This window comes from Pseudopipra pipra, chromosome 1 (assembly GCF_036250125.1).
Source record: "Pseudopipra pipra isolate bDixPip1 chromosome 1, bDixPip1.hap1, whole genome shotgun sequence".
Taxonomy (NCBI): Eukaryota; Metazoa; Chordata; class Aves; order Passeriformes; family Pipridae; genus Pseudopipra; species Pseudopipra pipra.
The window spans coordinates 34,173,742-34,415,151 of record NC_087549.1 but is presented as its reverse complement, the minus strand read 5'-3'; the positions used below and the strand labels follow the sequence as shown (position 1 = coordinate 34,415,151).

At 37.1% G+C, this 241,410-nt stretch overlaps 1 protein-coding gene and 1 long non-coding RNA gene across 3 annotated transcripts; both read left to right on the top strand.

The window, feature by feature from the left end:
* Positions 1-10,484: 10,484 nt before the first annotated feature.
* C1H8orf34 (chromosome 1 C8orf34 homolog) lies at positions 10,485-145,082 on the top strand. Of its 2 annotated transcripts, XM_064651314.1 has the most exons (12): positions 10,485-11,028; positions 35,188-35,335; positions 36,316-36,447; positions 44,524-44,652; positions 57,533-57,561; positions 63,276-63,445; positions 67,627-67,793; positions 108,410-108,545; positions 127,094-127,179; positions 132,193-132,266; positions 139,028-139,148; positions 144,251-145,082. In XM_064651314.1, the coding sequence occupies exons 1-12, from the start codon at positions 10,960-10,962 to the stop codon at positions 144,760-144,762; spliced, it is 1,773 nt and encodes a 590-aa protein (XP_064507384.1). In that variant the 5' UTR covers positions 10,485-10,959; the 3' UTR covers positions 144,763-145,082. The 2 variants fall into 2 exon arrangements, with proteins under 2 accessions (XP_064507384.1, XP_064507394.1); XM_064651324.1 differs by lacking the exon at positions 44,524-44,652.
* A 9-nt stretch (positions 145,083-145,091) lies between these two features.
* On the top strand, positions 145,092-161,529 carry LOC135412590 (uncharacterized). Its single transcript, XR_010429756.1, has 2 exons — positions 145,092-150,027; positions 160,503-161,529. It is a non-coding gene; the product is annotated as an uncharacterized LOC135412590 (long non-coding RNA).
* The last annotated feature ends 79,881 nt before the right edge of the window (positions 161,530-241,410 follow it).

The following is a 241,410-nucleotide window of genomic DNA, read 5'->3' as shown; positions in this document are numbered from 1 at the left end:
AGTTTCTCTCCTGCTCTCCTTAGATATTATACTCACAGGAGATAGAAATGATTTCAATCTCATTCAGAAATTGGAACCAAATAATTTTGAAATACTATGCTGTGGTTTGTTTTGTTTTAGTTTTGTTTGTTTGTTTGTTTGTTTTTTAATATATTGAAAGGAAATCTGAAGAAGACATCCATATGCTATCCATCTTTTGACTGGAATGGACTGGCTTAAGGTGCAGGTTATACTAGAAAGGGGATTCATATTTGAAGCAGCAGTTTATTCAGATGGCAAGAAACACTAACTAGAAGGTTAATATTTCTTATTACTAACCTATTTTTAAACTGAGAAGAAAAAAAAGAAACATCTGGACCCCCATTTGTAAACTAAAAACCAGTAAAAATGTCATTGTGTTGCTAGAAAACAAATTGTTTGGAGAAGTATTCCAAATATTATTATTCAAAAAAATGAGGCAGAACTTTTCATCATTGCAGACTAGGGAATGAGTAAAGAGGGCATAAGTGCAGTGGCTGAGGTTGAAAAATTCTTGTCAAGGATGGTGGAGAAAAGGGCAATGGATGGATTTGGAAAATCAGTGCAACTTCAATAGTAGTTCAGAAGTGAATGGATCTTCATGATGGAAGAAGACACCTGCAATAAAGTAATTCTTTTATGGAGCTGCTGTTGGAAAAATAATTATTAAACATTATTACATTATTATTAAATTATTAAACAGAAGAATCTTTGCTAGAAATGTTTCAGTATAAGGCAGATGAGAAGAACATAACAAAGCCCAAAATAACAAAAACTGAGATTCCTATCCTTGGGCCCTACATCAGCATCTGAATTCAGAGTAGTTAGGGTAGATCCTGGGATATGGAATTTTTTCAGTGGCAGCAACACTTCATATATGCCAAAGAATGGAGTCAAAGGGATAGCAGCTATGTAAAGAGGTCTTTACTGACTAGACAGAGAAAACTCAGTGGAAAGGAGATAAAAAGAGAGATGCTGATTTTGTGGTAGGAAAATACATTGCCAGTGAACATCAGGATTGTTCTTTGTGATGTGCTTAGCTACCAGAGACCAAAACAGAGTCATCTTTGTTTCTTTTTTCCCCCACATTCACACAGAATTTGCAGAGCATCCTTGCTAATAAACAGTAAAGACGTAGATAATGCACTTACCTACTTTGATAGAAAATGTACTCATCTATTCTGAGTACTTCTTCACAGAAATCATAAATTATAAATAGGAAGTGAATAGAGGGAAAAAAATGGGAAAAGCATTTGAGTAAGAGGGATACTGCATTTCTGAATGGGCTTGTGGATAAATTGTTTAGGAGGATGTTCACTACCAACTCAATCTCTGATAACTATCTGAAGTGATTCTCCTAACCTTTTGAAATGTTCCCAATACCAGTGTACTTTTGCAAAGCTCAGTAATAGCAACCTGTGCACATGCTCACAATCTGTTGGTGATACCAACAATGCTGTTATTTTTCTTACAGCTTCTCTGTTCTGAACAGACCGTTCATTCATGCTTTTTTTATTTTTTTCCTCAAGTGCAGCATATTGCTATTTAAGAAAAAGGCTGCACTAACAAACCTGGCAGATCAATGTATTTCTGTTTTCTGAAATACACCTTTTAAAAATTCCTTTGAAAGCTTCAGACTTTCTGTTCATTTTATGGTTTATCCTTACTGTGGACATGATACTGATCCCACTAGATTTATATGCATAGAATTTTTGTTGCAGGTGTGAATCCAAACCTTTCGGAACCTTTTTTTCTCCTCTTAGGTGGAAATAAATGTATTGTTTATTTTGTCATTTTGACTAAACTGTCATCATAGCATAGTGTAGTGACCTTGATAGATACTATTTTCTAATGAACCATCATACCCGGTTTACAACCCTTTCCACATTCTCCAAAGAATTAATGTGGTACAATGCATGATTCTACTACTTTGCTCTCACACTGTTTATGGTAGTTATGTAGATACTCACAGAGCTTTCTCACTTAATGGTTTTCCAGTGAGTTAGTACTTGTGCTTCTCTTCATGCTTTTTCAGCTTCCATGCCATCGTTTAGGTATCATCAAAAAGTCATTATGTAAATTCACAACTGTGAGTATCCCCATTTATTTTAAAAATCTCCCCTCTACAGAATTTGCCAGAAAGCCTTGAAAGCCAGACAAATTGTAAAAAATTTCTTATGCTTATCTTTGATAAAGTATTGAAGTCCCTAAATTACTGTTTTGTAAGTCATGTACTAATGCTTAGCTAATAATTAGAAAATAGTTCTTGTTGTAAACAAAGCCACTATGCTAAATTTCTATAGCATATTATGAAAAAAATACTATCATTCTACATGGGTCAAATGGCACAAATATTTCCCACAGAACAAAACATTCACGAGTGAGTCCACAAATCCAGCCAAAATAGAAATGTGGTCCAATTCATGTATACACACTAGTAAGAAGATTTAAAGCAGGTCAGCCAATGATTAACAAAAAATTAATATCCTGACTCCTAGGACACTTAAAAATACAATTAATAGTAAATTTTAATATGGTTTATAAGCATTGAATTAGTATCTCTATATGTGGCTTATATTTGCATGCTTTTTTCTTTTGAGGGGAAAGTTGGTACCAACATGAATATTATTTTTTATACCTATAGTCTGGAATTTAAATTTCCTGATAACATGACTAAACCTATAATATTTCTGTGAAATAGACAATACAATCCTCTATTTGCATGAAAAAAGTTTCCAGCAGAATAACTGTCTACATCTTTTCATAAAAGAGCTTAGTCACATAGGCAACCTAGTCTCCAAATGAGCCTTTCAATTTTACTACAAAAGATAATCCTTTATTTCAAAATTGTTTAGGACAATGAAGCTTATGAAATTTAAATTTCTTTATCAATTGCTGGAAAATTAATTCTACATTAAAAATAAATTTTAAAATGTTATTAGGGATGTCATGTTACTAATAACAAGCCAACCTTTTCTCTATATTTTGGGACAGGAGACAAATTCAATTACCTTTTTGCTAATTGTCTGATGAATGTTCCTATTGTAATGCATATTATTTAAAATGTTTCAAATTAGTAATTCCAACTTAGGAGACAGCTGTATGTCTAATATTTGGTGTTTCAGGTGGAAAATACAACCCATTATCATGGCATCAGCCTATGAAGACTTGTGCATACACTGCTTTAGGACAATCAGTTGAAACTTTATGAAAGCCGGCATATGCAAAAATGTTAAACATCAATCACTTTCATAGCAGAAATATCAATCTCTCTTTCCAATTAAGCAATGATGAAATAACTCTGTGTCCAGTATTTTCCATGAGAAACAACCCAAGGGGATGGATCCCAAGCCAAGAATTTTTCCCCTTTAGAAAGAATCAGATGTGTGTGTGATGTCTGAAACGCTGCCAAAGGCAAGCATTCAATGGCACATTCAGTCCAAGGTCCTTGTCCTCCTCTTCAAGGACTGTAATGGGCATTGGCATTAATATTTAAAGGACTTCCTCTAATTTCACATCCCTCCAAGTATAAGCAGTAATCACCTAAGGAGATATTATTACTGAATAGTTGCTAAGCTTCCTACTACAGGAAATTAAATGGGATCATTGCTAGCCTCCCCCTGTCTAAAAAAGCAATATACACTTCTCTGCCTGGATTTTTGTGTGAAGATAACAATCTTTAGGATAGTAAATTTTGAATTTTTAAGCTCTTGTCCCTGGCTATTGTCTTCAAATCCACCTCTACTAAGCCTGGAAAAGAAGATACAGTGGCATTGCCAAGTCATGTATTTTGTACCATTACTCCTTTTATGTTTAGTGTTGGGGTTTTTTCTGCCTCTAGTTCCTGCAGTCAAATGGCTACAACAGAATTTTTGCCTTCACTATAGAAAAATGTTACTAGAGATCACAGCTTTGTGTCAGGGGACTGGACGGGGGAAGAAGAGGTCTCAGAAGCCTTGAAACCATGAAATTTAAAGATTTAAAATCTATTTTAAGGTCTCTCTTGATGATTTTGGATTAGAACTGCTTTTTTGTTGATGTTTTGTTTTTAAATGTTGGAAGTTGGCATTACTGTTATGCTCATTTGAAATAATCCTGTTCATTCTTAGGTATATTCTGGTAATAAAAAGCAATCTGGAAAACATCCTTTAGTGCATTTTGGGAATTCCTGATGAGTACGGAGAATCTTTGACCAGTATTGAGTTGTTAAGAGCAGAGAAGTCCAGGCTGTATACACAATAGCTAACTCAAGTGTCTGAAAACCAATTGTCTAAACTTCCACTGTCTAGATTAGCTTCTGCACTGGTTCACTCACTCTTCAGAAGCTTTAGTACTGTGAACTGCTTACAGTAGCATCACAAATGAGTGTCTTACAGGCAACTAAGCCCTTCTAGGCTAGTTATCTGTCTCTGAAATCCTCTCATGGCTGTATCTCCCTGGCCTTCGAAACATCATCATCTAGCAAAACACTTTGAGTATGTTTATCTTTAACACCTGAAAACCTAATGTGCATGTATGTTTTTAGCTAAAAAACATGCTGAAATGCTTGGTGGTTCAGAGCCTATGTAACTTTAACCCTGTAGGTAACTAGGATACAGTAAGAAGTACAAGCATTTATACTAATTATGCAGTGAGTATACAAACATATTAAAGGTTTACAGACCCTTAAGTAAACCTTGCTGTCTAATTTCAACCGTAATGGGACTACAGCATGAAGCAGTTGCCAGGTGAGTCAGGTACAGCACTTGTTCATGGCCATGTCTGAGATGGCCCTGTAAAGCAGTTTGCAATGCAGTAACCTGTGTTAGTACAGTATGATTCTTTATTCCCCTCTAGTGGCTGGTCTGCATAGTATTAGTTACTAGTCATGTGCTAGAAGAGCAAGACCAGACTCTTGGAACAGTGGTACATGCCAAAGGGTCTTGGTTCACTCCTTGCTGCAATCCACACTACCAGAATGCCAACAGTGCACAGACAAATGATCTGTGCAGTGCTGCAGAAGGAGGGGAAGGAGTAGTTGTCGAAGGCTTGTATTTTTATGCTCTTAGAAACTACCAAGTAATTAAATTAATATTTGTATCCCTCAGAAAGGAAGAAGAATGTAACTGTCAGTGTTGCAAGTGTTTCATGTAATTACTTGAGTCCCTGAGTGTTAGTGTAGCCAAATACGAATCTTCAGGAGGGTACTAAGAGCTCTGCTCCACAGGCTGCATTGTAGTCTTAGCTGGTTTCTGAATAATGCCTGTCTGCAGTCTTCCGTACTGCACTTAAACAGTGAAATCTCAGAGCAGATTTGTCCTTGAAATGCATTTAACATATACAGTCAGCCCTATTATCAATGTCCTCATAAGTACTGCTACTTTTACTTATGTATTATGTTTATGTGCAGCCAGACAGAAAGAAAGCAACTAAAACCAAATATAAGCTGCAATGAAGTCTTGAAAGAGTAGTGATTTCTATTAATGGTTGGATTGGTAATATGATACGAACAAAATTTTTAATTTTAATTTTTTTTTTTAAGTTTAGATGGATTTTTCTCTGAATAGGATAAGGGAATTCTGGAAGCAGGAAAGTGAACAGGATAAATGAAAACAAATTACAGAATACATCTGAGAATAAGAGGAGTGAAAGAGGTAGAAACTCACCCTCCTTAAGCACAGTGTGGGTTTATGCATCTTGGATTTTCTAGTGATTTGTGCTTGTCCTTATTGAGAGCCTGAGGATAACAAAGCTTTTAAGTTCCCAGGGGCTCCTGCCCTGCAGAAAATATGAAATGTTTTACCAGAGAGGCTAAGTGTTTGTGGCTAAGATCACAATGTATAAAAGACAAAACATCCAAAACACAGGTTGAATTCTCTAGGAGAATGAAGATGCAAAGGAATCCTTGCTCTTTACAAGCCTGGGTCTAGTCCAGATTTTGAAGCTGTATGGCTCTTATCTTGGTACAAATATAAAACCATAGAAAGGATATTTGAGATTGCTTAAACTCAAGCTTGTGGGCATATTATCCTTTACAGAGTGCATTTAAAAAACCCACCAAAAAAATTAGGTATACCAAATCATTAGCATCAGCCCTCCAGTGATATTTTCAGTTCTGTCAGTTAACCTGATAGGGGATAAAACACAAATTGGATGTTTCAGTATAATATACTAAGATGCTTCAATTTCTTTTGAAAACATGCCATCTGAGCAGGTACATTTTTAGAGGAATACTAAATAAAAAGCCAGATGACAGCTTTCTAGATCAGGAACTGCTAGACCTTCATTATTTTAAAGAGCTCGAAGCACTGCAATATTTAGCCAGTATGTGTGTGTGTGTGTGTGTGCATGCTGTTTTAGAAAATTTTACAACAGGGGTTTGTAATGTTCCAAGGCTACGCTTTAGCAATAAAAATAATGCCTCATTTATAAAGTGCAAGAACTCAGGGAATTTATTTTCCTGAAGGTAACTTCAGTTGCATTTTCTTTGAAGTACAAGCATACTTTAATAACTACATTTAGTCAGCTGTTGACTAATGACTCTACCTCTTTGTGAAGCAGATAATGACTTTGCATAGAATATAAAACTCAATAGAAATGACCACAGTAATGGAAGAATTCTTTGTTATAAAGTTATGACATGAAAGGAAACATTGACAAAACTGAAAGCATTATAAAGACAACATCACTAGTTTCTGATGAATACTACCTCTTTTAATGTGCCTGCTATTTGTTCATTTTTTCTCTAATTGTTTTTGAAAGGTTCATTAAGGAATTTCTGATGATTTTTGACAGCTGAAACATAAAGCACTTAACAGGAGCTAGAAAACCATTTAAAGGTCTGTAATAAATTCATACATTGCCACTATATTTCGCTTAGATCTTAATGTCTCTATTGCATTCCAGATGCCATCCCAAAAAAATAAACTTCCTACAGACCATATGGACCAAATTTTGACCAGAATAGAAAGAATTGTTGACTTGGCACTGGGTATATATGACCCATGGAGTACCTTTACAGACAGCCAAGTCATCAGTTTCCTTTTCTTTTAGGCAATGGCAGCTCTGACTTCTGAAGAACACCTTCTTTGCATGTAAAGCTTGGGTAACGTAACTCCGGTAATGACGAATGTGTACTGCAAGTGATTATAACTTCAAAAATTCAGTGCTCAGCATTGGAACTGCAGCAATCTGATTCCTGAAAAACGGATGATAGGACTGAAATTATAGAATATTATGGAATTATTTCATGGCTCCCTACTTTTGTGAAGTCCTTGAACTAAGTCACACCAGAAACAACCTACCAAAACCTGCATACTCTTTTCTTGATGAGAAGAGTGGAGGATGAGAAACCCACCAACATATGATGGTAAGAAGCACAGAGCTCAGATATTACAGGTACAGACATGGGATAAGAAGAGAATGGTCACAAGCATCTTAAAATTAGCTCTATTCTTTTTTTCCTCTTTCTCCTTGCTTTTTGGGAATCTCATGCTTTTTACTTTACGTGGTGAATATATTTTTAAGTTGGGACACTTTTCAGTTTTTGATTCATGTGTGCAAATTCTTGCAGTCATTTCTGTTCTTGTAGTTCAGTGCTGAGTGTTATGTAGATGTGAATGCTGTATACTGTTCTTTAAAGAAAAATATCTATGAAATGAAACAAGGTACATAGCCAAGCACAATAAAGAGACTATATTTTATTACTTAGGTTGTAAAGTAATTTAGTGTTCAGTTTCTCATACAAAAAGACTGCTGCAAGTAATACAAATTCAGTCATGTCCAAACCAGTAATTTTAACCCAAGAGATTTTTTGCTTTGATATTAAGATGGAAGTCAATTTTAAAATATTGTATTAACACCAATTTTAAAAACTCAGAATACCTTAATTAAATTTTTAAAATGTTTTTCTCCTAACAACTGAGAGGACAGAAGGGACATACCCAGCTCTCTGTGCTTATTTGCAAATCACAGGCATTTATTGAGTGCTATCTTAGTGTGGCTTGTCTTAAATCTAGCAACAGTTGTTGTGCTTTCTTGAGAAAAAGAGAAAAATGCTAACAGTGAAGTTCCTTTTCCTATTACATCATGTCATTCAGCCTACGTGCTCTGCAGGAGACACTTGTACTCCCATACTTCAGCACCCGGAGAGCTTTACTCTCAGGGAGCTGCTGGAGACCTTCAACTAGGAAACAGTAGCATGAAGGTCTAGGTAAGGAACTGTCTGTGTTGATGTCTCCCTACGGTGCCTAATCCATATCAAAGTATAACCTGTCAGTTAAGAGTTACAGGAACTCTGGAGATTACAAGATGTGTCTGTTAAAAAAGCTAATTCAGCATTTGGCCTTGGAAGCTTTCCCAGCCACACTAGGACTGACAGTGTGTCTCCCAAGCCCCTTGGAAAGTCTAGATTATATGTCTGGATGAGAATTAAGTGATGGAAAAGATGATCTACGGAAACAGTAAGCAAAACCAACTACAGGTACCAGAAAAATCCAGCATCCTTGGTAGATACTCAAAAGCCATCTGGAAACAGTGCTTGGCAACCAAGCTCTAGGTGACCTTGCTGTAAAAGGGGGCTGGGACCAATCCCTTCCAACCTCAACCATTCTACGATTCAGTGGGAGAATAAAAAAAAATACACACCCACAACAAAACCCCAGACTCTGAGGTTTTAACAGTGAGAGATTAGGATCTAGTTAAGTGTACGATATGAAATCATAGACAGTTATGCTACCTTTAAAACCTCCTTTAATAAGTTCTCTTTTCTATTCATATTGCTGATAGTGGGGTTTCTTTTCTCTGGTCCTCTTCCTGGTCTACACAGAGCAGTGACAGTTTGCAGGACCTGGTGTGGTCAGGTCCTAGCAAGTCTTCATGTGATGCTGCTTTCAGAAGTCAGGCTGTGTAGGTCTATAGAAATATATATTCTCAGTTTTGGATCATAGGAGGGAAGCATAATTTTGCAAAGTGGGAGACTTTTATCTATCAGAGCAGTTGAGATTCTGGTGAGATTTGTGAAATTTTACAAACATCCTCATCTGATGGGAATCATTGGAGCCACTACAGAGAATCTACATCACTGGCAATTACACTTATGATTGTATGATCCTCATTAGGCTGATTAAACTAGCTTAGCACCATATTATTTAAGTGGCAAGAGGCAAAGCAGAAGTACTTTGCTGAAGATGATATCCTAAAACTCTGAGCTAATAGGAATTTAAGAAGACTACCAGCATATAACGAATCCAAATTTAAAGAAAAAAAAAGTACCATTTTTAAGTGACTACTATGGAAACAAACATTTTGCCTCACCAAGACTGGGATGAGCAAGTTCTAGCAAAACTATTAAAGAATTCTACAAGCTACTGCTTACTCTACAGGGTGTGCTGCAAACTATCTTTATAAAACACATCTGACCTCCTTCTAGGTAGAGGCATGAGGTTTAGGTCAGCAAGGAGGACTTTGAAGTCAAACAACAGTCAATGGCAGTGGAACTCATGATCTTTTAACTTCTGATGAAATTCACCCTTTTCTTTAGCAGTTTCTGAATCAGGAGAGGCTTGTACTCTTGCATTTGCAGAGCATCGCTTGACTGGGAGCAGGCAGCCTGAATCAGCAGATGAGTTGAACGTTCCCAATATTCTTCAAAGCTGTTTTGTGTCTTTAAAAAAATCCTTATGAAAAAATAAGGTGTATCTTTTTTCACAAAATAGGTGAATGCTGGTACAGCAGAATTAGTTATTGAAGACGAACGGAAGTGTCAAATCCCAAGAAACATGATTAGTTTGTTCTTCTCTAAATAGAGAGAGAAAGAAAAAAAAAAAAGCTGGTTAGGACCCTGCTTCTAGAAATGGTGGGATACTACTTATTTGAAGCGGAGAAAGAATAAATACTGCTTCTCTGATGTACTCATTAACTCACTACTCCCTGAAGCCAGCTGAAAATTTCTCATTTGCTCCATTGGGTTTTGGCCGAGACCTCTTGGATGCCTGCGGGAACTCAACACAACCTGAGACCAGGATACACCTGCATAGCTACTCCAATTATTGCATTGAGATACCCATTGTCGCTAACCGGGAATTTCATTGGCATCACAAGAACGGTAGCATTTTAAGATTTAAAAATAATCTAAACAAAAATTAAGGAAAAGTGCTGGCTGTAGTCCCTGCAACCCCATTCCCTGTTGTCAGCTGTTTCACTTCTCCGCGACCAGCTGAAGTTTTCATGTGCCGCTCAGGTCGCTCACGCCGGGCGGCCCGCGGCGCTCACGCCCGACCGCGGATCGGAGCCAGGTGGGGTCCCCGCAAAACGCCGGCGCGCAGGCAGCGCCCGCGGAGCGGGGGAACGCGACCCCGCCGGGAGGTAAGCCCATCCCCGGGAGGACAGGGGAGCGGCGGCGGAGAGGAGGCAGAGCAGCTCCCGCCTCCCGCCCGCTCTCCTCCCACTTCCCTCGCTCCCGCCTTTTGTGCGCCGAGCCCGGGCGTCAACGGGCGCCGGCGGCCGCGGAGCTGACGGGAGCCCCCGGCTCTTGGCTCCGGGAGCGGCGCTGTGGCGAGGGCAGCAGCGCCAGCCGCGGCCGCTCCCGTAACCAAGGCGCTGCCTTGCAAAGACACACAGACAGAGACGGGCTGACAGACACACGCAGCGCGGAGCGGCGCGGGCTTGGGGGCCGCCTTTGCAGCGCTTCTCCTCCCTGCACCATGCTCTGCTCCAGGCAGCGCCCGCCCGCCGCTCCTTGAGAGCAGCTAGCTCCGCGCCTAGCTAAGCGGGCGACTGGCACCCGGCTCCCCCCCGCACCCGGTTACCTGAGTTAGCTCCGTCCCGGGGACTTTCGCAGCGCCTCCGCCCGCTCCCGCTGTGGCAGCCCTTGGGCGGCGGGGAAGCGAGCCGCCAGCAGCCGGAGGGACTGCAGCCGCCGCCGGGGAAGAGGAGCTCGAGCCCCCGCCTCCGGAGCTCTTCATGGCGTCTCACCAGCAGACCAGGATCCAAGCCTACCTGGAGAAGAATAAGATCGGTCCCCTCTTCGAGGTAAGGTGCGCTCTTACCGGCCGGCTCCTCCCCGGCGGGCAGCGGTGCGGGCGGGGGAGTCCCCGCAGTGGCCGCGGCTCCCCGCGCAGCCCAGGTGAACGCAGGGGCGAGGATGAGTTTGAGGCGCTGTTTCAGCAGTGCCGGCACCCCTTGCCGTGCACTGCCGCCCCGCACCACGCGTTTGCCCTCGTGTCCCTCTTCCACGCCCCTCCGAATGCCGGAGTATCGCGCAGCCCTCCTTTCCCGGCTATCCCGCGGATGTGCCCCGCTTCTTCGCCCCGCCACGGACGCGCCGCCCTCTGCTCCACACGATCCCGCGCGGATCCTGAAACAGGTGCCCCTTCGCCCTCCCACCCGCGGCCCCAGTCCCCAGGGACGCCCCATCGGCGCTGTCCGCCTGGCCTCGCCTCGGCGGCCGCGGAGCCCCGCGGTGCGGGACAGCGGCCAGGCCCCGCCGTCCGGCCGCGGGGAGCGGCGCATCCCGCACCCGCCCCGCGCGGCCGGGGGGAGGAGGCACTTCCAAACCCCCCGTCTCCAGGGCGGCAGCGCTGAGCAGCGGGGACTGGGCGAGCCCCGAGGCGCTGCCCCTCCCTGACCGGCTAGCAATGACGGAGGGATGGATGCCTCCCCACCGGGAAACCCACTCAGGAAGAACTCTGTCCTGCGAAAAGTCCATGTCGATGGTGTTTTTTGAAATTTTTATCTGCAGTCATACACTTGGGAACCGTATTTTTGCTATAGATTTTCTGTTTTCTTACAACTATGCACTTGCTTGGATTTGTAGATGCACAGATGTGCATATTTTACTATTTCAGTGCATAAGCTGTGAATACTTAGAATTTGAAAGGGTACTAGAGCAATAGCAGTTATTACCATTTTATCATCCTGTTTCTCATGCAGTTTTCACATCTAAATGCACATATATTATACTCTGGCAGTGTTATCCCAAGGCACAAGTCTCCCTTTTTCAGTATTTAACTTGTTCTCAATCAAGCTTACTATATATGAAATCTCTTTTATTCTGGTGTGGTGGATGCCTCGTCTTCAGTGTATATTTTGGGTAACGTTTGCCAACGCCCATAAAAAAGGTTCAAATTTTGTTAGAAAACTGTTCATTAATGTTTTTGTATTTTTTGTGCACTGAGGCTGTTGAAACAGACTATGTTAGCTCAGTGTCAGAGGTGTTAGGTATTTTTATTTTGCAATAAATAAAGCTCCATTTGATGGAACAGTAACTGAGTACTAGGGAACAGCAGATGATTTTTCTAGTTAAGGAATTAATAAAAAATGAAATATTTGCGTGGTTCAGTTTCTGAATAAAAGACTGTTCAATCAGCAGAATTGCTAGGTGCTTGGCTGCCAGCTGGGGTGAAACCACGACAATATGTAACTGACTCTTGTATATCTCAATGGGAATTAAATGCTTTGGGGTTATTGAGGGGTTAGGCCCTTGACAGCTGTCATTTTCTTCAAAATTTCCTTAACCTGTTGGTTTGCACATTAAAATTCAAACAAAATACTTGACATCACTGTTCTGAGTCCTGGTGTTTTAACCTAGTTTCTCAGTAGTGTAAGATGCTCATATCTGCTGTTTAGATTCTTGTGGGATGCTTTAGTTATCAATGATGGAGGGAAAGATGAAGAAGTTGTATTTGTTACAGCCTTTCATGTATCACTACATATTTCACTAATCACTGGAATTTCATTTTGATAGAAAGAATCTGTGAAAGGCTCTTTGCATAACCTTGCAGACTGTCTACAGCTTGTTAGTGTACTCCTGTATACCAGGAAGATTTTCTTTTTGTGAGAAATCCACTTACACCTGAATACTAGTGAGTGGTTTCAAGATTCCTGTAGCTGTTTACAGTTATTTTAATCCATAACAGTGGGAGGAAGAGGATCGTAATTGTTATCTCCTCCACTTGCTGATTAGCTGTTCAAAATCTACTTACATATTTCATTTTGGTGATGTACTTTTTGATCTCAACAGTTTATTGTAGATATACAACCTGTGCTTGATCTTAGTAAGAGGAAGGCATGTATTTGAACTTGATGGGAATTGATCAAAGACTGTGCATAGGATGAAGCTTGTACTCTATACTAGTATTCCTATTATATATTCATTGTGGTGTTTCAAGAATACCATGTGTTCGCAGTCAGATATATTCACTAACACATCAGTTTTTCATGTGTCTAAAAGTTCTGACACATTGAGAAAAGAGACCTGTGCTTTGTCTTTCATTCAGGAACAGCTAGCATTTTCTTATACCACTTCTAGTTTTAATGCTAATTAATCATCACTTGTAATGGATGACAGTTATCTTTTTTTCAGTGAGTACTAATTTTCTTATACCAAGTCAGAACACAACAAACTTGGATTCAATTTTCTGCAGTGTTATTTGCTGAGCAGGTTGTGACTGTAATTGCTCAATATATGCCTCAAGTCAACATTTTAAGGAGTGCAGAAAATAATACTGGATAATTGGAGACAGTCACAGGAAAGAAGAATGTGGATAGTGAACCTGCAGGCTTTCTGAGATGAAGACAGAGATGGTGATGCATAAATAGATTGTATTTCATACTTGCATAATGAAGGGTCAGTGATCAGGAGGACTTTACACCATGGATTTAAGACAATTGCACAGGCGCAGTTAACTGACAGATGGAACAGGTGGCGGTTTATTGAAGATAAAGTACAATTTCCCTGCATTACAGTCAGTAACAGTAGTTGCTGCTCGTTGCTAGTTGGTCATTCTGTTCCAGTTGCTTGCAGTTATCCTGGTGGTGTCTGTTTTCTCCTTTCTGTCCTGTATTTGTGGCCCTCTGTTACTGTGCCTAGGGCTTTTTGTACTTCACTAACCAGCAGTATCTACTTAAGAATGTCTTTGCTTAAGTTTTGTATGGTGTGGCACTTGAATTATGCTTCTAATTTGTGTGAAAGAGCTCAAGAGAAGTGCTGACACATGAGATGCAGAAAGACCTTAGGCTCTCCCTTGCTTAAAAAGTTGTTTCCATCTCTATAAGGAAAAGCGAGGAATAACCTCCTGGAGAAAGAATTAATGAGCTTCAGCTGACTCAGCAGGCATTGGTCTTCTACTGACTACCAGTACCTGTTAGCAGATAGTAGGAAGTCTTATCCACTTAGCTATGAACGGTAACACACAGATTCACTTGATTCCAAATATTTTTACTAGTTAAATTCTAGTTTATGGGTTAGAGGTGGGAAGGAAGGTGGGTGGGAATTAGTGTGTATATCTAAGACTGTCAATTTTGAGATTTAAAACAGATTACAAGCATCTTTGATACTTCAGCCTCATTTTCCCCTGGTGAATGTAGGTCTCTAAGTCATGGCTTTTCAAAACTGTCTCTCCCATTTAATCTTTCAGGTGTCTAAGGTTTTTGCAGGTGAAATTCCTGTGTGATCCTATAAGTCAACTCCTAAATGCTCCAGGGCATACAGGTGTTGTTAGTGCTGACAGTAAGGTCTGAAGTTAACTCCTTAAATTCTGTCAGGTTTCATGAGCTGCCTTATTCTGTTCTGTGTAGATTTTGTGTGTTGTGGGGGAGGATTTTTTTCCGTTTGCTTTTGCAATCTTAGACATCTTTCTGTAAGAGATTATTGGCATCTGAGAATACTGTGGTTAGACAATTTTGGATTTGAGGAATGCCCTTTAGAAATGCCTCTTTCTGGGATTTTTGTGGTAACACATAGCATAGCACTACCTTATTTTTTTAAGGGTTTTTTTCACATTAACTTGGAAGGTAACATGAATTCTAAACATGAATTATTTCTGTGATGAAGCTTCACTGTTGGTTTTTTTTTTTTTCATCTTTCTAAAATGTGAACAGGAGGTGTATGCCTAAAATTGGCTGGGACAGAATATTCAGAATCAGCACCCACTCATTTCTGTCTGAGTGAAGTATTGACCCACTTTGTGTTTCAGGCATCCAATCCAATAAATTCTTTTTGTGTGTTAATAATCTCAATGAATAATCCTGCTGCCTGTATCATATATCTAGTTTTCTGTATGCCTGTATCTCTTTAGCATCCAGTTGTGTTCTTATTTGGGCAACCTGACAGTTTCTGTGAATTTGAAAGCTGGATCAGCACTCTTAAGAACAGATTGCAATAAATCTTCAAGAGCTGTGAGATAAAATTAGTGTTTCAGAATTTTTTTATTTCTAGAACTGCAGCTAAAAAGCATCCAGCAGGTACACTGTTGTTATGCAAACCAGAGAACTGTGGTTTCTTTCAGTTATAAAAAGCCAAAATAACTCTTCTCAAAATAAACATACCATTTTTGTTACCTTTGAGATTTTTTTCTCCAAGTAATATGGGGTTAGAACTGTAATTTATATTTCAAACAACATAAAGGCTATGTTCATAATATCACCCTTAGCTTTTCTCATTTAGCAGAAACAGAAGCAAATATAATAAACTTTTTTTTAATTTGTGATTTTTTTTTCCCCCTAAATGACATAACATTATTGGTGTATATGATGCACTGTCTTCCATTATTTAAATAAAATAACTATGCTTCTGACTTAAACCTTAACCTATTTGGTGATGAACAGTATAGTGCATCTTGTGACTGACTTAGTCAAAGTTCGGGAATGAATTTTGGAGTTTGGACTGTCTTCTGAAGCGATGTTTACCCTTGGTTCTTAAATATACAAATGTAGACATAGTCAACTTGAATGTCTTATTTACCGGTTTAAGATTTCTCACAGAATCAAATTAAATTTTAAGCTGCAATATCTGCAATATGAATGATAGAGATGCACTCAAAGAATTCTTTTCTGTTGATCTTGCTTAGATAATATTTTATTTTCGTTTGGTGTTATACTTAAGTGGTTAGATTCTGTTGCTAGCGTGAAAGAGTCTGTATTCTGGATGATACAAATTTATTTACAGAAGCATTTAATTTCAAGCAGCTAGATGGAGTCTTTGGAAGGCCAAGTTTTTCAGTACTTAGACATCATAAGCATCATTTTAGGTACGAACTGATTACCCGGTGACATTGTTTCAGCCTCGCAGTCCCTGTTTCAGGGGAGCTAATGTTAGCTGTTTTTCAAGGGATGTGTGGAAACCAGTAGTGATCTAGAAATGCTGTAGTGTTACACAGTGTGGGGTAGGGAATCACATTTAAGTTCTAATTTTTATTTTTGTTGTTTCCTGCTACAGTAGGGCATTGTGGTAGCCTTGATGTGTGCTTAAGTAGAAGACCTACTTAAGGGGAATGAAAGTCAAATGGAAAAATTGGTGTAGACATGTCCTTTGCTTTTTGGAGAATTCACTGTACATTCTGATAGTTGCCTTGTTAAAGTTGCCTTCAAGGGAAAAGAAGTGAAAAACCCTAATTAAAACTATGGACACACCCTTCTCCATTAACAGTTTCATGAGCAGTGGCTTTATGATTTTTACTTGGCTTTTGTGGTGCCCAACAAGATGCAAAAGTCATCAGAAATTTCCTTGTGGTTGATGTATTCAATTCTACTCTCCTCTGGAATCTGGGTTTAAGAAAAGAATGTTGTTCCTGAATAAGGAAGCATGTTTTACTGTTCTGCAGCAAGTGGGCTTCTTAGTTAGCTTCTTTATTTTAACAAACACACCTAGAAAGACAACTATTATTAATGTTAGCTTCTTTTAGAAGTGTTACTTTGTAAATGGAAGTGTTAAAAAATTGAGTTAGAAACATAATTTTTAAGAGCATATCACCAGCATGTTCTTTTACAGTTTGCCTTACATTTTGAAGGTCTAATCACTACTCTTTCTTTTTTTTTCCCAATGTTTTTTCTTCCCACTTGGTACTTTCCATTTTGTCTCTTGTTCATGCAAATGAAGAAGTGGGGACCAATAATTTCTCATTCTCAATTTTCTAGTGATTGTTTGGTTGGTTTTGTTTGTTTGTTTGTTTTTTGTAGTGATTTCTATTTATTATTTTTTTAAATCTTGGAATGTTTAATTTTTTTGGGAAATGTGCTTTTGTATGAGTGGCAGGTGATGGAGATACTTTGTTACCTCTGGACTAGAAAGGTAGCTTCAGGTATTTTTATGTTCACCAACTTTTGGAACAAAGATTACCCAAACACTTTAATGTCTGTAATAATTCAGATAGAAATTAGATGTTGTTTCCTGTATTCTGTATTATCTCTCTTGCATGGATGCACACTTTCTTATACTCCTAAGAAATGTCGTACTAGCTCTGAAGTATGACAGAAGGGTATCTTCTGTTTTAAGAGGCTTCTCTGCCTGAAACCATGAGGAATGGTTAAAAAACAGCTGAAAGCAACATCATTTTCAAATAGATTTGTTGGCAAACAATTGTTGGCCTCCTGACTAAGGCAGTGTGCTGTTTCAAACTTTCCTGAAGGTGATGAAAAGCAGTACTCATTTCATAGGAGAAACAAGGATTCATGAGTTTAATCCTAGGACATAGGTAAAGAGCGTGATCACTTGAAATGCACACCTTTGCCTTTACCAAGACAATCCAACATCTATATATCCTCTCAGTATAGATGGTAGATGGTAATATTCTTTCAACAAGCTTGTAACAGACACATTTTTGATAGCCTTAACTTTAATGTCAGGTGATGCCCCTTTGGTTACAGTTATGAGAAATGCCCATACAAAATGAGGAGTGCATGTGAACTTGCTTACCCTTGATAAAAAGAAGGCTATTTTACATTAGCCACCTCTTGTAAAATTTCTGTCCATACAGAGAGTGGAAACTCTTAGCTTCTTATTGTGTATTGGGTATTTACATGAAGCATCCTTTCTCTTTCCTCATTTCCCAGCTCCCCGCAATATTCAATGAATGAAATCAATGTATTCATGCCCCAGATTTCTCTATAGTGGCTGGTACAATGTACTTATCAAGCTCTTTTGTTGGCTTCTGGAGGAGCTGTTTTCTGGGGCAGGAATGATGAGGTCTTTCAGCTGTGTTGGAGCCTTTTTAAATGGATTTTTCCACCTTTCATAGTCTGTTTTATTTCAGACACTCTGATAGTTTAGTACTCAGAACAGCAGGCTGTGAGGCTGATTTAATAACCAGTTGCTGCAGGTCCTGTTCGTCTTCATTGCTGGCTGCCCATTCCTGGTGTCCTTATTCCAGAACTGGTAGTTGTGTCATACTACGGTTACCCAGTTTGGGAATATGAAATACAAGAAAAGAAGTCTGCAAAGAAGTGAAAAATGTTCAGTTGGCTGAGCTCAGTGGGTCACTATGTGGTCTGATGAGGACCATGGCAGTGACTTGGGACAGAAAATGTACATGGCCAGAGAGTGAGGGGAAGGAGGTAAGCACAACTGTGTTTTTCTCCAGTAGCAAGCTGCTAAATGGGCATAAGTGATCTGCAAAGCTTATGTGCTGAAGTTAGCTTCATATGGATCTTGCCTTTTAAAGGTGCAGTTCTCCACAGGTTGGGAGAATGTCATGGAGCCCAGCCCAGTCGATTCTGTGAAGGAGCAGAAGAGGGAATTGAATAACTGGGGAGGATGGCTGAATGAATTAGGAAGAAGCAGACCATGTGAATACACTGAGCCTGAAAGTGAGAAGGAATAGGAATGGGAAGAGGGTGGGATGACAAAGATTAATGCTACATTGCCGACACGTTCTTTTTTATTTCTATTTTTCTTCTTATAATATTCAGTGAAATGGTTACCTGGCATCTGTACTTTCTTTTTCTAAGGAAAGGTTCAAGTGCTTGTAGTTGCTAAGAATATAACTGAAGGGTGAGAATCACAGGGCAAATATGAGAAAATATAACTTCTTATCATCTAAAGAATATTCATGTTTTGCAGTGTCTGACTCATACTTCTGGTACTTGTTCTTGTCTATACTGCTTGGACTACATTTGCTGGGGTGTTAAAGTACTTATCACTACTATTAACACTGGTTGCTGTGCCATGAACTTCATGAAGAAGGAGTTACACTCCAATTTGACAGGCATTGAGCCTCTGCTAACATTTGTATGAGTGGATAAGTAAACTGATGATCATGAAATATTTCTCTGGTGAGGTATCTATCTCAAAAAAAAAGGAATTCTGAATGATAAGTTTGGTGCACTAGTGCAGAAAAGCTATTCTGTATTGTTGATAACAGAATTTGTCCTAGAAGCCTAAGTAAGTTGAAGCAGTTGCTTCTGGAGACATGGGAGATGGTTCACAGAACTGAACAGGAAGGGTGGTTTCAACTGTAGTTGTCCTTTGAAGAGAACCTGTGGAAGCAATTATGCACAGGGCATTTTGGAAGAAAAGAAGTTTACGAAACAGATTCTGTGATAGTTTTGTAGAGGTGGAATTGGGAGGCACTTGTGTAAATAAGGATACAGTCTCTTTTGAAGGAGAAGAAAAGAGAGAGATGACATAAGATTCCTGGATTTCTGACTGGGTGTACTGGGATTTTTCAGACTGAAATGTGTATGTGTGCATGTGCATGAGCTCTGAAACATTGGGACACACCTACTAATTCCATGTGTGCTGGACAGAGATCCTGTATAAATGTGGCCTGTGTTGTGTGTTCCTGTTCAGACACATTGTATTAACTGCACATGTCCGCTGCAGTTTGGTATGAAACGCTCAATACACTACACCCAACGTGACCTGGAAATTCATCTTCCTAAACAGTCCGAAGAATCTTGTCCTTCCTACCTAATGAGCACAAAGCAGAGATGTTCAGGAAAACAGAAGCTGAGGAGAAAACCAAGGTTTGCAGATGCGAGCGGGTGTGCCATTATGAACCACCACCCGTAACTGTGCTGAGGATGAACTCTTCACAGGATTAACCTCAGAAAAATGACAGGCTGCAACTCACTGAGTATCTTTCTAAGACACATACTTTTGCATGATGTAGAGCCTCCAGGAAAAAAATTAAAAGGTGTGTCAGAGCTCCTCGTAAGTGTGCCATGATTCAGAATAATGCCATTAGGTAGTAATACCTGTAGTCTAACACAAAGTGTGAGATAGTGAAGCTATTTGGAGATAAAGACTGGACAGAGACTTATCAGTATGGAACAAAGAGGAGATACACACAAATAGAAGACTAAGTTGCTGGAGTAACAGATTTAATCTTGATTTCTTACTCTGTGAAGGAGGAATACCTGAAAGAAAAAGCAGGGAAGAAGAAGGAGCAAAGGTAAATAAGAAACTCAAGAGAATTTATTTTATTCTATGTTTCCCTATGATTATAGAAAAAAAAGATTAGAAGAATGAAGTTAGCCAGAGTGAAGATCCAGTTAATATTTACTTAAACACTGAAGAAAAAGATAAGAGTTCAGGAGAGGAAATAAAATATACGGTAGTTGGGATACTGAAATGGTAGTCAGTTATCTGGCTGCTGCTCCTACTTCTGCTGCTGCTGTCCTGCTGCATTATCATGTATTATTCTGTGCTTGTGTTTCCCCTTTCTTTGTCTTGTTTTTCTGCACAGAGCCTGCAAACCACTCTGGGTCCTACAGTCTTCACATGGTTTAGGAGTTTTCACAGCAAGGCCCTTAGCTCATTATGGTCCTTCTGCTTCCTCTTCTTTCTTTGTGCTACGTCAGTGTCTGGTAGTGCTTTTAATCCCTTTAATTGGTGCCACACAATAAAAAAAAATTGATTTCTTCCCTGCTTAGTGTGGTGGTTCAGAGCACGGATAAGTCTCAAGGCTGCAGTGTGATCTGTGTGATCACATTGTGTTCCCATGGGGAGCCCTGCTGCAGTTGGTGAGACCCTGATTTACAAGAGGAAGGCCCTCACTCATAACCAGGCAGATTTAGTCTAATATTAAATAAATAGCAATCAAATCATCAGGAAGCTTTAATAGGGCAATCGCTGTCAGGGCTGGGAAGTTACTTTGCAGTGTCAGAAACAAACTAAAACATACACCAGTGACTCACAGGCATTGTTTTCTAAATAAAAAGCATAAGAAAATGAGACTAATAATGCTTTGGCTGTTATTAAAAATAGCTCTACAACCCAAAAACCTGTCACATCTTCTAAAAATTCCCAGGTCTCAGCTTCTAGAAATAAAGTGATTTTTAATTGCCTAAACCATTGCAGTCTTGATGGTAGAAGTGTCTGATAAGAAATGATGGGCCTAACTCCAGTTCTATGTACAATTCAATTATTTGTCCTTAAAAATTACTATTACTACCCGTAGAAAGTTTTAAATTGTTAGTACAGTAGTATTTCCTTAAATATCCAGTAGCTTTCTTGTAAAATATAGTCCTTCAGTCCTTTGTTTCGAAAACCTAAACCAGAGGATAGCTCATGGATGTTGCAGGTCATGTCTCTGGTAGGTCAGTGAGGGCATGGTGACTAAATCTGCAGTGACAATTTACATGAAGACAATCAAAGTGCAAATGACAGGTAAAACTGGTTTATTTCTAAAAACTATGTGTTGAAGTTACTTTGTTTGACCTAGAAAGTGATATTACTAAGTTAATTCATAGGATGTAATTATTAGAACTCATATTTTTTTATGAATTCTTTTTTCATGCTATTTTTTCTTTTGGGAAAATATATATTCATTAGCTTATATTTTTGGTACACAGAGACCAATAATATTTTTTTCTTATTTCATACTTATGCTTTGCATTATGTAAAAGTGGCATTAATATTGCCATCATATAGTGTCCAACATCCTCTCATTTCAGAGGCTTTTTTTGCAGCTTAGTATTGACATTTTCAACTGCAATTTAAAGCTAGCACGAGAGGGATTTTTCACATTACTTACTTAGGTGAGGATTTTTTAAGGACTTGGGCATGCAAGTAAGTTTTTAACGAAACAAATAAGCAGTAATCTATGTGACAAATCATGAAGGTAAACTATATACTTTGTTCATCTTTTTTCAGTAGCTTTACATATGAATCTGCATTTGAATGAATATAATTTTCAGCCATAAATTCTGTTATCATACTGAGAGGTAGAAAAGAAAAAGTTCAAAAATAGGATTAACAGCAGGTGGGTCACTTATACTTCAGCTTAAGTGTTCATATATCATATTTTGTGCTTGTCCTCAGGATGAATGCTGCCTTAAATTTCTTCATAATGACGCATTGATGAGCAGATATGAGTAGGTCTGAGAATGCAAAATTTATAGCAATCATTTTTGGATAGGGATTGTCAGCAATGTACGATTTAGGGCTGGGTGAAAATATATATTTTTTTTAATTCTTGTTGAGAAACACAGCTCCTTTAAACCTTTAGGTCTGATAATTTGATGTATTTTGTTAAAGCACCAGATTTTTGTGATGAGTTGATTAACTGAACTTGCTCATTCGGCTGAATTGCTTGATGGAAATTATAGTTTGGATGTCTTTTAAGCTCCTACAGACTCTCTCGGCTGTACTACAAAAATGCTTGAATGGTATTTTCCATGACTAGTTATGCAGTGGTTTTGTCTAATATTTGAGCATTTGAAAATTTACTCTAGTATTACACAAAATGGGATCTCGCCATTCTCATAAGTCCTTATAATAATAGGTACCACAATAATCAAGAGGTACCACAATAATCAAGAAGACTTTCTCGGAGCATCTCTTTGTCCTGCTTTCAGTGGAATATTGGGTGTATTTCTTCTGGATTTCTGTGATATCAAAAGACTCCATGAGCCTGATATATGTCAATAATATAATATATATGTATAAATATTGGTAGAAAAGCATAATGCTTTCTCTGCCTCCCACCAGCTAGATGATTTTTGTGTTCGATCCATTACTTAAGGATTATTTTCATATTTTATACAAAAACGGTTCAAATAATGACATTCAAGTTTAAAGTCAGGCTGAACAAATGTTACAGAATGTGTTTTTAAAGGTCTGTGTGATTACTGTGGTATGTATAAAAATGAACCACAGTAAGTTTGTATGAGCAATTATAAACCAAACTTTCAAGTGTTTGTGGTGTGTTTTTTTTTTTGCTTTAAAGCCTACTTTTTTATTAACATAGGAAATGAGATGTGAAAAACAAACATGAAATTTATCCAAATTAAAAATGCATAGGACAAAACCCAGTTATGTGTTCTTTTAGACCAGGGACAGTTACAGCCCCAACCTGAAACTGTCTGCAGTGTTGGTGCAGCTGTGTAGTGCTGAGTGTGTAGAACTGTGCATTTGGCATTAGACCATCTCTTCTGTTAAACATGTGCCTGGGTGTACTCTAATATCTATCATATATTCTCAAGAAAGTTTGGTGTTTTTCCTCATAGAGTTCAATAGACTCACTGGTTTTTTACTTCTGCTCATCAGTTGTCTTTTGCTGAAGTTATCTTTTCTGGGCATGACTATAGGACATCCAGCCTCTGAGAAGGAAGTGTCTTGTCTGAAGCAAGTCTCCCAGTGACTCTTTCTGTGCAGAAGTTGTATGGGAATCTGTTCTTCCTCATAGTTCTCCAGAGGAATGGACATGCTTTGCAATACACCGGTTCTGGGAGTATGGCAGTAGAGTGAGAGGCTTTTGTCTTTTCTGATAGTGATCTAATCTTTCTCTGTGGTTTGTAACATCACTTGCTTAATTGCAATTGTACACTGGTTAAAGGTATTTTTTGGCTCTGTGATTCTAGTAGCCAAACATGGGTGAAAAAAGTTACAGTTCTATACAGTATGTTGTAGTTGTGTTTCAACGTTGGGAATTGATGTTTGGATGTGGAAATAACTTAATGCAGGACCGTCTTGATACAAGTGTTTAGATTGAATTTTTGATATTACATAATGCAGGATTGAAATCAGTATTTCTTATATGAACAAAGCTAAATATTATTTAGATATCCATGCTATTCTTCATATAAGTACTGAATTATGTCTGTCATTTTTATCTCTTTCCATGCCTTCTAGGGAATATGGTTATGTCTTTTTCACATTTCAAGATGTGCAAAACGAACATAATAGGTTATCCTTCCTATATGTAGTTAGATCAATTATCTTCTAAAAACCCCTGCCATCTTTATATTGCATTTTCACCTGCTGGCTGCAACAAGAAAAAGGTACCCTACTGGTAGAAATTGTAGACATACTGCAAACAAGAACTTCTGCCTGAAGCGTTTTGGGTCTTATTTCAAGGCAGCACAAAACCAGTAAATGAGGTAAGCAAGTAAATCTGTGGAGGGGATCTTGGAGCGTGCATTTTCAGCAGGTAACCTCGGTGCCTCCTTTGCAAGAGTAGGTTTTGCTTTGTAGGAGCGCTCAACTGGGCCGCATGTTGTTCGCCTTCAGTAGGCTGTGTTGTCTCCTGGGCTCAGACCTCAGCCTTGCCAGATCATTGCGTGTTGAAACCTTGGCACGCGAAGGGCCTGCTTCTCAGGAGAATCCCAGATGGCAGCCGGGGGGTTGTTCTGCAAGTCTGAGCCACTTTTAGAGACAGTAACTATAACTTCTCAAGGCTCTGGCAGAGCACTGAACCTGGAAGTGCCACTGGGAAGCAGTGTGGGAATCCCAGAAGGTGGCTTCAGACATGTAGAACATGGGTATCTCTGCACTCAGTGTTAACATTTCCTTCCCCTAGCAATTTTGCTACTGTGTCTCTCATACCTGATCCTTCATGGTTCATGCTGCATTGTAAACTTGAATACTTCAAGCCTGTACTGTTAAGATCAAAATGGACACCTGCATGCCTTTTTCCCTATGTGTACCTAATCTTCAATTTTCTTCTTTTAGTCTGACTATGATGGGGTCATCATTCTCAGAAATTTCTTTGCCTTGAGCAGCAGAAGTATCTATTTTAATTTGACTTGAAATAAAGAGATTATCCATGAAGGCAGAGAATGTTAGAAATCTTTCAGAACTTTGAAAAAAGTATCATTAAAGTTTCTCTGTCATCTTGCTGGCTGATGAGGAAAATCATACAAGTGATTTTCGCTTAACTGATGGATGATAAAAAGTCCATATGGAACCAATCAGAGGTGGATTTTGTTTCCTATTGAACTGGAATTATTAAGATGTCTTCCCAGTTGGGGCTGAACATAAATACAGGTATGCTGATATCCATTATTAGAAATAAAATAGTTGCCAGTATCATATGGTAGAATTTAATAGATGGTAGTACACAAAATGCAGGAAGATCTATATTATAGAAACAAATTGGTGAATACTTCTTTTTTATTAGTTAACCTAGTTATTTAGATACCTATCAGAATATTATTAATTCATGCACTTATAATCAAATTTTCTTATATCTGGGGACTGATAGCAAAAGATTCCTGTATTCTTGCATTTAAAGAGACCAATTCTTTTCATTCCAATTTCATTGTGGGTTTTGCTTTTTTTTCCAAATGGCAAAGGTCAAATGTATGTGTAATTAGGAAAAAACCTCATCTACATTTAAATGAACACAGGTTAAAATAACTGCTAATAGAAAAGTGTTACTTGTAATAGTTAAAAGATTTTTATAGTTTCTACTTGCAGCAAGAAAAGCAGAGTGTGAGCAGTGTTGAACCAAACTGAACAAGACTGAGTGTTCTCAAAGGTGTTTGAGAGCTTGCAGATGGTCTGCAGTGGTGATTGTTCTGACAAGATACTGTGCATGGTATTTTACCTTTGACAAGCAAATCAGTGTGACATTTCCTGTGGGGGGAAAAAAGAATGCAAGTAGCTTTAGCTCAATCAAACAACTGCTTATTTGTGGAACAACTTCTTTGTCTTCTTAAAATGCTATATCAAAAACACTCCTTAGTCTTGTTTAAGGAATTTCAGCTACAATTGCAGAATATAAATTCTACAGATGTAAAATAACTCTTTATATTTTGCTGTGGTGAAAATTAATTTCCAGATTTTTCTATGGCAACAAATTCTGACCTTTCCAGTTCAGGAGCCTCTGTTGTATTGGTGCATATTAAATATTTAGATCTGTTTAAAAAGCTGATTACAACATTGATATGAAGTCTTAAGAGACCAAGTCAATCTCTCACAGGTAAATAAAAGGAAATTAAGATGCCTATCTGAATAGATATTAATCTATTCAAAGTGTATGAATAGAACTTGTAATTAGACTGCGTATTACCAACTGTTGTTTAGTTGCTGTACTAAAGGAACGTCTCCAAATGACATGATTTAAGTAAATTCTAACAATCAGGGCGCATCTCTTAATTTCTTTGGCATTTGCTTAGTGATCATTACCTGAGCAAACTTAGGGTAGCAGTTTAAGTCAAGATAATTAAATCTGTGTTAGAACTTCCCTGCCTTGGACTCTGGTAACTCACATTCTCTATTTTGTGTCACTGTAGTTGCTGGTTATTATTGAAGTTCCATGTGAATAGTTTAAAAATTCTTGGTCAAGATTAAAAAAATATGAAAACAATTTTTATAATAAATTTAATGCATAGAACTTACACTGAATATTTGTTAACTTTGGCTACACACATTGGGGAGTAGAAATTTTTAAAACATCATCTCCTATTTGTTCATATTTGTTTTTCTGTGTAACTTGAGTAAATATAATCCTGTAGGAATGCAAAGCTATTTGTCTCCTTTTTTCGTTGAGGATACGATCCAAGCCATTATGTGCATTTAGTTACAAGACAAATTGCTGAAATTTCCATAGAGTCTGGGATTTGTTAGTCACATTGTTAGGACTGAACACTGCATGGGTAGTACTATGTGTCTATCTAGAAACCCCACATACTATGAACTTATCCATAGTACTGAATACCAAAGTACAAAGCAATGTCTGAAATATTAGCTAGGTCTCAAGTGTCAAGCTAGAGTTAAAAGCAGGTGTTACTGTGCAGTTTTTCAGAGATAATAGCAATTTTAAAATAATCTTTACTTGCATTGTGAATTTATTTGGAGTATGGCTTAGTCCTAAGCTTTTTTGAAGTTGGCTTTTTTTTTTTCCAGTTGCTTGTGCTCTTAGCAGGGCTTTGGCAGATGCCACAACCTAGGAGTTCATGGGAGGCATGGAAGGCAATTACTCTCTAGTGCAAGTATAGTAGATTCATGCTGCCTCAAAGCACTTTGTGGTTCTCTACAAAAATGTAGTCTTTTTAGTCACTTGTATGTGTTTTGTGTGTACAATAGGCAGAAGAGTAGTAGTGAGCATGTAAAATGGAGAGAAAAGCACAGGGGCAGGCTATCAAACTTGTGGCTCTAAAGTTTGCTGTAAAACTTGATTTGACAGGACTTGCTTTGAAGCCATGCCACTGTTGGTGGAATAAGCCCCAGTGCACACCTTGTAGTTATCAGTACAGTGAAGCAAGCAGGGGGATTAGGGGGTATTTCAGGCAATGGCTGGGACAAGTGTCCACCTTGCTTATGACTTTAGATAGGACTAGGACTTTCACTAGCACTGCACTAAATAATTGCTTGCTGCATAACTCCAAATTTAGGTCATCTGTCTTCTGCTGGAAATATTAACAATTGAAATCTGGAATTTTAAGTAGTAAGAATGATAAATTTGGTCTAGGAATTAAAAGTGTCAATGTCATACTTCTGGTATTGTGCCCCATCCAGCTGTGGTGGGTGGGAATGAATAAGCGGCTGGTGGGTGCTTAGCTGCTATCTGGGGTCAACCAACCTGGGGTAGCCACAAAAATACCTGCTGCTTTAGTTTTTAGCATTACCCTCCCTAAGAAAAAAAAAATTGTGTCAGAAGGTTGAAGCTAAGTCGGTGAAGTTTAAACTGGAAATATGATGAGATTATTTTTTTTTTTTAACAGTTGCAGTAATGAATCAGTGAACATGGTGGAACAAGTGACTTCACCTTAGACCTTGAAATTGGAATAAGATTACTTCAGCTGATCAGAGAAAGATCAGCTCTAGCCTGTTGAGTTAGCTTTTAGGTAAGGCAGTGATGTGCAGTCAGTGTTGTTTTATGGCTGTAATTTTAGTCCAGGTTGTAATAGTCTTTCCTAGCCTTTATCTGTAAGTATTCCTTTTGATGTAAATCCTACAGAGCAGCAGTTTTCATTTTTTTTTGGCTGAACTGTGAAGTGCATAGCCTTCAGGGTAGATTTCCAGTGGTTGATAGAGTGGATTAAAACTGAGGAAGATTTCTGAATTACGCTTCTGGGAAACCTTACAGTGTTTCTGCAATAACCTGAACTACCTTCATTTGATAAATCCGTGCTGAGTTCAGATAATGGTATGGTAGGCATAATTTCACAAGCATGAGATTGTTATGCAGAGATACAGGCCTACAGAAAGAAGTGTAAGCTATCATAGAAAATCTTCATGATTTGAAAACTACGGAAGAAAACGTGATAGCAGTTGCCATGCTTGGCATATCCGAGAGCACGTCTTTAACCTTTTCTTCTTTTACTGAGAATTAGTTAATGTTTTAGAGTAACCTAGTAGCAGTGACTTCCCTTTTGACAGCATTCTTGTCTGGGATGCTTGAATGGGAGAAAGGAAATATTTCAGTAATAAAGCCAAAGATCAAAGGTGTTTGAAGCTATTTTGTGAACTCAGGAGCGGTGTAATATATTTGGGACAAATATATTTGAAATATTAAGAATAAGATAAGAGGAAAAAAACTCTCAAAGGATAAGTAAGTGAAAAGATATAGCAAGAGGTTCAGATAGGTATTACATGCTGTAATGTGTGTGCAGGAGTTGAATAAACTGTCATGAGCTTACTCAGTGAAACTTTGGAATTGTCCACCAGACCTCATCCATGCAAAAGATTTCTAATTAGGTTGCTAATTAAGATCAATGATGCATATTTTATAAACTGTCACATAAATGAGTTGGAATTATATCAAATAGGGCTAGTTCATCCAAGTCAAGGAACTGACTTGCAAAGGGTTTGTAGTGTAATGAGTATGCTGTTTCCATTCTGCTCTCCAGGCTCTCCCTGAAAATTGGTTACTAACATAGCCCCAAAAATTGGTCTTCTGTTATTGAATTGGTACAGATATTTAGTAGATGAACATTTAAGAAAGACTGTTAGCTATTCATTGTTTGTTTTTAGACTTCCTCCTATTAATGTCATTGTATGAACCAAAAGTTTACGTATCAGTAACATACAAAAGTTTGTATATCAGTTATTACTCTGATTTGAGACATTAGAAAAGCAGTTTGAGACTTCAAATGGTAGTAGTCTACTAGTCTCTACTGTAGATTTCCCTACCAGTGCCACCTTTAGGTGCATTTTGTTTGCACCTTAGAATTAGGGCTTTGTACTTTCATCATATTTTTTTGTACTTGTATCAGCTTTGTACTTTCTCTTTTCTTCTATGTCCGAAGTATTTTCTCTGTGGGTTGTGTTCCATGTTGTGTAGTGCAATTTTGTGATATTAAATTAGCTGCACAGCTGTCTGAAATGGCAGCAGTGAGTAGTGTTGAGGGTTTGAAAAAAAAAATAAAGAATCGGTTGAAAATTTTTCGGTCAATTCCAGGTAAAAGTGGGAATATTTTCACGAGAAAGCTGAATAGGGAGACTAATACTATAGAAGTTTGCTCTCAACTGTTATTCTACCATGGTTAGTTTGAAACAACTATTATGGTATAGGCATGTGAATTGTGTTTACGGGGAAATTTATTTAGGGTCGAGTACTTTATTTTATGGCAGATGTGGTAATCATTTTATGAACACTTGAAATATGTTGAAGTCCATTTTGTTTATAATCTATAATGTGATTTTACTACTTTTAGTTCTAAATTGCTTGAGAAGATTTGAAGCCTAGTTATTTTCAAAAAGAAAGGATGGTGGTATTTTTTCATTTATTTCCATAGAAAATAATCTTTTCTGGCAGAAGTAGTATTTACCTTGCTGCACTCATTTGAGAATTTCAGACTCTTAATTCAAGCAGTAAGAATAATGTTGAAATATACTTCTAAAACCTTTTGTTTCCTTGCTGTGTTACTGCAGAAATTAGAAAGGAATTCTGAAGGAAAAAGTGTCAATCACAAAAAATTTATTAAACCTACTTTCATTTCGCAAGTTTTCTCTCAATTTTATATCTTCCTTGTTTATTTACAGCCTGTAGGAAGTGATTAGGAAGCCTAAATGTAGATATCTTCTAAGTGTCCAAGCTCCACTGTAGAGTGTGAGTGTGTGTGTGTGTGTGTGTGTGTGTGTGTGTGTATATATATATATATATATATATATGTATATATGCAGTCAGTGGAGCCAGGAGAGCAATTCTTCTTATCCTTATCCTAAGTGGACATACACATTGACTAGTCAACTGGGAGCCCTCTAGCCTCTCTTGACTTCTTTATTAACAAGATCACCATTGACATCACTGGGAAGACTTGCTGTATTTAATTGACTTAATTTGGAAATGCGTGCCATCTAAACCTCAGCCACCTAGTCTGTTCGGTCAGGAGAGAGAGACAGACATCTTCTGAGGGCAGTTCACTCTTATCTACTTTAAGTGTCTAAACCGTGACCAAAGAGCATAATAGAGCCAAAATCTGTCCATGCTGTGCCATAGTCTGTAGAAGTCTCTGCAGTTAAAATGCATCATTGTTGTGTAGTTACTGCTACCAATTACAGGGCAAGATAGAATGTCTCTTAATTAACTTAATAACCTGATAGGTACGTTTAGACATAGCTAATTAGGACTTTCTTGTAATTGGGCCCATGATTAATAGACTGTGAAGACTGTTTCATTTGTATTAAATGCATGGACAGTCACAAGGAAATTAAAATTTGAACCTTCATTGAATAACTAATAGAGGACCTCAGGACAGTACAATAACAAAAGATTATTCTCTTTATAAAGAATTAATATATTAAGCTGCTACTGTAGACCTGTTTTTTTTTTTTTTTTTTCCAAGATCCTTTGCAGCCTCATCAATGGGTGTGCATGAATCTCTCTTGGAAACATCCACAAATCTACTTGTACAAGTTTTTGTTTTGGGTTTTTTTAATACAGTCTATGTAACATAGTTTAGTAAAACTAAATGTAAGAACATGTGAAGTTACCATTACAGAAGAAAGTAGAAATGATTTGCACAATGCAAGGTTAAATTCTTGAAGGAGTTAACTGGCAGAGCTTACATCATCTTGCCATTCTTTCTCATTCTGCCCTCAGTCAAGGCAGAACCAAATTTGGAGCAATATAATGGGGAAGCAGCAGAAACTGATGTATTCACCCTAGTCTGTAGTAACCATGGAAGTTCCCTTTCACTCCTTTTCTGTGCTCCAGTGTGTCTCATGGGTGCATGGGCATTTCATAATTACTGACATCTGAACAGGCTTCCTCACTTGTTACACAGTTGGAAGGAAGAGACTGAGAGGAGTCCTATTGATAGAAAAGACAAAAGGACATGGAGTGAAAGGAAGACATAGCAGTGGAAAGAAGATAGGAGGAGAGAGATTATGGGTAGTGAGCAGTTCATTTGTCAGCATGGAGACCCAATCTGCCCTGGCTTTTTATTTATTGTTAAAAGGCACACTGTGCACAGAAGAACATAGTTTTCTTATTTGAATTGTAGAACACTTAGAAATTTCAGCCAGAAATGCAAAAAGTATAATTAATGTTTCTAAGAGATATATGTGTCTTGCATTTCTGTTTTCATGCATAATTGAAACTTATCTGATGATTTTTTCATCAAGAAATGATTCTCAATTTCAATGATCTTGTGCCATTTTCATTCTGCTCTTAATGCAGAGGCGTCTTCACTGAGAATAGTTGGTTTTTTCCTTTTCTTTTTCTTGTGAAACCTTGCCTACTTAGCACATTGTGAGTCAGATCAGACTGCTGCTAACCAAAAAGGAATTTTATTTTTGTACCCTGTACACTTTAGTTTTTCTTATTTAATACATTCACTTTTGTCATCTTTTTTTGAAACATTTCAAATGTGTAAGAGTATATTTAGACTACCATGTAGTATGTTATTCCTGCTGTCTATTAAGATGTCATCCAAGCAACAGATGAGATAATCAAATAAACTTTGGGTAATTTAATCAGAAGTTTAAATTAGTTTTACTAGCAAATGGTGATAAAATGAGAATACCCCTTAATAGGCATTTATAATCTGTAATGTCTTTTCACCTTCACTGAAGTATATGTTTTTTACTTGAAAATGAGCTGAGTGCTCACTAAGTACAGTTACTGCCTGTCTGAAGCTTTTTTTTTTTTTTTTGGTGTGTGTGTTTTGGTTTTGTTTTTCTTTCTCTTGCCCCTTCCACCCCTCCTCCTCATGACATAGCCAAGCAACAGTCAGATAACATATTTCCATGTAATCGCCAATTCGACGGGGATTACAAAAGTCTCAAAGGAAGCATGAACTTGAAGAGCATATGTTGGGGGCTGTGCAGATGGAGTTAGGTCCCTTAATGAACTGGGTGGCAGAAATTGGTATAAGGGTGGTAGTGAGGGTCATGGAGTTATGATCTTACTTCTGGGATCTCTCACTGTGTGTGTGGGAGAAGAATATGGAAGAGAGATGACACCTCCTGTATGTGAATGTGGATTTACACAGCTATTCTGATGCTACCCTCACTGCTTTTGTTATTTGTTCTTTGCACGTTCTCCAGAGTTCAGGAACTCCATGGAAAGTGGTAAGTTGGAGACCACTTTCAAACCTTGCTTGGAGCAGCTTGAGAAGCAGATCCCTGAGAGCTTCTTTTCTCCCCTTTTGCAATGGAATACTTGCAGTAAAGAGCTTTGTCTTTCTTTAATGGCAGGCTTTGTAATCTGAGTCACATTTGGGTTCATTTTAAGTTTTATTAACTTTTAATGACAGCTCTGAAAGTGCTTGGGTCAAATCAGTTTGAGGCTTATTACACAGAAAAAGTAGTATTTTTTCGAACTGTCTACTCTTTTCAGTTTATGAGGATTCCAGCAATGTTACTTCCTTTTTTTTTTTTCCACTTTAGATGTAAAGGATTGGTACAACAATTTGTTACTCCAGATAGGTAAAAGTAGCCTATATCTAGAGTTTTTTAAACTTTTCTAACTGCTATCACAGAAAAGGACTGTTTATTCTCTGGGACAGTGCAGATCGTTATATCACTCAGGTCTTATCAATATGTTTACAGTAGATAAAAAAAGTGGTCCTTTTGTATAGGATCCAATTTCACATCACCTCAAATAGAACTTTTTGTGCTACTTTGTACGATTATGTTTTTTATTTTTATTACTAGGTCTCAGAATGAGGTAAAGAATCCTGTAAGCAGTTTTAATTTATTAGATCTCTTTATGTTAATTAAAGATTATTCCTTCCTGTTACAACCAAGTCAGTTACAAAGACAACAACCAAGTAGCTTTTGTCTTATATTGACATGTAGGCATTCTAAAATTTTTGTTTTTGTGTACTAACTTTTTTAGTGCTACATTAGTTTTGTAATGTATTATTAGTAAATTGTCACCCCTGCATGTCTTTAAAAATTTAATTGAATCAATGCATGTATCTCAGTTCTCATAATCTTGTTTTTATTAATCTAAGATAGAAAAATCATTTTCAAACCATGATTCTGAGAAATTATTTAAATTACAAGTCAGCTATTACAGATTGGCACTTTTCCGTTGGTAATAGGATCCTCAGTGGAATTCCTGCAGCTATGGTGGTCCATTACAAGGACTAGATTACATCTTTCCATTGTCTCTAGTTCTTTCCATAGTCACTAGTTCTGTTTGGCAGGGAAAGAAAGAAAGGGTTGCTGTTAGTGTTGCCAAGCAACCAAAATATGAATTACTCTGATTTCTGGATTTTTCTTGTATGATGTATATGAGAGAGTTTCTCCTACCTTGGTGAGAGACAGTCTAGATGAAGTTACTCTCCTTAGCTTTAAAAATTCTAAGATTAATAAGTAGCTTAATTTCTCCCTGTGGAGTTCCATTTTGAAACCAAAGACACCTGGGGATATTTTGTTCCCTGTAGATAGATACCAAAAATCACATCACATAAGATAACATGTTCACAAGACATGAGACTGGGCATATTTTCTCCTTTTTGTTTTCTGAAATTAAATTTCTCTTTCTGAAATTGAAAGCTTGTTTTTGCTTTGTTTTCACTTATATGTAATTGTTTATGCCACTACTTGTATAAAAAGAATGGAAAGTCTTGGAGTGGACAAAGATAACTTGCTGTGCCTTGGTAATCCTGCCTGCTGTTATTCGTGTTTACTGCTATTTGGAATACTTCTTTTGAAGTATCTTTTCCCAACACACTTAACTGATGGTAATACTAAGTAACTACTGGTATTTGAAAAATTATTTATTAAATTAAAATGTGTAGAAACGATGAAGTGAGGATAGACTTAAGTGTGTATAGTTATGGTAGGATTTATGCTTGGGGGTAGGTGAAGAGAATAAATGCTCTGAATAACTTAGCTAAGTTTTTTTGTTGTTTTTGGTTTGTGGTTTTGTTTGGTTTTGTTTTCTTTCTGATTTTGTGGTACATTCCTGTAATTTTTGCTTCTGTGCAGCTTTTTTGTTTTTCAGTGACGATCACAAATTTCCTGTAGAACTATGCGGGTTTTGGGGTCACCTCACCTGCCACATGAATAATTCATTTCCTCTCAGAGCACATGTGCAGCACAGAGCCACAGATTCTTTCTGGACTCCTAGTGTGTTTTATGTGTAGGAAGCCAGGAAGAACCCCAGCAGCAGTATGGAGAGTGCTGCTCTTTCTGCAGCCGTGCAAGGCCAAGGTGTAAAACAGCAGTTGGGTAGTATCAGTGCATGGCATAGAAAATGCTTTCCTCTTGACATTGGTTTTGTATCTATGTCTGCAACAGTGAAATAAAATATTTGCTCATGTCTATACAATTGTATTTTTGAGGACTCACTTTAAAAAATATCTGCCTATTTGATCAGACCTTGGAGTTCCCAGATATGAATCCATATTCTAACCAGGTAGTTGTTTCATGTCTGTGTGAAATGAAAAATATATGAACCTTCCTGATACACAAATTTCCAAGGAGAAGAAACTTGCATGTATGGGTCAGGCAAGAGCTACTTGCTGCTCTGAAGAGGTGCTTGTTGTGCATGGTTAAATGAACAGTATTCAGATTGTTTGGGGTAAATTTGAACAGGTAGCAGGGACTAGGTTTTTTTTTTACCAAAATTCCAGTGGATAAGAAACCATATAGGCTAATAACACTTCAGACATGAGTCTTTCATAGGGCAAAGCTAGCAGTAGTTTGAGGAGGTGGATGTTTCTAGCTGTTTTCTTCAAAGTTGAAAACAGTTTTCCTTCAAAAATGCTCATTTACTTTTGGTAAATACAAGATTAGTTTAGGTGCAATATCTCACTAATTTTTTGTTCTGTTTTAATTTTCTAAAGGAGTTGATGACCAAACTGATAACAGAGACACCTGACCAGCCAATCCCATTTCTAATTGATCATCTTCAGTCCAAACAGGGGAACCGCCATCAGCTTCAGAGAACGTTGTCTGGCTCTGCTGCCCTTTGGGCAGAGAGTGAAACATCAGGTATGTTCTGTGTGCTGGAAGGAGCTAGGCTCCTGTATAATTTTCCCACACTTTTGTCCATGATTTCCTGGGTGAACATATACCTACTGAACACGTACTACTCTATGGTTTTGAACATGCAGAATAAATCCGGTTTGTCCAGTAGATACGGAACTTAATACACGTTACTGGCTATCACCTCAGCCTGTGTACATATGATGTGAGTATGGGTCATAGTTACAGAGTGGAAACAGTCCAGTTCTCAATGAGAAAGTATGTCCATATAAAAGTTCCTGGGGTTTTTTGCTGTCCTCTTTGCTTTCACTTTCTCTTTTCTTTGTTTTCCTTTTCCCTCCCATGGTGTTTTTGTGCCAGAGATTAACCTCTACCGGGGCATTTTCTTTAGTAATACATGTTTTTAACAACCTATCATTCCAACCCTTAATGAGAAGATGCTATGCTACTTTATGAATTCTAGTGTAATTTTGGATTGCAGATCTTCAGAAGCATTTAAAAAATATTCTGAAATAATATCTGCTTTGATTGTAAAGTAGAAATCTTAGCTTTGATATTCTGGTAAAAGCTACTATTACAATGTAAGTTTTGTGTTTAAAAATTGACTGTTTCAGACTATAGTAGAGCTTAAATAGTTGCTGGCTGATAGTCAAAATGTTAGTTGACTGACAAATCAACTTTTTATTTATATCAAATATACGATTTTAAGCATAGGTGGTAAAACTTAAGAAAATAAATGGACATTAAGGACTTCTTCATAACAAAAAATAGACTTCTTTTTCATAAAAAACCTATTAATTAATTTCTAAATTTTGATATTTAGGAATAAGTATATTCAATTTAACAGAAATCAGAAAAAGAAGAAGAAAAAGAGCTGTCTTTGGTTTCAACTGATAGGCCTTGTTTTTTTTGGATTAATTGTTTATTAAGTCTTGGGAAAATGAGCCTACAAATTTTACAACTATCTGATTTGATTATTTTAACAGAAAATAAAGGAACAAGAAGAGATTTTAGAAGTTATGATAAGCCTTGGCAGGTAAATGCAAAAAAGCCCAAAAAGTCGAAGAGTGACCTTGCTGTGTCCAACATTTCTCCACCATCACCGGAGTCCAAGTCATGTAAGAAAGCTTCACTACATTAACAATTTGTGCATACTTTCAAAACCATAGTATGTTTTTCTGTTGAATTAGTATTAGAATGGAAAGCAAACTATGAGCAGTTGAGATGGCTGTATATGTGTTAGAAGAGTTTGATTCTTGCCTTATTCTCACTTGAATTCTGAATATTTTAAAATATCCTATGTTGTCATCTGTAGATACAATAGAATTCTACATAGATGGTTTAAAAAACAGACTAATCTCTGGGTGTCATGCACAATTTTATATTTGGATACTAGTTATGACTTGATGTTTTCATTTGCAATGCCATTTTGCATGTGTAAAATCTGTTCTGTTGATATTGGTCCTAATAACAGATTTTTTTCAGGGGATCAGACAATGCAAAACTATGAATTATGAACAGCTTCTGTTCAAGGTATAGGGGCAGTGTCAGCAGAACAGATGTCTGCTCTGAGAGTTGCTGGAGGAATCTAAATGTACACTGAAAGAAAAGGCAGATTAGAAATAGGGTGGCTGAAGAGAATATTGTCAATCACCTGTAAAATAGAAGTAGTAAAAATAGAGGCAACAAGCCTTAACAAAATATAATGCTTCCTGTGTACTAGCTATTGAAGAAATTTAACTTTTAAGCTTGATTCTTAATGTTCATTTTTTTCACAAATAAATATATCTACAATATGCATATGTAAATAAATATAGTTACACACATACAGAATAGTGTGTACAAGATTTGTTCTCCAAAATAAGTTGCAAAAGGTTTTCTTCTGTTGACTGTAGCTTTTTGAATTTTTGTAGTAGCCAAATCTTTTTAATAACTGTGAGTGTGATTAGGTGGACCAGATGTGAACAGATACATAGTATATGGCAGTAGAAAGCTTGCTTTCTTTCCTCTAAAAGCAAGATGGGGAAATCTAGACTTCAATGGAGTCTAAGGAAAATCACCCAGTGGCCTCACTAAGTCAAAATACAGCACAACAATGGGTAAAGTAAATCATTATAAATTTATGCAATAGAGATAGTGTGCTTTTGGGTAATTAACAGTCTTGTATGGTTATGAAACCTTTTTGATTGAGAATAAATAACTGTAACAAGTGAAAATGCCTGTTACAGGTAGCTGTGTCCCACAGTATAGCTTTTCTCAGTATTATTTTTTCTGGAAATGGAACGTTTGTCTTTGTTTCTTCTTCAAGAAATACATCCCCTGCTTCAAAAAGGCTCAAATTTCATCATTAGTTCTACTGTACCTCTCAATGGGCACATGAATTTTTGAGTCAGTTCAAAAGAAGCACATGGATTTTAATTCACTTTCGAGAGTAAATAGAGATATTCAAATAAGTGCTCATAGTCACTCATAATCTGTGTCTAATCTAACATATATGCTGGATAACAGCAGTTTATGGAGATCCACTGTTAGAAACAGTGGCCAAAGGTATTGTGAGTTGTTCCTGTCATCATACTGCATTCCTTTCCTTCCTCCCTGTGCTTGGTCTTCAGATTCATGCCCTGTCCTAAAGATCTGAAGTTCTCAGTCTTTATCCCAGATAGGGGTATGACATCATGTCTTTCCCTTTATTTGTGTGCCTACTATAAGTTTCGTGCTTGTTGAGTCCTTAGGTTGACCCAGGAGAGGGACAAAGAGGAAGCTGGACATTCTAAACTACCAGGTCTCATGTCAAAAAAGGAAATATTTTATACATTCTTAATAAGACTGGGCTCAAGGATCTGTCCCTTTGAACTGATGGACACTTTAAAATGTTCTTCAGTTGGTCAGGTTTGCTCTCGAGCTACCCGAGTCCCTAAGTCTAGAAGTAGTGTGTGGGAGTGCAGCTTTACCTGTAACAGGAGTAGAATTAGGGTGTGCTTAATGCAACTGGACATACATAAATACATGGCACTGCATGGGATAAATTCTGACCATGCTGAAAGAGGAGACTAATGTCATTGCAAGGCCTTTCGGTCATCAGTGAGATGTCATAATGATTGTGGGAGGCTCCTGATAACTAGAAAAATGCAAATATCACATGGATTTTGAGGAAGGGCAAGAAGGAAATGTTGGGGACTATAAGCTGGTCAGCCTAATCTCGTTCTCTGGGAAGGTTATTGAGCAAATTTATCTGGAAGGTGTTCCTAACCACAAGAAGGAGAAAAATGTGATTGGAAACAGTAAGCATGGATTTATGAGATCATAAATGTCTGAACAGATCGAAATGGTTGCCCTCTTTGGTGAAAAAACTGGCCCTGTAACCAAAGAAAGAGCAGTGGATACTTAATACCTTGACTTTATAGCAAAACCTTTGTCAGTTTCCCATAGTATCCTCAAAACTCAATTGGTAAGATATGGACTGGATGAGTGGACAACAAGATGTGTGGAAAGTTGATGCAAGCTGTTAGCTTCAAGGAACTGTGACTGGCAATGCAGATTCCAGTTGGAAAATCTATCATTACTGGCATGTTTGAGGGACTGGTACTGAGACCAATTTCGTTTAAAAGAATTTTTTAATGTCCTGGATGATGAGGTAGAATATTCTTTAGGTTTGCAGGTGAGTCCAAATTGTGGGAAGTGGCAAATTCAAAATCCTGCATCTTGGATGAAGTAGTAAAAAATGGGAAATGAATGAGCAATAGTAAAAAATGGGAAATGAATGACTAGAAAGTACCTTTGCAGAAAAAGATGTGGTGTGCTGGTGGGCAAGAACTTGAATACGAACCAGTCTGTGGCTGTGTGCTCATGCAGCGCTGAAGGTGAGCTGCATACTAGGCTGCAGTAGCAAGAGTGTAGCCAGCAGTGTTTGTTTTTCACTTTTGAGATGAAAGAAATAAAAGCTGAGGGGAGATTTCATTGTCACCATCAACTACTCTGCTGGAGGATGGTATTTTAGTTGCCATCACAGAGGCTGGTTTCAGCCATGTGCCTTTTTGCCATATCTGCTTCTTATTTTCTGCCAACTAGATTAATACTGATGTTCTTTTGATGTTTTTTTTCTGGGTTTATGGCAATATCAGTGGGTACTGTGTGCCCCTTCAACTATGCAGATCAGCAGAAAGCAAACATATTTAGAAGCCATTTATTGCTCTATCCAAATGTGCATAGCATATTCCATTTGTCTTGTGTCTTCTGCTTGTACCTCAAAACATTTTTGTGTGTCATTGTACATTTTTTTCCAAAGCCTCTCCAAAGAGCAAGTAGGGACTTATCTGAGAAACAGAATGTTTTCCGTCTGCTGAGACCTGAAGATTTACTCTCAGATTTGTGTTAAAGATAACAAACCCCCACTCCCAAGAACCTAAAAAGGCCCTCCCAAAACTGCCAAAACAAGCCCAAAATTTAATGGAGTCCATCAGGTGTATTATGTCTGTTGTAAAGTTTTTGTCTTATGACTGTCTTGTTAAAATGATCCTGAACTTGTAAGTTTATTCAGAACTAAGAACTGTAATTTCATAGGAATCTTTGGAAACATCCAGATATTTGATTTATTTAATTAGGAAATTTTTTTTCCTTCAACAGTGATGTTGACTGCAGTGTTCATGTTATTCCTCCAGAAATCTCACTTCCTCATTCATTCAACTTTTTTGCTGAAAAGATTCCCCCAGTCCCTCCTCCTGCCTGTTATGAGCTCAGCTGCACCTGAAACACACAAATAAGACGCCTTGATATCTACCTGAGACACACAAATAAGAAATCTTGATATCTAAGAGGTCTGACCTCTTACTTGGTGTGTGTGCAAAACCAGAATTAAGCAGAAGCTGCTGCTGTTGTCTGGCAAGGAAGAAGCTTGGAGCTATGGCTCTGTGTGTGTGTGTATAAATATACTTATTGAAATGTTTAGATAATCACATTCTGTATTTGAAGAAGAACAAATTCAGAAGTTTCAAAATAGTTTGTAGAACAGACTTCTTGCTTCCCAGTTAGACACTTTTAGGCAAAGTAGGTTGGTCTCTTCACCACCTCCATATTAAATCAGATCAGAGATCATTCACTCTGCTTCAGTTCATCATTCTCACCACATCCCATTTGTGTTTGTAGTGTTGTGTACTTCTAGTTGCTCTTGCTCAGTCTAGAACTGTAGGCCGTCATTCTCTTAGCCTCTTAACATCCAGATACTGTGAAAACCAGTTTGGCTATATTATCAAAGAACTCTAATCTGAATGCTATTATGAGATTTAAATACATGAATAATTTTATGCTCAATAATAACATACATAGTTTTGTTCTTTGAGCTGTAAGGTGATCATATAATGTATTAATGATATGTAGGATTTAATGAGTAACTAGTCTGATTCTGTCTGCAAATCATGTCTTGAAAAGACATATATGTGTAGATAAAACCAGTACTGATCTTGTACTATCATCCAGTATAAAATAAAGGTGTACTGATTTGTGACAGAATTCACAACACACCTGTGAATGAATCTGATGTGTGTTTGTTGGCAGGGCACACTAGCAGAACATCAGAAATACCGGCAAGTGTGTCTTTCCGGTCTCCTAAGATGAGATGGGGAAATCTCAGCTCCACAAAGGGAAACCTTACATACTTCTATACAAAGGGCTACAATGTAGGTGTAATAAATTTTCTGAATTGTAGGCAAATAATTTCACGAGAAAGTGTTCTATAATATATAAATCTCTCAAATAACAGAGATGAGGTTGAGGTGGGTACTGTAATGAGGGATTTAAAATTGCTGATATGACAACTTTGAGGAATGGGTGAGTATAATAAAAAAAATGAAGGTCAGAATATAATGAAAGGATTTTACTAAGTGTGTAGTGACATATGCACATAAATGATTTATGACGGGCTTTGTACATACCAAGGAGGATCATGTATTTGAAAAGATTTGAAAGAAGGGTCGTATGGGCTTTTTACAGTTCTGCATGCTTCACACAAAGCCATCCAATTGAAAATGACCAGTGCTTGTTGATCCTACAGTTGAGAAGATACAAGTGTATACTTCAGAAACATCTGTAAGCAAGCAGAAAATGAACTTGAAAGGACAAACACGTGCCACATGATATAATTAAATAATTTTTAGTATCCATTCATTATTTGGAAGAGTAGGTAAGTAAGAAGAGCTGTGTTGTCTCTAGAAGTAATAAAAATTTCAGTCAGTTCTAATTCTGTTTAACTTTTCCCTCAGTTCTGGTTCAGTTATAGAATGAACCAAACTCATTGTTGAAATAAATTCTATTGAAACTTAAAAATATTTCATGACAGCATATCTGTTTTGGTACATTTTCACTGAAGTGCAAAATGATTCACTGAAACACAGCTGATAGATAGTAAACCACCATGCAGAGCAAATTTCCACTGTGATTTTGACTGATTTCCTACCATCCATCTAGTGAGAAGTAATCTAAGCTTCCTGTGATTGTAGGACATTTCTCTGAAACTAGGGACCAAATCACTGTCTTGAGCAAGTGTCTGTACCTTTCAAGGATAGAGTCTTGATACTCTCATTTTCCTGATGTGAATTGGTCCATATACTTGGCAGTTGCTGATGCTGGAACTCCACAGCTGTAGAGCAGAACTTATGTCCTTATTTGTTTGTTTCATCCAGCTTCTGTGCCATGACAAATTTTGCTTTAAGATCATGTGGTTTCTCAAAAATTCTTTCCTTTTGTATTTTGAAAAATGTGTTTTGTTTCAAACTGACATGATATCAAATTCTAGCTTGTGGAAATTTTCTGCAATGCTCTTGGGTTTGGTCATCCTTGTACATGGTTTTACTATATTAAATTGTTGCCTATTTGTATTTTGGTGGTACTGTGAGATTTTTATGCTGTGGTGAGGTCAGTATAAAACATGGAAAGAAAAGTCTGTCATACTGCGAGTGATGATGTAGAATATAGTTTTGGCACACTGAAGGGAGATGGTAAGATGACTGAAAAAGCAGGCATTAAAGGAGCATATGACCTCAATATAAAACACAGGTGAGTGAGAATAGAGAGAATTTATAGAATTCCTTTTCTAGTTTACTAAATATTTATCTTTACAATTAGAAAAAGTTTAGAAAAAATATACTAAGTGGAACATTTTGTAAATAAGAAAAAGGATGAGAAATACTGAAGTTGGGCTGTTTAATTTATATATGCTAGGATCTGTGAATGGAGTAAATTTTTTCACACAAAAATTTACATAACTTTTAATTGACAGAGCAGTTCCTAAACCAGAGAATGATAAAGTAGTAGTAGTAGTTGGCATTTATAAATATCAACAAAAATTTCAAGCTGCCCATCTGACGAGAGACTATTCCTACTCTAATACCTGTATCTATTCACAAGAAACCACTATGCCTCATTATTTCCATTGTCCTCAGAAGGAAATATATTACTTGTCTTTTCTGAACACAGAGCAGAATCAGACTGTGACACGATAACTTGCCCTTCTCTTCCCTCCTCCTTATTGAGAGTTCGTATGTCCCTTTCCTCCTAGTCTTATCTCTGTAGGTCTTTTTTAATGTCTCCTTTGTCTTCTGTCTTTGAGAATGTCTGTAATTGCAGTCTAATATATTAACTAATAGTTAGTCAGGTTCCTGAATGGGTGTTACAGATCAGGATATACTGTGGTTTTCAGACTCTCATAGATGTCTGGTTTGAAGATTACTTGGTTTATGTGGAATCATGTTCATTCTGAAAGAAGGACTTTAACATTACATTGTCCTATTTCTTTACCAGGAAAATATGACTATTGGTTTAACTTCAACCTTCCCTATTGGAGTTGATTCAAAGTAGAGAAGAGTCTGTATTCACACAGAGGAAAGTCAACAATAAGGCAAATTTCATTAGCAATTTTTTAACACATTTTGTAATAACTAACAGTGATGTCTGAGGATAAATTCCCCATACCATGATAAAAGCACTCTGAAATTCCAAATTATCATATCACCTTTTTTTTGCACAATCTGTAGGAGTCCTTCTTAGTAAGTTTCCTTCTTAGCATGTAATGAAAATGAAGTTTGTAAGCACAAATTAGTTGACAGCTGTCAAAATAATAAACAAAAATTTCAAAGCTGTCCAGGATGTATTGGACATTATAGGCTTTTCTTTGAAGTTATTTTTAAGTGAGTAGTTAGCAACTACTGATAAATGCAACTGGTCCTTTCTAGTGGGAAGGTGGACTAGGCATCATCATCTTCACACCAGCATGTGCAGTTCTCAGCATGGGACTGCTATGTTTGGAGACTATCCAACAGTTGCATTTGGTGGCAAAGGCAGCAGATTGCTTACTTCTGAACACTGGCAAAAAGAACATGTTAAACTGCAGTTCCAGAAACAGCATAGTTTTTGTTTTTATTTCTACGAATTGTTCAAAATGTACACAATGTTCAATGCAGCTCTGTTCATTGTGCGTCCTACATATCTCAGACAATCCTTCTCTTTGTTGTAGGTAAAGTTAGCTCAGCAGTTGAGAAACTGTTATTTCAAAATTAAATCAAAGGCCTTGGTAATAGATAATGAGCAACTGACTGTAGGCTCAGGACTGTGCTTCCCAAGGATTGAGTTTGTTTAAGTAGAGAAATAAAGATTGCAGTCTGTACAGCATGAATGATAAGGACATATTTTGTTTCACTGTTTTTAATTAACTGTGTTATCTACACTTCATGATTTTTGGAATGAAAAAGAAAATGTTGTTTTAAAAGCTGTATCTAAAATATTTTTTTTTTCTTACTGATAAAATACCTAGCAAAACCAAAAGTACCAATATCTCATTTTTGTTTTGACATTCTTCCTTGTTGACCCCTAGGCCACACAGTTCTATTCACTTGTAAATGAAGTACATTCACATGCAGTAGTTTAAATACATTTTTATTGCATTAATTTTATTATTTTTGTTATTAATTATTCCTGTTTACCAATTAATTCAATGCCAAGAATCATCCCAAGAATGCATTTGTTCATAGATGTTTTCATTTTCACTTTACATTGACCAAAGAAAATATTTCCAACTGTTAAAATAGAAGATAATTAATTTCCACTTAAGGTACTTGAGTTTGTAAACTCATTGTGCAGCTTTTTTTCTACTGTAGGAGTCTGAACTACCAAATCTAAACTTCATCTATATATCTGTGTATATTTAGTGCCAAGGTCAATAGAGCATCCTAAATGGGATTGGAAGACAAAACCGGAGAACCATGATTTTGATGAACTAAATCATATTCTTCAAGAGAGCAAAAAACTTGGAAAAGCCCTTGAGAATCTGTCTCGCAGTAAGTTCATTGATTTTAGTTTTTTGATGTAACCATGCAGCCTGAATTGTCATTTGGAAGTATATACCAGGAAGGTGTCTTCTGTTCGGTGAAGACCAGGTTCATTGACATCAGCAGTTACATTCCTGTTGATAAGGTTTACAGAATGTCTGAGATAATTCAGTAGCCCTCCTGGAAACTGAAACTGCACTCCGTTATTTTAGTTTTCTGCTGGTTAGGTGAGCTGAATTAGCTCATAAAGAGATCAACAGAAGAGGCTGGTTTAATGGAAATGGTGGGAACATGCAGCAGGGAGACTGCTTCTTTGGGTGGTAGCAGTTGTATTAGATTAACCTTTGTAAAACTTTGACCTCATTGATGGAGTTCAGACCTATCATTGAAAAACAATTAGCTATCTTTCATCCTTGACTCCAGTCAGTTTCTTCCAGTTTTCAAAGCAATTAAAATATTTTAAAGCATCTCAAATAAATACTCAGAAACATGAAATCCAATTATTTCATAATAAAAGTCACATATTATCCCTTACATACTTTTTTTTTCTCTCTTTACTGTAGAAGAGAATTCTGAAGTACATTTGGGGGAACAAATACTACTAACAGTTATTAAAGTATGAAAAGTACTCCTTGCCTTAGTGCATAAAAACTAGGAATGGTGTGATTTGGGAGATACTTGAAAGAGAAATATTTTTTTCCATCTCATTAAATTTTACCCATGGCAATTCTTCATTCACTGGAGAATTTGCAGATGGTGAGATCAGAGACAGAGCTGAATGACAAATGGAAGATCTGTTTTGAGGAGAATTTTGAGAGCCAGCATTTTTCAAAATTGTGCCAAATACCCAAACTGGTTTGCCCAAATTCCCTCTCTCCCAAATGTTTTAGGTTGATCACAAGAATTATATTCTGAGAAATTTTCATATTTATATTAATGGTAGTAGGATAGTTATAGGGCTTTTTTCAAATACACTTCTAGTAAATCAGTCTATCTGCTTGCGAGAAGCTAAACCAATTCCAGTCAGGATCTTTGATTTGTAGCCTCACTGTTGCCTGACCGTTTTACTGTGATGCGTGTGAGTGTACTTTTCAAGCCTTTTTTCTTTAGAGCCTTGTAACCAAGCTTAACACAGATATAGAAAAAATTATTTTCAATTTCAGAAAGGATTATTTATTCACTGTCAGGAGATACAAACCAATCAGATATGGGAGTTCAGTAATTAATGGCTAAATCAGCTCTTCAATCTTCATCTTTCCTACTGAATATTCTGTAGAGTCCACACAATCTAGCTTCCTTATCCCTAAAATACAATTTGCAGCATTCTGTACCTCTCTTTGTCACAGAGTTTTCTGACCAGAGTGGAAAACACTTCAGCTCTTCTGGGTCTTACGCTTGAACCAGGTCAATGTACCTGGTCAGCGTTGTTACAGTCCAATTTTCACAGTGTTATTTCACAAATGAAATATTCTTCACTGTTTCTTGCTAGTACTTGATGTTTTCTGAGGGTTTATCAAGATAGTACGGAATTTGAATCCCAGCCCCCAGAGTGCTTTAAATCACTTGCAGCCTGATAATAAGTTCACTTTTATGAATGTGCTCTCTATTTCTTCATCCAGATCATTAATGGAAATATTCTCAGACCTCTTCATGATCCCATTTCAAATCTGACAACCAGCTCTTGAAAGCTACTCAGTAAGTGCATTTTTTCCCACCAGATGTTTATCTGCCTTGCAGTGATTTCACCCAGAGTGTAGTTTTCTAGTTTTTTTTTTTACTAGAGTATCATTCAGGACAGTAAACAAAGTCACATAGCTGAAGTATTTTGTATCTGCTTCCTCCTCTTATCCACTAGGCAAGTTTCCCAGTTGAGAATGCAATTAGACTGATGTGATGCATTTCATCTTGATAAATTCATGTTGCCTCGTTCTTATCGCCTTTCTATTCCATTAGATGTTGATACACTGTTTAACAGTTTTCTTTAAGATTTTTGCTATTTTAGTCTGATTTAGGCTTTCCCACATCTTCCATTTTTCCTTTTTCAAGAAAGATATGGTATTTGCCCTTTTCTGTCCTCTCTATTCCTGAAAGACTGTTGCTAATGGATAAGAGGCTTCTTCAGTTAGTTGAGTGCTCTAGAATGAATTTCACAAGATTCTGCCAACCTGAATGTATCTAAGTCACCAGAATATCTTTCAGCTTTCAGTAGTCTGGCTTGCAAATTTTCCTCTTAAAATCACTAGTGTTAAGCATCTGGCCACAATTAATTTTTTGTTAGACTGAAACAGTGAAAGTACTGAACACTGGGAATTCTTTGTGTCATCTCTTATTTGCTTTCCTTCTCTTTGATGTAACAGTTCTGCATTTTACTTTGTCCTCCTTTCCTAGTGTATTTATAGTATCTTTTCTTGTGACTTCTTTTGTTCTTTGATAGTTGTTAGTTACTCTGTGCTTTAACCTTTTTGTTTGTATCATTTAAACACTTGCATCAGATTAATTCTAAGATATATGTCCTTGTTTCTAGGTTTCATATTGCTGATTTTAAGTTCATTCCAGGAAATAAAATTTCTTTTCTGTGATTTCTTTCATGTCAGCACGATAAAAAACTCAAAATGAAAAATGTGAAATCTGTAAAAATAGAAGATATGCAATTTTGAAAATAAATGTGTTGTTATTGTTCTCCCAAATACAGAATACAGATTGCACATTGAAATTTCTTAAGGGGTTTCAATGAACAGGTATGTCTAGGACTTTAGAAGTATGAAACTTATGAAACACATGAAACTTATTCTGTGCTGTCCCCAAACAAATGTCCCATGTGATGAATTTTATGAAAGCCATCACAAGGTCCTGTATCTACTTTCTCCAGTGTTGATGCTTGTTTTGGGAAGGCTAGTCAGTGCTTTTGATTCTACAAGCATGTTATGAGTCTAATGCTGCATTTGATACTAATCTTGTTTGGAAGCAGTATGGGACAGGCACTGTGCTCAACAGATAGCTGAGTATGCAAATGATCACAATGTACTATCAGCAGCTTTGTACTACACCCTCTCATTTCATTCTTCAGTATTTTAACAGGGAAATGTGACACATAAAATGAGATGTTTGAAGTTAAGTGAATTTTTCATCACGTCCCAGAATTTGTTTACATTTTTAAAGATAAGCTTTGGATCTTGTAGTGAGTTTCCATGACTTTGTTGCCTGCTATGCAGCTGACACAGCCTGTGAGTTAAACTCTAGTTGCTTCATTTACTACGCAGTCTAGGTACCTGCTTTGAAACCAACTTGTGCACTTCACACAAAATTAGAACTGCCTGTAAGTGTTGGAAGGTGAGACTCAGGCACTTAGATGTCTGATCTCTTGTGTATTCAGTCCTAGTGATTAAAACTGAACTTGCTTATATTTGGACCCCTTCTCCCAAGCCCCATCAAAAAAATCTGTGAGTAATTCTGTGCTGTAGTAGATCTGAGAAACCAACAGTGACTTCACACTCAGAGTCAAAAGCATCTTAAATGTTTTGAGAGTCTGAAGAAGATTATTGTTGTAATTATGGTCTAAGCGTGATGGAACTTCATGATTTAAATACACCATTTTTCAGAGCCCTACCTACATGTGAAAGCTGGATTTTGTTTGCTTCTCCAGTCAACTGTATGTCATTGAAGTCGATTTGGAACTGGATTTAGGGGAGATTTTGGTTTATGAAGCAACATACAGGAATGTACTGCATTTCCCTTGTACACGTCTGATTTTCTTTTATTGCAAGGTCTCTTACCTTTACTGCTGTCATCTTTCTTCCTCTGCTGATCATAAGGAATAAAAGTTCCATGTATGCTCTTGTATTTCAACTTCTGGCCTTCAAAGAGAGTTAAAATCTCCCATATAGCTAAGGATCTTGCTAATGAATGTGCCTGTCTTCATCCTCCATTTTCTGAGGATGCAAAAATAGATAACAAGAGATGGAAACCGGTGAATTATGAGTGTTTTGAGTGGGGAAAAAATGAGGGCTAAATTACTGAGAGCTTGGTGCAATTAGATGTGAAGTCTGTATACTTTATGAACAACTTTGCATCTTTTAAACAAACAGATAAGGATTAAAGTGCATATTGAAAATGTATGCATATTGAAGATTCAGTTTACAGATGGTAACAGCATTTGATGACACAATGTCTTCTGCTGTGAGATAGATACTTTTTCATAATTATATGTAACCTTTTAATGAAGATAACTAACGTAACATTTGAATCCTTATTCAGGCTAGGTGTATACTACAAAACAGGCATTTTAAGGTCAGAAAATGGTAGTAAGTTAACATTAACCAAAAGTATTTGGTAATGAATCCAAATCAGTTAGTTGGAGGGAATCCCAGAAACAGTGGTAACAAACAGGAAAACAGTATTCTTTCATTTCTTAATTTCAAAGGGGATTAATTAATAATCAGTAAATAAGGAAACAATGTGCAGTCTAGTAGGAAATATTGCTTGAAACCATAATGAATTACAGAATCACAGAATGGCCGAGGTTGGAAGCGATGACTGGAAGTCAGCTGTTCCAAACCTGCTGCTCAAGCAGGCTCACCTAGGGCCAGGTGTCCAGGCTCTTCAATGCCTCTAAGAATGAAAAATCTCGAGTCCCTCCAGAGTATCTCAAACAGTTATTTATCATAATGTTAGAATCATGTGGTATTGTTTATGCATAGGTTAAGAAAGACAAACACGATCTTACCTCTTTAAGAAAAATATTAAATAGTGAAACTAAAAGCATGTGTTCTGTTTATCTTTTACAGGGAAGAAGATAACAAGAGTAAAAATCTCATAACAAGAAGGGTAGAACTAGTTCTAAAAAAGATCACAATATGTTAACAACCACTAAAATCATGTCCTTAGTTTTATGGGTGAACCTGCAAGTGTGTGGGATGTGAGAAGCTTAATATATACATCATGATCTACTTCAATACATTTAGTAGTCTCTGAAACATATTAGAATGGGGTTTCATTTAGAAGCTTCTACACTATAGGAAACTATTAATGATTTGCATTACGGTTATAGAAGATATACCTGAATGAAATGCCATTAACATTTACTGAAGCCAGACATTTCTGATGGTGATAATGATATAACTGCAAAAGTGAATCTGCATGACACTTAAGTAGACTTTTATCAATTACCTTATGAGGGGCATTGTTTTAAGATGTAATACTTTAGTAATCGTTTTCAATTGTACACAGTTGTTGATCTGAAATGGACTTGAGTCTGTAAAAATGACTTCTCCATTATCAGTTGATCATCTAGCCCTAAATGTGTTTGCTAATTGAACCACAAAACTAGTCTTGTCTAGAGGATTTTTCCTGCCCTCTCTTCAGTCTGAACTTTAAAATCATGTTATTCTTGTGTGAGATCAATGCTTGTGACTTATTTTGAGATCGACATTTTTAGATAAGCTCAATCAAACCTTTAAGGAAGATAATTTTATCTCAGTACTGCAGCTGTTATGTGATACTGCCTTTGCTCATAAAATCCATTTGCTTTTAGTATGAAGTATGAGTAATAATACAAAGTAATGATATTTTCTGAGATTGAAACAGGAAGAATATGAACATAATTATTGCTATTCAATTATATACTGGGGCTTGCATGGCCAGGAGATCACCGCTACTTCAGTTTTAAGTATCTTTTTCCTGCAGATATTAAGATTTTAATTACCTTTGTGAAGGTATTTGCCATTCAGCTCCAGCCTACTCTAAGTCTTTTATAGTTTCTGTGTCGTTTTCTGGAACAGTATTTGGCTTGCTAGAAGTTTCCCTAATGCAGAATTTAGGTTTGTGTGACTGTCATCTTGGATGTGGAACTTACTAGTTTTTAGTACAAGGGGGTTGGCATTCATGGGGTAATAGGACATAAGCTGTGACTCTGCCCTTGGCATCTGGATGCTGCAGGTTCTCCATCTTAACCCACTTACTAGAGTGTACACCTTTCCCTAAAATCAAGAGTTCTGAAAGGTTCTGCAGTGTTGATTATTCTCTTCTGAGATGACCTTGGCCTAGGAGATCTTCTAGGACATAATATTTAGTGGGTACTTTGCATTTTATTTCCCTGTCTTTGCATAATTCAGTGTGTTAGTCACCAAACCTAATCCTGAAACCTGTATTCTCCATTGGAGTCTCTCAGAAATTTGGATATATAAATGCTGCAAGTCCAAAGCAGAGATTATTTTGCTAGGGATTAGTTGTTTTTTTATGGGTTTTTTTTTAAGCCACTACAAAGAAAAGAGATTAAATTCATGTTTTCTAGATAGTGACTACAAGATGTATAGTGTGCTGATATGTTGATGTGTGGTGCCTTGTAGATGACAGTTTCCTTTGTTCTAATATGGCTAGGTGTTGGGAGGAATATTATGGATACCTCTATAGAAACTTGATGTGTAGTTGCTTAATAGTATAAGGGCACACGGCCCTCATTGGTAAAAACTCTGAGGTTTCAATTCAATATACCTTCGTAGAAAATCTAAGTTACTACTGGAGGAAATATGTCTAATTTTGAAAGTGGTAAAATGACTCAGTGTAGGCAAAGGAAACATCATAACAATGTCTCTTATGACAGTCAAGGACAAACATATTCCATAGTTCCTACACAGAAATGACTGAGCTGGTTTGTTTTTCATGTACTTTTTTTGGGGGGGGGGATGAATACTTTGTTTGGTAAATCAGAGCAACCATTTTATGTTCTTTATGATCCAGGAATGGTGTGAAAGAAATAATTTCAATTTACCTGATGTTCAATACGTAGTCCAAGCAGGCACAGGGACTAGAATATACTGTGCTGCCAGCTGCAGTATGGCAAAAGGTCTTGACATGGGATATGCAAGTACAGCTAAGGTGGCCTGTCCCACTAATGAAAGAACATATGCTTCCCTTGATTTACAAGGAGTAGGAGAATGCATTGGGAAAGTTAACTGCTGGGCAGTTGATACATGATACAGTATTTCTGTGTTTGTGCTCAAAGCTGCACTATTAATAATGGTAGAATAATAATGCTGTTTCTGTCCTGGAGTTTTTTACAGAACCTGTGATATGCGCTGTGAGGTTGACAGTCCAGCCATCCAGAAGTTCCCTGGCTTAGACTGATCCTGAGAATGAATTCTGTCAAGTTAGTCAGAGTTGCATTGGGGTTGCCTTAGTATGTCTAAAGTGTCTATGTCAAAACCTGTGTGTCAAGTAAATACAGAAGACTTCGTTTGGCAGGTAGGGAAATCTGGCTATTGGGAGCTTTGTGGCCATCTTCTGGATGTTTAGAAGAATGCATAAGTATTTCCTCCCATTCAGTTGAATAATGGTAGTCTGGCATATGTTAAAGTTGTAGCATTTTATTTTCTTACAGATATCTTTCTTATATATTGAATTTGTCAGATTACATCGTGCCATTAGAAAAATCTAAGTCTTAAAAAAAAACCAACAAATTTTTATTTCGTGTTATTTCTTCCTGTAATTATTGAAGGACTACAAATAAAAGCAAAAATGGTAGGTGTCTCTGAAGTTTCACAACTTTTGTTCTTATCAGATCACCAGTTCTATGATTTCAGGTGTTATATGAAATTCTATAATTTCATATAGCATATGAAAATATTGCAAGCTTTTAAGCTACTGTAAAGCTGATCAGGAATAATGCAGCAGTCAGGGATTTTATGACTTGCCATTTCATAGAATCACACAATGGTTTGGGTTGGAAGGGACCTTAAGGATCATCTAGTTCTACTGCACTTACCATGAAGGGGGACATGTTCCACTAGATGAAGTTGCTCCAGGCCCCATCTAGTCTGGGAACACTTCCAGGAATGGAGCATCCACAACTTCTCTGGGCAACCTGTTCCAGTGTTTCACCACCCTCACAATAAAGAATTTCTTCCTAATATCTCATCTAAATCTAACCTCTTTCAGTTTGAAGCCATTATTCCTTGTCCTATCACTACATGCCGTTGTAAAATGTCACTGTCCAGCTTTTTGTAGGCCCTTTTTTGGTACTGAAAAGCTGCTATAAGATCTCCCCGTAGCCTTCTGCGCTCCATGCTGAGCAACCTTACCTGTCTCCGCCTGTCTTCATAGGAGAGGTGCTCCAGTCCTCTGACCATGTTCATGGCCCTCCTCTGGACTTGCTCCAACAAGTCCCTGTCCTTCTTGTGTTGGGGGCCCCAGACCTGGACACAAGTACTCCAGACTGGGTCTCATGAGAGCGGAGTAGAGGGGGAGAATCACCTCCCTCGACCTACTGGCCACGCTGCTTTTGATGGAGCCCAGGACACAGTTGGCTTTCTGGGCTATGAGCACACTTTGCTGGGTCAGGTCCAGCTTCTCATCCACCAACACTCAGAAGTCCTTCTACCCAGGGCTGCTCTCAATCCATTCTCTGTCCAGCCCATACTTGTCCTTGGGAGTGCTCCGAACCAGCTGCAGAAACTTGCACTTGGCTTTGTTGAACTTCATGAGGTTCACACAGCCTCCCCCACCTCTCAAGCCTGTCGAAGTTCCTCTGGATGGCATCCCTTCCCTCCAGCGTGTCAATTGCACCACACAGCTTGGTGTTGTCAGCAAACTTGCTGAGGGTGCACTCGATCCCGTTGTCCATGTTACTAACAGAGATATTAAACAGCACCAGTCACAATACTGTCCCCTGAGGAATGCCACTCACCACTGATTTCCACTTGGCCATTGAGCCATTGAACACAGTTCTTTAAGTGTGACACATCCCTATCCACTGAATGATCCACCCATTAAATCCATGTCTCTCCAGATCAGAGACAAGAATGTTGTGTGGGATCATATCAAATGCCCTGCACAGGTCCTGGTAGGTGACATCAGTTGCTCTATTTCAAAAAGACCTGGTGTGGTGCTCTCTGTTCTGAAAATAAATGTTATACTGTTGGATTGAGAACATCAAAGTCTAAAAATTTCTTTTCAAAGAGGAATAATACCACTGAGTGGAGATGCTTTAAGAACTGGATTAATTGTATTTGTTGCAGGACAGCAATAACAAATAAAACTCTTCTGCTAAGAACTGCGTATGCAAGAGCTAGGCATCTTTAAGACTCATGGAATTGTTATTAACAATGTTAATTTTTCTTTAGAAAGAAAAGTTCTTTTGATAAACTAGAAATGAAGCAGAATATCCTAAGCAGAAGGTCTGTACTGTGGAAGATACTCGTTCTAGACTCAAAAGGGATTTTATTTTGTTAAAATATAGTGTAGGTATTTTGAGAGGTGGCTTTTACATCAAAGAAGACACTGTATATTTATTATATTTATTTCTTCATTCTTACCATTGTGCTGCTGCAGATTGCCATAGAGATGGAAGATGGGAACAGAAATCTAAGATAACTATGTAAAGAATGGTTTTAATAATCCATGCTAATTTAAAAAAAGCATAATAATACTATCTAAAATATAATAAGTATTAATAAATTACATTGTTATTACATTGTTAATCATGTTTCATTTAATCCTAGTGTGCCAGACCTTTCTTGCAGTCAGAGAGTACATTGTTTTTTCAGTTCCCTTCAAAAACCAAGCTAGTGACAGAATGATGTTCCATTTGAGAGAATCTGTGCTACCATCAACAGCCCCTCTCTAGATTTGTTGCTGATCAGAGATAGCAGTAGTTGTGGCTCTGGAGCATTTCTGAAGGATTGTGGAAGCACGTTCAGACCAATTATTTCATTGTTCCAGCACTCTTCCAGCACAGAGGGTCGTTACACTCAAAAGTAGAAACAAGTGCCCTGAATCTGTCTGTGTGATTCAGCAGACAGCTGAGTGGGCTGGATAGTTGTGATGCCTAATCAAATTTCAGCACCCTTAATTACTTTTAAAAGGAAGGATTTTTTAAAGACATAAAATTGGCAAGCACCCTTAATTACTTTTAAAAGGAAGGATTTTTTAAAGACATAAAATTGGCAACTGGCTACCTAACTAATTCCCACTGTAAACCTCATCCATGAGCCTTAGCTGATGGTGGGAAGCAAACTTCTCACCCCTTTATTTGGAATGGTTAGTAAGAGTGGTAGGAGTGTATAGTTGTCAGTCATAGTATGATATAAAACTACGGCAAATGTTGTCTGTGAGAAACAGCTGCTATAAGAGAAAGCGTGAAGCTCCTTTATTACTCCTTTATTTCTGGTGGATATCCCTTTGACATCAGAAGACCTTTCCCAACAAAGGAAGGAGAATATTTTTAACAGTCCCCTTCTTATCTGCTGCTCAGTGTCTTGAGGCAGAGCAATGATGACACACCCTTAAAACTTCCATTCTCTACATTCATCATTGTGCAGAGTCAGGCTTTAAATGCTCTAAACGGAGAAAAGTCAGAAATAGTTGTTCGTAGTAACATATATTCTGACAAAGCCATGGGATTTAAGGTTGAATAAATGTGTTGAAAGATGTGTCAGTTTTTCTGGTGTTAGAGTTTTTTTGGTGATTAGGATTAAGTTTTGATGGAAAAGAGTTACAGTTTGAAGAATTGACTAAATTGTCAGGTTAAAAGTTTTTAGTGTATAGACATTTTGGCTACACCTGTGAATGTTTTGTCTAAAACTGGACCATTGGTGTTTCCATTTAGAGTAGTTTCATGGAATGGGCTGTCCCTTTGTCTCTAGTATTCGGTGATTTTACAATGACATTTTCTTATTTAGAGTATATAAAAATAAAATTTCTATTTTCTCTATTATGTTGTATGAAAGCCACAGACAAAAAGCTGAAGATAACTATATGAAGTACAGAGAGCAAAATCAGATACTTGTCACAAATAAGTGACAAGAAGGTTTTCTTTTTGAAAAGTGCTGATGTCTGGATACTAGCAATTACATGAACCGGAGATAGCAACCATCACTACCATTACTTTTTAGAAATTGAACTATTTTAACACTTTATAGAAATTTAACTATTTTAAATTGTTGGTATATTAATTGAAAGTAAAGTAACCGACAGTAAACTATTTGACTACTGAAAAGTCAGGAGTCTGCGAAGGGCTAAGAAATTAACAGAAATCCTAAATACTCTTGTATAATGACGATGACAATATCTCTAGTTGCAATTTCAGCATTCTGGATTAAGGGTTTGGTGGTTGTGGGTTTTTTTGGTTTTGGTTTTTTTTTTAATGTTATTCTAAATACGCAAAGGTCTGAATTTTTTGAGGAGCTACTTTCTGAAAATTGGAGTCCATATTATTCCACCTGAGATCTGCAACCAAAAAAATTACCTCACTCTTGTGATTTTCTGTCTACTGTACACTGCAAATCCCCCCTCCTCTCAAGTTCAGCCATGATATCCTGTGAGTTTGGCAACTGCAAAAAAAATTGGTAAGAGATGGGCACACACTAACTGTGTGGTGCAGTAGAGTCTTGGAAGGAAATAAGAAGCATTTTTACACCCAACGTTTTATGGGTTATTTATCCTGGTCTCTGCTAATGGAGTTGTGTTATCAGTGACTAAAAGAGTACTGTTAATAATAATGAGGCTCAAGACATAACAGAAAGATCTGTGTGGCTGACAGTATGGTAAATACCACCTCCAGAAGACTCACCATGCCAAGATTGCTGTAATAAGCTCCTGATAAAATTCCTTCCCTAGAATCCTTTTTTTTTTCCTCTTGATGACCCATTAGAGAGAGAGTGCTAAAAATAGTTTGCAGGTTTAATTCCATGATTGCAAAAATAAAAGTTTTCTAAACGTGTAAAATTTTATTTTGGCAACATGTCTTCAGAAACTGCTAACTCTCTGCATGCTTGTCTAAGAAATACAATTAATTTTGGTGTCCTGCTACTGTTTCCTATTTAGTAAAGAAGAAATTTGAGGCATTCTGGTCAATTCAATTACTCAGCTTAGTCTTGTCTAAATTCAAAATAAGTTCTGGCAAGCAATGTGATTTACAACACATACAAACAAAAAGCATTTTACAAAAAGCACTCATTTAAAATATGGATGGTTTTCAGTTTTACGTGCTTATACGTAACGTTGAAGTGTGTGATCTTCCTATGCATGGATATGTCTCCACTTTAGTTTCACCACCAGGAGAAACTTGTCCTTGGTTTTTGAAGCTCTAACCTGGAAGTGTTTCTTATCAAACCTCGTAGGAATCTGGGAAATGCTTTGTTTTCAATGTATCTGAATTTTCAACATGATAGCATTAAATGTATAATTACTTGATAACTACTTGTGATATGATATGTGCAGGCCTATTAAAAATTCTGAGACCAGCTGTGTATATTTAATGTTCTACAGGATTATCATACTTAAAAGAGTTAGATGACATGATGGAAGAAAGTATAGGAAAGACATGGGCAGGTATCAGCAGAAAGGACAAGAGCAAATATACAAGTTCTTTTTCAGAGGATTTAGAAAAATTGGTTTGGATTCTGTTGGGAAATTTTACTTTATGTTCCAAAGTTCCACCTGTTTTTATAGAATCATTTCTACAATGTACTACGGAGAAAGATAAAAGAGTCATGTTCATATTGCCCTCTAATTGCAGCAAGATGTGTTATGCATGCTGGTCAGGGTGAGATTTGCGTAATAAGGTGTCCATTGGTAAATACAATGTTGCTGATTTTGTTTCAGAAAGCAGGTAGAATTGCACTTAACCTTCTTGTCACTTTACTGGCACGTCTGCTATTTTCATTTCCATAGTTTTTTGAAAACTCATTTTGGTAATATTGCAGCTGATATAAAAGTATATTGTTTCCAGGCAATTTCACTAGTGGAACTAAATATGACACATTGTATGGTACAGCAGCATGCAGAGAACAATATGTAAACTTTTCAGATTAAACCTTACTTTTACTTACTGTAGTTGAAGACATTATAGAAAGCATGTTTCTAAATTTTTTTTTCCAATCTGTTTCATTTTCAGGCATTGCTGTTTCTGATGAACTTGAGAAGGTAAGATTGATAAGGTATACCTAATGAACAGTACAAAGAGACAGATGATTGTGATAATTTTAGGCGATGAGAGATGCATCTCCCTGTCCTGGCATACAGACTTCAGTTCTGCTGGGTTCAGAGGAAGTTTAGGTATGGAAAGCTGTGTAAGTAGAGTATATGTGGATACATCAAGAGCTTGACTGGAAAGGGCTGTCAAGTATGGAAAAAAACTCTCACTGAGTTTGAGAGACTCTCAGTGAGGCCATGGAAATACTTTTTAATTATGACACCATCTTTGCTTAGTACAGTCTGTTGGGTTACTTTTTGGACTTTTGGAAACATTTAGCCTTAAATACCTTTTATTCATGAAGTCATGAATCCTGCATTCCCAGATATGATTTGTGAAAATATTTGGGAATTATTTTTGTTTCTAGATTTGATCAGGAATGCACAGGGCATAAAAATCAGTCTTTACCTCCTTGTTGAATGCAACAAACAATGATCTTCTCAGTCCCTTTTGATACATTACACAGTTAATATGAATTTTAGTTTTAACTGTAATAAACTACATTGAAAGAGTAATCAAACTAATTTTTCAAATTACCAAAGGAAACAGAGCACCTTTATCTTCTCTATTCTCACCTGTGAACAGCAGTATGCTTCAAGTGCCAAGAATCTTGGGTTGTGTTCTTGGTGTCGGAAACAATTGCTGTCAGGGAAATGAGATCAAAAGGTACATAAGACACAGGAATAATGCTTGATATAGAACACATTTTTTAAAAAAGTATTTTTCCTTTCTGCTGGTAAAATGAGGACACAAATCTTTCTGACACAAGTGCGTATAAAATACCTCCACTGCGTTCTCCAAGGAAGGCCAGTTAGACAAGACTGATCACTGTTACCATGTAGTCATGAGCATATGTGGCTGCCATTTCAAAACTATGGCTTAAGTCTTCTTTCCTACTATTTTCATAACTGTGTTCAGAAGTGATGATAAAAATGATTGGAAAGCCTTTCCATTAGAACCCTTACCTTTAAGAATACTTATGAAGAACTCCATTTCATTTTATTTGTTGAAAAAAACCTATAAAATACTGTTTGTGGGAGGAAAAGACATTTTGGGCTGTTATCAACACTTTTTACATCTATTTTTAGGATATAATTTCTGTTAATTTTTTTAACTATAATATTGCTCAAAAACATTAATTTTTTTATATTTAATTATTCAGTGTGAAAACTGAGATGGGGAACATAATTTGGGGCTTTCCTCAGGATCCACATTGAGCAAAGAAATAATTTTTTTTCGGTTACTGTTTGTTTACTTAATTGTTTATAGTTTAAAATTGAAAGGTATATCCATTTATTTATGCATCATTTAAAAAGCTTGGTATTCCTATTTTCTAATATGGATTTTGAGGGACCTTCCATCGTGAGAAGTACTTTTGGGTATTTCTGAATTTTTGAAACAAAACTTGGAATTACGGTATGTACATTCAATAGCATGCATTACCTGACACCTTTGGACTACTGCATCTGCTTTAATGTATGTTTCTGATGAGGACAGGTAAATAGAACGTTCTTGAAGTCAGAAGCTATTTGTAAAATAAATAAACCCCCAAACAATTAAGCTCTTGACATGTGTCATTTGTGCAGCATTGCTCAACAGGCTTTCAGCACAGACTTAGAGGAGTGATTTTTCATCTCCACGGGCTTTAGTGATCTTCATTTTTATTTCTTGTTTACACCCTTAGAGATTTTTAATGAACATAAAATCTAGTTCTGTCTTAAGAATATAAGCATAGCTAGGACCATTTTGTGGAGTCCTGCCTCCTGATTCCTAGGAATCTAATTCCTGAAATGTTCCTGTGACTTGTTTCTGCATGTATTACTTGGCTTGAACGAAAAGCAGCCAAAGACTACCTGATAATGGTTGTTTTAAAGTTAATGTGTTCTGAATGTGTTCACAGGTGATGTTTATTTTTCAGATATAAATGTAGCCAAGTTGTAATTCCTATCCCAGAAATAAATGCTGATACTAGAACTTCTTGTCTAGGCTGTGGCAGCATTGAATCATTTTTTGAAACCACGTTGATCTGTGGTTTGGATTAACCATTTAACCCATTGGGTGCATGTCATGGGTCTAGAATAGCATGACCAAACTTGGCATTGGATTCTGTTAAAACATTGAAATTGCCATAGGTGTTATGAGAGACATAAAACTAAACACAGTAATAAACTTCTATACACTCGCTTTATTTTCCTGATGATCTGGAATATCTGGGGACTAGGACAGAGCCCATTATTCTGATGCTTTGTCTATGGTTTAAATTATGAACCTGGAGAAAACAGAGAATACATGTGTATATTCCTCTATTTTTTTTCCTCATTGTGTATTTTTTTAAATTACTTCTTTCTGGCTTTAGTAACGCCTTCATCAGGGGAGTACTTAATCAGTATTGTTGGTTGATGTAAGTCCTCCTCCAAGTAATCCAGTTAGTTAGTTAGTTACTTAGTTACTCGAGCATTTGGATTTGGAAAAACAGTTTGCTCTGAATTACAATGACTTTTGTAGAAGGGTGTTTCATTTAAATGGACTTGTGTCAAATATCTGCTTTTATTAGCTTTGTATCAGTACTTAGGGCTTTAGTCTGAGAGAGAGAGAGAAAATACAGGCAGACAAGGTCAATCTTTCAGTCAAAATGGAATCTTTCAGTTTGACTTAGTCTCATAAAACTCATGAGTCCACTAGTAACCTTGCAAAAAAAAAGTCCTGTAATGACTGCATTTAAAACAGATTTATTGTATAGATTCCCTTCTTTTTCATCTCAGTTACTTCAGACTTGCAGTGTTTGTTCTCTCTCTCTTGACTCAGCCTGCATCTCTAGGCCATAGAAGCTATGTAAAATCAGAGACTGGCACTCAAGTATGCTGTGTAAGGAAAGGAAATAAGAAAGGATGCTTTGTGACTCACATATTTTAAAACTAAAGTGCAGAGTTAATATAATACAAATTTCTGAATTGACTCACCCTCCGTACCACTGAACAGAAACTGCTGAAGAGCTTTAGGAAACTACACACTTTCATGCATGATGTGAAGAGTTTAATGTAAACAAAGGAGAGCTAGGAAGTTAGCCTTTCTTTGAAATTTACAGAATTCTAGGGTGAAAAAAATTCTCACAAAAAACAGTGATGGGAGAGACCTGCCATAACGTTGTGAAATTTATCCCAAATACCCAATGATGTTTTTCAATCACTTTAAACGTTAATAATGGGAGACATCTAAGTGTTAGAGATCGACAAGCAAACTCAAGGGAAGATCAAAAAATTTATAGCAGATTTTGACCCTCAGTGTTAATATTAAAAAATATTCTGTGCTGTCTAGCGTATACTTTCTTCTCATATGTAATATTACTTCAGTGAACATAGATTAATAGAATAGATGAAACAACTGTTCTTATGTCATAAAACCAAAAACATTTCTTCTCACCTAAAAGTATTTCTAATGATGGAAATTCCCTTAAAATCCATATCAGAAAATAGGAATACCAGGCTTTTTAAATGATGCATAAATAAATGGATATAAAAATGTTTCGCTCTCTGGTAGAGGTTGCATTGAGCAACCACAACTCAGCCCAATGTGAAGATGAGATTCAGCTGTCTTGCAATCTTTCCCTTCTTTTCCTAGTCTCCACATAAAGGAAGGTTGAGTGTGTCAAACTGGTAGCCAGTGATGTAGATAAGAGGATAACACGTGGGCTGCTCCATGAAATAGTGCTCTCGGTTCATTTATTGCAGATTTAAATACCTACCTGTCCTGAAAATATTTCTGTGCCCACTAATGTCACTGTCAATCTCTTGTTATTTATGGGGGAATATAGATTGGAAATCAATTAAGATTGTAAGATTTATATGAAAAAAAAGAAACCAGCCAAAAAAACCCCAACCCAAAACTATAAAAACTTGTTAGAGAACAGAATACTTCATCTGAATTTATTGCAGCCTTTGAAATAGTGCCAAAGAAACATCCTCATATTCTGAATAGAGCTGTCTCTGATTCTCCATTTACTGTTTTCACTGTGGCTGCTTATATAGTTGAAAGGAGGACAATAAATTAGGTCACTGAAACTGTGGTGTACTAATCTAACATGATGCAAAAAGTAAAGCAAGGTGATAAAGTAAGGCAAAGCATTACTACGTAATGTAAATTACATTTCTATTAAGTAAAGTATGAGACTGCTACTTTAATCCCTAAAATGCCTAGGAAAGAAATTAGCATAACAAGGACAGTTGCAGCATTCATGGTTTACTTATTCATATGTTGATGGTGTAGTGTACAGTGTCAGAAAAAACTTAAGGTACTGACAAAATGATACATTTTTAGGTGCTTTTCATTTTCACTTAAGATGCTGAAAGCTTTTAGCAAGATGGACACTAAGATATTCTGACTTTCAGGAACCATTTTTTATTCCTTATTAGAAATTATCTTAGGGAGAAAGAGAAGGAAGCAAATAGCTAGAATAGAAGGAATAAACCTCAGAAAGGTTGTGGGCAATCTTAATGAAGGCATTGTGGGCAATCCTTTTCCTAAGCTCATAAGCACATGATGGTAGTCACACCAGTGACAGTTTATGCTTGTCAAGAGCCCAAAGGTGACTGTCATGTAGTCTACCTGACCTGACCATGACACAGCTCCAAATAAATGCACAAAATGTATATTTGTAAGTACATAAGAGCAGAACAGCACTGGCTAGATATCCTGATATCTCCAAAGCTGTGGTGTTTTCCTCAGATTTCTCTCTTCTGTATGGTCTGTATTCAATTTTCAGTGGTCCTTGCAGAAAACAGACATCATGTAAAAGTGAATTAGTCAAATGATGGACAACTCTGTAGAGAGGAATGTGGTAATGCACTCACAGGCACATTGCAGAAAGCAGAACAAAACAACAAGGTTGAGTGAATTGGATCCAGGACCTGGGTCGCATTTGGTTCTGTCAAAATAGAAGCTCTTGGAGTTCTGCTCAGAAAAATTGCAGCATCTAGCCAGAGCTAGATAAATATATTCATATTAAAAGTAGTTTGCAGCCTTTTTTGGTTTTTTGTTTCTTTCATTTCAGTAGAGGCCTCTACTTCAAACTGTGCTTTTACCGTATCTGTTTCAATTAGGAAGAGGCTTCGAAAGTGATTCTTTTTTAGGAAGGAGAGAAATTATGGTTTCTATGCTAAATAATTGCTGTACTGTACATTTTCCAGATGCTTTTTGTTTGGAAAGCATTGTTTCAAGGCAGAAATACTTATTGAGGCACTGAGGTCGATAAGAGCCACGGATTTTTTTCCCTAAAATTTTCTCTCATTAAATTATAGGAATAGAGTATGTCTCTTCTAATTAAGAACAGTGTGTTTGAAATGTCTTTGCTAACCTAGAAAAGAATTTAGTAAAATTAAAATAAATATTCCTATCCCATAATTTCATATCTTTTTCTTTGGTATACAGGTCTATTTTGTAGTTTGACTGTGCTTTTGTTATATCTCCTGGAATTTTTTTAATGGGAAACTTTCCATTAGTCTGTCATTGTTTCTGGGTATTTTGTAGCCCTCTGAAGTGATAATGTACTGTACTATTCTTGTACTTTTTTGGTGAAATTTTTTTCATCTTTTCTTTCTCTATTTACACCTATGGTTAAGAACAAACAGTGCATTGTTTTTTTTTTTATTTTCTTTTTTTTTCCCTTTAGGACACAACAGGATTTAACACCCCCCTTCTCAGACCTCGTGTGATTGGAGAATGGGTTGGCCGTGAAGAGAATGATGCAGACCCTCTGGCTGCTGAGATGCTACAGCCACCAATACCAAGAAATAAAAATGAGCAGTGGGACAGTGAGGATAGCAGCAGTCCTGGAGGAAGGTGGGATTTTGGTCCAGCCTAGAAAAATTATATTTTGTGAAACAGAGCTGTCTTTTTAACAAAAACTCCATTTCTGAGAGCAGAGTGCAGGGCTTTTCAATTCCCATGTCATACTGCAGCAGCATGCAGAATAAATGGAAGTCATTAATATGTGACTGATTTCTTCTCATGCTTTTATATATGATTAACTTCATACTCATTTGCAATCACATCAATTAATTCCCATGTATAAAGCTAAGGTTATATTGACATGACTGGGGGCCAGCGTGTAATAATTTTGCAAGGTATAGCTTTGTTCAGATACTTCAAACCCTTCCATCTTTCCACAATTGGTAGTTGGTATTTGTTACTCTTCTTGACACTTTAGTGATAAACCTGATTTTCTCATTTATAGAAAAGATGGACAAGGGAAACAGTATCTATGTTATTTTTATCAGGACTTCCTGAATTTATCTTCTTTTCATATACCTAGCATTTTGGTGTCAATAACAGGTCTTTCTCAAAGAGAAAATTGTGTTCTCTGCAGTAAATAACTTATGAAGATTTATTGTGCTTGTCTGAGAATGAAGGAGTATGTTTGTTAATGTGCTTCAGCTACATGAAAGAGATTATCATTTTTACAAGGAGTCCATTTTCCATGATTTAAAGATACCGGTTTATCACAGAAGTTAAATACTCACAGCTTTCCTTTAAAAGGAATTAATGCCCATCTTTTTTAAGTGTAAATCTTGTACACTGCCTCTGTTAATTGGCTTAAACACCTACTTTTCTCCCTCAGCCCTGTAGCATTTCTCCTTGGTTATAACTAGTATGCTGACTGCATCAGACACCTTTTTCTTCCTCTTTTAAGAAGGCAGAAACTGTCTGCTTTTATTTTGAAATATCTGAGGTATTCCTTCACTGTGTCCTCCATGTGCCTTCTCCATTGGAATTTACCTCCCTGTCAGAAGGAGACTAGTCTGTCACTAGGTTTACTCTTAAAGACTGCATTCATTAACTTTCCTCACATGTTTGTAATGTTTGTTATCCATGAGTACTTCATTTAATTAGACTATTGTGGGGAAAGCTGCAAGTACTGTTATTTCAAAGTAACAGCATGTAGTAATGATCCCTCAGCCAGACATTGGATGGGAACCAGCACAACTCAGACACCGGATCTCTCCAGTGCTATTCCTGGGAAAGTAATGGAGTCAGAAATGGGCGCTGCAGCTTGATTGTGCAGGCCTGTGTTTCTTTTTTCTTATTCAGCAGCCAATAAAGACACCGAATAAAGATCTGTTCCACATTGCAGAGAGAATTGAGGATATTGTATCCTTTCTGTCAATAGGAAGGAGCAGAAATAAGCATCTCTGTCTAATCTCCAGAAGGGAGCAAAGAGGTTAGTTCTGAGTAACAAAGATGATTCAAAGCAACGCATTTTTCTCTTTGTAGAGGGTGGTACAAGATGTGAGAAACCTCACAGCTAATGCTATAATTAAAAAATATGATTAATGGCTTTGAGAATAGCTTTTGAGAAGTCTTGTTGAGTATCATGGCAAAATCACATTGCCTGGTATATGAACAAGGAGAATATGGGGTACTTGATGCCAGGAAAAACTCATGGGGTACTGATATCTCTGCTAAAGACCTATTGAAAAATATGTATCGTGGGAGTACTGATTTTCAGTGGAAATGAATAACTACTAGATTACATACAGCATATGGATTTACATTTGGATGACTGATTTTATGTCTGGGATAATTCTTGGTTCGTTAGCATTTCATCAGCTTTTGTAAGGCATTTATAAAAAACATGTTTGCAGTCTTGCAAAAGAATAAATAAAGTTGCAGGACTTCAAGGTAGTGGTGCTACTAAGATTGATGCCAACTATATATGGAAGTTTAAAAGACCTGTGTTGATCAAGGTTAGTCTGAATATTTAATAATAGTTCATTAATAACTGGCAGTTGCTTCAAGGTCTAATGCAGTATTCTTGTGAATTAAAGTGCTGTTAGCAGAATTTGGAATTGAGTGTATACCAAATGTGTGAGACAAGTATTAGATAACAGTAACTTCATTTTAATGTAATATCCAAAAATAGTGGGAAGAGTATAAATTTTACAAGATTAAGTGAAACTCTCAAATGAGTGAAGTTGTCAGTTGTAAAGAATTTTTGGCTACCTCGTCTGTATTTCATTCACCACTTAGTAGTTAATGTAGCCTAAAATAATTCATTTATACTTTTACCTGGCAAATGAAAGCAGGAGCAATTGGAAATTCACATTAAATGTTTCCAATTATGTCTTGTTAAATTTTATGTAGCAACACTTTAAATAAGAAGTGATAGTTTAAGGATCACTATTTATCAAAATTTATGTGACAAGCCAGCAGATTCTTTAAACTAATCCTAATAATCAGTTAAAGTATAAGAACAAGAAAGTGAAAACTGAAATTGTCCCATTATTTCCAGATAATGTTTTCTTTACCTGTCAGTAAACATAAGGAAATGCTACAAAAATAAAACATTATGTAAATATCCAGAGGATTAGGCGTTGGCAGATCACTGGTCAAGTAACTGCCATCAGTATCATGTGACACATGTTGTTTTCACAGACCATAGAGTACAAGCTTTTTGGGGAAGCCCTGGGTCCTTACACATTCATTGCATTCTGTAAAGGATGGAATGGACTGCAGGAAGCAGCATATTCCTACGGGTCTGTTGATAACATGTTGATAACATGCTCATTTACAGTATTTGTCTTTTCAGCATAAAGCAGATCATAGCGAAAATATGTAGTATGTAATATTTGGGAATCTGTAAGTTGTCTGATTTTCTGTCTTTGCAACCATGATCCTCGTTTTTTGCTCTATTCAGTAGTGCACAGTGGGAAAGAACCACTATTTCCTCTGTAAAAACATACATTCCTGTGATGATGAGCAACAGAAGCAGACATGTTGTGTATTTGAAAGCCAGGTTCAGTTACTCAAGAAAAGAAATAAAAAAAAGGAGCAACTGAAAGGACAGATGTCACTAATGTTTTGCCCTGGAAAAGATGGTGTGGCCAGTCTGAGTTGCCATATTAGGATTGCTACAGAGGAAAGACTGTGTTTGTTACTGGTTTTGTACTGCTCTCTGTTGCTCCTGTAAGGAAGCAAGGCAAGGTATTAGTAAGTGATAAGAGACCATGGAAAAGTGCTGATGGCAATCCTGCTGGTACTGAGCTCATGTTTCAGAAATTCGAACACCGTGAAAATAGGATTAAACTCATTTTCAAGTCACAGTTGGTAGTTTTCTACATGAAAAATTTTTTGGAGGAATTCTGAGAAGATGCAAGGCTCTTGGGAATCTTCCTCAAGGGATAATGTATGTACACAGTGGGGAATTTGAGTGTTTTTTAATATGATACTCTTTTCTCTTAGAGCCTGAAATGAACTAGAGCTTGCAGAGGCCCCATTCATAACCTGATGTCCTAAACTCAAAGGCCATTCTTCATCTCCAAGGTCCACTTTGCCTTATTAGTGTTTATCTTTGCTGGGGAAATGAACTATTGTTGATTATACTAAGTTTCATATGTTGGCTACAGATGGGCCTTGCTGCAACAGACTATAAGAACAATCTGAGGTGGTGTTGATACTCTCATGTGGAGCACCAAATTTCTGTTTGTTGTTTTTATGTTGTAAGAAATCAGAAATGGGAAATGGTAGCAAGTCCTGCTTTAGGCTGTTCTGCTAACATCTGCGCATTTCCAGTTCTCTGTTATTTAGGTTAGGGATACAACTCAGCAAATTATGAGAATTGTTATAAATATATAGCCCTTAATTCTGTGGGGTCATGGTAACATAACCACTCAAGGGAGAAGTTCTTTGTTGTCAACTTTGTTGCTATGCGATCAGTGCCTTAGCAATACTGATTGATGTCATGTTGCTGTATATATGTAGCTTATTTAGACTTGATTAATGCCCATAAAGTCAATGGGAAGTCTACCAAATTCAATCAAGACTTTAAATAGGAACTGCAAACACAAACTGACTTAGAACATCCAATGATTGGGGAATGAGTGATAACCAGTTGGTTTATGTGTGATCTGATGGTGTTAACCTTCATATCTGGAAGACATCATGGACTACAGTAATTTGACAAGATTGTGACAAATTTTGAAGAGAGCACTAGTAAGAGAAAGTTGTGCTTTCCTCTCTCACAGCTTAAAAATGGAGCCAAAGACCAAAGGACTAAAACATCAACAGCAGCAACATAAGAAACTGCTGGCTGCCATGCTTTCTCAGGACTCCTTTGATTCTGCTCAAAGCACAGCTCCATCTGTAACCGAAGAAGATATTGACAATGAAGATGATGCAATGGAACTACTGGGTAACTGCAAAAAATTATGTGTATTTTCTGATTTTTTTATTGTAAGTGTAATACACAATCAAACATAGATTAGTGTCTCTATAATCTCTCTGTAGTCTTTCTATTGAAACTGCTCTCTATATTTGAAGCTGAAGTATCTAGCAGCTGTGTGAAGGTTCATAAGTTTTAGCTTAACTTTCAGGAGAAATGTAATGAAGACAATAAATATAGGTCAATGAACTGCCAACTGCATCAAAATCCCATGAAATGTCAAAAGCTTCAGGTGCTTAAAGTAATTAATTTGGTTTCCTACAATTGCAGGTTCTGCATGTATTTATGTAGAAAGAACAGAATCGGCTTCACTGTCTTTCATCTGGGTCTTCTTTTTCTTAGCTGTATCGAAGTTTTAACCTCAGTGGATTTTATTTGAGACTAATGAGCTACAAATAGCTTATGCAATGTGAATTTGTAACCTCTTCAGAGGATCTCATTGTAAATTTCCACTACACTGTATTGTATCTTAAATTGTACTGTAGAAGGCTTGATGCTCACTGCTTCGTCCCTTTCATGGAAGCACTAGTTCTGAAAGGAGGGACATTGTTGAAGAAAATGAATTAATAGTCTCTTTTCTACCATTTTTCAATCTTTCAGTGTAAGATGCTTAAAAAGTAGTCATGAATGTAAGTATTTTTTTCCCAACTTTTGCTATATGGAACTCTATATGGGATCACAGCATGGGAAATCTGTAACTTCTGAATAGGGCAGCATTCTTATGTTTACAAATTCTGGAAAAAATATTTTTTTTCAGGTTGGACTTTAATCTAAAAATCAAGAAAACACATGGTACTCTTTTTTTCTGTATATATTTCTGTAGCTTCCTTACTATAGTTTTCATAGGACCACAGAATAGTTGAGATTGGAGAGGAGTGCTGGAGATACCTAGCTCAACTCGTTACTCAAAGAAATCAGCTATAGCAGGTTGTTGTGAATGGATTTTGACCATATATAGAGGTGGAGATTCTACAACATTTCTTCCTGTTCCAGTGCTTGACTGTGCTCATTGTAAAAAAGTTTTTATTCTACTTAGTTAATTGTGAATTAATACATAAATTACATAAATTAATACCTTTTCTTTTTTAGTAGTTTAAAGTTTGATACATGCATTTGTTTTACAAGAAATAAGAAATAATGGGCTGGATCACTCAGATGTCACAGTGGGTCAATTAGTTCTTTGTGTTTGAAAAGTCACAGTGTTTGTGACTGTGGGCTTGCAGTGTTCATAGAATCTGTTGGTATTTCCAGAATTAATCCATGGATTTCAGTGAAGGCCATAATTAGTCTCTAGCTGCGTTACTTCCTTATTTCCTTCTTCAATTTACAGATCTTTCTGACTTTATCAATGTAACATAAAAAGAAAGTGAAAGGGTGTCTTGTGCTGGTGAAAACCACAGGACTCCTCTAGGATTCTGTGGCATCTGGAAGGTACAGTAGGTGAGTGTGTGTGTGTGTGTTCTGTTATTTGCCTCATTATTTGCCACATACAAGATAGAATCTTTTGTTAACTTTTGTGGAGATAGAGAGAAAAATGTATCCAATAGATAACATTATATAGGTATAGGTCTTTCCTTCCAGACACTTGAATCCCTGAAGGTATCAGGAACCAGAAGGGCAGTATAAAGGAATATGAGGAATAGGTGTGCTTATAGTGGTTATAGTATGGCCATATTATCGTAAATAGCACTGATAGAAAGTTCAATATACACATCTTGGTGTTGAAAATGCTGTGCCTCTGAAAAACTGGCTTGTATTTTAATTCTCATTTCACAATTTGTTGACACTATATGTGTTAGGTTTGATGTAATGGGTAGGCTACATCCTGCAGAACTGCTCAAAATTGAGGATATGACAGTGTTACATGGGAAAGGTATTTTATTTTCTTTTGAAGGTAACATGAAGAACTTCAGTTTCTATTAGCAAACAGGTATTTTTCATTGCCTTATTTTCCAGGTCAGTAACTGTTTGATACTGAAATTGATTTTTTTTTATAATGTACCACATTAATCTATTAACTGCTTGATGCTTTTTATACTGTTTATATGCAGTATAACTAATTTCAAATCATGGTGTTTTGCCATCACCGAATTGTTGCATATAGCTCTTTGATTTGTTCCCTTTAGAGTTCAGTATTTGTTTATTCAGCCTTTTCTTAAAAATTTACAAAATGTCGTGCTCCTAAGTCAAGATTCTGGGAAAAAAAATCTATTTACAGCAGATTATTTAAAGCGTACACTACCTATAATGCAGGTTTTTGCAGAACACAAACTTCCATCCTAATCTGTGTTCAAGAGAACCTTTTTCAGAGTTTGGTTGATTTATTTAGATATTAAAAGAATGAGGCTAACTGTTGGCAAAGTTTCTTTTAAAAAACCCATCTCCTAGGACTACCATCAGAATTGTTAATGAAGGTTTTAGCTACAGTGAGACATTCCAAATAGAAGAAACAATTACACTGTTAACCGCTTCAAAAGCAATATATGTGCAAAGATGAAAAAGAATGTTATGGGGCTACATTCTGATTTCAGTTATCACTCTTTATGTGTAAAATAAGATATATAGGAGGGCCATTCACATACTGGCATCTTTCTAAGTATGTTTAGTCAAGCAGGTGGCTGAAATAGATTACTGACAGATAACATCATAGTGGAAAGGATCTTCCTGACTTTAAAAAGCTGAGATCTGTAACTGTAAAATCACATGTGTTTGTAAATTTAAAAGGGTAATGCAATTGAGGTCTGTGACTGAAGATTATATCAAGGGGCTCATTTCATGCACATCATAATGCCAAGTATTGTGTTTTGGAAATCTAATCAGGAGCTGAAGCAATTCCTTATGAAACTCTGCGTCCCTTTTGAAATTGTATGACATTTGGGCTTAAGCTGTCTTTCACATTTGATGAAAGTCCACTGAGACTTTGAAATCATTTTATACCCTCAGTTATCTCACCGATGTCCACTGAACTTTTATTTTCCCTGATATTGCTGTGAATATTGATTGTACCAAAGCATGACTCATATGGTTTTAAAAAATCAGTTGGTTTTTTAAGTGTAAGTATATAATTATTTAAGTGTACTGCTATGCATAAACGTACACGTGGTAAAGTATAAGGTTTTTTGTAGCACACTTCGACTTAGATATACATTCTTGAGGTTTTTACAAGTAAGGAAGATGAAAAAGACATTCTGTATTGTTTAACACAATATTGATACAGGGAACAAATCCTGTGAGGAGCATCTGATGGAACTGGGGTTGTTTAGCCTGGAGAAAAGGAGGCTCAGAGGGAAACCTCTACAACTCCCAGAAAGGAAGCTGTAGCCAGGTGAAGGTTGGTCTGTTCTCCCAGGTAACAAGCAATAGGACAAGGCCTCAAGTCATGCCAGGGGAGGTTTAGATTAGATATTAGGAAAAATTGCTTCACAGAGAGGATTGTCAAATAGTAGAACAGTCTGCCCAGGGAAGTGGCTGAATCACCATCCTTGGAGGTATTTTGAGGATGTGAGGTGCGACAGAGGGATGTTCGCAATGTTCGTCATACCCGAGTGATGGCTAGTGCAGAATGCCAAACAGATCATCGCCTTGTGCGACGTAAACTTAACTTCCACCTTAAGTTCAAACCTATAAAAGGGGCAGTATTCCAAGGAGGAGGCTTCAAGTTAACAATCTTCAAACAGCTACAGTGAGAGACAGCTTCCAGGTAAATCTTCAAACTAGACTCGAAGATCATTCCATAGATCCCTCTCCCGAAGCGCTTTGGCAACATATTAAAAATAGCATTCTGCAGTCCTCTGAAGAATCCTTAGGGTTCTCTTTCAAGAAAAACAAGGACTGGTTTGATGAAAACAATGAAGAGATCCAGGAATTGTTGGTAAAGAAGAGAACTGCCTACCAGGCACATCTTGCTCAGCCATCCTGTTATGTAAGAAAAGCAACCTTTTGTCTTGCATGCAGTAAGCTCCAACAGAAACTTCGAGACATCCAGAACAAGTGGTGGATCAGTCTAGCAGAAAAGATTCAATTACGCGCAGATTCGGATGATTACAGAGGATTCTATGAAGCTTTGAAAGCAGTCTACAGACCTACACACCAGTTCAAAGCCCTTTACTCAGTGCAGATGGTCAAATGCTTTTCACAGATAAAATTTCCATTCTGAATCGATGGTCTGAACATTTTCAGACTCTTTTCAGTACCAACTGTGTAGTTCAAGGCTCACCAATTCAGTACATTACACAAGAACCGATGAAAAATGAATTGAATATTGCCCCTACTATGGGAGAAACTCTTAAGGCCATACAGCAGATGAAAACTGACAAGGCAGCTGGGGTTGATGGAATTCCACCTGAAGTCTGGAAGCATGGAGGCCAAGCACCCCATGCTAAATTTCACGAGTTCGTGGTGTGTTGTTGGGAACTAGGCGAACTACCATCAGATCTTCGTGATGCAGTCATCATCACTTTGTATAAGAAGAAAGGACATAAATCAGACTGTTCAAATTACCAACCTGCACCTCAGGAAGTCTTCCATCATCCTCACATCATCACTGGTGAATCAGAACTCAAATCAGTCCAACAGTTTAATTATCTCCTTGGACGGTAAGATTGACAAAGAGATAGACAACAGGTTAGCAAAGGCGTATAGAGCTTTTGGAAAACTCCATAAAAGAGTTTGGTGTAATAAACACCTGAAGAAAGCACAAAGATTAGTGTTTACAGAGCCATTGTACTGTCTACTCTTTGATATGGATCCAAATCATGGGTCATTTACTGCCACCACTTGGATCTCTTAAAACACTTCCATCAGTGCTGCCTCTGTACAATCCTAAACATCCACTGGACTGATTACGTGACTAACATGTCTGTTCTAGAACAGGCAGCAGTTACGAGTATTGAGGCCATGTTGCTGAGAACACAGCTGCATTGGGCAGGGCATGTCTCCAGGATGAAGGACCACCGCCTCCCTAAGATTGTGCTCTATGGCGAACTTGCCACTGGCTGCTGCAGGAGAGGAGCCCCGAAGAGGAGATACAAGGACTCCCTGAAACAACATCTCAGCATTGGCCATATTGATCGTCATCATTGGTCTACTCTGGCCTCCAGTCGGGAGACACAGAGACACACCATCTATAACGCTGCTGCTTCTTTTGAGAACACATGCAGAATCATTCTTGAGGAGAAAAGACAATGTAGAAAGAACCGTGTCTTGCCAATACCGCCTAAGGAAACTTTCCACTGTTCCTTTTGCAACCAGACTTGTCTATCTCATGTTGACCTTTTTAGCCATCAGCGTGCTTGTAGGAAGCGTGGATAGAATCCTTCTCAAATCTTCGTTCGCGAAGCATAGCCATGATGATGATAACAAGAGGAGATAAACAGAATTTAGTGGAGATTGCATTTTCCTGTAGAATGAGATTGTAGCTCAGTAGTCTACTCCTTAAATAATCTATACTGCTTTTCCAATCAATTTCTGAGCACTTTAATGAAAGGCTGTGCAATCTGCAATGCTTTCAGTAAATTTTCTCTGCCTTTACAGACATTCCTGATTTCTTTGGTTCCTAAAGGCCTTTGGCAACATGTAGAAAACTGACTTTAGACATGATAAATTATACTAATACTAGCAACAGGTTGTTCCTCTTTATTGTCTTTTCCAGCTGAACAAAATCTTCTCCATTATGTGACTAAAATACATCGTTTTCCAGAAAAGAGGCCAAAAGGCCCTGGGAAAGATGATATATGAGTTGTACTACCATCTTCAGAACAGTTTTCTGGCCCATAACCTGTTTTGTTGGGGTTTAAGTAGAATGATTGTGTGGGAGAAAGTCGTGTGATTTTCTCATCATGTTCCCTTTCGCTGAATATTCTTTTTTTGGAAGCTATTGGGAAATCTGCAAAACTACCAGTGGGCATCTGCTGTGTAGTGCATGCACATAAGCTGACACCACTGGGAGACATGCAGAGACTGCCTGTACTATATATTGCAAAGTTTTCAGTGGCAGATGTAATGCACTTGGTGCAAGTGTGTGTAGCAGATTTCCATTAGAAGAGCACTCAGAGTTCATCAGGTGTGGGTTTAAATACCATTTTGAGGGAAAAGTTTAACAAATACCGTATTTAGTATTTTTTTCTTTCTGCCAATATATAAACTCCCTGAGCAAGAGAGGTGTGCAAGTCTGTTTAATGTCATTCATGGAGTTCATTGATTTCAGTTCATCTTGTGGTCCTTTGCTAAGAGACAGCAACATCTGTGAGAATATTTTAATTGATCGAAATATAAGCAAAGCTCTAGTTTGTTATTCAAAGAGCAGGAATTTGGTGTTTAAAGTCCTAATGGAATCCTGCTCTTGAATTTTACTATCCTTAGTAATATAGATGTTTGATGTTTGCATGGAGTTTTTAGACTGATGATAAATTCCAGTAAGCTAAATAAGTTCTGTTGTTTGGCTAAGACTGTATTTGTAAGGTTAGAATAAATTATTAATTCAGTTAGTCACATATTACAATACTTTCTGTAATTTCTGTTTAGATAAGCATAAAATGTTTTGAAAGTGAAGTTCATTGTGCTTCATATTGCTGAAATGAAAATGGAGAGAGAAAACCAATTATAGTTAGAGATACTAGCTTTTCTTGACTTGAAATAAGTTACATCGGCTAATAAAAAGCTACAAAATAATGACTAATTTTCAAGAAATAGGTGTGTACTGAATATAATCATGTGCAGGAGCCTAAAATGTCATTTGTTTAGTCTGCTCAAGGAACCAAAATTTATTTTAAACCTGTACCTAAAGAACAGAATGGAGAAAGTGTAAGTCCACTACTAAACCATGTCCTTAAGCACCACATCTACGCATCTTTTAAATACCTCTGGGGATGGTCACTAAACTACTTCCCTGAGTAGCCTGTTCCAATGTTTGACAACCCTTTCCATGAAGAAATTTTTCCTAATATCTGATCTAAACCTCCCTTGGCATGACTTGAGGCCTTGTCCTATTGCTTGTTACCTGGGAGAACAGACCAACCTTCACCTGGCTACAGCTTCCTTTCAGGGAGTTGTAGAGAGCGATAAACAACCCAGTTCCATCAGCTGTTCCTCACAGGACTTGTGCTATGGACCCTTCCCCAGTTGCCCTTCTCTGGACATGCTCCAGCACCTCAGTGTCTTTCTTGTAGTGAAGAGCCCAAAAGTGGACACAGGATTCAAGGTATGGCCTCGCCAGTGCTGAGTACAGGGGTACGGTTACTGCCCTAGTCCTGCTGGCCAGACTATTTCTGATACAAGCCAAGATACTATTGGCCTTCTTGGCCACCTGGGCACACTGCTGGCTCATGTTCAGCTGGCTGTTAACCAGTACCCCCAGGTCCTTTTCCTCTAAGCAACTTTCCAGCCACTCTGCCCCAAGCCTGTATGGGGCATACATGGGGTTGTTGTGACCCAAGGGCAGGACCCAACACTTGGCCTTGTTGAACCTCATACCATTGACCTCCACCCATCAGTGGTGGTCCTTTAGCAAGTCAACACTCCTGTCCAATTTGGTGTCATCTGCAAACTGACTGAGTATGCCCTCAATCTGCTCATCAAGATCGTCAATAAACACATTAAACAGAGCTGTCCCCAATACTGAGCCCTTGTGACCAGCCACCAGATGGATGTAACTCCATTCACCACCACTCTCAGGGCTTGGGCATCCAACCAGTTTTTAATCTAGTGCACCCATCCAAGCCTTGAGCAACCAGTTTCACCAGGGGAATGCTGTGGGAAATGGTGTCAAAGGCTTTACTTAAGTCCAGGCAGACAGCATCCACAGCCTTTCCCTTGTTCAATAAGTCTTGTCATAGAAGGAGATCAGGTTGGTCAAGCAAGACCTGCCTTTCATAAACCCCTGCTGACTCGTCCTGATGCCCTGGTTGTCCTCTATGTGCTGCATGATGGCACTGAAGATGATCTGCTCCATGACCTTCACTGGCACTGAAGTCAGACTGGCAGATCTGTAGTTCACCAGCTCCTTCTTCTGGCTGTTCTTGTAGATGGGTGTTACATTTGCTAACCTTTCACATTTGCATAACAGTAAAGTATCCTTATATTCTTGCCCTGATCTTGTACTCATCCCTGGGAATGGGATATCCCTAAGGTCCTGGGTAAATGGATATCCAAACTACTTTGTACTTCTTCAGGACGCTCAGGTTAGTATAGATATACTGCTGGGAAATGATTCAGTGGCAATAAATGGATGTAGTTACTTTTGTGCCTGGCTCTGTTTTAGTGAGCGTGCTGACTCTCCAGTATTAGTAATCTGCAACAACCTCTGCATATACTTATTCTTGAGCTTACAGTGAAGCTCAGAATATGAATGTTGGATTTCAGAAGCTGACTGGGGAGATTTGGCGCACTTGATTGACTACTCTGTGTGCTAAATTGCTGCCAGTTCCAGAGCAATCACATTCTCTTTTTGGAGCGTGTAGGGAAAAGAAGCAAGAAAAAAGTCAGTTACAACCGTCAAGCTCATACTTTAGTAAGAAATGATAGGATTTCTTCACTTGGAGATGTGGAAGAGAGCAATAGAACTGCGTGAGGTCTGGTGAAGCTTCCTTACTACTCAGCTGTACACAGCTGAAATTACTGTCTTGTGCTGGGTGAATAGGATTGATCTAGAGCTATCAGAACAAATCGGGGAGGTGACAGCAGAGTGAGAGATACTATGATTACCGGATTTGGGGTATTGCAACCACTTACAGCTAGTCTTTGACCTGCTTCAGTGAATTCCTTGGCTTCGGGGCTCTTTCCAGCTACTGAGGAGAGATTGTTCATCAGAGTAAGTTGTTGATAGGTAGAGGGCTTAGTCAAAGAGAGATTTGTGATTTTTGTCCATGTTGGGAGGCAAGGATGTGAAGGCAAAAAATTATGTCCAAACACATCAGAGGTTAAAGTTATTTTTCTTGTTAACATATGGCTGATGTTTTTCTGAACTGCCAGAGTATCGATTCCTCTGAATAAATTGTCCTTTATTTTACATACAGATAAGTTGCTTACAAGAAGATAATTACTGCCAGTAAGAGCTCTCAAAGAAATGGGTTTTGATGGGTGGCCATAGAGATTTATTTTTATTTTATTATATTTTATTTATATATATAAAATCACACATATAATTATAAAAAATACATAAAATATATTTGTTTGAAAAGTATTTCTTACTTTTTTACTTAGTTTTACACCCTGAATCATAGTGATGTTTATAATATTGGACAGAATTTGGTGATATAACAATGCAAAGTAAGAATTGAAGCAAAATGAACCAAGTCAAGACTATGAATGAAATACTTTAAAATGTAATTTTCTATCCTTCTTCCTAAAGTAGAATTTGAGAGGAAGGTGTTGGAAATCCATGTAGAAAAACTGATTCCATTGCCATGCATTGCAGAACACCACAGTAGCTTTTTCAGAAATTCATGTTATGTTTTTCTGAGACCTTCATTACTTAGTGAAGCCTTTCCAATTGCTGAAAATCTAATTTAATGCTACTTACAGAAAATAAAGGTTTTATTTATGTTTCGTAATGAATATAGATGTTTTAGGTTCTGGTACAGTTATGGAAAGTATGAAATTTCTAAAGCAAAATATTTGTTTAACCTGATGCACCCAAAACTAAGGGAGTTCTCTTATGAATATTTTGTCTTCTTATGTAAGTATTATGATTCAAAACTTGTTATGGATTGTTTCCCAGTAGATTTTACTGTATTTGCTTCCTTTTTCTGTTTTATTTGGTTTTGATAGTTGAGTTTGGCACTCTAAATGAGTTTGGGGCATAGGTTATTTGCGGTTTATTCCTAACTAGTATATTAAAGTAGGTTTTAATTGCTGCTTTTTTTTATGATGTTCATTATATTCGTGACTTCTATTAAGAGTTGGATTTGAAAATATTTAGCCTGTTTTCCCCCAAAGACTGATGATGTATGCCATGTAAAATGATCATCAGAACACATTGATAATCAATATGTATAATTTTTGTTACATTCCTAATACTAGAAGCTTAATTTCACAGATTTAGTGAAATTGTGTTGCCACTTTTCAAGACATGAGTTTATATCCTTCTCATGTGGAGTGCAGTGACTCTTTCAGCAGGGTTTTGGGAGAAACAAATGACTTGTGTATTAAACTGAGTGCTAAAGCTACTTCTTCCTCTGCCATCAAAGAAAAGTAGAAACAGGGAGAAGAAGGTATATTGATGTTATATGTCATTGTAGATAGATACCACTTATATGAGAACTTCTGCTACCACATATGAATAGATTCTGGAAGGGAACAAAGAGTATTTTGATAAATTATATCCTCAAGTTGCTACAGAAATTGAGAATCACAGAACTGTGTCCTGGTCTCAAAGAAAGAGTCAATGTTTAGGTGACAAGCCATGAAAAGGCTCAGTCTACTTGAACCTCTTACTTAAAAGTCTTATGAAAGTGTGCTGGTTTAAAGGTAAACCAACAGGGGAAATGAACCCAACTCAAAAGAGAGATTATAAGTCAGAATAACAATTTTATAAAATAATACAATAAATACGATTATACAGACAAACAATTGGTTTTAACCCACAAAACCCAAATGTATAACCCAGCACCCTGGGGCATGAACAGAGTGGTGTTCGTTGGGCCCCCTGAGTCCAAAGGAAAAGGAGAGGGAAAAAACCTGTTGGTGAGAGTGCTGTTGCAGTCTGGTCGAGAGTGGTGGTTGCAGTCTGGTTGAAAAGTGGTGATTGCAGTCCGGTCGAGAGTGGTGGTGATCCAGTCTCTGGATCACACAAGTGGTTAAAAAAGTCCCAAGACTTCAAGATTATATATATCCTCAGGTTCAGTCAAGAATGCCCAGTACCTCCCTCAGGGCGGGGAGTTTCACAATGGGTGTGAGGACAGGAGCATCCTCTTAGAAGGCCTCTTAACACCCAGTTTATAGCCTGAGGAGTCAGGAGTGCACTGAGCAGATGGTGTAAATGGTCTATTGATAACAGTTTCTGGGAAATGGCATGGAAGGCTATAGAATACACAGTTTTGGGTTACACCGATACAGTGATGAACTGACCCCAGCTGTTCTAACTAGGACACAAAGCTAAATGCGTGGTTCGAATACATAGCTATACTCAAAATAGCGCAGAGCCTAAACAGGTCTGAAGACTCAATGGCAGTAGAAAAAGTCACTTTTTCTTACTTTTCTGCATCTTTCTGTGTCTCAGTAGGTCAGGTAGATTTGTTTCTATTTCAGGTGAAGTTTATGATGGAGCTGATCCCATGCCTGATAGTGGTAGAATGAGACTGTGGGCTAGGATTTTATGAATGCCATCATAGTAATGAGAAATCAGGTATCTAATACATTACTGTCATCTCACTCTGCTTCACACAACCAACTTGGGGTCTTGGGACTTCTGGGCCCCACTCGTTGGATCCAGAGGAGGACCAGAACTGTGACTGGACTGCGACCACCACTCTCAACCAGACTGCGACCACCACTCTCGACCAGGCTGCGATCACCATTCCCACCAGCAGGTTTTTCTCCCCTTTTACTTTGGTCTCAGGGGCACCACGTGGGGCTCAGCACGGGGGCCAACGAACACCATTCTAGTAACAGCCAGTTACTAGAAGTCAGCTTTTAATTTTGGCTTGTAAGGTTAGCTTGTGCTGAGACTTGATATCCAGTTTAGCAATTGCTATAATTCACAAATGTCACTACGGTTTATTGACGCAGAACTAATAGAAGGACTATTCAAAAGATATAGATAAACCCTGACAAGTTTCTGAATGGTAGGAGCTAAGTAGGGATACTAAATGTTTGTTACTTCAGAAATCAGATTTAAATCTCTATGTCACACTGGACCTACTAATGTTATTTACTCCAGAAGACTGATAACTTAGTTGTTAGTATGTAGTTAATTATTTGGGTTTAGATTCACAGATTTGCAATGTGGATTTGTAAGTATGGGAAAGGGACTTAGAATTAGGTGTGTAATTTTATTGAGAGGAAGTGACTGGATTGTAAGATCTTTTCTCAGACTCTAAAACTGCCATTTCTTAGTATGAGCCCTAGCACAATGAAATTGGAGTTGACAAGTACTGTAACAGAGTGGAGGAATAATATTACAGCTTCAGGAATGCATTTTTTTGCAGAACTGGGATATTTCAGAATAACTAGTATTCTCAGTAGAAACAACAATGAACTATTACATTCCATATCTCTCCTAAGTATAATATTGTCTACAAAGGCTAAAAAAAATGAAATTATGGGAAGTATCCATGATTCAGACAAGTGATAGTACAGTTAAGAGAATGAATAGAAAAACAGAGCCTTATGTTGCTTTTTCCTCTAGGCTATTTAAAAAAAGAAAAGGGCAAAACCTCATATACAGAAATGTGATCCAAATGGGAAGTTAGGTTTCCTGAAGCTTTAACTGCTGCAGCAGATCTATTTACTTTGGTGTGGTGGGATATAACAGTTTCAAGATAAGAGGATAGTAAAGAAGTAGAGGTGCTGCCTTTCCCATGAGAAGATTCAATCTGTATTTTCTTATAGCCCTTTTTTAAAAAAAAGAAAAACAAAAATTAAATGCATGGACTAGTGTACAGGGTGTAGGTTGTGATAATAAAAAGATTGCATAAGTTATGCTGCAGCAAGTTTAGCAGCTAAGAACAGATGATGTCCCTTTTAAAATTGTCCAGGATTCTTCACAGAATCACAGAATATGCTGAATTGGAAGGGACCCACAAGGATCATCAAGTCCAACCCCTAGCCCTGCACAGGACCATCCCCAAGAGTCACACCATGCACCTCTGGGTGAAAAGCCTTTTTCTAATATGTAAGCTAAACCTCCCCTGACACAACTTCAGGTCATTCCTTTGGGTCCTGTCACTGGTCACCACAGAGAAGAGATCAGTGCCTTGCGTGAAGTTTCACCCATTTACAAAAATGTTCTGAGGATCGGAACCTGCTCTGCAGAAGCACAGGGAGCTCACACCAACTACTGTGCAAAGCAATGTTTTACCAAACAAAACATATAGGCTGAGTCAAACAGATTAGATCTAGACTTCAGAAGGAAAGTGAAATAGGTAATGACATGGATACCTTCTGTGTGATTAAAAGACATGCAGAAGGGTTTAAAATATTAGATAGTTTAGATAACCTGGACAAGAATTATATCTGTCATGAAAACATGTGTGAACGATTGCTCTATTTCCTTATTCCTCTCAGATTTATATTACTTAACTTAAAAAGGCAGTTTCAAATATGGTAGTAAGTATTAGAGATACAAGCTGCACTTTTAACTACCCAGTTGCTGATTACAAGTTCAGTCATCCAGAAGGGAGGTTCATTTACTGATGAGAATTGTATTAGCCCTTTAGTAATGCAAAAATTCTGTCAAACCTCATGGTTATCTCCCAAATGTGGTGGGGAATAAAGAAACTGCAGGCTGATTAAAGACCAAAATGAATGATTTGATTTTGCTTAGGAAGAAAACCAGATGAAAAGAGAGGAGAAAAAACTTGAAGAGTAGTGTCCAGTTAAAAACTCAGAAGTAAATATATTTTTATGCCACATTTTAGAAGTTGATAAACTGAAGTAGTTAAAATTATAGAGGTAGAAAGTTAATATAAAATGACCTAGACAAGTTATTACAGCCTATTACAGTTGTTTACCTTTCCTGAGCCCTTACAGTGGACTGAAGTGCCTGAAATTATTTAGATAAGTGGCAGTGAATGGCTTCCAATTTTTGCTTTCTCTACAGAACAAGCAATTTAAAAAAAAAAAAGTAACAGGTTTTAAAGGCTGATTAGTAGCTTAGCAGCTGTGAGGGCAGTATCAGGAACTTAAAATGAGGAGATGAGTGCTTGAGTAAAAGTAGAACTAATAAGTTTGATACATTTAGCTCTGAAAACACATCTAACTAACAGTTTTGGGGGGAATTAGGAGAATGACATGATAGATGGAAAAGTCAGTCTATCTGACTTCCATCTGATCAGTCAGATCACAAAGTTGAAGGCGGGCCAGACAGTGTGATAGAAACCTATATTTAGCTAGAAGAAACAAACAGTTGCTTCAGGTTAGATGAAAGTGTAGTATTAACACCCAGGCTCCAGGTAGAACAATCCTAATGGAAAAATAATTAAAAAAAAATCAATGAATAGACAATAGACAATATGGATTTATATAGGCATAATTGGAAATTTTGGTAGAATATGAGGGACAAAATATGGGTGTATATAGTGCAAAGAAGCATCACAAAATTACACATGCAGGCAGATAGAATCTCTACATACAGTCAGCAACAACCTCATGTCTCCAAAATCCCTGAAGGAGACTATAGATAGTGCACTTACCTATGATAGAGGTGACAAGGCAGTGTTATTTAAAATGCAATGAATATAATATTTTTAAAAAGAGGTGTTGTGACCTATAAAGAGCAGGTGAGAGCTGATGTCTTACAGTAGTATCTTACAGACAGATGCACGCTGCTCACTGCTGCAGTCTGCAGAGAAAGTACAGCATTGACATCTGGGGAAGTGAGGAGAGGAAGCTACAGAACTAGGTAAGAGTAGTGCTAGGAAAAGTGTCTGGGCGCCTGAGAGGCAGAAACATCTAGTCACAGCTACTACACAGACTGCTCAGGATACTTTGGAGCCTCTGCTTCAGTTTACATTTTCTTCAAAATTCATTAAAGTTGTTGTAATATTGCTGAGGCTTATATTTGTTTATTTAGATTAAAAAGGAAATGGAAACAGGGTTTTGAAAACATTTAATTTTTTCTTAAAATTTTAGGAGACTAATATTGTTAAAGAAATTAAATAATTCAGAGGTAATATAAGCTTATGATGGATAAGTAATATTTTCCTTTAAATCAGTGATGAACAAACTACATGAATAGTAGATGATAATGGAATCTTCTTTTTCAATATTGACCAAATCTAAAGATTTTTGCTTGTTTTGTACTGATTTCTTATAGAAAGATTTTCTCCTTAATTTTATACAATACAGTGAGTTTAGTGGAACCTTATTTAAAGGTTTTTGTTTGGATGCAAAGTTATATCTTGTGTTAAGGTTATATCTTGTGTATCACCTTAACACAATTATTTGACATACACAAAATTCAATGCTTAGAAAGTCATGGTTTTCTCTGAAAATGATTGGTATAGGCATAATCTTCTGTAGTACTCTTCAGCACTGACTCAGTCTAATGCCAGTGCCACCTGTGACAACGTGGAAAAGTTTATTTCCAGTTCCAGAAGTGAACTTCTTGTAATATACAGGAAATAGTAAGTACAATGACTTGGCATATGCATCACTAAAAACCCTGAGATGTGAGCTCCACACTGAGATGAACACAATTCCAGAAGTGGACTGATAGGCTCCTGAGCTAGAGGTTACTGCTTTTGACATACTGGTTCTAGGTGCTGCTCTGCGTTTGCAACTCATTCTGTATCAAATTGGTGCTGCAATGATGTCTTTATCCTGTGCCAAATATTTATATGCTGAAGACTTTCTAATTGGGATGCTGTGATTGCTGTTTACCCTGAAATTTCAATGATATCAGTGGGAATTATGTTCAGGTGAGACTTGTCTGATAACCTTACTTTTTGTAGGAATCTGCAATGTTAAAGCCATGCAAAACTGTGAATGGCACTGGGAAAAAACTTAGACTTTCCTGTGCAAACAGCCTTACTAGAACTGTTCCTTAATGCATTAATACTCCTGGTACATTGTATGAATTATTGTGTCTATTTGCAATAGGATTGGACCACACAGATTTAGCCTGTCATTCTTGTGTTCTCTATTTATCTTGCATTTACAACAGTTTTCAGTTTATTTTACAATAACCAGCCAACATAATAAATGTGATTTACTGATTCTAATTAATTCATGAAGAGATTGTCTTTTAAACTGATTCTAATTAATTTATGAAGAGATTGTCTTTTAAACAAGCAGCTAAAATAGTTTAGTTGCAGGTTGTTCTTCATAAACCTGTCTCATGTATTCTATAGTAAAAATGGATACGAATGTAAATTTTTCAGGTAAACAAGAGAGTGCTTCTCCAGCTTACAGATCTAGTTCCCCAGCCTATTCGATGATTAGAAAATATGAATGTCTAGCAAGGGAATTGTCATTATTGATGAACTGAATTTTTGGAACGGCTGGTGAAGCCTGTATTGTCGAAAGGAAGTTGTGTCCACGAGGGGGCGCTGGCGTTTTTCCTTAGGGGTTGATTAACCTAAATGTAGGTTAGATTTAATCTGTTTAAAAGGCGAACAAAGTGCTTCACTTCGCAGGAGAGAAATAGTGTATGGGCAAGAAAACGTGAAAAAACCCAGTATACTGTAAACCTGTGCTAGTTTTCTTTTAAAAAGGTTATACAAATAAAATAGTGCTTTATTCTACTAAGAGGTGTATGCATATTCACACTGAAGACTGCATGTGACTGATAAGCAATTTTTAACTGATGTTCTGTAGTCCACCATAGTAAGCTCTGACAGAATCTTTTTTGTTAACTTTTTGCAAGGAACATGGATTTTCAAATGGTGATTAGAGAAACGTGTGCATCATTTAAAACAAACACACAGAAGAAATGAGAATCAGATTTAGTTTTTACTTCTTGAAATTAAAAAGTAAGAGAAAACAAACATCTTGTTCTTCTGTATAATCAAGAAATGATGAAATGTGCAGCAAAAATTAGGCTTTACAAACCTCCATTTAGCCTGCGTTATAGTGGCTATCTTTGAAACTACGCAAATTTGTCCATTTTAACAAAATGTGCTTCTTTTTGCCAAATTTTCGAAGTCTAAATCATTGATTCTGCAAGCCTGTCACATGATTCATCTAATTGTACAAATTGTGAATACCTGGTTTATGTCATCTTGATTGATGTAGAAGCAAATGAACTGAGAGAGGAACACTTGTCAAAATGTGGCAGAATCATATCAACAATTGTTGCTCATAAAGACTGCTGCTGCTCCCCTCTTGTATATGTAATTTTTCCCAATTTTTGTAAATCTACTGGAAAAGCAGTTATTTAAGTATGGCGGGGGAATGAATGTGTAGAACGGAGAAGAAGGGCTGATGTTCTGCTAAGGTTCCTGAGTTTAAATTTTTGCAAAAATGAATTTTGTCATCATTGTGATGCATTTGAACTTAATTTTATAGCATTTACAATTAACTTAGCATGTAGTTAATGCTAGACTTAACAATGGGGACATTTAAATAATGCTGGAAAATTATTTACAGACCAAGATTGTGACATAGTATATGAGATAATGTGCTTAATTGAATATATGTACAAAACTACAGTTAATTGTATCAGGCTAAATTAACTAATTAGTGTGGAACAAAAGATACAAGAAACCCAAAGTGGTCATCAAAATTATTTCTTCTACCACAAAATTAATTAATTGAATTATTTCCTGTTTTGCTGCAGTGATTATGATATCCTCTTCCTGGTTATGAAATTGATATTATTTCTATAAAATGTTTATCATAAGGTTTAAAAATAGCTTATGTGTACATACCAGAAAAATAAACTCTTTGAAAGAAAATTTAAATGTATTAGAAATTAAAAAATGGGCTCAGTATCTCCTGCTTCAGCTGTTTAGAATTTTAACCAATTTGATTCTTTAAAATAAAAGTGATTTTGTTGTTAACAGAATTTCTAGTCGGTGTCTTCAAAAGACACTGCATTGGAGTAACAGGAACAGTTTGGTTATTTTAAAAATTTTGGTTAAAAGTGACGTACATGCACTTTTTGCAATTAACTTATGAAGTGTGTGTTGATCGCTGTAGAAACTGAGTTAGTAGTGCAGCTGCTGTCAAACCTCTTCTACTGAATTTATTATGTAATGTGTTTTCTTCTGAGAAGCTGTAGGTCAAATGAGTTTAAAGGGCTTCCTTCTTTTTGGCAAAGCAAAATTTTCATTGTGTATGTATTGCTTTCTCTTTTCAGACTTTAATTCATACTTTTAGTTTGTAGCACACCTGGTCCTTTGTTAGAATCATGTGGGAAAATTGAATTTTAAATGGTTCTAATCCTGACGCTATTTTTCTGGCAAGTTGTTTAAGGTGTGACTTTTTTTTGATTATTTTATTTGTTTCTACAAAAGCCTATCTCAAATAATTGATGAGTTAGTTAAGTCTGTTGAAAGAAGGTAGTGTTCAGAGGAATTGTGGTTTAAATGAAAAAAAAAAAAACCCTAATGCTTCTCTTTATCTTGTAAGGGAAAAAGTTGTTTGTTTTGCAAATTCTTTTGTGAAAGGAAATAGAGCACAGAGGTATAATCACCTACTTTTTAAGGGGATCCTGCTATAAGATAGTAATACAAGCCTTTGACCTATGAATATGAAAGGCTCAAAAGTCTATAAGGTAAAAGCCAGTGCTGATAGATTTATTTTTTGTGTGTATGAGTAATCACTTCCACGTAGAAGATCAGGAGAAAAATCAAGCTAATACTATTCAAAATATGCTTTTAAATAATATCTATTTCTAGAGCACAGGCATTGCCCGTCTTCCCTTCAGTGAGATCATATCTAATAAACTATGATGATCATTACAAACACACGTAAGTTTGCATCAATAATGCTACTGAAAACCACTCGTACCTCAACTTAAACTTTACTCTAGACAATAAGGTATTTACCTGAATCTGTGATGCAATTCAGCTGTAATTCTTAGGAGATAAGAGTGCAGAATGGAGAATAGTGTGAATTATTTTGTCAGGACATGCCATATATTAACTGAAGTGAGTTGGAATGAGCAGGAAAAGAATGCAAGAAAAAAGGCATAACTGTAGCTTAACAGGCAAAAATAAAGTGCATTCATAGGGATTTCATTGGTGACAAAACTACACCCACAGAAGAGTTTCAAGGAGAAGTACCTTTGTGAGCTCTACCTCTAGTAAGTGGGTTATCAAACGTAGAACTAAAACTTTTTTTGAAGTGTGTATAGATGTAAAATGACAGAATATTTAATCAGAACTTCAGAAATACTAGACTTAGGGTTCTGTTGCATATGCCATTTGAACTCCTTGTATGTATGCATTAGAAGATATTTTTTTTAATATATGATTACATTTTCTCTTGTTCTGTGGGTCTGTTTTCAACCAAATCCATTCTTCACTTTCCTTTTCATTTGTGTTGCATTCCATCTTTTATTTTTGTACTGACTAGCAGGCATGGTCTCAGTTCTGGTGCTTGGTGAAACAATGCTGGCAAGCATCCAGCAGAAAAAAAAAAATCACTAGTTGTCCAATACTGGAGCCTTTGAGAAAAATGTATTATGTAAGTATGGAATATTCCGTATTCCCGTACTGTAGGCAGAGTAAGCTGCTAACCTTATGAGCTTTTACTAACTGTGGATAACTTTGAAGTTATGAGACTTTTACAAGGAGGCCACATTGACTGGGTTTTCCACGGAAGTCTCAATAAGATGTCTGATAGCAAAGAAGGTCTCATGACTTGCCGCAAAATTTTGGATTCATCACAGGATTGCCAGCTGGTTAAAGATGATTGTCCTGCTCTTCTCTGCACTGATGCGACCTCCCCTTGAGTACTGTGTGCAGTTTTGGGCACCACAATATAAAAAAGACATTAGGTAATTAGAGAGCATCCAAAAGAGGGCCATGAGGATGGGGAAGGGTCTGGAGGGGAAGCCTTATGAGGAGCAGCTGAGGTCACTTGATCTGTTCAGCCTGGAGAAGAGACTGAGGGGAGACCTCATTGCAGTCTACAACTTCCTCGTGAGGAGAAATGGAGAGGCAAGTGCCAATCTCTTCACTGTTGTGACCAGTAACAGGACTCAAGGATTAAGGGCATGAAGCTCAGTCAGGAGAGGTTTAAATTAGATATCGGGAAAAGATTTTTCACCCAGAGGATGGTTGAGTACTGGTACAAACTCCCCAGGGAAGAGGTCACAGCACCAAGCCTGACAGAGTTCAAGAACATGGTGTGATTCTTGCGGCTTTCCTGTCCAGGGAAAGGAGTTAGACTCGATGATGCTGGTGGATCCTTTCCAACTAAGCATATTCTATGATTCTATGATTTGGTGTCCGAAGTCTAAAAACCCCTTAGTAAAATAGATATTTTCTTAACATGGACAGATATACTTTAGTGTTCCTAACCCTTAGAAATGGATGCAACAATTTAACTCAATGATTATTTTTTTTTTTACTTTTTTGAGATGTGCAAGAAGTAAGGCAAAAAATAAGATGAAATTGCAAATATTTATAAGAAACTGAAAAGCAGTCATACTCTAGGAATTGTTCAACAGATGAAGGTTTACTTCTCATGAGTGTCTTTATCTTAAATTACTTTTTCAGGACGATGACTGAAATAAATCTGCAGAATCATGTTCTCTATTGTTCAGAAAATATATGCCACTTTTTCCATCTGAAGGTCAGTATATTTAATATGGATGACATCAAGTAATCTCCAGCAGAAGTCTGTGATGCACATATATATGTATGTAATCATAGAATGATTTGGATTGGAATGACCTTAAAGATCATCTAGTTCCAAGCCCCCTGCCATGGACTGGGACACCTTCCATCAGACTGAGTTGCTCAGAGCCCCACCCAACATGGCCTTGAACACTTACAGGGATGGGACATCCACAATTTCTCTGGGCAACCCGTTCCAGTGCCTTACCACCATCTCAGTAAAGAATTTCTTCCTAATGTCTAGTGTAAATCTACCCTCTTTCATTTTGAATCTGTTCCCCCCTGTCCTGTCACTACATGCTTTTGTAAATAGTCCCTCTCCATCTGTATTGTAGGCTTCCTTCAGGTACTGGAGCGATGCAATTAGGTCACCCTGAAACCTTCTCTTTTCCAGACTGAACAATCCCAGTTTTCTTAGCCTTATACATATGGGCATATCTTAGCTTAATATATTTTTTTCTGTAACTACAGGATTTTGTTCTTATTTGTTACAAGTAGTAGGGTATTATGACTGAGACATTGCCATGAAGTGGAATGTTGTTGTAATATTATAAATTTGAAGTCAAGAATTACAGTGTAAGAATGAATGTTGCAGCATTCTCACAGTTTGTTGCCAAGAAAAGGATAGGACATTTCCTGTGACAAGTAGTTACATCTGTCTTCTGTGTTTCCGTGTACCCTAGGGATTGCTGAAACTGGCAGATTATTTTTAAATTGCAATTTAGTTTTGAAATTGTGACAATTATAAATCACATGGCTATTTAGACATGCCTCAAAGAAAAAGTGTGAATATTAAAGTGAACTGAACAGCTGACATTTTTAATTATTTTCTTTAAATGTTTTCTTCCAAATAAGGAGTTTTTAAATTTGCTCTTTGTCTGAAGATGCCCAATTCCCCTGCTGCAGGCTGCTGAAATTGACATTCTTGACAATTTCACAGCTACTATTACCAGGGAAAATGACAAGAATGTCGATTTCACAGAGGAGCTGCTGGGACCGGCGAGATCTGTGGCTCAAGGGCAGCCCCTCTGTGGGTTGTGCAATGACACACCTGGGCCACCCAGCTCAGAATGGCTCAGAATACAAGCATGATGTATGTCCAAATCTGCAGTGAGGAGACAGGGTTATAATGGCACGTTGGCTTCAGTGTGCAGCATGCAAATCTGATCTTTGGCTAGAGATAAAGCCGCTTTAAACTGCAGGCTTCCAGCTGCCTGGAAACTTCCAGGCCCTGTGCTCTGAGAGCAGATGCTGACTGGTACCAACTAGGCTTTCTCAGGCTTGTGTGATAGCAACAGGTAGGTTCCAGCATCACCATCTCTACCAAAATCATTGCTTTTGGGTAGAAAAGCTGGAGTAAATCTGTGCTGGATTGGGTAAAAGTAGAGGAAACCTGGTATTTTTTGAATGAAATATGCCTAAACTTAATGATGCAGTACTTTTGAATATAGCTGTAACATGGGCATCTGAACATCAGTCATCCACTGTTAGTGTGAAGGCAATTATCACTGGAGTATTTTTGGTGACATTCAACTAGGATAGATACAATCATGAAACATGTTTGAAACATGTTTCAAAGTTATCTTTTCATTTTCAACTCAGAATTGCTTTTCCTAAAAGAAGGAATGAGCATTTGGAATGTTGTTGGTGATCATCAAAGTACATTTCTGTTTTCAATGCTCCAGAGCAGTTGTGCAATTCTGAAAAGCTTGAGCTCTTTTCACCTCTAGAGAGGCATTGCTTAACTAACAGTATGGCAAATATTTCTGTCTGTGGTTTTACATATTTTAACTGGATGGGCTGTGAGCTATTGTCCTTTTGCATGCTCTGTTAACAAAATTAGCTGAAATTCAGAGAATAAATAGTGCTTGTACCCCCTAGGCATTATATGGTTTCTTAAAGGCAGTCTGCCCAATATCAAATGAATGGCTCTTGGCTGTGAAATAGATAATGTTTTCTTGGTGTAATCAGGCTGCATGAAAGGAAAAGCTGCCAGGATTTACAAAACCATTTAATACATGGAATGGTTCTGACAAAATTGTGAAGGGAAGGCAAAACCACATTTCTTTACGATAGTATTTGCCACAGCATAAAATTTCTGAGAGTTTGAAAGTTACATTTTGACCCTTAGTGATGTAATGTTGCAGTATTTCAAGACACCTCTATATGAAGATTAGTTATGATCATGATGAGCAGTATTCAAGAGCATATAAGCATGTTTGGAGTTACACTGGGAATAGTTAAGTTCCATTTTGTTTCCTTATTAACTTCCTCAATTCAAAACTTTTGTCAACATATATCAGAACCCTTTCATTGCACCCTGCCATTCCAAGAATAGTCAAGAAAGTATTTTCTTGTCTGTTACTAGCATTGTTTTTGTGACACGTAAAATAACAGTTTTGTCAGCTGGTATGTAATGTCCCAGTGTTATTAACTCCCACTGAATATCTTGAACAAATATCTTTACTTGAAAAATTGCAAATCCCAGCACTTTTTTATTAACCAAAATCTTGTGTAATAAAAATAGAAAATACACTTTTTTTAAAGTAGATGCTTATTTTCATTAAAAATAAAACCAATTTAATTTATTAGAAAATTTGTTTCAAGGAGTATGATTCACTTCAAAAATACATTCATTTACCTATGCAGTTTGATTAATTTTTAGTAAGCTAGTTACTAGGTTCAGTTTTCAGAAGATATCAGAGAAGTTTCCATATAAATATTTCACAACTTCTGATAAGAAATAAATGGTTAAGATGTCAGCTATAACATTGCTTCTGAGGTTAATATTGATCTCAAACACTTAATCATTGCTTTATCTTTCTCTCAATATTTAATAAACCAGCTATTTTAGCAGGAACGATTTTTCTCCATTTTTGAAAGGTGAGTGTTTGTAGTAATGTCAAGTTTATTTTTCTCCCTGGAAAGCTATAAGGGGATTCTTGTAGTGGCTAGAGTTGAGTGCAACTGTCTTTTCATTTTTTTGTGTGTGTAATGGTAATTCTATGAAGGTGTTGGCAAAATATTGGCTAGTAGGTGCTAGTAGGGATAACTTACTTGGGCTTTCATAAAAAACCTGTGTCAAAACCTCTCACAAAAGGATACTAAAGAGATGAAGTAGTCATAAAGTGAAAAATAAAGTACTGTCATGGATTATAAGCTGCCCATGTGACAAAATAATAATAATTAAGAATCATGCTTTTTAATATTTATTATTTAGGCAATCCAGTAGCAGTGAGTACCTTTATTAGAATGCTGTAGTTTAATGGGCGGTAGGTGATAAGTGAAATGATATTTACAGCATTACACTAAAATATCCAAGGGGGTCAAGACTGAAAACAAGGGAAGAATTTCCTAAAAATTAACAGGATGACATTAAATGTCTTTTGGGGTTGAGAAATGTCTGTGAACAGATTAGAAAGAACGGTTTGACCTATGGCTACAATCTTCGGACTCCTGAATTAACATAAATGGTTGTGATGATATGTTTGCAGGCCCATAACAGCTGTGAACATAAAGGAGCCAGGTACCTTTGACCCATGCCAGTAGGTCAAAATGTAACATTGTCTGCTCTGCATATCCTGTTTGACTTCTTTCTAGTGTCTTTCGGTTGTCCCTGTGAGAATCCAGTGAGTTATCCCAGTTTGGTTTAAAGCCTTTCTGTTCTAAGCACCCTCATCCTGGAGCAGATACAGCAGAAGGGAAGGATGTTGGAAAATGTGAGAGGGAAATGACTGGAGAAAGATGGAAGTTCAAGAGTTTTATAGATTAAAAGTTTAGAGAAGGAATGAAAAAGGGCATGCAAAATTGTTAGTGAGGATGAATTGATTCTTGTTTGGCTTCTGACAGACTTGCAGCAGGAGATTGTTGGCTGAAGTTGTTGCCACCCTCAGCCATCTGCCTTATCCTGCACCTTAATAGATACGGAAGCCCTCAAGGCAAAGACATCTGGTCTGCTTGTAAATCAGCTTCTGAATCACTGTTGTTTTCAGCCCAGTGCATTAAAGAAGGCTGTTTCTGCCTAGAAGAGTGGCATTGTCTGTCAGGGGAGGGGAAGATGCTTTTGCCTGGTAGCAACTTCAAGCAGAGTGAGTCTGCTGGAGACCTCATATATTCGATTATTTCAAGGACTAGAGCTTACAAAGCTACTAACGACTGAAATCTGATAAAAAGGGAAATGTTTGTTTAATCCAGTGTTTATTTCAGTGGGGGAAATGTTCACAGTAACATAAGTTGCACAGCTGTGAGCTTAGTGTGATGTAACCCAGTCACGATAACCCATGCACGCTGTTTTTCATCCTATAAGTTTTCAGCCCCTGGTTTCCAGTGAGACTGGTTTTATGTGGACTTATATGATTTTGTAAGGTGTGCCCATCTGTCTTTGAGTTCTAGTCCCAGTAACTTTTAAATCTGCTAAAAAATTTCAACTGAATGTGGGAGTTCTCTAATAGATGAAATTTCCTCCAGTTCCCTGAAAATTGGTGTCTGGCTAGAAGACAATCTCATTAGTACCATCCTCAAGCTTCAGTACAGGGTAAAGAGTTACCATTGCAGATTGATCGCTGTTATGGCTCTGAATCAAACAAACCATCTGCTGACTTGCTGAAACATTTCTGGACAAGCTGTTTGAGTTAATGAAGGGAAGGAAAGGAAAGGAAAAGAAGGAAGATGGGCAGAATTACTAGAGAGAGGATACTGTAAGAAATATGGAGGGAAACAGCTGATATTAGGTTGAAGGAACTGTTGAGATGTAACACAAATCCAAGATTCATTACATTTGCTGCTTACAGAGTAACTACCTCTACCTTTTTTGTTTGTATTTCTTTCCCTATCAAGCAGAATTTTACTTTTATTGTGTGTTGCAAGGTGTGTGCTCTTACTGTTGAACATGATATTAAGTGTAACACTGAATTTAAAAATCAGAAGATAAATATAATTTTAAATTCTGCAAGCAGCAAATAATATGAAAAACAGTAAATAACATGGCAAAATCCAAACTTATTTGTTAAGTTACCTGCTCTTGCTTGAAAACAGAGAATTCAACTTATATTAAAAGACTGTTGCTTGACCAGCTGTTCTTTCTGTAGTGGATTGCATGTGGAGAGCTTCTGAGTGTGGAAGTGGAGTAGTGGTTGTAATTGCTAAAAGCAAAAAAGAGGATGGAGGAATAATAAACATGGAGAAGAAAGAATAGACTGAAGTAAGAGATAATTTATAGCTAAGTACAAAAGGACACATGTGATTTTTCAGAATGGCAACTCCTCTAATACTTGCAGAACTCAAAATTTTATTTGAAAAGCCTTCATAAAAACTAGAAGAGAGTGAGATTGAAAAAAAAAATAAAAACACTACAACACAGCTCTTCACCTACAATTTCAAGTATTCCACTTGTCTGTTTTGTTTGCTGCCTTAAGAAATTAAAGCACAGAACTGTGATCAGGTAAAATTATGAGTACTGCAGTAAATGCTGTGAATGCCCTGCAAACAAAAGATAGCTTCAAACAGTCCAAGTAAGTGTATATCTATCCCTTTTGAGCTGACCAAGAAGCTCATTCACCATTGCTGTGATTCACAGGGTTGCTGTGGCATGCAATACCTTGAGTTTGCAAGTTCAGTGCTAGCTTAGGCAGATCACTGGAGTGACTGCACTGCACCTGCTAACATCAAAAGTAGTGCTGCTACCACCCTCTGTTCTTGCATTTTCTTCAGTGATGCAGCATTCATGAAAACCTTGTTCTTTGTGTGTGAATATACTGGCAGTAAGTATTAGTCTATCTAGGACATTTTGACTATTAATGTATCAATTATGAGGAAAGGGCAAAATGTAGTGAAGGCTATACTTCAAGAGAGTGGAGTGGAAGAATGGTGGAGTGGGAGACTGTGGAGACTGAGAAGAATTCAGGATTTGAGAAATTCAAAACCAGAACAACGATTGAGAAGAGAAATCAGGGGTAATCATCAGTTTATAACATCACAAAATAGGAATGATGGAAAATAAATACAAAATAACCCAAAGGAGCATTTCAACTGACAGATGTCATCTGTTGTCATAAATAGCTACCAGATCCTGTGCATAATCAGTGAGGACTAGAAGGGTGAGTGAGAGACAAGTATAGTAAGAATACCTCCAAATACCAAATCCAGAAAAACAAAGAGTGTGACTATGGGCAAAGATAAGGCAAGAAAGAGGAAATATATGAGATTTAAATATAAGGATCCAAGTTATCTTTGATATTAAATCATTTGAAGTCTGTGGAGTTATAATAAGTATGAATAGACATTGGAAGCTGTTGTATGTAGTTCTGTATTTTGACTGCTTCCCTTATTACACGTTTGATTTTTTTTCCTGCGGTCAGGTGTGTTGGTTTAATCCAAACTATCATTTTTTGAAACAAATTTATCTTCTAACCTTTTTCTTTGGAGTTGTGAAAGTTTTGACAATTTCTGTGTGTTTCTCTGTACTTGCGTAGCACTGCGATGATCTCAAGATAATGCATACAATATTTTTGCATAAACTAAATCCAAAGTAAGCGGTATTAAAATAACTCCTAAAATGAATTTCTAATATCTACCAAATATTTCCTCAAATTGTAACAATACAGCTACAAGATTTCAGTTTTATATTCCAAGGAAAATAAAAATGGTATTTCAAGATGACTTACTATTGTTATTTTCTATGAAGACACTTTCTGATGATATCTTCCATTTTAATTTTAATAACAAGCCCTGACCTTGGGTAATTTAACTGGTTTTGTATCATCAGATGCTGAATGGAAAAAAAGATTAGGCTGTGTTTTAAAATCATCTCTTCTGATTGCCTGTTTAAAACACTCAATGTCTGAGCAAAAGACTTCAAAGAAGGTGTTGAGTGAGTCTGAGCTGAGCCAAAAATCAACCCAGCAAGAAAGATGGAACCTTCACTGTGGGCCACACAAGCACTACTGTTATTGTAAGGATTGGACGAGTTAGTCGGCTGACATGGGAGACAAGCAGGTCTGACCCTTCCAGTGGCAGCACAGACTTAGTTTAGCTTAAACTGACTGTGCTCCTTGAATTTTTGTGATCTTTGAACAATAAGCTGCACAGGGAGCACTCTTAAAAGAGTTAAGTCCTGGCTTCACTGCAGCAAAATATGAGTTTGGCCGCTAATGCGTATAAGGACAAGGTTTTGTAGTGAGGGAGTGTGATCCTGGGAAGAGATGTGGTGAGTCACCTTTGGAAGAATATGTAAAAATGAGGATGGAAATGGTTAGCTAAATATTGAGATATTGAGCAGCTGACAAAGAAATGGAAATTTGAAAGGTTTTGTGTGTGCGTATGTATGTGATGTTAAATGCCTAAAGTTTGTACATTCCTGGACTAAACAGTTGAGGTTACAATTTGCCTTTTTGACAGAAGGAGGAGTTTTGAACACGAAGGTTACATTTATTGGCTTACTTTTTTTCTGGGTAATAATGATGTAACCCAAATTTCTTCTCTGTAAAGAAATTATGTATCTTTGAAGTATCCAATAATGAAGGAATAAAATAGAAATCAAAAGAATTGCAGTCATTTCACTGTTTTTAATTCTCTCCAGAGAAAGTTTGCAGTCCTGGGAATAATTAAATATAAATAAATATGCAAATAATAGGATTTTTAAGTTTCGATTTTTAACCAGATGTAAAGAGAGACAAATCCAATTGTGTCTTCAAAAAGTTTTCTCTCTTTATTTTATTGAAACCAGAAGTTATAAAAAGGTTGTTTTCAATATGATGAGAATAAATACTTGAAAAGATGTTGTAAATGGAACTATAAAAATACAAACCTGTTCTTAATGGCATAGTTCATAATAAAAAAAGTGATAGTCACATATTTGTCCTTTCCAACAAAGGTAAAGAGCATACTTTCTTTTTGTCCAAAACATTCCTGCATTATTGCAGAGTTTTTAAATGTTATTGACTTTAAAATTTTCCTATTTTTGAAACTTTAAATGCTGACATTGAAGTCTGAAAGTAATGTTGCATATTATCCTTTTTAAGTCTTCCTTCAAGTTTCTGAAATGTAATTTCAGCTTTAAGATTGTTCAGGCAATTAAAGTACTGCCCAATAGGCTAGAAAAAGTAACATTTGTATTATATGAAATTTGCATTTATTGCTTATAAATCATTGTTAAAATAATTTTTATGGTATATGTGAAATGCAAATGAAGGATAACTAATTTTGTTCTCGTATGTAATCTTTTGCCTAACTCAACTGAAAACATAAAGCTTTGAGGTAGAGAAGATAAGCCATATTTGCCATGTCCATGTTTTACAGGTTTTATGTAGAAGCATTCCTCTTGTTGCAAGTAGGTTTCTGATCACCTGAAGGCAAATCAGCTGTTTTCATCCACAAAACACAAAGGAGATGGGTGCGTGTTCTGCATGTGCCTTACAGAGAACTTGCCATTCGCAGTGATAGTACAAAGAAGTAATTGAACATGTATTTCCTTCTTCAGACATTGAACAGTGGACCAAAGTCCTCATTTCTCTCCTACACATAGAGAATACAATCATTCCTAATTAATGCTTGCTTCAGTGGATTTGTTTCCTCTCACTCACCTGCATCTTTCTCTAAAATATTACCCTGGCACATCAAAAGCAAATGCTTTTTCTTGACATATGGATTACTCTAATTTTTTTTAGGATACTTGGAAGCTGAGCGACTCATTGTCATTTTTACATATACAAAGGAACTTTATGTACAATTTAATTTCTGTTTCTGACTCTCAGTTACTTAGCATATATATGACTAAAGGCAAATATGAGTTAATATCTGTGGAGAGACAATTCCTTAGCATGTCTTAGATTTAATTATTCAATCACTATCATCTAACTGCAGAAGTACTCTAAGCAGTGTTTGGGACAGAGGAGACTTGGCAAGGTGTCTGACAATAGTTTGCAGACCTGTTTCTCCATTTGGCTGTACGTAGAAATGTATCCATGCGGGGATTTTATTAAATGTTTTTCATGCTTACTTGGATGTCCTTAGAGGGAGAGAAAAATATTTTGACATATTTGAATATTTCTGAGAGGAACTAATTTTCCTGACATTTTTCAGGAAATTAGTAGCAACTGGGTTATGATCAGTCACAAACCATTAGGCTGAATTTATCTTTGTGGGATTTTAATGAATATTCACACAATGATCTGATAAAAATAATCTTTTTTTTTGGGTGAAATTTGTTTTAAATGTATGTCTAGTGACAGAGGCAAAATATTCACTGAGCAGTAATTATTTTTTCATCTTTGAATATTAATTTTCTATTTATGTATTTCAAAAACATTGGTGAAAAGGCTTGACTGATACATTTGCTTAATGAATCTAAACTCCTCTGTTCAAACTTCCAAATTCTATAAATATTGTAATTACACCACTAGTGCCTTAGGAATTCACTTTCTGATGCCCTATTCTTTAGAATTTATTTGATTATATGGGTTTGGTTTCTTTATATTAGACGTAATTTATAATTTGTAAATGAGAAACAGTTTGGCAATAATTCATGTTGTATTGAATCTTCACATAGAAAAAAGTTCCATAAGCAAAAGAACATTAATTAGATGGGAGATTTTCACTGGTGTGTTGGGAAGTTATGTTAGCTGCTATGGATGCTTAGTCTTGGTGCTTAGTGAAGTGGTTATGAGAAGGTCTACAAACCAAGCTGCTCAGGTGATAGGGAATAATAAAAGTTTTTGACAGCTGGGAGAGCTTCTTGCTTTGGATTGCTTTGAAGTGCTATCTGAAAAGGAATTTTGATTTTTCATAGATAATTGAAAAAGTCATTTGGGAGCTGAAAAAAGTGTTTCTCTGGGTATGCTGAAGCATTATCAGATGTCACAAACTGTTTTGTGTGTTTTGGGACACATAAGGGATGTTAAATTTTGAAGAATGCAGTTTAATTGATATGACATAATTTTATGAATATTCAAATGTATGTCTACATCAGTTTCAGTTCATTTTACATTTGTTCAATAATATTTGTATCTGTGATAAGGGAATTGATAAATTTTTAAGTTTTGAAAATTTCTTTGACCACATCTGTCACCTCTCTAAGTTGTGTTATCTTTCAAAATAGTAAGACTTACCAATTCAGTCTACATTCATGTGCAAAAAGTCTTTATACAGTTGTATCAGAATATCAGAATTAACTTGATTCATGTATGTTGCCATATTTCAGGAATTATAAAACAGGTGAGGAAAAGGTGATGAGAAGGTAAGACACTGTGTTGATAACAACATCTTAACCTGCCTCTCATGTTCAAACTTATGTATAAGTTCAGTTATATTAGATTTTATCAGCTTGGCATTGCTCAGTTAAATAAGAAAGAAACAAAGGCCGTGATTACTTGGCAAATGTAATACTTCAAAATTGAAAATTTTATCTTTAATATAGTAACACATAGTATTAAAGATCATATTTTGGTCATGTATTGGGAATGCTTTTCTGAATGCATACTTGAATATTCTGGTATAACCTCCATTTGAAAAATTTTTGTTCTGTGTCTTTAGAGAAGCAAAATTACACTAAATTTCAAGGTCCTTAAAAGGTCCTTAAAACTCATCTGGTGAGTTGCAGATGGGGTATCATTCCATTAATGTAAAATGATGTCTTGTTTACTTTTATTTCTAATACTTCAATTAGCTTTTTTTTTTTTTTTTTTTTTTTACTTCTGGTGCTTTAGTTCCATAGAACATGTCCATGTATTACTTGAATATCTAATGCTTTTACCCCTTAGGGTATGGCTCTGGGAGAAGGGCTGAGCCTAAATGAATATGATAGCTTGCTTTTTTTAAAGAAGGTGGTCCTCCTTCCTACTCTGTTCCTTCCTTTAAATGCTTGTATGATCCCTCAGTGTGCCAGTGCAGCTCACCAAGCCACGTGCAGAATAAATAAAATATGCAGCAATAATAAAATATTTTTCATATGCGCCTATACCAAAGTCAGATAAAAATCAAGCACTGGTATCACTGGGAATGGTAGGAAGGGGTAGGAGCGCACAAATAAGTGGGACTTTATTGGGAACAAGCTGCATCCTTGTGGGATTTCAGAGCTGCATCCTTAATGACTACTGGTTAGCACCTTGGAGTTCGACCTCATTCATCCACCATTTGAACTCATGGTATTTCAGGGCCAGTGAGCTTTGCTAGTGTGCCTGAAGACTGAAACCCACAAATTACTTGGCCTTTTTGTGTTGACCTAGCTGTCTTCTTGGAGCAATGCTACCTGTTTTCTTTTTGCTTGAAATAGATCTTCTCTGCTGTGTATTACTGAAGATAGTTTCAATTTAGGGGGTTTTTTTTGTTTTCATTTTCTCTGTTCTTCCTGTTGATATGGTTTGTACTATCACTTTGTCCTTATTTCATTTTTAGGTTTTCTATCAATCAAACTGCCTGCAATCTAAGAAATTAGTACAGATGGTTCTTTTTGAGAAGGAAAATATACTGAATTAGTAATTTATCTTCTGTGATACCATATAGTCTTTTCTGCTGACTCCATCCAGCATATGACGATTGTGCTTCCTAATGTTTTGTATTTCCTTCACCCTTGTTTTTTTCAAAGTCTTTGGGGAACATTTGCTATCTGATGTTGAATTGGCTTTCCATTCTAGGATCTCTGCCTCCCTCTTGGTGGATTGAACTGCTTTGAATGGTTAGCCTGCAGGTTTTATACTTTGCAAAGGATGGCATGCAGTGACTGCTAGGGATATGATTCACATTCTGTTCCACTGCTGTAGACTCCGAAGTTAAACACGTCTCATGATCTGTCTGAGTTTCATAGCTCTCATATTAGGGAGCTAAAACCCAAAAGAGAGAAATTTACAATACTTTAGATAAATTTTCAGTCTGTGGAACCATGGAAAATTGCACTTGAATTCAGTGGAGTCATGATTAACCTTACTATGTCTTAAAAAGCAGAATTTTTGGGTAACATTCTCTGATTTGTTTAAAAATGGTTTTATACTTCTGAAATCATGTCTTCCAGAGAAATGTGTGGTTCATATCCAGAAGATAAAGTACTGCTGGCTAAAAGCAAATGTATCTCTATGATGTTTAAGATAGTATGTGTGCGCTAACATTACATGAGGTAATGTGCTGTAATCTCTGATTTATTATTGAGGCAATAATCTTGTCCTGCAATATTCAGTGGAAGTGTAGCAACCAAATGTATTATATGTACTAGATTATTTTCCATTTCAGCCAGCTCTCTGTCTTGCATTGCAACAAACCCAAAAACCTAATTTTCTCTTGTTCAAACCAAAAGCATGAGCAAACGTAACTCAATAGTGCACTGAACTCACAGGTTATGCAAAACAATCTAACAGAATAAACAGCACCTATATATCCCCAACTGCTAATGTTTTCCAGTAATCTAAACTTCTCTTTAGTAAAAAAAAAAAAAAAATGGAAAACTGTGTGGTATATTTGAAACTTTATTACTTGACTATTCTACTGGATGTGGGGAATGGTTTTGACATACCATGGCTAGATTATCTGCTTAAACCAATTGGAGAGATAGAATTGTATTTAAAAATTTTGTTCTGCCCTCTTTGAAAAGATGTCAGTGGTATGAATTTAATCAATGAGTGAGGAAGAGCATGTACTGTCAGCTGTGATGCCATTGGTATGCTGATGGTATCCAGCTCAGTGTCTGCTTCTCAGAGTGCAGACAGTGCAGTCTTCCAGATGTCCCAGTGTCTGGCCAAAATAGGGATAGTGATACAAAACAGATGGTCTTGTCTCAGGGCAAAGTAGAGTTGATGCAAGCTGATAGAGGGATGGAACTGGAAGAAGTGGCAGAGCTTCAGTTGTTGGATGCCGTGTTGTACTCATCCTTGATACACAGTTAGAGGTAGCAAGGAGGGCAGTTGTCCCTTTACAAGTAGGTAGAAGTTTGAAGAGCAATAGCAAAGATCTACAGTATGATTCTTCTAGCTTTTTGTCTAAGAGTTTTGGTGATTATCGTAGAATTATTAATGTGTTACTATCTCAGTCAGGACTTTAATGCACCTAGAGCTCAGTACGGACTTTCACATACAACATATGAAGTATGTGGTGCTAAACGTTCCTGTGCACACAGAGAGCTTAGAGATTTTTTGCTTTCTCCCTGCTTGCCCAAATTGTCCAGTCTGAAATCACTCATATATGAGTCCCTAAATTAACTGGAACTTTTCTAGCACAACTTTTTGGTCTGTAGCCAGGTGTATTTGGGTAGAGTGCTTGACTGAAAAGCAATTTTTAAAATGGGAGATAGTCTAGTTTATCAGTAGAAAATTTAAGCTGTTTAAGCGTCTTGCTTCTTACTTAGTGTGTTTCTCTCTTCATGAAGAAAATTCTCTGAAGGACAAGTAAAGTGTTTGACTATATTTGGAATTCGATCTTTTTAATTAAAAGAAAAAAGAAGTTGGGTATAGAGATATTTGCACTGTAGGAATTCTTGATGTGATATATATTTTTAAAAGTAAACTGTTGGATTTTTCAGCATTACTGGAAGTGTTTGGCATAAAATTACTTGTAATTTTTATGCTTTGCCTCAACTTTCATTTTAGTATGAGGCGTATGAATTTCCGCTGGCCTCTTGACAAGCTAGCTAGGGTTAATCTAGCCAAGGGCTAGTAGGGTAAATTGAGTGAATGCAAAGAAATATGAATGTGCCTCTCAGTGCAAAAATTGTTTAATATCCTCTCTGACTGGCTGAAAGTGCACTGTAGTTGCTCTGTGTTTAGTGAAGTATACTGAATTAATGAATTATTATTCATCTTAGATAATTTTTGTAAAACTTCATATGAACAGAATGCAAATTATTGGTTTGATTAAAAATATATATAAATAAGAAAAATGTAAGCAATAATGTAATGTGAAATTCAATATTTAAGATATATATTGTAAGGAACATCTGTACTATGTTAACCAAAAACACTTGAAAAATATTACGCTATCTCCTCTTTGTTAAAAAAGAAAAAACCCACCAAACTGAAGCCTTTTAAATACACATTCTTTTTGAATGCTTTGATATTTTTGCTATGATTGAAAAAAGACTTACTGATTTAAATTCTATTGTTATGACAAAGATTTTTGGTGGTTTTCTTTAAGAATGCAGAATTGGACTGTGGTTTGAATTGCACATTCAAATAAATGTAGCGGTTGCATGAATGAATGACATTGGAATTGGAGCTGATTAGAAATACTGATCAAAATTTGCTTTTAATTCTAAAAGATGTTTTACTTAAAGCTAAAGTGCCAAAAAAAAAAAAAAAAGAGAAAGCTTGCTGAGGAAAAACATTAAAAGACATTCCTTTAGATGCCTTCTGAAGTCCAGATTTTGAGGTGGTTTTGTGTATTTTCTCGTGATCACCTTTTTGAGGTTCTGTATTATTACAATGAAAGTACTGTTGTGCAATTATGGCAGTTGCAGTAATGCATTATAGAATGTGATGCAACAAGTGAAATATTCTAAATTTCATTTTATTGGAAATGTAGACGTAATTAATGTGCTCCAATCAATACTAGATTTCTATTATTGTAAAAATAAAATTTCTGAATGAATTCTTTAACACTGAGTGAAACCACCTGGTTAATAGCTTAGATTGGTGAGTTTGAAACCGCTACTGTTATGAAGCAACAATACTTATATAGTCAGTTATTGTTGCTGAACTAGTCGATGAGCAGTAGTTATTTGGCGATTTTAGATTGTTTGTCCTACGATTACCAGTAGGGAATGATAAGAGGACATGATGCCAGTTCTTTCCAACTGTGGTTATGAACTTTCTCATTTAAATAAAATGAGACTGTAACGTTGCATTCAGTCAGTGGTTTGTCTGATTTGGAGCAAAACTCCGAAGCCCCCGCGCTGCATCTTAGAGATGCTCTCATCCCCTAAGTCAGTGTTTCATCAGTCTTGCTTGCTAGTTGTTTGTTTTCAGTCATAAACAATTATCACACCTAGTGGGAAAAGGGAGAGTAAGCAGGAGCACTGTGGGCTTAGTGTAGTTTTCTAAGATACTGAAGTGTGCTCTAATGAAACTAGAACATCTTCATCAGAAAAGACCTCCTATGTTAATTCCAGTCCCATCTTAAAAGAGGAAGAAGGAGAAACTGAAGGAAGATTCCTCTGACTCTTATTCCTCTCATGCTGATTAAAAGTGAGAACTCTAGTCAGGGATTCATGTTTCAGGGTCTGCAAACAGTGATGCTTTCCCTACTCCTATGTTGGTTTTGTGGGTTTTAGACTGTGGAGTGGGATTATCCTCTGACAAATGATACGGGTAAAGGTGGACATGCAAACTCAGGTACTTAGTGGCATCATATTTCAATTGGTTTTGCGTGACTCCATCAGTGAAAGCACACTTAGGGAATTTATTGTCAACTTGAGATGCTTCTCAAGTTAAATGGCTTCCAAACATTGTGTTCAGAAATCTAAAATACTTCTAAGGAGTGAAAGTCTCTGGATTTACTTAGAGTGATATTTGTATCAAAAATCTATGGCATAGGTCTAAACTGGTCCAAAGTCTGGTATTTGAAGATGTTAATAGGAAGACATATTAGAATATGTACCAGAACATGTAGCTTCCTGCAGAAGCTAGCTCCAGTTTTGCATCTGTTGAAGCAAATATTTAAAGTATCCTTTTCAGGAGTGTTTCATCAGGTGTTATAGGCTAATGGTTCTTCCTTGTCTGGAAGCCTAATTCCTGCTTGTCTCAACATTTCTTTTGTAATTAATGTGGTTTTTTTATTGGACTCTCTTGATATTGGCAATATAATTTATCTAAACCAGAAAGGATTGGTTAATATGTTAAGACGCATAAAAGTATGACATATAAAGCAGCTGAGATTCCTGGAACACAAGCAGAACTGCTATGAGCAGTAGGGTTTGTTGACTTGATTTTTTGGGGTTGAATCTATGTTTGTTTGGTTTGTAATTGGTTGGTTGGTTGGTGGTTTTTTTGTTTGGTTTTGGTTTGTGGTTTTTTTTCTTTTTAATGAGAGTAGTAGAGCATATTAAGAGTCTGTGTGTCAGTCAACAGGCCTTTACAAATCAATGCTATGTACACGGAGTATGGCAATGTCTACCATGATGTAAGAACACTACCTCGAGAAATTAATTGCTTCAAAGGAGGAGGCATTATTTTCCTGATGTATCAGAATTGCCTGGTGGCCTGCAAGAACACAAGTCAGAATTCATTATCTGAATTTTTGTTCTTACATGAAAACATCTAATGCTTTTCTTAGTGTTAGACAGAACAGACAAACTGAGTTGTCATAGACTTTTCCAGCTTTGCACCTTATGCATCTTGAAGTACTCCTGGGAAATTACTATGTTTTATAAAGGAGGAAGGAGACAAAGGTGACTGGATCATAGAAGAAAATGTAACACATGACCTAATTATGTGAGCCTTCTATACAACTAAACTTTCATTGTATTTTATAGGAGTTTTGCATAAGAAAAGCTGTATCCTTAAAGTGAATGGTGTGTGAGTCTTGTAAATGTTTGTAAGATGTTTCCACAGCCTGTCATCCCAAGACATTAAGCAATCTTACATTGTTTCTAGAATACTTGGTACTAGTGCCCCTTTCCCTCCCCCTCTCCCTTCCTTCCCGGATAGAAAGGAAGTAAATAGTTGTGAACAACATTCTATTTTAAAAACATTACCTTGTTATTGAGCTATATTCTTGTTTAGTTGAAATAAAATTTTTAATGACACTTGTCTATAAAAAAATCACAAAGAATTCAGCTTAGTGCAGCGTTATTATTGATATAGAAAACATCTGTTTCTGTGCTATGCTATATTATACTTGTGATCTTTATCTCACTTTAAAGTATTTTTGTCTATTGTTGTTATGGCAATGCATGAAGATTGCAGCTGTGTGAATTTATTTTGGAGAATTGCTGATTTGAGAAAAATGTAAGTTTTTTTCATTTGGTTTGTAGGTAGGGTTTTTTTAACCATAGAAACTGCTATAGGACCAAAGCTGAGTCTTCACATTCCCTATTCATTTAGAGAATAGCAGAGAATAAACATTAAATCAAAGAAATACAGTACACAGTCATGCATTAAAATAACAAACTTTTATTAGCACAAGTGAGATTGTTGCATTTATGTGAACTTCTAGCCTATTTCTGTACGAAGATAGGTAATAATTTTCTAAGGATTTGAGAAGTTTCACAGTATTCTTGTCTTTCATGACATAAGCAGTCATCAGCTTGGCTTTTTTCTTTCTCTCTTTTCTCAGTGAATTACCTCATTGCTGCTCAATAAAATCACTGAACCACTCAGCTCTATCCTCACTAGTTGGTCTAGCAGAGAATACAAAGAATGAGAAAAGATTCAGTGTCCAGAACCTGTAACTGAATTGACTTTTCAAAGAAACCCTTTTTTTTGCTAAGACTGGTTCTTTTCGATGTTACATGGAAACATCTGAACCTTTGGAAACCTTTTTTTTTTAATTCTTAGAATGCATTATTGCACTTGTTGCTTGTATTTATTTTAATAACATTCTTATTTATGTTCAAATATTATTCTACAAAGCACACATGAACTATTGAACAACACATGCACACAGAGTTTAGTACTAAAGTTACTGTATGGTTTATTGTTTTTTTGTTATTAATTTTTGGGTTTGTTTTGTTTTTTTTTAATTAAGGGGCATTTAATTAATGTGGTCAATCAGGAAGATTGCCAGATGGCATATAAACTTGCTTACCATTCAAAAATCCCCATCCAAATTTGTGGGTATTGCAAACCAGGCAGCTTCTCAAAGCCCAGTTGCTTTAGTGAGAAGAAAGTGGAATATCTGCACTCTAAATTTGAGGCATTGAGAAGAAACTGAAATCATTAAATACTGATGTGGAGGTGCAGTAATCCAAGTTAAATCAAATGCTGCAGTTATTCTTTGGATTTGGTAGATGAGGTTATACCTCTCTGTCTAGTTGTAATACTAGCAGCTTTTTGCCAATTTGACAAATTCCATCCAATGCTGAATTAGATCAATGAAAATTCCTTGAGAAAAATCATCAATTGTATATGATGTACCTTTTTGATATTTTAAATCTGCATTTTTGTATGCAAATACTGCTATTTGTCTAACAGCATGTGACAATAAATCAATACTGCGTACTGTTCTGCCTACTTACCTGTTAGCTACAACTGTAGGCAACTCTTGAATCCACATTTCTCGCACAAAGTTTCTTGACAGAAAAATGCTGGTAGTTGGCTAAAAATGAAAAAAAGGTATGGTTCTGATATACAAATTCAAATGTAAAAGGAATGATGGAGGGCAGCCTATATCCTTGCTCTGTTGAAACAGTCGTCAGAAAGCCAAAAGTTAATCAAGCAGAGAACAGTTGAAACCCTCATTTAAAGAAATCACATCTGTTTAGGGGGAGAAAAACCTCAGGCATATGCTTCAGTTTCTTTTAAACTGTAATCCATACAGTGGTTTACATCTGTTAAGAAATATGGAACTTTTCGCACCTCTTTAAAGCACAATTAAACTGTATTTATTTTAATACATAATGTGTTCCAAATATGTAATACCTTTTCTGAAATGACTCATAGATGATTGATTTCCTAGCTCTTTATCATATAACCTTCCAGGTCCTTTGAATTAGTTTGTGTATTAACCATATATGAAATTTAAAGGAAAAGCTGTTGAAACAGTGCAAAATGATGCCAGGAACTTCATTGCAGTGGTCAATTTATATCAAGGCAACAAATTACCTAGAGGAGGGAGAGGGGAGTGGAAAGACAGTTTTCTTAAGCAGTAAAATAAAACATTACAGAGAAGACAGTGTAGTTCAAGGACTTTAGTCACAAAACTTTCATTTACGTTTAGCCTAGCTGTTATTGAATGTTGCTTATTAAAATAGATGTCTCCCTAGAGTGTTGTTTAACATGGCAGAGTCCCGACAATCTGACCATACTGCCCTGAGTTCAAAGCACAGTGGTAAGAGTAGCTTTAGGAGCTACATAGGACAACCAAAAATATTTCAGGTAAAGATTCGGGGGGTTGTATCTCATTCTTTTGTGTATGAAAAGGAGCTTGGTACTCCACTGTGTGTCTATAATGATTACTTGTATATTTTAAATTCTAATTGAATGGTGCCTCTACTGATTTTAAATTCTCTATGACTTTTACGTATCTGATGTTGGTATTTAAAATCTGCCTTTTTGTATTTTCTGCTTCACTCAGATCCATTAACATCAGGTTTCTTTTGTAAAATGAAATATATGAAAATACATGTGTATGCATACATTATCTGAAAGACATTTTAATTAGATGGTCACATACTGTATTACTGTAAGCCACATGCATCAGTCAGTACATGGTCATTTAACAGCAGCTAGTCAGTGTTTTGCTTGATTACCCTTCAGCTAGACCCTAATCAAGTTATAAACAACTGAAAATTGGGCTTTATGAATACATTAGAAATAGAGAACTTGCCTATTTTGTGTTAGCAAAAGAGATACAGATTATCATTTACAGTCTAACTGACCTACACTATTTCGGTGTCATCTTGGGAAAAAAATTCTCTGAGAGCCTCAGCTCTCTTCCTGCAAAATGGGAATGATTTTACAGTAGTAGAAAATCCAGTTATTATTATGAGTTGCCAATATTACAGCGATATGGAGGATTTCAGTGTGAACATTTTGGTCTCTTTCAATGTGTGTCCATTTCACATTTTCTGGGTCTAGCAGAGCACTTTTATTTTAAGAATGTTTTTTCATTGCTAAGTGAATAGTTGATGAAAAAACAACAGAGGAGGAGCATACACTCAAAAAAATATTTTTTTCTTCAATATGTCCTTTGTCAAATGGAGCTATTTGACAGCATCTCTTCATGACAGATTTTTTAGAAATGAATCAGACAAATAAAGACTGAAAAACATATGCAGCACTGTTTGAAGTGAATATAATACTGAATATTTTTCAGGGAACTCCTTGTAACAGGGTGATAATATAAAAAATCCTCTCAAATGTCATATCCTATTAATATGCAAGTAATTGTGTGTATTTTCTTCCTGACGTTTTAGCAGTTCCATTTTTTAGTGATTCTACGGGTGAAGCTCCTTTATTTAAGCTACACAATTTATTCATGTGTTCATCCCATTGTTCTGTCTTGTTGCAGAGGATCTTGATGATCTCAGAATGGAAGGAGTAACAAGTGTGATGTCTTCTGGGAACAAATTCAATCAGACTCGAAGTGCTCATACGGCTGAGCCTCAAGCAAAGGTCACATTGAATATCTGTGCAAGATGTGCCAGGTAAAAAAAACAAAAAAAACCCCCAGATCATGCTAGTCAATACCTTCTTTTCCCCAGATTTTTGACTATGTGTTGTGCTTATGGGCCAGGTGATGACCTCTCCTGTGCTAAAGAAAAAATAATTGCTTAGCTACTGACTACACTATGACCTCTGGCATTTGAATTGTGTAACTTATGTTTATGCTTGATATGTCACATCAACAATGAATCAAAGAACATAGTTAGTCTTAGGCCTTACTTCACAGCTTGAAACCATTTTAAGCCTTTCTGTCTCTGAATTTCATTAGTTATTTGAGCTTCTGTGGTTTTTCAGTGGATGAATCAGGGAATTTAAAGGTTCAAATCCAATTTGAAAAGCACCTGTATAAATGGAGATTTAGTTGCACAGGTGCAGTCCAGGATTTCAAATAGTTGCTTCTTAGCACTTTATAATCTCATCCTGTTTCACCTCTGAGAAATAATTTAATCAAGTTGAACCCCTTTTGGTTTTGACAGCTGGAAATAATTCTTGTATTTACAGTATGAAGGCCAAATAAACAGGTTGGTATTCCTGTAGACTAGTCAACTTGAGAATGCAACACTAACAGAAACCCCTTAAATTTCCTGGATGAATTCTTCTATGTAGACAAAAGCTCATTTGGAGAAAGGATTTAAGCCTGTTTAAATGACAAAACTAGCCTTCTCACCCTTCTGTTAATGGTTCAGATTAGCAAGAACAATACAGAGGCATGCCAATTTTATCTGCCAGCCTTTGCCAATGGCTGCTCTATTGTGTAGTTTGAGAGGGGATTAGCTGCTTGTAAATAAAAAGCAACCTGTGGTGAAATTAAGTCAAAAGTTTGGCCATATGCCACCCTACGTTTCTACTTTTTTCCCCATTTTGCTCGTAAATTACTAGTTTTATAAAGCACTTATGCAGGCAGAGGAGCTTCAAAACATTTTCTGAGACTCTGGAAGCGTTAACTACAGGTATACTGAATCACCCATGAAATAGCATCTCTTTAGCAGGTTTGTAGAGCCTCAGGGAACTTCAGCTCACAGTACTGTCAGAGTACTGGATGGCCTTGCAATTCAAATAGTTTTGCTGTTAGCAGCAGCGTGGCCTTATGCTTTAAGGAAAGAGCAAACATGCTAGTCATGGGATTCTTCCCAATTCACCACAAACAAATTGCTTATGTTGTAAAACGTCTTCAAACAACTAACTACATGAAAATGTGGCACTTGTTTTTTTTACCTGGCATCCGTTGTCCAGGTATTAACAAGTAGAAAGGTAAGGAATATAGAAATGTGAAGTTTTCTACATGGTCTTTCTGAACTTACAATAACATATGGATTACTATGAAGGTTAATTAAATTTTGAATTCCCTAAAGTAGCCGCTAACAGCAGGTGCCAAGATTCTATATGTTCTCTCAATCCTGCACATCAGGGAGCAGACGGCTCAGATCTTGAGCCAAACCCAGCAACCTTGGCTATTGCTATTGTCCTTTAAATGCCTGTACTGTATGACTGCCATCTAAAATATGAGCTGTGAGAGAATGATCTCATAAAATCCCTTTTGCCACTTCACTTATATGAGAGAATGCAAAACAGTGCTTTATTTTGCCTATACACCTTCATTTTACTCCCTTCTATACCGTCTCATCAGGAGCAAGGGAAGTCAAAAGAGAGAAATGGGTGTTGCTGTTGTATTCACTAGTGAGGAAAGTAGCATTAATTCTTCGGGGTGGTAACCTTAGTCTATCTATTCTTTGGAGCATTCCTTCCTTCTTTCTGAGTCTTAAGACACCTTTCCTCTCTTACTTCAAGACAGAGTACAGTTAGCTCTCTCTCTGGTACCTTCACAGGGGTTTTGTCCAGAGCCTTCTTGCAGCTGAAGTAGTGGGTACAGAGAGTTGCATGAAGCAAATGGTTTCAAGGACATGAAGACAGAGTTTTTTTCCTATTTGGTTTCAAGAGCAATTAGATTTGGTTTTGAGAACAATTAGATTTTCTGTTACTCAGTGATATAGCCATTCAAAATACTGTACTATAAAATTACAATCTAAGTATTTTAGTAATCTCTCTGGAAGTTTCTCAGTGTTGGCATTTATTTCCATTGTAGTGACAAAGCCTAGTATTTAATGAAAGGTCAAAATATTAAAGTTATTAGTGTATTTATTTGTTTTAGAAATTATATTTCTATACTTTCATATTCTGTTTTATAAACACTCTTGTGTGCTGTACAGTGTGTATATTAGTACTATGAGATTTGATTGTAGGCCTGTTTGAATATAATTGAAAATTAAGTCAATATAGGCTGTTATGCATATTTTTTGTTACAATTAAACAGGTGTCTTTCTTAATTTTACACATTTTCCAGTTATACAAAGTGATTTCAAATGAATGGAGCTATTAATGGCAGTGGGTGTTCTGTAGATAATAGGGTTTGTCAAATCAGATTACCAGATTAGATTTGCTGAAGGTATTTTAGCTGTCTTTGGGAGAAATATGACTTTTTACCTGAAATCTAATTGGCAAAGTTCCAAATGTTGGAATATGTGCTTCTTGGCTCAGACAAAAACTTTAATTTTACACTTGCATTTGCATAATCTGTTTCTTTCACCTTGCTGTATTTTTTTAAATGCTTTGCTCTGATTAGTCTTCAGTCAGTTTACCTCCTATGACACCTTCATCAGAAGTTTCCTCGCTTCTTTGGGTATGTTGGAGCTTTTCTGAGAGAGATTTATTTAAGCAATTGAAGGAGTTCTTCAGTACTAGCTTTAATTAATTTGGCTTAATATTTTGTATCTCACTTTGAAAGGACAAATGTCTTATTGAAGTTTCACACTACTTCTTCATTAAAATAGTGTGTAAGTTTTAGACCCTTCTGCTACTAGGATTACATTTTCTTGCCGTAGATCATTAGAACTTATTAATTATTTGAGAATTAGAGTGAACAGGTCTATGACTATGTATAGGGTGCCTTAGCCTGAGAGGAGTGCTGGTTTCATTCTGAAACCACCTGCAGTATGGTACGGTGCAGCTATATGTGTCATATTTTCTGTGGCTTCTATAGCTTCCTACAGTGAGAGTACAGTGAGTTGTGAGAAGAATGCACTGAACCAACTGTTTACCCCATACTGAGATATTTGTGATCAGATTTCATTTAGCTCCAGTTTAGCTTCTTCTCTTTGTACCACTCAAATATGTGAGAAAATCAGGACCCAGATTCTAGAATGTAATAATAGGAGGACAATACTAGCAGCTTCTGGTTCCTTCTCTCTCTTTCAAAACAACCTTATTCCTTTGCTAGTAACTGGCATTTAGTTCAAGCTGGTACTAAATGTCCTGTGTAACTGGTTTTCTCTGGCTGTCACTAGGCTGTTAGTCTGCACAGTAATAGTTCTTCCCTTGGAATTCCCATATTCTATTTCTGAAGCAGTGTTTAACACAGTATCAGAGGGTCATTTTAAAAAAAAAAGAATGCCAAATGGAAGTGACTATAATTAGAGATAAAAATCTACTTTGTTACAATGCAAATTAAATCCAGTTTATATTGTGGGGGAAACCTGCAGTGGTGTTGTGGCACTGCATTTGGGAAAACATTCTCCCTTGCCTTAAGTCTCTTAGACTTGTTCACAAATTATAAGAAATGAGACTGGAGATAATTAGAACTAAAATAAACGCCCCAAACTTGTAATTATTTTTTTTTTTTTTTTAGAAACTGGTATATAACCTTCAGTGCTGATAATTTCACCAATCATCTTCAAATAATAAATAGATAGATAGTTGTGACTGATCAAGTCAGTAATTTTAAAAAAAGGTGTAGTTCTCCATCCAGACATCTAAGAGATAAAGATAGAGGATTCTTTCAAGCTATCACACCAAATTGGTTTTTACAGCTTGTGATTTAAAAAACTAAAAAAATCCCCCCCAAAACAACCAACCAAAAAAAAAATCCAACCCCACAAAAAATAAAACCAAACCAAACAAAAAACCTAAACAACAAACAGAGAGAAGGAGAAATAAAAGGAGGGGTTAATTCTGCTGGAGTATAAATTGGTTTGTAGTCTGGCATATAGCTGTAAGAAACAGAGAGCTTACTGTTTTCTGTATAGATGTTTCACACACGATGAGCGAAATGCAGATGGATAACAGCTTTAAGAGGTTTTTCAAATGGGGAAGTAGCTACAGAACAATGTTATTCCCATAGCTGTTCTTGGACTACAGGGCAAGTTAAGCAGCATATTAAGTCATCTAAATAAAGGGGTGACATCATTCACAAGGTGGAACAAAACAAGGTTTATAGATACAGAAAAAAGACTACTAAAGAAACTCCCTGGAAAGTTTGTGTCTTTCTGTTTAGCTGGAAAATTAGCCAAGACACTTTTAGTACAACTGATCTGGATTTAGATTATTTGAGGAAAATTATTATAATTATAATTCCTTCATCAAAGAACACAACTGGTTTGACTGACTTACAGAGTAGACTGACTCATTATAACATGTTTTTGTGAATCCCTTCTCACATACAGGCAAAACAAATTAATTTCAGGTTTGGCTGATGAATCAGAAGACACAATCACAGATTAGCAAAACTCATAGAGATTTAAATGACAATTTGTAAAAGCAAAATGACACTTCCATATTTTCTCATATGTATTTTGACTTGCACTTGAGTGATTTGTAAGAATTTAATTGACCACAAGGTAAAAGATAATATTAATGTACTCTTGAATGAATTATAGAGGTTTCTCTTTTCTTCTTTTTTTTTAAGGACCACCCATTAGCCTTGTATGCCCACTGCCATGCTCAAAAGTTAAATCTTGTTCTTGTGGAGTCTTGCCAATGCATTCCTGAAAGTAAGAAGCTTTTTGTTTTTAATAGTGCAAGGGCTGCATTCATTCTTTTTAACATCAATAGAATACAAAAAAGGGGTTGCATGTGATTAAAAAAGAAATGGGATTATAGAAAACATACTGTGCCACAAGCTTGAAGGCTTCTGAACAAGAATGTTGGGAAGGAGCGCTAGTCGCATACAAATGTAGGTTTGAGATGCAATGTTTTAGTTAATAATGTAAGATTAGCTAGAGCAAAAGCACAATGAAGTAAGGAACTAGAGGAATCAAATATATAGGTATAAACAAACAGAATGCACCTGTACATTAAAAAGTAAAAGTGGTTTTTCTTCCTGTCACCTCTGGGATGTGGAGTACAGTTCAAGTGTAGCAACTGGTATGCTTGAGCTGTTGCTGTAGAATAAATGAGATGCTCTGTGCATGCTGCCATTACAGATGTTTTTGGAAAACTTAATTTGGAAAAAGTACTCAAAAATTCTCATGTCAGTTTGCCTTGCTCATGAAATCTTCATTGTTACCCTGCTCATTATCTATGACTCTGACTCCTTAAAGGTATCTTGTCCTCCAAACAGTCTTCAAGTTAGCTTGTTTTATTTAAATAGACCAGTTAACTTTTCTTTTGCCATCTGGATTTTTGTAATATTTTAGTAAGTTTAGTTTTCTACGATGTAGTCTCCACTACGTCCATGCATACTTAGGACATAATCATATAAACTACGTGGTGCTATGTGAAATTTAAGAATAACATGTTGGTTTTGTGAAATACATCACTGGACTTCGAGCAGATCTTCATGACATAGAGCCATGGCAACCATGAATGTGTACAGGAGGAGACAAAAGAATTGAAGGATCCAGCTGTAATTTGTCATAAATTTCAGAATAATGGTGGAAAGAATAGAACAGTTGTCTGAATTGGCCATCACATGTCTCTAGAAAAGAACAGGAATTAATTGATTGATTGGAGAATTCTCCAGTGTTAGCCTAGTTTCAACCATTTTGTAGTACTAGAGTTTGTATGGAGGTGCTTTATCTGCGTATCACAAAGCTCTAACAATACTAATGAGACTTGAGGTCATAAAGAAGCATTTGGTGAAAAATATAACGAGCTATGCAGAAAATAGTCTGAACCTTGACAAGTGAATCTAGTTTAACTATCAAAAGCAGAAAAACTGATGTCTGTAAATAGAGAAAAAAGTGCAATTAACAAGCCACTTTACTCTATGAACTATCCACGGACAACACTCCCGAAACTTCAGGCGAAAAAGAAAAAAATTAATGAAATTTATTACTCCTATGAGGAAGATCATAAATACTGACTAAAAACTACATTTAAAAAGGAGATAAAGATCATGGGCTCCTGGAATATTTCTTCAAGTAAAGGGAGGAAGCCTACTGAGCTTCCTCATCTTCCACTGTGCACTAGATCCTTATTGTTTATAACTGTTTTGCTCTCATTGTCATTGTGTTCCCTGAACAGAGACCATTGGGATGGCTGACTTGTCTCTTGAAATGAAATGGAATCTCCTATCTTGTCCAGGCATATAATCCCAAAATAACTCCAGAACTGGGGATGGGAAGGTGTCAGGGAGTGGGTACTGCACCAGGCAACATTGGGATAGAGTCTGATCAGGTAGGATGAAAAAGAGGGGCAATGTCTGGCATTCCTCTATAGGTGCCCTAGATCTTGGAAGAAGGAAGGATGTAGAGTTTACTGCTGGTGCGGTTTTTGGCAGGTGGTCTAGGTTTATGTTCCACCAGATTAGACCACGCCATACTTTTGGTCTGTTTTCAGAAGACTGCTGCTGTTCAAGTCTGAGTGTAAAGTCTTCTTTCCCAGAGTGAGCCATTTTGGTGTGAGTCACCTTAAAGGGAGTAGTGCCTTGAAAATCCATGCAGAACTTAATGACATTGAAACTCCCTGAACTGTTTTCCCCTTATCCTGACCATGTGTAACAGTGTACGCTGTCTGAGTAAGATGATAAAAGGCATTGAAATCTAACAGGAAAATTTCTGCATGTGCAAATATTCCTTACATGCATTGTCAAAACTGCTCATTGATAGCATCTGCAGATGCCAGTTTAAAGGTGTTTCAGATATGTGTGCACATACTGTAATCATCACTTTAACTGCAGTTTTTAGAAGTGGTGGAATTAGATAGAAGAGAACCTGCTCACTGTGAATATAAAACAACTACCTGTTCTCCTTTATAGACTTTATTTCCCTTCCTAATTTAATGTTTTGTGGGGAGTAACCGACAAATGGTGGATCTTGGAATGCATATGACTAGGAATTGGGACTTGAGAAGAATAAATTGTAATTTCAAAATCATATAACATGATATGTTTATTTGGAAAACCTAGCATTACGTTTCCTCTTTAGACCTGACCCTTGGTTTTGATTCCTGTTTCTCCTCGCTTCTTTGCTACTCCCCAAAGGTCTTGTAAATGAATGCATTGTGAGTATTCTGTCAGAGCACCCCATTTTTCCTGATAGCTTTATTTTGCATGGTGAGTTTTAGGTAAAATTATCCTTTTTGTACATTTAAATGGGTTTTGATTTATCTGAAGTGCAGCCATTTACGAAGAAATGTAACAAAGAACCCCTTAGCATTTGTATTTTTCTTATTTGTGGGTTTAATAAAAGTTTTAATCTTCCTCCACATGTAAATACCTTTGAAATATGTAAGCTTTTAAAAGAAACAGCTAATTTTTGTCTAATCATGCAGCAGAAGGGTGGGAGATGATGTTGTGTCAATTTATATTTCTGCTTTATCAATAATATAGAGATGCATGAGAAGGAATAACCTCTCAAGTCCTCCATACAGGTTTGGCCCTGTACACTGTTTTATAATACTGGGGAATGGATATAGGTATATGTGTGGTTTGGTACATGTATTTGCATAAGGAATAGTCTTTGTATGTCTGCCCAGTCGTGGTAAGGCCAGCTTAGTGACTCAGTTTCTGGCAGAAACTTCTGGTTTGTTAATTTTCCTGAAATCTGGGGACAAATTACTTAAAAGTACCAGGGGAAAAAAGTGTTTCCAAAGTGAAGTGGTCAGTACAGAAGTAATGTTGGGGGAAAAATTCTGTGATTGAGGTTCATGTACAGACTCTGAGGAAGTTTATATCTTCAAATCTCGCCAAACATTTGGAATATATACTTATATATTTTTTTCTTTCCTCTTATGCATTTCATATTACATTTCTGTCTGTGTACTATTTCTAAATGACTATTCTTACAGAGGAGAAAATACTAAATATTCCAGATGACTTGTCTCACTATTTTACATTCTTTTTTCTTTTTTCTTTTTTTTTTTTTTTTTTGTGACCTTAGTTTTATTGGACCTCTTGTTGCAAAGAGCTGAAGTTTCTGCATGGTTGTTTGCTAGCTTCACAGACTCTGTCCTAAACCAAGTGTTTTATTTGCTTATTTTTTCCCTTTAAGAGTGTCAAACAAGTAAATTAGACTCCATATGGTAGTGCTTTATAACTTTTAAAAATCTCCTTTCACTTTGTAAAATTGTGAAGAAAACCCATATTTTTCCTTGGGATACTTAGAACTACTTATAAGGTGGAAAATCAAGAAGAATTACAGGAAAGGAAAAAGCTGTGGGAAAAAAAAAAACCACAGAAATTTTCATTTTGTTTTTTCAATTAGTTGAATTTGTACAGTGATTAATTTGCCACATTTGGTGCATAAATAACCACAATAATGTCTTAATATTCTTAATTGTGTGTTAAATACAGCTAAAATAAACCACTTAATCTTTCCTTTCCTGGAGTAGTGTACCACTTTGGTATCTTGTTCTTTTAAAGAGAGGGAAACACTGAAGAAGAAAATAATTAAGGAAATGTTTTTACTGGTCCTAGTGGTTATCAGAGATCATAAAACCATTTTTAAGATTTGATAGGCTGACTTGATGAGTTGTCAGAGTAATGCACTGGCTTGCCTTTACTTTCGGTGACTCGTGTTTCATTAGAACATCTCGCTATATGCAAAACAGAGAATATCTGTGTGATTTCAAATTATTTTTTGAGTTCATGGATCTAAGTTTGACCTCTGAAATGCACAACATGTTATCATTTTTAGTCCCAAACTGCAATTAGTTTTATGGCAAACTCACAATGAATATGTGTTTTGGAAGATTGGCCAAGGTCTTTTTATTTCCAAAATTTTTACTGTGTCTTGGTAGGGGAACAGTTTAAGACACAAGATCTTTATGAAATGCTTAGACAGGAATCCCAACAAGACCAGACTTCTTTCCTCCCTCTTTTTTACCTGAATTTCCCACTTGGTAAACCCCCCAGCAGTAATTTCCGACCTATCAGAAGTTCCACAAAATGCTGTAATAATAAAAATATCATCCATTATCAAAAATTTTGTAAGCTGTGAAGAAACCAGTATTTTCAGATGAAGCATTTCCCTCTGAGTTTCATTTAACATTTTATTTCCTTAAGGACTGCATGAGTGGAGTAGACTTCTTGCTTTTGACGTAACTGTCAATCACCATAAGAGAAATGGAAGACTTCCATTTGTTTGGAGAAAGATAAGTGTTGACATGTTAGTGAAAATAGAATTGAAACATATGCACCAGGTACATAGAATTTACAAGTGAATTGCATCTTATTCATACATCCTAATGTATTGTTCTCATGATAGGTCTGTTTTTGGAAACGTGGCACTTAGTGCGCCGAGTTAATCTGGAGATAGTCCTACTCTACTGCCAGGGAATTAGTAGCTAGTTTTGATTGAAGGAAGAATGCAGTATAAGATGCTGAATGCAGTATAAGATGCTGTGAATTTATGATGTGTTACTAGAACATCTTTTGTAAGAACTATTGGTCAACAGTACCTAATTTTTTTCATTTCATGCTGGTTATAAAAAGAGAGAACTGGTTTGAGGAGGTTGGTAAACTTGTGAACAGTTAAAAATGCTGTGGAGAAATCTTAAGAATAGTAGATGTAAAGGATTTTTTAGGTCTTTTGAATGTACCAGTCTTGATTTGTAAAAATGAAAGCACCAGGAGCATGTTTGAAAACAAAATTAGTATTATTTTGCTGGTCCTGAAGATTGTTCTACTGTCTCTCCATTTAATGGAGGATAACATCTACTTTATTCTGTCCTTCATTTGTAGATCTTGTCAAGACGTCTCTTTCTCTTTTCCCCTACAAAACCTATTTAACCTCCTCAATAACTTTAAAAGACAAGTGCTTTATCAAGCCTTTCTCCCTTCTTTTCCCTTGCTCTCTTTGATATGTGCTTTGCAAGCTAATTCTTTATTGCAGTGTTTATAGAATCTTTCTGTTTGGTGCAACACGGTTATGTATATTAGCCACAGCAGTTGCTTCTGGATAAAAAAGATATAGGGAAGAAGCCAGGAGATCATGAGCTTGGGGAAGCTTGTTGCTCATAATTTGAGGCTCTGGATAGCAGTTTAATATAGCTCTTAAAGACACAAATGCACACTCACACGCAAAATTCTTTCACAAGTCCTGCAAAAAATGGTTCACAGGAGAAGAAAGAGTGTTAAGTCTGAAAAGACTGACAAAGACTGTAATTTTTCTCCTGTGAGATAATGGTTTGAAGTGAGCAGTAGATAAAAGATTGCCATAAGAATGGCTTAATTCCCCACCTTGTAAAAGGATTAGATAATTCAGTCTCTTTATGGATTCCTTACTTGGGGAAATATATTTCCACTTTTGGTTCTCCTCAGAAATAGTTACAGATTGTACTTATTTAAATGCACAAAGACCTGCATTCAGACATTTTGAAAAAGCAAACAGCACACAGAAGTTTATTTTGCATGCTGTGTTCATGTGTAAGTTTTACTCAGCAAGTGGATATTCTAGTATTACCAGATGAAAACATTGGGGCCGTGCATTACCTATGGATGACATGGAAACTCTCCAGAAAAATCTTCAAAAGTGGCTGGAAAATAATGCTTTTAATTTGCAGAAAAAGAATGGACTTCAACCAAAATCCATTTTTTACTACTGTTTTTATGAATTTTCAAATACTTTGCTGTATTCTAGTGTGTAAGCACTGAGAAATAGTGTCCTTAAGTGAATACAAAAGCAAGAAACTGGCTGCAATTTGAATGGCATCAGTGAAAATGAAGTTATTTTAGATTAAGTGTATCTTAAATCAGGGTGAAACTCAAAGAATACAAATGCTGTATATCTCATAAATAGAATTGATGGTAGGAACAACATACTCCTGTCTGATAGCTTTACATCTTTTCTTTGAAGTGGATTAAAAGAAATTATAAATCTCTATTGGGAGGCATGCTAATTATGTAATTAAGCTTATATTCCTACCTTTTATTCAAAAATTGTCTTAAATATTTGTATTTATTCATGTAGTCTTATAGTTTAATTTTGGAAATGTCTGCCTTACTAGATAATGTTCTGCAGGATAATTCAATAGTTCTCATGCTTCGTTTCTCTTCAATGCAGATGCTTCCTGTATGTTAGTCTGTGGTGAAAACAGAAGTTATGACAGTGATTTCTTAATATAACAAGGCAACAATGCAGAGATTTCCCATTATTGCTTCAGACTTGAGAGGTGGCAGCCACTCTTATTGCTCACCAAATACATAATCCTCTGTTGGAGGATCCTCTTCCCATACATCTAAGACATTTTTCTTTTATAGTTCTAAAAATAGTTCTATGATCTAAAAATCATATATACTTATTTTAAAATCTAGTCATCATGAGGAAGGTAGAGTATGTAGCTAAAGCTGATGAAGAGTTTTACCAGATAAAGAGTACTTTTGCTTGTATATTGTTCAATAATATTTATTTAATATAATTTTACCATTATATTGACATCCTTTTGTCTCTGTACCTGTGAATACACTAAGAATTTTGCTGGCACAGTTTTAATATTTTTATATTTGTAAAAGACATTAGTAAAACAAATGGAATAGGTCAGAAATTCCTGGCTTTGTATTTGAGTGCTGAAAAAGCTTTGGATTTTACACCAGTATAAAAGTGCAGAACTTGTGGAGACAGTCAGTCAAGGTACATGAGATCAGAATTTGGATCAGTATGTTTGGGAACAATGAATTAAGTAAACTCACCATATTATAGGCAAGTCAGAACAAATGATTATGAAGTACTCTTACTGGTGTTGAGGTTGCTAGGGAAAGGTGCAAGAAAACATTCAATGTAACCTAAAAGCATGTGGGCCCTTTCAGAACTTTTGTTTTCTGATCTCTGTTGCTATAACTTCCCTGGAGTTATGTATTTGTCATAGTGAAATTATAATTCAGTATTACAGTGCTGTCAGAGAGAGATGTTAGATGTAGATGTAATGTTTTAAATTACAGAAAGGAAGCAGATGATTTGAAAGGAGAAAAAAAAAAGGAAAGTTCAATAAGTCAAATTTATTCTTCTCCTCATCTCTCAATGAAATTCTCTTTGGCTGCCAAAGAAACATCATCATGTTATGTGTATAATAAGTTTCTTTTGTTAATAAGTTCATGATGTTCCTTAAATCTTACAAAATATATATTACAGGTTTTGATCCAAATTAATAACTACTTCATAAAGAAACTAACTATAAATCACTGAAGTACTTGTTAGGATTTTTTCAAGAGCATAGTTAGCTTACTTTGAAATAATTTAAGCAAAACAAGTGATTCAACAAATCAAAATTTCCTTATTTAAGATTCTAGTACAAACATAACACTACTTCTGTTTTTCAGAGAACTTTTCTTGCTGTAGCCTTAAAAATATATGTCGATCTTGCCTGATCATGAAAACAACTTCTGTTTTTGCTGAAAGATTTAAGGATTCTTTACCAAACTTTCCCCTACTTCTCACCATACTTGGCTAAAAGAAGTCAACTGAGTCTTCAGCAATGCAGATCAGGAATTTTCCAATTAAATGCATGTTCTTCAGGAATAATGTTTCACAGAAACCAAAATGTTTTCAAGTGTTTATTGAGATTCAACAAGATTTAGCTGACACAGGGCAGAGCAGAGAGAATGGCTGGAGCTGCAGTGCTCAGACAGGTAATATCTCCCTTCCTTCTAGGAGAGTGCCCTTTACTGTCTTGGAGCCCCAGTGGAATTTTTCTTTATTACTGAAAAGTCAGCAGAAGCATTTTTATTGTCTTGAAATTGGGGGTTTTCAGGGTTTCTTCTTAAGTGGAATATCAAAGTTTCTATTTTTCACCTCTGGGGAATATCAGAATTTGAGCACATTTAGCCAGCTTTAGTTTGCTATTTCTAAAAATAAAAAGAAGTGCTTAGTCACGTACTGGAATTTGAAGGCCAGCCAAGTGCACAGTAATTATATAACTCTTGCCCGCAGTTGTTTATTTGGACTTAAAGGAGATTTTGTCTAAAAATGATAACCCTTCTGCTGGCTTGTTTTTGGAAGGAATAGAATAGAATTTTGGTTATTTAAGTGACATATTTCTGGAAAACTGAGTCAGAATAGCATTAACCTGAATATAATCTAAATTCCTCTGTCTGTAAGTGACAATCACTCTCTTCTGAATTTTGATATGACAAAGAAATTTCCTTAAGTACAACCTCTACTATACAGTAGCGGAAGACAATTAATAATGCACATACTTTAAAAGTCCATTTTGCTCAAGAGTAAATATTTCTACAAATTTCAAATCTGAAAATGCATGCCAACTTTAAATTGTGGAGAAAAAGCACACAATTCTAATTCAGCTTTCTAACCCATTCCCTGTTATTTTTCCCCCAAGATATAGTTTAATTCCAGTGTCATATTGTCTAGGAATTCCGCAGCTGTATGAGGGCTACTGCATTGTTTTAAGAATGGTACAAGTGGAGAAATCACACCTACTCATGCTTTCCTCTCTCCTTCCATCCCCACTATCCCCACACTTCATTAGGAACCCATTATAATTAGTTCGTTTAGGATGCTATTCGATGGATTTTGGATTCATGTAAGGAATTGTTTTGTATGATCATCTTACCTCTTTCTTTTTAGTTTCTAAGTGGAGTCATCAATTTGTCAACTTTCTAAAGCAGCAATTACCATAATATCAAGAAGCTGTCCTTTTAATAGCTCATTGGATATTGATAGGTATCAGAGAGCTTTGAAAAGAAGACCACTAGTTCTGTCGCACAAAAAGAATGGGGAAGTACAAAGACATACCATGTAGCTGATTACAGTATAGAAGAGCAGTGAATTCAACTGGATTGTGGATATTGATTGTCAACATTTATTTTCTTTTCAAATAGGTCAAGCATTTTTTCATCTGGCAAAATAGGTGACTCCTATTGAAATATCAAATTGCAATATACTCACCTTGATGTCCAACAGCTTGTGTTTTAAGAAACATAAACAACCTAAATGATTGAATTCAGCAATGTGCTTAACATGAAAAAAAATCTTATCATTTGAATCTTGAGTCTATTTTTTCTATTTGCTGTTGTCTTGCCCTTGTGAGACAGTATAGGATTTTATTATGCTGTGACTCATTCAAGGAATGTAGAAGTAGTATTGTCCACTTTTTGCATATTCTTATGGTATCATGGATGAAGCAGCAGAGTGCCTCCTCAGCAGGTTTGCTGATGACACAAAGCTGGGAGGAGTGGCCGATAGCCGAGAGGGATGTGCAGCCCTTCAGAAGGACCTTGACAGGGTGGAGAGGTGGGCAGAGAAGAACCATCTGAAATTCAACAAAGGAAGGAATAACCCCATGCAGCTCTACAGGTTGGTGGCTGACCTGCTGTAAAGCAGCTTTGCAGAGAAGGACCTGGGTCTCCTGGTGGACAACAAGCTGTCCATGAGCCAACAGTGTGCCCCTGTGGCCAAGAAGGCCAATGATATTCTGGGGTGTATTAGGAAGAGCATTGGCAGCAGGTCGAGGGAAGTGATCCTGCCCCTCTACTCAGCCCTGGTGAAGCGACGTCTGGAGTGCTGTGTTCAGTTCTGGGCTCCTCGGTACTAGAGAGTCTTGGAGCTCCCAGAGCAGATCCAGTGGAGGGCTACAAAGATGATTAAGGGACTGGAACATCTCTCTTATGAGGAAAGGCTGAGGGAGCTGGGCCTGTTCAGTCTCAAGAAGAGATGACTGAGAGGTGAATCTCATCAATGTAATACAAGTGTCTGAAGGGATGGTGTCAGGACGATGGAACCGGGGCTCTTCCTGGTGATGCCAAGCAATAGCACAAGAGGTGACAGGCAGAAACTGTGGCACAGGAAGTTCCACCTGAATATGAAGAACTTTTTTGCTGTGCACTGGAACAGTTTGCCCAGAGAGGTTTTGGACTCTCCCACACTGTAGATATTCAAGAACCATTTAGACACAATTCTGTGCAATGTGCTTTGGGATGACCCTGCTTGAGCAGAGAGGTTGGGGTCCCTTCCTACTTGACGCATTCTGTGAATCTGTGAATCATATTCTAAATCATACTGGGGGTGTGACTGTGATTCATGCACCCACAAGCTTGTTTGTAATGATAGACCTGGTATAATGCTGCCACACCAATCCTGTAGATTTTATTTAGAATGTCTTTGGTCCTGAAGTCCTTCACAGTTTTCTTGGAACAAGTCCTATAGAATGCTTTTTGCGGTCAAAGAAAATTGAAATATTTACCTGGAGGCTGTTTGCCTTTGTAGCTCTTAAACCTCCAACATGCAGCTGGTTAATGTAACTGAAACAGTGGCCTCTGAGCAGGAGATCACACTAGAAACAGAATGTGTATGGAAAAAATTGTTGGCTACCAGGTATCAAGTTTTGACTCCCATTAAAACAGTCAGTAGCTGAAATATGTTTTGGTTAATAGCTGAAGTAGTTCATGAAGTGTTAGTAAGATAGTAGTTTTTAGGTAACTCTTCTAGACCTATGCTTCTTTCTAATCTATGCTTCTCTCTCCTTGAGATTTTTTAAGTGCTTTTGTTTTACTGTGGCGGTATCTTATGAATAATATTACTATTGAAGAAGAAATTGGAATCATCCAAGTAACAGAATTCTTTTGGCAAGAAATAGTGTTTGTGACTTTTTTGTTGCTTGAGTCACATGAGAATCTGTTCTAATATGAATCTATATGTAAGAAATACATAAATAAGTTGAAAATTGAATGTGAAAATGTGATCCAGGTATGTCCCACATTTAATTCACCCATCCATTCAGTACCCCAGCCATTTCTTTCTGCAAAGGGAAATCATATGAAATAGATTTTCTGAAAACATTGAAAAGATTTTTTTTGCATGTTCTTCATGATACAGTGGACCACTTAAATTTATGTAAATTTTAAAATAAGATGAGGATAATTTCAGTTGTTCATGTGTGGTTTGGATTTATGGAAGCTCAGAATGGGAACATATTGTAAAATCTTGAAAATTCTGATGGGATAAAAGAAGCAGCTCCTACTTCTAGAGGTGGTTTTCGTATGAATGCAATATAAACAGAGAAGGTTGGAGTAATTTTCCTTTTCATTAAGCATAAGTAAACTACCAACATGGCTGCAGAGAAGAGTACCTCACTTCTGGTTCCCGCAATTCTGTGCATACCCTTATAAGCTTGAATATGTTCTTGTAGTAAACGTGTATGTATGTAATGAAGGAGGACAGGCAAATTTTATTGCAAAGGAAATTTATGTGATTTTTGAAATCATCCTTTTTTTGCATAGTTATTTCATTTGCAATTTGTTTTCTCACTATTTGAATATCTTTATTCTGTTTGACTGTCATCTTTAGAAGAGCCTGTTTGACAAGGTAGCCTTTTAAAGAATTGGCAACTATAGCATTAGAAGCCAGGTATACAACTATAAAGGATTCACAGAAGTAATTTTCAAAATTAGGTTTACAGCTTCTAAATTCTGTAGTTTGTTACCTTGAGGAGTTTTGTGTTCTATGGAACTACCTCCTTAGGTAAGAAACATTATGAATTTACATTGAGTTTTCCATCATAAATAAACCATTGTAGGGGTAATATAAGGATGTAAAGTAATTGAGGGTTGGGGGGAAATCATTTTGAGAAGTATGAACAAATGACTTAAGGTCCAAATATATTAGATAACTATGAGAGTCGTAAAATACGAAATTCAGATAAGGCGGATACGGGGGTTCTGCTTGGCTTCAAAGGTTAATTCAAAGCTTAGTGTAAAGCAGCTGCAGCGAGTAAGAATATAGAGTGAAAAGAACATTTTTTTTTCAAGCGATAAGTTATTTCTTTCTCCAAGGTTTTACTTCAATACATTTTTATGATTCCTGGGCTTTGCAAAATTGAATTGCATTTTTCATATTCTTTTCATGTCTAAATAAATCCAAGGTAAGATAACCTTTATGTAAATGGCGGTTATATTGTATTAAGAGCTACAAACCATTTCTTCAGAGCAGAATCTGTACTCAGGATTCATAAGAGCCTGTAGAAGGATGATGGGACTCTTGGGATGGTCCTTTAAAAGAACAGATACAAGCATTATTTTTGTAAATTGCTATCAAGGCATTACAGTTAGGTGGTGCAGGAGGAAAGCCTAAAGTTGAAGTCTGCCATAATTACTGTATTTTCTTTTTAAAAATTAAAAAAGGAAGAGGAAATATTCTTGCATGCATTTCCCTTTGGTGGGTTAACCTTGGCTAAGAACCAGCTCTCTACCTAGCCAGTAGGATGATAGGAGAAAATAAGAAGTAAAAGCTTGTGAGTTAAAATAAAGACAGGGAAATTGCCTACCGGTTACTGTCCTGGGTGAAACAGACATGACCTGGGTAAAATTAGTTTAATTTATTGGCAATTAAAATAGTTTGGAGTAGTAAAAAACTAAAAGACAGACTTTAAAACCACACCTTTCCTCCTCCTTTTCCTGGGCCCAACCTCACTCCTTCACTCCAGACTCCTCTCCCCACCCCCTGAGCAGTGCAGGGGAGATGGGAAATGTGAGGTTGCAGTCAGTCCATTTTGGATCCTCTCTGTCCTTTCTTCTTCATCACTCTTTTCACCTGCTCCAGCGTGGGCTCTTCCCACTGGCTGCAGTCCTTCAGTAAAAAAACCTACTGTATTGTGGGTTTTCATGGGCCGCAGTCCCTCCAGGGCATATTCCCCTGCCCTGGTGTGGGTCCTCCACAGGCTGCAGAGGATATTGGCTCTCACATGCATCTCACCATGGGCGGCAGGGGAGTATCTGCTCTGGAGTGTGGAGCACCTCCTCCTCTGACCTTTGTGTTCCCTCTGCTGCTCTTTTGCTGGTGTGGCATTGTTTGCTCTTTCTTAGCTCTGTTTTCTCCAATGTGCCACCATTTTGACTGAAGGACTCAGCCATGTCCTGCTGTGGTTCTTTTGGAGCCAGATGGAACCACCTGTGTCTGGTTCAGGACAACCCCGGCCTCTCCTTACCAAGGCCACTCCTGCAGCCCCCCTGCTGCCCACACCTTTACATGGACATCCAGTACAATCCTGTTCAATTAAAATATGTTTTAAGGTAGTGAAGGAAGCTTGCAGTTTCATATGCACACGATACCATCAAACCCCTACTTTCGTTAACAGACTTACAAAAATACATGAGCTAGGATTCAGTTGGCTATGAGTTTCTTGGAGGCTAGTTTTGGTTACTAGACAGTCTGGGATGTCGTGAATGAACCATGGGTGTGGATTTTTCAGCAAAGCTACCCTTTTAATTAGGACGATGTTGTGAGTACAATATGCAGTCGGGGATAATGGTCTGTCTTATCTAAGCAATATGATTGCAAATGTTTTCATTGCATTTTCCACCATTTAGATTGCAAGGGGATAATTTGGCAGAAGGGCCAGAAGATGTCTCCATGGTATCTCAGGCATCTGAGCCAGCAGTGTCAGACTCTGATGGTAAGTCATAAATATTTGCTGCTCATAAAAAAACCCTCAAACACCAACATCTTGAATTTACGAGTAGAGGTTATGCCTGTAAAAGTTTAAACACTTTCAGAGAGTGTTCCTGGTATTTGAACTCAGTCATTTACACTTGAAATCTGTTTGAAGAGCCACTAACGTGATTTTTGTCGTGGGCAATTAGCACTCCAGAATAATTCTTGGGCATATTTTGAGAGGTGCCCTGGGCCAGAATTTGTTCTTAGTAGGCAGTTCGTATGTTAGCATACTATTTTGGATGTAAAACAACTTAATAGCATAGACATGGGCTGTTCATTGCCAGTTGGCTTCTATGCCAAAGAATGGTCTTTGAAATATTTAGTATAATACCACACATGCACCCACATGACTCAATACACAGCAAAAATAAAACATTTATACAGTAGTTCTGAAGAACGTTTTTTCTCCTCATACAAACATCCTATGTTGCACTAATCTGCAGTCAGGACACTCAAGCATTTCAATTTCTGCTCAGGATTTGGAACAGAATAACACCTGAAATGCTGGAAAAGGCAATTCCTAAGGGAATTTCCAGAGAATGCCCAGCTTTCCTACAAAAGATAAAGTTAATGAAGGTTATCTTAGCTGTCACTGGAACAGAGAGAGAAAGGCATAGAGGTTTGGACAGAGAATCTGCAAAGATAAATCTTTCAGTCCATTCCCTTACTTTTGGGCGGAACCAACTGAGTCTATGAATTGTAGGGCTTGATTTCAGTATAGTCTCCAGCAGCCACAGTCAAGTCAGCTATGTTGATCAATTAATGCAAAAAAATGAAAATCAGAATTAACTTTTTATTTTAGTTATCCTACTGTCTGCTATTTAGTGCTACTATGTGTGCTATTAGGTATTAGGGCAACCTGAGCTTTCACTCATTTCTCTTGGCTTATTTGTAAACCAACCATTAGTCACTAGTATGTCTTTAGAGATAAATTTTTTAAACTGGTTTTGTGAGAATGCATGGTTTCATGCAGTCATGACATTGACTTTTCCTTTTATCTGCAGTTGATCACTTAATTAAAGAAAATAATAGGGGACTCAGAATCTCAAAATATGATGTCCTTAAAATCATCATGAAGATTGTCAGCTAGAGATACTTAGACCGGAGATTTTACTCGAGCCCTCTGAAAGGAAGGCAAAATTCTTCTGTTATGAGAATAATTCCCAGGAAGAGACGTGGTGGTGGCTTGTTAGGGATAGGTGAGGGAATACACAAGCATGAGATTATTGCAGTAAAATCAAACAGAGGGGTAAGACATATATGTAGGAAAAAGTTCTACAGTTCATGAAATAATTTGTTTTGAACAGATCTCATCCTTCCTTTTTCCTTCCTGTGTATCCTTGTTCTCGAAGTGAAAATATGTCCACTTTGCCATGACATCTCCGGAAATTGTAGGCTTCAATAAAATAGTTCAGTAAAATAGTTGGTTGCTAAGAGGCAAAGTCACCAGGATTAAAGAAGATGAAATTGTCAGAAGGTTCTGGATGCCATGTAATATTGAAGCTGAATCTTTCATGGTCACAGGGTTTGGAGCACAAAAATGCTCTACCTGTTATAACTTGGGCCACTTCATATGTTTCTGAATCCTCTGTAGTCAGTATGCCTACAGAGAAGGTGGAAAAGACTTTCACTAAAAAAAACCACCTTCAACAAAATACGGGGAGTAAAAGTATACTCCCTGTAGGAGTAGGGAGTAGAATAGGTAGGTGGGGCAATGACATTCATGTTGTTATAAACACATCTATCTGATGTCTGTGAATATACATGAACCTGTTAATCATATAGCTGGAAGACAGCAAAGCCTCTAAGGCAAAAAGACTGAGGTCAACAGTAAGGTAATGCCAAATTTCTGTCAAGAAGCACTCTCAGAAATGTTCAGCATTTCAAAATGTATGTTTTTGGGTTTTTTCCTAAAATGTTGGCTAGTAATACATTTTGATTTGAAAAAAGACACAGCTGGATTTTGTGAAATAGGCACAGACTAGAAACAGGCACAGAACTCGGGCAACTGCCCATTCTATCAATCTTCTCTATAAATGCAGCACATTACTTGCTCTCTGTGCGTCTGATTTTTATTTCCAATAAATATGTATGAGAAGATGATAAAAGAGACTCCTAAAGATACTATTAAAAAACCCTAAGTAACCAAGGCACTGAATTTTTAGTTATGTCCACTTACAGATGTATTATATGATGAAAAAATGAATAACAGGCTTCACTTACCAGGTTTATTTGAATTTATTTTACTTATCAGTACCAACGACTGTAGTGAGAGAAAACTATGCATTGGGAAGTGCTGATGCAAACCATTCGTTCAAGAATTCGCAGGCAAGGTGCTGATGCACAGCAAAATTGAGGGTAGCTTTCTTTAGATAATGATCTGTTTCTGGGTTAGTGGGAAATTGTTGTTAGGTCTGGAACATCTGTGGATTTCAGATGAACTAAGTTCAGAAGTAATTGGCAGCACATCTGATCTAACAGCCCTTATAAATAAGCCTCACTTGAACCAATTCCACTTAATAAAGTCAATGTAGTAGCTTATGTGAAAAGATCATGTGCAGCATCAGACACTATACTGACTCCACTGTCAATCTGGATCTGGTTCTAATTAACCACTATTCTGAGTTCCCTGTAGTGTAATCCTGCAGAACTGGACAGACTTATGCTTGATCTAAGCAGTAAAAATCAGAGGTAGGAACCAGGTCTCAAGATTGAGGAATACAAGACACTTTAAAGCTGCAGTTTCTTTTCACTGTCCTAAACTATACCTCTCAAAAATGTTTCTCTTTTCCATTAGACTTCACAGGTAGAAACAAAGGGAAGAATTTAATAGCTAGGTTCTTGATTTTGATTAGAAGCAGCAGCTTCGGTGACTGCACAGCAAACTTCCCCTGTAGCTGCCCAGCCTGTCAGGTTTATCTCTTGGGTCAGTCCTCCACTGAGCCCTGCTCTTCTCCTGCAGAGGTAGATGGGAAGAATGTCTGAGTCTTCAAAAGATAGACACTATAACAGAATTTATCTAGTAAAATCTATATCTGTCAACCCCCAGTGTGTTTTTCAGGTTGGGGGAATTGTAGAAGCATTGTACTACTGTGTTTCTGTTTTGTTTACTTGGTTTATTTTAATATATATTTAGAAATAGTATCACTAAAGGATAATTGTTCATTTACTCTCAATCTCCTATAAGTACCACAGGACCTGGTTTCACTTGTTTCACATGTTCATTCTCTCTTGCTGAAAAGTACCTTACCCTCTGCATGAAGCCATGATATAAGGCATGAAAAGAGGACATTATTGCAAATAAAGTTTTTGCAATCTATGCATTCTTGTAGAAAGAAGCCTAAAAGGCAGTGACTTATTAGGGAGTGATCTCTTAATATAGGATAAATGAAAAGCATAGCACTTCGAAACCACTCCTCGAATTATCTAAGAAAAGCTGTGTTCGTGACTTTCTTTGCAGTACAGTGTCCAACTCCACATATTTCTGAGGTGTAGGCAAAGCCTTGTTTCTCTTGTGACTCTACTTGGAATAATGTAATTGGACTGAAAATGATAGATTCTATGGTACTGTGTAAATGTGGTATTTCCTATTCTATTGTTCTGTTAGATCTACAGCTCTACAGATTATATTGCGATACCTAATACTTAGTTTACTAAAAAAGTTTTACTAGAGTAAATTTCACATCAGTAGTTCATTCCCGACCGAACAGGAGTCACTGATTTTTATTACTTGCCAGTAGAAATTTGAAAAAACTTAAATGTATAACTTGTACATAGCTGGCGTTTTTGTTTTGATTTTGATTTGTTGTTGTTGTTTGGGGTTTTTTGGAAGTGGTTTTATGTTTTGTTTTGGTTTTTTTTTCCTTTAAAGCCAGTATAGTAGAAATTTCAAAACAGGCATTAGGATGTAGAGAGATAGTTTGAAATCGGGGATGTTCAATAGAAATATGAACATATGAAACACACATAGAATCATTCCAGATGGAACTGCATGACCAGGGTAAAAAATAAAGGACACAAATATGTGGGAGCTAGGATTGAGAACTAGATAATGCAATGGCAAAAATGTGCCATCATCTCCCAGTTTGTGCACAGCTCTCTGACCACAACTTTACATCATCATCACCTCTTCTTCCTCCACTTTTATTTGGTTTTGCAATGAATGTGGTAACCGTAGTTGCCGTACTTCAGTATAGTTCTGATTTCATAATAAGTATAGTCTGAGATGTTTAACAAATCAGGGTCTGGAAACATGAGGCCCTCCTTGCTGGGTGTCTGCATAACAGTAGAACCTAGGGAAGATCAGAGCATCTTGTTTTCCTGGGCTGCTGATGCAGCATCTAAGTGTCTAGCAGCATCAGGCAAAGAGGGAAACTGCATAGCATGTTACTCAGAAATTGCTTTCTCTGACATGGGTACATAAAATCTGTTTTGAGTCATTGCATATGCATCAAATAGGTATTCTAGACTTTTCACAAAATCCTGTCATGTTACAAATGTGGCAGCATGGGCAAAAATTATAGCTTGCATGGCTTTTAAATGTTGTCTAAATTGACGAGAACATTTAACTTTAAGGATTTTAACTGTATTCTAATTATTTTAACATGATTATTTTATTTATTTATTTATTTATTTATTTATTTAACTGATTATTTTATCAACTTTAATAAAGCTGAAAATCCACTGCTCACTTGTGTAAAGGACAAACAGTATTTAGTTTTAGTAGTAAAGAACCTACAAAACACCTTGGCAGCTGAAGGAAGCTTGCTTATCACTCTAGTCATGTTAGAGACACTGTTCCATGTTGCATTAAGCTTATAAATTAAAATCAGACATAAAATGAGAAATAAATTAAAATTAATTGAAGAGAACTGAAAAGTAGTGCATTTAAATTTATGGGCTTTATATTTTCAAAGTGACTAATGCTTACTTAATTAGAGTGATTTACTTCTCTTCTACCTCTTTGGAACAGCTCAAGTACCCGGAGTTGAAACACTTACAGAAGCTATTGATGAATTTCAGAGTGCCTCTCAAGTGGCAGGATCTGTAAGTATCTTCCCATATGGATAATCCTTTAAAATTTTGTGGTTTTAAAGTTTCATAAAGAATAGATTTTGCATAAAGATGAAAGTTCTGCTTGCCAACACTGTCATCCTAGAGAGAAGAAAACTAAATTTACACAATCCTTCCAAAGGAAGGACAGTTCTCTGTCTTAATTTTCCTTCTAGGAAAGGTGATATTTTGAAATGCGTTTTTATAATTTCATACAAAACTGTATTTTGTTAGACTTACACATATAGCTCCTGTTGAAAGTGCAGTCATTTTATACTATGTCTGTATGTTTTTAAACATTAGTCAAATATTCATTTTACCAGGTATTACTCAATTTTACAAATAGAAGAGAAAAAATAATTAAAACTCTCTTTCATTATGAAATATGAAATTATAATATCTCAATTATAATTTAGTTTTTTGTTAATATTTGCTTGAAAACTAAGAAACAAGAGGTCTCTAGTTAAAATATATGGCTATAAATATATATGTACATATATATTTAAAGAATGCAACATTATGCTTAGTAATATTTCCACCAGTTCTTTTATTTTGAAATTTAGACAATCATTGCAGGTATGAAGTTTGCAGAAAACATAACCAGCAGTAAAATAATTTCAAAAAATTATATAACCATAATTTTGATGCTAGTTGTATTGCACTAGGAATTTGAATATAGGTTAAAGAAGGGATTGATTTTTTTTCTAAGACAAATAACTTGACAATAGTTGTTTGGTTTAGCAAAATTTTAGACAGATATAAGAGGACATGTTAATTCCTGTTCAGCCATTGCAACACTGGTTTATAGCACACCTTAGTGTTTATAAAGTAAGTGAAAAGAAGAGCTCAGTATTTTTTAGCTAAGGAAAAAGGGCAACATAAATTCAGGCATCTGATTAGTTAGTACTAGTAAAGCTAGATAATATTGAACATAAAGTATTTCCAACAAGAGTTATCAAAGCAGTTAACAGATCTGGAGTTCTAGATCAATTCCTAAAGCTCTGAGAACTTGGAGTGCAAGAATCTCACACAGCATTTGCAGATATTGGGCAAAAGGAGTAAATAACAGAACTTTAGTTGCCATTGCTTGGAGTTTCTTTCTTGAGCCTCCTGCTTCACACCAGTGAACAGAGGGGTATAATAAATTTTGCATCAGTTTCTGAACCCACGTTCCTTGTTGATTTGGACCTGCAGCTACCAAATTTGATTTATCAGTTCTGCAAACATGTAGCATAGGGAAAGAGCAACAAATTAATTGAATTACATAGAAAAATAAAAATACATTGAAAACAAAAGATCATTATGCTTAGTAGCAAAATCTTGTTACAGAAATGTATAGCCTTCAGCTGAATAGTTTTCAATATATTCTCTGTGTGCGCATGCTTAGGAACAAACAAACAATATGTACCTGTGTCATTTAATGCTCTGCTAGTTCCAGGCTTAGTTAAGATTGCCTGGAAGAGTAGACTGCCAGAGACAGTAAGGTTCTGGGCTGTAACCTTGAAAGCCACACTGGCTGTTGCTGTTATGGCCAGTGGTGCAAAGAGAAGACAAGAGCAGTTGCAGCTATTGCTCTGTCCACCCATCCTCTCTGTGGGGCAAAGGCAGCTCACTTCACTTCCACGATTTCTTGGGAAACTACTTTGCCTAAGTTTCTAAGTTATGGTTAGTTCATATGCTATGGGGTTTTTTGGGGTTGGATTTTTTTGTGTATTGTGTCTTAAAGTTCTTGTTTAAGTAGCGCGTAACTAGCTGACTGTGTACTTTTCTCTTTACGTAAGATTCAGGTATCCAGCACTATGATTGTCTGTAACTTATCTCCTCAAAACGAATCAAACGATACAACTGTTCTTGTTGCCTTTTAGGGCTCTGATGGAGAGATCTGTTCCACGGTCCCCTAATAACTTTCAGTGAGACTTATTCTTTGACAATCTTGATATATAAAATAGAGAGATAAAACTGAGGTTCCTCATAGGAAGGCTGTGAAGATAAATGCATTCTTGCAATGGATTTCCACAAATCCTCCAAAGCAGTAAGAAAAATGCCTGAAAAATTACTTCAGAATTTATACCAAAATACATTCTGATGACTTGAATGATTTTCAGATATTATATGAGATACAAGATGAGAGAAAAATAGAATAAGGTGTTGATCAGACATTTCTCATAAATTGGACAAATTGGTTCATGGCATTCACTCAAATGTGCATATTACATATAAAAACCACTGATGTGTTTTAAGGTGTGCAATGTTTAACATTGATACTGCATTCCAATAGGGTAATTTGAATCTGTTGCTAGTTAAATGGATCATTATAATAAGTTTTCTCCACTAATGTGTGTTTGAAAAATTTTTCTCAAAGGTACATTGGCCTTCATATGATAAGTACTTTTAGAAAAATTGTAGAAAGAATTGTACATAAGGATCTTCAGAAAATAACTGTGTGGGTTCTTTTCTTTATGTCCCATGTATGAATCCACATGTAAGATCTTTGATGTGGATACTAAAACAATCTAGATACTAAAACTATCTCAGAAGACATAGGCAACATCTATGTCTATAACATTGTTCATGTAATTTACACTGTGGTTATATTATGATTTTCTTTGTAGCATTGTATATGTTTACTGTTCTATTTCTGAAAAATTGGGGAGTTTTTGTAGTTAGACCTTTTTCTTTAAACATAGAATCTTTTGCTATGCTTTATTTTTCATGAAAAGAGTTAATGTTTGAAAAATGGAGAAATCAGATTTTCAGTGCTGCCCAATCCCAAACAAGGCATTCTAAATTAATGAGTAAAGCTAGCAAAAAGCTGGTTGAAGTATTTACAAGAATGAGCACTTTTCCCAAGTGTTTTGCAAGAATTCAAAGTGGAAGGAAGCATTCAAAACATCCTTAGAGATCCTAGTTTACTTCTGGGTCATTTTCTCACAAATGTTTAATGTAATGAAAAGTGCTAGGCAAAATGCAAAAGCTTTTTCTTGAGATTTTTTCAGTGTGGTGAACTCAGAGTCCTATTTTACTTTATGTTTCTTCAAATGAGTTTAATAAATCTTTGGCTAGCAAGCTTTAAGAAAACACCAAAGTGATACTAGGAAAAATTTAGGTGGGCTAGAATTCCAGCAGAAATGGAAAAGCAAGGGGAAGTTACTAACTTTACTAACTTTACAGTGACTAACAGAAAGGAAAAAGGCACATGCACTGAGCAGATCACATTGCCTTTGCCTTCCCTCTAAGTTGCTTCCTCTACCACCTGGATCTAACAGGACTCATGCTTAGTTGTTGAGGGGTTTTATGTGAATCTTTACATTCAGTCATCTTGGTTTGCATGTGCACATAAAAAGGTATATTTTTCTCTGCAAATTATCCATGTAAGGCAAACCAATCCAAATGTAACAGAAACTGGAAGAAAAAAAGTTGTCCAACTGCAAAAAGCATATCTGCATGAATTTGCCTTGGGTTTTTGCTCTTTATTACTGGGAGAAAAATACTGTAATAAAGTGTTTTATAAAAGTGTTTTGTTTTAAATAAATTTTCTCCTGTTTTGATTACTGCTTTGAAACTTTTCATTTACTTTTATTGAGGGAATACAGACATGGATTTTCTGTGACAAATGCATAAAGTCCTTAATGGTAATTCAGTTTGTGAAATGACTTGAGGCTTCGTGCACCAGAAAAAATTAAGCTTTTATTCTTACTATCAGTATATGTTGAATACTATGATGATGCATCATATAAATTCTATTTGTTAGAAATTTTCATAGCTTTTTCCACTATTTCCCGTTAGAACAATACTAAGAAGTAACTTGATTAACTTGTACAAGTTTGAGTGTAATCAACAGCTCTAAATTACCCAAACTTCAGTAATTAACTAAATCTATACATTATTTCAACTAAATCTACACATTATTTCTTGGATTGGGGTCACTATTTAGCATTTAGCAGGTTAGTCATTAAAAGAATTATTTTAAGGTTGCACTGCCACATCAGGAAGAGCAACAGTTCACCTGTGAGGTAGTATGAATTATGAAGGTCATACTGGTATATTATACACACAAAACTAGTGTGTTCTGATACAAAAGTTTTCAAATCCAAGTGGAATTTTGTATGCATGTGGAAATTCAGGCACCTACAGTTGAAATTTTAAATTTTAACTTCAAATTTTAAATCTTTGGCAAAAATAATAACAGATAATATTAGATTACTGCAACTCTTCCAACAGCTTGTCAAAAAAACCTGTGCAAATGTTTAAGTTTAACCATTATTAGATAAATTAACAATACAAGATTGTTTGAAGAACGTAATATCACGGTTCTTGGGAAGTAAATTATAACTCCTGCAAGTAGTTAAGCAAGCAGTTTGAATGACATACCTTGAACCTCTTTGGTTGAGACCTCCACTGTATAAAACAAAATCCATAAAATATACATGTCATTTTGTACATACAGTTGCAAAAAAAGAAGAAAAAAAAAAGGGAAAATTATTTCTTACTTTTAAAATTATCTTTTTCTTTGGAAGGCACCTGAAGTACTTAAAGAAATTATCCTTTCTTATCTGCTGATATTCTTTTTGCTGATATTCAGTTATGTATTGCACAACCCCTCCTGGGTGCCTGCATGACCCCTGTGATGCCTGGCAGGGCTGCCACATTCTTCTATCTGAGCCCCAAGGGTAAGGACTGCTTCCAGAAAAGCCTCTGCTTCTCACAAGTTCATCAGCCCCACTGGCACACAGCATGTGCTTAGTGCTTTGGGGGAGATCTAACACAGGCAGACAGTAGGGCAGTTTTCTTCTTGAGTGAAAATACTCTTATTAGGAAATATTTAATCCCCTAAAATGTAATTTTAAACTGAAAGAATATTTTGAACTTTAGAAAAATACATATATATAAAATAAATGAGTGCCTTGTTTTTACCTGTCTAAAATTTTGGGTTCTTGGTCATGACAAATTCAGAAATATTATTCCAAATACCAGTAAGTCAGAATGGAAATTTAGAAAAAAATTATTCTGATTGCATTTCAGAAACTTAAACAAATGTGATTCCCAGGTGTCCACATATTTCCTGCTTCCCACTTGCCTGTAAACAGAAAAATGGTGTGTAGGTTAACTCAAACTACCATTTTTTTAGTGCAAGGTTTAGTGTAAAATGTGCTGGCTGACTGCCATGGGAAGCAAAAAGCTTGTAATTTCAATTACATGGTATTTCAAATAGAACAGGCTCTAATGTGGAAGGTGGGGATTAGACGTGGCAGCTGATATTGCAGCAGAGCTCTGAGAAGCCTTATTATTTTTACAGTGTCAAAACCCTGTGTTGACTAGCTCATCTTATTTCCTTGAACAGACTATGGAAGCTGAAAGATTAAACATTTGGTAAACTCTGTACAGAAAGGACATGTTGTGTGCAGAATCTTCAAACGAAATATTGCACAAAAAGTTCCACTGCATGCAGAGTGTCTGTACTTGCCAGCTGCTTGGCCAGAGTGGAAGGGACATTTGCAAACAACTTCTTCAATAAAGAGGGGTTCTTTTTGTATTTGGAGGGATCTCTGTCGAATATGTCTATATAAAGATATTCAAGCTATTCAGCAAAGAAATTGTAGGTTATGCATAGAAAGCTAAGCACAGTTGTATTCTTTCCAGTTTTACCTCCTGAAGTTACTCATAAAATTTTCACATGATTAGAAAAACTGTGTAGAATGAAAAGTACAATAAAAACACTTTAGATATACTTACAGCTTGGCAGGAACTAATTAACTGGATTTACCTCTTTTTTCCTCATTTCATTGTGATCATACAATTCAGACAGTCTTTAAAAATGAAGAAACATTTTCTCTTCTGAGGTGGTGACCTACTTAATTGCATTTCTGTTCCATTGTGGCATTCCCAGTAAGTTAAGGTATTTTCCAGAAGTTCAGGAAATCAATGATGAGAGGGATTATCTTTGGCCTTATTGTTTGGAATTTTTTATCTTAGCAGTAATTTGGCTAAGGGACCAAGGAAGAAACAAAGCATTAATGACTGTATGGTATGTGAAGAAATTATGATGATATATAAAGAAAGCCACATAAGAAGTAGACACATAGTTGACCTTAAAAGTTGACAAATATAACCCAAGGGCTTTGTTTCAACATATTTCTGGTGCAGAGAGACACTGCCTCACCTTGAAAGTTTGAAGGTGATGAACAGGGCCCAGAGTTGTTTCTACTGTGGCGTTCAGTAATGAAGAGACCGAGGAGATGGTCTGTTTGCTGGCAACCCTTTCAAATTGCTGTGCTGCCCTGATGATTTAGTTGCCTTTCCTGAAAGGAATACTTCTTGCAGTGATAAAACAGTACTGGCAATTTTGATTAGGAAATTCTATGATATTCCTAGAAGTGCTGCTTTGCAGAGATACTGTGCCAAATGTTCTGGTAATTTAAAGTAAATGCAACCCCCACTAAGTAACTGGAACTGCTCAGAAGGTAAATCATTGAGGAATTTGTTCTGTTCCAATGTCCAAACATGGAGCAAGAGCTTGTGTGAAGGTGTATATCTGAGTTTCTTTAGACGTGCCGCTTTTATCTAATGCCTGCTACTTATTTTATTTAAGGTAAGACATGATATTTTATAGTGTTTTGCATAAAATTTTATATTTATATTCTACATAAAAAGGACCAGATGCATGATTCTAAATGAGAATACCACTCTTTTTGTTGTTTCATATGTAGATATGAAACTAGATTAAAAGTATTCCCTTTTCTTTTTATCTATGTAAGTCTCAGACAGTTTGGACCTTGGACACTATGGGTGTCAGACCTGGAGGTTCCCCAAGACAGAAACTCTTAAAAGACTCCTTAGCAGCAAAAGAACTTCAGACCATGGAAAAACACCTAGCTGGTATGTATGGTAGCAAGGGATCATAAAATGCCTAACAGCACTTACTGAGCTTTCTCTGCCAAGATTTTAGATGGAGGAAAAGATTATCTATCTCACGTGCTGATGAAAACAGATGAAAAGTTAAACTTCCATTTTTTTCATTGAATAAAAACAGCAAAATTACTGTTTTATTTGTAGGTGCAATGAACTTCACTGTAGTTACAGTAAGTACAGTACTTTAACAGTAATTAAACTGTGTTAAATTAAATAAACAGTTAAATACACTGTCAGACCACAGCACAATAATGCTCCTTTTTTTTTGTTTTCATGTTTCACTAAGACTTCTGCAGTAAGGAGGTACCAGTGCTTTATCTTCTGTTAAGCAGTCTTTAAAAACAGGCTGCAGTGAACATTTTGCTTGAGAATAGATTGCTTTGCAGGAAAAACTCACCTTGTTCATGAGACTTCTGGTTGAGTGAAGTCTGTTAATTTGTGTGCTGTGGAACATCTGCAACATCTTTGAGGGGGTAACCATTTCTGAAAAGTCAAACAAAAAAGTGTGGTTTTTTCAGCAAAAAATATGTTTCAGAGCTTTATAAAGGTTAATGAGGGATATCCTAAAAAGTAGCTTGGAATTTGTTCCTCTTTGTAATCAATATTTTCTATCTTCAGCTTTCATTATAATGTATTACATAGACCTATAGCATGATACTCCTATATAATGCATGCTATTTGTCATATGGTGAAAGTAATGCTGAACTGGTACATAAAGAATGTATATGTAAAATGAAGGTAGAAATGAAATCTATCTGATCCCTCTTTCAAGACATTCAGAGAGTGAGGCAGAGAACTTTACACTTTCAGTGTGATTTTCTAAAAGACTTTGTATATGTATCTTGCCAATAACACTGTGTGAAAGGCTTAGGAGCTGTATCTTCTTTTGAAAGAGATACAGCTCTTGTACTTCTTGTACTTCTGCCTAGGGGCTGTTACAACTGAAGTCAAGGCATAAGACAAAGCTGTAAGCACAGTGAGGGAAGCTCTTTAGAAAAGGGTTTGGCTCATAATGGGGGCAAGAACTAAAAATAATGATATATAAAAATGAAGCTTTTTTAGGTGGTTTTTGTGTCTGACAACAGAGATGCTGTCATTCAGATTTTTTTTTTTGGCAGGTTCAAAAAGCCTACAGCTATTAGAGCTGCAGCCACTGCCAAACTAGACTGAAAAATCCATGAGTCATCTCTCTAAGCTGAAACTGCCAGGAACATCTAGTGGGAACCAGGAGACCAGCAAACCAGTCTGTGGTCATCAGGTTTCTGTATCGTAGCAGGGACCTGAATATTCCAGGGGCCTCTGCTACTGAGGTAGCACTTGTCTTCCCTTATGTTGCTGTAGTTATCACTCCGGAAGGGGTCAGGCGAAGATCTCCCTACTTCAGTTTACATCCTAACTAGTCTCACTTCCCACTGCATACTTGTATGCAGTATGCTGTGAAACATGGAGTTCCTTTAGATCTCCCTTGGCAAAGCTGACAGTAATAACTACAATATTCAATAAAATATGGAATTTTAAATACTTAATTGATCGTAAAATAACTAGCTACATTCACGAAGGCTCTGAGATTCAATCTGCTGTTGTGTGACCTACAAGGTCTTCTCTCTCTCATCAATGCTATTCCTGTAATTTGATTTTGGGCCTGTTATTTCAGTAATGCTGTAACATGAGGATCAGTTATTCTACCATTCAGTAATTTTTGTCTGGCTGAGAACTTCACTTGAAAATAGCCCAATTATTAGACTCTGGGCTATTGTATTCCTAATAATTCATGTCTATTATAACACCAGTGCTGCTTGAGAAAATTATTCCCCTCACACACAAGCATAACATGATTTCCATGAAGAATCAGTTTGTAGTACCTCAGATAATAATACTGCAGTTTTGCTTAGCCTTATTTGTCTTACACATTTGCAAGAGTTCAGATGTCTGTGATATCAGCAAGTCTCCTTGTTTCACTTCTCTTACCAAGCGCACTGGAACCCATTAATTCTATGAAATGATTGCTTATCTAGACAGTCATTTCAGTGCCTGAGTTATGACTTGGATTACCTGCATAATGATGAAATATGGTCCCGTCTCAGATATACCTTCTTAAGGGGCCTATTTTTCCCTTATGGACTATGTGCTGGATAAAACTCACTCCTAACATAAGGCATACTTTGGTGCCTGTGCCTAAATTAGGGACTAATACTGATTGCCAGCAACTGCCTCAGTACCTTGATATTTGAAAACAGCATTTTTACAGAATCAGATGTTGAAGCAATCAGTTTTCTTTTCCTTCTCTGCATATGACTCGTAACTTTTTTGTCTAAGATCCAGTCTCTTATGTTACTGTGGCTACTTTATATCACATGCAAGTAGAGAATATTTTTTTTGGTAGTTGATTCCAGCATCTTGCCAATTTGGTTTGTTACACTGATTCTGTGGTCTTTGGATACTTCTGGAATATATTTTATCACAAGAAGAACTGTTAAATAATAAACAGTTTTCAAGTGCATATGAACGATATCCTTATTCTGCCATATTTTTAATGAAAACAAAATGACTTTGTGTTGCTCTGTTGCCTGTATTTTATTTTCCTTTAAATGATATCAACAAGGATTTAAAAAAATTCTAAGTTATAATTCAATTCTGTTACTTAATATGGATCTGATAATACTGTTAAGCTGGGGATGTGTGATTTTTTTTTTCTTTCTGGTTGAAAGGCTTATATTAAAGCAAAATCAAACAGAGGATGTGTAAATAAAACTGAATAATTATGCTATAGAAACATGTTAATTATATATAGAGAAATGATTAGAATAATTGGTTTATCTGCAGGCTTGATTGCTACATGAAATTAGGGAAACGTGAGCTAGAATATTATGTTTATTTAACTCTTATTAGATCATTCAATATTCAGGTAATCTCTTCCCTGAATCACCACAGGGAAGTTAGAGGTCTGTAATTTTGCAAAGAAATAAGCTAAGCTGAATCTTTAAAAGAACATATTCTTCATTTGGTTTAAATCAAGTAGTCCGCAATATCATTTATTTGCCCCTGAATTTTTGACAGGCATCTTACAAGTTCTGCACCAAATTAGGAGTGGCCAGCAGGTCAAGGGAGGTGATTCTCCGCCTCTGCTCCACCTTTGTGAGGCCCTACCTGGAGTGTTGCATTGAATTTGGGGGCCCCCAACATGAGAAGAATGGGGACCTGTTTGTGTGGGTCCGGAGAAGGGCCACGAAGATGATCAGAAGGTTGGAGCATCTCGCCTGCGAAGACAGGCTGAGACAGTTGGAGTTGTTCAGAAGAGAAGGCTCTGGGTAGACCCGAGAGCAGCCTTCCAGTACCCAAAGGGACCTTCAAGTGCATGTAGTGGTAGGACAAGGAGGAATGGTTTTAAACTAAAAGAGTAGAGATTTAGATTTGTGGATGTCCTGTCCCTGACAGTGTTCAAGGCCAGGTGTGATGGGGCCCTGAGCAACATGACTTAGTGGAAGGCATCCCTGCCCATAACCAGGGGGTTCGGAACTAGATGACCTTAAAGATTTATTTCAGCCCAATCCATTCTATGATTTTATGAAGTTCCAAAGTTGAGAGCATAATGGAAGGATATTTCAAGATGTAATCATTTCACAATGGAAATAATTAATTTTAAGGAGTCAGCAAGGAATCAGTTAGAAATATTCTTAACTGTGTGCTAGAAACAATAACTATGTTTTGAAATTTGCTAACAGCTAAACATTTTATCTTTTAAAAGTTGAGAGACACTTTTATCTGAGGATTTCACAATTATTTCAGTTTTACTAGCTTTTCTATTAATAGCATTTGAATTGTGTGGAATATGTTGTATTAGGCTAGTAACATGAAATTGGCATAGCTTATTTTCCTGTTTTCAAGGTGTTATTATAAAATAAGCTAATGTTTAAGGCAGCACATCTTTAATTATTTAACATACAGCATTCCTTTTATATCTACTGGTAAACATGTGAAAGAAAATCTTATTTTCCAATATGTGGTTTAGAATCTGTTTCTTTTAGGACTTTGAGAACCGGAAATCACTGTTATCAAAATAAAATATTAAATGCTTAATTTATATGAGCTCACTTAATAGGTGTTTAAATCAGTACAGCCCTTCTGATTTACAGCTTCTGGGACTGTGACTTGTGCAGTTTAATGGGAAATGATGTTGCTATTCTAAAGATAATCAACTGTTTCTATGAAAACCAAGATACAGTAGAGTACATGCCAATGAAAGTGAAAATTCGTAACAGTAGTGTAAGATAGAATAAACTTGATTAAACTGTTTCTTAAGCTCTACATTTCTACTTGCAAGGACTTTCAGTATGTTAGCAATGCCACCCTTACCTGACTTTGGTGGATATATATTATTTAATTCAATAGAACCATTAATATTATTTAAATTAATTCAAGAAACACTTTTCATCACCACCCCTGATCTGTTGTGGTTTTAAATAAGATCTCATTTTTTATAGCTGTGTGAGAGGTAGGGATTGGACCACCAAATGGCAGTCACCTTTTCTCCTTGGATTCTAGATGTTGGTGACAGAACACAAAGTTCAGGTTCAAACAGGATCACAGATCCAGATGAGCAAAAGCTCAAGGGTTATTTCCCCCAGAGTTTTGGTTGGGCAGTAGACAGCAAGGCCAGAAGCTAAAGTTTTGCCTTGAACCAGTTTTGGATTGTGCTTTACTTCAGGTGAGGATGGCAAGTTTATGTCACGGTTCCATCTTGACTTGATACTAATCTTGGCAAAAGGCATAGACAGATAACTTTGATGAAACAAGAGGGATTTTTATAGGTTGTATTGACGTTCAATGAAGTGGTAATGTTTCAATTCCGCGGGATAGCTGCGTCTGCAGTAAATAAACTTTAGGGAAATGCTTGCCAAAAACATGTGAACTGTTAATTCTGATGCCTTTTATTTTAAACATGAATAGGTTTTCTCCTCACAGCTTCAGATTGTCACTTATGTTGGAGAAAATCATTAAGGGTTTTAAACTAGAGAGGAATAGACAGTGAGTTTCCTTTCTTTCTGTTTTGTTTGTGTGTGTGTGCATAGACATTGAGAAGGACCTAGCATTATGGGAAGAAGCAAGGCTCTCAAGAAGCCCTGGTGTCCAGCATCACAGTGTAGTTACGTCTGACAATCAAAGCAATCTTCAAGCTTCACAGGGCCAAACCCCAAGGCCTCAGGTGCCAACTCCGACAGGGAAGAACATTCAGCTCCAAGGAAACAAATCACCACCGCTGCCCACCAACAGCAGAACACAGGTCTCCAGTGTTGCAAACAGTAGACCGTCCACACCTGGTGCAAAAACCAACAGGCCATCAACTCCGGGGAGCAGACCTGTGACTCCAAATAGCTTGTTGTCACGGCCTCTTGTCCCTAGCAACCAAGGAAATAGGGAAAGCATCATTAGTATACAAAGAAGCAGATCTTTGACATCTAAGAGCCAAATTGGGAGGACCCTCAGTGCTGCTTCAGGGCTCTCTGTGCAAGTGAGTGGAGACGTTGTTGGAACTGTCACTACTCAGAGAAACAGTTTATCAGAAGTAAGATTTTCAATTTAATGTCTTGGCTATGTTTAATAGCATGAATATGAGATTGCATTTTATGTTCAAAATAACATCGGTATACCTAATGTAACCTACTGTGCTGAAAAGAACTTGAAATATAATGATGAGAAAATTAGCAAGGAAATACTGCTCAGCTTTGAGAGGTACTGATTAGAGAATGTCAGTATTATTAGAGAAATCATACTGAAACACTTGTGCTCCCCAAATTTACCATGAGCTGTGTAGGGTTTTGCCTGTATGATGCATACCAGTGTTGTTAGCCTTACAGTTTCTAAGAGGTGTGTACCTCTGGAATATTAAACACAACTTTATCTGCATACCTCTGGAATATTAAACACAACTTTATCTTATCTTTATGTTCCAGGGTATTTTTTTCCTGCCACACTGGCAGTGCATGATATTTCCTTGGTCTAATTTTTATTTCATTTTTTGGGCCCATTGGAATGATTAGTTAGGCATCGCTCAATGGACAAATTTTTCCAAAGCACCAAACTGAATTGCAAGAGAAAATGTCTAACATTCTTGAATCATTGTCTAGTACTATGTGCATTAACTGCTGATTTACAGTATAAAAACTTCCATTCTATATTATTTGCTTTTACAGGATTAATCTTTGTTTAATACAGAACAGAACAAAAAATTAAAGTACCTTGTAAATTCTGAGTAGGATTCTCCTCTGCTAACCTTAGCTGCCTTAAAGATAACTTCAGTGTGTAGGCAGTGGAAATAAAAGCACCTGTGAAAAAATAGCCCTGCTGTCTATCTCAGATACATGCCTTACAAAGGTGAGTCTTTTCTCAGGATATGCTGGTCCTTCTATACTGACTTGAGAAGGAACTATATGTCTAGATTGGTAATTTTTAAATGGTGGGATTTGTTGGATTCCACCATTATTATCAACCTCTTTGTAACCCATTTGTCAAAGCCTGGAGACCTTTTTTCAAAGTCCGAAAATAATATCATACCTTTAGATAATTGTTTCTGTGAAGTGTTATCTGTTTTAATAATCTGTTGGGTGTGACATTTGACACAATGTATTATTAGTCTAATGACTTCTAAGGAAAATTTAAAATGTTGTTTATAATAATGTTGCTTAAAGATGCTTGTAGGAAAGTTAGAGGTTTGATACTTAATGTAATCCTGCAGTTAATTATTTGTTGTGAGAGAAAGGAAATAAGGCACAGATTAATCCAAAACTAAAGAATTTGGGGAGGGAATCTTACTTAAATTTGATGGTGAAAAAAATCCTCATTATTTTGGTGTTTGAATGGCAGTGCACTAATCCCATCAGTCGAGCTACTTCTTCAAGTAGAATTGAATATCTAACTTAAGGACATGAAGACATGATGACTGAAGGTGACTACAGTTCTGTTGAAAGTGTCTTCACTGCCAACTGATATATTTTCAAACCATAAGTTTTCCATTGAAAAAATATAAGTAATTGTAACACGTTTATTTTTTGACAGAAAAAAACATTCCTCTGTCTTCTGTTTTGAGGTATGTGATGTGTTTCTGTGTTAGAATTTTCTCACATACCAGAAAATGAGAATTAAAAATACTTTTTAACTAAAAATGTTCAGAAGACATGACAGTTTAATTATCTCCCACTAAATTCTTCACTCCTCTTTTTCTTTCTTTTTAAGCAGCCTTGTTCTTTAGTGATACATAGTCATGTGATACCAACTAGAATTCTTGTATATACTCCTGAAAATATATGTATGTAATGAGCACTGCATCTCTGCTGAGGAACATTCAGTCTGTCCATCACTTCTCATCTTTCCTGTAACAAGGCAGGGAGTTAAAAATGCTTACTTCCACAGCCTTTCTGTAGTTATACTAATAAGAACCAAGAGTCACATTTCATTTGCTGTGTCTTATTACTTCTATTTGCTTATAGCTCTTATAATAAGTGTCCTGTTATACTTTTCATATATATGTATATATGTGTCTCAAGAACTTCAGGAAGTGAGCATTATTATTACCCTGTTTTCCATTTAGAATAGGATGTCCAGCTTCAGCCAGCAATCCCACTTTAAAGCTGATGTTAAGTCTCAGCATTTCTATGTCAGTTTTTATCCTCTGTTATAATTCCTTCTAGGAGTGACAAATTCTGTTCTTTCTCTTTGCTTCCTGGGTACAATAGTACCTTGGCTGCTAGTGAGCCAGCTCAACCCCTATTTATCCTTTCCTGACATGCACAAGTGACCTTTGACATAATGGAAACTCAACTTGGGACTAGCTCTGCTTCCAAATGGAAAACTGCTGATATGACACGTTCATACTGAAGACCTGCCTCTGCCAAGTTGTAAAGGCCCTTGGATATCAGGAAGTAGATGATGGAGGTCTGGCCAATCTGCCACTCCTAGCCTCTTCTTTGGAGTGTTATGCTAGAAGCTTTGTGAGCTCTTTTAAGCTGTCTTTGCCCACTGAAGTTCCTGGTCACTTAGAGGAGTGGATTTAGACAGAACATACCCAGGAAATATCCCTGTCTGGTGAACACTTTTTGCCATGTTAGAGGTTTTCTCCTATTTTTGGCCATGTGATTTCATTTTCTTGTGTCACAGCTTCTCTCTAACCATGCAGACATATTTTAAAAAGGCAGTGGTGGCCTGGGATAAGAGAAAAAGAAGAGTTCTGTCTTTGTACTTTTACAGGTCACAAATATATAAAACTCAAGGCTGATGCTGTAATTTATTTTGCGACTTTCATTGTAGGTTTTGTATCCTCTACCTGTATAAAACCGGTAAAATAAAAAAAGGGAAATTGCTTTTATTCTTCTTAGCCTTACAGTGTCAACTGGGTATTTCTACTAGGTGTAAATACACTGGTTATATTGCCAATCCTACAGAAGAAGCTATGATAAGATATTGCAAATAATTCTGCTTCCTTACTCTTAGGTGATGTTAATGGAATTAACCAGTACAACATTGATGCATATTTACGAGAATAAGTCAGTTGAAAGGAAGTGATTGTTGGACACCCAGAACATGTTTTACCATAAGGAACTTGAATTATTTATTAATTTGTTTGTTTGTCAGGAATTTTAGCATATCTCTCAATGCCTTATGTATTGTAGATTGTAATGTGTTTTAGAGTAATATAGCAAGTCTAAAATAGAAAAATATTACTAATACAGTTCAAAGTTCTTAAGTTTTAGTAAAGTTCATGCTGCAGCATGGGTGGTTTAATCTTGTTATAGCACAAATCTTAAATAATTTGGCAAGTACTTAACATATCAGCTGTTAAGAAAGTTTTGGGCTTTTTTAGTGCTTAAAGACTTATAATGATCTGAGATTTTGTGAACAAGTTTCTGCCTCCTGGCACACACAGTATTACTAACTTCTAGCAGGTGTGTTTTATTATCAACTCTGTTCAAGGCTGAATTGAATTATAGGAAACAAATGCTACCTAGAGAAATAGTTTTATTATCTCTATAAAGCTAATAAATCGGGGTTCCAAATCCTTTGGCAGAGATAGTTTTATGCATATACTTAATCCTTTGGTGTTTTGTATAAATTGGCAAAGGAATGTTGAATCCTGCTTATCTCTTTAGGATGGATTCCATTAAAATGACACAATTCTGTGATATTATCAATAGCTGTTGAGATGAAAATACTACTGATTCCCTTGGTTGCCATTTCATTTGCTGAACACTTGGAATTTTACAATCATTTTATTTATTCAGATAACTTAAAATTGTATTCAGCAATCTTCATTGGTCTGTCATTGTTAAGAGAAGGAAATTTCACCTTATTTGAACATAGCATTGATTCACAAAATTTTTACTCCTGCTTAGTGGAATATAGATCATACCTTGTGATGAGGACTCTCTTTTTGGTCAGATACTTTCATTCTGTTCTGCTGCCCGGCTCAGGTCCTTGCTCTGTGTTTTTGGAAGATTAAAAGCTATGCAGATGAGTGTGAGCACCACTTCCCCTACTGCAAGAATCCTGTTCCATGAAACAAAACATGTTCAGTGCTGTAGTCAGCAACCTTCTTGAACACAGCACATCTGAAATGACAATACATGAGTAAGGCCTGGACCTCCTGCCTGAGCTTACTGTTGGGCCATGGCAGCAGCGTTTGTGGAATTTTTTAACAGATTGCTAACAGAAATAATAATTTACTCCCACTGAGTTAGATCTTGATTGAACTGTCTTCAGTCTCCACAAACTGATTTGAACAAGCCTGGTTTCTGTTTTTAAATCAGATAGCCTAAGAATAAAATTTATTCTGTAGTACTATTTAACTTTAAGTATGTAGATTCTGGTTCTCAGCTGATGTAAGAGAAAATAGGGCTATTACCCCCCATTTTTTTCAAGAACTTATAAAAATCTGGCCAGTAATTTTATGATATCTGGCCAGTGTTTTAAGTTTTCTTTTAGAGACTAGACTTGCATGTTTGAACTGCTTTTTCAAATAAAAATGTGCATTCCAGTCTCATCTCTTCCCTTGAATAGTGCAAAGGAATGTGTCAAAGTGTTTTGTGTGTCTGTATGTGTACATGGTCACATACATATGTGTATCTGTGTGCATGGAAAAATATTTTTATATATATACATTATATTAAAAAGGAGACAATTGTAAAACATTTTAAAAATCGTATATTCAGCTGGATTTTTTAACTGTGTAAAACATTTATATTTTGATGTTTTATGGTATCTTGGAGACAAGGGTTTCCATAGTGGTTTTCCTTCCTAAGTTTACTTGTTCTCCAATAAAACCATCAAGTTTCAGGTTCTTGTTCTTATTAGATTAGAATCAGTGAAAGTTTCAACAAATCAAAACTTCACTTAAGCAAATCATGTTTGAAGTGTCTGTGCAGTCCAAAGACTGCAGGGACAGATGGAATATCTCCAGTTTTGTTCTCTGTCACTACATTTCCAAGAAGAGTATGTATATATCTGTCATATCGGGGTCTATAGCAGATAGATAGCTAAAGAAACCCCTTCTTCACCCCTCAAATAGATAAATAAGTAATTAAATACTATAATTGCTAAGGAGCCTGCATATCCTCTACATTCTGGTTTTATTTCATAGCAAGGGTTTTTTTAATAAAAGGCTTTCTCCTCTCTAGTTAATTGAGGCTAGAATATTTGCTACAGTCTGCATTTATATAGAATAGTTGTCTGTCATTTTATCTAAAATAGATCTGTTTGTGGCAGGATGCATTCTTACTACAGCTTCAGCTTGCTAATCAACCTTGGATATTGCTGAGTGACACAGAAAGTGAAGGAGTGGAAGCTGACCAAGACAAATGTAAGTATATTTGTTAGGATCAGATAGTATGTAAAAACCCCTCAAACTTAACTTCTCTTTTCCATATCTTCAAATGCTGTGGAGATGTCGTGCCTGCTCAGAGCAATTTTTCTCAAAAGTGCCAGTTACTCATTTGTCTTAGGGCTGAACTTTGTAGGATTGATTTACCAAAGCTTTCCTATAGTCACCTAAAAATGACAAAATGATCACAGACCACAGTTTACTTAAGCTAAGTGAAACAATTTCTCCTGATGTGTTAAAGTAGCTGTTCCAGAAGTAACATGAAGTTGAAATAGATACTCTGTTTAATAAATATATATTCACCAGCTTAAAGAAACAATGTAAAAACCCTCTGCTCTGAAAAGTAGAGCCTCCCTCCTTAGGCCTGTAACTCCATTATTTCTATTTTACCTGTATTCTTTTTAATTCATCTGTATAGAAAAAAGAAAAGTTCTTAATCATACAAGTAATCCTTAATATCTTACACTCTTTAAGCATTTGCCTGATCATGCAAGTGAAGGTCAGCAGGATCACAACCTAAATGACAGAACAAGTAACAACAAGTAACAGGCTATAAAGTGCAATATGTTCAAACTGTGGCAAGTTCTCTCTGCCTACAAGGTACTTGTAAATAATCTTACTGAAAACATTAACTGTTTCACATATTATTTTTTAATTCACAGTAGTTTTGTGATCTGCAAAGGTGAATATGCAAACTGTTTCCTAACATATTTTAGGTGATATACTTGAAAAGAACATATGATTTAATCAGCATGTTTAGAAAACTCAATACATTCAACTAAAACTGGTTTAAATATGATAGTTAACATATGAAAAAGGCAAATTCTTCACAGAATGGAATAGTTCTGTAAGGGATTAATGATTAATAATAATCATGCCAGATAAGCAGAATGTATTTTTAAATTATGCCACTTTAAAAATATATACTATATATGATATATACTCATATATCAGTTTCACAGATTCATACATAGCCCAGAGTTTGACTGGGAAATTTAGATTTACACAATGGGATACTGAAGAGCATGTCCCAGGTTTCTTGAATACACAGTGTTAAAATGAGGCTCTGTGTGTCCAGCTGATTTTAGTCCAAAGCCAGTAAGTCCAGTTTGACTTGCAGCTGAGCCTTTCAGTTATCTTTGGGCTGAAGCTCACCTTAGGTGGCCCAAGGTAGACTCTGGTACCTGCCTTTTCTGTTCATGCAATTTTTCCTTGGTATTTTCTGTAATGAATTTACAATCCCACAAACATTGGTAGGACTGGCTGTGCACACACAAACTGGTGCCAATTATGTGATCAGGGAGACAGGTGCTTCAGGACATATCAGATACACAACGTGGTTCTTTTATAGCTCCTATACTTGAATTGCGTGAATGTGAGGACTTCTGAGCACCCAAGATCCTGCACTGTCATATTCCAAGAATCCTGGTAGGTCATTGTCACTGCCCAGTGTAACAAAGTGGTGAATTATAGATAAAAGTTTCAGTCCCACAATCAAATCATTAGAGATGATAGTTGCTTAACTAATAACAATTGTTTTTGCTGGATCTGATGGCACTGAGAAGAGAGAAGGGAAAGAAGGTAAGCTATAGTTTCTAACCAGAAGTTAAAGAATGCAGTTAAGGACATCATCCAAATGCCTCTTGAATGAACAGTGACAGACTTCGGGTATAGACCACCTCCCTAGGAAGCCTGTTTTAGTGTTTCACCCCCTCCCAGTAAATAAATGCTTCCTAATGTTCAATCTGAACCTCCCCTGGCAGAGCTTTGAGCCATTGCCATGTGTTCTGTCACTGGATAGCAGGAAGAGATTAGCACCTCCCTCTCCACTTCCTCTTTTCAGGAAGCTGTGAAGAGCAGTGAAGTCACCCCTGAGCCTCCTTTTCTCCAAACTAAACAAGCCCAAAGTCCTTAGCCACACCTCATAGGTAATTCCTTCCAGCCCTTTCTCCAGCTTTGTTGCCCTCCTCTGGAAACATTCAAGGACCTTCACATCTTAAATTGTGGGGCCCAGAACTGCACACAGTGTTTCAAGTGAGGCTACACCAATACTGAACACAGCAGAATAATCACCTCTTTTGAGTGGCTCATGATGCTGTGTTTGATGGACTCCAGGAAAGGGTTTGCCCTCTTGGCTTCAGGACACACTGCCAACTCCTACCAAGCCTGCTGCTGACCAGCATCCCCAGATCCCTTTCTGCAGGGATGCTCTCCAGCAACTCCTCTCCCAGTTTATACTTGTGCATGCCATTAATCTGTCCCAGGTGCAGAATCTGGTATTTCAGCTTGTTAAACTTCATGCTATTAATCACTGGCCAATGCTCCAATCTATTTAGATCCCTCTGCAAGGCCTCTTGTCCCTCAAGAGAGTCAGCAGCACCTCCCAGCTTGGTATCATCAGCAAACTTGGTAATGGTGCATTCAACTCCTGCCTGCAGGTTGTTGATAAATGTATTGAACAGAACTGGCCCTAAAATTGAGCCCTGAGGAATGCCACTGGTGACCAGTCACCAGCCAGATGTAGCCCCGTTCACTACAACCCTTTGAGCTCTGCCCTTCAGCCAGTTCTTCACCCAGCACACCGTGAATCCCCCCATCCCACATCTGGACAAGTTGTCTGGAAGGATGCTGTGAGGGACAGTATCAGAAGCCTTACTAAAATCCAGAAAAACTGCATCCACCAACTTTCATTCATCCACTGGGTGAGTGACCTTTTCATAGAAGGATATCAAATTAGTTGAACAGGACTTTCCCTTTGTGAACCCCTGTTGACTCCAGTTAACTGCAGTGTAATTAACTCATGCACCCTCTATAGGAGGTCACTGTTTCTACTAATATAACTAAAGGAATAGAACAAAAATCCTTTATCAAAGTAATACTTTCTGTATCTGAAATCTAATAGTGATGACTGTTATTAAAAATAAGTGTGTTATCATCCCCATTTGAGATTATGTGCTAGTGTCATGGGCAAGAAAGTGCAGAACTGACACCACTGACAAAGGAGAGGCTGCAAATTCCTGGTTGTAAAGTGGAGTCAGTAAGGGGCTTGACGTACTTGGTGATGCCAGTGCTTGTAGGTAGAGCAGCTGGCAAGATTACACATAATTTTTCACCCTAAGGTAATAAATCTGTGTGAATGTTGTGTGTGTGATTTAGTGTTGAAAGGGCCCAGGAGTTCATAATTTGTGAGTTCGAACAGAAGAGCTGCAAAATTAATCTTTGCAATAGCAACACCTGTTCTTTGACTCAGCTTTTAATAAATTGGATGCAGTTATTATTTATCACATTCTTTGATTATTTTGAGATAATAGCAGCCAGGTGTAAAACTAGTTTTTGGTAGTGGGAAAACTAACAATTCAAAAAGAAAAGCTGTTTGGGTCACCTTGAGTTCTTATAAATTAATACCTTCTGGTTAGTGTTCTGCAAGAAAAAGAATGAAAAATGAGGGGGGAACAGTTTCAAATGTATTCAGATGTAAGAGTTTAGAGAGGCTATTTTCAAAGCAAGTGATAACTGAGCAGAACTGGGTCGCTTTGGCATCTCAACATGTCCCGACGAACATCATTTGCAAAATAGATACAACAGTGCATATCTTGTCTTATGGAAATGAGATCTACGTTCTCAGTTCTTGTAAATCAAACTTTACATTTTAAATCCTCCAGGCTCTTTGACAGCATTTTAAATATTTATCGTTATCAGCATGATCCAGTGATAACTGAAAGTCAATAATTTTTAAACCTGCATACCAGTTATAACAAAATTGGAGTTGGCAAAAATAATTTTATTCTCTGTGGGATACTGATGCACAGAAACAGAAGAGCTGCATCTACAACCACCAGAGCATGTCTTAGCCAACTTTCATGAGAAGAAATTTGGCCTTTCTGGAGACTGTCAAGAGTCAACTTGTATTTCCCTTTAAAACAAGTCCTACAAATATTGCTGATTGGAAATTTTTAAAGCATCACTAACTTCCAAGAACCTTGAAAAGACAAAGACAGTCTTTTGGTGTAATTTGACCTACTGTCTGTAGTCTTGGCAAGGGTTTGCTGCCCAAAAGCATAAGTCTGCTTTCTTGGTGCCTAACTCAAGAAGTTACCACACAGCAGATTTCCCCAGGTCCCACAGCCTTGGATGTAAAGTATCCCTCCCTCCAGTCAGTCCATTGAGCAGATGTACGTGATAGGTGAATAACTCAGATCCTTGAAAAACTTGCTACTCAGTTAATCCATATTAAATACATATATAATCATAGAATGTTGAAGGTTGGAAGGGACCTTAAAAATTGCATGTGTATATAACATTCCTTTGTGCTAATCCACTTAAGGCATGTCATTTTCTGTGGTCAATGGCACACAAAGTCATGTGGCTACTACCACTTCACTCCAATTTCAACTTGCCAACAAGAGCACTAGATGCTCATTTCCAGCTCAGCTGATCTGGGACAAGGCTTGAACCCTCACCAGCATAAATTTAAATGTTTTGTGGCTATACATCAGCAAATTCTTTTCTAAGGTTCACAGTGAAAAGTCTACTGCTGATAAATCAATGAATGGTTGGGAAAAAGTGTGATTTCCACTTCAGTCATTCTGCACTGGTCTTGAAACTCTGCAGTCAAAGACACTCTGCTGATGACTTCAACAGGTATCGAATAAAACATTCACTTTCCCATTCTGCACAAATGTCCACCTAGCAGAAAGACAGGGTTTTTTTGCAGAATGAAGAAATTCAGACTGTGTTCCAGTAAATTTCCAAACCATGCAGTATTTGTCCATGGGTAAATTCCTTACACTGAGCAAATTCACATGCCTTAACAGTCAGTTTTTCTTAATTATGAAAGTAAGTGTTCCTAAGATTTGGAAAAATGCTTAATCGGAGTTAACAATAACGAGGACTTTACTGCTGTAGTATGTTTTTGCTGTGAAAGTTTGCTTTTGCTAGAGTCAGGTGATATGCAGTATGAATAACAATGACAGAATCAGGCTTAGAGTAGCAACTTGATTGCCATCTTTATGACATTCCATTCCATTTCTGTCAGTCAAATTCAGCTATTTATATTTGTGTTCTGCTCTGATGGAATATAGCTGTACTAGAAACATCTCTTGCAGTGGGTTTGAGTTTAGGATAATGCTAGATGTGGTTTCTCTGGGGAGTAAGGTAGTTATGAGGCATGGCTCAAACATATTAGTCAATTATGTGTCTGGTTACTAAGAACATAATTGTTGTGTTTGGAATTTTTTCTCAGTGAATAATAAATTCACTTTTTTTGTCCAGAAGGGAGTCTTTCCCAAAAGTGAATTTCTGGGAGACTTTAATTCCAGATTCAAGAATCTTCTGAAGAAATGTATAGGTATCTTTCTTTAGTATTTCAAGAGTGGTAATACAAACTGGAGTAAAAAAAAGTCATATCTTGCCATTCCACTTACCCTTTCCAAGGGTGTCATAAAGCTTTTGTCTACTTGGAGTATGAGTTATTTTGCAAATTTCTTCAGCATGCACTTATGTATGTTAAAGAAGATACGTTGCCTCTCATTCTGCCTGCCAGTGGCTTGGCTAGGTATTTAGCTTGAGACAGTTCTATGTGTACTTCAGAAATGGGATACCAGAAAGGATTGTGCTCCTGTAAACAGAATTTATCCTATTGGATGGTCTTGGCTGGATGTCTTCTAACACCCATGGCTGAAGCTGCAACATTTCATATAACTGCTCTTTGAGTCTGAAAATAAACAAAACCAATCTTCTAGCATGGAAACCTGCCTGCTTGGATTTAATTATTTGTAGATAGTGAAAAAAGATTAGAGATTGACATTATTTCTACCAGAAGTCAAATGGCTGTTGGAAAGGCTAGGGAAAGTTGGAATTAGACTTAAGTTTCCTATTTTTTGAATGGATGTGCTTAAATCCAAAGCTGTCATTATCTTCTTATACTATTAGGGCTTTAGCACATGTCACTTTATTTATACTAAGTAATTTTTGGTTTTATTTTGGAAAAGTTCACATTGGACTAAATATTTGGGAGGAGGAGGGAATTTTCCATTGGAGTGAGGAAAAAATAATTCTCAAAATCTGTTTCAGTGCAAAAAGCTTTTTCAGTACAACTTCCAAACCTACAGGTATCTTTTTCTACAACTTGCATTATTATGCTAAACTTGGACTCCTAAAGACATTTAATGTAATAAAAAATGACACTGTAATTTAAAAAATGGCATAGAGAATTATCAGGGCACACATTAGGTAAATTAAAAGCTGGCTCAATGAGGAACCAAAAACTAGAGTTTCTAATGGGAAGATGTAGATGAATCGGGCTCATTAGGTTCTGATAGGTCTGGATAATTGTTGGGAAGGACAAGTCGAAGTTATTAAATGATATTAATCCCCTGATATAATGGCCAAATTCCAGTAAAATGCACTTTATTATAACCAGATGAAGTATATTTGAAGGAAATGAAATATATCTGGCACCAGAGAAACATATCTGTCTCTGCTACAGAATAATGGGGCTTTATCCTGGAAAGCAGTGACCTAATGGATTTAGGATGATCATAGAAGATCATCTCAGTGTGAGCTCTCAGCATAATGCTGTCACAAAGAAGGGTATTCCATTTCTTGAACACTTAAAAAGCTAAGGAACAAAGTAATTATTTCACATCATATCAGTAAAACACTGTGGGTTTGGTGTCTTGCCATTAAGACAGATTGGAATTACTTGAGAGATTTCAGAGGATGATTAAAAATGACCCAGGCTTTGGGAAACCCTGTTAGGAGTTTGCCTCACATAAAGGCATTCAGCCAGGAACCTCAGAGATGACTTGGTATCTGTAGGTAGACATTTAAATAAAAAAGATTCGACTCATCAAACTGTGACGAAGGAAATTAAATCCTCTGTCCTAGCAACCAGGAGCCTTAAGCATTGTAAGCAAAAGTTAAGGGAGGCAATGAACTTGAAGCCATTAAAACTAGGTGATTGGGCTTTCTAAATGACAAATTATAGATAATCCAGGGGAAGATTCTGTGGGCTCTGTTCAAGTGTATGGGAGGTCAAGCAAGATGGCTGCATTTCTGTGATTTTTATTCTAAGATTTATTTTAGTGATTTTAAACAGCAAAACTCCCCCTACCCAGTTGTTTTTATTATCATAACTTAGTCCCTGGGATATAAAAATCAATTATTTGAGAAGGCAGGGTGCCTCTGGGTAAAGTAATGGCAGTCCTTAGTGATTCAAAAATATACACCTGGGAAATATGAGATATGAAAATTTGGATTAATACTGACCATAACAAAGATACTGGTGAAATACAGTTAAACTTTACTGTGCTCTAGATAGTAGTAGAGGTCAGTAGATTTCAGAGCACAAATATGTTTGTGCTAATTTTATCTGTATTAAAAGTCAACAGATGTAATAGCAATGATAAATATTTTGCTTTTAAAATATTCTGGTGTTTTTAACTCAAAAAACATTTGCAACTGGAGTTCTAAGCTTTTTTGAAATTCCACAGAGTTCTATGTCTTCTATAAACCACTCTGGGTAGATATACGTAGAAGTTCAACAGACAGTCATCCTTGCTCATCACTAAAAAAACTGTACTAAGCTTTATTAGAATTTTTTCAAAACTAAGAATGTAAATATATATTTATTTACATATGTCACAATAAAAATACTCCACTGGCAGTATAGTGAAACAACAGGCTCTAAATATTGATACAAAAACTTTTATTTGAAACACAAATTATAGTGTATGTGTTGAAAGACAGGTTGTTTAGTATTGTGCTGTTAAAAGATCAGTCTAAAGGACATAATAAAAAATAATAAACTTTTAGGAAAGTAAAACGCTTCTCTAATATTAAAGAATTTCATTGAATAAATAAACTAAATCTTTTACTGACTAATCACTGACAAGCAGTTAACCAGCTCACCATTGTAGCAAAGAAATTTCTTACCATTATAGCAAAGAAATGTAACTTTTTATTGAGAATGCAGCCTAATTTATTGCATATTGATGAAGAAACTTTAACTAAACACTTGATTTGGCTTTGATACTTTTCACTCAATTTGTTCGAATGCAAATAACTCCATGAAGTGCAAGACCCAGGGTACAGCAAGCAGGGAGTAAATCCTTTTGCATCAAATAAGGCCTTGAAAGTCTTTTGGCTCCATAACTGACTGATGCAGCAGAAGAGCCAGATTGTGGCAGAAAACAGAAAAAGTATGGAATGCTTGACTATAATTCTGGGGTGTAAAAATGACCAGGAAGTGAAGCATCTATGAAAGAAATCTGTTTTCTCTATTTTGCCCAGTATTCTCCAAGCTCCTTATCATCCTATTGATGTCAACGTGTTTCACAAGGCAAGAATTTATTCTAAGTCGAAAGTGTAGAAATTCCTCTTTATCATGAGAGGAAGGATTTCAAATTCAAGTAAGAAAAGCTCTGTAATGGAAAAAGTTAAGATTTTGTGACTGTTCTTGACCCTGTCAGAGGGAAAAATCCATGAATTTGGAGATTGGAGGAGAGGGCGAAGAGAGGAGGGTTGATTCTTCATATGTGACTTCTGTTCATTTTGTTTAAATCTTGTTTGGCAATGCATAGTGCCAGTGTGAGTGTTACAGCAAGATCTGGGCAAAGCTTATTTTCTCTGTGTCTTATTTCCCTGATCTCTGAAGTGGAATGATAAAACGTGATAACTGACAGGAGAGCTATGAAAAATCACCAGTTACTGTTCCTAAAATGTGTCGTGAGTCTCGTCCCCAGTTCTAATATCTGTCTGTATTTCTTTCTGCTGTGATTTCACTAAATTTAAAATGGTTGTAGTTTTTAAGTTGTCTTCCCCCAGTCAGTCAGTGGTGGCTTCCGGCTTATATTAAGTGCTTTTAAAACTACTGTTATTTCCTTTTACATTGGGGAAATCAGCATGTCAGAGTATGACTCATCTCACCTACCTTCAGCTGTATAACACTGAGAGAGTCTAGTCCAAGCTGTTTGTTCTCTGAAGTAAAGAGAGAAAAAAGGCACCTCAGAGGACAGCTAGAGATCTGTCTTACTGGGGAGCTGAGATGGGTGCACTGAATCCTATCACCTCTTTAGGCTGCCCTTCAACTCTTGCATCTCTCCTTTGGTGTTTTTCTGTCTCATGACAGCTGAAAGTTGATTTGATCTTGCTAATATATTTTCTCAGTCAGGAATTCCATAATGGATATGAGGTAGCATGCAATATATTTTCTGGCTGGCATTCCATTTCCTTCTGCAGTTAGGAGGGCCAGTCCTTGGATTTTCTATGGGTAACAATCACAAGAAGAATCTGCAAATGAAGCAGGCTTACATTTATTTGCACATCTTTACTCCACCGTAAGACAAGTTTGTTACTTAAGGATCAAACTGTGACAGAGCTTGAATATCTGCTAAATGAAACACCTCCAAGGAAAACAGTTGTTAAGCACTAGGTATAAATGGCTCCAAAAAAATCGTATCAATTTAATAAAGGATAAGAACTGTTCATAAGGTTTCCTGGGCTTTATTTCTTGTTGGTTTTGTTATTGTTGCTGTTGTTGCAGAGATTTTCATGTTATGTACCTTTCTTTGTTGAATATGAGTACAATATCACATATAAAGTCCAGGCTTCGTCACCTGACAAAGTGAAATTTCTTTCAATTGTATTTACTTAATTAGCTGGAGATAATGGGAATAAGTTTTTCCTGCCAAATTTGTTTAATCTCCTGAGGAGGGCTTGCCTATTTATATGTTCAAAAGCAGTGAATAAAGGTGAAGCTGCTGTGCCTGATTTCCTTCAGTGTTAAAAAAGGCAAGGTGAAGGTAAAATACAGACCTTTATGCATTCAGCTATGTAATTAAATGTGGTTGTGGTGTTTATTTCCAGTTTATAACCCTGATTCTGTAACTTAATTTATGCAATAGATCCAGTTACAGCATTACATCTTTTACAAACACAGGAGGGGGCAGGTTGTGTTACAGTCAGCAACATTTGCAAAACAATCCATTTCAATATGCATATGTAAATATTTGTAAAAGCTAAATTTCCATTTTGCTTCAGGGAAGTTTTTCAACCTGAACATAACCAGAAATTAAAACATCGCTATCTCAGCTTATCCGATTCATCACAGTTGCATATTATGTTCAATGCTTTTTAAAAGAAGGGTTATTTTTGCAATCTATTACTGGTATTGAAAAAGAACCAGCAGAAAAAAAACCTTCAAAACACTGAATAATTGGAACAAATAATATAACTAAAGAAGCTGTTATTTACTTCTGAATATTTTAGAAATAAAAAAGAATTGAGGTCCATCAACATACTGATCCATCTTGCTTATTTAACTGTGAATTTAGCATAATGGAGAACTTTTACAAAATTTGAACACAATGAAGGATTAATTTTCCCTTTTATCCTATTTTTGTGTACATTACATTTTAGCCCTAGTTTCTGTGTTTTTCTGTTTGATTTCACAGGTTTGTGAAATCAGTGGGATTATTGAAGAACAGTTTAATTAAAACAAAATTATGATCAAAACTACACCTGAAAATTTACTTTAGTTTATACATATTGATTTTAATTGAAGTTATTTTTCTAGTGTCAGCAGTACATGTATAGAAGCGCTCTGATATGTGGATACTGTAATGCTCTGAATCAGAGTATTTACTGTGGTACTGTGGCCTTAGGAAAGAAGGGTAACTGTCACCTTTTAGTTTTTATAAAGTTACTATAATGTTTTGTTTAGTTTATACCCCAGTTATTTTGGATTACCATTTGATAAACTAAACTCTGCCTGACCAAAATAAACTTTGCCTAAAGATTTTATGTATTTTAACTTGTCTAAGGTTTTCTACTCCTTATATTTTTGTAATCTTTACTCTTTTTTAGATTAATAAACATAAAGTATTTGCCTGCATCTGCCAGTATATATGTCCCATTCAGGTCTCACAGAGAACTAGCTGTTCACCTGCAGAGAGAGGTCAGAAGGGGGAGTGAGTGAAAGGGTGTGGGCGTGTGTGTGAGTAGCAGAAACAGGTGCTGCTCATGCCGCATAGCTTTGTATTGAATTTATCCACTTTGATCTCTAAAACAAATAAATACTCTGTTAAAAAATGGAACATAACAATAAGAAACGGCACATGCATGCAAAAATAAAGCACCTAAAGGAATTTCATATATTATGATAAACTGTTGGTTACACGTATGGATTACTGAAACAAATTTGCTGTTTAAAATATCCTAATTGGTGTGTGTTGTGTGCTTGGAACTTTAGAAGATGCTTTTTCACAGACATCAAATGAAGGGATGTGGCAGTTGCATTTACTGATTTCATTTACCTATTAATTCGGTCAAGAGTGTTCTCAATTTTCTTTGTCTTCAGTTATGTATGCTTGGTTCCTGTATCTTAGACAGAATGATATAATAAAATTGCTTGCAACTGTTAAAAAATACAGTATTACAAAACATCTGTTTGTTTAAGAAATAAAAATTAATTTTCTGTCACGAGTGTTTGATAGTGTGAACTTTTTTTTGCTGTCTCACAAACATACCGTGCTCAATACACAGAAGGTGTGTCATCTGTGTTAGTCCTGAGCAAGTAAAATGGAAGGTAGCATTGTGATGAACAAGTACTTGCTATATGTGTCATCACAGTGCAGAGTTCCTATCCATGAAATGAAATACCAAAATCCCAATGAGAATAGTCCCTGTAAGTTCTTTTCAGGAAGGGGCTTCATTAATTTGTCATTAGTAAAGAAAATCTGCTATGCTGTGCATTTGCAATATACTCAAAGACTCATTTGCATAGAGGAGGGCATATCATTGATAGGCAGTATTTAGTCAGTTGTGCTCAGAAAAGCATTCTTGTGAAACTAATATTTCTTCTTCGTGGGTTTTATTCTTCTTTAGTGGCCCACTTTTCATATTTTACCTTGTCAGTACTGAAAAATGTAAAGTAGGTTTGTCTTTTTTTCTTCTTTCAGTTGCTTCACTAAACATCTGTTAAGCTCCATTCTTTCTGCTTCATGTCATTACTGGGTGAAATCATGACCATATTTAATCCCTGAGAAAAATCTCATTGACTTCAGGAGAACCAAGATTGCTCACAACAAGTGAAAAAATTGGAATTTGGCAGCCTCTTAATTCTAGAAGTTCTTGCATGTATAAGAACTTGAAAACAGTTTTGGCTCAGTAGTGCAGAGATATTTGGTTAGGGGCATGTCTGGTTCTATATTTGGATTACATGTGAAGAAATACAAGACAGGCTTTATTCAGGAAGACAGAATATCAATCCTGCTCCTGTCTTCAGATGAAAAAAAGCTTTTCTGTTGCAGATATAGTGGGTACCATCAACACTCGTTACAGTTACGAACAATTTAGCAAATGCCAATTATATGCAAGTATCTCAAAATGTGGTAGGATGGTTTGACTCTTATGTGGTCCTAGTTGTAAAAGCTGTGAAGCTTTGGGCTTCTGAGAGCTTACTGCTTTTGGAAATGGCCAAAACAATGGTATTTTTCTGAATGGTAGAGGATAAAACCATGGAAAATAAGGCTTTATTTTTACACTAAAGCATACAGAAAATCCCATGTGATTTTCTTTTAGTTTGGTTCTCATAATTCTTACGTGATCTCATGATTTTTTAACACTCGTGGTTGGCAATACTCCCTCTAAAGCATATGGCCAAAAATTTCGGCTGATACTAGCACTCAGCCCAGCAAGCAATGCTGGCACTGTAGAGGAGAAGCAGCCACCTGGTACCCTGACTGCACACAAGCTGGCAATGAAGCTGGCAAGGAGAAGTCCAAGGAGAAACTGAGATGTGCTTAACAGGCAATGAGCAGCTGGGCTTGGGGACCATAAACAGCAGCTGGGAAGGCCATGCAGAAGGCATATGTGATAAACTTGTTTTCACCTCTGAGCTGCGGGAAGCCTTACTCATTTTCTCTTTGACCTTTTTGGCTTCAGGAAGCAGTTTCCATTTGTCAATGGAATAAACTCTGCCTCCATGGTGCCTAATTGAATTGAGAGTCAGCTGAGGATGTTCTTGTTGATGATGCTATAGTTAGTTTGGCAAGAATGTCAAGGTGGAGGTATTTTGTTTTTGACTCTGCACTAGGCACTTCAAAGTTATCGGAAAAGCTCAGTGTAAAGCTGCATAGAAATGTGCTGCTGTCTAGTTGCACAGAACAGAGTAGATTTAGTGTTTTTCAGAAAGATACTTTATGGCTCATTGCTGGTGCTATTCAGTTACTGCATTTTGATGGAAAAAAGAGTCATGAGAAACAGATAAGGCATACCCTGGGAAACAACCCTTAAAGGCAGGGGGGTCCAGGAGGGATGGACATGCTTCAAGCAGGCAATTTTGAGCGCACAGGAACAGGCTATACCAGTGTGCCGAAAGGCCAGCCGGAGGGGAAGACGGCCGGCTTGGTTAAATAGGGAGGTTCTAAAAGAAATCAGGGATAAAAAGAAAGTTTACAGACTGTGGAAAAAAGGGCTGGTTACTTATGAAGAATTTACGAAGAGAGCTAGGTCATGCAGGAAAAAAATTAGGGAAAGAAAAGTGGAATTTGAAGTTAATTTGGCTAATTCAGTTAGGGATAACAAAAAGTCCTTTTATAAATACATTAATAGCAAAAGGAGAGGCAAGGAAAACCTCAGTTCTCTGTTGGACTTTGAGGGAAATATAGTTAACAAAGATGAGGAGAAGGCTGAGGTACTTAACACCTACTTTGCCTCAGTTTTTAGCAGTAAGACAGGTGGCCCTCAGGACAACTGGCCTCTAGAGCAGATAGACAGAGACAGAGACCTGAATAGCCCTCCTGTATTCCAGGAGGATGTAGTTAGTGACTTACTGAGCCAGCTGGATCCCAACAAGTCTATGGGACCAGACGGGATCCATCCCAGGGTGATGAGAGAGCTGGCAGAAGAGCTTGCCAAACCGCTCTCCATCATCTTCCAACAGTCCTGGCTCTCTGGGAAGGTCCCAAATGATTGGAGGTTGGCGAATGTCACCCCAATCCACAAAAAAGGCTGCAAGCAGGACCCTGGCAACTATAGGCCTGTCAGCCTGACCTCGGTGCCTGGCAGGGTTATGGAACAGATCATCCTGAGTGCAATCACACAGTACCTTCAGGATGGACAAGGGATTAGACCCAGCCAGCATGGGTTTAGGAGGGGCAGGTCCTGTCTGACCAACCTGATCTCTTTTTACGATCAGGTGACCCACCTGGTGGATGAGGGGAAGGCTGTGGATGTGGTCTATCTAGACTTCAGCAAGGCCTTTGACACTGTCTCCCATAATATACTCCTGGAAAAGCTGGTAGCCCATGGCTTGGACAAGTATACCCTCTCCTGGATTAGGAACTGGCTGGAGGGTCGGGCCCAGAGAGTGCTGGTGAATGGAGCTGCATCCAGCTGGCGGCCGGTCACCAGTGGTGTTCCCCAGGGATCAGTGTTGGGCCCAGTCCTGTTTAACATCTTTATAGATGATTTAGATGAGGGGATTGAGTGTATCATCAGCAAATTTGCTGATGACACTAAATTGGGAGGGAGTGTCGACCTGCTGGAAGGCAGGAGGGCTCTGCAGAGGGATCTGGATAGACTTGAGAGATGGGCTGATTCCAATGGGATGAAGTTCAATAAAGCCAAGTGCCGGGTCCTGCACTTTGGCCACAACAACCCCATGCAGTGCTACAGGCTGGGCAAAGAGTGGCTGAAGAGCAGCCAGGCAGAAAGGGACCTGGGGGTACTAATTGACAGGAAGCTCAACATGAGCCAACAGTGTGCCCAGGTGGCCAAGAAGGCCAATGGGATCTTGTCCTGTATCAAAAATAGCGTGGCCAGCAGGAGCAGGGAAGTGATCCTTCCCCTGTACTCTGCATTGGTGAGGCCACACCTTGAGTATTGTGTTCAGTTCTGGGCCCCTCAGTTCAGAAAGGATATTGAGGTGCTGGAGCGGGTCCAGAGAAGAGCAACAAGGCTGGTGAAGGGACTGGAGCATAAGTCCTATGGGGAGAGGCTGAGGGAGCTGGGGTTGTTTAGCCTGGAGAAGAGGAGGCTCAGAGGTGACCTCATCACCGTCTATAACTACCTGAAGGGAAGTTCTAGCCAGGTGGGGGTTGGTCTCTTCTCTCAGGCACTCAGCAATAGGACAAGGGGGCACGGGCTTAAGCTCCGCCAGGGGAAATTTAAGTTGGATATCAGGAGAAAATTCTTTACAGAGAGAGTGATCAGGCATTGGAATGGGCTGCCCAGAGAGGTGGTGGATTCACCATCCCTGGAGATTTTTAAACGCAGATTGGACGTGGCACTGAGTGCCATGATCTAGTAAATGGACTGGATTTGGACCAAGGGTTGGACTCGATGATCTCGGAGGTCTTTTCCAACCCAATCGATTCTATGATTCTATGATTCTATAAATTTTTCTTAGCCATATGTTTGCATCTTAATTTTTTAAAGGCTTTATGAACCCAATAATATAGGGAGGCAGTATTCTAAATAGTACTTGTTAGTGAAAAAATATAGAAACTTATCTCAGTATATAAAAATTCCTGTAGCTTGTCTAATAAGCAGCTGTTTTTCTTTCAAAGTCCAATTTATAATAAAATAGGTTTTATGGCCATATGTGTTACTGCTGCTTCCTTTTAAGACCTTCACACCCTTAATACTTTATCTGGATAATCTTAAAAACAGCCTTAATGTGTCTGTATTCACTTCAATAACACAATAATATTAATAGGTTTCCTTCTATACTGCTCATATCAAGTAACTTCATCATTTGGCAGATTTTAAAGAGTGACCTCTCTAACCCAGTGTCTAGCTCTAGGATTTGTAGGTGTGACTAAGGGAGAAACAAGGAAGAAGTTTTGCTTGCATTAAAATGAAACTATTTCTTTTGAATATTATCCAATGGAAGATTTCTCTGAGCAAATCCTTATCTTGAAAACTTTAGCAATAATTCAAAAACACATAACAAACAGACGCACTGTGTATTAACAAAAGTTTCTGGCCCTGTGGGAATATGTTTCCTAAAAATATGGCTTTATTCACAGTTCAGGTCTCTTTCTTCTGAGTCAGCACTTAGAAAAGCAGGAGGGGAACTCATTTCTGAATTCCTGGAGAATTGCTTTAGGTATGTCTATGTTTCACTTACAGAGGTAGTGCAGGGGAAATCCTATACTGCAACAATTAAACTCATAGAGATATATGAACTTAATGAAAGCCAACTCATGTGCATGAATGTGACACTATTGTTTTATTGCTCTGGCTGTGTATTGACATGTTTCACATTTAATCCAATGAACTATTCATGTAAAATACAGAAAAGCTCCCTGGGTTAGATTACAGCAGCCTAGACTTCTCTGCAGCAAGTATGCTAACTATAAAGTTACTATGCTTTTACTAGCTTTATATGACTAGCTCCAGGCAGCTTTACAAGAAAAAAGATATGCAGAAATACATATTCAGAGGCACATAGTTCTTTCTATGCTTAGAGAAGTTTGTGCCCTTTCACTCTAGGCCCTGGTTTCTACTTTGTTTGGATTAGACAGCAGCTAGATAGACAATGCAATCAGTTTTGTAGATATTTTGTCCTTTACTGTTTCAACTGAAAGTGCAAAAGTTTGTGATTAATCCAATAAAGTTAAACACACCACTGGTTTGACAGCATTAGCTTACTTATTGTTATATTGCTGAAATAATAGTCAAATTAGTTTTAATTACTTGTAATTGTCAAATTGCTAGTTAACAGAAGACATGTTTATGTTAGATTTCTGACACGACTGTTCCTTGTGAATTTGGATGCTCTTTTGTTTCTTGACATATTATATAAAACTAAAGTATAATCAAATAGAACTTAGTTTGATGATGGACAGTACAGTCAGATTCTATGGCTTGTCTGCCCTAGACATGTAACAAATGTAATATGTACTGTCTATAGAAGTTTTTACTACATTAGCTTTAAACCTATCAAGGTGCATCATTAAGTGAGAACGCTGTTCTGGACTTTAAGTTCAATTCAATCAGCAAAGCAGTCTATAGTGGTGTTTTCACTTACACAAACACAGTGCAAAGGTAGAAATTTCACTTTATCAAGAACTGGAATTTAATCTATGAAGCTCTATACAGATCTCTGTTGTTGGAAAATAGCAATGCTTTAGTGACTAATATGCCAGCTGCTATTCCAGAAGTTCTACTGTAGAATTTGATGCACTCTCCAACTAGTGCATCTGTGTATGATTAGTATCTGTGTTATATTTGAACTTCACATTGCTTTTTTTTAGTTATTATCAGCCAATCCTGGAGAATGCTTCTGGCTCTCAAATAATTAAGTAGGATCACTGAACCAATGTCCTGTGTAGATTCCTGGACCACCTTTTGAGAGCTTAATGATGCACTGTTGATCTGATTTGTGAGAGACAGAAGAAACCTTCTTTTTGCCCACTGAAACCAACTATAGCACAGTTCTAAAGAGACCTCACAGGAAAGAGAACATTATAGTTCCTCTTGTGACTTAATCAAATTCTGAGCTGCTGATGCTTACCAGGAACCTCCTCTCCCAGAGATGTACATATGTGTTAGCCTAGAGAGAGAGTGTGATAAGAAATGTGTCTGGGAAGGGCCTCCAGCTATCGTTTAGTTGTTAACCTGAGGCAGTGTAACTGCAGCTAAACCATTTCTGACAGATGTTTATCTAATGTGTTTTGAGAATGTCTGGAGATGGAGAATCCCCCTCCTTACCTTTAGAATATCATGTACGAAAGTGCTTGTATTTTGTTTGACAGTTCTTTCTCAGAACAAGATCTTTTCCCCTTGAATACATTCTTCATATCTTAAATGTCTACATCTTGCTTCAGCTCAGATAATGATGAATTGAAACACCATCCAAAGCAACAGAATGAATTATAAGTCCTGTAAAACCTTGTGAATGTTTGCAGTGATATAAATGTGGCCAGGATTTCATCCCAAAGTTACAGATAGTGCTGAAGAAGCATTGTTACAGGCCAGGAGATGTGTCAGCTGCAGACAGCAGGTATTTGTGCTCTACAGGGTGGACATGTTGCTGCTCTGCGAAGTCCTGCTTTTGCACTAAAAGTCACATATGATGAAACAGCAAAGAGTCCTTCTAGCCTCCATGCTTCTATTGTAGCTATCCCTGAAAAGTGCATGAGGAATTCATGAGTGCATTTCAAAATCTTGCCAAAATTCTCCCTGGGGCCTGATAAGTACCATAATTCAAAACCTCTCCTGAGTGCCTCCAGAAATCATTCTCTTCCTATTGATGTGTGTAATCCAACACCTACACACTTGCAGCTCCAGGTTTAATAAAGTCTGGGGCCCTTTAGCTGAGATTCCAAAGCAACTTATACTTCCTATCCCCCCAGGTGATGCTACATTTCTGTGTCCAGAACACATTATCTGTTATTGACTTTTCGTCTGGGCACAGATCTTGCAGAATTTAAAATATTTTCCTATGAGGATGTGTTGAAAACATCTGATGGACTTGCCTGGGGTACAGTGATGCATAGGCCTTTTGGGACAGACTGTAGTATCAACCTCGTCTGTGCAAAGACTGTAAAGTATTTAAAAGACAGAGCTAAAGTTCTTAATGTAAAAACAGCCAAAAATCCAAATAGAGATGTCACTATCTCTCTTTAAAGCAATTAATTCACAGTGTGACAAATTAAATTCTATCTTCTATCAGTTGTTCTGCTTGCAAAATATTAAAGGGTAATACTCTGTTCAGATGGTGGAATACTGATTTTTCAGTGTACGGACACATCAGAAGCAAGTTGACTCATTTAGGAAAAGTAAATGTTGTACCCTGTAGATTTTAAAATATAAAAGAATTAATTTAGGAATTTAGAAATGTTTATTCCTGTGTCCAGATTAAGTATCTGTGGTCAGAATGTTTTATTTATCTAGCCTGAGGTAAAAAATATACAGTATCTCCTTCTCTGCTCTATTCCACTGGAACCACATTCAAGTACATAAGATAAACTTCAACTACCCTACATAATAATTTTTATATTACTTCTGTCTTCGCTAGTGATTCAGAAATCTGAGAACTTCGACAAGTGTCATACAAAGGGGTCCTCATCTCTTCAGAGTGATACAATAAGACATTACCAACAGTAAAGAATAAAACCTTCAGATAATGTGGGATATTGATATCTTTTTTGTTTCATTCTGATCTGTGATGGTCATGTAGTATCATGCTTTTGGCTAAACTGCTTATCTGACCCATGGTACTTTTCAGCTCTATGCTTAGTCTAGTTATAAAATGCTATACACTGGTATATTATAATAGAGACACTAAGATAAAGTTTTATCCTGTACTTACCAATGCAGAGGAAATATGACTATTAAACTTTGTGTTTATGGTATTAATTTCTGTGACATCTGCTATATCTATTAGAATGGTCTTCTGTTATTCACAGCATTAATAAATTCTATGCTCAAAAAGTTAACTTCTTTCTGAACTGTGAAAAGCATCATATCCAAATTGCCCTGTTGTCTTTTTACCCTGGAGTATTCTCTTCTTTGGTGGGCAAAGGTGTCCTAGCAGAGAGCAGCCTCCCATCAGCTGCGTCTTCTCGGCACCCTGAAGGATCATTTGCATCCTTTCTAATGCTTCCAGTAGATTCTGTACTGTACAGAGAAGTTCCAGTTCTTGTAGTCCTTATGTTTTATGAGCCTGGAAGTCATCCAATTTTATTAGTAGATATTTTTAAAATATCATCTGAAGGTTTTAATCACTCTTTCTAAACTATTTCTTATGGAGATATGTAAACTTTGACGTAGATTAATTACAGGGCTACAGTTTTTCCATTAGGAATATCTTTCTCCTCCTTTCCATTGCCTCCATATTAAATATTTTTGCAGTACTTAATTGAGGTGGCTACTCTAATCCAAATACAGCATTTTTGAGTATTTCTGAGAAGCAATGCTAGTTTTTTCATCCTGTAAACTGTGGGATTTTAGAGAGAGGTAGGGTGATAACTGAGAGAGACTTGAAACTTAAGTTGTCCCAATTTACAAAAAGTGCTCAGGGGCAAGAGACATCTTTAGGTTGTTCCTCTGCCCACCCACTATGTTCCCCTAACTCTTTTAATGTATCACTTACTAAATGGAACACAGTTGTTTGTTTCTTTCAGCAGAAGGAAGAACCTGAATGGGCTTATGTTTAACTGGTACCTTGGCAAGGTAGGAAGTACTCCCCATCCACCCCCAGGGTATTTCTTTTCAAGAGGAAGCTGAGATCCATCTTTCCAATTTAACTTTTTGGTCTAAATGCAATTATGACAGACCGTACATAAGAAAAGGAATGTTTAAGGTATTATTTTTAGGTATTATTTTTTTAAGTATCATGCCACTAATTCAGTTCATAGTATGTTATTTTCCTAATTTGTTCATACAGAAGGATTTTTTTTTGAATATACAGATCAAACCCACTAGGTGTCGAAATAATTATATGCATCACATAGTACTGACATGGCACTGTCAGTAGTTTTGGCTTATATTTTTGCTTGTATTCATTTGTATTTCTCTGTAGGAAATCACGTGCTACTAGATAAGAGGAATTTTCTAGAATTTTCTTGTTTGTGTTATTTCTTTGCTTTTTTAATTAGTTGGGTAAATGGCATAGCATTTAGCTACACAGAATATGTAGCTGAGTGTCAGCTAACATTATGACAGCCTGGGTACCTTTAGGTAGAGGCAAGTGGGAATTTGCCAAGTGTACTGAAGGGCAGTGAAATCTGCTCTGAGCTCCACAAGATTCCACTTTCCTCCAGTGCTTCAAGCTCTTCAATTTCCTCTCCTTTAAATCTGCCATAATGGCATTTGTGTTGCATCTTTTTTGTTCTCTTTCTTGTCTGTCATCAGTATGTGGCTTGCTACATGTAGTTCTTCCTTTTGCATGTAGGCTGGACTGCTCTGTTGCCATTGCAGCTGTCCTTGGTGGATGTGGGAATGGCCTCAGATGTGTCTTCACAGGTAGAGAAAAGTTTGTGTGCAATGGGAAGTGAAGGGAGTTTGTACATGGTTTCTGTGCTGCTTTGTGTGAATATGAATATTTCTGTACCTGTCTCTATTGCTGTCTCTTTGAACAAGTGGAACTGGGTTGGGCATCTCTGTGTAGTATGATGGGAGGTCTCCAAATTGTTCACAGTGAACATCCAGATTTTCTCAAGTGTTTGGTCATACGTTTCCAAAGGGCTTACACAGATACTGCTAGACTACTTCATCACCATGAGCAGAAGCCCCTGAGTAAGTAGATAACTAGATCAGTTTGGGAAATAGAGATCCTTGTTGACATCTTTTGATACACTTCAAATCCTCTGTCCTCTCATAGTCCCCTTGCCCTGTTGATGGCACTTTGAGTCTTCTGTGGTAATCTGCCACTGGTGTCCCAGGAGGGTGTCCTGCTACTGTCCCGAGATGAATGGTCCTGTCTCAGGTTTGAGGACAAGCTCTGATCCACAAGTAAAGGGTGCTGTTCTTATCCTGAAAATGATACTATTTAGTCTTTCTTGTGCTGCTGCCAAGCAGCTTCCTAGCTCCAGGCAGAGCTGTGAGACAGCATTTAAAACCACTTTCTGAAAACCATCTATGTGATGCTGATGTGCTGAAATGTTTCAGAAAGTTCTTCCCTCAGTCCCACAACTTGACTTACAGACAATATTTACTGTAACCCAGTTTTGACCTATAGAGCTTTCAAAGCCCTTTCCTCTGTGCATTCTGTACACAGAGTACCAATTTTCTCTTTCATGAGGGAAGGAACAGTTATTCATATTGTGAGAGATCCTGTAAGTTTGCAGAATGAGGATATCATTTTATTGATGGCAATGGAAAGCAATATTTTTGCCACAGAGTGGAGGAACAACTGTCAAATATATTTCACAGGTTTCTAAATTTATTATACATGTTCAATTTCTGCCTTCCAAAAAATTCCTTTTTATAAGATTTAAGGCTCCTATGGTGAAATATTTGGAAATTGAGACTTTTCTTATTCTTTGTATTGCCTTGAAGTTGAAATTGTTCATGTAATAAAATACCCCTCTTCTTTACATGCCATTATGATGTTTTCTTCTCTGCAGAATAACTTTGAGTGACTGGCCTACTGGCATATTTCAGAGGAATGAGATTTAGTTAGAGCTAACATGCAGGACTGTGAAAACAAGTAGAATAAGCAGATAAATACAATGTTTAATCTAGCAGTGTACAATTTGGTATATTTTTTGTGTGAGGGTTAGGAAATTAGATTTTGAGCTTTAGCCCACTGCAAAAACAAAACAAGTGGTGGCCTTTGACCCTTTTGGAAAGTGATTGTGTATTACCAGTGATGACAGCCACCACCACCATTATTTGATTTATAGCAGAGCAACTTTCATTTAATGTTGACCATATGGCAATTTTCACCACCTACATTGTTCAGGACCTGTATCAGTAGTACACAGAGCAGTGAACCTTATTCCCAGGAAATTCAAATAAGACAGAGGATGCTGCATTGTGGCATATTGATTGATAGCACAAACCAGTCATAATTAGATCTGTCTTAATACCTTGTAAACATGTTGCGGGTTTTTAAACCCTATTACAGTATTTTGACACTATTAAATTATCCAATGTGCCAGCTTGTTTTCAAATTGTGTATCTGAAACAGATGATGACCAAAAGGTGTAATTTATGTAATATAACCCTATTATTACGGTCCTATTTTAATTTATACTTAAATTTTTAATGAAGGAAATGAGGGGGAGGATGTTATTACCGGGAGTCCTTGACTCTGTTGCTTCATAGAATCCTAGAATGCTTTGGGTTGGAAGGGACCTTAAAGGTCATCTAGTTCTAACACCTCTGCCATGGGCAGGGACACCTTCCACTAGACCAGGTTGCTCAGCCTGGCCCTGAAAACCTCCAGGGATGGGGGATCCACACCTTCTCTGAGCAACCTGTTCCTGTGCCTCACCACCCTCACAGCAAAGAACATCCTGCTAATATCTAATGTAAACCTACTGTTTTTCAGTTTGAAGCCATTCCCCCTTGTTCTGTTACTACATGGTCTTGTAAAAAGTCCCTCTCCATAATTTTTGTGGTCAAGGAAAAGGAAAATAAACCTGATAAAAGAAAGTTATTAGGTCCAACTCCTTCTGCCTCAAGAATGCTAATAAAGATTGGCTGGACACCACTTAGATCTCAGTGACACTCACTCTATCCTTTTCAGACATTTAGTTGTTTGCGGGTCCTGCACACCAAGTTGCCTATTGATGTATGTACAAGGGACCAGCACTCTGAGTTTAGCTTACTATGCTCTATGATGGGTCTTATCAAAACCTACTGAATGTCCCTTTCAGCTGTCACAGAGGAAATACAGTTTTGACTGCTTAGCAGCAGGTTATGTGAGGAACGCCTCCCTGGTCTCCTGCTCCGTACATTTCCAGAACATTTATGTGCCTGACTTCCATGAGTTAATCTTCTTGTAAAAATTTAGTAAATTTAAAAGAATGGGTCACTTTCTTTACAAGTACCTCTGTCCTGTCATGGATTTTTCAATATCTTTAGGCTCTTAAATATATGGCTTGTAAATGTGTAGTGTTTGAAGTGTTACTCACATTTTGCTTCATATGAATATATGTGCTAACAGCCTTCTAAGGACTTCTGCCCAAATTTTGGAAGGTTGAATTTCACATGCATTTCTTGTGTCTTTACATAAAAAGAGAAGAGTCACATTTGGTAGAAGTCAGTGTAGCTACATCAGTTTTATCACTGTCAAGTCCTTAATTTGTATAAGTTTCCCAATCTGATTTGTCATGAAGGAAAAAAAAATACTGCTACTGATAATGATGATAATACTGAATATAATGTTTGTTTAGCAGAATTCTGACAGGAATCCATTGTTCTTTCCTAATGCATGCTTTTTCAGACAAGAAATAATTTATTATTGGAAAAAGAATCTGAAATTCAGTATGCCAAATATGCATACAAAGTAACATATGTTGAATTCCTCTGTATTAAACATTAGTGTTTACTGGCTGTCGAAACAGACAATACCGTGATGAAAATGAACAAATACAGAAACTTATGTTTTATTTCTAGTTCTTTGCCATCATCTATCCTTTATAATCATGTAGGGCCAGTTTTTACTGCCTTTGATGAAAGCAGAGTAAAAAGAGAACCTGACTGATTAAAGAAGTACAGTTCTTAGACTGAAACGATGAGAAATTTCAAACTGTAGGCTGTAGACCAATACCACTAAAATTTTAAGAGCTTTGATATTGATTTTCCAACAATGGGATTTCATACCTTTTGCTTTCAGGTATCATTAGTGGTCTAAGGTTAAATCAAAGGGGAGAGATGCCAAGATGCCAAGAGAATTGATCATCCCTTAAAGTTAATAACTGTGTTGTGGCAATTAAAATGACATCAACAGCATCCTGGTGCCTCTTTTTAGCAGATTAAGAAGGCTGGTTCTTCTTTACTTTAAAAAAATCTTTAAGTTGAACGTCTGAAGTCAAATACAATGCATTTTTCACTAAGCATTTACAGACTTCCCAAAACTGTTTGACTCTTTATCCCGAAAGGAAGAGAGGTTACTTTACCTAGCTGCCAATGAACTGAGTAACCTAGCTCTCTTAGCTGTAAAACCACTCAGTGCATTGAAAGATTAACTAAAAGGGTCTCTGGAAAATTGCCAGGCTTTTTTTTGAAACTAATGCCATCTATTTTTAATAAATGTTGACATGACACTATCTTCTTTACAATTAACAAGCAAATTAATTATGCTTCCCTCATGTGATGCAACCCCTGATCCCCTTCAGCCGCCAGTTTGTTATTACCAGAGGAGATTATAAATAAGAACTTTTCTGAGTGACTTGATAGAGGGATGTTTTGTGTTACATGAAATGAGCTTCTCCATAGTTTATGAGTTGTGATGGTAGAATAGGAACTAACTGTTACCAAAATTAATTTCTGATATGCTGAGTGTCTGTGGTGGAAAGTATGCAAAAAATACACCATAGGGCAAAGAAGAAGTCACTTGTTTATTTCCTTTCTCCATAAAGCATACATTATGATTACATCCATTGTTGAGCCTTCATGTGAGGGTCTTCTGTTCCTGTGACCTGTAATTCTACATGCAACCTTTTGGCTTTTTTCATCTACTCTTCCTCATTAGTTTGCCAAGTGCCAATTAATGCTCCTGTTTGAGGAGATACCTTCCTTGCTCATGCCTATAGTCATATTGAAGTCAAAGAGAACTGAGAATATGGTGTGATAAAGAGGCTCTGCCCTATTGTTGCCAGACACACTTAGAACATAGTTTTCTCACTAAAGCACTAAGTTGCTAAGTGCACTGTGTCCCATGTTTTGAAGTAATCCTTCAGGTCTTGTGAACTCATTTCCCAGAATGAGTCTTAAAAATAGTCAGAGACATCACATGTCAAAGAGGTGTCTTGCCTTAAAATAAAATCCTCGGAATAATGTTTTTGATCATTCTCCACTCGTATGGACATGCCTGCCTTTCAAATGTGCTGCTTCACATCTCTGCCAGAAGAACATGCTGAACACTTCTGCTTTACAGGTTTTCCACCTGTGCCCGTGGGAGCTCAGCCTGAGGTCCAAGGACCTTATGTTTAAGTGTCACTGTTGACTGTGTGCTTGGGAAGAACAGAGATAGAAATTAGGCAAAAGATAAGTCTGTTTAGTCTGCTCCTGGAATTGACTGTAGCTTCCCTGCACGTGGAACAAGGAACCCTGTCATATCAAGATAATGTGGGCTGGACACAGTTTCATCCATAAGCTTTCTGTAGCACTCTTCTGTTATTTCAAGAATTAAATATGGCTTTCTTGACAGTCACTTTGATGTGAGATTGACAAGTTCTTATAGTATTACTGCCCCTCGTCCCCTCCTGATAGGCTTGCCATTGATGATGTGTGCTGCCCTCCCAATTTTGCTGGCAAAGCTGTTTGAAGTGGTTGCAATGTGAGCTATATTGAAACTAAAGAACTTTTTTCCAAGATGGATAAAAAACCAACAAAAAATAGTGTGTGTTTTCACACTGCTCTGGTTCGTACTGCAATTCCAGAATTAGCATTACTGGTGCATTTGGGTATTGAAGGATACACGTCCAAGTTTCCCAGCAGAGTGCTTGGGGGTTGGTCTGGATAATAATGCATGAAGGGCTAAAGAAATGTGACACAAAGAGAGGAATAATTACTCGTTTTTAGGAACCTCCACAGACTGGTTTGGCTTTGGTTACTTGTAACACTGTGTAACATGCTGTTACACAGGCACATCATGATACTGTAATGAATTATGTTGTGTAAAACTGGATATTAATCAAGGACATCCAGCAAAAATAGGCCATGATCTGCTAAGATTACTTTATATCAGGGACCCAGTGTTAGCCTTATTTATCACTGATGGATGTGTTTCTTTGCTTTTGTGTGTATATGAAGACTGATTTTAACTGCTACAAATGAGCAGAACTCAACACTGAATAAAGATGATCTAAAATATACAATGTCAATAGTATTTGCTTGTCATGTTTGAAGAATGTCTATCAAATTTCACTTACACTTTTCCTCAGTAACCAAGAATACAACTGTATTTCATGACATAGCCTTTTTGTTCCACACGAGTACAGCACTCAACTAATCTGCTCTGATTTTAACTAGTGTACAGCACTGTAAAGTCAGGCCCTATTGAAATCTGGTTTTAGTAGCTCTGATAGGTATCCTTCATACTGTCTCCCTCCTATTTACGCTTATGTTAGAAACTCTTTGCCTTTGGATGGCTCAAGCCATCAAAGCAGAATCAAATCAAATATGGAATGTGGTATGGCTTCAGTAATAATTAGGGTGGAAGCTCAGCTGGATGTACGGTTCCAGTTCATAGAAGCCTCATCCATTGACATCTTTCTCTATCAATTGAAAAAAATCTCTTTTGGATTTGAGCATTGCTAAAAAGCATGCACAAAGGAATGCTTGAATGCAAATTTTTGTAAGCATTTTAAAAATTAAATTTAAATTAGCATTTAAAAACATTTCCATGCTGAGAGTAATAATATTTCAGAAGGCTTCATCTCACTATCTTACTCCAGTTAAGTATGAATGTAAAAATGCTGAATTAAGTTCTCTTAGGGATAATGATTAGATTTTAATATGTTTTTTATATATTTTGAAATTTTTGATAGGTCACCATATGTGCTGTTGGCTCAGCAGATACTATCTTGTTCCAAGAGGATAACCTCTAGATGAATGCCATGAGATTTAAAGAATGCAGAATAGTTCCTAGTTTTAGCCTGCCTCATTTTATAGCTCCCTCCATTTGATTACCAAGGCCCTTGGGGCATACAGAATGACCCCAAGCAAAACTAGACTGTATTTTTGTAGCTTATCCAAAAGATGACACTTCCAATTAGTTCTTTGTATACTTCTGATTACATTAAATCAGCATCGTAGCAGGGACAAATCAGTCCATTCAAATGTCAAAATTCTAAAGTATCTGTGACCTAAATGAGATCTGTTTTCAAATATATATTTGTGTTCACAGTCTAAACATAAAATATACAGATGGTGGCAACCAGCTTCCCAGCAAGACATTTGTGCATTTCTGCTTGATTTTAAAGAAGAGATTATATAGACTACGTAAAGTATACCATGCTTCACATCGTTCATGTTAAACTATTTAATGATTTAACCTTTTATTAAATAACAATGCTTGAATAGTCAACAATAGAGTAGAAAAAAAGATTATTCTTAAGATGAGATGACATTGTGGCCCCTCTGTTATTGTTCGTCTAGAAGCTATGGAAAATAGCTATATCGTGAATCACTGTATGAAATACTTTAGGTTACCATGTTATTGAATTCCCCATGGAACCTGGCTGGATTACAGCCATACTTCTTTTCCTACCAATTATCAGTAAAATCCCAAAGAGATCCTGGTAGACTTTTAATGACCTTTACTTATAAAAACATCAAAACTGTATCTATCTTAACTTGACAGCTAATTAAGAAAGGTTAAATAACCTCTTCAAGCACCTTCATTCATACTTACACTGTATTATGAAATAACAAAGTTTGATAGTTCAGACACTTTTCCTGTATGGAACACAGGCATTTTATCAAAGCTAGAACATTAGAAACACAAACCACCATTGAAACTGCTATTTCTCAATTTTGACATGAATACTTGCATTTGCCAAGTGAAATGGTAGTGATCACAGCAAAATTATTGCCCTTATTTAAGCTATGCTAGAATCAAGTTTCATCTTTCATCTTTTAAATCTCTATAGTAATACTTTTACTTCCACTGAGAACAATGAGAGATCTGGATGTGGCATCAAACCTTTTACAAGAAGATTTTTCTTGTATATTTTCCCACAACACCACAGTTTAGAGAAACCAGCTCATTCTTTTCTTCTGTTTTAGCTGTTTTTTCTTTCATTCTTGTCTTTTCAGGTAAAGTGGAATAAAAACTGCTAGATGAGTTTCTTACTACAATGGACACCGAAACAATGAAATTCACAGAATGTATGAGTTTTTTAATGGAAATGTCCCTAAATGCATATATAGATCATCTCAGCACTAACAGAGTCTCATTTTCCTATCCGAAACATACTGAATTAATTGAAAAAACCCCACTTGATTGACTCCGCATATAAATCTCAAATTCTAACAACTCTAGTTATCAACCAACACTAAATGTCCTGAATCTTTTCAGGCAGAAAACCAGTGGATAGATTTTAGCATAGATAGGTGCTAAATACAGCAAGGTCCTCAGCAGAAAAGCAACTATCCTGTCTTTTGAAAGGCTGCAAATTCAGAAGTTGTACTAGTCCTCACTGAGCTCAAATCATGGTCCTATAAAATGAGAGAAATGGTTACTTCACTCTGTAGCGCACTCTGGTGTTTCAGAACCTGCCCACAGAAAGCCAGTAGCATGAGTTTGCTCTTCTGGAATCAGAACAAGGTTTTGAATATGATTTTCCAACATCTTGAGTGCTTTAGGCAGCAGGATACAGCACCCAGAATCCCCCTTTTTTTTTTTTAATTTGTTTTTCTTCAGGCTTGTGAATACTGAAATGTAGGCGAACACCAGGACTGAGGCTTGGAAAGAGCAGCTTTAGTGGTGGGTCCGTTGCAACAGCGACTTCTGGGATCGAGTGAAGCAGCTGAGTGTGTTTGGCTTGTGGGGCATTTTGTGTCATAGCACTGCCTCTGGCGCTCAGCAGTCCGTTTCCCGGCATCGAAGCCAGTTTTGGTGCAGCTCTAGGTGAGAGTGGTCTGCCCTCTTTGTCAAAGAGCGACCTACACTCACTTGCCCAGTGCAAGCCCTTTTTGCTCTGGGGACACAAGCTGGGAGGTACTGTAGGCGGTCTTGCTTTTAGCAATCTTTTTTAAAATGTCCAGGTTGTTTGCACTGGTGGCATGTCGCCTCCCTCTGCACCGCCAGGACTTCAGCCAGGAGGGATCTATTATAGTTTCCAGATCTCACATTGCGACATGCTTTAACTATGTCCACTGGAGTGGGATCTTTAAGAGCCCTTAGTATTTGTTGTCAATCATCATTAGATTGTTCTATAGCCACCCTTAAAAATAGTGCATCTTGAGCTTCTGGGTGTTTGCCTTGTTTTGCAATAGCTGTTTTTAGCCTTTCTGCAAAGTCTATGAATGGTTCTGTTGGTTTTTGTTGTACTTACCTGTATGAAGGTGTAGGTCTGGCTGCCTCAGTGATGGTTTGAAAAGCTTGGAAGGCTAGATTTTTTGAAGTGTCTAATTCATTCATAGGAATCTTGCTTTGGACCTCATTGGAAATATAAGGTCCCACTCCAAAGAGCTTATTAAAAGACTCCAGGACTGGGATCTGTGTGGTAGCGAAGTTTCGCTGGCCATGTTGGCGAATGCAAGTTTGCCATTCATCTAGAAAAAGTGTTGCTTGCATGTTAGTGAAGAAAGCACTTACTAATTCCTTTATGTCATTTGGAGTTAATGTGTATGCAGCAAAGAGTGAATTTAGTACCCTTATTACATAAGGTGAGTTTAACCTGTAGTCAGTAATAGCTTGTTTTGTATCCTTCAGAACTGGGAGGGGGATGGGTTCCCAGACAGGATGATTGTTGGGATGGCAAAATACAGGAAATACTTCAACTAAATTCAAATCATCAGCTGTCGGTGCTTATTCCTTTACATAAAACCATCTGCTTCGAAACTCCCATGGTTTATATGAGCTCGGGGGGAGGACAAGAAGAAGGGACATGATTGGGTTAAGGTCTGGGGGGAAGGGAGTGGGTTGAGGGCTCTGCTGACCAATGGGAGATACAGGAAGGTCGCGTTCCAGTAACAGAGCCAGGGGCTGGGGAAAGACGGGTGAGACAGCCTCTCCTGTTTTTGCAGGGGAGGAGTCTGTGATCAGGGAGAGGAGACAATATGGCTCCGAGTGGGGGGCATGCAGGTCAGGGGAAAATACACAGCTCAGGGAGAGAACCCACACAATAAAAAATGCAAGTAGCTGTTGTTTTTCTGCTTCGCTCGATCCCAGAAGTCGCCGCTGCAACGGACCCCCCACTAAAACTGCTCTTTCCAAGCCTCATAGTCCTGGTGTTCACCTACACTGAAATGTGAACTGCTCTACCAGACAAAAGAGCCAGGTCAGAACAGTTAGTACTCTAGTCATTAGGACACGTGCATGAATGGGTTCATGGCCACTCACTTTTGCATCCAACTTTTGAAAAGACTGTGCATGTTCCTACAGGAAGATTCTGTAAATATTTCCAACAATGATATTTTTCACTGGAGGTTCTTGACCCTTCTTTCCTTCTGAGTGCCTCCATGAAGGAGTTGCTTAAGTCTCTAAAACTTGTTTTGAACTTTTTTTTTTTGTTTAAAAATCAGTGACTACTCTGGTTGAAAAAATAGGTTTGTGAATGGTCATCTTTCTGCTTTATTGTGTACCACTAGCCTCCTGCCATGTGTTTTCACTGAGCAACAAAAATCTATTGGATAATGCCAAGACAACTCAAGCTTTAGAGATTATTAGTGTAGTCATTTCTAAATGTCATTTCTAGATCCCACTATTTTCCTTTCCAATCAAGACTACTGATAATTTGGAGATGTAATCAAGCATTTAGATTTTTAGATCTTACATTAATTCAAGGAAGTGCCACACTGACTCATTTAATCCACTGTAAAAGCCAATCACTATAATAAGGATATAAATATTTGTGAGATGTTCTTCAGAAAGGGAATTTAGCTCTTCTGATAAGGACTACAGAGCTATTACTTAGTCCAGCACAGTATTTATTGCACATCCTGTGCCTTGCATCATGTAGCACTGCACAGGTACATGTGCATGCCCAAGATTACTTGGGAACAAATCCAATACTGATTTGAAGACCCTTGTAATTAGTGGATGAAATGCCAGCTTTTGGAAACCTGCTTCTGGAATGGTATCCAGAGCATGGAATGAGCTTCGCACAGTCTCCAAAGGGGGCAGAAAGCTACCAAGAGTGGTTAGACAGCAAGAAAAAATGCAGTGTGGGGGGGGCGGGGAAGACAGGGCTGCGGGAGTAGGGGGTGAGGTGTGAGCCTAGCTCTGCACTCACTGTTTGGACAGGGAAAGATTGGGACTGACTGGGAGAGGAAATCATTGAGAGCATCCCTGCAGAAAAGGACTTGAGGGTTCTAGTGGATGAAAAGCTGGAGCTGGACATGAGCTAACAGTGTGGGCTTGCAGCCCAGAATGTCAACAGCATCCTGGGTTGTATCAAAAGCAGCATGACCAGCAGGCAGAAGGAGCAGATTCTTCCTTCTACTCTGCTCTCATGAGAACCCACCTGGAGTGCTGCATCCAAGTTTGGAGTCCTCAGAATAAGAAAGACGTGGACCTGTTTGAACAGTCACAGAGGAGGACCACGGGGATGATCACAGGGTTGGAGCACTTCTCCTATGAAGTCAGGCTGAGAGAGTTGGAATTGTTCAGCTTGGAGAAGAAAAGGCTTAAGGGGCACCTTATTGTGGCCTTCCAGTAGCTAAAGGGGGTTTATTAAGAAGAGGGATGGTGACATTTTACAAGAACATGTGGTGATAGGACAAGGGGGAATGGTTTTAAACTAAAAGAGAATAAATTTAGATTAGATGTTAGGAAGAAATTCTTTACTGTGAGGGTGATGAAGGACTGGAACAGGTTGCCCAGAGAAGCTGCGGATGCCTCATCCCTGGTAATATTCAAGTCCAGGTTGCATGTGCCCTTGAGCAACCTGGTCTAGTGGAAGGTGTCCCTGCCCATGACAGGTGGCTAGGAAAGAGATGATCTTTATGGTCTCTTCCAACCCAAGCCATTCTGTGACTGGCATTACAAGGAGCTCTTTCAAGCCATCAGGATATTCAGCTAGAAAGCAGCTTTTGGAGGGGCATACTAATGTTGTCTTGAAGATCTGAACAGGCCCCTTTTTTTCTTTGTTTTTTTTTGTTTTGGTTTGGTTTGGTTTGGTTGTTTGTTTGTTGTTTTTTAATTAAATGCCTGATGGTCCTGCTTGTATTTGCTCCATACTGTGTATATTAAGTAATTAGTGAGTTAATGATTGTAGTCAATGATTGTCTCTTAAGACAGCCACAAAACCTATGGCACAGGTTAGGTATCTGTTCATATTATAATTTAATCACAGGTTATTGGCCTTATAGACATGCAGAATTTTCTTTGGTGAGCAGGCTCAGTAGTTGCTAGTTGTGCTGTAAAGATTAAGCTATGCTGAAAACATCCTCCTGGTTATTGCACACGGGTAGGTCAAGGATCCAGTTATCCAGATGGACCTTTATCTGGGTGCAATGCCCTGATCACCCCACTAAATCAGTTTCAAGGGCAGGCCTTCACTTTGCTATAAAATGTGATTGCTATCACAAAGAATAAAAAACATTGTGTTGGATTGTTCAATAATGATCAATTTCTTTATATAGCCAGGTCAGCTGTGTGTGAACATGTGGTTGCTGCAAGACTAATATTGTAGTCCCAGTAGTTGCAGAATAAATTTTCCATCTTTCCACCCACTCCCTGACAAAGAATTACCAAAGAAATATCCCGCCATGTCTTCTGTTTAAAATTCATTGCCAAGACAGGTACTCCAAAAAAGGGGAAATCAGTGGAGTTTTTTTTTGTCCCCCTATGTAAATAGATAGTGTTTTAATAAACAGGAAGAACTAAGCACCACTAGGAAGCACATATGGACAAAGTGCATTTTCTGGAAATATTTATGCTCTACTCCTGGGATTTGTAATACCAATATTCAGCCTACATAGTTGGGGGGAAGGTGGGCTTGGGTCATTTGCTCCATTACAGAGTGCAGTCTGATCTGTTCCAAATGCAAATTTGTTCCTTAGAACTATTTTGTAATTTCTGGGGGAGATGTATTCTCCATTTGTGTGATCATTGATTCTCTTATTTATTATATACTTCTAAGACATCTGTTCAGTTTCAGGGGGATTCCACTCTATGCAACAACTTAAATTACTTTCATGAATTACTTATGGTATAGCATTGTGTGTACGGGAAACCTATCACAAATCATATCTGTCAGAAAGGGAACGTTAATGGAGCTAATTACTTTGATATAACTGTATTACATATTAGGTATAACTGAGCTAATAAAATTACACTGTTACAACAATTAGACACCTCAAATCTCATTTGAGACTTTTAGAGTAATATCCTTTGACTTAGTGACGTGCTGGAAAGGGCAGTAGTCATTGTAGGTCTCTGAAAAGACTGTTATATCTGGTAGTGTAATCTTCTAAAAGATATTTTTAATTTGATATTGAAGACACACACATTTGTCTTCTAAAAAACTGAGCTTTGTTCATGTAGAAAGGGCATTCAGCTGTTTTATTTTGAACTTCTTTCCACTCAACATCCCACAAAAGATTTGTCAGTTATGATGGACTGGTGTATTATTTGCAAGATCTAATGTGTGTTGGACACCTTAATTTTCCTAAGTAATGCTGGAACCAAGCTCTTTTCTACTTGAAACTCAAAGCTGTACCCATCATAGCACTACAACCCCCTTCAAACATTGCATTTATGGCAGTGACTTAGATCTATGTCTTTGTAAAATGTTCTTTTTATATAGTTTTGTAAGCAGTGAACACTATACTTCTGCTTGGTTTGTTCAGAGTTCTGTTTTTCCTTCTCTATCCTATACCCTGCCTTCTCTGCCAAACTTTCTAAATGTTTCCTTGCATCTTTCCTGATTTAGACTGTGGTTAGCATCATGAAGACTTTTGTGAGTGATAAAGACTCACTCACAAACTAAAACCAAATGAGACCTTGAGCAAAATGCCAGGGTCTTGCAAAATACCTGCTCTGGCCATAAAGGCAAACATCCTTTTGGCTGCAAAGCCCAAACCTCAGAAATTCATTTTTCCCTCCCCATTTCCCTCCTTTCACTTCCTTCCTCTTTACTTAGTACCTTTTGCTGGACTTCCTCTTTACTTAGTACCTTTTATTGGAGAAACATCCTTTCCTTTTCTAAAAAGCCTGAAGACTCCAAGTCTTGCTCTCCTTGGCCCTGTTGCTGTCTGTTACTCTGAAACATGCTGGCAGGGAGAGCATCCCTCTGCCAGATTCAGGAACCAGGACAGGAAGGAGATCAGAAAGCAGTTGATAAGTTTACCTGTGCCTCACAACAATACCTGAACTGGGAAGCATGCACTCAAAGGAGGGGAGTAAATAACAGTAAACCTGGTGCTCTGCCAGGAGTTATTTAGGATGTGTTACTATGGAGCATTTGCAGCTACTAACTGGGACTTGGTCTTAATCTGTCACTATATAAAACTGTCATTAGTTACACTCACAAGAGCTTAAACATCTCCAAAACAAATGAGTTGAACAACATCTCATCGCTTTTTAATGGGTTTACAATTTTAGTTTTAAGAGGGCAGTAGTTATTGTGTGCTAGTCGGAGTCTGATGGTCATGATAATATTTGTTTTAGAGCAAAGTTTTCTTGGGCTACCAGAGGCTTTTGGAGATCTTTTTTAGTTTTTCAAGTCCCTGCCCTTTGATTTGGTTAATGGAGGCTAACACACAGGCAGGAGATATTGGTTAAATCTTTGTCAGATCTTTCAGTTCCCACCCAATTAAGAATCTGAATGCTAGCCCCAACTCCATTAAAACTGAAATCCTCAAAGGTTTGTTATTTTAGACCATCTTAATTTACATTAGTTCTGTAACCTGGCCCTTAGGATCTTCTTGAAGCCCATGACTGTTAAACTCAGTCATATAACGAATAATGAAATAATATTTGCATAGTTTATGTCTCATTAAAATTGATTATGTATCTTGGACAATCACAACCGTACCACCAGTCCCAAGACAGCAGTATAATTCAGCACTCCTACTGAATGCCCTATGGATAAAGGCATGCCCACATGCACGCTATGTCTGTACACTCTCAACATGCCAGCACCGAAGCAATTGAAATTTGTTCCTACTTCGCTGCACTTTTGTGCTTTTTTTGGATGCTGAGATGAACAATCTGAAAACTGGATTTGTTTGGTATTTTTTGAGTTTTCTCAGAATATAATATGGACCAATCTCCTCTTTATTTTTTTAATATAATTGGATTGCAAACCCCTATTTTTCCATTATATTGCTGAGCTCGTGCTTTGCTTTCACTAACAAGGATTGGAATAACCTCATATTGTCTCTCCAAACGTGACAGTTGAGGTCTTGAAGTTATACGTTTATATATGTTAAACCACAATTAAAACACACTATGTTGCACTTTAAAAGCTGATCTCATCATCTTCAGTTTAGCTCATTTTTCCCTCCCTTCACCCATGTCCCCATTCCAATGGTGGATTGAAACCAGGCTTTCTGGCTGCAGCCTTTTGAGATCTGAATTTCATCAGTGATAGAGCTCTGGAATGTCTGATTCGAAGCAGGAAAGATTTATTGCAATCAATGTTAGTGTGCACAAAGTCACGCCATCCTGTTTTTTAAGTTACCTACCGCCTCTCTCTTCCCTCCAACCACTCCACCTGACTTACACTTCCTGTAGAAGAGCCTACTTGCAATCTCATCTCAAACAAAGGGGGTTTTCTTATTGAATCATTCAAATATGTAATAATTAGGATCAAAGCATATTTCACATATTGAAATTAATCACATTTTTAGTGTTGGCCCATGAACAATAAACAACTTCTTTTAGAGATCCCTATTAGAGATCAGCAAAAGTTCAGAACTTAATTTCTCTTTAGTGCATTTTTTGGGGAGTAGTAAATGGTTTCATACAGACTTTCTGGCTCTATGTGAGCTTTCCTTTTGGCACAAATTTATATAAAAATAAAAAACGTAGAACAGACAGTAGCTGCATTTCATAAACCATTCTATTAATTCAAGTTGATTTTTAATACTATACCTAAACTGACAGAAAGAAAAAAATTGGCAAGGTAGATTATCTGTGATGCTTCTATTTTATAAGGGAGATTGTGATTTCTTTCTAAGCACAAAATCGTATTAGCAATTGGCAACTTAAAACCATGTTTTCCTATAAATTGTACATGGAGTAAATAGAAAGTGTACAATCAGTCAGCAAGAAAGTTTGTGGGGGTTTCCTTTCTGTAACATTATATATGTACATGTAAAATTTAGACAAGTAAGAGCAGTTTGACTAGACAGATATCTATTCAAAGGGCTTTTAAACATAGACTTTATCTTACATACTGTGAGTCTATCTGTGTTTGCTGTCACAGAGATTCTTATGACACGCTTGTGGTCTAAAGATGAAATGAAGCTCCTTTCCTGAAATATGGGAAAGATTCCACAAAATGTCTGTTGCTCAAAATTGATACTGGAAGTAAATCAATTTACTGAGTAATAAATCTCTTTAGGAAGTGCCAAAAATACTGTGAATTATTTGAGGTATACAACCTTGTTGTCCTCTTATTGTCTTAAAGGATGATGAAAGTAGAGAAAGTTAATTTCGCATATGTCCCTCACGTAGATATTTATCATCAATACTGATATGATCTTAAATTTTCTTTAAAAACCTCCCAGATTAATTTCTAGTACTGGCCAAACATTCCAGATTGGTTCCAATAAAAGGAAGAACTTCTAAAAGTTTGAGAAAGAACATACATGACAGCCATGAGGGTGTCATGGACTGAGCACATGACATGACAGAGCAAAGCATTGGTCACACTGGAGCATAAACTAGAGCAAAGCATAGGGCACACTGGAGCATAAACTAGAACAAAATTTTTTTAAAGTGATCTTTTGGATGTCTCTTCAGTAATAAATAAGATGGGTTCAGCACAGCTCTTGGTGTGGCTGGATTTACTGTTTAGTGAGGCTGTTAGTACAGTGAAGTCCCAGAAATTTCAAATGTTTTCAGGATATGATCACAAACCAAATTGAAATGTGGGTAGCCCAGGGTCTCAGGGTTATTATAGTTAAGCTTTGCCAAGACTTTTCACAGAGTATCCAGAAAACTAGATTTCTGCGCGCTGGTTTCTACCAGTGGTGTGGACCCATCTTTACAAGAACTTGGGGTATGAACAGGCCTTTGCCAGTGAATTTTTCCGTCTATTTCCTTAATCTTAGTAGAAGTCCGATTTTTTGAAGGAGTCGTGAGAATCTCTTTCCCTGTACAAGAAGTGGCAGTTCTGCCATTTCATGTCCCAGAGACCCTGTAAAATGAAAGGGTGAAGGCCCAGGTTTGTGCTCGGAGGCTTCGGAACTAGAGGAGTACATAGATTGATGTTTCTCTCCAGAACACTGAGCCATGAAGGTTAGGAGCAGAGTCTTTAAGTGACAATTTGGTATTTTCAATACATGCAGAGCTGAAAACAATCTAAGCTTGAGGGCTAAGAGCCTAATCAGCTGCAATCAGTTTGCAAATTTTATGTTTACTTTACATGTAATGCAGTTTCCCCACTGCTGACAGTGGAGGAAGTTTGCATGCCCTGACACCCTTAGGCCATTGGTATTGTATTTGATTCTAGGATTTATTAGTGAACTTTCTGTTCTGAATGTTTTGCTCTTCAGTGTGCGTGTGATCTGCCATGGGAAGATCTACAGAATTAAATGGGAGGACATTTTTGAGAAGGTTTTAAATTGTATTCAGAAGTCAAATTAGAAGATGATTAAATGATTGTTCTTGTGGAATAAAATTGTGTCCCTTTTGTGAAGACTCTATTATAATTGTTTAGTTAATTTCGACATAATGATTGTAGTGAAATGCTCAAGAGTGGACTACTGGTTACCTAGTTTTAGTTATTTTACCTGAATGTTAGGTGTGTTTTAATAAAGCCAAGGTGCACTTTCTGTAAGAGCTAATGCAACTACTACTTCACAACATGAAGTTACTTCTGTTTATTTTCCTTTTAATTTATTTGAATGATGTAATCCATGCTATTGTCTCTTGGTCTGTGTTTACTAACCTCAGTGCAGGTCCTTCTGCTTTAAATCACAGTGACTTTAATAGTACATGCAATTCAAAACGATGTCTGGATGTATCTTAGTTGTTTGACCTGTTGTAGGTGTAAATTATACCTGCTTAGGTCGCAGAAGAAAGTCTGTTTAGTCTGTTTCAGGTGCTTAATCTCAAAATACTGCCTCTAGGATTCTCTTTTTAGTTTCTCAGTCTCTTCTCCTTCCACTTTTTGTTGCTCAGTGTATTGACTCCCATGGTGGACAAAACTGCCTCCCTGCACCACTTTTCCTTTGCTGTGTTATCCTGTGTCTGCCCTTTGACTTGGCTAAGCCAGCCTTGCTGCCAGCCTCAGTACTGTTGTCTTTTACATGCATTTATGCATTCACAGGAAAATTTCAGTCAGGCATTCATCTATTCTGTTTAAATCCCTGCTGCTTTGTAGCAGTGCTCTTTACTAAGCAAGACATCAGTCAAAAAATTGACTAATCTTCTAAACTTCTCAGCTAAACAAGCTTTCAATTCATATTTATGCTCCATCTCAGTTTATTCTGGCTAAGGAGCTGCCTTACCTTACTTGACTAGCTGAAGTTACCCATTGTACCCCTAACTTTATTGATATTTGTTTGGACAGCAGAAGGGAAGCTGACTAGGTGGTGCTTGCATAGCCTGCCTCATCAGAAGGTACTAAGGAGTGGCTGGGACACAAGGAAGACCTAGAGGTCTCTCCAGGGGAAAGCCTGGGACTATGTGCAGCACTTGCTACAGTAAGAGTCTTAGCTTGGTTTGAAAGATGTGCATGCTTCTTTAATACAGAAATAGTACAAATAATAACACCTTCATCTGAGTTCTCATATTCTTCGAAGTTTTGTGTTTGTAATATATTAACACAGGCAGGCATTCGCAAGTACTTTTCCCCCACATTTTTCACTGTGAAAATTAATCTGTAAAGGTTAATAAATGGATATTACATATTTCTGAAGTACTATATAGTCAAGCAACAGAAATTATTGATTATTTATGCAGGGACTCACTGGCAAAGTGAAGGGTAAAGACTGAAGTAATTGTGCATATGAGATACAAAATGTGCTTAGATCATTCCATGTAGACAAAGACATATACAGCTCAGCTCACCTACCTCTGACACAGAAGCCCAGGTGGATTTGTTCTCCCAGTATGTATGCCTCTTTTTAATGCTATAAAAAAATTATTGCTCCAAACAAGATGAAAATATGCCCTTAAGCTAGCAGTTTAACATTTATTTCCAATCTTATTTTTGGTTTTTTGGAAACATACAAGAGAAATATCCCTCATTTCCCAGGTGGACTAAAGGGGAACAATATAAACTTTTGTATTTTAGTGTGAAAAATGTAAACACAGATGAAATGTACTTCAGAGCTCATTTTGCCAAAGCTTTTCTTGGATGATTTCCATCATGTACTTATTGTAATTATTTTCCAAATGTTACCCATGTGATCCTCATTTACTGCACATTTAATTCCCTACTTTAAATTGGGGCACTCAGGTATTACTAAAGATGGCAGACACCTAAAGATTTGTAGATACAACCTGCATAATGGCCCCACAGTGGTCACATAATGCTCATGTGCTCTTATATGAACTACAACAAGCACTGATTGAAATTCTATGTGTGGATTCATTCTTGTGCCTTTTGAAGCTAAAAAGCAGATGTTATCCATGGCATGATACTTCAGGTATAAAATGAATATTTAAAATTGACTCTTTTTAATTTATTTCTGGTATTTCACACGTAAAAGCCTAAGAGTTCCCATCAGAAGTAGCTAAACCAAGTCATTAAAGATCAAAGCAATTGCAATATAATTAGGGCTACTACTGAATTACGTTGTCCTCATCATCCACTGCTCTTATTCCTTCTGCCCTAGACAACCAGCCACAAATAAATATTGTCTCTCAAATACAGGTTAAAAATCAAAACTTTTCAGCTTAGGCACTGGTTATTCATTCATAAAGATGTAGCTTATACCAACAGCAAAAATTTTGGAGATAAGACTTCTTTCGTTCTATGGCTAAATCACTTCAACAGTAAAATGCAGAGTCTCTCCACTAAAATGTTTTCCTCCAACATTAATGTGGCCTTTCTCCTCCTCTTTCACTTCCTCGCTTAATTTAAAAATGTCTGTTTGGATCACAGTGGTGATCAGGCAGTTGGGGAAGCTGCAATACTAACACCAAGGTGACTTTCTTGCAATCCTAAAAGAATATTAAAAAATCCTGGAAAAGGGCCAGCCCAGCAAAAATGCAAATCAACTCTATCAATTCTAGGCTCAGTCTCAAGACAGAGGATGATTTCCTCTTGCAACATTTGAATGTTCTGGGATACCTGTGGAGATCATGTAATTCCCTGAAAAATGTTCTGCACAGCACTTTTTTGTTTAATAAATTTTCAGTTTGTCTCAGAATATCTTTTTAATTTTATGTAATACACTTTAACACCTCATTTAGTGAAGCAGAGGGTGGAAAACAGAAAAGCCAATGGATCACAACAGTTAAAAAGTGATTGCTTCCATCACTATCCTCTACATCCCTTCCAGTGCAAGAGGCAGAGGGCAGCCTTGCGTTTATTTTCTATCCTCCTTGGCTTTGCTTTATGTTTTGATTCCAAATGTTATGAGACACAAGGTGGGTTATTCAAAACTATTTATTAGCTTGTTAAACTGAAATGCCTTTGCTCCTTGGCCAAGTTTTATAGGAACCCACAAAACACTGAAGTACCTCACAGGCAGTGCCCCACCTTTGCAGATGACATCAGTGCAACAGAACTTGATTTTTCAATATATCCTTAAATATATATTTCTAACAAGTACACATTCTTACATGTATTTTCTTTCACTTAAATCAGCCAAGTTATATGAAGTCATGATTTATGTCTCCCAAAGGATCTTAAGAATTTAGAATCTATAAGTTTGATCCTAAAGTCTTTACTCAGGCAAAATGCCTGAAATAAGCCAGAGGACATATGAGGCTTCATAAAGCATTTGGCCATGAATTAAAAAACACCATTAACAAAAGCATTTGAACGTATCAAAGGTTAACTTTGCCTCGTACCTAAAAGTGACAGTGTAATAATTAAGACACACTACAACTTATTCCACATCTACAACTTTTACCAGTTTTCTTGATAGACTCTATCTTTTCAGCAATGGTCATCTACTCCATCACAGCAGGCATCGGTACACATACACGAGTGTATCTTCATGAGCATTTCAGCTTGGACCAGGTGAGTGAGCACTCCTGAGGAAACTCACCCTTGCTCTCTGTCAGTCCATGTTGCAGAGCATTCTCCTTGCACACGCCTAAGCCAAGCCAGAAAATGTGCTTCAGGAGCTGAACTAATGCAGCCCCACTGCTCGTTTGTTCCACACGGCCAGACTAGAGCTCATCTGATCCAACACCCTGTCCTCCCAAATGCAGACAGTTTGAAAGTCAGGTCCTCAGCACCAACTGTTTCACTTTCCAGATCCACTTATGTTGGGATGCACATCTCACCAGGGTAGATACACTCACATATCATGTTCCTCATGATCCTACTACAAAGCAGACTCTAACTGCAGCCTCAGCAACTAACCCACATGTCTGCTGCACATCTGTGCAGTGAAGAAATCTGTAATAGAGTTTTTGGAGGGGGGTGGTGGGGTTTTTTTCTTTAAACTTCTATCAGGGAATCTTGAACCTGGAGTTATGATTTTCTGTTACCAAATGTAATTTCACTGAAGAGATCTGTTGAATCCTGGACCAAGATAATGCAGACTTAACAGTTTTTTATACTGCAGTGGAACTGTAGGCTTGTGCAAATGGAGTTGCATTGATTTGTAGCCATTGAAAACATGGCTTGTAAAATTTAAGCAAAAAATCTATCAGGTACCTATTTCAGAAAATGCTCATTCCATATTTGGTGTGAACTACTACAGAATTGGGATCATCCAAGTTAATGGAATTAATTGTGATACAGTTCCTAAAAAATGCCATCCTTTTAATACAATCCTTTCTCTGATTCATCTCTGTGTTACCCCTTTTTCCTCTGAGTGGAAAGTTCACATTACACCATTACAAGAGAGCACTCCAAAAGGCAAGAGAGAGCCCACTTCATGTACTCTTTTGGAAGTTCCCTAAAATGAAAAATTATATTCTTGAAGATGAAGATTCCACAATGCCTTAAGGTACAGTACATTCTGTAAAAATGATGCCTAAGCATATTTTCTTACTATTTGCAATACTTCCAGCATAGTAAGATTACAGACATGCTAGTAAGGATTTGCTGGGAGCTATAACAGTCAAATATCTCCATAAATTATCAGCACAAGAAAGCATCCTTTTACTATAAATTGACTTAACACTAACAAAATTATGCTTATCTTAATGAGTTAATTTGGTGTTCAAGTGCATATCGTATACATTTCCTTGGGGCTTTAAATAGAACTTAAAAATATTTGTAATGGATATTTAAAGTGAATTGTCTCTCTCCCATAGCATGGAAACCTTAGGTCTACGGCTGAATTAATGCAACAGATATATAAAAAGGTGAAATGGAAATTTCAATGGAAATACAAAATGGACTTTTCAATATAGAAGCATTGATTTATGTGTTCTTTCATTAATGTATTTCAAATAAAAAGCTATAAAATTAGAAGGTCATGGAGAATTGCTGACATCACTTAATATGATTATTTGCTGTCTTGGACACTTTTATTAATGTCTTAATGCTCAGTAGCTTTAAGCTACCTACCATGCTTCATAATAAAAGGTAATTGCTCCAGTTATTTTCAATGGCTGTATATTTCTTAGCTGTATAGTGGTGGTGTCCTTTCTTTTCTACAGCAGAAAAGGATCTTCCTTAAAGCTATTCAATATTTGTGATGAATTAAGATTTTAAAAGTAACTGAATACTTAATTAAGAATTAATCTAGGAGTCTTAAAATTAATTAAAATCTCAGCTTAGAGAAGATGAAACAGACCTGTTTTTTTGGTTTGATTTGGTTTGGGTTTTTTTAATTGGGAATGACTTCTGGGTGTGAAGTCTGCTCAGGTGATGATGGCAATACCTGAGTAATGAAAGTCAGCAATAAACCAGGCCTTCAGTCATAAAGAAGGAAAAGTCCATTTCTTGAAGGTGTGACATTTAGGTGAATACTAAAATGCTCAGTTTAAACCTGGGCCATGTTCAGCAATAATATTTCCTAGCTATTTCAAACAAGTTCTGTTTACAGATTACATTTACAATCTGATTTACATTTACAGTCTGGTGACAGATTACATTTAATTCTTATATTTCTTCTTATCACAAGTTTCCCCAGTTCCTCTAAAATGGTTAACTTTACTGTAACTGCATCTGTCAAACAGAGATTTTACTGTTGTGAGCAAATGCACACTGGTGACAACAAAGTCTCAATATTGCAGAGAGTTCACAAAAAAAATTCGTAATCGTTTAGAGGAGCTTTTCTCCTAAAAATAAAGAGGTGGTCTGCAAGGGAACACCAGTAGCATACATAGGGAATGCAGATAATAGCCTCTGATGAAGGAGAGTGCTGGTGTCTTTTTAATCCGCTGTTCTGAAGAACAAGTAAAATCATCTGAGTTCTTAACATTATAATCTGTCTTTAACCGAATGTTTTATTAAGCACAGCTAAATCTTGTACATTCACACTACCTGTATTTCTAGAAACACCCAAAGTACCTTGTAGTTTGCACTGCTGTTTTATTCTGAAATATTGTATAATACTATACAAAACTGTAAAGCAAATTAAATAGAATCCTGCTCAAAGCAAAATAGAGCCAAACCCAAAATAATATTTAAATTAAAACATGGGGGAATATATACAAAAATTTTCACCTGTCAAAAAAATGGAGTAGAAAATTATAGTTCCCACATATATAACACTACCTCCATATTTCTGTTTCCCCTTATAGTCATTTTAACACTATGTTTTAGTATATTGCAGTACTGGTTAGGTGTTTATTTTAAAAATTAAGAAATGTTTAGGAAATGACACAGTTTAGCCAGTGGCAAATAAGCGAAATTAAAAGTTGGCCTTTTGCCACTGAAAACAGAGACATGCTCCTAATGTGTTGACTCAAAGCTCATAACATTTCTGGCAAATGAAGCATGTAACATATTGTCAGATAAGTAAAGATGGTTACATCCACAAAACTACTCTACAGGAATGCTAAGTTTCAGTCAAGCACTGAGAAGTTAATAATTGCTGGGTTTAAACTGCCTACCTAATATTAATTCAACCTACTTGTACATGTTATGATGTTCCTTAATTACATGATAATTGCAACACCTATTAAGTGCACAGAATGTAGTGAGGGCAAGATCCAACTGTTAGTCCAGCTCTGTCTGGACTATTTCCATCCAGCCATTTGCTATTCTTCCATTTCTTGGAAGATTATGCCAGATTCTTGGATCTTGAGGGGTCACCTCAATGACATCCTTCTGAGAGGGGGCAGTGGGAGGCACATGTCTCTCTACACTATCAGGCTCAGAGCCAGAAGTCATGGTGCCAACATAACCTGCAAAAAGAAATCCCAAGAGCAGGAGCTGGCCCTACATCTATAGAGCTTTGCTCACCTGATTTACTGCGTGAGTCTGCTTATGGGAACACTTGACATGTTTTTACAGAAGCTGAAAGGTGTCAGTGAATAAAACAGAGGCTTTCAAGAAGAGAAATGACAATATTATTGCTACGAGAAGCTGGAATACACTTCAATATTGAATTGACCCTTATCTCTGTTTCTGTCACAGAATTCTTCACTCATAGATGATTGGATACTTTCAATTAACTTTCTCACAGCTACCTATTGCCAATCCCAGCACTAACCATAAGAAATGGAAAGAGAATTTCTTCAGGAAAATCATCTTTATTTGTGAAGCATTATGATAGTACTAACAATAGGACTGAATTCAAAGTCCAGGAATAAATACTTAACCTGCATTTAATACATTAATCTGAGGAAAAGTGTAGAACAGTGAGCCACGTTGTGGCTGTAGCTGTTGCCTGCTCCACAGAAGAAATGGGCAACAGCGTCATTAGAGACTGCCATAATGATCGTGTACAAAGAGTTGACTTGTAACAACCTTAATTCTGACTATTTTCACTTTGGGGAGGAATTCTTGGTTTTTCTGTGTTCCATTTTGTATTATTTTGTTTAGCATGGGAAACTGAGGGAAGGAGCAGGGGAAGGAATGCTTCTCCACAACTTCAGGGCCAACAAGAAGACTGTAAACTTCAGAACTCAGCAAAGACCTCAGCCATCCGAGTTGTCCGTGATTGCAGTGGTTGGCTGTTACCTAGTGTTAAGCCACACATTTTAGCAGTGGTTTTCACAGCAGTGGTTTCACTATGCTACAAAGGGACTCAGAACTGCTGCTTTTCTTCTCAAATTTCTGAAGGGAGCAATTTCACCATTGACTGTAGGCATACTCATTTCTGCTTCTCAGCCCTGTCCTACTTCCTTCTGCTTCGGTCCAGACACCCGCTTCTGACCTCTCTCAACACATGCCTTTTGTTTCCTTGTCTGTCTTTCCCCTTGAATCAGATTATTTCTTTCTTTACTGCCAGGACACCAATGTGAATGGCATCTCTGATGGATAGAAACTGATTTTCTGTTTTTAGTCCTGGACTAAACGCATGACAAAACTACTCCATCACTTGCAGCACTTCTTCCAGAGAAACGTGTGCATATTTCCAGTATTCTCAGCCGCAAGCATATAAAAAAATCAGGAGGCAGACCACAAAAAATCATGAAACTGCCTTTGCAGTCATAAGACTGTTTAAAAAAAAAAACAAACCACAACTTCTGTTGTTCTTTTTATTAGACTATTTGGTTGTTGAATTTATTTTCAAATTTTTTTTTGAGATTTCGACATGCGGTTACACCATGTTTTCAGGCTTTTCATTGTAATAGTGAGTGCTTCTCTTAAACAAACTGACAGTTAAGATTTTCTTAAGCTCAGCAGGACTTCAGAGGTTGGCATTTTAAGAAGAACATAATATGGTGCAAGAGGTGGACTAGAATCAGGAGCATTGTCAGCTCTGCCCCTTGGTCAGCACACAGGAGATGTGGTGGGACTAGGCATGCTAAAGGCCCAGAGGATCCTTGGAGAATTTAGCTGCTGGGCTTCAGCTGACTGCCCTGAGCATGTAGCAATGTGCTTTCCAGAGCTGTCTCTATCAACATTTCAACTGACAGAGATTTTTGTAGTGAGAAACCTGCTGTGCAGATTCACACCTTTGCTCCAAACAGCAACGACACTAGACTTCCTTCATGAGACAGCTGGAACCATTTTTGCATAGACAGCACTATTTTAATCTTAACACTATTCTTGGAAATGGATGAACCATTTAAGATGACACTCTGTAGAAGAACTCAGCCTGAAGTGAGCAAACAGCATGACATACTTCAGCATGAACAATTGAAATATGGCAAAGTTCTTAGCAACTCAGAATTTACTGGGGGAAAATTGGGTAATAAGGCATTGTTACCATTTGTATTTAACATGAGGTGAACTTGGGGATTCTAAGTAGTTTGTGCCATATTTACTTTAAAATTTGTTTCAACACTTAGCTATGTTTTGATACTATATGACTATGTTTATATACTACAGTTATATTACTGTATTTAAATATCTAATTTTAATTATGTATCTAAAAGGATCTGTTCTTTCATATTAATGGATGTTTCCTGTATTTTAAAACCCATATTTAAATGTAACTTCAGGACATTATCCTACTCTAGAATTCTGGATTATATAAAGATACCTTTCTAATTAACAACACTAGTCAAAATTTCATTTTAATGTGTAGCAATTTGAAATAAAGATATTTGGTATTAAGAATAGCAATTATTTTGACTTTATAGCAGTTTGAGCTTCAAGTTATATCCTGTGACTTTGGAAACTCTCCTTTACTTAATGTGAGTTGACAGCTTCAAGAATGGAGAAAAAAGGACAAGATATATTTGATGAGCTTCAAATTTATACTTCTTGACTGTTTTCTACTTATTTGTATACAGATCTGAATTCAATTGGTAAATATACTTCTTCATAAATCACAGGTTCATTTACAACCCAATGTTTTAAAATGTTGGAATCTTTGAAATGATGATCAGCCAAACCCTACCCTATTACACTGGACTAAATCCAAAATAATTCAGTGAAGAAAATGAACATGTGAAGAAAAAGACCTGTAACTCAGACTTACCCCAATAAACTGACTTCCAGATTCACATTAAGGAAAGGCTGACAGCTCAGTAAAGTATCTAGCTGTGAATGCAATTTAATGAATAAAACCAGGGTTCAAATTAGGCAGGCGGAGGACTTAGCAGATGTCTGTTTTGGTACTTGTGTCACACTTGTATTATATTCCAAACATGACTTTCTTTTTGTGCTTCACCTCCGAGTCTGTCCCAGACACAGAATACTTAAACCTTTGTATCCTATAAACGTACAGTTAGAGCTCTCATAAACTGCGAAATATTACATCAGTCTTCTACACACAACTCTTAAAGCTATTGAATGCCTACAGTATGCTGCACACAAGTGATAAAAGCATGTATGTGTGACACTATGTCTGCTTGGTAGTGGAAAAGGAGAGAGAGATGTTGAAATACCCAATTCTACTATTAAATAATGACTTGCTTATGAGACTCGCTGACCTATTAAATACAAACATCTGGTTTAGGTGTTCAGGACCCAAATGAATTACCCACCAAAGACTAGCCAGGCATATCAGACCTCAACCCACTCCCAACAACCAAATCACCCAATATTTCACTTGTGGAAAAAGTTAATGTTTTGTTAAAGTGGGGCTAGTCATATAAAAGTTTTTTCCAGTACTGACAATAAGGCTTTATGATTTGTGTTACTGTATTCATCAGCTGTGTTCTGTTGCTAGTCTACTAAACCTACCAAAAAACCTTCAGATCTCTCATAACTGTTCTCAATCACACTGTGATCCCACCATGTCTGATAATTTATTATAAGATCCTGTTGGAACTGGTAAAGAACAAAACTCAGAACTACAGAGAAGGGTTTGTGTTATCACTTGAATGTAAGACGCACTTTTGCGTCAGTATTAAACAAGAACTTGTGCATGGTGTTGAAGGAGTTGTGATAAATGATAGTGCCAAAGATTTTACTGATACTAATCTGGGACCTGATTACTTGTAATTGTTCTACTTTTATTACTCTAATGGGCATGTGTCAGACTTGATTCACCACTTACATGGCTTGTTGTGGCCATGCCACATTAAGCTTCAGTGTTGCTCTGTGACAGAATTGCTCAAATCTCCATGCCTGCTGATGGCCTCCCTTTGCTCTTATCTTGTCTGATATCTATTCTCAACACATTGTTTTGTTGCTGCTGTATGGATCACTGAGAAACAATTAGCCTTACTCTGGAAAGGCAGAAAACAGACTATTGGCTTTGTATTGCAGAGAACAAAGAAGAAAGTGTGTGCCACTGCTGGGTGTTTGGCACTTCATGAAATGATATTTTCTCAGAAGCCTGCATTGAGCCTGTCTCCCTGGCAGAGGAAAAGCTGTGCCTGTGTGCAAACCAGGTGGCTGCAATTCCTGTCTAGCCATGCTTAGGTTTCAATTATCCAGTAAGGCATCTATGTTTCCTGTGGTCCTGGGTCCTTTAACCAAGGGGGAGAGACTGGATTGTTCAAGTTAGAGAACATGAACTGGCTGTAGCAGTCATAGCAAAACTCCTGTCTCCAGCAGGTGAGATGAATGGCTTTTTCTAACAGGACCAGCAGTTGAATCCTGACATACCTACAGAATACCATCTGCTAGGAGGCTGGCAGAGAGCAGTGGGAAGAGTTGGCTCAGTGGACTATAAACCTTGGATGCCTTCTTATCCAAGTTTTGTCACTTTCTCCTGTTAGTGAGCCAAGTGCTGCTGAAAGAGAAAGGAGTACGATGTCTCACAGACAAATAATCACTGGTTGGAAATTCCCAACCCTGACGTTAACATAGTTAATCTCTCCTTTGTCCTGGTAAAGGAATGCAGAGCTGTGTGTGAGGATGGGGAATAGAGAACAGTTGGGAATATACTTTTGCAAATGCATGACATCTGCTTTCTCTATGTGTTCTCTGAGAGGTGCTTTGCTAATGGCTGTACATAATTTTCTTTCCTCTTCCACCCCTCCTCACCTCCCTCTCCACCTCCATAGCTCATTCTACTCTTTTATTTTTGCTTTCTGGCAAAGCTTTGTAAAGACGGTCTGCATGCTTACTAGTCTATAGAGGAGCAACTTGCACAAAAGTGCATGAAAAAGATTAATTTGTAAGAGAAAAGTCATTAATGTTGATACTGCCATATTAACTAGTCCCATCTTCTGTTTATGTGTTTTATCCACTATATTTATGGTATTTTAGATTGTTAGCATGATGGAGCAGGAACTGCATTTTACTACAGCTTTTTAAAACTACACTGAAGTTGCAAAGGAAACAGTTTAGGTGGATCAGGACCCATGAAAACAAATTATTTCACAAAGAGGAATCACACTGTACTCTTTTTGGGACCTCAAGTAAATGTTTTGGTACTAAACCAATCAAATCTGGGCTGTAATGAAAAAATAGCATAACCATATGATCACTTGGAGCCATAGTTACGAAAGATTTAAGCTCATCACAGTCAATTGTCATCAATGGCAATGCAAAAATAATTGTATTTACAGACAGGAAAACTTCTCAGATAAACGCATTAATAACTGTTTAACATTTTTTGTTCTTGCTCTCTATTTCTATTTACCAGTTAATCTTCAAGCAGGTTAATTTGAAAATGCTAATAAGTGGCTTAGTATTGTGCCCTCAAATGCTATACAAGGTCCCCAAACATAGTAAGGCTAAGCTAGCTTAGTAACCTAATTTAATAACTTATACTTAAATATATTTACAGACAATTCAATAAACCTAAACAATTCACATACTAGAGCTGTTTATCCTCCATGAATCTGTTTTCAATACTGACTTGTCTAACCAAAATAAACAACTCCCTTATTAAATCATGTATAATTTTGAAACTTGGGTTAAAACATCTCTACAATATTTGGTGCAGATGTTAGAAAGTTGTAAAAATCTGCAAAATACCGTGTTTTAAAGCTGGTTATTTCAGGATTAGGAACAAAATGGGTAAACTGAATGAATGTCAGACACACTATAAATTGTGAAAACATTAAGCAACTGCTTTTTAACTTATTTGCCTTTGTGGTGAGGGTGACAAATACTAGGACAACTGGGAATCTGCCTGATCACACAACTTCACCTGATATAGAATTTTGAAATATTATGGGTTAAGACCTAACACTGAATTGTGTCCAACATACAAAGTCATTCTACAAAATCGTCAATGTAAAGGTACCAGCATTTGTTAGGTATCACCAGCATTTCTTCTGAGTTTCTTCAGTGCTTACATGCCCAGAGCTACTCCAGTCCCTGCATCTGCTTCTTCCCTTTCTGAAGTGGGATTCAGGACCTAGGAGGACTAGACACTTTAAACATGAGCCAGTACATGGTGTCCTATAACTGTGTCTCCCCAGACAAGGATTTCATAAACAGTCTTTGCTCTCCCTTCTTCAGCCAATTGTTCTCACCCTGCACTGCCCTCCCAGCTCCCTTTCCTTCTCCTAGTCTTGCCATGTGGCCAAGGGAAGGCTGTTCATTACTGCACCAAAATCTTCAGAAGGAATTTACTGTTGCACTCAAGTATGGTCAACCAGCCTTACAGTAGCAAGGGCAGAAAACAATTTTTTCTTAATTTCAACCTGACTGATCCTTGTCTACTTGCTTATCTGAGATACCAGATCTAACCCTTTGGGCCACATTCATGCTCTGAGCAAGAATAAGGCAATATGAAAGGCCATGTTCCTCATGTCACCAAGTAAGGTTTGAGGATTGCAATGTGATAATAAATTGAGCAGAGCAGCCTCACATTTCATATCGTGTTCCTGTAGCTGAGCACACTGGAGGTGTCATGCAATTCATCACTGATGCTGGGACACATCCTTGAACTGTAGAGTAGTTTCAGTTATGTTTGGAATATGATCGCTTGTAAGACTGCCTTCAAAAATATTGACTGAGAGTGAACAGTGAAAAATTGTTTATAAGTTGTTCATGTCATGGAGCACAAGCTGTAAGACCTGGTGATGTCCATAAGATGCTGTTTGAGGTATTTCAGTGCGCAAACCAAAATTTTCTTAGAAGCTTCCAGGAGGAGATACAATATCATAAACTGTGTACCAAGGGGGAAACATGGAACTTCAGTGGAACTGGTAGCCTGGTCACATGACTTGGTGAATGAAAAAAGATGTGAGGTACTATGATAACATCTCAATTAGTTTGGTTTTCAGTTTAAATGCTTCACCATTTTGATAAATCATTAAGGAAATCCAAAACCTAAATCAAAATGTGTCCTTTTATCCTCTGACCAGGTATGGGGGTATCACATGTGGATTAAAGCAAAAAGAAGAAACCCTGTGAGCTGTGTGAGTGATTCACTTTACAAATGCTAAGTTACAGAAAGACTAAATTAGAACATCAATTTCCCCATAATGTTGTCCCACATGTGCCATACACTAACAGATGAATTATGATTGTGGAATTTCAGTGTCTGTGGGACAGCCTGGCGTGTCTGTGTAAGCTGATGGTAAGGGCACAACTGTACAAGGGTGCTGCCTTGGAGTTTGAGAGCTGGAGCATGGGTGCACAGTCCTAATACATGACCAGGTCTTATATTTCTCTTCAATGGGTGAAAATCTGAAGGTTCCAGAATGTTTCAGTCACACACAAATTTTGCTAACTCTTGCCTTTGTCAGCCACAAGTTCTGTCCACGTCATACTAGTATCTTCCAAGGATCCCTCAGATAAAATGAGTAGTAGTAGCTACTCATAGTTAAGCAACACCCATACTTTCTCCCCTCCCATCTGCCAACCTTTGCCCAATCTGTCTTAAATCCCCATCCCCTAACCCACATTCCTAAATTTTCCCTTCTGTCAGTAAGTCAAACTTAAAGCAAGTTTCTTCCTTTTTCAAGCCTACACTATCATGCCAATCTAGTGTGCGTGAGAACTCCTGAGAAGTATTTAATAGATGTGGTCACATTTGCTCCTGCCAGCTGTACTGAAAGTTATGAAATACCACTACCACTGTTCCCTCAAATCTTGTGTTTCAGAGAAACTTGCTGAGAATTGCTTGAAGGGTGGCTATTTCCCATTGTGCTCCATGACAGTAAAGCCAAATACCCCCAGGGAGAAGGATGACCTCCTAACTGGTGAGGAGATGAAGACAAGAGAATCTCATTAGGAACAAAGAGATAAAAATACTATTTGTAAAATCACAGCCCACTGAGGTCAACTGGGAAAGAATAAGGGGAGATGGCAGCCATGTTGAAAGGCATTCCACAAGGCTTTGTTGAATTTCTCTGCTGATGAACTTTGTTATGTAGCTTGTTTAGTGATGAAAACTAACACAGAAATATCAGGAAATCACTAAATTTTAGAGCATTTTTCCAAAACCTGACAATAATTCTATGGGGTTTTAACACTTTTTTTTTTTAACAGGTGTTGTGCTCCGATGAGTCCTTGTCTGTGAGTGCTGTTATGGAAGGGGTCCCCAAACTACTCTGAGAATGTTTCTTGCAAATAATATGCACTGTACAGCTAAACTTAAAAAATGTGTTTGATTCCAAGTAATGCATCTGTCTCAAATCAAACAAAGCAAAACAGAGGACTGCATCCTGAGACCCTGAGAGACAGTGAATAAATTAATTTGTGGGGGAAAAAAAAAAGAAAGAAAAATATGCAAAGACATGGGCTTATTTTTTATGTTATAACTTTAAAGAACTGATCAGAAGATAAAAATCAGTTATTTTATTTGTTGGAGGGTTTTTTTGTGTAGTGGAAATGATGCTTTATTTATAAGTCTGCCACTAAATGCTGCTAGAAGCTAGTGTTCCTTCTTAAAACTAATACCTATAAATAACTGACATTGAGGAGAATAAAATCCAGACTTGCATACATAGTGTTTATACATTATCTTTGTGTTTTGACCTATGTAATTTTTCTTTGGATGTCTAGAAAAAATTAACTTCAACAAGTTAAAACTTGAGATTACATTTATTTTTTTAAACAAATATGTAGCTTTGAGAACATAACTAAATATGTTATGAATTATAACTGCAGTGCACTAAGTCACATACTTGCTTGACAGAAATAAATGTTGGCTAGAATCAAATTGTAGAACTCAAAGTGTACTGCCTTAAAAATAACTAATTGAAAACCTAGATAATTTCTTTGGGATGTATTAAACCAGGATAAAAGGAAGTGCATCTTTGGTGTCATTGTATTAGCTGTCACACACTCAATTGAGATTTTCACAGAGGGGAAAAGATCAGGAATAATGTTAAAAAGCATCTGGTAAGCAGATACTTATAAAGACTATGAATCATTTTTGTGTACAGTACACAGCTTTAAAGGAAGATTTCTGATGCATTAAATGTTGATCCTTGTAATCCTAATTATCCTTCATTGTCTCAGCTGTTTATTTCTAGTTACAAGGTCATTCAGCTCTTTCTGTACCTCATGTTGAATTTTACATTATAGCCACGAAACATTAATTTCCCTTTATTTTAGCTGCACGATTTAAAAAAAAAAATTCCAAAAAATGCAGATGCAAATTATTTTGAGCCTTAAGAAAAATCATAGCAATTTTGGAAAAAAAAAATTCTTTATCATTTCCCTGCCTATCTTTATCATATCTTGCTTCCCGTGATATGGATTATGACTTGGCTTTCAAGGATCATCCTTATTTGATTGTGGTGTTTTAAGTCCAATATTGAGATAAATTTGGAGCTTTTCCCAGTTACTTTGCTGACACTTAATCTGTTCCTTGTTGCAATGCTTTTTTGTCCTGAAAATCCAACTTTCTCCTGTGATTATTTTGAAATAAATTTTCAATATTAATTTAGGTGATCAAATTGATAACAAATCTGAGGACTTACCCCAATAGTGAACTAATGCAGCAGTAACATTTTAATTTGTTCCTGAAAAAAAAAAATGGTTTACAATATTGCAGGAAGTACATTTTTTTCCTATTAGTTTTAGCTCCAGAAATTTAAACTGCAATCCTGAAAGCTTCATGTGCTCTACATCTGCATAATGCAATTACCTTCACTGGGACTACTCACTTCTTTATCTAAACAGCTCCCTGAATGTGTTTGCAAGATTGGAGTCTTAGAATATTTTGATTTTAAACAATACGATAACATCAGTCCATAATGGTGACTTGGTGCTGTCATTCATTCAGAAAAATGGAAACTAAATTGTTTCAGCCAGGACTAATCTTTCTCTTGAATGAAAACAATGATTTTGGCTTTTTGTTATTCACAGTGTTGTTTTAGAAGAGCGCTTGGTCACTTTTTGAGAGGGATTATATGTCATATTGCCTGCAATAGCAGTGGACTCAGTTTAATGACTTTGGAGACCTCTTTCAGGCTCGTGCTTCTTTATGAACGCAGTTGGTATTACTGCTGCTCTTTGGATGAAGATTTTTTTTGTTATGTCCAAAATTACAGTTGGTGTATTGCCCTGCACAGCAGCACATGTGTTATACTTAAAATGTAGGCTGACAAGAATTCTACAAAAGTAACATGCTAGAAGAGATATTCTGTGATTAAAAAATTTACTGATATGTTCCTGCCGTGACAAATAGAGAACACAACTCTATCCACTGCCTTTTTTCTTTCTCTTTTTTTTTCTAGGTTATCCTCTTTAAAAAGTGTACCCTGTAGGTGTTCATGTTAGCTGGTATTTCCTTTCAGTGTCTCCAGTAAGTTATCCTTTCATTGTGGGTAAGTAAGAGTTTGCAAAACTTTGCACCCTTATTCTTAAATTAAATACTGACAAGGAATGGAAGTGTAAAGCATGCTAATAAGCAAGACCTCCCTGTGGGAACCTGTGATAGAAGACTGTTTCACATTGAGAGGCAGACAGCGCTGTTGACACAGGCTGTCAAAAAGGCTTCATGTCTTTGAAAGAAAATCTTAATCTTCTTTATTCATGTGTGAACAGGTCCAGGCCTTCATCCCGTAGCTCATACGCATTGACTGTTTAAACTGTGGGTTGCTAGGCTTTGGGTAGGGTTTGTTTGCTTGTGTCTACATTGTACGAATGGATGAGGACTGAAAATTAAAATCTGTCTGACACAGAGCACTGCTTTTCTGTCTCTGTTTGAAGAGACATGGCAACCCAGGGCGAAATGAAAAGGAATTTTATTGAGCGCAAAAACCGCTCAGTGTTTAAATGTTGGACGCAGGAACTGAATGGTCAATTTGGGAGGCTTGTAGGTTGTTTATAGACATTGGGATGGCTGTCAATCACAGTACAATGGTGAAATTTGTATCGGAAAAAAAGTGCTTTTTAGTGGCTGAACTCCTGTTTCCTGTTAAAATGCTCACATCAACAAACAATAAGAGGTTTTGTCCGAAGTTTACAAGCAAGAAAATTTCAGAATAACAGAGATGCTGCTACTGTTGTGGCATCTTTTGATCATTGCGGCACTGACTATTTAACATTTAAAACCAAATTTTACAGAGAAAGATCCTGTTGCTCTGTGGATCACATTCCGCTCTGCTGCTGTGGCTTATAAATCAGGAATAGGTCAATTAAATGAATGGTTGAATGGCATTGTGCTACTGAAAAGCAGTATGATAGTGGATTCTGAGACTTTACTCTGTGTATGTCTGTGCTGTTAAATATTTTACTTATATATGTTTTACATATTGTTTATATATTTATAAATCAGTAGCAAGGAGAAGCAGAAGATGAATGGCACCTATCTCTTTCTGCACTTTTTAATAACAAGTAGAGGAAAGGGTCTTATTTCAGAAGCAACATTCCTCTTTCCAGTTATTGTTAAAGCTAACTGGAAGCATTTTGCTACTTCATTTTACAGGAGCTTGTATTATCTCAGCTATAAAATTTCACACTGAAACTTGGCCAGATGTCAAGCTTACCACTATAGGCTTTGGAACAATTAAAAAAAAGAGAGAACTGAGGGAAATAGAAATAAGCCTGTTTTAACAGAATCAAATTTGAAATGTTAACACTGTTGGCCTTTTCTGGTTTTATAACATGAAAAAGCATGTTTTACAGAATACTGACTGAGAAAGCCTTCAAAATCTGATATAATATGTGGTTTCTGGGCCTCTGTGGGATTTGTAGAAGGAAAGAAAAAGAAAACAGTTTCTCCCATTGTAATTCTTTCACCTCTGTCCATTGCAGCCCCTAGCCCTAGATATTTTTGCTCCAATGATAGGGGAAGCAGTGAGGCTCAAATGGAGCAAGGCATGGCAGATCTGTCATTCAAGTGATAGCTCATATTAAGTTCAGCCCAACCTTATGAGCATTCAGCCCTCATATTTTCCATAATCACTGTGAGCTTGCAGAGCGTAATATGAGATGTCATGCAGTTTTCAGGTTCTGAGCAACAGGACTCTTCCTTTGTGTTCACCTTCCTATTTTCACTAACTTCCTCAATGTACATATATGTATTTACACTACTTTTCATATCTTTCTGAGCAGGTTTTTTGTTGACATGTGCTACTTGCCATTTTATACAGCAGATGTGTATGCATAGTTAATCCTGGAAAAACTGCCACCTTCAGTGCTATCAAATACTCTCCTGATTACTTTTTTCATTCTCCTCCTCCTTAAAGATATAGCTTTAAAAATCTATAATATAAATTGTAGTTGAAGTGTTCATGATAAGGAACTCTCCTGTGTAATTTTTAAATGAGAGGGCACATGTGAGAACCAACTCTCAGAAGTAAATTTCCTATCACTTTTCAAATTTCTGAAATTTGTTGGCTATTTATCTTTTGGAAATTTTACCTAATTGCAGCTCATACAAAACACCGAAAGGTAATCATATCACTTCTTTCCAAACTGGAGTTGCTGTTTTTTGAGAGTCATCTTTCCTTCTTTCAATTTAAATTTACCATAGTAGATGAGGTACAGCCCTAAATAGTTACTTAACAATTGGTTATTTACTGCAACTCCCTCTCTTTTTTTTTTTTTTTATTCCCTGTGTTATATACAGGAACAATACAGGTACTTGACCTGCTCAATGGAGAGGTGTAGAGGAATATCTCACTTGGAGGTTCATTTTCTCTTCTCAAGTATCCCACATTGCTTGTTGCAAAAGAGCTTTCCCTCTGCATTCCGTTTAGCCACGTCTGCATTTGGCTTTAGCAGGAATGCAGCTTCATGGGTGAAATGCTGTGGGGTTTTCCAAGACCATGCTTCTGTCCTTACCCCTGTACTGCCACACTCTGCAACCTTAGGTGATTTGTATCACTTAGCTTCTTCACTAAAATGGGATCAGTGATAAGGGTTCTGCATAAAAGCAGTGATGAAAACTGATTTTATGAAGAGCATAGTTGCTGTTGTTTATTACTACTCATAAGTCTCAGCTGAGGAAAGCCTTTCAATTTCTTTATAGCTTACTCCACCAATATGTCAACATAGTTTGTGTTGTTTCCTCCATGCACGACTTAGAGGTAAATATGTCTCCTCTTGCAGAAAACCAGAATTTACATTTTAGCTTTCACTCGTCATCTTCCATGTTAACTCTTTTAATGTCCTACTATTTATTATTCTTCTTGTTTTAATCTGTTTGAAGGATATGACAATATATGCTGTTCTTGCACGACCAATACATTATTCTTGTTTATTGCCAAACCGCTTCCCCTTAGCATGCTTGATAGATATAGCTGCCCCTGGAGACAGTTTCCTATAGCCTCTTCCAGCTTTATCTGCCTCTATCCAAGGTCTGCTCCCTTTGCCTTCAGTAATGTCAAATGCAAAGCCTTTTTAGTATGCTAACCCTATTCCCATCCTATCAGTCTCTTCCTCTCTGCTGTGAGCTTCTTTAGAGGTCTTGATTTCTCAAGGTCTTCCAATCTTAAAATGTCTCCTAAAGACTGACTTCCTCTATGAGTATTGTAAAAAGAGACCGTTTTGCTTACTCTTCTTTCTGGTGTGCTTTAGTCTTTGCAATGTAGAGTCCTTGGGGGCAGGGACTGGGTCAGATTCTCTGGATGTGGGCAAGAACTTTATTTTTTAAGGAGTTATATCTGGTATAGAGGAGCTGCTGCAAACTGTGCAGACAGCTAGGAACTGTATGCTGCATACAGTGGTCAAACAACAAACTACATCTTTCAAGCAGCAACTGTTCCTCTCCCTCCCCCCTTCCTCCAGGCTTTATTCTGGAGGTCTAAGTTTATAACAAAAGAAACAAAAAGGTTTTTATATAAATGGAAAAGCAAATGGAGCCCAGCTCATGTTACAACTCAGCCTTCTGACAGCCCGGAATGGAGATCTGCCCTTCTTAGAGGCCTCTCTTTGCTCTGAACTGCAAGGGTGCTTTTAATATTCCCTCACTTGCTCTGAGTGCTCTCTGATTAGACCTTCACCTCCAGCTCAGTCTTAACCCAAACTGTACATTTGGCCAAGGTTGTTGCAAAAGTTTTGTCTATACAGTAACTGCAACAGTGGAACCATTATCCACTGCCTCCGTGCTCTTGGGGTATACATAAGAAGCAGGGTGTGTATGCACAGTGTTGTGAATGCTCAGAAAACACCACTGTGTTGCAAATCCTTAAAAATAATACACTGAGAAAGTATTTCGACTTTCCATTAGTCATAAAAGCCAACATTTTTAATATACATGATTAAATTTAGTCAGGGAGATAAATGTGTGTTGTTTTTTCTCTTTTTTTCTGAAAGAGATTGATGGAAACCACCCAACACTTTTGGTGTTGGTGCTTAAATATGTTTAAATTTAAGAGGGTGCTTTAAATTAATAAAGCAGATGCCAGAATGCCTAAATCGAAACTTCTTACTCAGGTGCCTAATTTTAGGTAAGGGAGTATTTGTAGGATTAAATATCTTTTACTGGACTATTTAGAAAAATACCCAGATGTGGAAACACAAATCATTCTCTTGTTAGGCGCTTAAAACTTTGGAGAAACCATTTACACTGTAAAAGATGTTCTGTGATGAAAATAAACCACATTTGATACTTTATTTCTTGCAGGCTTTCTGCAGGCCATGTAGCAAAGGTGGAACACAACTTTAAAAGCAAATGCCTGGGTAAGTTGCAAAATGTAGTGAAGTCTGAATTGAAAGCCACAAATTGCTTCCAGGCTTTGAGGCTGAATCTTTGTAGTTTTGTGTTAAGCTGATTTGTTGGCGACATATTTTTTGTCTATTTTTGCCTATTTTTGAATTAATTTCTTCCTTTAAAGTGAGAGTTCCACGAGTTTATGGTTGTAAAATAATAAAGATTTGGAGGATGAGAGAAAAGAATAGGATTATGCTATGGCCCCAAAACAAAATGAAAGTGTGACCACTGGCAAGAACAATTTGAATCTGGTACATTTCATGGAATAAATCACTCTCTGGCTTCTTGTAGGATTATCTGAGTACATAAAAATTACTAGAAAGAAGCAAAAATTTGGGCAGGTCTGTTCAAAGCAATGCAAATATGGCATACAGAGCATCACACAACTCCTTCTGTGCAAGGTTCATACAATGTCATCATCTCTTTTCTTAACTTTCTTTGCCTTTTGTTATGCTTTCTGCCTTTGCAGGAGAGAAAAGCATGAGGAGATTTCAGGGATATTATTTTCTCTAGTTTTATAAAAGGACCAGATAAAACAAAACCCAGATGACCTTTACTGCTGCGGGTGACCCTATTTGATGAATGTTGGGCACTTGTATTGTGATGTGTCCTTTCCACTTAGATCCCGTAAAATCTAAGTTCCCAAAATGCGTAGCTGCAATCTTATGCTAGTGAAGAAACAGATGGATGTAAGTCATTGATATTTGAAGCCAACCATTTTCTTGATGCCAACTTCCATGCATTGTAAAAATGGCTGATCACTTTTCTTTCCTAGCTGCCTTTCCCTTGCTGCAGTGCCTTTAGCCTTTAGCTCTTTGTTTTTATATACCCAGCTATTTTGTTGGTGCTCTGCACTCTATACCCCTGCTTCTGTTTCTCAGGAGGTTAGACAGTGAGTTATCTGTTCACTTCAGAGACAACTCTCCCAATTTTGAGAATGAATACAAAAGAGAAGTTGGATAAGCACTTTGTTTCTCCTTTAGTTTAAAAACTACAAACAAAAAATTTTGTGTATATTAGTGTCTGTGCAGAAGAACCTTCAGTTTCTGTTAACAGTAGAAAGATTTGTGGGAACAAAGACTTCTTTAGATGACTCTTACTGTCTCATGAGAAATACTATATGTGGATTTACAGATCTACCTAATTTTTATGCCTGTACACTCCTCCTTAAAAGGATTGCCAGCTTTGTCAAACAGTGAGGTTTGGGTACAGTTAGCTTTTCCTTCCCCTGGAAAGAATACATTGACTTTGACTGGTTTGCCCTTTGTCAGCCTGGTCTTTAAGACTGAATCTCATCCTAAAGTGTGCTCTGTACAGCAAAGTAGAAAATGAGTGTTCATTGCCTGAGCACTGCACTGCTTTAGCTAAAACTGAGAAGACTTCATTCTATATTGTAAAAGGTCTGGCAAAAGGAAGCCAAGAGCGTCACAGGGGGCCAGCAGGTTTTTGGATCTCAGTCTGAGTTTACTTCTGAGCTTTTTCTTAATATCACAATGGGCTCTTGCTGTGTGCTTCTAATGCCTCAGCAATGAAGTCTGGGTATATTATGCCATCTGTCCAGGAGTCAACACTATAGGTCAAGCTAATTTAAACTGGCACTTTTCATCTCCCTATGCTTGTATGCATTACATTTAATAGTTTAAGTGAGTGATTGTATCTCCTGACCCTGCAACAAAGACAAGGCGCATGTTTGTACTTTTTCATTATCCTTAGTTGTCAGGAATAGGGATATTTGATCCTTTAATGAAAAATATAGGGGATCGATACACAACTTTTTTTAGGAGTAGTTGTACTCCTTTAAGTTATTTTTCATCCCCACTTTTTTTTGAAAGGTAAGTAAGGAGGAAAATTTATGTATGGTGGAGTTTTGTAAATTTAATCCTGGATTGAAAAGTTTAATTGTAAAAACCATTCTTCTTCATATTTAGAGTTAAAAATTTATCAGAAGAACTGTTTGCCCTGTGGCAAACAGAGGAGTTAAGTGATGATCCTGAAGCAAAATTACACCCATAAATACTTTGAATGCTATGAAAAGAGCAATCTCTACATCATTATTTCTCAATTGAGCTCTGCAATGAACTTTGAGGAGTTAAATGTATAGAGATGATAGGTGAATTGTTAGAATGGAGGTCTGGTAAATGAAAAATGTGTACAACAGTATAATACATGTTGTAAAATCCAGGGAAACCTTTCTGAAGACTAGTACTCAGTTTGCTTTATCTGTCGTGTTTTTTCTCCTTCTTTCTGCTATTTCTCTGGCTTGCTATTTCTCCAGACCACCATGTTTCCAGGAGTTTCTTTTTTCTAACTCTGGAGAAACAGAATCATTGCTGAGGAGGGAAAGAGAAGAAAGACCACACACAAGTATTTATTTCTTAAACACATCTGAAGTTTGGAACAGGGATACTGTTCATATGATTAAATTGTCAATATGCTATTTTACCTCATTTCCAAAAATGTTATACAACTATGATAACATAAATCTATCTCCTGCAGCCGTACTAGCCCAGGGCACCAAAGTTATGACTGTTGAACTGAAGTTAATTTCAGAACCAATTGAGGTGTATCTATGTAAATTAACTCTGTAGACAGATATATGGGTTGTTAGTTTTTGTTACAATAAAGAATCTTCTCAGCATAAACCTAGTCCTATATGACGGCCGTGGCCAGGTATTGGTTTTATATCTTTTTGTGATTTGAACATTTTGTCATTAATCAAAACCATGGCACAATTCAACACACATGCACACACACATACACACACAAGTCTAAATATTAAGAAATGCAAATAAATACTCTGAGCTTCAAACACTACACTGGGTCAGAAAGAAATGACGTATGTCTCACCTTGTCGTTCAAAGGACCCCAAAACTGAGAGAAACCGAATGAGAAAATGTGACTGAGCCAATAGCAAGCGTGCAGCCTGCCCAAGGTACAGCTGAATATACTACTGAATGTAATTCCTTATGCACATCCATATACAAAGAAATATTGTGCTACAAATAATTACCAACAGAAAAAAACCCCAAGATTTTGATCTAGGATTTAAAAACTGGACAGAAATATAGTTCTTTCAGAAACAGTGGCAGCATTTTCAATATTAGCCCCTATATTTTAATACTGTTTCTCATCTCTATTGCATCTAAAATATACTCAAATTTGCTAATACTGATTTATGGTTTATTAATCAAATTGAAACTGTAAAATATTTCCTACAATAACTGCGAGTTAAATATTGTGTTCCAGGTAAAGGTTACCTGTCCAGAAGCTAGATTCATAATTGGGATGTAGAACTAATGGCATATTAGACCACTGGTGAAAGAGGAAAATTATGAGAAGCTATAATGGTGACTTCATTGGCTGTTATAAATCTGGCAGAGTAATGATGTCACATAGAGCTGTATCTTTAAAAAGACATTAAATTAATCCAGTAAGGCAAGACAAAAGTGGTTTAGAATTACACATTAATATTAATCCAGAGTACAATGTAATATAAACTCAAAATCAATTCCTAAAGACGGATCTTGACAAATTTAATGAATAAGTACAGAAACTCCCATTATCAGTAATAAAACTATTAAAAAAATTGAAGAATGAACATTTATTAGTTTAAATGTGTTGTACTTACACAGCATGATAGAAAAGTGAGGTACTTCTTATTCATGCTTGCAATTCTAATGTATATAAATCACAGGAAGGACCATTGCAAAGGAGCATTTAGAGAAGAGATAAGAGACTGGTAGTCATTAGCAGCAAAATAAGTAAAAAGGTTTTGTGGGAAAGGAAGCTGCTGGAAAGCGATTTGGCCTCCTTTGCTTCCAGCAGACTAAATGATGTTATTCTACATTATAAAAACGGATTTAACAACTGCACATTTCCCTTCAATTCAGGTTAATTCCTGCCTATTGTTGTGTTCAGCCCTTGCTGCCATGGCAGCACATTTCAACCCAGAAAGTGGCAGATCACTGATAAAAACCACCCTTGATGGTGCATATTGCAACTGTCCCCTGTGCTTCCTAGAGTGCTGTTCCCCACAGGAGAAGACATTCTCTGGATTTTGCCTCGATTGGCATAGCATAATGGGTCCTGCACAGGAATCGGAAATATTCTACACAACTGTCTGAGATCCTTTTTTTCCTATGGATAATCTTTCTGGTTCATAGTCCCAGCTGAACTTAGGGGTGAGTTTGCTCTTTTGCGTTTCCCAAGAGACAAAGTCTGTTAAGGGAGTTGCTGTTCAGGACCCTAAGGTTCATAGATCTGGGCCTCCAGAAGACTTTTTAGAGCACAGTAAACAGGACCAAGATCATGGCTCTTGCTCTGTTGGTCTTTGCAGTAGTTCACCCGCCTGGTTTGTCTCAGGCAGTCTCGAACTGGTGAAGTTTTACACTGTGTATATATACGAACCATGCTGATGAGAACACAGCTGCGTTGGGCAGGTCATGTCTCCAGGATGAAGGACCACCGCCTCCCTAAGATCTTGCTTTATGGTGAACTTGCCACTGGCTGCCACATGAGAGGAGCCCCGAAGAAAAGATACAAGGACTCCCTGAAACAACATCTTAGCCTTGGCCATATTGATCACCATAACTGGTCTACTCTGGCCTCAAATCGGGAGGCCTGGAGACACACCATCTATAACGCAGCTGTCTCCTTTGAGAACACACGCAGGATCACTCTCGAGGAGAAAAGGCAACGCAGAAAGAACCGTGTATTGCAGAATACACCATCTAAGGAATCTTTCTGCTGTGCCTTTTGCAATCGGATATGTCTGTCACGTATTGGCCTCATAAGCCACCAGCGTGCCTGTAGCAAATGTGGATAGAGCCTTCCCAAATCTTCGTTCGCGAAGCCTAGCCATGATGATGATGATATACGAACCATTGATTTTCGATTTATTTATCATTTACACTATTTGTTTCCCTTCCTGATATGCTCATTTTAAACACAGCAAACAACAGAATCATAGAGTCATAGAATCAGCTGGGTTGGAAAGGTCCTTTGAGATCATAAAGTCCAACCCTTCATCCACTACCACTGTGGTTACTAGACCATTGCACCGAGTGCCGCATCCAGTCTCAGAATATTACCTTATTTCTGTGAACTACAGGTTAGTGATACAGTTATGTTCATTTTTTACAGGACTTAAAAATGCAGAACAAAAAATTCATGTGATGTGGAGCCTGCAAATTCTTCTTATTTTTCTAAGCTTTTGGGAACAGAAGATTTTTTTTTTCTCCCTGCACATCTGACTTTACAAGAATTTTGCTTTTTAGTAAAAAAGGACATACTGTGGTTTCATTTGCAGATGGCTAAATGGATGATTGTGTCTGTGGGCTTTATGAACCAGGCTTTTGGCTTGGTTGGGAATACCTTCTTAGGAGATTGATGCCAGTTTTGTTTTGGTTTTTTTTATTTTTCGCTCTACTGTGCATGATGCTCTGCTGATCTATCTTTGGAACAAGTCACATGCCCATTGCTTGAGAAAGGAGATCTGCTGGTAACTGACATTACAAAGAGTCCACAGAAGATTAAAAGAATATTTTTCTTTCTTCTGCTCTTCTTTTATCTTCCTCTCTTCTCTCAGAGCTTTTGTAAGCTTATTTAGTAGGCTGAGATACGGTATGTAATAAATAAGGATGTTCTATAATTAGCTTCTGACAAAAATTATGCTGAACATACTGAGACTTGATGAAATGTGAAAGAAATAAAGTTACAAATGTACATATTTGGCTAGGTATAGACATTAATAGATATTATTTGCTGAAATTGCTTCTCAAAATCACAAAATTATGGGAAATGAGCAGAAATCATTAGGATTGATGCTGCTGCAATATTAATGTATTTTCTCCCTATTAAAATTTTATTAACCCTTTCTCTATGTCATGCAGAAACTACAGAAATGTCAATCTTATTTTCTCTTCATTAATTAACAAATTAGTCAAAGGTAATCTTCAACCTTATCCTTTTTCCCTGAAAAAAATTAAACAAACAGGATACTTTTAATACAATATTAAAGGGGAAAAATAAAAGTAAAAAAAAAAAAAAAAAAAAAAACCACAAAAAAAAAGATTGTATAACTTTGGGACAGAACAGCTTGAACATTTCTTTCCCATAGTGACACACTACCATGTAGGTGGCACCTTACCTCAATAATCCTATTTTGATTAACAAATGTGCAGGGTTTTCTCCCTTCAGTCAATCATGCCTTGTAAGAAGATGTTGCTTTAAGTAGTATAACCAAAAATAATTATGTGCTAGAGGCTCAGAAGACTGTTCTCCTTTCAGAAACAGGAAAACCCCTTTCTGATCTGTGAGCATGCACAGTCAGTCCAAGTTTAGAGCTGGAGACAAGCTGCGTCCTGCAGTGCTATTTTCTTCCTGACATATCTTCTTCATGCTGGTTTGTTCTGCACTTCCTGCTTCTGTCTGTGCAGTACAAGCGCTCGAGATGATGAGTTGAAGTAGTGGTTTACTGTGGCTTATAGGGGTGACAAAGTCCATTACTGTCTTTGAGACATTGTAGCATGCTAATACACAACCGTTTTACACAGGAACATCTTTTGAGAAGTTTTGCAGCTTTCCTTCCAAAAATGACTGCCTGGTGAGCTGAAAGGTTTTTTTACATGCTCAGTCATTTTGATTTTTTTCTTATGTTTATTTTCTAACAGAGATACAGCTGACCTCGCATATTTACAAGCAACAGATAAAAATACTTGGATAATAATTAAGGACATCGTTTCTGTTCTATAAACTGGTTTGGTTTGATTTTAATAAGTGCTGAATTCAATCCATCTGGAAGTGAGGGCCTAGTTCCTTCAAACAGATAAACACATTACAGACTTTGTATAGCTAAGATGCCTGCAATTTTTATAAGCTAGCAGAGAGGCTGTTTTATTTAACATAGCTAATATTGAAAATATGATTTTATTCTAAGTTTAAAGGAGAAGTGCAAATTCTAAACCACAGGCTTTGTTAAGGCTTTCTAATTCCATTCCAAGTATTATGGAAGTCTGATGTTTGAATAAGGCCAAGTCATCTTTTAATTCCTAAACTGGCTCCCATAAAAGGCTGGAAAGTCTTTGATCTATGTAAAAGAGAAGATCACCAGGGAGAAGCCTCTGCTTCTGTTTGTCCAAATGTTGCAAGCAGGGTCTCTAGGCTATAGCTAACAATTCAAATTATATTTGTTTGTGTCTTAAACAGACTTTTTGATTTGCATATAAAAGGGATTTCAGTGGCAATATCAGCTCTTTCATGGGATTTACAATGGAGGAAAAAAGCTAGTTAAAGTTTGATCTAATAGACTAGTCTGCAATAAAGTCATGTAACTAGAGTGTAGTAGTATAAATATTGCCTGATATCATATTTCTAAAGTTATCTGGTATGTATATACCAAGACTGATAAAGGTTATACAAAAGTGGAGGATAGAAACTTTTCCAAAATTAGACTAAAGGCATGGAAGTAGAATATACTGTATGGAATGGAATGGAATAAAACAAATACAGTAGAATAGAAGTTTTCCTGAAAGAAAGAAATTATCTAGAAAGATTATTCTGGAAGGAATAAGGGAAATTCAGCCTCAATATATGTGTAATTTTGAAGAATGTCATTTCTAGCAAGGTCCCTGCATTTTTTCCTTGGTAATTGAGGAAGTAAATAGAAAGTACAGAGGAAGGCTGAAGAGCCGTTCTGATTATTTAATAGAGAAAATGTGAAGGAAGCACAGGATTTGTAAAGAAGGCTCCATGCTGCAGCTTATGTTGATGGCATCTAGTTTTATTTAGAGTGAAGTGGGAGGCAGAGTACCATGCAACAGCACTGTCATTGGTATTATGACTAAAGTTATACTTCTCATAAGCAGAAAGGTTATTTATAATCATCTGTGAAAATTGCCTACAAGTGATTTTCCTGCATAGCACACTCCTGTAATGACCTTTTTTCCAGAGAAGGTAAAAGATGGTTTCATGTACAAACCTTCAGTCTTTGTTTTCTCCCTTCCATGACAGCTTTAGGTGAAGGCTTAGATAGGAAGGAAGAATTGTTCTTGCAACCCAGACCTTTTTGTTCTCTTTTTGAGTATTTGTCACAACGAAATGCATATATGAGAAGTTGTCCTACAGAAGGATGATCAGCAACTGAATTATAAGATTAGGTTGGTGCTTATCTCTTCATGTCACTGGAGCCTTTGACCACATGCTAAGGATGATACTTGCTTTCTCCATTATCCCCATTTGAACATCATTTTATTTCCCTTTTAATGTCAGGGAAAAAAATTGTCATTCAGCTTATATGATCAAACTTTGTCCCTTGAAGCCTTACATCTTCCCTCTCAGTATTAAATCTAGCAACTCTAGAGGTAAATGTACATTTCTAACTAAATAATAAAGATCCTAAGTAGACTTGAATTTTTTTCTAGTGTTAAATGTGGTCCTTCAGCATGTCAACTTTTACTGTTTCCCTGAGAATGATGTAATATCATGACCTCATATTAAATGCTAATGCAAAATACAGGGGCTCTTCTCCAACTGTCCTTTTAAAGTGGCAATATGTTGCTTTTCTGCCTGCTCTTCTCAGAAATGCACATGTGCCCCAAATAGTATGTTTTCAGCCTGATGTAGTCGGAAAAATAAAGGATGTCATCTCTTCCTGTAAACTTTGCCTTTGTTATCCATGTAATGAGTAATTGCTAGAATAAAGAGTCTGGACAATCTTAATGATATCCAAAGAGTTCAAAGGGGTCTATAAAGTTTGTCATCACTGCTTAAGTTGTCAAATCATAGAAAATAGTACTGGAAAAGACCCCCAAGAGGTCATGAAGTCTCTAAACTAAGTTCAGCTATACCTATCTTTTTTTCCCTGAAAGATGTTTGTCTAACCTTTTCCAGTGATGGAAATTCCATGACCTTCCCAGAAAATCTATTCCAAAGCTTTTTCTTAATGTTTATCCTTTGATGCTGTCACTGCTTGTTCTTTCCACTATGAGCAAGTAGAACAGATGAGTTTCTTCTTCTTGACAAGAGCTTTTCATGAAACTGAAGGATGCTATGATCTTCCCCCTCTTTCCCACCAAACTATTTTTCTGTCTTTGTGTTTTCTAATCTCTAACCATTTTCTTTGCTCTTTTCTGGAGAGGTGATGAAACAAAAAAAGATTTTATATTCTTCTTCTAACTCTGTTACCTTACTTTCAATCTTCCTGCTAGTTTAGCAAGGAGGATAAAGATAAGACTCTTTGGATCATTTTGTTCTCTTCCAGGCTACCTGAAGGATTTGCTCTCCTATTGTTAGCTATTTTTACTTTTTTTTTAGTTAACTCTTCACTTTTGCTGCTGTTTATTTGCATATTTCTATGTTGAATATAAAATCATTGATGTGACTTTCAGAGGAGTTTTGTCACTTCTTGTCTTGCTGAACATATTTCCATCTGCCTATAGGACAGGTTAGACATGTTCCTTTGCATTGAAAGCTTTGGTTACCTTGGTTTCCATGTGATCTGCATCTGTAGTTAACTGTGTTAGTTAACTTTGGTTAAAATATCACCACCAAGTCTCTGATTTAAACCATTGCCATAAAGAAAAGCATTATTTTTAAGGGGCGTCATTAGGGACATCATATCCCTTTTTTTCCTGCAAACAGTTTTTTTTCCTAAGACAATTTGTCTTGTTTAGAGCTTCAGAATCACCTCTGTATTGAAACTTTATGGTTACTTAGCAGCAGGGTTTTCAGTTCATTTTGTGTCTGTACTTTGTCTATAGACTGAACTCCACCCATTTCCGCTAAGAAGTGTAGGTTACTGCTTTTTTCTGTTTCCCTACGCAGCTGTCCTTTTGGCAGTCCTTGTGATGAACTTCTTCCAGTTTTGTTTCTGTTCCTGAATTCTGCAGGACTCAGCCAAAAACTTTGTCATGTAAGTCCCATCAATAAATATCTGTTTCTCAGGCTCATGGGATAAGTCTGAAAACTCCAAAGTTGTGCCTGGTGAGAGAGCCTCTTGTAACATCTGTTCTGGGACTGTGCCTGTAAGTCATGATCAATTGATGTGGTCTTCCCTTGTTAGTGTAACCTGTGGACACGAGAAAAAATGGATGTTTAAATTAGACACTGGAATAAATTCTCCACCGCCACCACCCCAATAAAATTATGTAGCACTTAATACTTGCATGACTTTGGGAGCATTTTGTGAGCAACACAATTGTGTTGGAGTACACTACTCCTGGGCAGTGGTGTTGGACTTTCATACAAAAATGCAGCTATGTGGCTTAAAATAATTTTGTGGATAAAAGAACATAAAATTAAAATTTTAATGGACTTAAGTTAGATAACAGTCTGGCTTTAGCCTCAAAAATCAGTTTCTGGTCTTGAAACAAGATTTAATGTGGCTGTCAAAGTTAGTTGCCTGTTTCCTTCAGGATTTCTGTGTGACCCTTGTGAGGACCCTTTCTGATTTTCCATGAACCTTGTCTGGAAGTGAAGGCAGTAAGTCCTTTCTCCTCCCCTTTTCCAATGCTTTTTGAGATGCAAATAAATATTCATGCATACATCACAACAGTTCCGAAGTTCAAGAAAGTTCTAAACTGTGAGATCAGGGACTTTGAGAAATGTCAATTAAGCCATACATACATCTTGCTTTTATATGTGGAAAAAAAATAATGGTTTCCTCTCATATTTGAATTTGAGGGGAAAAGAGAATTTTCAAAGTCATTAAAGAGTTCACTCTTCTGAGCATGAGTATCTAAGCAAGATGTGATCCTAAAATGACAAGGAGTAAACATCTGGGTATGTTTTCCCACATTAGCAACTGCTGTCCTAAACTGCTGTTGTGTGTGATGTTAAACAGCTGCTCAGTTTCACCCCAGAGGTAAGAGTATTCTGTATCTGACTTACATTTAAGTTTTTTAGAACTTTTGAGATTAAAAGGTCTCAGAGAACATGTAAGATAGTAGCACTGAAACTACACTGGACTTGGTAACTACAAAATCGTGTTTTAATTCAATAAAAAGCTGCTGACGTGTTATAATGCTTATTCTTGGCACTACTGTGTTACATTATCCAACCACCATTTCTCATTATCTATATACTAAATTGTTCAAGTCAGTAAGTTTGTCCCCACCACATATTAGTGAAATACCGTAAAAATAGATGCTACAGATATTAACAGCTGGTCCATTTCGAGGTGCTGTTACCTTTGTCTATAATTTGCAGTAAGAATAATCTCTATATTGCCAACAGCATCAACTCATTCCATGGGCTGAAAAAACTGGTGACTTTTGAAACTGTTTGTGCAAGTAGGGTTTCTTACCAATCTGTTTCCTGGTGGAAGAAAAAGGGTTTATAGAGTCAGGGAATGAACTATTTTGGAGTTGTTCATATGTAATAAAATTAGGAAGTTTAGAATGGATAAAAAAGATGAAAGTTTTGTAAACTACTCAGGCATTATTCCTGTAGTGATTATACACAGGATATCGAATCACAGCACACCAGTGCCTGTAGTTTTTGTCTTCATTTCTGTATCTTAAATGAGATGAATCTTACTACTGTAAAGAACACACCCTCACTGAGTGGGACTTTCACATACATAATTCCCCAAAACCTTCATAACTTTGTGTAAACATGTTCATAAAAAAGCCAAAATATAATTTTGTATGCACTTACACACAGAAATATGACATAATCATGGTCTCTCACAAAAGAATTGCTGAAATGAGAAATATGGATGTCACTTCTTTCAAAAGTTTCGTAGTAAAAGGTTCTTTTGAAGGTGGTCTTGTTTTCTAAGTCCAGCTGGAAACACTTAACCATTTTCCTGATTTCTAAAACCAAACTTAGCTCTTAGTCCGCTTGCAAAATCAGTGGCTCTGGAGTTAAATTTCTGTTTACTAATGTAGTTCAATGGTTTGGTCAATTATATAATTTTTTTTCCTTCAAAATGAGCTCATAACTTTATTCCATGAGAGGATATCGTAAGATGTTGCTTTCCAGTTTGTCTGAATTACTGCAAAGGATCTGGCTTGCAGTGTGACAACTGCAAAGAATATTCTAAAAATCATTTCAACTGTAGATCTGTAGGTATCTCTCTCCTAAAATCTATTGAAGAACATAACTTAAAATGGTATGGAGACATTTGTGCTGCTTAGTAACTATGTTGTGTCTGAATTGTTGCCATAAAAGCAAAATCAAAGGCTGAATTCAAAATGAGATTATTGTGGTAGCTGGAACTATATTTTGAGCTGAGGAAACCCACTGAGTATACTAAGGTTGAAAAAGAGTCTTGTCCAGCCACTTTTCCCTCTTTTTCCCTAGCCTTGTCAAGCAAAAGCATGTGAGTGCTCTCCACAGAACCAGACAGAGCAAATGTTCACTTATTTACTACTTAAAAATGATCTGCAAATAAGCATAATTTACCTGACATGCACTTTAGTGAATTCCGCTCTACTGGTCTGTTTACCTTCACTCATTGTAGGCACTTTTGCACTTGTATTTCAGTGCTGTAAGTCTTACTCCACAGTAACTGATACTTCTAGAGTCACGAGAAAGTCCTGCAAAATGTTCTCTTCCCCTTGAGGAATATTACTCTGCATTCACCTCACATAACACAGCCTCTTTACAGATTACAAACGTCATTCAAGTCAAACCAGTCTGGTAGTGAGTCTCCTCTAAATAAACTTTCTTTTTTTTTCTCCTGGTCTTAAAGTCTGTTCTCTGTCGCCCTATTTTCTTTGCTCTTTTGTGTGTGGCTGAGATTTATAAGGACTGCTGTTACAAGCTATATGTTTTCTTACGTCAGACCTTTTGGTCTCAAGACCTTGGAACAGAGAATTTACAGTGGCCATAAAAAGGACCCCCCAAAAATACGATTCACCTTTGCAAATGTTCTGAATTTGACATAGAAAACTAGTGAGATGAAAGGTTGTTCCTATTAGTCTCCATGCAGAAAACAAGCTCCTAACTACCATTAAAATTAGTGAGAAGCTTACACCAACTTCTCTTTTCAGAAGTTAGAGAAAATTCTCACCACTGTCAGAGTCTTCATCTGTACCTTTGCAGAGAGCCAAGCTGTCCTGAGATCTGAGAAACTTTCATCTTCAGGAAAACTCAAGCACAGCTCCCAGACTTATGCTTAGGTCTGTGTCTAAGGGACCTGTATTTCTTCAAGAAACATAGCAGAATATTCTAAACAAAATATGAAAACCTGTTATAAATAAACCTAATTAAGCATTTTCAGATGAATAAACAGTAGTTTCATAACCCTTGCTATGAAATCTCATAATCTTATAATTAATTCCATGTGTAATATAAAACTGACAGTTTGATGGAGTTGCTTTGAGGATTAAATAGGGAAATGTACCACATGCAGTTTTCCTGCTCCATGCGCTACAGATTTTACATGGGAATGACATCACGCTAAATAAAGACACGTCAACTATTACCTGGCTAATGTGTGCTAAATAATGTCAGATCTGGTACCTTGCATGTGATTTCCTTTTTCAGAACTGAGCTCCCTAAAGTTCTCTTTGTTAACATTTCCCCAAATTGGTCATCTCTCTCTGAAGCAGCATCTGTACAGTCTATGAAAGGTAAGAAAGTGCAAATCAGACTTTGGTTTTCTTAGGACATATTCCAAGATTCTATGACTTGTGTGAGGTATGTTTCCCACTGTTACTAGCACACTGGACGAGATCTTAATTGATCTCTTGTTCTTTCTTTTCTGGGCAGAATGGAGTCTTTGAAGATGAATACTGGCTCATAAACTAAATGCTTTCAGCTGTTGCTGCTGAACATAACAATTCCTAAGAAGATTTTTGTCAGTTGCTTAGAGATTTCCTTGTTTTTTATGGAGAAGAAAACGTTGTAGTTTAACCCTTAAACAACTTCTGGATAACATTACAAGTCACATTAAATGTCTACGGTAGAAATTTAACAGCTGGAGAAGGGAAACATGCTTTAATAAGGTAAAGCATTTAGAAATGTGAACATTGTATCCTGATTAGATGCAGGATTTAGCATAGCCTGTTATGCAGGAGATCATATTAATTGATTAAATTGGTCTACTCTAAACTTAAAAAACATGAATGAATAAAATTAAACAAATTTAAGTATTATCACTGTATATATATGTAGTAGCTAGGTGTGAAAAGGTTGCAAGACAAGACCAACATGCCGACACAACACAAAGTAGTATCCATATTTCACAGAAAGCCATTTCAAGCCTTTTCTTGCCTTTATTCCAGGAAGGAGTGACATGCTCCATGGTGCAGCTGGCAGCTTGGCTTTGCCTGATAATGCATAATCAGAGCCTCATGAAACGGCTTAGTTGGAACCCCCACCCCCTGCACAAAAAAACATTCTAAATGAAAAGCAGAAGCACAGTGGGGTGAGAAGGAGTGTGTTTGGGAGTCAGGCATGCCTGAGCTCAAAAGCTTCCATAGCAGAACTTCACCTCTCTGCCTTTCTTTCGCCCAAGAGGAGCAGGGCACATTATTCTCTGTCTTGCTGGAGTAAATGTCGACAGTCTTTTGAACCTCTCCACTGAGACAACAGATTGCTTCAGTTACCTTTCAGCTCTACACACATCATGTTAACCTTGCTGTCAGGCAGAAAGAGGCTGGAGAACAACTGATGGGAGTTAACTGTAGTATGGGAGCCTTGTGAATGCTGCCTGGAGTTACTGCAGCGTCCACAACCAGGGGAAAGGGAAAGGAGAAACTGGGGTCTCCATTACATCTGAGGTTGGACCCAAAACTTGCTTTTTATTGTATAAGCTGCTATGGACAAAGTGGTAAGATCTCAAGCTTTCATTGTACTATGTGTTTGCCTCTTCTCTGTTGGGAAACCACTTGAGCAGCTATTGAAAATCTTGGATGAGATGGGAGACTGAATATCTGGTAGAAGTAAAAGGGAAATCCATTTGAAGAATGTGGAACAAATAATAAAAGCCAGGGAAGATTTAGGAACAGCAGGAAAAAGAGTCTCCTCTAGGGGTCTTGTTGAGGTGCTGGGAAGTACCTCACTCCCCCCGTTCCTCTGCTGACAGCAAGACACCTCAGATGCTTCTTGACCAAACATCAGATTTTATCCCCTCTGTCTACTGTACTTAACAATTGACAACCCACTACTGTTACCAGCTGCAGCTCAGACAGTTCATGCTGTTGGCTGAAGAATTCTTACCTTTATGACACGCTTCTTAAGAATTCACAGGAAAGATTATTTTTTTTCTTTTGTAGATTTAACAGTCCCTCTCCCACCAAAAGTGGGTAAATTGCATACATGAAACTGCATTTAGGTGCAAACTCATGTAACTGTAAAATAGAAAATACCAAAATTAAGGCTGTAGTTTGTTTGTTTTCCAAAATTAATTTAATCTTCGAGTGATTAGCTTTTAGATTATCTGTAGCTTCTGTGATCATGTGCTTCTTTCCTGAAAGATTCCTGCCTCATCCAGTGCAGAGTACTTACTCAGTGAGCAACTGCTTAATCTTTTCTTCCCTTTGTGTTTCTTGTAGCATTTCTGTGTGCTGTTTTGCTATAAAACCCACATTACTCATTTAATAGAGCTTTCTATAAGACTCATCACTTAGGCTTTTCTTTTTAAAGCATTTCTAAAAATTTTTTTTTCCATTTCTGTGAGATAAAGAACTCATTTTATCAAGATTTTCTAGAAAATATGAATCCAAATTTTAAAATACTAAGGTGGATTTTTTTAAAAGTAGCCCATTCATTTTGGACCCAGACTTGAACACAAAGTGATAAGCATCTTCCACCAAGTGAACAGCCATGATGAATGTGAGCAACACACCTAGCAGAATAACACCTAGGACCTTTGGGACAAGTTGAAGCCAATTTTTCAGAGGACAGTGTTTACCATGCCTTGAGTTTCTTTCAATTTCTGCAACAAGCAGAAGTCTTTCAGACGGTATCCTATTTTCAAATCAGTCCTGGACAATGTAGTACTCTGCTCAGTCAATTGGACAGAAGCTTTTAATTGAAAATAGTATGTTATAGGTTTTAATTTCACAGTTTCTTGAATGCACTTGCAGAAGGATATGAGCTTACAGCTACATGGCCTAGTCTAATAATTGATTTCTCTTAATCATTACAATCTTAAATTCTTTTGTAATGTATTTTCTTTTATTAGTTTCTCTTCTTTTTCAAGAGGTTTGCTAAATTAATTATGACTTTAGAAGTCAAAGGAAAGGTTCTGTTTTAATTTTCCTATGTTTTCTTACATATTTGTAAATACTTTCATGTATAACAATATGAAACAAACTTTTAGAATTGAGAACATCTCCACTGCCTCATAATTATATTTAGTGCTTCAGTTCTCCTGCATAATACTTTCATGAGAGTTGATGTAGAAGTAGGATTGAAGCATTGTTTAGTAACTATAACTGGAATAAAAAGAGATCTTACTGTGTTATGTTGACATTTTTCTTGCTACAATTAACTTTAACATGACATTACACTAAATTTATGGATTGTCTGCCAGAATGTACTGTTCATATATTGAAGAATATACTGAAGATGTCAATTCTGTACTTATTTGTGAAACTTCCAGCAGTTCATAACTAGTGCTTTGCCTTAGACGTCACAAAATCAAATCCTTATTATATCCCGTCCGTTCTATATTAGGCTGAAATTTCAATGGAAATTCATGAGGCACTTTCTGTCTGCAGGGTTTTGTAATGTGGCTATGAATACCACTAAGAATGTTTTTCTTAAAAGCTGGATATCCACACATACCCTATTGGTAAACCACTGGGTTGCTGAATTAAGATTTTATTTACCACTGGAATAAATATACTACCCGGTGTACACATAGTCAGGAACCACATATGGGAACCATTCATAGGCTGTATCAACATCAGTTAAGTTGTTTGCTGTGTTTAATGCTGTATGTTAGCATTGGGAAGTATGTATTTAAAATCATTAACTTCGCTAGTTAATCTCTTCATCTCTTCCTTTGAGAATCTTGGTCTTTCCAAACTCAGGAGTGTTATGCTGTCCAGTCATGCTCTGAACCCAGTTTCAGAGAAAATTCTACCACCTTTTTTGGATATCTTTTGTGTCATATTTGCTTCCACCTTCATGTTGTCAAAACAGACTTGGCAGACTTAAGATTTTCATAAAAGGAAGACGTAGGTGTGGGGGTTTTTATTGAACTCTCTTATTTGACAAAAAGTAATAGTGCTCTTAAGTATTTGTTTTTCTCCTACAAAAGTCTATTACTATGCACTACGCATAACTTCTTGAAAAAAAAGGAGTAAAATGCATTGACCTGATTAGCATCTTATTTCTAATATGTTACCTGATCAGTAATGAGAAATGACAATCTGCATAAAATATTTTTCCTGAATATTTTAATAAGCCATGCACAATTTTTCCAGATTATTTATGGCTGTCGCCATTTAATACTATATATTTTTTAAAAGTTGATTGTTGGCACTGGCTGATACACCTGTCATAGTATCTATTTACAGTATATACATCCTCTCTGCCAAGTTAGGTCATAGTTTGCAACGTGTTTAGCAATGAATTCACAACATGGTATGATTCTGTACAACAGTCTGAACTTGTGAAACCGACTAAATGGAGGTAATCTTATAGGGAGTTTTATTAAGCTGCAGCTACACATGGGGATATAGGAAATACGTTGCTGAAACTAAAGTTTATGTAATTAATCATTTTGAAATGAATTTTCTTCTCTGTGTGTGTATTTTTTGTTCAGGATAATTAGCTAACCACAGTTTGTTTATACAAGGTGTGTGTAATCTGTTTATAGAGCATGGCAGCTGACATAATGTAGCTCTTGGAGAGCTGTGACATTCCCTTCCCACAAGTAACATTTGAAATGATAAAACAACATTCAGATGAATAACTCCCCACCAGGTAAAAATCATTACAGCCCACATTCTCCAATAATATTTTCAATGTACCTTGTTAAACCTTTCCACAGAAGCAAATACAGGTACAACCCCATTTGCTGTAACTGTAAAGCAATTCTTTGGTCAGTTTGGGGCCCCAAAAATGTGTCTGAAGTAAAATTACTGTTGCAGAGAAATGTGTTTGCTGTAGACCAAAATCTTATGATATGACCCAGACAAACATAATGAGATTTGATTAGGGGATTTGAAACATGAACACACAAGTATCATGTCATTCAGATGGAAATATGACATTTTAGACCTTGGAGAATTTGAGCCCAAGTATTTGCCATCATTGAGACTCACACCATTATGCCTGGGCTCTGAAGAAGTTCTCTCCAAGATCACTCCATGCTGCTCACAGGACAGCTTTCAGAAATACCAGGACATCAAACTTCTCTTTTTGATGGCCCCCAAAGTATGTGTAAGTTCTGTACCAGGATCCGTGTGAATGTCTTCTTTCTGGACTGGTGTATTTTTCCCTGTAGAGTGATAAATGAGTGACCATATAAATATCATTTCTGGATCAGCTCCGTGTGGAAGTGTTGTGGAAGATGGACAATGGACCTAGTGACTGGATCTTCTGGGAGAGACACTGTGCCAACAGCACCTAGAGCTGAACAGCTCTAGCTTTGATTTGCGGAACACTGATCCCTTTTGTATGGATAGAGTACACTTCAGTAGGCCTGTATTGGATGCAGACAAACCCCCAGGGAAAAGGTAACCTGGCAAATGTAAGGTCTGCTGAGAATCAAATCAGTTGGCCCCCAAAGAGCATAAATAAGTGTAGTGGGCAAATCCAAACAAATTATCCAGAGAAACAGTCTGGCAAGGGTCTAAAGGCTGAGCTTTGAACGAGCATCTCCTTCCTTCAGTCTGCAGTGGTAAAGCAGAGAATGAAGAGGAAAGGACAGTTTAAACAAGTAACTATGTTGACAAAACAAGTAACTATGATGACAAAAGAGAGAGGAGAAACACTGCCTCTTCTGCAGTGTCTTTCCCCCCTAGATAAAGCAGATTTCAGTTCTTCATTCTTACAGCCTGGTTCCCAGGACACAAAAACAAAGCAAGGAGACAAAGAGATGTGGCTGGCTTTTGCTACGGATTTCTGTCAATGAGATCCTCCTCCCACCCTGCAGGAAATTCATTGCCATATAGTATGTCCCAGTGCTGAAGCAGTGCTCGTGCATATATACAAGTGCAGATGTTTGCTCTGGAATCTCTGTGTGCTCCAGCCTGTGGAATCTCTCATAGTCACACCAATGCACAGCCTGGAGGGCTCTTCTGACTTGGAAATTCAATTTGCAGTGTCCAGTAATGCTGCTCCTACCCATCTGTGGACTTTTTTACATGATTTCTTCTTCTAACTGCTAGACAGTGGTGATGAACTAGGTGCAAATGAGCTAGGAATTTACCCCTTTGCCTGCTCTGAGCTGCAAACTTGATCAGCATGCCCAAAGTGGATACTGAGACTCCAGTTGAAAAGCTAAAAGAGAGTGGAAAGGATCATGTTCTGCAAATGAGTGAACTTAGTGTTGAATTCTGGAAATACAGTGAGTGGGTGGGTGATTGCAGTTAGCTCTTCCATAGCCACACTGCTGCAATTCAGGACTGAGCAGGCACAGGTGTAATGGGGCAATGACAGTTTTTCTTTGCTGGAAATACATGTTAGGAAAGATCCCTAGCTGGTAGAGCGGTTACCTTGAGGTGAGTAGAGGCTTACATGCAATCGAGCATCTACCCAAGAAGAAAAGTTCCAGCTTTATTGAAATAACAGGAAATTTTGCTATTTAATTCAGTAAGACAGACTGTCAGTCCCAAATCCTTGGAACATAAGAAGACTGCAACATGATACTGGAAAAGCTGTATTTTTCTTACTGCAGGCAAGGCTAGGATGGATATAAGAATGAGGTAGGAGGCCAAGGTGGAAGGAGGAGAGGTAATTTTTTCAATAGTTTGGATCGTGAGAGGTGGGCTATGCTTACCAAGCACTTGCCACACTGTATGGTATATATAGCTGGTTGCAAATGTTCTTTCTGCTGAAACCAAGCAGCTATGGCAATGATACAGGATGTAATATATGCTGGTTTCTCTGTAGAATGAATCCTTATACACCTCTTTAGTATCAGTCTGTGACTATTTGGTCCTCTGAGAGTGGGTGGATGGTGCAGGCTTCCTAATGGTGTATCTCCTACAAAAGTTGCAGGTATTTTCTTACTAATGTTTTAATTTTTCAGGTATGATATGTACCTGAAATATTTGTCCTTAGTTCTTGTAGCCTTTTGGGAGGTATTTGTTGTGCATATACTTTGTGCATATATTCCAGAAATATCCAGTATTTGACCAGAATATTGAGAGAGGGAATAAGACATGACCTACAGTTTTATTTCTGGGAACATTCCTGCACAATAGTTATGTTTACATTCACTGTATCCTCAAGCCCACATTTAAAATGTAGATCAAAGAGTATTGCCATAATATATTTTTACTTATTGAGAGCTTTTCTGAAAATGGAGTAATATTTGCTGTTCTGCCAGTATTCTTGCGGCTAGTATCTGGTTTATATTTATGTGCAATTCCTCTTGTTAAAGAAAGAAAGAAAAGCACAATGGTCAATAATGATCAATGTCTGGTTGACATGTGCAATGGAAGTATTGACTCTATCATGATTTCAGGTGGGTAAATGATAAATAAATATGCAAGGAGCATGCAGCAACGAACCCTTGGGTATAGTGTTGCTATTTCAGCATTTCTGATATGTTCAGTTGACACTAAGATAGTCATGTAATGGCAGCGAATAGCAATTGGGCAGTTAAGTCTGCTCTCAAGCTATTTAATATGCAATGTACTGCTCAGAATCCTGCTACAGTGGTGATACAGATATATAGCTAGGTCTTGCACATTTGATTCATAGTTCATTAATGATATGTGATCAATTAAACAGCACAGAATGAATACATAAAATTATTCAATCATTTAGAAATCACAAAATTTGCTAAATGATAGGTTAAGAAAAATTGAATTTGTGCAGCTTTTTATCATTGCAGAACACTCCGAGCTAGCCTTTCATTTTCACTATTGGGTCGAGTTATGGTGTCAAGTCTAATTCATGGCCATTTATGAAAGGCACGTTTACCAATCTTCATTAGGAAAAATGCTGTAATTTTTCCTGAAGGCTAATAAGATATTGCACAAAGAATGAAACAATCTTAGGCCACTGATCTGGAAAGTGCTTTCTTTTTTGGCATTCTTTACACCATAAAAGAGCAAAAGCCCAGTATCTGTGATGTTACTCGGTTTGGTATATTCCATTCTCTTCAAAAGGCTTCATCTCTCTAAATAACCAAAACCCATTAATCTAAGGAAAAAGAGTCAGCACTTAATAACAGAATGTTACTTTACTGAGCACTTAAACTGTGGCCAGGAAAAGCAAATACACTCTGAATCAACCCAATGCAGTGAAGTGGAATATAAATGTTGCAGAGCTTATCTAGGGAAGCATGTTGTCATTTTTCTGAGGTTTCTATCAAACTTTTAATACAAACCATAGCTGAAATTGGCCCATATTCCTGTGATCATTTTTGATTGTTCTGTTCTGTAAAGTCTAGCACACAGATTTATAACGTTTGAACACTAGCACTGTTGCCAAAAGTCACAATAAAGTTGCAGGCTTCAGACACACGTCATCAGTACATGTTATATATCTACTTCAGAAGCATAGGGAAGTCCATCAGAGATGGCCACAAATGGACTCCAGTGGCTAGAACCAATGATCTGATGAAGTTGCAAGATGATCTGGGAAATGTATTACTTAAATGAATAAGGAGGAATGTATTCACAAAGACCAGCTGCAGACCAGGTAGGCTAAAGGCCTGTATCAGCTCCCATAAAAGTCAGTTTGGAATAGCTGTAGCTAGAGTTCAGCACTGAATTGGACTACAGAATGGCAGCACTGATTCAATACACTACTTAGTGATGTGTTTTTTCTATTCATCCACTTTTCTTAGCACAGCTGGTCATTATGTCTGTTATCTTTCTTACATACAGCAGTAATGTGAGAATCGTACCAATATATATAATCTCCACATATGGTCCATAATGCCTATTGCCCACACCTGAAGTTCACATTTCAAACTTCTTCAGGTAGAAGGATCTTAGTACTTCAATGAGATGTTTTTTAGGCTTACTTCTTGTTTTGTTGTCTTCAGTGCATAAAAACAAGCACTTGCTCATGTGTTCTGATAGACCACAGAGACAGATATGTCTATCAGTAATAGGCAAGTTTGGGGATTTTTGCCTGATAATGCATCTACTAGAATAGCTATTAAACTGGTGATTTCATTTAGCACTAGGTTTTAAATACAGACATCAACAAACACGTATCTCACATTTCAGCTACCTTTGGTTTATATTAGAAGCACAGAAAAGAATACAGCACCCTAAACGAAAACCAGAAGAGAGATTTACCAAATGCCGCAGCTGATACTTTTCTACAATTTAATACCAGAAAAATGCTGTAAGATGTATCAAAATAAAAAATATGTGAGCGTACATAATTACATAATGTTAGTGAATTGCTTATTTAGTAAATTATACTAGTTAAACATCCCCCATTAAAAAGTTTTGAGAAATACAGGTTGATCAAAAGATATGAACCATTATAAAGTACGGAAAAGGTACACTAATATTATCATACTTATTTTCTTCCAGGGAGAACATTGTATGTTATGTCTTGATGATGGAGCAAGCATGGACAACTAACTTTATGTACGAAGCAGTAGACAATGTAAAATGTTGGGGTATTTTATTAGTAGGTTGACAAGCTAGTTGCTTTTTAGAATTTATAAAAGTTATAAAATGTAAAGAATATATTTATGATGATGAGATGAAATATTGAATTCATTTTGTGAGGCATGTCAAATTAGGAAAAATGTAATTCAATTGGTTCTCTTTTTTTTCCTAAACTCATATTTCATTGGGCATTGGCTTTGGAGTAACTCCATCCTGTACTCAATTTTCAAAGAATTTCCATCTGGTTTCATGGTATTGGCCCGGTGTTTGAAAGGTAAATAGGCATTCAAGCACTCAAAATACTTTGCAGAGTTAGCTGACCAGGATCAGGGCTTTCTGAGACAGTCACATAGTCAGTTGGGGGAAAAAATGACTCATTTTTATGAAGCATCCAACTCCATTATCCTTTATGTAGCCAAGACCCCAAATTACCCTGATGTACTTGGCCGAGTACGGGATGAATAGGTTGGCTAGAGGAAGAAACTGGTAGTGCCTGTAATTTCTGTGTATCTCTGGGAGGTCCGTGTGAGGAAATCTGTAACAATAATTTGAAGACTTTTCACACGAAGTAATTCAGCATTATTATTTTTCTATCTTTTGAAATAAATTACATAAAGCGTTTTAGACAGTAGGAGTAGTAAATGACAAAAATTTCTTCTAAATGAAACACTGTTTCCTGCCTAACATGTACTTCTTCCCTTTTGATTCTTACCCGCTTCCTGTCACTCTAGCATCTGAACAACTTAATATTTCATGCCTCTGTTTAACAACAGCCCTATAAGTTAATAGTGGTGCCTACATCTAAATGACTGGATGAGGGGAGTTTTCCAGGCTTCTAAGTGCTCAGTAAGACTGTAATGTGCACCAGGCATGCCAGGGTTTCTGGAAAAATAAAACCCACAAGTTCTGGCTAGAAGGACTCTCCAGTGACTACCACCCTTGTCCCAGCCAAGCCTTTGTCCATGCCATGACCCACTCAGTCTAGGTGCTACCATTATTGCCAACAGTGTTTTCTCCCTATAAAACTTCCTGGACGGATACTGGGAAATAAAGCAAGTTATTGTTACCTGGTCTTTAGTAGACCTGTTGGCAGAAAAACTATTTACATATTCAAAACAGCAGAGGTCATGCTATTTACAAAGAATATGTGTTTTGTGTTTATGTCATTCATTGAAAATCATTAGGTAGCAGGGATCACAGAATTGCTTTCAGCTAAGCCAGAAATACAAGAGTCAGATGTTACTAATAAACTCTGATTTCAATTGATTGAATAATTATTTTATTCAGCCAGTTTTCTTTAGAAAATGGTTACATCAAATGGTTTGAAAACTGTTCCAGATGTCAGTTGTTCTTTTTCAGTAGGAATGCACGAGCAAATGGAAGATAGGTTTGATCAATAGAAGTATCATACCTAAGTTATGACCCTGAATTCTATCTTAATATATCTGACAAGCAATTTCACTCCTAGCAAAACTAAACCTTAGAATATTTAAACAAATATTCACTTGCTATTCTGAATTACAGAATACACTCCTGTGTCCCTTCCAGCAACAAGAATCTCTGGATGTTTGCTTTAATCTTGATGCAAGTTCATCCTTCCTGGTATCATTTAACTTAATGTCAGGGCTTACTGAAAATCTTCAGTCAAAACTATTAAGAGCACACTGGTTTTTGATTGAATGACTCGTTTGTGAACCACGCTGCTTCCTATAGAAAATGTTGACTCTTGGTTGAAATTGCCGGAAAACCAAAAGTACTGCCTTGGATGTACTTTCTCCATTCTTCCCATCCCCACTTGCTTCTGTGTCCAGCTTCCTTGGTCAGATTACACTGCCTGTGAAGCATTTAAATGCCTCTAAGAGCAGTGAGATACAGTGCACTATAGAGGCAGAGAGCACAAAATGTCAGAGCAAAACGTTTGCAAACAACTGGTTTTTTTCCCTCTTCTGGCTTTGAGATCTCTTACTCTGAAATAGTGATTTACAGCAAGATCACGTTACTTGTTAACATATTCATCATGCTTTTGACAGCTTAATAGGTTTCAATAGCTCATTTTAAAAAGCTGACAAGCATTTCAAAATATGATTCCTGATATGTCATTAAAAATAATTCTGTTTTAAGATACAGCACTTCCTTTAAAAACAAAGCAAAACAGAACAAAACTTAAAACCAAACAACAATTCACTGTGCTTTTTTAGGGCTTAAAACAGTGAATATTTTTTCACTGAGGTTTCACAAGTTCTGAGACAGTAAATAAAGCAGTGATTTCTAATGTCTTTCTGTGGCTTGTAAGAAAGTAGATACAATGAAACTGTAGTTTACACAGAGCAGCCAAAGAAGTGTTAATTTATGAAGACCAGTGAGCTCTTTTGCGTAGATTTGCTCCTTAGCAACAAAAAGTTCAGGGTAAAATCCTGGCTACCCTGACTTTAGTGGGAATTTAATCACTGACTTCAATAGCTTTGACTGTACTAGTAAATAAAAAATGCTTGGGACTTTTCTCTGCACTACTACATTGTAGTTGCCTACTGGGGCTGTCTTCATGCCCCCTCCTGAGCCCTGCACAGGAGTGGTGTTGTAGCGGACTAACTGGCCAAGGACTCTTCTGGCAACCAGCAGCACAAACTAGCATAACCATGGACAGTGAGGCTAGAAATTCACCGTCTCCATCCAGTCTCTTTTAACTAAAGCATACTTGGTCCCTTGTTTCTCTGTTCCTTCCATAATTTCAATATCTGAAAGATTAGATGATTAAATATAGGCATCACCTGATTTTTTTCCAGTGCAGTTCAAAGGGAACAAGACACATTCTAGCAAAGTAGATGGTTAGTTAAAAGCTTGATTTGAATTCTCCCCCCTCAAAGTAAAAAAAATATCTGTAGAGTAATAAAATTTTAAGTGTCCTCAAAACTGTAAATGTTAAGCAACTATTTTATTTAATTGCATACCATATGCCGCATTTGGCGCACATTAAAATCTGTAGGGTTTCTATGTTTCTTACTGCTCAGTAACTAGTACTTAGTTAAATATTTAATCTAAAACTTCTTAAATACAGAAGTAGCCTGCATGAATTTATAGTCTCCTGTCATGCAAGAAAGGAAAAGGTAAAAATCTGTAACTCTATAAAGCTTTAGAGGGTAAAAAACCGTATATAATGAGTAGGAATCACCTTCCCTCTGGATCACTGAAAGTTAGGTCATATGCTCCATCTAACATGACATAAATTTTACGAATTAAATTGCCCTGCAGTACCAACTTAATGCATCCTCCTATCCACTGTGCATCTATTTGAAAACAAACACTGAATTGGCTCTTTCGGGCTGGGAAGTCTAAAAATGTTTCTCCTGACTCTGCAATTAAGCATTTAAATGAACTTTCAATGAACTGTGTTTTTTGAAAGTCTCCAATAAGAATTATCCTCTATTGATCATCTGCTGTGTATCTTCTTCCCTCATTTATGACTCTAAAGAATTGAAAATAAGGATTTGTCCTGTATTGTAGAGTAATGATGGCTTTTCACAGTAAGGAATTATAACAATCTGAAGGCAGAAAGGGCTGTACAGCATGCTAAATCAAATTAGAAGTAATTACAATTAATTTTTGTAGCCTTTTTTAAAAAATAAAATTGTTGCCAGAAGGAAGAATTTTAAACCAGATGGAGAAAGAATTGCTGGCTTTTAAAATAATGGAATCAACCAGGTTAGAAAAGACCTCTGAGATCATCAAGTCCAACCCTTGATCCAACACCGCCATGGTTACTAGACCATGGCACTAAGTGCCACATCCAGTCTCATCTTAAAAACCCCCAGGCACAGTGAATCCACCACCTCCCTGGGCAGCCCATTCCAATGTGTGATTACTCTCTCTGTAAAAAATTTCTTCCTAATATTCAACCTAAACCTCCCCTGGCACAGCTTAAGACCATGCCCTCTTGTCCTACTGCTGGTTGCCTGGGAGAATCAAGACTGACGCCCACCTGGCCACAACCTCCTTTCAGGTAGTTGTAGAGAGTGATGAGGTCTCCCGTGAGCCTCCTCTTCTCCAGGCTGAACAGCCCCAGCTCCCTTAGCCTCTCCTCACAGGACTTGTGCTCGAGTCCCTTCACCAGCCTTGTTGCTCTCCTCTGGACCTGCTCCAGCACCTCAGTATCCTTCCTGAACTGAACTGAGGAGCCCAGAACTGGACACAGTACTCCAGGTGTGGCCTTACCAGCTCTGAGTACAGGGGAAGAATCACTTCCCTGGACCCACTGGCCACATTGTTCCTGATACAGGCCAGGATGCCATTGGCCTTCTTGGCCACCTAGGCACACTGCTGGCTCATATTCAGCTTCCTGTCAACCCAAACTCCCAGGTTCCTTTCTGCCTGGCTGCTCTCCAGACACTCTGTCCCCAGCCTGTAGCACTGCATGGGGTCGTTGTGGCCAAAGTGCAGGACCCAGCACTTGGCCTTGTTGAACCTCATCCCGTTGGAATCAGCCCAACTCTCCAGTCTGTCCAGGTCCCTCTGAAGAGCCCTCCTGCCTTCCAGCTGATCGACACTCCCCCCAACTTGGTGTCATCTGCAAATTTGCTAATGGTACGCTCAATGCCCTCATCCGTATCATCAATAAAGATATTAAACAGAACTGGGCCCAACACTGATGCCTGGGGGACACCACTAGTGACCGGCTGCCAACTGGATGCAGCACCGTTCACCACCACTCTCTGGCCCTGGCCCTCCAACCAGTTCCTAACCCAGCAGAGAGTGCCCCTGTCCAAGCCATGGGCTGCCAGCTATTTCAGGAGAACGACGTGGGAGACAGTGTCAAAGACTTTGCTGAAGTCCAGGTAGACTAAATCCACAGCCTTCCCCTCATCCACCAGGTGGGTCACCTAATTGTAAAAGAAGATCAGGTTGGTCAGACAGGACCTGCCCTTCCTAAATCTGTGCTGGCTGGGTCTGATACCTTGTCCATCCTGTAGGTGTTGTACGATTGCACTTAGGATGGTCTGCTTCATAACCTTGCCAGGAACTGAGATCAGGTTGACAGGTCTGTAGTTTCCCGGGTCCTCCTTCCGGCCCTTTTTGTGGATCGGTGTGACATTTGCCAACTTCCAATCATCTGGTACTTCCCTAATGAGCCAGGACTGTTGGTAAATGATGGAGAGCAGCTTGGTGAGCTCTTCCACCAGCTCCCTCATCACCCTAGGATGGATTCCATCTGGTCCCATAGACTTGTGAAGATCCAAGTGGCTCAGAAGGTCGCTAACCGTTTTTGATTCCCTCACTTAAGTTGCAATGCCATATAAAAAACTTGGGAGGAAGAATGGGAGCAGAAATATTCACTTAATGAAAACAGTTCAATAAGAAAATAAAATAAAAGCAAAGCTGCAGTTTGCCTGCAGCTAAGGGACTCAAACTTAGAGCCTCCACTACTCTACCTTTCCTTAGTAGTGACAGGAAATTTTCATAGGTGAGTTGCAAAACTATGATAAAAGTTTCACCTGCATTTTACCTCAACGACCCGCATTTTTTTTCATGAAAGTGATTCCGTTGGAAATATGGAAGCACATGGAAATAAAAGTGAGATTTCTTCTGAAAAATTAATAATCCACAAAGAAAATGTTTGTACTTGGGTGCCTTCCCAAGGTACAATGTAAAAGATGTCTTTCTTCTGGATTTCTTTTTTTATAATTATTATTTTAGGATGGATTAAAATTACAAAGCTTTATTTTGTTAACAAAAGTCCTAAAGTCTTCCTCAACTCTGGTAACATATGGCATTCTTTAATTTTCGGGATCACCAGGAGCATTAAATCTAGGGTAATCAAAGGGATAATGTACCATGGAAAGATGAAGTTAATTCAATTGCAGTAACTTTATTGGCACTACATGGTACCCAGGTACAGCAGAAGTTAATCAAGGCAATGACTATCTGACATCTAGTCACTGAAAATAATTTAGTATTAGTTTAGTGTAGATTTTACACACAGAGAGATAACTTCTACACTAAAACTTCAGCTGTTTTTAATACTGCTTAATAGCCAAAATCAGCACATTATTTTGGCACAGATTTCTAATGGAACAGTCCTGACCTTGTATCAGAAACTAGAACCATGATTATGTGAAGAAAATAGCTGTCTTCAGAAAGTTTGACATTCTCTGATTGCAACTTAAAATTGTGGTATGTTCATCACTGGGAAAAGGGTTACTCAAAATGCAGAATTTTTTCCTGTCCTGTTCACATTTTATTTTTGAACGCATAAAGTGCTCTTGGATTTTTTATGTGTAGTTCCAAATAATTTCACATAGATACTCATCTGCTGTGTAGCCTGCTTATCAAGAAACTCTGTTGAAAGTTGAGAATTCAAAGTGTACTGACCTTGCAGATAGAATATTTCCTTCTCATCAAAAAGAATAAATATTCAGTGCTTTTAATTGAGACTCTAATGAAACAGTTAGTGTTTCCCATTTCAACTGGTTCCCTCTAAAATTTTTTAAACTTTCTTGAGAAGCTTTTTTAATGAAGCATTCCTCCCAGTGAACTGGTTTGTTAAAATATTTCTGCAAACCAAACATCTGAAGAGGTGTGTTGCAAATATGAATCAAGTGGAAACTGAGGTTTTAAAGCGTGTTTAAAAAAATATTGTTTGCAAGTTATCTTCCATTTTTTTGCTTCGGATGTTCCATCAACATCATAATTTCTGGAAGGATAATACCCAGGAAGAGCTCAAAGTGGGTTGTTTCTTGTAAACTATCTTCTGATAGCTAATAGTGGACTCTCTTCACTAGCTTCTAGTAGTGCGTTACTTAATGTTTAGGAAACGGTGAAAGAACTCAGTAATACAAAATCATGTAAGTCAAATACAGGCTGGAGTTTTAGCATAATAAAATTGTCAAAAAAGTAGCACTGAGAAGGAATCTGCAGGTATGTCTAAAATTGCTTCTATGTGGCTTGGAGAAAATTTGTGTTAACAACTTCTTTCCCTTCTCTAGCAGCAAGGGCATGAAAGACAGTGCATCAATATTTTGTCAATGGTAGATGAGCTTCTTTATGAAGAAATAAGTGTTAGAGCTTCAATTGTTCATATTTGGTGGTATCCTTAGGAAAGACAAAGTTTACTTTTTTCTTTGAGCTTTACTGCAATTGCTTTCTTACCCATTAATTCCTGAAGAGGCATGAGCACTGCAGCTCTTATAAGTGACTGATGTAACAAACTCAAGAGCCAGACAGACGTAAATCCCATTTCTTAGATGTCTTCTATAGTGCTGTCAAACCTGCAGTCAACGACATTACAGTACTCTGCATTTAAAACTGTGATTGAGACTCAGCCTTTCTATGTAATAACGTGTTTCTTGTAAGAAAATATGCAATGGAAACTGATCTCTGTGCATGTGATTTTGCTCGTTTTAGTATTTAATGCAGTTGTTAAGTACCAGATTAATGTCTCCGTACAATCCTACTAAGTTAGTTAGCCAGGTCTGTAAATAATATATTAAATCTTATTCGGAGTTTCCTAATAAAGCACATTGAACCATTCCTTTTAATAATATTGCTACTATGACCTAACATAAGAAACAAATACTACTTTCTTCCCAATAGGGAAGTCAAAGATTAACACAGCCTCAAGTGGAATCTTTGTGGTAAGAAGGAGGAGTAGAAGTTTGAAGGGTTACCTTAAATTACCCCAGCAGTAATTACCTTTCAGAAGTTCAGATTCAACAGTCCACTCTCAAAAGACTAAATTTACTCAAATTACAGGCAGAATCATGTCTGTAATAGCGTCAAATGCAATGGATTGGGCAGTTAGAAAGAAAATGCTGATTTGCTAGCTGAGTTAATGAATATTCTTTGCCCCCCCCCCCCCAAAAAAAAAAAAAAAAGATATAGTACTTGGCTTGAATTTAAAGATTTGGATTTTAATGTGAGATCGGAACAAGGAAATCAGACTCTTTAATTCCTGACACATGGTTCTCCCAGTCTGCTTCCAGGAGCTTTTTGTAGCCAAAAGTGATAGACAGCAGAGAAATGATTTTCTAATTTTTATTTGTTTTAGCTGATCTATAAACAGTGCGTTCACCTAAAGACTGAGATTCCAGAGACTTATTCTCCTTGGAACCATGAAGCTAAAGAAACACAGACAAAGTCATGAACAAGGGCAACTATTTTTTTCTACTTGTCATGAGGAGAATAAAGCTTTTATCATCTTTAATAACAAATGACTACAACACTTATTGCTTTCAGTGTAAGAAGCTGCAAGATCAAGGTGATAGAGCACTCTCCAAAGGATACAATGGGGAGCAAAAGCACTATTCTAGTATAGTGAAATAGAAATTCTTACCAAAATGGTAGTCATCCATTTTAAACTGAATTATACTCAAGGAAAGAAAAAGACCGTAGCTGGGCTTTTTTGATGCATTATAGTCACAGTCAGCTGAAAGCTCTGAGTAATGAAGCAGATGATACTATGTGAGGTTGTCCATTTAAGCTTCCCAGGAGTAAGGAATTTAGTATAACAATTTATGGACTTTGGTTCCCATGGAAGGAAATATGTGTGTGCCTATCCTGAAACAACTGAAAGTAAAAGCTGAAAAATAAAGTAACTGTTCCCAGGGCTTTTCACATTTGACTTGATTTCTGCATTAATCATCTCTATCACAAACAGTCCTTGGCTGTAGTCCATGAAGACAAAGGAATGATTTCACAAAGCAAAGGAAGACATTTTTCATTTACTTGTGGACACCCTCAGTCTGAAAGGTAATCTTTCAATAACAGAGAAATTTAATGTGAAAGCAATGCTATTGACAAGTAAGGTTAACTGGACTGAAGGAATGTTGAGTTTCACTTCACATCCTATATAAAGACACTTGTCTTTGTGCCCAAAATGTTTGCACTTAGAACCCTGGAAAGTTTAAGGCTAATCTTAACTTTTTTTTCTTTCCCTTACCTTTCCTAGCAATTGACAATTTGCAAACCAATCATGATGCTTATCGTGTCCCTTAAAAGGTTTCACGCAAACCTTATA

Excerpts from the sequence above, each read along its gene's own strand:
- C1H8orf34 (XM_064651314.1), top strand. The coding sequence starts at position 10,960 with ATGGCGTCTCACCAGCAGACCAGGATCCAAGCCTACCTGGAGAAGAAT. Across the intron at positions 67,794-108,409 it reads TGATGCAATGGAACTACTGG|AGGATCTTGATGATCTCAGA; the intron begins GTAACTGCAAAA and ends GTCTTGTTGCAG. Across the intron at positions 139,149-144,250 it reads CATGGAAAAACACCTAGCTG|ACATTGAGAAGGACCTAGCA; the intron begins GTATGTATGGTA and ends GTGTGTGCATAG.